Source organism: Pseudorca crassidens, chromosome 19 (assembly GCF_039906515.1).
Source record: "Pseudorca crassidens isolate mPseCra1 chromosome 19, mPseCra1.hap1, whole genome shotgun sequence".
Lineage (NCBI taxonomy): Eukaryota > Metazoa > Chordata > Mammalia > Artiodactyla > Delphinidae > Pseudorca > Pseudorca crassidens.
Window position 1 is genome coordinate 50642375 of NC_090314.1, and position 233311 is coordinate 50875685.

The 233311-nt window shown below is 40.8% G+C and overlaps 3 protein-coding genes, 2 long non-coding RNA genes and 1 other non-coding gene across 23 annotated transcripts; 2 read left to right on the forward strand and 4 right to left on the reverse strand.

Moving 5' to 3' along the window:
* Nucleotides 1–7291: 7291 nt before the first annotated feature.
* On the reverse strand, nt 7292–54101 carry LOC137212090 (uncharacterized). Its single transcript, XR_010937355.1, has 3 exons — nt 53908–54101; nt 33509–33602; nt 7292–7406 (listed from the first exon to the last, which is right to left on the reverse strand). It is a non-coding gene; the product is annotated as an uncharacterized lncRNA (long non-coding RNA).
* A 1130-nt stretch (nt 54102–55231) lies between these two features.
* KPNA2 (karyopherin subunit alpha 2) lies at nt 55232–65126 on the reverse strand. Of its 2 annotated transcripts, none has more exons than XM_067715028.1 (11): nt 64989–65126; nt 63552–63649; nt 63262–63399; nt 61350–61438; nt 60205–60473; nt 59843–59937; nt 59483–59746; nt 59058–59291; nt 58634–58816; nt 56991–57140; nt 55232–55583 (listed from the first exon to the last, which is right to left on the reverse strand). In XM_067715028.1, exons 2-11 carry the CDS (start codon nt 63624–63626, stop codon nt 55491–55493), a joined length of 1590 nt encoding a protein of 529 aa, XP_067571129.1. In that variant the 5' UTR covers nt 63627–63649; nt 64989–65126; the 3' UTR covers nt 55232–55490. The 2 variants fall into 2 exon arrangements, with proteins under 2 accessions (XP_067571129.1, XP_067571130.1); XM_067715029.1 differs by having other exon boundaries at nt 64993–65097.
* A 3837-nt stretch (nt 65127–68963) lies between these two features.
* TRNAR-CCG (transfer RNA arginine (anticodon CCG)) lies at nt 68964–69036 on the forward strand. Its single transcript has one exon. It is a non-coding gene; the product is annotated as a tRNA-Arg (tRNA).
* Nucleotides 69037–73248: 4212 nt separating this feature from the next.
* C19H17orf58 (chromosome 19 C17orf58 homolog) lies at nt 73249–88979 on the forward strand. Of its 5 annotated transcripts, XM_067715253.1 has the most exons (7): nt 73249–73411; nt 75181–75312; nt 82942–83048; nt 83748–84066; nt 86367–86903; nt 87154–87345; nt 88003–88979. In XM_067715253.1, the coding sequence occupies exons 4-7, from the start codon at nt 83991–83993 to the stop codon at nt 88191–88193; spliced, it is 996 nt and encodes a 331-aa protein (XP_067571354.1). In that variant the 5' UTR covers nt 73249–73411; nt 75181–75312; nt 82942–83048; nt 83748–83990; the 3' UTR covers nt 88194–88979. The 5 variants fall into 5 exon arrangements, with proteins under 5 accessions (XP_067571354.1, XP_067571352.1, XP_067571356.1 ...); XM_067715251.1 differs by lacking the exon at nt 75181–75312; XM_067715255.1 differs by lacking the exon at nt 75181–75312 and having other exon boundaries at nt 82945–83048.
* Nucleotides 77035–86531, reverse strand: LOC137212183 (uncharacterized). Of its 2 annotated transcripts, XR_010937388.1 has the most exons (4): nt 86327–86531; nt 81661–81863; nt 79927–80991; nt 77035–77533 (listed from the first exon to the last, which is right to left on the reverse strand). It is a non-coding gene; the product is annotated as an uncharacterized lncRNA (long non-coding RNA). The 2 variants fall into 2 exon arrangements; XR_010937387.1 differs by having other exon boundaries at nt 77035–80991.
* A 4202-nt stretch (nt 88980–93181) lies between the features above and the next one.
* Nucleotides 93182–232800, reverse strand: BPTF (bromodomain PHD finger transcription factor). 12 transcript variants are annotated; one of them, XM_067715239.1, is made up of 32 exons: nt 232170–232800; nt 198524–199346; nt 185447–185670; nt 183234–183437; nt 182490–182678; nt 172133–172318; nt 168097–168284; nt 165991–166346; nt 165364–165495; nt 152991–153120; nt 152440–152578; nt 150106–150285; nt 146710–149023; nt 142360–142484; nt 141482–141610; nt 139551–139701; nt 138618–138741; nt 133881–134127; nt 133360–133521; nt 132992–133143; nt 131990–132098; nt 127942–128159; nt 124759–124981; nt 123132–124024; nt 114312–114394; nt 113772–113997; nt 109875–110203; nt 106881–107054; nt 105930–106122; nt 104919–105003; nt 99209–99395; nt 93182–94087 (listed from the first exon to the last, which is right to left on the reverse strand). In XM_067715239.1, the coding sequence occupies exons 1-32, from the start codon at nt 232783–232785 to the stop codon at nt 94051–94053; spliced, it is 9528 nt and encodes a 3175-aa protein (XP_067571340.1). In that variant the 5' UTR covers nt 232786–232800; the 3' UTR covers nt 93182–94050. The 12 variants fall into 12 exon arrangements, with proteins under 12 accessions (XP_067571340.1, XP_067571343.1, XP_067571350.1 ...); XM_067715242.1 differs by having other exon boundaries at nt 138699–138741; nt 172133–172321; XM_067715249.1 differs by having other exon boundaries at nt 123558–124024; nt 172133–172321.
* Nucleotides 232801–233311: the final 511 nt, after the last annotated feature.

Consider the following 233311-nt stretch of genomic DNA (forward strand, 5'->3'; position numbering starts at 1 on the left):
ATGAGTGATTTTGGGAAAAGGAACTGAGCATGTATGGCCCCACCCCTGAGGGGTTGGTTCTCTCACCTTGAAAGCTAATGGTCTCCTAATGCAAAGATGGGCTCTGTCCCTCCGAGGCAAGGTCGGCAGTTCTCTCTAACGAGGGAGATCTTGCAGAGAGCATGACTGGAGAACAAGTCAACTAGCTCTTTATTTCATTGATAATAAAGCTGATATTTTGATCTCTGAAAAAAAAAAAAAAAGATCAGTCCTACTGCGGGCAGCTTCTATTTTTAAAATGGAAACGTTAGTTTTCTGTGAATGGGCAATAAATTTCACTCAAAACTCAAAAAATACAAAGGGATACACAGTGAAATCTTGTCCCAGCCCCCCGCTTAGGGACAATATTAGGGACTAGCCAATATTACAGTTTGGAAACTGATAATACATAATCTTTTTCACACCTTGTTTTCTTTAATTCTCATCCCTCTCAGTGCATAACTTGGTTATATCTTAACTTATTTAACCCATCCTTTATTAGGTTGTTTCCAATCTTTTGCTAATTAGTCAACAGTACAACAAATACCCTTATAAAGTCAAAAGGGTTCTGCACCCAAATTCCAATGTGTAGATAGGGGTTTCCCCCACACACCACCAAGCAATGTTCTGACACCAGCTGGGTATCCTACAGTTCAATTCAGTTCTGCACTATCTGATAGCGTCAGATTGCACAGGTTAAAGGCTCAGTCCTACAAGACTGCCCACATCCCCCTTCAGAGGCTGATCACAAGCCTAGGTTATTGCCTGTACTTCTGACTGACCGGCTACAGATCAGAGGTTCCAGCAACCCACTCCTTAGTTTCAATTAATTTGCTAGAGCAGCTCACAGAACTCAGAGAAACATTTTACTTACTTAGATTACCGGTTTATTACAAGAGGATTTAATTCAGGAACAGACAGATGGAAGAGATGCATGGAACAAGGTACATGGAAAGGGTAAGGAGCTTCCATGCTCTCTCCCAAAGCAGTACCCTCACCAATCTCCACATGTTCACCAACCCCGAAGCTCTCAGAACCCTCTCCTTTTTGGGTTTTTATGGAGGTTTCAGCACACAGGCATGATTGATTAAATCACTGGCCATTGGTAATTGAACTCAATCTCCAGCCCCTCCCACTCCCAGGAGGTCGGGAGGTGGGACTGAAAGTGCTAACTCTCTAATTACAGGGTTGGGTCTCCTGGCAACCAGCCCCTAACCATAGATCATATTAACATAACAAAAGACACCTTTACCACTCTCCTCACTTCGGAAATTCCAAGGGTTTTAGGAGCCCTGTGCCAGCCACACGACCAAGACCAAATGTATAAATCACAATATCACAAAAGGGCATCGTTGCTCATGATAAATCAATGAGTTAAATGGTAAACGTACCCACCTAACTCATAGATGGTGGGATGGGGATTCAAACCAAGGTTCTCTAAGCTAGGGTTTAGGATCTTAACCATGAAGCTAAACTGCATTTTTGGTCTCTCTCAATCTGAAGAAATAGTGTTACTGTCCAGGTAATTTTCCAATGAATTGCTCTTAAAGTGAACATTTTTTCATACGTTTAAGAATATTTTGTTTCCTTTTCTGTGAAATATCTCTATATAGTCTTTGACCATTTTCCACTAGGTTACTGGCTTGTTCCCTTACCAATTGTAGAAACTCTTAATATATTAGAGAAATTAGCCCTTTCTGTATTCAAAATCGAAAATGTATTTCACAGTTTGTCATTTTTCTTCTGACAGTTTGTATAGAGGTTTCTGCCATGAAGAAGTTAGATTTTATATGATCATATTTATTCATTTTTAAATTTTATGGATGCTGGACTTCGTTTCATACTTGGACAAGATTTTCATTTATGAAATAATAAAAAAATTCTCCAGTGGATTTTTCAAGTATTTTTATAGCTTCTTAGGGTTTTTTTTTTTTTTTTTGACATCTAAATATTTGGTGATCTTGAAATATGTCCTAGTTCAAGATACGGATTTGAGAGTTTTTTTCTTCCAGTTGGCTACTCAGTTGTCCCCAACACTGTTTTTTTTTTAGTTATCTATATCCCCCATTAATTTATATACCCTTATAATATATCAAATTTCACTGAAAACATTCAAGTGATACCTTCTTCTAGTTTATAAAAAAAAACGAGTATAGACACCCCTTATGAATACCAGGGACACCTTAAATATCTGATAACAGAGACCAACAATAGGATTCTGGTTAAAGTGTATTCTTGTAAATCTCCCTGATGAAATCCCTTTAAAGCGATGATTAAAAAGAGTATGTCAAAATGTAGGGGAAATGCTTCTGATACAAATGTCAAGTGAAAAAAGAAGGATATAAACTTTATGCAAACCAAGAATATGACCACATTCTGAAAACATGCATAGCAAAGAATCATATGAGCAAAACACCAGAGGATAATAGTGGTTTTGTTGGAAGGAGAGACAAGAGATTCCCCCTACCTTTTTTTCCCTGAATTTTTTGAAAGCGGTGGTATCAGTATAATTTTCAAATTTAATTTTTAATAATGGCAGACTGTCCATATGGGTTTTTCTCCTCTGTCTCGGGAGACCTCATTACAATGATAGTAAAGAAATAAAAAGATTACAAACCTATGAGGAAAGAAGAAAAACAAAGGAAGCAAAATATCTCATGGTTGAAAAATTCCAACACATTTTTGGGAGAGGGCAAGCTGGTGGAGGAGTGGTAACAGACACCACAGAGCTGTGAAGGAAGCGACAAGAAGGCGCTGGGTGGGGTAGTGATTAAAGTAAAACATGTCACTTGTGGACAGGACTCCAGACTCCCCTCCTGGGAGATGTCGCTGACTCACTGTGCGTGCCCTCCAGCCAAGACACTTAGAAGTGCTCCTGCCTCTTTTCTCCCAGCTGAACAAGGAACACTGTGTTTAAAGTCTCTAGCTTCCACTTGGGGCTGTGGGGAGGTTAATTACTGTTTGAGAAGGTATGTGAGCTGGTGGGATAAAAGACCCAACAGGCAGGAGGAGGGTTATTACCAGTCATGTAACCCTTTAAATCCCATGATCCTCTCATGCACCCAGGAGGCCAGCACTCTGGGTTTAGAGTTGGGCAGTGCAGGTGAAGCCTATTGCACGCTGTGGCCAATCACAAGCCTAGGTTATTGCCTGTACTTCTGACTGACCGGCTACAGATCACTATCAGAACAGGGCAGGGATGGCCAACTTGAAGATATGAATGGATGTGAGACTCCCAGCCAAGATACCAGCCCAGGCACATCCTTGAACTAGTGACCTGTCCTCCTTGGTCCCCTACCCAATGCCCCTGTTCCTCCCCAAATCTGGAGTCCTGTCTTTTTAAAATCTATTTTATTGAATTATAGTTGATTTACAATGCTATATTAATTTCTGCTGTATAGCAAAGTGATTCAGCTATACATATATATACATTCTTTTTCATATTCTTTTCCATTATGGTTTATCACAGAATATTGAATATAGTTCCCTGTGCTACACAGTAGGACCTTGTTGTTCATCCATTCTACATATAATAGTTTGCATCTGCTAATCCCAAACTCCCAATCCATCCCTCCCCCACTCCCCCTTCCCCTTGGCAACCACAAGTTCGTCCTCTATATCTGTGAGTCTGTTTCGTAAATAAGTTCTTTTGTGTCATATTTTATTTTATTTATTTGGTTGCACCGGGTCTGAGTTGTGGCTCACGTGCTCCTTAGTTACAGCAGGCGGGCTCCTTACTTGTGGCATGTGAACTCTTAGTTGCAGCATGCACGTGGGATCTAGTTCCCTGACCAGGGATCAAACCCGGGCCCCCTGTACTGGGAGTGCAGTGTCTTATCCACTGCGCCACCAGGGAAGTCCCTGTGTCATATTTTAGATTGCACATATAAGTGATATCATATGCTATTTGTCTTTTTCTTCCTGACTTAACTTCACTTAGTAAGATAATCTCTAGGTCCATCCATGTTGCTACAAATGGCATTATTTCATTTTTTTTAAGTTTTTTTTTAATTGAAGTATAATTGTTTTACAATGTTGTATTAGTTTCTGAAGTGAATCAGCTGTATGTATACATATATACCCTCCCTCTTGGACCTCCTTCCCACCCCCCTATTTCATTCTTTCTTATGGCTGAGTAGTGTTCCATTGTACATAAGTACCACATCTTCTTTATCCATTCATCTGTCAATGGACATTTAGGTTGTTCCCATGTCTTGGCTATTGCAAATAGTGCTGCTATGAACATAGGGGTGCCTGTGTCTTTTTGAATTAGAGTTTTTGTCCAGATATATGCCCAGGAGTGGGATTGCTGGATCATATGGCAACTCTATTTTTAGTTTTTTAAGGAACCTCCATACTGTTCTCCATAGTGGCTGCACCAGTTTACATACCCACCAACAGTGTAGGAGGGTTCCCTTTCTGGAGCCCTGTCTTAAGTTCTTACTTAGAGCTCCTTGCTGCCCTGCCTTAATCCTACTTATCAAGACAAGTCCAGTCTCCGCACGCTGGGAGCCCCGATACCCTAGAATTGCTACTCAGAATGTAGTGCTCTTGTCAAGATGTCCAAATGTGGTACAATTTGGTGATCTCCAATAAATTGATGGTGTTAGCACACCAGACACACACACACAAACTTGATTTCAAGAACTTGCCGGTGGGCTAGGATCCAGTTTCCTTTCTATGGCTTGGAAACCAGATGGGACTAAAAATATTCATGTATTTATTCAGTCAATTGTCTTCATTCTTTCTTTGAGGGAATGAATTTCTAAGCCCAGAAATGTAGCTTTGAAGACCACAATAATCATTCATTGAAAATCCGCTCTATAGGTCAGTCCCTGTCCTAGACCCTATGAAAACACAAAGAAATACAACTCCTACCTCAGAGCTAGCTAGACTATTTACACTCCTTTTAAAGATCTAAGCGTTCTTTTCTCAATGAGGGCGGGAACAATGTCTGGCTTATTTGTGCTGTATATTGCATTAATTCATCCAGTAAATATTTACTGAACACCTACCATGTGCCAGGCCCCGATTCAGGCACTGCAAATACAACAATGAATGAAAACAAAGTATCTATTCTCAATCTAGATTCTAGTAAGAGAGATAGACAATAAATTAATGAAGAAAGAAACCCATAATATGTAAAGCAGTGGTAAATGCTTAGGAAAGATTAAGAAGGGTAAGGAGACAAAAGTGGTGGAAGATGTTATTTCGCAGAGGTTTGTCAGGGGAGAGTTCTCTGATGGGGAGAAGTTCAAGCAGAGACTTGATTAGGCTAGGAAGCAGGCTGTGTAGAGATCTGGAAGTAGAGGGAGCTGGAAGTACAAAACCCTCAAGGGAGGAACAACCAACAGTGTATGTTGGAGAACAACATATTGAGTGGAGTGAGCAAAGTTTGGGTGCAGTCGGAAAAGGGGGTTGGGGAGAGGGTGTGGCATTGCCATGCAGGGCCTTTTAGATAAGGACTTTGTGTAAGCTTTGTATAGAAATATAACACAGGTAGAGAAAAGTACACAAATTGTAAACGTACAACTCAATGAATTTTCACCAACTGGACTCACCCATTTAAACCACCTTCCCAACTGAACTTCAGAACACTGCCAGCAGCCCTGAAGCCTCTCTCATGCCTCCTTTGTCATTATCACCCCAAGGATAACCACGACTTCAACTTCTATTACCGTAGATTAATTTTGCCTATTTTTGAACTACATGCAAATGGAATCATACAGTATTACCCTTTGGTGTCTGACTTTGTTCATTTAATGTTATGTTCATGAGATTTGTCCATGTTGTTATGTATAGTCATGGTTTGTTTTTTTCGTTACTGTGTGGTATTGCACTGTGTGAATAAACTACCATTTCTCTCTCTATTCTACCACTGATCAACATTTGGATTGTTTCCAGTTTGAGGACTATGTCGAATAATACTGCTATGAGCACTCATTCTCGTTTGTGTCTTTTGGAACACGTGAGTATGCATTTCAGTTGAGTAGCTATCAGGGATGGGATCTGGGGGCATGGGTTTTTCTTTGGTAGACGCTACCAAACTGTCCTCAGATTTTGCTTTTTAATCTGAGTGAAAAGGGAAATCATTTGGAGGTTCAAAGTAGAGAAATCGCATAATCTGACCTACATCTTTAAAGGATCGCTTACTAGAAGTCTTTAAAGATTATATTTTTCAAAAGTTCAGCACATGAAATAAAACCCAAGCTAGCTGGAGCCAGCACTAAAAGCATGACTCCAAAGTTATATCTCTAGCCAGGACCTCTACTCTGAACCACAGACCCATGTCTGCATAGCCTACTCGACAACTCCACGTGGATGTCTAATAGGCATCTCAAACTTTCTATGGCCAAAACCAAATTCTTGATATTCTGCCCTGGACCATCTCCTCCTACAGGGGTCCCCGTCTTAATTAATAGCAGCTCCATTCTTCAATTTACTTGAGCTAAAAACATTGGTGTTATCTTTTTCTCCTTGTATTTTTTCATACCCCGTATCCTATCAGATCCTGTGAGCTCTATTTTCAGAATATTCTGGAACCACTGGTCACCATACCCCCTGCCCTACCTCTCTAGACCATCATTATCTCTCCCCTAGACTATTGCAGTGCCCATCTAAGTGGTCTCCTAGCTCCCTGTCACTCTTCTATTAAAATTCTCCCGTGGCATCCCATATCACAGAGTGACAACCAAAGTCCATACTACTACTCACAGGTTACAGCATGGTGTGGCTCCCTTTACCTCTCTGACTTTGACTCCTGTGCCTTTCCCCTCCTCACTCCATTGTAGCCACACTGGCCTTTCCCCTGTTCACCAAACAGCCCAGGCACACTTCCACCTCAGGGCCTTTGCACGTGCTACTGCCTCTGCCTAGAATGCTCTTGCCCCCCACTGCTCACTCCCTTGCCTCCTTCCAGTCTTTACTCAAAACTTCTTCTTCCAGCAAAGACTTCTCCAGCCCCCTTGTTGAACATTTCATACTTCCCTCTGTGCTCAGCATTTCATATTTGCTTTCCCAGCTTTGTTTTCTCCACTTAGCATTTATCACTCTTACATGCCATAATTTTTATATGTTTTATCTTGTTTATCAGCTGTCCCTGCCAGTGGATCATACCTAATTGCCATGAGGACATTGATTTTTATGTTTTGTTTACCTCCGTAGCCCAGCATCTAGAATAGGCTTGGCACATAGTAGGTACTAAATAAATATTTATTGTCTGAGTGAATGAATGGATGGAAAGGATCCTTGCCCCAGATCCTTTCTTGATTACCTGTGCCTGAGAAGCTGATGACAAATCAGAGGTGGTTTCTAAGCATCTCCAGTAAGTTGGAGTTGCCTATAGAAGCATTTTCCTTCTATACTCTCCCTTCCTGGCACGCAGGGACCTGGGAAAAGCGGAGATGCTGATCAATATCTCTGACTGGGAAGGAAGATGGGATTAGGTACTAGAAATTAGAGGAAGGATGTCTCCGCCCGTCTGCTTCCAGCAACAGAGGCTGCGATCTGCCTGGCAAGTTGCCTGCTCTCAGAAACAGGATGTGTCCAGAGAGGAAGTGACTGCAGACATGGTTGGGGGAGAAATGCCCTATGCCTGAGACAGAACACTTGAGGCTAGTCATTCTGGAGCCTTCCAAGGGTCCATTCCTGGGGGATGAGTAAATTCTGCTCCATGGTCTCATGGTGACTCACTGTATCTTGGGGAATGTGCAGCCCAACCCTAAGACAGGGCGAACAGGTGTTTCCTTCTTTGAGGTTCCCAGCTTGGGTGACTGATTGCTGAAGGGGAGAGAACGCTGATTCCAAGCCCACAGCCGGCTCTGGTGGGCTGTGAGATTAACCTGCTTCTGTGCCAGCGTCTTCCTGGGGATGATATGAGTGAGGAAATGAACACTTGGCGAGGCAGCACGTCTTGGTGCCGTGTCTGCCATCTGGGGGAGGAATAACTCAGGGGCAGAGAGAGGATCGAGAGTGGCTGTGTTAAGGCTCTATAGGAAATGTCAAAGGGAGTACCTTTCTAGCAAGTCATTTTACTAATCTTGATTTGAGGTCAGAGGTTAGACGGTCTAAAAGCCCATTGCCCACGGATCTCTAGGAAACCTGCTTTCTGTGCCTTTCCCCAGAGTGGGCAAGGAAGCAAGCTTGGCCTGAACGAGCCCAGGGCCCACGCTCAGGTGCCCGAGCAGAGGAATCTCCCAGCATTGCTGAGGTGGTCTAGCCTCAAGACCATGGAGGCTGTGGCCTGAAGTCTTATTTGGCAGCCAGAAGAGAGAAAAACAGTTCCTGCAGATTCTCCACAGTAGCTCTGCCCTGGTGGGCTCAAAAATTTGGACTCTGCATTTTGGCTAAAGGGCATTAATGTCATAAAACTGTACCAGGAAACTTTTGATGAAAATTAACTTGGCTGTTTAAGAAAAGAACCACAGGGCTTCCCTGGTGGCGCAGTGGTTGAGAATCTGCCTGCCAATGCAGGGGACACAGGTTCGAGCCCTGATCTGGGAAGATCCCACATGCCGCGGAGCAACTAGGCCCGTGAGCCACAACTACTGAGCCTGTGCGTCTGAAGCCTGTGCTCCGCAACAAGAGAGGCCGTGACAGTGAGAGGCCCGCGCACCGCGATGAAGAGTGGCCCCCGCTCACCGCAACTAGAGAAAGCCCTCGTACAGAAACGAAGACCCAACACAGCCAAAAATAAATAATAAATAAATAAATTTTAAAAAAAAAAAGAAAAGAACCACAAACACAGTGCCCGGCATAGAAATGGGCAGATGCATTAATTCAAGTTCCCAGAAGAACAGAAAAAGCAAGAAAACTCTCTCAACACTTGGCGTGACCACAGCAATCTCCAGACAAGCTCTGGGCCTTGTGTTTATGATGAAATGCAGTGAGCAGCTCAAAGCTTGGAAAGTTGTTATGAACATTATGAGTATTATAAGAAAAGCTGAGTTATTTTGTCTTCTTCCTCTCTGAAAACCAAAGCAAGAATCTTTAAGCTTGTCTTTGATAAGACGTTAAAGGTAGCAGGAGGTCTCATCCTGGCAGGCTTCTTCTAATACATTTATTTACAGAAAAGAGCTCATATGGTGCAAAGCATCTGCAACCTACTTTTTTTTGCTTAAGCAATTTGTCATGAGCATCTTTTTACATCAATATGTAAAAATCTACATTCTTCTATGTGCTTCCTGTAGACTGAGAAACAAAGGGATCTTTCTTGATGGAAGACATGGAATCATCTTGGGAATGGCCTGGAGGTGGGCCCCAAAGCAGGCATCCATTCTGCTAAATTCTCTTTTAAATGCTCCCACAGGAGGAGCTCCCCACCCCAGCCCTTGGTCACGTTTAGCAGAAACTGGTCCATCTTTTTTCTGAGCCCCCTCTTCTGTGTGACAGCCACAAAGGTGGGGACACCTCTAGGCTGTCTTGAGTTCTCCTCGCCTGTAATTTCCCCTCACCTTACTCCCATCTCATTTTTTTCCTTTCTAGAAGCTGGAGATGGAAGGCTAAGCAACCGATCTTTCCGGTAGCGTGAACAACCCTTCCAGTTTGCCTGAGAATGAGGGTTTTTCCCGGGACATGGGACTTTGAGTTTTAAAACCAGGAGAGTCCCAGGAAAACCAGGAGGGTTAGTCACCCTATTCCCAGAATCATGGGGGGTGAGGGGAGACATGGTCAAGTTTGACTAAGTTGCTAGAGATCCCCTTTTCACAGTTCTACCCAGGTCAGGTTGGAAGTTTCTGAAAGGCACGCTCTCTGAGATTCGACTGGGCCTGCTTAGGTCCCATGTCCACCCTGGAAACAGTCGCCAGGACAGGGGATGGACGCTTGGGAGGCAGAGGAGAACTAGCCACCAGGAAGGGGACCCGCTGGGGACGATGACCCCTTCCACTCAGCAGAGGCTTCACCGGGCTGAAACCAGCCACAACCTCTCCCCAGACTCTCTCACTTGGCCTCACGTGAAATGGCTTAATCTCACTGAGCCTCTGTTTCCTCATCTGAAAGTGAGAAGAGGATTAGAATGCAGTAACATACGTGTGGCCCTTAGCAATATCGAGAAATCTCTAGTGACATGTGGAGGGAGCTCCAAGGTGCTGGAGTGGAGGTCAGGGGATGGTTCAGTAGAAGGTCATGCTGTCACCTCCCACTCAGCCGGGCAGTTCCCCTTGTCCTCCCAGAGCCAGCCAGCCATTCACTCATCCTCCACTAAAGGCAGCAAGGTCAAGGGCCATTCAGACCCTCTGGGTCAGTTTGGTTAGGGGGCGGTTTGCACAAAGCTTTGCTTGTTAACTTTATTGGGCCCAGAAGGCACACATTATAGAACACAATGTTCATGCCAGTGTCTCCGACCGCAAACCCCAAGAGTCCAAATGTTGAAACATTCAGGAAGTCTAAAGGGTCCTCTCGTCTTCAGAGGCCCAGCCCAGCTCACAGGAATGGCATGCATCAAAAGGCAGGAAGTCCCTACAAGTCTGTCCCATCAAGCCACCAGACACTGGTCACCTTTCTGTGTCTGTACAAGAAGTCGAGTTCTCAGGGAAGGGTGAGGTGATCTGGGACCTTCGGGGCCAGGGTGGAACCCATGTCTGAGAAACGAGGCCACCACAGGAAGCGGGCTCCCCTCTGCCGATAGAGGGACTCAGAACTGGGCCTCAGCTCCCTCATGGGATAAGTGACATTTTGGTTCCTGTTTCCTTCCCTCTCTGTTTTTCTTCTTTTTTTTTTTCCTGCATACATTCTCCAAGGAAGTATCAAACATGTACTGCAACTCCCAGGAACAAGCCCCCAGAGAAATATGGAGAAGAGTGGGTGGCCTTCCTTCAAGATCTGATGTATCAAAGGCCCGGGACAGTCCTGGCCCAACACTCTCCACTGCCAGCCATGCCTCACCACTGACTTGGTGGCCCAGGGTGCCAGCTCCCTGTCCTGGACTTCCTCAGGGTTAAGAGGGAAGGTAAAGGAAAAGAAAGGGGATGGCTTGCACCGACGGGATGGCCTGGCGGGTCACAAAGTTGGGCTTGGTCACCATGGCACCGGGGGGATTTCTCTGCAGCCCATGGTCCGGTCCCGTGAAGAGAGAAAGAAAGAGAGAGAATCTCCTAGTGAGCTGAAGCAGCATCTTTGCAGAAGAAGGGAGAATAAATAACAGGTCAGCCAGGAAGACCTCCTGGCCTCCTGAAGGCATCTAAAGGTAAAACACACCAACTGGTCATAGGAGTCCTGCTTAAGGCAGAAGCAACCCAGAAAGTGAAAGTAAAGAAAGCACAGGAGATCAAGAACAGAATGGGAGGAAAAGAGGCAGAGAGGGAGACAAATCCCTAGGGAGAGAGGGCAGTGGCGTGCAGCTCCTATTGGCTAAAGCCCTGTCTAGGCCACTGAATGCTGCTAGAAGATTTAGTTATCACAGCATCTTACACATAAGAAAACCGAGCGAATTCCCTGGCCGTCCACTGTTTAGGGCTCAGCGCTTTCACTGCCAGGACCCGGGTTCAATCCCTTGTGGGGTAACTGAGATCCCACAAGCCATGCAGCACAGCCAAAAAAAAAGAAAAAAGAAAAACAACAACAACAACTGAGACCCATGAAGTTAAATTCTTCACCCTAGGACCACAGGCAGGTATTAGCTGAATCAGAATTTGAACCCAGGGCTGTCTGACTCCAAGATGCAGGCTTTTAATACAACTTTATCAGTAATTGCCTCAGAGCTGCCTGCTTTGGGTCCACACTTGGTCCATGGCTGCTTCTCATTGCTTATAATTTTTAAAATAATCACCATGTAAAAGAAAATTTTAAATCATAAGGTTAAGTCAATATATACTGAATGGTATATTAAATAGGAAATGGATTTGGCTGCTGTGACAGAGAATCAAAATAACAGTGGTTTAAAGAAGCTAAGTTTCACTACCTAACAGCATACACAAAAATAAACTCCAAATGGCTTAAAGACTTAAATGTAAGACCAGACACTATAAAACTTTTAGAGGAAAACATAGGAAAAACCCTCTTTGACATAAACCACAGCAAGATCTTTTTTGGCCCACCTCCTAGAGTAACAGAAATAAAAACAAAAATAAACAAATGGGACTTAATTAAACTTAAAAGCTTTGGCACAGCAAAGGAAACTATAAACAAGACAAAAAGACAACCCTCAGAATGGGAGAAAATATTTGCAAATGAAACAACAGACAAAAGATTAATCTCCAAAATATACAAACAGTTCATGGAGCTCAATACGAAAAAAACAAACAATCCAGTTAAAAAATGGGTGGAAGACCTAAATAGACATTTCACCAAGGAAGGCATACAGATGGCGAAGAGGCACATGGAAAGATACTCAACATCACTAATTATTAGAGAAATGCAAATCAAAACTACAATGAGATATCACCTCATGCAGGTCAGAATGGCCATTATCATAAAAGCTAGAAACAGTAAATGCTGGAAAGGGTGTGGTGAAAAGGGAACCCTCCTACACTGTTGGTGGGAATGTAAATTGATACAACCACTATGGAAAACAATATGGAGTTTCCTCAAAAAACTAAAAACAGAACTACCATATGACCCAGCAATCCTATTACTGGGCATATACCCTGAGAAAACCATAATTCAAAAAGAGACACGTACCACAATGTTCATTACAGCACTATTTACAACAGCCAGGACATGGAACCAACCTAAATGTCCATCGACAGATGAATGGATAAAGAAGATGTGGCACATATATACAATGGAATATTACTCAGCCATAAAAAGAAACAAAACTGAGTTATTTGTAGTGAGGTGGATGGACCCAGAGTCTGTCATACAGAGTGAAGTAAGTCAGAAAGAGAAAAACAAATACCGTATGCTAATGCATATACATGGAATCTAAAAAAAAAAAAAAAAAGGTACTGATGAGCCTAGTTGCAGGGCAGGAATAAAGAGGTAGGCATAGAGAATGGACTTGATGACACGGGGTGGGAGGGCGAAGCTGGGGAGAAATGAGAGTAGCATCGACATATATACACTACCGGATGTAAAATAGTTGGCTAATGGGAAGCAGCAGCATAGCACAGGGAGATCGGCTCGGTGCTTTGCGATGACCTAGAGGGGTGGGATAGGGAGGATGTAAGGGAGGCTCAAGGGGGAGGGGATATGGGGACATGTGTATGCATATGGCTGATTCGCTTTGTTGTGCAACAGAAACTAACACGGTATTGTGAAACAGTTATACTCCAATAAACATCTATTAAAAAAAAAAAAAGAAGTTATGTTTCTCTCTCTGTTAGCTGTCCTTAGCTGTTGGGGCCAGCCTCTTTCTGTCTTGTTGCTCCTCCAACCCAAAAGCATGGTTCAGGATGGCTCAACCCATGACATTCACACTCTAGCCAGAAGAAGCGGGTGAAAGGAAGAGGAAGGTACAACTTTCCTTTAAGGGCACAGCCTGGAAGTTGAACACATTATTTCTCCTTACATTTTACAGACTAGAACATGGTCATAATAACCACATCTAGGGGCAAACGGAGTAGAGGTGAGCCTGAGAGGGTGGTCCCCTCGGCCCTTCAGGCAATTAGGGGAGGTCGGCATGGTGGGTATCTCCAGCCACAAGCAGCCTGGTGGATTACCCCAGCACCCCAGGCAAAAGTCCAACTTTCTGTGTGTATCATGATGTGCAAATGTTGGGTTCCATTGACTTGCAAGGCTATAACTAGGTGGCATAGAGATCTGGAAAAGAACAGGAAATCATTTTTTAAAAAAAAGGAATAGGAAAATATTCTCCTGGTATTGTATGGTGGGGGATGGATATTAAGGACAAGAACATTAGGACAAACCCCCTTGACTCTCACAAAAAGAAGAATCACCAGTACAAGGACATTTCCCTCAAAACTAATTGCAACTGGGGAAACGATCCTTTAGTTGGCTAGAAAATAAAAACAGAGAATTAAAAATCCCAAACAATATAATTGCCGAGTGGAGTCATTAGGGAATAGAAAGTAAATTAAAATGATCAAGTAAGATTGATCTCAGGAATTCAAGAATTGCTAAACATCAGAATTATACATATGATAATAATAACAGTCTTGCTGGACATTTTGACCCTTCAAATCCACTCTTCACCCTTCCCCATCCTGTTTTATGTCCCTGGTATCTAAGGGCCACATCAGTGGGCTTCCTCACCCTGGTTTCTGATACGCTCAGCCAATGGGGGCACCAAGAGAACACCAGAGGAAGGGACCATGGTCGGGGTGCTCATTCCTCTAGCTGCCTGTCTGAGAGCTTGCCACCGGGCTGCTACATCCCTCGGCCAAAGGTCACAGCTCCTGTCAGGCAGCCCTCTCCATCTCTGGATTTCAGTCACCACTACTGCCCTTGCCCTTTCAGGACCAGGCATGGCAAAGCATTCCACTCTTCCTTGTTTTCCTCACCTTCCTTTCATTAAGCTCTCCTCATATTACCCAATTTGAATGGGCTACCTGTTTCCTGCTACTAATTGGTACCAGGGGTGGCCCGGTACCCAGGGCAGCCCCTCAAAATAGAATCCTGTGATGGATTGCTTATATAATTGAGGAGAGCGGCAATAACCTCCTTGTAGGAGCGGTGGGCACAGATGGGTCATGTGTCATCAATGGCGTTCGGTGGCATTATCATCACTCAACTTATTGGGGGTGGCATGGGATGAAGGGCAGGTAGAGGATAAGGCACTAGGATCTGGAAGGACTTGGGCACTTTTATACTATGGCAATAATGGTCATTATAAAGATTGTGGAGTCACTTGGCTTCTAGTGACATCACCAGAGAAAATATGTGGGGAAAAGGAAAAACTGAAAGCTGTGAACGTCGAACTGAGAATCCAATGGACAGTGAGAAAGGTTTGGTGGCAGCTTTGAAGGAGCCCTCATTTCCTGTCCTTGCAGACTGTATATGGCTGAAGACTGAACCCAGGACCTCACTCTACATAAAGCAGAAATGCAGCTCCAATTAAATGTTCAGAGAAGGGCACAGTGGGGAAGTGGTGGGACCCTGAGGCTTAGAATGGGGACATCTGAGTAGCTACAGAGAAGGGTGAGAAGTCTGAACTCTCAAACCCCCTTGAACTTCCCTTTTCATCTCAGGTAACCCTTCTCCTGTCTGGGGGACCAACTCACCCCTGCCTTCAGTGACTGTGTTTAGCATGGTTGCTTCACAAAATGGATGTCCAATCTCCTCATTCCTCCAGGACCAAAAGGAGTGTTAGATTCCCAACTCAGCCCAGCTGGCCTGCCCCAGAAGGAGACGGCCTACGCACGGAAAGAGCTGCACGACGTTGCCAATTCACAGGAAGAGTCCTGGGAGCATATATGCCTGGGGATGGATTCTAAGCACAGTAACCTAAGGAGGGTAAATAAAGGTTTGATTGGGTTGAATTCACGGACGTGGATGTAGCCAGGTTCGGGCATTGGAGTTTAGCATGAATAATCTCCTACAATGGCTAACTCAGACTGAATTTAATTGTGACCTAAAGTTAATGAGGTTGAGGTGCCGAAAATTCCCTGGCATGCTGACTGTAGAAGGAGTCTGAAAACTCAAAGAAATAGGGATGTTTAAATGAGTCAATTATATGTGACCTCTCAGCCAACCATATCTCCCTTCCTCTACCTCAAGGCCTGGAGGCTACTCCCTTTACCAAGACATTTACAGAAATGTGAGGGGGCGCCAGTCTCCTTCAGGAGCTCTGTGGTGACTGTCACTGTGGACTGGAGGTGAGGTCAAGGGTGCCACAGAGGAATAGGAGTCTTTGATCTCAATGAGAATAGCCAAATGCCAGAATGGTAGAGGCCAGGTGGGTGTTTGTCAGACACCACATGGCACAATTACCACTTAATAAACAACAGAGAGGAATAGTAATCAGACTACACTGACTTGTGGGGATCTATATTGATGGCCAATTGATCACAGGGTTCCTGGGAATTAAGTAGGTGAGCGGCCTCAGAAGATGCTACTTGACACATAAGGAGGAAAAATTCCAGGTCTGGTGGGTAGAAATCTAACTCAAGTTTCCCTGATAGTTGCCGTGGCCTCCTGTGCAGTTCCCAGAGCTACCATTTTCCAGATCCAGGTCCCACTGACTGAGACAGAGGCCAAGACCTTTTGAGACAAGGTCTGTAATGCAGTCACAGGTATATACTGTGAATATTTCCCCAAACCCCCCATAGAGGGCCCCAGGGCCAGTTACCATGGTGGCTGTGCACTAGGGGAAAAGATACACTGAGACTTTCTCGGAGTTCTTAGATATTGGCTCTGAATGGATGTCTCTGGAGACCCCAAAGACCACTGCAGTCTACTAGTCAGAATAAGAATTTACGGAGACCAGATGTAAACAGAATCCTGGCCCAGGTCCAGGGCCCTGTGGTTCTTTTCCTAGTCCCTGAGTGTATACAAGGAAGACACATACTTCATGTGGTAGGCAGAATAATGGTCCTCCCCCGCAAAGATGTGTACATCCTTATCTCCAGAACCTGTGAATATGTTACTTTACAGGGCAAAGGAGAATTAAGGGAGCGGATGGAATTAAGTTCGCTAATCAGATTTCCTTGAAATAGGGAGATTATCCTGGAGAATGTGGTCCCAATGTAATCACAAGTATCCTTAAATGTGGAGGAGAGAGGCGGAAGAGTCAGTGTCAGAGTGATGCAGAAAGATTTGACCAGCCATCTCCGGCTTTAAAAATGAAGAGGCCACAAGCCAAGGAATGCACACAGCCTCCAGGAGCTAAAAAAGGCAAGAAAATGGATCCTTCCCTAGACCCTTCAGAAAGGAATGGAGCCCTGTGGACACATTGATTTGAACTCATTGAGACCCATTTCAGACTTCTGACCTCCCAAACTGTGAGATAATCACTATGCGTTGTTTAAAGCCACAAAATTTGTGGCGATCTGTTACAGTGCCATACACTCAATAAAGGGCAGAATTCCCACATTGGTGCTCTGACCTGTGCAGTGAGGATATTATGGTAGGAATGTCCAGATAGAAGCTATGGAACTTCCCTCTTACCCAATGCCCCACCAGGATGGCAAATCAAAAACAGGACCACAGGCTTCCCTGGTGGCACAGTGGTAGAGAGTCCGCCTGCCAATGCAGGGGACGTGGGTTCGTGCCCTGGTCCGGGAGGATCCCACATGCCGCGGAGCGGCTGGGCCCGTGAGCCATGGCCGCTGAGCCTGCGCGTCCGGAGCCTGTGCTCTGCAACGGGAGAGGCCACAGCAGTGAGAGGCCTGCGTACTGCAAAAAAAACACAGGACCACACCCCAATATTCACTGCAGCACTATTTACGATAGCTAAGCCATGGAAGCAACCTAAATGTCCATAGACAGATGAATGGATAACGATGTGGTGTATATATATAATGGAATATTACTCAGCCATAAAAAAGAATGAACTTATGCCATTTGAAGCAACATGGATGGACCTAGAGGTTATCATACTTAGTGAAGTAAGTCAGACAGAGAAAGACAAATATCATATGATATCACTTGTATGTGGAATCTTTAAAAAAAAATACAAATGAACTTATTTCCAAAGCGAAAGAGACTCACAGACATAGGAAACAAACTTATGGTTACTAAAGGGGAAAGGGAGGTGGGGGGAGGGCTAAATTAGGAGGTCAGGATTAACACATACATACTACTATACAGAAAAAATATAACCTACTGTATAGCACAGGGAGCTATACCTGAATACATATATGTATGTATGTATAACTGAACTGCTGTGCTATACACTTGAAAACTAACATGACATTGTAAATCAACTATACTTCAATTAAAAACAAAACAGGACTTCCCTGGTGGCACAGTGGTTAAGAATCCACCTGCCAATACAGGGGACACGGGTTCGAGCCCTGGTCTGGGAAGATCCCACATGCCACGGAGCAACTAAGCCCGTGAGCCACAACTAGTGAGCCTGCGCTCTAGAGCCAGCAAGCCACAACTACTGAGCCCACGTGCCACAACTACTGAAGTCTGCGTGCCTAGAGCCCGTGCTCCACAACAAGAGAAGCCACCGCAGTGAGAAGCCCGCACACTGCAATGAAGAGTAGCCCCCGCTCAACGCAACTAGAGAAAGCCCGCGCGCAGCAATGAAGACCCAGTGCAGTCAAAAATAAATAAATAAATAAACAGAAAAAACAAAACAGGGAGTTCCTGGCGGGCCAGTGGTTAGGACTCGGCGCTTTCACTGCCATGGGCCCAGGTTCAATCCCTGGTCAGGGAACTAAGATCCCGCAAGCTGTGTGGTACGGCCAAACAAAAAACAAACAAACAAAAAACCAAAAACCAAACCAAGGCCAAACCCCTAGGGAAACTGCAGTAATTAGTGCCTCCATCAAAGACCTGAAATATGCAAGGACAGGCCCTATAACACCCCTGTCTGAATATGTAAGTCCCAAGTGGTTATGGAGAATGTCAGGAGATTTACCCAATGTAATCAGGTGCCAGCTGTGCCAATTACAGCTACAACTCTAGGCACTTAATACATAGCTACTCACCAGAAAAACACTTTTGCCCTATGCCCAGCAGGAAAGAAAATCCCAAGGAGGTACCAATACAGATGATCTTTACTGTTTTGCCTCAGGGCTCCCTTAGCTCTCCTTTCTCCCTCATATTCTAGTCCAGAAAGCGTCGATAATCTTGCTAGCCCACAGACATCACGTTGGTTCATTACAATGATGAGCTGCAAGCAGTAATCACCTTAGATATCTTAGCAAACCAACACATTCCAGAGGGTAGAAGATAAACCGCATAGCCTTTCAAAGCCTACCATGTTGTGAAGTTTTTAGGGTCCAGCGGTCTGGGGCATGTGAGAACACCCCTTCTAAAATAAAAGATAAGTTTTTGCACTTTGCATTGTTCACCATGAGGGAAAAGGTGCAACCCTGGTAGACCTCTGAATTTCAGAGATGGCATATATCACGTTTGGACATGCCACTCTGGGTGACCTGAAGTCTGCCAGTGTTGGTGGGGCGTAGAGTGAGAAAGAGCTCTCTAGCAATCCAGGCTACAGTGCAGACTGCCCTGCCTTTGGGCCTTATGACTCAGCACACCTAATGAAACTGGAAGAGCGTCTGGCCAACAGAGATACTCTCTGGCGCACTGACAAGCCCCAACAGGAGAGGGACAGATTGGAGAAAGGTCATGTCTTCTTCTACCAGTAACTATTCTCCATTTGAAAAGCAGCTCCTGGTTTGCTTCTGGGCCCAGGTAGAGCGTCAACACCGGATCACAGGCCACCAAGTCACATGCACGGCAGCATTCCACTATAAAATGCAGTTGGTATACCTGGATCCAGGCCTGAGAGAATCCAGAAAGCACAAGTGTTCAAATGAGCGGGTGACAAGGTGTTCCCGCTGCTTTGTCATCTTTCCCTCAATCCTATACCTAGGGACTCAAGGCAGTTTCCTTATGACCAGTTAAAAGAGGAGGAAGAAGAACCAGTAGGCCTGGTTTCTGGCTGAGTTCATACTGTCCACTGGCATCAGCTGAAGTAGATGACAACTACATCCCACTCAGGCATAGCCCTGAACAACAGTGGTGAAGGAAAATCTTCCCACTGGGCAGAACTTCAGACCAAACAACTGGTTTGTCCCCTTTGTATGGAATGAAAGGTGGCCTGTGATATGGATCCACACTGACAGACTGCCAGTGGCTAATGGGTTGGCTGACTGGTCAGGGGCTTAGAAAGTACAAGACTGGAAAGTTGGTGACAAGAAGTTTCTAGAGAATAAACCCACATACCTACAGTCAATTAATCTTTGACAAAGAAGGCAAGAATATACAATGGAGAAAAGACAGTCTCTCCAGCAAGTGGTGTTGGGAAAGCTGGACAGCCACATGGAAATCAGTGAAGTTAGAATACTCCCTCACATAGGCAAAACATTCTCTGACATAAATCGTACCAATGGTTTTCTAAGTCTCCCAAGGCAATAGAAATAAAAGCAAAACTAAACAAACTGGACCTAATCAAATGTATAAGCTTTTGCACAGCAAAGGAAACCATAAACAAAATGAAAAGACAACCTATAGAATGGGAGAAAATATTTGCAAACGATGCAACTGACCAGGGTTTAATTTCTAAAATATACAAACAGCTCATACAACTCAATAACAAAACAAGAGAACTATATCCAATCTCCTGGGATAAACCATAATGGAAAAGAAAGAATGTCTCTATGTATATAACTGAGTCACTTTACTGTACAGCAGAGATTGGCACAGCATTGTAAATCAACTCTATTTCAATAAAAAAAAAGTTAAAAGACAAAAAAAAGCAAAAAAAACACCAAACAACCCAATCAAAAAAATGGGCAGAAAACCAAAATAGACATTTCTCCAAAGAAGACATACAGATGGCCAATAAGCACATGAAAAGATGCTCAACATCACTAACTATTAGAGAAATGCAAACCACAATGAGATATCACCTCACACCAGTCAGAATGGCCATCATTAAAAAAGCCTAAAAATAACAAATGCTGAAGAGGGTGTGGAGAAAGGGAACCCTCCTAGGGACTTCCCTGGTGGTCCAGTGGTTAAGAATCTGCCTTCCAATGCAGGGGATGCGGGTTCAACCCCAGGTGGGGGAACTAAGATCTCAAGTGCCGCAGTGCAACTAAGCCCATGCGCCACAACTAGAGAGAAGTCTGCGTGCCGCAATGAAGATCCCATGTGCTGCAACTAAGACCCAATGCAGACAAATAAATAATTTTTTTTAAAAAAGGGAACCCTCCTACACTGTTGGTGGAAATGTAAATTGGTGCAGCCACTATGGAAAACAGTATGGAGGTTCCTTAAAAAACCAAAAATAGGGCTTCCCTGGTGGCGCAGTGGTTGAGAGTCCACCTGCCAATGCAGGGAACGCGGGTTCGTGCCCCGGTCCAGGAAAATCCCACATGCTGCGGAGCAGCTGGGCCCGTGAGCCATGGCCGCTGAGCCTGTGCATCCGGAGCCTATGCTCCACAACGGGAGAGGCCACAACAGTGAGAGGCCCGCGTACCACAAAAAAAAAAAAAAAATAGGGACTTCCCTGGTGGTCCAGTGGTTAAAACTCTGTGCTTCCACGACAGGGGCCGTGGGTTCGATCCCCAGTTGGGGAGCTAAGATCCCACATGGCTCGAGGCCAAAAAACCAAAACATAAAACAGAATATTGTGACAAATTCAATAAAGACTTTAAAAATTGTCCACATCAAAAGAAAAAAAATTTTTTTAAGTTTCTGTGGGAGACCTATGAGGATGGACCCTTTGGAATGGGCCCAGGATGTGAAAATATTTATGCCCCACATATATGCTTAATAAGAGCCACATATATGCCCATAAATGAGGTGGATAGGAGGATCCACCCTGTGGATGTCATTTGGGCTCTTTTTCCTTTCACCCCAGTGCTTCCTCAATGCCCATGGCCAAAGTGGCCATGGCAGCCAGAATGGAATCTATGCCTGGACTCAGCAACAAAGACTTCCCCTTACCCAAGCTAATTGGACTACTGCTACTGCTAAGGGCCCTTTCTGCAAACAGAGGTCAACACTAATCTCTCAATATGGCATCCTTCCCAGGGTGGAGAGACCAGCCAGCCACCTCGTAACATGTGGACTCCTTCCATCATGGGCAGGGCTGTGTCTTATCCTCACAGGAACGGATGTATATTCCAGGTTCAGATTATCTTCCCTGCTTGCAGTGCTTCTGCCAATATCATAATCTGAGGATTTACAGAATAGCTTGTCCATCACTGTATACTCCACAAGATGTCATCTCCAAACACTTTTAATGCAAAAGAAGTACAGCAATGGGCTCACATCCACAGAATTCACTGGTCTTAACACATGTCCCACCACCCAGAAGCAGCTGGTTTGGAAAAGAGAAGAATGCACTACTGAAGCCTCAGTTACAGGATCAGCTAGGAGATGGCACCCTGTGGGGTAGGTGTGTTGGCCTACTAGGTGTGACTTTATGTTTTAAAAAGCTGCCAGTACTTGGAGTTGTCTTCTTCAAAACCAGAAAGCACAGGTCTAGGAAACAGGAGTCGCACAGGAATGGCCACTCTCACTCTTATACCTAATGATGCACTTGAAGAAGTCTTGCTTTACCTCCCTTTGGCCTTGGATTTGGGGGTTGGAAGGTTCTAGTGCCTGAGGTGGGGACTGTTTCCACTAGGTAATTGTTCCGCCACACTCATGGTTCTAAGGAATTGGAAGCTTAAACTTCTCCCTGGCCATTTGGGGATCTTCATGCTACTAAGCCAGCAGGCAGAGAAGGAGATCCCTCTACTGGGTGGGGTGATTGATTCTGGTTTCAAGGGAAATTTTGATTTCTGCTGCAAAATGGAGGAAAAGAAGGATCATGTCTGGAACCCAGGAGATTCACTGAGGTGTCCCCTAGTTCTTCCTTTCTCGGGGATACCGATCAATGAAATACTGTGGTGCCCAATAAAGACCAAACCACCAAGGTCTCATCAAGCAAAGACGCTGTCCAGTGGAGCTGGTAGAAGGTGAGGGGACAGTAGAGTTAGTGGTAGAAGCTGGTGGCTCTGGGAGCAACTTGGGCCTCATGACCTGTTACAGAGGCTGGGGCTGTCACCTCTTTTTTCTATCCTTTAGCTTATATGAAGAAAAGCTGAAGTTTCAGCTGAGAGTGGTAGTAGGGCCAAATTGACATCACTATGCAATGACATAATATTAATGAGACTCAATGGGCCCTCTTTACCAAAGACACTCATTTCTCAATGGATGAAGGAAGAGTGTCTGCTGACAGGCAAAATTGCAGACTGGGATGGTATCTTCCGTTTGCCCTCTCCTCCAGATTCACTTTCCATCCTCCTCTGTGCCCTGCTCTGTGCCATAGGAGGATGCCCTGTGTGAACTACAATGATGGGGCCCCTCACCTCTGGTAACCACTCATGTTTGACCAAAGGGAGTGCTCACAAGAGATAGGAGAGTGGGTTTAGAAGACCCATTCCCTTTTCTCCCTCCCTGAAGGGTCACTGTAGATTGGCTACATCCCTTGACCAAATGCCCTGCCAAATGAGCAGTCAAGGGGCCCAACCCACACAGCCTTCTCTACATCTATATCCCAGTAACTGCCCTTCTTCTTACCTCTCCGGGTCTAAAGGTGGTAAAGGCTGCCCAATGTTCCTAATCCTGGCGACCTCTACAACTGCCCCACACCGTAATGGTTAATTTTATGCATCAACTTGACTGGACTTAGAGATGCCCGGACAGCTGCTAAAACATTATTTCTGGGTGCACCTGTGAGGGTGTTTCTGAAAGAGGTTAGCATTTGAATCAGTAAACTGAGTAAAGAAGGTTGTCTTCACCAATGTGGATGACCACCATCCAATCCACTGAAAGCTCGAATAGAACAAAAAGGCAGAGGAAAGGCCAATTTGCTCTCTCTGTTGAGCTGGAACATCCATCTTCTCCCACCCTCAGACATTGGCATTCCTGGTTCTCAGGCCTTTGGACTTGGACTGGGACTTACACCATTGGCTCCCCTGGTTCTCAGGCTTTGGGGTCTCAACTGGAACTTATTCCACTAGCTTTTCTGGGCTTCCAGCTTGCGGATGGCAGATTGTGGAACTTCTCAGTCTCCATAATGCATGAGCCAATCCCTCATAATAAATCCCTTTCTATACATCTATATCTATGTCTGTATCTCCTATTGGTTCTGTTTCTCTGGAGAACCCTGACTGATACACACACCTATGTAAATAATCCCTTTATTAAACTCGCCTCTAATTTCGAGTGGGATCCTAACCAATATAATAGCTTATATAGCTTAAATAGCATTTTATATGCCAAGTATTGGTAATAAGATCTTTACATACATCAACTCATTTAATCCTCCCTAGAACCCCATGAAGTAGCTACTGTTGTTATCCATAATTTACAGATGGGAAACTAAAGGACAGAAAAGTGAAGTAACTTATTCAAGGTCACACAGCTACTGACCTAATGCAAGTTGGTTCCAGAATCTATGCTCGTAACAACTGCACTAATCTGTGTCCCTTAATGACCAAGCTAGCTAGTGGGGACTTGAGTGTTGATAATTATAGTGGGCATTTCTCATTCTTTTTGGCCACCCAGCATCTGAACCCTCTTCCCATGTATCTAGGGTACGAGCATATGACCAAGGCTCAGCCATTCAAACACATCCAGCCCAGAGTTGCATGGGCCATGAGTAACTCCATCTCTAGTGACACAGGATAGAGTTCTTGGCTTAACTGTGGCAGTCCTGCTGGTGGATTCACCACCATTTAGTGCTTGAGGTGTCAGCAATGTATCTAGAACTCAAAGGACTGGTCCTAAAATTCTGAGAGAGGCCACTCTCCTCCTCAAGAACTGTTTTTCAGGCTTCCCTGGTGGCGCAGTGGTTGAGAGTCGGCCTGCCGGTGCAGCGGACGCGGGCTCGTGCCCCGGTCCGGGAGGATCCCACGTGCCGCGGAGCGGCTGGGCCCGTGAGCCATGGCCGCTGAGCCTGCGCGTCCGGAGCCTGTGCTCCGCAACGGGAGAGGCCACAACAGTGAGAGGCCAGCATACCGCAAAAAAAAAAAAAAAATTGTTTTTCTGCCTAAATCAGCTAGAGTTGATTCTTGCATCCTACAACCAGGAACTCTGATTGGTGCTCTTGTTTGTTCTCTATTTCTCTATGTTTGATGTATTTCATAATAAAGAAAATGAATGTAATCTACTATATTAATAGATTAAGGAAGAAAATGATCATCTCAATAAAAGCAGAAAAAGCATTCAATAGCATTCAACATTTGTAAATAATAATAAACTCATAGGAAGCCAGACTAGCTGCCAAGTTCCTCAACCTGATGAAGTTTTCTATCAATGTGTTTAGGAAAAATAACGAAAATGCAGAAAGCCTTCTCTCTGAGACCAGAAAAAGAAAATGAAAGCCCATTGTCAGTAATTCTCTTTAACATTGTATTGGAAGGACTAGGCAATGCAACAAAGATAAGAAAAAGAAATTAAGAAGGAAGATACAAACAGCATTTATTTGCAGAAGATAATAATAACTACATAGGAAACTCCAAGAGAATCTTTGGACAAAATACTAGACTTAAAAGAGTTGGGAATGGTGTCTGGATATAATATCAGAATACAAAAACCTGACAGCGTTCTTAGACAATGGAATAATCAATTAGAAAAAAAAATCCCTTGTACAATAACAACATAAGCTCTAGGATGCTTAAGAATAAATCTATCAAAATATGTTCAAAACCTCTATGGAGAAATCACCTACCATTATTGAAGGGCATAAGAATAAGACCTATATCCACAAACAGAGAAATATAACCTGTTCACAGATGGCTCAATATTGTAAAGATGTCATTTTCCCCAAAAATTAATCTATACTTTATAATCTATAATGAAACTTCAGTAAAAATCTAAATAGTTTTTTCTTATTGAATTGATAAAAATTTTTAAAAGGCTAAGAAATAGCTGAAGAAGAACAATGTAGTGAGACTTGCCCTTCCAAATGCTGTAATAATAGTATAATAAAGACAGAGTGGTATTCATGCAGGGAAAAACAAAGAGACCAATGGAACAGAATAGAGAGCCCAGAAACTAACCTATATCATATAAAAACAATATATGGCAGAGGGGACATTACAAATCAGTGAAAATAAGATGACTATATCATTTAAAAGTGGTGCTGGAAGAATTAGTTATACGAATGGGAGAAAATAGTTAGATCCTTACTTCACAGAATACACAAAAATAAATTCTGGATGGATTGGAGACCTAAATGCTGAAGCAAAACTTTAAAACTTTCAGAAAAAAATATAGAGAATAGTCTTTATAGCATTGGGTAGAAGAAGATTTCTTAAATAAGACACAAACAGGATAAACTATAAAATTGGCAAAAATAAACACTTCTGTACCAAAAGAAAGAAAATAAGAAAGAAAGGAAAATAAAAGGCCATAATCACAGCGAAAATAAAGACACAGACTTTAGGATTCATTTTCAGAAGAAATAAAGAACTCCTATCAAAGCAAGAAGAAAATGGCAAAAAGCCAAGTGGAAAAATGGACAAAGTATTTTAAAGGAAACTCAGAAATGGTCAAGAGTGTGAGGGAAGATTTCCTAAACTCATTAACAGGAAAATGGAAATTAAAATCACCCTGAGAGACCACTTTACATCCTTCAGATTGGCAAGAATTTAAAAGACTGACAATGTCAAGCGTTAGCCAAGATGTGCACAAATAGGAACTCACATGCACAGCTGGCAGAAGTGTAAATTGGTACAACCACTTTGAATAAAATGTTGGCCACAGCTAGTGAAAATCAATGGTGAACAAATCCTTCAATCAATCAATTTTCTTCTGGGTTTACACCATAAGCAAGCTCTCACTCACTTACCCAAAGAGGGAGAAACAAGAATGTCCACTGCAACTCTGTAATAGCAAAAACACTGCAAACAACTCAAGTATCCATCAAAAAATACTGGATAAGTAAATTGCAGTAGGATTGTACATGCACAAATACCACGCAGAAGCTTAAAAAAAAACTAGAGCTACATATATCATCATGGATAAATTTCAGAAGCATAAATTTGAAAGCATGCTGAAATGGGGACTTCCCTGGTAGCGTAGTGGTTAGGAATCTGCCTGCCAATGCAGGGGACACAGGTTCGAACCCTGGTCCAGGAAGATCCCACATGCTGTGGAGCAGCTAAGCCTGTGCTTCACACCTGCTGAGCCTGCGTTCTAGAGCCCGTGAGCCACAACTACTGAGCACACATGCCACAACTACTGTGTGAAGCCCACACGCCTAAAGCCCATGCTCCACAACAAGAGAAGCCACCGCAATGAGAAGCCTGTGCACTGCAACGAAGAGTAGCCCCCGCTCATCACAACTAGAGAAAGCCTGCATGCAGCAGCGAAGACCCAATGCAGCCAAAATATAAATGAATAAATAAGTAAATTGAAACATGCAGAAGTATAATATATACATGATATAATTTAAATAGAGTTAATAAATAGCCCAAACAACAATTCTATATATTATTTGTGGTTGCTATATATGTTGTAGAATTATGAAGACATCATAGAAATTCAGGAGAGTAGTTACCTCTGGAGAAGGGAGGAAAGGAAACAAGATTGGTTAGAGTTACACTTCAGGACTAATGGTAGCAAACTCCTTTCCTTAAAAATAAAATTAAAAATTGGAAGCAAATATAGCAAAATGTTAAAAGTTACTCAAATAGATAGTAGGTGCAGAGGATACTATATTAAACTCTGAACTTTTGCTTAAAGTGTTTAACAGTTTTTTTACATGGAGCCCTTTTTTGCAGAAATTGACAAGCTGACCCTAAGATTCATATAGAAATGGAAGGGACACAGAATAACCAAAATAATCTCAAAAAAAAAAAAAAAAGAACAAAGTTGGAGGACTCACACCTTCCAATTCCAAAACTTACTACAAATCTACAGTAATCAAGGCAGTGCCCTACTGGCATAAAGATAGACATACAGATCAAAGGAACAGAATTGAGAGTCCAGAAATAAACCCTTACATTTACGGTCCATTGACTTTCAACAAGGGTCCCCAGATAATTCAGTGGGGAAAGATTAATCTTTTCTATAAATGGTGTTGGGACAACTGGATATCCACATGCAAAAGAATGAAGTTGGACCCCCTACCTCACACCACATATAAAATTTAACTCAAAATGGATCGAAGACCTAATTGTAAGAGCTAAGGCAGTAAAACTCTTAGGAGAAAACATAGCCATAAATCTTTGTGACTTTTGATAGATAATGATTTCTGAGATATGACACCAAAAGCACAGCAATAAAATTAAAAATAGATAAATGGTACTTCGTTATAATTTCAAACTTTTGTGTTTCAAAGGACACTATCAAGAAAGTGAAAAGACAACCTACAGAATGAGAGAAAATATTAGCAAATCATATATCTGATAAAGGCCTAGTGTGCAAAATATACTAAGAACCCTTACAACTCAACAATAAAATGATAAATAATCCAATTAGAAAGTGGGTGAAGGATCTGAATAGACATTTCTCCAAAGAAGATATACCAGTGGCCAATAAGCACATGAAAATACACACAACATCAATAGTCATTAGGGAAATGCAAATCAAAACCACAATGAGATACCATTTCACATCCACTAGATTGTTATAGTCAAATAGATGGATAATAAGAAGTGTTGGTGAGGATGTGGAAAAACTGGAACCCTCATACATTGCTAGTGAGAATGGAAAACCTTTGACAGTTCCTCAAAATATTAAACGTAGAGTTGCCCTATAACCCAGCAATTCCACTTCTAGCTATATACCCAAGAGAACTGAAAACATATGTCTGCATAAAAACTTGTACACAATGTTCATAGCAGCATTATTCATAATAGCCCCAAAATGGAAATAACCCAAATGTCCACCGACTGATGAATGGATAAACAAAATGTGAAAAGTCCATACAACAGGAATATTATTTGGCAATAAAAATAAATGAGGAACTTATATCTCAACAAAGCTGTTGAAAATTTTTTTAAATGTTAAAGCTCAAGAAATAAATAAATAAATGAGGAACCGATATACGCTACAACATGGATGAACCTGGAAAGCATTATGCTCAGTGAAAGAAGCCAGACATAAAAGTCCACATATTGTATGATCCCATTTGTATGAAATGTGCAGAAGAGGCAAATCCAGAGACACAGAAAGCAGATGAGTGGTTGCTTATAGCTGGGAGGAGGGGTAAACGGGGAGTGACTGCTAATAGGTACGGGGTTTCTTTGGGGAGTGAAGAAATATCCTGAAATTAGATAGTGGTGATGGTTGTATAACTCTGTGAATAGACTAAAAGTACTGAATCATACACTTCAAAAGGGTCAATTTTATGGTAAATGAATTATACTTTGATTAAAAAAAAATGCATTGCAGATCCTACATTGGAGTTTGTAAACCACTCTTTCCCTGCCCCGCTTCTCCCCCGGAGAAGGCTCAGGACAGCATACAGGTATATGACTTAGAGGTTGCTCAGAAGCCTGTCCTCCCTGGGAGACCATGAGGAAATGAAGCTGGAGCCCTGTGTCAGAAGTCCAGTCTTACAGGCTGCTCTGTGGCTTCAAGAGTGTTTGCCAATTTATCCTATAGACAAGCAAAACACACACTCGATTGCTGGAAACAAATGAGCTCTGCAGTGCATGTGATGGCTTAAAAAGTTGCTCCATATTTAAGACGGCATCATTGCCTTGAATGTACATGCGAGACTGCTCTAGTCACATCATGATAATTGGTTGTGGTCTCTCAACGCGCAATCACTTTCACTCATTTCATGAGCAGATCTGAATACAGTTGCATTTCAAATAAACTATTTGTAAATAAAAATATGCATATTTCATATGTGTGTGTATTCATTCACTTATCCATCCATCTAACAAATAGACGTACCTAACAAAGGAGCACCTATTACTTGCCAGGCACTGTTCTAGGCACTGGGGAGACGAGATGAACAGAGGAGAAAACGCTCCGACTCTAATGGAGATTACGTTCTAGCTGGGGAGACCGAAAATGAACATAGATCATATAAAGCAGGTGGTGATAAATACTATACTGTCAGCGAGAGCAGGTTGAGGGGATCAAGTATCTGGATAGCAGATAGGACGTTCATGGTTGGCTTCTCTGACAGGGTGATGCTGAGCAGAGATCTGGGTGAGAGGCAGGGGGAGCAATGACAAACTTTGCATACACCAAAAAGCACACATGTCCCGACGTGGAAGCAAGCTTGGTGAGTCTGAATCACAGAAAGGAGGCTAGAATGGCTGGAACGGAGTGAACAAGAGAGAGAGGTGGTAGAAGATGCCGCTGGGGAAGATGCTAGGTTCCACCTATGCCTAGATGTCACCATCCAGACTTGGCATAAATACAAGGTGACATGGGAGGTCCAGGGAGGGTTGCAGGCAGGGAAGCCATATGTTCTGCTTTGTATTAAGAGGCTGGCCCACTGTGACTCTGTGCAGAGGATGGAGTGTAGGGGGGCAGGAATGGAGGCAGAGAAGCACAGCTTTCCATGTACAAGCAGAGATAAAGGTCAGATGGATACATGGCCAACTCTCAGAGCAGTTAACCTCCAAGTCACATTGAACTTCCTATTCTTTGATATAGTTTGGATTTGTTATAATGGGTATGCATTAATTTGGGTGTTAGAATACAGACATTTTAAAAGGTAACCTCTCATCTGGAACCCTCGTGCATTGCTGATGGGGAAATTAAATGATGCAGCCACTGTGGAAAACAGTATGGTGGTTCTGCAAAATGTTAAGCATAGGGACTTCCCCGGAGGTCCAGTGGTCAGGACTCTGTGCTTCCAATACATGGGGCACAGGTTCGATCCCTAGTCAGGGAACTAAGACCGCACATGCCGCGTGGCCAAAAAAAAGTTAAGTATAGAATTACCGTATGATCTAGCAATTCCGTTGCTAGGTATATACCCCAGAGAACTGAAAGCAGGGACTCAGATACTTGTAAGTTAATGATCACAGCAGCATTATTCACAATAGTCCAAAAGTAGAAACAACCCAAATGTTTATCAACACATGAATGGATAAACAAAATGTGGTGTATATATGCAATCGAATATTACAACCTTAAAAAGAAATGAAGTTCTGATACATGCTGCAACATGGATGAAACTAGAAAGCATTATGCTAAGTGAAATAAGCCAGATACAAAAGGACAAATATATGATTCCACTTATATGAGGTACTAAGAATAGGCAAATTCATAGAGACAGAAAATATAACAGAGATTAATAGGGGCTAGGGGCAGGGAATGGGGAGTTCTGTTTAATAGGTACAGAGTTTCTCTTTGGGATGATAAAAAAAGTTCTGGAAATGGGTAGTGGTGATGTTTGTACAATGTTGTGAACACACTTAAAGCCAGTGAATTGCACACTTTAAAATGGTTAAGATGGTCAATTTTTTTTTTTTTTTTGCGATACGCGGGCCTCTCACTGCTGTGGCCTCTCCCGTTGCGGAGCACAGGCTCCGGACGCGCAGGCTCAGCGGCCATGGCTCACGGGCCCAGCCGCTCCGCGGCATGTGGGATCCTCCCGGACCGGGGTACGAACCCGTGTCCCCTGCATCGGCAGGCGGACTCTCAACCACTGTGCCACCAGGGAAGGCCCAAGATGGTCAATTTTATGTTATGCGTATTCTACTGCAATTTAAAAAATCTGAGCAAAAAGAAAGTCGATAACCATTCAGGAACAGTTAGGAGACAAACCCCCTTTCCCCCCATTTATCAAAGAAGGGTGACGTTTAAAGACGGTGGGGAGAAATCTGTGTAAATGCTGTGTAGCGAGCACTTGGGATGAATACGCTTCTACAAGAGATGACATCATACGTCTAAAACTCTCCTCTATTAAGAAAACATGCCTGTGATGTGGTCTACAGCAGCACTGTCCAGTAGAAATACAATGTGAGATGTGTGTAATTTTACATTTCTAGTAGTCACATTGAAAAAAAAAAACCAACTGGGAGGAGGATTTATTTTTCCAAAATACTTGTTTAACCCAGCATATACAAAATATCATCTCAGCTTTAAATAATATAAAAAATCAGTAAGGAGATATAGTACATTCATTACTTTTTTCATACTAAGTTTCTTAACCGATGTGCCGATGTGTATTTTGCTCTTGCCACCCATCTCAGTTCTAACCAGCCACATTTCAATGCTCAAGGGCCATATGTGGTCCCTGGCTTCCATACTGGGAAGCTCCAGGCTAGTTTGAGGGGCAAGATTCTGAACGAGCACTCAGTCCCCTGGCTTCCTGCTCAGCTCCACCACTAACAACCATGGGACCTATGCAAAGTGCCTTAATAGCTGAGAATCTCAGTCCTAGTCCTGAGAAATTCCTAATAAAATGGAGTTAAGAGTTCACCTGCCTAGACCATAGGGTTGTTGGAAGACTCCAGCGAGACAATATACAACTATAAAGGTTCATACAGTTGTGATGTCTGATTGAATCTATTTATCATTACCAAAATGCAATATATTAAAATTATAATCGGGACTTCCCTGGGGTTAAGAATCCACCTGCCAATGCAGGGGACATGGGTTTGATCCCTGGTCTGGGAAGATCCTAAACGCCGTGGAGCAACTAAGCCCGTGTGCCACAACTACTGAGCTCACGTGCCGCAACTACTGAGCCCGCATGCTGCAACTACTGAAGCCCAAGCACCTAGAGCCCGTGTTCCACCACAAGAGAAGCCACCGCAACGAAGAGTAGCCCCCACTCGCCGCAACTAGAGAAAGCCTGCACGCAGCAGCAAAGACCCAACGCAGCCAAGAAAAATTATAGTCTTAGATAATCATAACCATAGGCAAGATAAATACTTCTGGACAGGAATTCCCTGACAGTCTAGTGGTTAGGTCTCCATGCTTCCACTGCAGGGGCATGGGTTCGATCCCTGGTCAGGGAACTAGGATCCCGTGTGCTACGTGGCGTGGCCAACAAAAATAAAAATTAAATAAAAAAAATACTTCTGGACAAGTGAACTTGGGGGGAGGCATGCAGGGAGGGTAGAAGGAGAAGGTTATGGCAGTAAGCATCCGTAGACAACTCCAGACTAGTGTCCTCCAGGAAGAGACGTCCCAAAGCCACAGTCACTGACTTGTGAGTGTGTGGAGCCTGAGAAGCACATGGTCATAATTGCTCTGCAAGTGGATTTTCTTCCAGCCTCTAAGATGCTATTTCTCAAAGGAAGGAGCTCAGAGCTTTCTTGCTTATGAATTTATTTTTCAGGGGTGGGGTGATTTAAAGAGCCGGGGCTGTTTCCTGACAGTGTATGCTGAGCCGGCCTGGAAGCCTCAGGCCCCAGCCAGGCTGACCACGAGCCAGACCCAGAGTAAGCTTCGTCCCACACTTCCTGTCGGGTCCAGCAGCCTGAGTTTCCTGGTGACCCTTTCCTGCACCCAGCTGATTCAAAGACCTGGCAAGAACTGGTGCCAGCCAAGAAAATCTGAGGCAGCCAGGTTTGTTATTTCAAATCTCTAACCCTGCAGACCTCTGTGCTTGGCCGGTAAATAGAAAGTTAAAACAAGGATGCACGCGATAGCTGCGATTTATAATACAAGTGGGCAAAAATCCCTCCATGACCAGCCTTCATTAAATTCGGAAAGTGTCAGCCCATTTCATATTTAATGAATTTAACTAGTATAGTAAAATAATAAAAATGATGAACAGTGGGAATGTAAAGATGATACAACCATTCTAGAAAACAGTTTGTCAGTTTCTTATAAAGTTAAATATACACTTACCATAAGATGCAGCAGTGGCACTCCTGGGAATTTATCCCAGAGAAATGAAAACATGTGTTTTCCTGTGTACCAATGTTTATAGCAGCTTTGTTTGTAATAGTCCTGTATTAGTCAGGGTTCTTCAGAGAAACAGAACAAATAGGGAGAGAGTTTGAGAGAGAGAGAGATTTATCATAAAGAATTGGCTCACATGATCACAGAGGCTGACGAGTTCCAAGTTTCGCAGTTGGCGAGCTGGAAACGGAAGAGAGACAATGGTGTAGTTCCAGTCTGAGTCCAAAGGCCTGAAACCCAGAAAGAGCTGATGTTTCAGTTTGAGTCTAAAGGCAGGAAAAATCGACATCCCAGCTCAAGGCACATCAGGCAGGAGGATTCCCCCTTATTTGGAGGAAAATCAGCACATAAAATTTCATAGAATTACACACACACCCATAAAAGAATGCATGGAGTTTTTTTTTTGGTTTTTTGGGGGGGGTTTTTTGCGGTACGCGGGCCTCTCACTGTTGTGGCCTCTCCAGTTGCAGAGCACAGGCTCCAGACGTGCAGGCTCAGCGGCCATGGCTCACGGGCCCAGCCGCTCCGCAGCATGTGGGATCCTCCCGGACCGGGGCACGAACCCATGTCCCCTGCATCGGCAGGCAGACTCTCAACCACTGCGCCACCAGGGAAGCCCCATGGGTTTTTTTTTTAAAATGATGATGAGTGTCTGTAGTGAGTTCATGTTCTCGGCACTACTCTTGCAACTTTACATACATAACACAAGAAATTGAAAGTAACCATGTGAATAAACACTACTGACTCATTTTATTTTCTTTAAACTTTTTTTAAAATTTTATTTTATTTATTTATTTTTGGCTGTGTTGGGTCTTCCTTGCTGCACATGGGCTTTCTCTAGTTGCAGCAAGCAGGGGCTGCTCTTCATTATGGTGCACAGGCTTCTCATTGTGGTGTCTTGTTGCTGAGCACGGGCTCTAGGTGCGCAGGCCTCAGTAGTTGTGGCACGCAGGCTCAGTAATTGTGGCTCGTGGGCTCTAGAGTGCAGGCTCAGTAGTTGTGGCTCATGGGCTTAGTTGCTCTGCGGCATGTGGGATCTTCCCGGACCAGGGCTCGAACCCATTTCCCCTGCACTGGCAGGCAGATTCTTAACCACTGCGCAACCAGGGAACCCTATGGACCCATTTTAAAGAGGAAGAAACATGCTCAGAGAGTGCAAGTACCCACATACAATCACACAGCAGGAAAACAGCAAAACCAGGACTTAAACCGAATCTGTGTGACTCCAAGCCTTTTGCTCTTTCCCCTGCCTGCCTCAAGTAACCTCCTAATCCATAAATAAACTCCAAAGAATGGAGCCTCCATTGCTCACACAGTAGGTCATTCCAGCCCTGATGTCATCTCAAGCCACAGCTGAGCATCCTACTTGTCCTTCTCACACGCCCTGAACCCCTCACAGCTGCAGCTGGGTCTTGAGATAAATGCAGAAAATCCTACTCTAGGAAGAGGTGGTAAGAATTAGCAGAAAGTTGAGGCCACTGAAGAGTAAACTACACGACGAGTCCAGATAGGCAGATGGCTCTGCCCAGGGTCAGGGGTCCCAGAGTAAAGGGAGCAGCTTTCCTCCATAAACCTTATTTAGATGGTGACTGGCTTTTTAAGGGTGTGTGTGTCTCCTTCAGGATGTCTCCCCTGACCCCCTCCAGGCTGAGCTAGGAGCCCCCGCTTCAATGCTCTCATCAACAGGATTTATCAGGGACTTACCATATGATTCTAGAATCACTAGTGTGTATGCTGATTATCTAGGAGCCTAGCACAGAACTTGGTCTGAGTAGGGGCTCAGTGAGTGTTTGTTGAGTGAATAAATAAACTGTAAGAATCTAACACAGGGGTTGTGGACGAAAATGCCTTCAGAAGCCAGGCAGGATGGACCAAGACATCATCATACTGAGTGAAGTCAGACAGAGAAAGACAAGTATCTTATGATATCACTTATATGTGGAATCTAAAAAAATGGTACAAATGAACCTATTTACAAAACAGAAATAGAGTCACAGATGTAGAAGACAAACTTATGGCTGCAGAGGGGAAAAGTGGGGGGGGGGATAAATTGGGAGATTGGGATTGACATATACACACTACTATATATAAAATACATAACTAATAAGAACGTACTGTATAGCACAGGGAACTCTACTCAATACTCTGTAATGACCTGTATGGGAATAGAATCTAAAAAAAAGTGTATATATGTATATGTATAACTGATTCACTTTGCTGTACAGCAGAAACTAACACACCATTGTAAATCAACTATACTCCAATAAAAATCAATTTAAAAAAAGAAACCATGGGCTTTCCTGGTGGCGCAGTGGTTGAGAGTCCGCCTGCCGATGCAGGGGACACGGGTTCGTGCCCCGGTCCGGGAGGATCCCACATGCCGTGGAGCGGCTGGGCCCGTGAGCCATGGCCGCTGAGCCTGCGCGTCCGGAGCCTGTGCTCCGCAACGGGAGAGGCCACAACAGTGAGAGGCCCGCGTACCGCAAAAAAAAAAAAAAAAAAGAAGCCAGGCAGACATTCCAAGTGATTGAGACTGAGGGTGGCGAGTAGCAGGGAGTGGTGAGAACTAGAGTGAAATGGAGCACATGCACCATGGCTAAAGAGGCAGCCACTACTCAGCTCCAGCCACTTGCTGCCATGGGAGAATGTGGACCATCTATTGCCTCATTTGATTTTTCAAGAGAAGCCAAAATCCAGACTTTTATGATGAGCTCCTGACTTTTTTCATGTTGTGAGCATTTTACACTTTTTAAATTAAGTGAGGGCCAAACAAAACACATATGCTGGTTGACCACTGCCCAGAAGACATGTTTAGAACTTCTACTCTGAAACTTAGGATGTTCTGTCGTTTCTGATGCAGTGATAGTGATTTTGCTGATAACTGATAGGCAAAGAGGTCAAGAGCAGGCACAGGAAAGCCAATGTCACCATCATCCACAAGCCAATTCCATCTGGATGGCCTCCTCTGCAGGTATCCCACTGGGAGAGGTCCAAAGAGCAGGAGAAACTGAAGGCTGGGAAGGAGGGTGGGGGGAACAGCCGCCTTGTGACTGCTACCTGGTTTGGTTATAGGATTCTTATATAACTCTTGGAAAATGCATCATTTTTGAATTATCAGATTATTTTCATCCTTGCACTAGAGGCACAAAGACCAGACAATCTCATCTAATGGACAAAAGATGGGCTTGCCAGCTCTGTTTAAAGAGGAGCCCTCATTGCCTCTTGCACCAGACACGGAATTTAAGACAACACTGGACAGGGCTCTGGGGAAGAGACCATGGGTGGTGAATCACCCTGGCTGACAGAACTAATATGGATGTAACGTCTCCCCACATCCCACCCTTCACTTCAATACCAGGGACCTTTTTCATCTCCCACACTGGCCAGTTCTTCTTCTCAAACAAGGCAAGTGGCACAAAGCTCAGAAAGGCGCAGTTTCAAATCCTCCCTCCACCATTTGCTGGCTGTGAGTTTAGGCAGGTGAAACCTTTGGAATCTCAGTTTTCTCCATCTTTAAAATGTAACTAACACGTGTGATATGACACACCCCTTGATAAGCTATAATCAGAAGGGCGCTTCATCTCTTCGGTACCTGTTCCCAAAATCTACATCCCCAGTCTTACCATGAGAAAACATCTGACGAGCCCAAATTGAGGAAGGTTATACAGAATGTCTGAGTGGACTCTTTGAAAGTGTCAAGATAAAGAAAAACAAGGATCGACAGAAACCATCATAAATTGGAGGAGACTAAGAAGACAGGACAACTCAGTGCAACGTGGTACCTGGGACTGGATGCTGGGATCGGAAAAGGTCGTGAGTAGAACTGGTGAGACCTGAATAAAGTCTGTAGTTTAGTTTTTAAATCATGGGACTAGTAGCTCTTCCTTTTCAAATCCCTTTCCCCTTTCTCTTCCTTTCTCAAACAATTCAGTCCTCAAACTTAGTTGGGACAGAGCAAGGTGGGCGCCCACCGTCAAAGGAGGTGGGGAGATGTGGTGACCCAGAATGGGTGCCCACGTAGCGGGGAACCTGACATAAGGAGTCAGAGCCCGAGCAGGGTGGGAAGAGTGTCCATCCAGGAGTGGCCTGGAATGAGGGGTCAGAGGCCAACAGTGAGAGGAAAGTATGGCTGTTCAAGAAGAGAGTGACAAGTATGGAAGGGAGAAGGCTGGAACGAACCCTGTGGTGTTGGATGGGAATCGGACACAGTGTGAACTCATGGCTTGCAAGATATACAGAGAGATACATGAATCATTACAGAGATGAGTGTTTAATAGGTCAAGTTTCAGTTTTGCAAGATGTGGATGGATGGTGGTGAAGGTTATACAACAATGTGAATGTACTTAAGGCTGCTAAACTGTACACTTAAAAATGGTTAAGATGGGGGACTTCCCTGGCGGTCCAGTGGTAAAGACTCCACCTTAGAGTGCAAGGGGCTCGGGTTCAATCCCTGGTCAGGGAACTAAGATCGCACATGCCACGGGGCAACTAAGCCCGTGCACCACAACTACTGAGCTCGTGCGCCTCAATTAGAGAGCCTGCATGCCGCAAACTACAGAGCCCACATGCTCAGGAGCTCGCACGCCACGACTAGAGAGAAGCCTGCGCACCACAACGAAAGATCCCGCATGCCTCAATGAAGATCTCCTGTGCCGCAACTAAGACCTGATGCAGCCAAAAATAAATTTAAAAAAAATAAAAAGGTTAAGATGGCAAATTTTACATTATGTGTATTTTACCACAGTTTTTAAAAATGATAAATGTAGATGTAAATGACTGTGTGTATGTCATGTTGTATGTGTGTGTCATATTGTGTGTGTGTGTGTGTACACACCTACATTCCCTCCCTCTGTCCACTGAAAGGGACTGGGAGGCCTTGCCCTGGTAGCAATGAGCAGTCAGTATTCAGATCTTGACTTCGAAATATCATTTTCACTAAAACCAACCATGTTCCTTGGAGAAATGGCTGATTCCAGGGTTGAAACAGGAAAATACAAGATGAGCCTAGAACATCTAGTGCTAGAAAGCTCAAAGAATGACAGATCATGGCCAAAGGACACAGCAACTAGCTTGAGTGGGCTCCCACCAGCCACACCGGGAATAATTTAATTATCAAACTAAGTAATGAGAGTAATGGACGGTAACCCACTGAATCCACAAGCCCATGCAGACATAAATAAAGTACTTGCCCAAGATCATGAGGGGGTAAGGTGGACACTCACTTTTTCCTGTTTCATTTTTTCCTATTTAAAAAAAAAATGCTTTGAGTGGAAAGGATATGACACATAGAGCAAACTGGAGGCCCATAAAATTCCTAGAGAGACAGTCTGGGACATATAGACTTCTGAGATCTGTCCAGTGTCATTTCCTGTTGGTGGGGAGGGAAGGTGCAGGAGGTGCCAGTGAGGCATGGGTTGTGGGAGGGGAGCGGGAAAGAGGGGATGGGGCTGGGCTACCAGCTGCTGCTTCTGATGGCCCCCTGCAGTGGTCTCTGCCCTGCAGAGTGAGCTGCTCCACCTCTGGTTCACATCGAAGGGTAAAAGCAAACGGGTTTCTGAGCTGGAAGAAGCCCAGAAGACTTGGCCAAGCCTGCTGCTTAGACACGAGGGCACAGCATCACCTCTTCTGTGGGTCACCAGGCCTGGCCAGCTCCCCAGGGCCTGCAAAGGGGCCGTGGTTGGAATGAGGCCATCTGCTTAGAACCCCATTATCTGGGCCCAGTTCTGCCTAATGTACAAAACAGCATCATCATGTGTACAGAGGGGCAGGTTCTATGACTTGCTGATGACTCATTTCAGGACCAGAATGAAGCTGGATCTGTGCACACACCAAACGCAATCGCCTCCACCTACAGGGCTTGTCTGTGCCTCCTGTGGTACCTCCCTTGGCTGGGAAGGCACAACTGCTTGCTGTGGAATCTGGAGAAATTTCTTAACTTCTCTGAGCCCCAGTTTTTCCATCTGGAAAATGGGAACAAAAATTCCTTCCTCACGGGCCACAGTAAGCCTATTAGAGTCACGGGGACAAAAGGCCCATTCAAACCCAGAAAGCTCTCCGTGTCTGCCATTCCTATTGGTCATTTGGATACCAGTATTCTCTCTTCTATCGGGTAGTAAAAATCTTAGTGGGGGGAGAAAAGGACTTTTTCTTCCAGGCTTTGTACCCCAGCAATTAGTACCATCTCTGACAGTATGAGGCAGGAGACAGACAGATGATATTTCATTTTCTGGTTTTACTATTTGGTGGCTGTGTGACTCCAAAAGGAAGCTTCCTTAACCTCTCTGAGCCTCAGTTTCTTTCTCTGTAAAGGTGGAATCCTTGCCCCTGTGACCCACGTGTTTGTGAGAATTGAGAGAGGCAATGCATGTCAGGGTATATGTGCTATTTTTCTTCCCAGACTCATATTAAAGGCTCAAAGAATAGCTGTTGAGTTGAAGGAATGCACATCAGGAAAACATCTCTTAAAACCATCCAGCTTTGGCCCTTTCTCTGCCTGGCATTAGTTCTTTCCTCTTCAAAAATTGGCAGCTGCCAAAAAAGAGCTGATTCAGTCTGAGGAGAGCTCTGAGTCTCACATCCCAGCCAGTGGAGGTCTCAGCTTCCTACCTTGGTCTCGCCTGTTGCTGTCCTCAAATATATAGAAAGGACATGGCCTCTTTGCCAGATGCAACCAGCTTCTCTTCTCCGGTGCCCTCCTGGGTGTTCCCTGGGAGCCACGCGGCTTCAGTGGGACTCTCATCTGTGGCTAAGAGCCCCGGCCAGAAATCAGGTCTGCAGAGCAAAAGGGTCTGGGTTCTAGGGTACCACCTTCCTTGGTCCTTTGGAGAAGAAGGTGAAACCAGAGAGGCTGGTTACACCTTAGCAAACCATTTGGCCTCCTTGTGCCTCAGTTTTCTTATCTGTTAAAAGGGCTTATAGATACTACCCATCTTACAGAGTGCAATAAGGCTTCCTTAGAGGTTCGAGTATGTAAGGGGCATACTTAGTACAGTACCTGGCACATAATAAGTGCTCACTCAGTGATCACCATTATGAATGTTAGTTCTCATTTGGAATCTCTCCAGCCCTAAATAATTCCTCCTGAGTAGCTTAGAAGTTGCCAGGGTTCAAGCTCAACTCTGCTTTACCAGGGGAACTGCGGGAGAGTTATTCTCTCATTTGGTTTCTCTCTCTTCCTTTCACAAGTGAGGAATCCAGGGACTTCCCTGGTGGTCCAGGGGTTAGGACTCTCAGCTTCCACTGCAGGGGGCACGGGTTCGATCCCTGGCTGGGGAACTAAGATCCCACAAGCCACACCGTGCAGCCAAAAAAAAAAAAAAAAAAAGTGGATCATCTGATCACCCAGATTCTAATACACCCAATTAACCCCTCTCTTCTTCCAAAAATTATGTCAATCCCTCAAACAATCACCCACCTAACTACCAGCCACAATCTAACTACCCCCCTGAAACTCGGACACTGCTCAGGGTAATCAGCACACAAAATTGAAAGCTTCTGCTTTAAGCTCTTATTTGAAACCTTGAAACAAGAAAAAGAGCAGAAGCAGCAGCCTTCCCCATCTCTGTGAAATCCTAAATTTAAAAAACCTCAAAATAAAAAACCAAAGATAAATTTTATACATAATTTTAAAATATAACTGCATACTCTATTCCATAATATAATTATTATATATTAACAAAATAATTCTAGAATATACATCATTTCCATGTGTGTGTATACACTCAACCAAAGGCTAAGAGAAAGGCTGTCACACTCAAAAGCAAAATGGAACAAATTACACAGCCTTTGCATGACAAGAAAGAGCTAGAGGAATAACTTTGTGGAGGGCCGCCAAGTTTTCTCTGAAGCAGCTGTTGAAATTTGCTTCATGATTACAGTGGGATGTGATTGTAGGTGAGGACTGGGGACAGGTTCTTTGAGTAACTGTTTAGATCATTTTGCACAGTCTTAAATATATTGTGCTCTCAAAAAAATCTATTCACTTATCTATCTGTCTGAAATTTGTCTCCCTCCATCCTTAAACTCCTGCTTTTTTAAATTAACACTAATTAAGAGCTTACTTGTTGAGCTGTTTATCTATTCACCCTTAAAACATCCCTAGGAGTTTGATACTAGTTTCATCCGCAGTTGGCTGACTTGGAAAGTGAGGCACAGAGCAGTTAAGTAACTTTCTGGAGGTCACACAGCTATGCAGTGCCAGAGTCAGAATTCAAACTCAAATCTGTCTGATTCCAGAGCCCACACTCTTAACCACTAGGCTCTACTGCCTCCCTGTGGTGGGTTTTCCAGTCAGGAGGAAGCCACCAGCTTTCACAAATCCCTCCCTACCTGATAACACACAGAACTCAGTGCCCCCCTGTTGCTTCTCATAACAAGCCCCACACCTTGTGCTTACATTTTCAACACGCATAAAATATTAATCCACCAGGAGAAAAAAGTACATTGGTTTGAGTTTTTTTAAACCAATAACTTCCACTTTCTCTGACTCTAGGCCATCGTAAGGAAAGCATTTTTTTCTCACCCTCCTATGTGAAACCAAAAGAATTCACTCACTGTCAACTCTGGATCTGGGGTAGGTTACATCTCCGAAGTTTTAGAAACATCTTGTTCTTCACATCGGTGCTTCAGATACCTCCAGATGGCAGGAAGGCAGGTTTATTTTCTTCCTGTTAAAACTTTTTTTTTTTTTTTTTTTTTTTTTGCGGTACGCGGGCCTCTCACTGTTGTGGCCTCTCCCGTTGCGGAGCACAGGCTCCGGACGCGCAGGCTCAGCGGCCATGGCTCACGGGCCCAGCCGCTCCGCGGCATGTGGGATCTTCCCGGACCGGGGCACGAACCCGTGTGCCCCTGCCCCGGCAGGCGGACTCTCAACCACTGCGCCACCAGGGAAGACCCCTGTTAAAACTTTTGAAGTTTAAAGCAAAAGTTTTTGGCCTCGGAGGCTGGTTTCGTGCTACGGTGGGTGAGGCTTGGGGTGGCAGGGGGGGAGGGTCCTGGTGGGTGGGGCTGGTTTGATGTATCTGGTGGGATTAGGAGCAGATGTGTAGAAGATTAGAACAGAGCCGATGGGGTCTGTGGGAGATGGATTGAATTAAGGTTTGATTAGCTATTTGGTTCCTTACTATTTACCAAGTAATGTGGAAGGTGACAAAAAAGCAGCCCAAGAAAAGGGCAAAGAAGAGAGTGGGGGAGGTGATGCCACCTGGGATGTGTCATTCCCCTTCTCTGCGCCTCGGTTTACCCATTTGAGAAAGAGGAGGTGGAATTAGTCTCTTCTCTCCCTTGCGGATCTAATTCCATGACTGATATGTGCCTTCTCTTCATTTCTCCCAAATTGTTGTCCCAGTTTTCTGAATTTTCACTGGTATCATGATGAAGGCACTTTGTGCCCATCTATTGGGAAAGTAAGTGTGTGTGTGTGTGTGTGTGTGTGTGTGTGTGCATTCAGTGTGAATGCCTGTTTTATGCATATCATATGCCTGCCACTGTTCTGGGTACTGTGATGAGTGCAGCAGACAAGGTAAAACCCTGTACACACAAATATCCAAGTCCTCCTCTCCCTGGACACACCACTGAACTACACTTCCTGGCCTCCTGTGAAGTTAGGCAGAATCACGGAACAGTTCTGGCTGGTGAAATGTGGGCAGAAGTGATATATGTGATTTCCTGGCCTGGTCCCTAAGAACACAGCTGTGGTCGTCCATGCTCTGTCTTCCCTGTTTGGTTGGTCAGATACTAAACCCCTAGAAAATGACAGAGCCATTTGTGGATGGAAGAAACCTGAGTCCCTGAATGAGCATGTGGAGCAGAGCGCCCCCCCCCCCCGCCACACACACAGACACACGAACCTGCATCAGAACCTTGATGTGAGCAAGAACTAACCTCTTTGTGTTAAGCCACTGAGATTTTAGGGTTCTTGGGCCTATAAGCAATGCTTTTTCGGGAAATAAAAGCACTGCAAACAAAGTAAAGGGATAGTGATTAGGGAAAGGGGTGATGTCATGAAGGTTTTAGGAAGAGGTAACATTTGAGGCAAGACCTAAGGATGAGAAGAATGAGTCACATGGAGATGTGTGGGGAGACTACCTCAGGAAGAGGGAACAGCACAAGCAAAGGCCCTGTGGCAGCAGCAAGGTTACAGTTTGAGGAATAGAGGAAAGGCCAATGTAGCTGGAGCACAGTGAGCTTGGCAAAGTGTGAGAGATGAGGTCAGAGGGGTGGGTGCCCGATGGCAGCTAGTTCACAGAAGGCCTTGCAGGCTGCAGTGGGTTTTATTCTAAGTGTGATGTGAAGCCATTGGAAAGTATGAAATGGAGGAGTGATAGGATATGATTTGTGTTTTTAAAGACCCCTCTGTGGCTGAAGTCAGATTGGTGGTTACTTCTGGCAGCTGGGGAGTGGGGACTAGGGGTTAAGGTTATGGAGGGGAGGGTTGAGGGAAAGATTAGCAGGTGATTGACTGGAGAGGGGCCTGAAGGAACCTTCTGGGGTCCCAGAAATGTCCCATATCTTGATCCAGATGGTGGTTACCTGGGTGTGTCCATAGGTAAAAATGCATTGAGCTATACGCTTAAGATTAGAGCATTTTACACACATTACTGTGTGTATATTTACCTCAATAAAATCAAATAAGGACAAATGAAGCAACCTAATGTCCATTGACAGATGAATGGATAAAGAAGATGTGGTACAGGGACTCCCCTGGCGGTTCAGTGGTTAAGACTCTGCACTTCCACTGAAGGGGGTGAGGGTTCGATCCCTGGTTGGGGAACTAAGATCCCACAGGCTGCACAGTGCAGCCAAAAAAAAAAAAAGAAGAAGAAGATGTAGTACATATATACGATGGAATATTACTCAGCCTTAAAAAATGAAAAAATGCCATTTGCAGCAACATGGATGGACCTAGAGATTATCATACTAAGTGAAGTAAGTCAGACAGAGACAGACAAATATCATATGACATCACCTATATGTAGAATCTAAAAAAAAAAATGATACAAGTGAATTTATCTACAAAATAGAAACAGACTCACAGACTTTAAAAACAAACTTATGGTTACCAAAGGGGAAAGGTGGGGGGGGGCAGATAAATTAGAAGGTTGGGATTAACATATACACACTATTATATATAAAATAGATAGGACTTCCCTGGTGGCACAGTGGTTAAGAATCCACCTGCCGGGCTTCCCTGGTGGTGCAGTGGTTGAGAGTCTGCCTGCCAATGCAGGGGACACGGGTTCAAGCCCTGGTCTGGGAGGATCCCACATGCCGCGGAGCAACTAGGCCCGTGAGCCACAACTACTGAGCCTGCGCGTCTGGAGCCTGTGCTCCACAACAAGAGAGGCCGTGACAGTGAGAGGCCCGCGCACCGCGATGAAGAGTGGCCCCCACTTGCTACAACTAGAGAAAGCCCTCGCACAGAAACAAAGACCCAGCACAGCCAAAAGTAAATAAAATAAATAAATAAATAACAGTTTACGCTTAAAAAAAAAGAATCCACCTGCCAATGCAGGGGACACGGATTCAAGCCCTGGTCTGGGAAGATCCCACATGCCGCGGAGCAACTAAGCCCATGCACCACAACCACTGAAGCCCGCGCTCTAGAGCCTGTGCTCTGCAACAAGAGAAGCCACTGCAATGAGAAGCCCGCACACCGCAATTAAGAGTAGCCCCCGCTCACCACAACTAGAGAAAGCCCGCGCACAGCAACGAAGTCCCAACACAGCCAAAAATAAATAAATTAATTAAATTAAATAGATAACCAACAAGGACCTACTGTATAGCACAGGGAACTCTCCCCAATACTCTGTAATAACCTATATGGGAAAAGAATCTGAAAAAGAATGGATATATGTATATGTATAACTGAATCACTTTGCTGTACACCTGAAACTAACACAACATTGTAAATCAACTGTACTCCAGTATAAAATAAAAAGTAAATTTTAAAAAAGTCACGGGAATTCCCAGGTTAGTCCAGTGGTTAGGACTCTGAGCTCTCACTGCTGAGGGCCTGGGTTCGGTCCCTGCTTGGGGAATTAAGATCCCTCAAGCCGTGTGTCACAGCACCCCCCTCCCCCCCCCCACAAAAAAAAGTATATTAAAGAAAGACAAATGAAAAGGAGAAATCCAGGGGAAGATGTCGTTAAGAGTGAGCAAGTTTTACCAAAAAACAAGTCCCGGGGACTCCCTGGTGGTCCAGTGATTAGGTTGCGGGCTTTCACTGCCGAGGGCCCTGGTTTGATCCCTGGTCGGGGAACTAAGATCCCACAAGCCCGACGACTCAGCCAAAAAACAAACAGAAAACAAGTCCCTCGGGCTGCTGCATGAACCGGAGGGGTACTTGCTGTTCCAGTTTTACTCTCTGTTAGGGAGACAGGGAGAAGAAAGGGAGCATGTCCTTCTCATTGCCACCGGCTTGAGTTTTACCTTTTAAAGGCAAATTGGTTTCATGTTCTTCTTTTTCCCTGTTCTATCTCAAGAGACAGAGTCTCTGCCTCTACTGTCCACATCCTGGCCCATCTCTGCCCTCCAATGCCACATGCTGCCCTGCCTCTGTGCTGTTTCCATCCTGCAGTGCAGCATCATCCAACCGGGAGGCCATATTCAAATGTTGCCAATGGCCTCAATAATCCCTTTAATGTAATTTTTCCCCCAGTCAAGGATCCAGTCCCAGATCAGGGACTGCATTTAGTTGTTGTTATGGATTGAATAGTTTCCCCACAAAAAAAAAAAAAAAAAAAGATATGTTGAAGTTCTAACCGCCAGGACCTCAGAATGTGACTTTATTTGGAAATACAGTCTTTACAGAGGTAATCAGGTTAAACTGAGGTTATTAGAGTGAGCACTAATCCAATATGAATGGAGTTCTTTTATTTTATTCTTTTTTTTAATTTTATTTACTTTTTTTTTTTGGCCACTCTGCACAGCTTGTGGGATCCTAGTTCCCCAAGCAGGGATTGAACCCGGGCCCTTGGCAGTGAAAGCACAGAATCCTAACCACTGGACCACCAGGGAATTCCCGAACGGAGTCCTTTTAAAAAGGGAAGTTTGGACACAGAGACAGACACGCATCGAGGGACAATGACGTGAAGAAAGGCAGGGGGAAGACGCCATCCATCTACAAGTCAAGGGCAGAGGTTTGTTACAGACCCTTCCCTCACATTCCTCCGAAGGAACCAACCCTGCTGACACCTTGACCTCAGACTTGTGGCCTCTAGAACTTGAGACAATACATTTCTGTTCTTTAAGCCCCCCAGTTTGTGGTATTTTGTTACTGCAGCTCTAGGAGGCTAAGACAGTTGTCAGGTCACTTTAATAGCCCTTCTGACTCGACTGGAAAAGGAGCAGATGATCCACCATATGAGCCCCGAGGCCGTAGGCTGCCCGGCATTTGGAGCAAGTTTTCGGGCATCCACAGCACCCATCTGGTGAGATCTGACTGGACTTTCTGCCTTTAAATGTCCACCTGGGGTGTTGGGTGGGCCAGTGCCCAGGGCTGGGCCCTGGGGGAACCCAAGGGGCACCAAGACTTGGACGCTGCCCTCAGGCTGCCCATGGGCAGCAGGATGGAGGGGACACCCTTCCCCCAAGGAACAAGGTAGACACAGCTTGGTGAGGGCGGCAGGAGGAGGAGGCCAAAGGGGGCAGCAGAGAGAAGGGAGGGGCCACATGGGGATGTCCAGGGGGCTCCCTGGGGAAGGTGAAGGTTTCTCAGGTTTTCTCCATGAAGGACAGGTTTTAAGGGTTTTTTTGTTTGCTTTGGGGTTTTGGGGGTTTTTTGGCTGTGCTGTGCAGCTGATGGGATCTTAGTTCCCTGACCAGGGATCAAACCCACACCCTCGGCAGTGAAAACGCAGAGTCCTAACCACTGGACCACCAGGGAATTCCCCAGTTTTTAAGCTTGCAAAAAAGAAAGACTGAAGTAAAATTCCTGGTCTTTGTCTATTGGCTGAATTTCCCTGTGGCTGCCTCTTGCTGAAGGTGGGACAAACGGTGACAGCCTGCGGTCTCCCTGGCAGCTGGGCCTTGAGGAAGGAGAAAAGAAATAGCTGCTTGCTGAATAGGCCCTGTCAGAGAAACAGAGCAGCTCATTCACTGCAGGAAAAACAGGACCTCAAAGCTCTGGGGCCTGACCGGGAACCGTGCAAAAAGTGGTTCCTTTTCCACAAAGATCGCTCACAAGATGCACAATGCACCCGATTCCCAGGGCACCTGGTGCGGTGAGAGGTGTGTCTTCAACACCCCATGGTTTGGGAGATTGTCATCACCCGCAGGGCTGAGCCCAGGAACCCAGGGTGCTTCCAGGAGCTTAGACCTAGATCTGAATGGGCTGAAAGGTCACCAAGGTAAGATATATGGCTAAGAGGGAAGACACAAGCCAACACTGAGTCACTTTGAACCTTCAGATCCGGGTTTTTCAACCTCAGCACTATCGACATTTTAGACAAGATCTTTATTGACATTTGGACAAGATTCTTTATTGCGGGGGGTCTGTTCTGTGCATTATAGTACATTCAGCAGGATTCCTGACGTCTACCCACTCAGATGCCAGTAGCGTCCCTTTCCCCAAGATGCAACAACCCCGAATGTTTCCAGATTGTCAAACATCCCCTTGGGGGTTGCAAAATCACCTTTGATTGAGAAACACTGCTTTAGATAAAAATTCACCTTAGACTTGTTAAATTTTTTTGCAATTACCTGAAATCTACCTCAAAAGTCTAAATGACCCAATTTCAACACCAGTATTTGAACCCCACTGAATGCAACAGAAAGCAAATCAAGGAGGCAATTAATTACATACTGCCTAACTTGCTGCTTCCTTGTAGCTCCAGTTGCATTTGGCTGTTGGCTTTCCTTCCTCTCCACTGTTTGAATTGTTGCTGTGCAGAGCAAAAACAGCTTCAGCTCCACCTCAGAGCTGGCCGCATGTCAGCAACGGCTGGGAGGACTCTCATGGGGCTTTCCAAGCTTAATTAGTTCATATTTGTCAAGTTCCTTAGGAAGCTCAGGCCAGGATGCTATGGGAAGTCCAAGTTACTGGGATTCTCGCCACACTCTTTAAAAGAACATTCCCACATAAAAAGGCTGGGGTAAGCCAGAAAAGAGCTCATAGGAGCGTGTGTGTGAATAGTGAAGGCGTCCTTGGGAAGTGCATTTGAGACCATAAAGAAAGAGAGTAATACTTTCCAACTTTCTGGCCCTCCTCCTATTCTCTAGAGCAGGAAATTATTTAAAGTATTTCCTGAACAGCTGAAGTATGTTAGAAACCTGCTAGCATTCTCTACATTATCTCCAGGAAATAGACCCCGAAGAATTTCTTTGCAACAAGAAACTATTTGGGCTCTGTTGCTCATTTCCACCTGAATGGGATGGATACTCTCATTCTGGGAACTGGAGATAGCAATCTTGTTAGATCATTTTGATGTCATACTCAGTGTCCGAAAGAACATTCCCTGAAAGAGAACTCTCTTAGCGTGTGTGTGTGTGTGTGTGCGTGCGTGCGTGTGTGTGCGTGCGTGTGTGTGGAGACAGAGAGAAACTTTCTTTGCCAGGTAATTTAGCATCATCAGTAATAGCTCGCTAGTTATCTAGTTACCCCCACTTAATCTCCAGGGTGGGGTAAGAATGAGGTCAACCTCTTCTGTTTTAGGCAGAATTCTAGAATGTGCAACAAAAGGAAACTGATTAGTCCCATCCCACCTCTAGAGATTTGCTCTCTCCAAGGCTTGAGCCTATAAATCTCTCAGGGTGGGGGTCCACAGGCATCCTGCCCCCCAAGCCAAGTTTAAGCCTCCCGAGCAAATCGATGTTGGGATGTTGGTGAGGTCACGGGACGGAGAGCCATCTGGGAGCCAGCTGTGACTTTGGCTAGCAAATTCCCCCAGCCTCCTAGGAGAAGGGCAAGCATGATTACCACAGCAGAAATACCAGGGGGAAATGGCAGTCGTTACATCCAGAGCAAAGCACAAGGCCTAGAAAGAAAGCCAATTTCTGAAGAGAATGACAGATCTGATTATGCTGGTGAAGGCCAGGCAAGTTCCCTGCTTCCTTAAGAACAGTTAGGAACCACTCCCCCTGCGGCAGCCGTGCTCAGGATCCAACCCTGGGAAGTGTGTGATTTGCCTCTCGGAGACCTGGCAGCAGGATGGGGAGCCAAACAGTATTTTTGTTGCCGCCCGCCCTCTGGGGCCTCCAGGGAAGCCAAACTTGAGGCCAAAGAGAGAAATACAAACCCCTGCCATCTTCTCTTGCCGGGGACAAAGGCACCACATTCTTCGTGTGCTTCATCATGCTTTTGGAATGAATGTCCACCAAATGCCATCTTTTAGGGACAGCAGTTAAAACTCCCATTCAACCTGAGCTCTTCAGTCAAATTACAGCTAAATTCTTGGCCTGAGGTCTTAAAGGACTGCGTGAAGCGGGCTCAGATGGTGACGTTCAAGAAAATAAAGCACGCCTCAAATGTGTAGAAAATAAATTGGAAAGATCTACACCTGAAGTTTCTAATATTTTGAAGGTGGCTACACCTTTAAGAACCTAATTTTCATCAGCCTATGAGCCCCTTTCTCAGAAAAGCTCATACTCATGTATCTAACAGTAAACTTTGCATACGATTTCAGGGGTTCATGGGCCCCTTAAGGTGTATCCTGGATCTCAGGTTATTCACATTAAAAATTTCTATCTCTACAATCTACTATGTATAAAACAAATAAGCTACAAGGATATATTGTAGAGCACAGGGAATATAGCCAATATTTTATAATAACTATAAATGGAGTATAATCTATAAAAATTTTGAATCACTATTGTACAATTAGTTGTACACCTGAAACTAATATTGTAAATCAACTGTACCTCAATTTAAAAAATCCAATACTGTTCATGTGTTTAAGTAAATGCCTTGTGGTTATATTTTTTCCTTGTTTTCTTTTTTAATAAAGTTTAAAATAACTTGAAAAAAAGAATTCCTATCTATGAAAAAATATACAATCCAATGGTGGGACTTTAGGCTATTTTAATCTTTGTGGTGTTGTATTTTTTAAATTTTCCAAAATTAGCATTAGTTTTGTAACTAGGACAAGTTATTTTACAAAGTTACCAAAAAGAAAGAAAAGAAAGAAGTTTCATATTCACTAAGTTAATGTTTCCTTGGAATGACAGACATTGGCTGAAAAGATGGTCAAAAATGTAGTGGGGGGATACTCACTGGTCACCTAAAAGTTTGGTCCAAGACAAAGAGTTTGAAAAGGTCTTCTCATTTCTACGTGTTTTCCCACATTTCTCCTGTTGTCCAACAGTTTTGCTAAAAAAATCATATGTGTCTTTCGTAGCTACAATCAGAACAGCCTTCTGATCCTTAGATATCTATATTATCCAACTTTTCATTCATTTTGAATGAATTCAAAGTTTCTGATTCATCCAATCCTTTCTCAAGTTCCCTTGTTTTTGTGGCTAAGCTTCCAATATCTCTACCTGAACCTGTTTTCTAAACATCCAACCTTTTTCAGAGCAGAAAATACAGCTTTGTTTGGCTGTCTCACTGTGAAATGTTTGCTCACTTAAGGAACTTTATATCACTCTTAAGTAAAGGCCAATTTGTTGTCTATAGTGACAAGTTTCTAAGCAAGCCATTACCAAGCTGGCTTGGGTGGCTCAGATGGGGCTGTTCTCATGGCTGGTGCCCCAAATAAACTGCTCAACAGAATTCAGAGAAAGGGGAATGGGGGCGGGGCACAGGAAGAGAACTCAGAGCTCTTGCAGGGTTTAGCTGCAAAGGCCATCCCAGAAAAAGCTGGTGAGCCTTGGGCCAGTTCCAGTTTGGAAAGCTCTGGCAAGCCTGTAACAAAACTAAAGGCTGACAGAACATCCAACGTTGGGATAGACTCCTACCATTGAGTACAGAAACAAGCCATGTAAAGTCTCATGTTGATGTATATCTGTGACTGATTAAAGGGGGAAAAAAAGGGAGAGTAATAACAAACTTAGTCTAGGAGATAAAATGTGCCAAAATAGAGGCCTGTGGAAGAACTGAAGGAAAACTTTGCTGTTAAAAGGTTGGGAATAGCTGTTCTATGGCTACGATACTTAGCTAGGATATTAATACTATATAGTAATTAGTACCTGTACTACTTTAATAGCCCAAAGGTCACTCACTCACTAAAATACAGCAGAGACAGATTTTGAACTCAGGCTGATCTGGCTCCTAATTACTAGTCCATTCCATAGCACTACCTCTCCAAACTAGGACAGGGAAAGACATTTTTGATTGTGAAAAGTGTGGGGGGAATGAACAAACTGATCAGTTTAAGAGGGTTTGGTGACTACAACACCTACACAGTGTTATGAAACTGTCCCAAATATTTAGGAGGAACTGGGCATTTGTGGACACCAGAATTATGCTTTCAAACTATGCCCAAAACATGCCATTTAACATACAAGTGTTCAAAATTAAATTGCTCTTCTGCCCTCAAAAAGCCCTACTTGATAGCTTGAGTGTTTTTTATCATCTTTATTAGCTGGGGTTAGGAAAGTTGAATCAGCAACGTTACTAAAACACTTTTCACGAACACTTTCCCTTGGGGGCGGGGAGCACGGCATGATTTGGCCAGGTTTTGTTAATCACAAATTAGGTCAACAGCCCAACCTCAAAAGAAAGAACCATTAATGACATATTTCAAGGGCTTTGCAAAATCAGCCAGCTGGGTCTTGGCAAGCTTCAGCAAGGGTGGAGGGAGGGAAGGAGTGGCCAGCTACACTTTCCTTAATGGCCTTCTGAACTTGGGGTCCTGTAGCTCACAAGGTTTCCAACTGCCCATACAAACAAAACTGAAGACTTTGCTTCCACTGCTAATGGAAAGGAACCTGCCACTTTGGTGACCACAATTTTGGTTTCCATTCTTGGTTCTGAGAAGCTCAAAAAAATAAATAAATGAATAAACAAGAGCAATTTAAGAGGCCTAATGCTGAAGCAAAAATCCTATTCAACAATGAGGATTTACTGTAACAAGAAATTATCCAGAATTTCTTTTCAGTGATGCAGCCACAGAAAGGTTGAAGAGAGGGACGGAAAAAAAATCAAACATCAGTAAGAAAAGGAATGTTTATTTCCTACCTTAATTCTAAAAATAGTTAAGTTGCTTGATACGATTTAAAGCCAAGATACAATGTAGCAATTTAAAGAATCAGGGACTTCCCTGGTGGCACAGTGGTTAAGAATCCGCCTGCCAGTGAAGGACACATGGGTTCGAGCCCTGGTCTGGGAAGATCCCACATGCCGCGGAGCAACTAAGCCCGTGAGCCACAACTACTGGGCCTGCTTTCTACAGCCCGTGAGCCACAAATACTGAGCCTGCGTGCCACAATTACTGAAGCCCGCGCACCTAGAGCCCGTGCTCCACAACAAGAGAAGCCACTGCGATGAGAAGCCCGTGCACTGCAACGAAGAGTAGCCCCCGCTCGCCACAACTAAAGAAAGCCCACGCGCAGCAAAGACCCAACACAGCCAAGAAAAAAAAAAGAATCAATACTCCGGGAAATATTTAACACTGACGTTCAATCTTCTAATGATAATGTTAACTTTTTTTTTGGCTGCGTGGCATGTGGGATCTTAACTCCCCAACCAGGGATCAAACCCACAGCCCCCTGCATTGGAAGCACATAGTGTTAACCACTGGACCACCAGGGAAGTCCCAATAACGTTAACTTTTTAAAGATTTTTGCAACAAGCAAAATAAGTGTCTGCAGTTTTTACTTTTATATTTCACTAAAATTCTGTGTTACCTTCCCACCCTTACTTACAACTAATACAAAAATCAAACAGGGCTTCCCTAGTGGTGCAGTGGTTGAGAATCTGCCTGCTAATGCAGGGGACACGGGTTCGAGCCCTGGTCTGGGAAGCTCCCACATGCCGCGGAGCAACTAGGCCCATGAGCCACAACTACTGAGCCTGCGCGTCTGGAGCCTGTGCTCCGCAACAAGAGAGGCCGCGATAGTGAGAGGCCCGCGCACCGCGATAAAGAGTGGCCTCCGCTCGCCACAACTAGAGAAAGCTCTCGCACAGGAACGAAGACCCAACACAACAAAAATAAAAAAATAAAACAAAGGTCTAGTCTTAAAAAAAAATCAGTTATAGGCAAAGATCATTAAAATCTTAGACATTTAAAACTGCTAGCTTAAAAATGTAGTGCATTAATAAAAGCAATTTAGACATTTTATGAAAGAGGGAAAAATTGGTGGCTGTACAGTGTTTTATCACTTTTTAAAATCAAGCTGAATATAAAACCTCAAAAAATACCTAAGATTTTATCCAGTTAAGTTCAATAAGAACATACAAATGGCTCTCTGGATTTTAACTCCAAGGAAACTAGTATGTTAAGAATTTTATCTAAAATATGAAAATGTATTTTTAGAAATCAGCTGCCTCCCGTCCATTACTTCACTGAGTCATGCCTTTACGCTAACAAATCCAGGCCTTGTACTCTTATCAAAGTGTGTATTACACTAGTCCCTTTAAAGCCATAAAGCTCCACCTACCTTAAAGCAAAAGCCTAGGATGTCCAGGTTTACTTCCACATTTTCTCAAGTGAAAGACTTCTGGATGCAGCAACCAAGAAGGGACTTATGCTGGGGAAAGGGGAGGGAAAAAGGGGAGTGGAGCACGAGGTAGGCAGGGAAGGGAGGACAGGCTGCAGAGCCGCAGTCTGGTTACTTCTCTCCTCCTCCCCCCCCCCCCCCCGCTTTTATAAAATATTTATTTTTGGCTGCGTTGGGTCTTCATTGCTGCACGCAGGCTTTCTCTAGTTGCAGAGAGCAGGGGCTACCCTTCGTTGTGGTGCATGGGCTGCTCACTGCGGTGGCTTCTCTTGTTGCAGAGCACGGACTCTAGGCACATGGGCTTCAGTAGTTGTGGCTCGCGGGCTCTAGAACACAAGCTCAGTAGTTGTGGTGCACGGGCTTAGTTGCTCCGCGGCATGTGGGATCTTCCCCAACCAGGGATCGAAGCCATGTCCCCTGCATTGGCAGGCAGATTCTTAACCACTGTGCCACCAGGGAAGTCCCAGCTTTTATCTTCGGTGGTGGAAAAAGGCAGTGGAGGCTTTGCTCATCACTTTTCCACCAGTCAAAAAAGCAGCCAAAAATAAATTAAAAAAAAAAAAGGCAGAAACTAACAGTTGTACTTTAAAGATGCATTTTCCTGAGACTTCTTGGATACTGTAGCTAACACTCCACCCCCCAACCCCTTCCTTTTCTGCTAACAGCATAGCAACTCTTTCAAGTAGTGGCTTTCACAACCCAGGCTGCACAGATGGAGCACCTGGGGATTAAATTAAAAACTTAAGTACACTATTTCAACCCCACCCCTTACCAATTAAACTTTCCCAGTTGTTGATGCCAAGGTGCAGCCTTGAAACCACTTTCAGCCTTGAAATTTCAGAGGAATGAATTCCACTTGTAACTCCAGGAGAAATTTATGATTAAATTTAAGATTTTTATCCCATCTCCCTGGCCAGTAAGCCTTGAGAAGACATTGGCTCAGGGCTTCTGCGAAATTTTATTTGTTCTTTGGTGAAAACTTGTGAAAAAAATTTTTCTGACTGGTGTGAAATGGATGTGAAGACTGGAAGTGCCAATGGCCATTTTCACCAACCAAGAGGGGAAGCAGCCTGGAGCAAAGCCAGAATTCAGAAGTGGGCAGGAAGTTATCAATCTTGTATCCTTGATGACATAACAAACCTTACATTAAATGATGTCTGCAACCAAAACTACACCCCTGGTTAGAGTCACATCCGTTCAATTCAGCTCCCCTTCATTTGCAGCCTTTAAGAGCTCTAAATTAGAAAGTAACACATCGGCATGGTGAAGTAAAGAAAAGGGTGGAATTTAATCTTTATTTACAGGACACTGCAAGATATGAAATTCCACAAAGAAATAAGAAACCCATTGAGAGGAGAAGCTTCATACAGTATGTACAGTTTGGAACTGTTCAAGTATAGTTTCTTTGTAAAAAGTGCTACAATGACAAACCACGTGTAAAGAGTTCTTAGTAGAGAAACAGTAAGACAAACTTCTACCAAACATAGTACACAACAAACAACTTTATGCCTCAGATGTACAATCTAAAAGTTGAAGGTCCCAGCAGTGCCATCCTGAACTTGGAATGTATACCCTTCAGAGGTAGTTTCTGGCACAACATTTTGATCTTCCTCTTCCTGGAAGTATTTAAAAACAAACAATATAATCCCATAAATATGGCACATTTCTAAGAGGTAGCTGCCTAGAAGTCTATATTTACTTTTTTCTTCTTTTATCTCAATTTATTTAGGCTAAAAACAAAAACAAGTTTACACATTTCTCCCACCTCTGGCAACCACCAATCTGTTCTCCATATCTATGAGCTTGTGTGTGTGTTTTTTAACATTCCACATATAAGAGAGATCTTATGGTATTTGTCTTCCTCTGTCTGACTCATTTCACTTAGCATAATGCCTATAAGGTATTCACTCTTAAAGTCTTCATTTGTGTATTTCACCTTTAATCCTGAAACACACTTCAATATCTCAAATAGCAGAGGGAGGGATACTGAACTTGCCTGAGAGGGGAAGATTCTGAATGGGTTAAGAAATGCTACTACAACATGGATAAAACTAGAGATTATCATACTAAGTGAAATAAGTCAGAAAGACAAATACTGTATATTACTTACATGTGGAATCTAAACTACAACACAAATGAACCTATCTGTGAAACAGAATCACAGACATCAAGAACAGACTGGCGGTTGCCAAGAGGGAGGGGGATAGGGGAAGGATGGAGTGAGAGGCTGGCGTTAAATGTAAGCTATTATACATAGAATGGATAAACAAGTTCTTACTGTACAGCACAGAGAACTATAGTCAATATCCTATGATAAACCATAGTGGAAAATAATATACACAAAAAAGAATATATATGTATGTATAACTGAATCACTTTGCTGTACAGCAATAATTAACACAACATTGTAAATCAACAATACTTCAATAAAAAATTATAATACTAAAAGAAAAAAATTTTTAAAGAAAGTTTCTACAATTAACAGAAAAATAGAGATTTTTTTAACCTGTCACTTTGCAGTAGGCAAGAGCAAAACAGATTAGGCCAGAGAATGGCTGTGGGGTCGGCCTACTTCTCCAACTCCTACACAAACTTAGTCTCAAGATTCCAAGATTCATGGGACTTCCCTGGTAGCACAGTGGTTAAGACTCCGCGATCCCAGTGCAGGGGGCCCAGGTTCGATCCCTGGTCAGGGAACTGGAGCCCACAAGCATGCTGCAACTAAGACCCAGCACAACCAAATAAATAAATTAAACAACAACAACAAAAAAGATATTCTAAGATTCGTGAGGCTTTTCATTCGAAAGTAAATTGGTGACTTTTTAATATCTCAAGTTACAAAGATGGTATTATCATCAAGCCAAACATTAAAGGTGCAAATATGTATGTCATCTCCTACTTACACTAATATTTTACTGTATTTATCAGGGCTCATTAAAGAAGTATGAGGAAAAAAAAATCTTACGGGCTTAATCCTAAGTGTGTATTTTCCCAGTGCTTATTAACATTACCAGCTTACTCACCTCCACAGAGAAATACTTCTCAATCAAGCTTAATGAAGCTTTGTACACAGACTCATTTTCATGGTTTTGTAGAGCTTCAATTTTGTCCAAACCTCCACATTCTTCAATCATTATACTAAGTTTCTCAGTTTCACCTAGTTTCTCAGCAGCCTAAAAAAAAATTTCCAAGTTTAGTAGCTTCAACTTTGAATGTTCTGTTTTAATGAAGAAAACAATGTCTATGTTTGACTATCAATATGTATCAGACAGAAATAAACACAACAGTTCCTTCCATAATCCTATGAGATAAAACTATCTCCATTTTTATCTACATTTTACATTTTTTAAAAATTCAAGGGAATCAGACCTGTACTTGCTCTTAGCAACTACTTCTGTAGCCTTCAGCCACAACGATCATAGTATAGTTCTCAATCTTTTCTGTGCATCAAAATCACCTCGGCAACTTTAAAAATGACGGTATATCCAGGTTCAATTGGTCTGTGATGGGAATTGGAAATTACTAGTGTAAAAGCACCCCAGATAATCCCAAAATGTATGTAGTCAAGGAAGAGAACCATTGTCCAAGAGTAAAGAGGGCCTACGGTATGTAAAAACAAATTCCCTGGACTAGATTATTTGATGATATCAAGAACCTATTAGGTGTAAGAATGACATTGTGGCTAAATATGTTTTAAAGTTCTCAACTTTTAGAAGAAACATAAATTTTTAAAAATGAAATTACTTACTTGCTTCAAAATAAAATTTTAGGGCTTCCCTGGTGGCGCAGCGGTTAAGAATCCGCCTGCCAACGCAGGGGACACGGGTTTAAGCCCTGGTCTGGGAAGATCCCACATGCCGTGCAGCAGCTAAGCCCGTGCACAACTGCTGAGCCTACGCTCTAGAGCCCGTGAGCAACAACTACTGAGCCCACATGCCACAACTACTGAAGCCCATGTGCCTAGAGCCTGTGCCCCACAACGAGAAGCCACCGCAATGAGAAGCCCGCGCGCACCCCAACGAAGAGTAGCCCCCACTCGCCGCAACTAGAGAAAGCCCGCACGCAGCAACGAAGACCCAATGCAGCCAAAAATAAATTAATTAATTAAAAAAAATAAAATTTTAGGTAAGGTGAGTAGAAAAAGAGGCCAAATGTTGACAATTATTTATGCTAGGTGATGGATACACTAGGGATCATTATTCTAAACTCAACTTTGATATGTACAAATTTCCATAATCTGAAGTTTAAAGTTGTTGAGTAAGACCTACCTACCACCAAGCACTATGACAAGTGCCCTGTGCTAGCATGCTTGGATCAATTAGGAACGGAACCAGAAGAAAAATATAATTAACTAGGTCATTCAAATTTAATTTCACCAAAATTCAGTATGAAACTGGGGAATTAAAAACTCTTGACAAAATAAATAGGTATGAATAGTGTCCACATATGTACCTGACCTCAATTCAGGTGACATCATTCACCTGTCATCTCCTTTATCTCTCTTACAATCCGTTGTCACACCTTTTATCAAGAGTGTGGCCCCCATAAATGTCTCTCTGATTCTGTGGCCCCCTGAGTAAGCTCAGCTGCCCCCACCCCAGTCACCTTCATAGCAAACCAATTATCAAGTCCAAATTCAAACACATGCCACCTTCTTAAGACTTACCTGAAAGATATTTGAGATGGCATCCAGAATAACCAGAATAATTTTAGTGTCTTTCGCAGTTAGGAGGTTCATCAACGGTTCTATTATGCCACAATGAACAAGGTATACAATCTGCTCAACTGTTCCGCCGCTTGTGTAGTTGGTCACAGCCCATACAGCTTCCTTTTGTGTCTTAAAGTCGGCCTAATTAACATAAGGAAACAGGTTTATTTCAGAATGGTCATAAAAATAAGATTCCAAAAGTACTGTTCTAGAAAAACGGTGACTAAAACTACCAACTGGTTCTATCCAAGCTTAAGTAAAAGAAATGACTATTATTTAGCAAAAGCAGTTAAGTACAACTTTACATTAGTACATTAAGAATCTACCAAGTGCCTGTCCATAAACACTAACAATCCCTTATTAAGTCCTAAGACTTCATTACCTTAGAGAGAACGCCAACAAGGAATGGAACTAATCCATGATTTACAACTTGCTGTATCTGGTCCTGGCGGCCAGCCGTGATGTTTGACATTGTCCATGTAGCTTCCTTCTGAATATTAGTTTTGGAGTTCGTAAGCAGGCTGGGAAAGATGGCAAGTGCTCCTGCATCTATTACAACCTGAGTCTGTTCATCTGTCCCAGTGACAATATTCCCTATGGCTCTTAGCGCGGGAGTCTGAAAAGGAAAAAAATGTTGACGCTGGCGGTTATCCTTTATCTTTTCCAGCACTGCTCAAAATCTCTATACCCTAAAAGTTTTGACAAGTAAGAAGCTCATTATATGGCCTAAAATAGACAATATGTCAATATTAGTACCAATTGATTATGCTCCTTAGAGTTTATATTCTCACCTGAAAGTTAACTTACCACAATTGGCAATTCAGTAGCTCCTAAAAGCTTCACAAGTTGGGGTACAACCCCAGTTTTCACAACCATTTCAATCCGTTCATTTGGACCATCGGTAAGGTAGGAAATAGCCCAGCAGGTATCAGCTAAAACTTCTGGATCATCGTGATGCAGGAGACGAACTAAAGTAGGAAGAATTTGCTCAACAGCATCTAAGGGGGGTGCAGGATTCTTGTTGCGACAAAGATTTGAAAGTGTCCAGGTAAGATTACGTAAGTAACCACACTAGGGGAAAAGAAAAATGCAATGAAGTGCTCTGTTTTTTGAGAAGGTGGGAAAATTAGAATCAATGAATAACTTGATGTATGTTAAGTAACTTACCGCTAAAGATGACAAATCAGGAACCGCCAAAAGTGCCAACAGCGGGTCAACTGCACCATACTTGATAACCAAGTCTCGGAAAACTGAGCCATCACCTTTAAAAAAAAAAAAAAGGCAAAAGTTAACCGTAACTGCTTGTTTAGCACCATCAATTTCAGTGACTGAGTGCACCAGTGTCTTGAAGCAAAGAAAACACTCTCAGAAATTCCTTAAATTAGATGCCACTTCCACCCCTTATATGCACTGGAAGCAAGTAAGTTCAAAACCCAACACAGACGTCACTATTACTTATGACAAGGCACTTCTACTAACCTCAGTATGACTGAAGACACTCAAGTCAAAAGAATCTTAAATCCAAGTACCTGCAATGTTTCCTAGAGCCCATACAGCTTGTTCACTGATGTGAGTGTGGGGAGATGCCAACAGAGAAATGAATGCTGGGATAGCACCTCCATCTACCACAGCCTTTGTCTGTTCTGATGTCCCAGAAGCAATGTTAGTGAGGGCCCAAGCAGATTCAAACTGAATGGGACTACAATCAGTTCTGCCCAAGAAGGACACAAATTTTGGAATCAAACCAGCCCGGATTATGCTGTCTATAGGGGGCTGTTTTTCCCTGGAAAGCAGCTTCCTAAGGGTAAGCAAAAAGAGAAACAAAAATTGAAGGTGATTATCAAAACACATTCATATAAAAAAACAATTTAAAATGCAACTCAAGAGTTTAGAACTTTAAACAACCTTTTACAGTAAAGCACTAAATGCTGAGACATTCTGGAATTTAAGAGGAGCTGAGCAGACTGGCTGCATGGCGCTACCATAAGTTGCGTCGTAAACTACTTTTTTTCCAAAACTGAGATATTACCAATAATGTAGAACCTTCTCTCTGCATCTCTGCAGAAATCTACTTTAGATCTTATCACTTTTTAAAAACTTTGACAAATCTGATAGCATTGCACTCTCATTGTTAATTTGCATTTCTCTGACCACTAATGAAGCTAAACATCTTTTCCATGATCATTTGTCAACTGGATTTGCTTTTCCCCACACTGTCAAGCTACAGAAATTATTAATCCTTTCTATTATGGATATCACAAATATTTGTGTATGGTGGAAGATAAGAGTCTACATATATTTATTTCCTAAATGGATGGACCATTCTAAATAAATGGGATAGCACCTCCTTCCCATTAGCTATTAGGGATAGCTAATCCCACTTCCTGAATAATTCCTCCTTTCCCTGACAGACTTGAAATGCCACTCCGACAAAAACTTTGTAATTTTGTTAAAAAGTACACCAAAAGGTTAATAGTGATTATCACTAGAGGTAGATGGAATTTAGGCAATTACAGAAAATTTTATATCCTCCTAAGGGAAGATTCTAATGAAAATAGGTCTAGGCCTGGCTTAAACTTTACTTTACCCACACCACCTGCTCATCACTCTCCCACCAAAAAATGTAAAAAGGCTGATTTCTTAGGTTACCCATGCTATAGCAGACAAGGCTTACCTAGCAGCTTGAGTAGCTTGGAGCTGGCTTTCCAAATTGTTGCTATTTATGCCTTTGACAATGTCATCAACAGACCAATTTACAGTGCCCTACAAGAAAATGGAATTAATTTTGCAAATTATCATTTTCAAGATTAAATATAGGACTTCCCTGGTGGCGTAGCAGTTAAGAATCCACCTGCCAATGCAGGGGACACGGGTTCAAGCCCTGGTCCGGGAAGATCCCACATGCCGCAAAGCAACTAAGCCTGTGCACCACAACTACTGAGCCTGTGCTCTAGAGCCCGTGAGCCACAACTACTGAGCCTGTGTGCCACAACTACTGAAGTCCACGCGCCTAGAGCCCGTGCTCCACAACAAGAGAAGCCATTGCAGTGAAAAGTCCGAGCACCGCTAATGAAGGGTAGCCCCTGTTCACTGCAACCACAGAAAAGCCCATGTGTAGCAACGAAGACCCAACGCAGCCAAAAATAAAGTAAATAAAATAAAATAAATTTATTTAAAAAAAAGGATTAAATACAAACAATAAAATCCCAACCCTAAGTTTATAATCAGTTACTAAGAGTTTAGCCCTACATTAAAATTTGCCTGTTAATGAAATATTCATTTTTAATATGTAGAACAATTCTCAAACTTGGTGTCATGATTAAACAAAGTCTCAAGTAATGGAGTATCCCAGCATTTAGTCACTAGATAAAGTAGCTGTGAACAACTTTAAAAAAATGAATTAGAGCACTGTGAAGGTTATTCCTACCTTAGTCTAAATCACTTGTATTTAGATATGCTGGGATTTTTCATATCTAAGTTTGTTATCTATTCATTTCCATAGTAGTGTTACAAATATAAATGTATAGGTTGTGATCATAGGTTTGAGTTAACTGTAGCATTGCTTTGAGAACCAATGCTACAGTTAGCTCAAAAAGACAGTGTCCCTTTCTCCCTATAGGCTTACAACTTAACAAGGAAAATGTGACAAGCAAACAACCATATAATAAATGGCTATATGTATAACACTATATATATATATATATATATATATATATGGTGTTATATGTATATAGTGTTATACAGAATTTACTCTCCTTTTTTGGTGCAGAATGGGGTGCTACAGGAATTCTGAGAAGGGAGCATTTTTCCTGTTAGGCTAACCAAAGAGTGCTATAAGGAGAAGATGGGATTTGAGTATAAAACTCGAGAAATAGCGCATAGGTGGAATTCAATTAAAAAAAAAAACTGATAAAATACGGAGCGCTAAAGTAAAGCATAACATGAAAAAAAGTAGGAAAGTGCCCAATATCTTTGAAAGATGAAATACATAAATTTGAAAATCTAAGATGGGTCTAATTTACAAAAAACCTTCAAAAAATAAGGATTTAAAACCATAAAGTTTCTAAGATGTTTAAAGCAGAATTTTAGGAAAATTTTTAGGTAAGTAGTATGTGGCACAGAATGAAGGGAAAGATAAAATTAGGAGACTACTGAAAGTATTTCAGTACTGAGGAAAAAGACCTGAATAAAGCTGGTGACAAGTATAAAAAATAGAGAAGAAAGGAAGGAAGGAAGGGAAAGAGAAAGAGAAAGAAAGAGGTAGAAATAAGATGGTTCTGGACATGATTAACTTTCAATTAACAGTTAAATGGCCAGGTCAAGGTATGAGCTGGCAACTGAAAATGCAGGGAAACTTGAAGGGAGATCAGAGCTAAAGACAACCTTAGGATCAGCTTCAGTAGATTTCGGAGGGTGGGCAGGAAAAAGACAACCCATCAGAATTACTGCCGGGTAGCACACAAAAACAGATCTTCACATTTGATAGTTAAAACCACAAAGCTAGGAATGTTGATTTAAATTTCTAAGAAAAGCCCCATATTGATTTTTCTGGGTTTACCGTAATTCATAAGCTAAAATATCCTTACCTGGTTGTTGCGGTTTTCCTGCAGTGGAGAAGCAGCATCATCTGGAAAAGAGCTGACATTTCTCCTTTTCAGCATCTGGTCATCCTTCTTAGCTTTCCTGAGCTCCACATTAACTTCTATTCGGCGCCGCCTCATTTCCTTGAGCAAAGACAACACATTATCTCACCTATTACAATCAGTTTTTGTTGCCAAGTGAGGGCACTTTTTCAAATTCGCTCAAAATTTTGACCCCCTTTCCAAATATATTCCCGTTTAAAAAATATCATAGGAAAGCAACAGAAGGTACTCACTGTACTGTCTTTCCCCTTGTTCTTGAATCTGTTAAGGCGGGCAGCTGGTGAATTAGCATTCTCATTGGTGGACATGGTTATGAGACAAAGGGAGAAAGCTGTAAGATGAGGGAGAGAAAAAAATTTCCCTTTTATCATTTTGTTGTGCAATAAGATGAGCATTAATGGAATTATCAAACACATATTGAGTCTACATTTCTATGTGAGAGGAAGAACTTCCTTTTTCAGCACTATTAAACAGCTTTGGCCAAATGATCTTCGGCCCCTCCCCTCTGAAGGGCTGATAACTTCCTGGAGCAGTACTGTCCACCAGAAATATAATGCAGGCTGCATAAATTTAAGTTTCCTAGTAGCCACATTTTTAAAAAAGCAAAAAGGAACAAAATGAAATTAACTTCAGTAACATATTTTATTTAACCCAACATATATTTTCTCATTTCAACACGTTACATCAAAAAATTACTGAGATATTTTACATTCTTTTTTCTTCGAGATCTTGCAGGGACTTTAAGCTTACAGCATAACTCAATTCAGAGTAGCCACATGCGTTTGGGGACTACCACACCGGACAGTGTGCCTCTAAACTCTATATGGGATCTATAAATAGTTAATTGAAGACAAAGTAGGGGAAATGAGGTTACAGTTAAAATCTATGTCCTAGGGGCCATAAATTCCGATCCTCTGGAGCCTCTACTGTCTTTAAAAGGCCCAAACAGGTACATTCTCCACGTCAGAAAATTTTTTTAAAATCGGATTCATCATTACTTTGTGGAGTCTTTCATAAAATTTCCTGCCCACCCACCCTGAACACCTGCGACGCAGTTCTGCATCTTCAGCATCTCGCATACATTTTCATTTCCAGAAATTCTGAGCGAATCCACTAAATTAGGCTGATTATCAGCTGTGCTTCACTCAAACTCAGCTACTTAAGAGCATTCTCCAAGAGAGCACAAAAGTAAAAGTCTTCCTTACAAGTGGCTATCTTTAATTCCATTCTGTTCTTTTACGAAATTGTGACACAACCAAACCTGGGCCTACGTGTTAAGAGACAGAACTTGCAACTGCCACCTCCATCTCCAGTCCCTTCCCCTGCCCCACGCCCCCAGCCCCGACCCCATTTCGGGGAAGCAGCAGCGGGAACGGGCGGAGGAGGAGCCAGAGGCGCTGGGCCCCCTACCGAGGCTTTCCTCCTCGGGCCTCACTCTGATTCTCTCTCAAAGACAATCGCGGCTGTTCGGAGGGCCTCGAGACCTACAGCCAAGCATCGTGCAACGCCCGTCTCGCCAACGAACTACGCCCCCGAGGCCTCGTTAACCAGAGAGGCCAAAGCCAGGCCCGGCACCTACCCCGGGCCTCCCCTCCCGCCGCCTGCAATCCGAGCGCGGCCTTGCGGGCCAGCCGTTGCCGCTCGGGCCGGGCTGCGGCCTCAGTTCGTACCTACACAGCCGGCTCAAGCTTCCACAGGAGGCGGTGCGGGGCGCACAGGCTGCGGATCGACTGCACTCAAGACGTGCACCACGGTCAGCCAGAGGACGGTGTGGCTCGAGCAGCCGGCCGGCGCGATTTAAATTTCCCGGTGGCCCCGCATTCCGATTGGCTGGTTCGAGCTTACGCTATGCGCCCATTGGTGGATTTGAAAAACACGTTGGGGCGGGGGTCAGAGGGCCCCGAAGAAGAGAGGATAGCATCGCGAGATAAGGGAGAGGCCGGGCTATCCCAGAGCGCCTTGCAGTTCGGAGGAGAAAGACTCCAGATCCCGGCATGCAGCGCGAAGGGCCAGTTCCCAGTCAGCCATGCCTGGAGCGTTGGCTTTTAGCAGTGGGTTTATGCCTGTATGGTGGATGGTAGTTTCCCTGGATGTTTGCCTTAAACAAGTACCACAAATGATTCCCAAAATAATTCTCTTTCAAAATCTTGATATAGAAATATATTGCTATGCATTTTTCCCCTGATAGGACTCAGAAGGAACTTGGCCGGGGTTTCTGGCCATCAAGGAGGGGAGGGGTAAGGCAGATATGTGCTGCATTTTTTAGGTGGTGTTGATGTTGTTGTTTAACTTGCGTCATGCAAAAGACTGCATAGAAGGCATAAATATGGTAACAAAAGATTTATTATGCCTGTTTCTCCAGTCTTATTTTTAATAATTTCAAATACAGTAGAGCTGCAAATCTTTATCCATATTTGCCAAATGTTAACATCTGCCACATTTACTATTTCTTTCTCTATGTAAATATATATACACACGGCTTTTACATATTACTTTTTGAACCATTTGAGAGCAAGTCTGAGAAATCATGTCCCTTTACCCCTAAATATTTCGGCTTATATCTTGTAAGAATTCTATTATATAACCACACCACAATCATCAAATTCAAGACAACTGAACTTTGATGCGATTACTTATTTATAGTCTGTGTTCAAATTTTGTCAATTGTTATAGTAATGATCTATGCTATATTTTATACATTTCTGAATAAAATGTTTGTATTTTCTTGTACTTTTTAAAAAAGCATCAATGATGGTTATCAGAACCTCAGGATTATGGGCCACTTTGTTGTCTTTTTGCAACTTTTCTGTATTCTGAAAAGGGTATTTTTAAGAAAAGCTGTATTGGCTTATTTTTTACTATAGATAAATTCAAACAATTATCTTCATCCCTTCTCGCAGGCACTTTTGCCAGCCTCACTCATTGTGTAGCAGCTATGAGAGTCATAGGAGGTTGATTCTACTCCCACCTAACCAATCAGCACAATCCTATCTCCCTAAATGCAAAAATGTGGAAGGATTTCACCTCCAAACCAGTCACTACAAGGCATTCTCTTGGCTACTGTGAATGGTTCTGGGGAAGTCATGTGACCTAAATTCATCCAGTTGGGAAGCCTGTGCCTTTTGTTTAATGATTAGAGGTTGGAAAGCAGGCTCTGTTCTTCTGAACGGAGAGATGTGAGTCCTAGAAATCTGAATTAGACAGTTGTAGAGAAACCAGGATCAACAGCCTGCCTTACCTCAGAAAGCTGCTTATATGACTTTGAAATTACATCATCCAATACATTTCCTTTGTTGTTTAAGCTCGTTAAATTGGGTTTTCTTTTTTTTTTTTTAATTTATTTTTTGGCTGCGTTGGGTCTTTGTTGCTGTGCGTGGGCTTTCTCTAGTTGCGGCTAGGGGGGCTACTCTTTGTTGCGGTGCGCAGGCTTCTCTTGTTGCAGAGCACGGGCTGTAGGCGCGCGGGCTTAGTAGTTGTGGCGCACGGGCTTAGTTGTTCTGCAGCATGTGGGATCTTCCCGGAGGAGGGTTCGAACCCATGTCCCCTGCGTTGGCACGTGGATTCTTAGCGGTTGGATTCTTAACACTGCGCCACCAGGGAAGCCCCAAATTGGGTTTTCTTTTGCTTGCAAGTATTGGGTACTATGTGCCCAGAATTGTTCTAAGTGTTTTACCTTTATGAATACATTTAATCTTCACAACTCTGTGAGGTAGTATTATTATTTGTTCCATTTCACAGAAGAGTGGGTGGTTAAGTAACTTGTACAGGTTCGCACAGGAGTAAATGGCAGACAGGATTCAAACCCAGGCCATCTCATTCCAGGATCCGTGCTCTCTGACCACTATTCTGTGCTTGCACCTGAAAATAACCTGAAACAGAAGTAAAATGTCAAAAGTGAAAGTTGCCTTTGAAAGATACAACCTTGTCCTGGGAAAGCATACACCCCCAACTGTTCCTATTGTAGTTTGGATGGAGATTCAGGAGAGGGTCTGTCTGGCCTAAGCCAATCAGTACATTCCATCTGCCAGACACAGGAATTTGGTGATAAAGATGTAACACAATGCAGTAAAATATTTACTGAGACTTTTGTGAGATATCCCCTCTCTTCCAGTGGACTGCGTGCTCTGATGATGTGAGCCTGAGAGTGAAGCTGCTCCAGAGAAGCAAACCCAAGTGTGCCCAAGTCTGAATAATTATAGTTTACCTGTCAGTCATTCTTTCAAGAACTATGTTCCACTGAAAAAGCAGCCAGTTTAGCCTGCAACTCAAACACTGAACAAATGTTTTCCTCAAGAGACAACCATTGAATTCTGTGGTAAAAGTGATTTATGCATAATTCCCATTTTGTCCCACAAAATATTAAAAAGATGTGTACTCAAGGGTCGAGATTTAAATTAATAATTCTTATAGTGTCATCAAGGATGTTCTTAAGTGAAGCTGGCCCAAATTCCCTCCCCTCCCTCCACTGCACAAAGGTGAAGAATAACGATTATTGCTTAGTGTCACTGCCTTGATTCGCTGTGTCAGTTTTACCCACCATTGCTTCTGCACCATCGTTGCTATATGATTATTTATTATTCACTAATAATGTCCTAGTTTTTGTGAAAAGCATTTCCTGGATGACTCAGGATCCACAGGTAATAAAACTGACACATAACACACTGACACATAAGATTTGAAAGATGCACACCAAAATGTTAATAGTGGTTAACTCTGAATGGTAAAATTATAATCAATTTCAATTTTTGTTTGGCTTACCCCCATTTTATACAATTTTTTAAATGAACAGGTATTATGTGTCTAAGAAGAAAACGAAATCGTGTATTTTTAAAAATAACAAATGCAGCACCTTTATATGCAACAAGCATACAGATACTATGCATGGAACCAGAAAATCTCTAAATCTTTATCGAAGACCTAGCTTTAGGATAAAAACAAAACAAAATTCGTATTATTTTGTATTTAGGGACCTCGTTATATTTATTTTCCCTTCAATTCGGAGGGAAAGAAGAGATGGGGAGAAAAATGTTTGTAGGTGAGTGGGGGAGAAGGGCAGATTTGAAGAAAAGCCTGTTCACCCTGCAAACTCCCAACAGCTTCCAGCACATAATGTTATCCAATTAACGTACTTTGAATAAATGCAGGGGAAAAAAGGGAAGGAGGGAGCTGTTAGGGACGGGAAGGTTGGGGGGATGCGGTAGGACCTCACCCCAGAAGAAGGTCGCAAGAACTCTGCAAAATGCAGAGGCCCGGGACCGCCCTGGTAAATAGAATTAGAACGGGGAGAGTCCAAGCATTGGAATTTTGTTTAGAGTTCCCCCGCCCACCAAGTGCGCCTAGTATACTGCCAGGACTGAGACCCTTCCGAAAACCCAAGAGGAAACAGCTCCCCCAGAGACACCCAAAGCCGCCCGCGTGCGGGCCACGCAGTACCAGGGCAATGGGGTGGGGCAGATCCTGCGCATGCGCGCGGAGGCTCTGGCGGCGGGACGGGTCGAGGGCGCAGGAGTGCGCAGGCGCGTGCTGCAGGCACTGGGGGCGGCTCCCAAATCACACACCGCCGGAAGGGAGGCCGCAGAGCGCGAGGGCGGTGCGCGATGATGGCATTGCGTAAGGGGACGGTGTGAGAACCCGGATCCCGTGGTGACCCAGTGGCCTAATGGATAAGGCATCAGCCTCCGGAGCTGGGGATTGTGGGTTCGAGTCCCATCTGGGTCGCACGGAGATTAATTTTGATGGAGAGAAACGCCCTGATGAGCTCAAAAGTAGATTTTGAAATGTCGTAATTTCGCTTTCTCTACAGCGATCTCGAGGGCTATCCTATTTACAAATTAGGAAATGCATCTCCGAGTTCTAACAGCACTGGAATTGAGACCTTGCAAGTGAAAGCTAAAATCTGACCCAAAAGGGGAGCATTTACTCTTGCTTAGTTTATACTGATCTTTAAAAGAGAAAAGGCTTAGGAAACAGCAACTGCCAACTGGACAGATGGCATCATTTCTTTTTCTATCTTTTAAAAATGGGTTTCATCATGGGCAGCCACACATGCAAAACTTCCTCCCCATTCTTATCCCAAGGGGTGTGTGAGCAGATTCAACTGTGCTGGGTCCAAACATTTATTTCCAGTACTAAGGAGAATATATAAGCAACTGTGTTTTTATCTGTGCTAAAACATACAAATACAATAAATATAATTTATGGTTTCTGCCCCTAAAGTATAATGAACAACAAATTGTAGTTGGAACATAAGGTTTGTATGTGTGTGTGTGTGTATTTAATTTGCAAATTACTGTAATAAAAGAAATACAATCAGAGTTTAAGTTTGTCAGACTGGTTCAGTTGACTAGCTTGAAAAGTTTAAACTCTTCTTCTAAAACTTGTACAAGAGGAATATCGAGGAATAAGTCCTACTTCTGAAAAACAACTTAAATACTAAGTGCGATGTGGTATCCTGGATTTGAGTCTGAAAAAGATAAAGGACGTTAGTGGAAAAACCAGTGGAATCCGAATACATTCTGGAGTTTAGTTACCAAGAGAAGAGTATGCCAATGTTGATTTCTTAGTTGTAACAAGTGTACATGGTAATATAAGATGTTAGCATCAGGGGAAACTGAGTGAAGGGTATATGGGAGCCCTCTGTTCTATCTTTGCAACTGCCATGTAAATCTGAAATTATTCCAAAATTAAAATTTATTAGAGAAAGAACCCCTAAACAATCAATGGGGAAATTTAGCTGATACCTTTACCCCCAACCCTTCTTTTTTCTTTTTTGGCCACACCGTGCAGGATCTTAGTTCCCCAGACCACCCATCAAACCCGTGCCCCCTGCATTGGGAGCGCAGAGTCTTAACTACTGGATCGCCAGGGAAGCGCCCCCCACCTTTTTTAAGATTAGGAATGTAGGGCTGAATTTAAAAACCGGAACACATTAACAAATAAATAAGCCCAGGACATAATTTCCAGCTGCATTCTTGGTACCTCAGCGCTGACGGCCACATTAGGTCCTTGCTACAGTAGGTGCTCAAAAAATCGGAGCTGCATTGTCTCCTGCCTCCTACCTGTAGGCAGCATCTGGGGACAACGGAGAGTGACAATGTCTCTGTGGTCCAAAGGCAAGATTGCTCTCGTACACAATACTCAGCCTGAGGACTGGGCAGGACAAACTCCTCACACGTCCTCCCCTCTCTGGGCTTCTGACTGGCCTGCTCAGCCTCCAGCAAGCTCACTCTCCCACCTCATTTCTCTCCTACAGCCTCTCCTCTCAGCCCAGCTCCTTCTCTCTGGCAGATGTTTTGTGACTCATTCACCATAGTTCATTTGGCTGAAGTCAATGCCTACTGAACACCCCACATTCAAGTCATTCCATGCAAATTCCACATTTTCCTCTTCCCTCACCTCCATCATCTCCTCCGTGTTTTCCCTCTTCTGTCTCACATGAAGAGATGTCTCTCCTCCAGTCCCAGGCCAGTCCCTCCCTCTGATTTTGCTTTGAACCCCTCTCTCCTCAGGAAACTTGTCTGACACTTAGTAAACACTCAGAAGGTGGAAGCCCGTTAATTCCCCCCCTTGACTATGTCTTTCGTTTGCCTCTACTGGCTGTTTCCTTTGAGCCTCAAACATTCTACAGATTCTCCAGTCCTTAAAAGCTCACCCTTGGTCCTGGGCACCTGGCATGAGTCCTGGGCACCTCCCTCCATGCATTCAGGTTGCCTCAAGGGCGGCTCCTGAGTCCCCAGGGTCTCCTTCCCTCCACCTGCCATGTTCTCTTCATTCCTCTGTCGCCGGCCACACTCCTCCTGGAGAGGGACCTCTTAATTGGCAAATTTAAGAAATACCTTTCAGTCATTTTCTTGCTTGACTTTGACCTGAAGTTTGAAATTCATTTTATTTTTTATTTATTTATTGTTTATTTTTGGCTGCGTTGGGTCTTCGTTGCTGTGCACAGGCTTCCTCTAGTTGCGGCAAGCAGGGGCTACTCTTCATCACGGTTTGCGGTCTTCTCATTGTGGTGGCTTCTACTGTGGCAGAGCACGGGCTCTAGGCACGCGGGCTTCAGTAGTTGCGGCATGTGGGCTCAGTAGTTGTGGCTCGCAGGCTCTAGAGCACAGGCTCAGCAGTTGTGGCGCACGGGCTTAGTTGCTCCACGGCACGTGGGATCTTCCTGGATCAGGGCTTGAACCCGTGTGCCCTGCATTGGCAGGCGGCTTCTTAACCAATGCGCCACCAGGGAAGCCTCCGGCCCTTTCTTCTTGAAACACACCCTTTTCCCAGGCTTCCAGAAAAATGTGTTTTTTCTCAGTTCTCCAGTCAATTTCTCAATCTCCTTTGCTAGTTCCGTCTTGTTTCCAACAATGGAAACAAACCAGCCCAACCCAAGCAAAGCAAATGAGAATTCATTGGAAAGACATGGGGAAGGGAAGTGCTTACTAAACAGGGGGGCAAAACCGGAGGACCAGTCGTGGGAACCAGCCAGAATAAGGACACACCAATGGACCCCCAAAAGCAAGAAGCTGGAAGCACAGTGACTCTCAGAGCCAGGGACAATTGTCAGGAGGCCACCACTGCTGCCATCATTGCCCCTTGTCACGCAGCTAGACCTGCAGTAAGTGCCTCTGATAGTTTTCTTCATCCTAGGGTCACTTGCTCCAGAGTCAAGTTTCCCAGGAAAAGCTTACAATTGGCCCAACTTTCTCCCGTTGATTCATGGGGCCACAAAGGAATCACCCTCCCACCAATTCTTCCCTAAAAGGGGAAGAGGTAATTCCGTAAAAAGAAAAAGAGGCATGAATGCTAACTAGCCATGCAAAACACCGGCACCTATCCTCAGCACAAACGTTGTACATTTTATTTTGAGTATTCCATATTAATTGTTCCACCATGACCGTTGATTTTAGGTGATGTAGACTGGTTGTTTTTTTTTTCTCATTCAGCTTTGTTTTAATGAGTCTCAAAATCCTCTGACACATTTTTGGTCCAGTTGCTTCCATTAAAAAGTTCTGATTTTAAGAACTAATAACTTAAAATTGCCACAGACACAGACACACACACACACACACACACACACACACACACACACGGTCCACAAAACGTTCTCCCTTCCGTCTGAAAGTTTTACGATGCATTGTTATCATCAACCAGGCTCATACTATTAAACTTAAATGGCCCACTGAGACAGTTCTGAGACCGTTCTTCCACCACTGATTAAGACTGGGGTGGCAGGTATTGGGGATAACACTCGTTTAGCCTTCTGCACTTCTGGGCAGACCTGGTAACCTTGCCATCCTACAATGCACAGGTTAGCCCCATAACAAAGAATCATCTGGCCCCTTGTCTAGGAACTGCCTTAGAAGCTTGACAAACAGGGATGGTATGACTATATTATTGATGGACCTCATGAAAAACATTTTAGGGCCTTACTAATTGTCCCCTTTTTTATCATTTTTCCTTTGTCCCCAAGCAATCTCAGGGGCAACGTGAGGAGTGGGTCAAAGGGTACAATATTAGTATTGTATTAGTCCAATTTTTCAAAACTCATTTAAGAATGTCAGAAAGTACACCAGAATTAATATTAAAATACAAGCCAATGATATTAACATTCAGAGTGATCATACGTTTAAATTTTACCAGATTTCAGTATTAAAAACTACAGTAAAGTTGCCATTTTTCTCCACTCCTCTCGAAAAGTCCTACAAAAGCACAAGGGGAATGAGAAGCAGAACCACAAACAACACCATCAATGAAACTAGGAGATATCTGCAACTCCTCAAATAAAAGGAGAAGAAAGGGCTACCAAAAGCAGTGAGGAACCAACACGGATAGATACCAATTAGAAGAGGATGCTCATGGACGCAGATCTTAGGAAATGCCAGCAGAGGGCGCTTCTCCAAGGGGAGGGTCGCACCCTGACAGGCAAAACAATAATCCCTTGTTTGCAGTAAGACTGGGATGTGCGGACAGCGTCCCGTCCTCACAGGGACAGACACGTGTTCTGGGTATGGATTTGTCTTCTTTGCCTGCAAGGCTTCTGCTAGCACGACCATTCCTGGACTTAGACACTGCCAGAATGCGCAGGTCCAGGAACCAAGGAGAGGAGGTAGGGGTGGCTTCTCCCACTATGACCCCTAATAATTCCCTGGAAGAATCTTTTTGCTTTCCTTGACAGTGATCTGAGACTCAGTGGGTCTAGAGGTTCTAGTGCCCGGTGGAGAGATCTTTAGGCCAGGAAATACTATCATGGCCCCATTCAATTGGATCTGAGGCTGCCCCTTGGCCATCTGGGACTCCTCAGGCTGCTGAATCAATAGGCAGAGAAGGGGGGCAGTCACTGTTATGAGCTGAATGTTTATGTTACCCCCAAATCGATGGGTAGAAGCCACAGTGTTATGGTATCAGGAGGTGAGGCTTTTAGATGAGGTCAGGAGGGTGGAGCCCCAGGATGGGATTAGTGTCCTTATAAAACGAAGAAGGGTCCAGAGCCCTTTCTGTGTCTCTGTCTCTCTCTGTCTCTCTGTTGCACTCTGTCTGTCTGTCTCTCTCTTTCTGACGTGTGAGGAGACAGCAAGAAGGCAGCCATCTGGGAGCCAGGAAGAGAGCTCTCACCAGAGCCCAACCATACTGATACCCTGATCTCAGCCTTCCAGCCCCAGAACTATGAGAAATGAATGTTTGTGGTTTAAGCCATGCAGGCTGTGGCACTTTGTTATAGCAGCCCCAGGTATGACAGTCCCTGAACTAAGCCTTGGTGAACGATGTGATTACCAACGGGAAAACGGTCTGCTACTTAGTGGAGGAAAGAGGAAATGTCTGGAATCCAAGGATTCACTGGGGGGCACATCTTAGTGTGCCCTTGTCCCAAAGACCCAGTTAATGGGAGAGTACAGCAATCCAATAAAGACAGGACCACCAAGAACTCAGGTCCTACAGGAGAAAAGTTTTGAGTCTCCTTACCAGGCATAGACCCCTGCCCAGCTGAGGGTAGGAGGAACAGGGAATAAATGATGGAAGAAGGCAGTTAAGATGATCAACTTAGACCTCATGGCCATTTGCAGAGGAACCTTCTAACAGCTACATTTATGTGAATTGGATCTTTTCCCTTCTCTTTAATTTCTACCTTATATAAATAGCACTGATAGTAGCTAATAGCTTTGGAATCCATTAATTACTAGCTGTATAACCTTGGGCAAGTTACTTAACCTTTCTCTTATCCCTAAACTGGGATAATAAAAGTATAAGCTCATATGTTTATACAAAGATTTAATACTTGGAACTTGCTCAGTAGATGGCAGCTATTATTATTTTTATTAACAATAGATTTTCCTTTACATTTCATTGTAATATTAGACAAGGCAGTTCCCAAATTAAGAAGGGAGAGATTTCCCGATTTTATTATTCATTTCAGAGATGATTTATTGAACTACAATTGCATATTTATATGGAACATTCCAAAATTTGTAATTATAATTTTTAAACCCCTCAACATTAATTTATAAGATATCTTTTTACCATAGTTGACAAAATCATAGTAGGAAAAACATCCAGGAGAATGGTAGAGACCCCAAGTTCAGCATAATGATTACCTCTGGGAAGGAAAAGAAATTGGATGAGGGAGGAGTCTAAGGGGCCTTCAACTGTGTGTTAGTTATTTATTGCCACAAAACGAATTACCCCAAAATTTAGCAGCTTAAAACAATGAACATTATTACTCACACTTTCTCTGGGCCAGGAATCTGGGAGAGGTTTACCGGGTGGTTCAGGTGTCTCAGGGGGAGGTTTCAGTCAAGCTCTGCACTGGGGCTGCAGTCTTATCTGGAGGCTCAACTGGGAGAGGATCTGCCTTCAGGCTCACTTACTAGCTGTTGGTAGACCTCAGCTTCTCACTGACTGTTGGATGAAGACTTCAGTTGCTTCCTTGCTGTGGGCCTCTCACAGACTGCCTGAGTGTTCTCCCAACACGGCAGCTGGCTTCCCCCAGAGGAAACGATCTAAAAGAAAGAGGTGAGAGTTCAGTCTTTTTGTAACCTAGTCTTGGAAGTGTATATTATCACTTTTTCCATATGCTATTGGTCACTCTGATGAGTCCTGCTGCAACTACAGGGGACTTGTAGTAGGAAGGAACTACACGAGGTGTGAATACCAGGAAGTAGGGATCACCGGGGACCAGTCATCCTGGAGACTGGCTACCACTAACTATATCTGTAATATTTTAACATTAAAAAAATGAAGCAAATATGGAAAAAATTATTAAGAGTTGATAAAACTGGGAAACTGGGTCATGCTTATGCAGGTATTCATTATATTATTTTCAATAGCTTTCTCTTTTTTCTTTATTATTTTTTGGCCACCCTTTGCGGCTTGTGGGATCTTAGTTCCTCGACCAGGGGTTGAACCCGGGCCCACAGCAGTGAAAGTGCTGCGTCCTAACCACTGGACCACCAGGGAAGTCCCTCAATAGATTTCTGAATGTTATTTTCCCCTTAAAAATGCTCAGAGGAAGACAAAGCTCAATTAATGATGACAAAGATTCCCGAAGACAATTTCAAGAAACAGACATTTTCACAAAAGCATAAGAAATGGTCCTTGTGAATCAGGAAATTACAAGCAGGGAGTAGACTCAGATGAAAGAACAATAGGATGAACAACAAAAAAGAACTAACTAATAATAATTTCTTAGGATTAAATTCCTTATTGGAAGGAACCAAATGCATAGTTGATGCTACTGAAAATGAAATCAGGATGAAAAGGAAAAAGATAAATTGATAAAAATGATGAGTGAGAAGATAAAATACGTGGAAGACACAATCAAAAGATCAGTATTGGGCTTCCCTGGTGGCGCAGTGGCTGAGAGTCCGCCTGCCGATGCAGGGGACACGGGTTCGTGCCCCAGTCCGGGAGGATCCCGCATGCCGCGGAGCGGCTGGGCCCGTGAGCCATGGCCACTGGGCCTGCGCGTCCGGAGCCTGTGCTCCGCAACGGGAGAGGCCACAACAGTGAAAGGCCCGCGTTCCGCAAAAAAAAAAAAAAAAAAATCAGTATTAAGAAAGTAACAAAAGAATAGTAATATTTGTCAGATTCCCAGGATGAAATGTGGATGTATCTGAAGCAAAATGAAGTCTTATTCATTTGAAAGTGAAACATTTGAGGTGTTCCCTGTAAATGAGAAATACCTATAAAGCAAAGATGATGACTATGATTGATATTATTCAACAGTTTGTAAAGTTCTCATCAATGCAATACAAAAGTTTTATAAATATTTGAGAGGAAGAGGTAAAATATCATTATTTATAAATTATACAGTTTTCTACTGGGAAAACCCAAGGGAATCTATGGACAATATTTGAAATATTATTGTATATACACATATTGGGATATAAGCAATAAATATGGGTATACACAAATCAGTACCTATTCTACACACCTTCCAAAACCAGTTAGAAAATATAAAGGAAAAAAAGATAGGGCTTCCCTGGTGGCGCAGTGGTTGAGAGTCCACCTGCCGATGCAGGGGACATGGGTTCGTGCCCCGGCCCGGGGAAGATCCCACATGCTGCGGAGCGGCTGGGCCCGTGAGCCATGGCCGCTGAGCCTGCGCGTCCGGAGCCTGTGCTCCGCAACGGGAGAGGCCACAACAGTGAGAGGCCCGCGTACCGCAAAAAAAAAAAAAAAAAAAAAAAAGATTGATGGATTTTACTATACAAAATTTAAAATTTATATGGCCAAAAAATCACTAAAAAGCTTAATATCAAATGAAATTCTGTGAAGAAATATTTCCAATATATATAATGGACAAAGGGTGAAAATTCTGAAGCTATAAATAGCTCTTAAAATCATAAAGGAAAATCTGATCATTCATAATAAATAGACAAAGAATATGAAGAGGCTATTAACAAAAGAAATCCAAATGGCTAATAAATCTATGAAAAAATGTACAATGTCACCAGCAATCAAAGAAATGTAAATTTTTAGAAAAGAGAAATCTTAAAAAAAAAAAGAAAACAACTCTTCAGAACAGAAAGAATACCAAATAATGATGCTTTGCTATTCCAATGTGGAGAAATACTCATTATTACACACCTACACTGATTGATGGTCAGTGTAAACTGATACATATCTGGGGAACAATTCAGCAATACATAGTAAAAAGATTGAAATTTTCATATCTTTTGACTCAGCAATGTAATAGTCTAGGAATTCAGTCATTAAAAATCATCATGGAAGCCTATATTTATTGAAATGAAAAGACGTTACCATATCATCAAAAAATTTAAAACCATGTCATAAAATATGTATATACCATGTTCCCTTTTTTATATAAAGAAGTTATATAACACATTTACATGTACATATATGTATAGGAGAAAAGTCTGGAAAGTTTCTGAGCTTTATTATTTTTTTGGCCGCAACGCACTGCTTGCCGGATTTTTTTTCCCCGATCAGGGATTGAACCAGGACCTCAGTAGTGAAAGTGAGGAGTCCTAACCATTGGACTGCCACGGAATTCCCAAAAGTCTGGAAATTGATCCATCAAAATATTTATAGTAGTTTTTTTTAGACAATAGGATTATAGTTGATTTTTTTCTTTTTTCTTAACTGTAATATCTAATTATTCTGCTATGAATATGCATTACTCATATACATTTTAAAAGCTTTTATAAATGGATGGAAGACATCACAAAAAAATAACCAATAGATTCAACCATATAAACAGTAACATTTCTTTTTTTTTTAAGAACAATTTGTTCTTTTTTTAAATGTTTAAACATTTTAAAATTTATTTATGGCATGTGGGATCTTAATTCTCCGACCAGGGATTGAACCCTTGCCCTTTGCAGTGGAAGCGGGGAGCCCTAACCAGTGGACCACCAGGGAAGTCCCAACAGTAACATTTCTTATTTAAGATATCAAAAATTAATAGATCAGGGACTTCCCTGTTGGCACAGTGGTTAAAAATCCACCTGCCAATGCAGCGGACACGGGTTTGATCCCTGGTCTGGGGAGATTCCACAGGCCTCAGAGCAACTGAGCCCATGAGCCACAACTACAGAGCCTGCATGCCACAACTACTGAAGCCTGAGAGCCTAGAGCCTGTGCACTCTGCAATAAGAAGTCCGTGCACCACAAGGAAGAGTAGCCCCTGCTCGAGGCAACTAGAGAAACCCATGAGCATCAATGAAGACCCAACGCAGCCAAAAATAATTTTTTAAAAAAATTTAGTAGATCAAACTATACAACACTTAAACACCACAGAACACCTCCCCCTCTGTATTCTTTCCAGTCACTACCCATCCCCAGGATAACCATAACCTGACTTTTAACTCCATAGATTAATTTTGTCTATTTGTGAATTTATAGAAATGAAATTACATAGTATATAGTCTTTTGCGTCGGACTTCTTTTACTTGATATCATGTTTATGAGATTCATGATTACTTTGCTTTCGTAATTGTAGCTCATTTAATTTCATTGCTGTCTAGCAATGATTATGTTTCACGATTTTGTCCCCAGGAGACATCGCAATGTCTGGAGACAGTTTAGATCGTCACAACTGGAGGTGGGGGGGCGCTACCGGTATCCAGTAGATAAAGCCAGAGATATCGGTTAACAATGCATGACAAAGAATGATCTTGCCCAAAATGTCAATAGTGCCGAGATAGAGAAACCCTGCTCTAGAGTATTTCAATATGTCTCAATACGTTCATTCCTTTGTTAACGGTGACATGGAACGTTTTACAACAGCAAAAATTGAAAACAGCCTAAAATGTTCACAAATGATGGTTTGTCTAAATGAGAACATATTATGGACTTATGAGATTCCGTATCTACAAAGAGTTTGTTATAATATTTTAATTTTCATTGAATACAAAATTGTATACATGACAGGCGAAATGGGGAAGTGCCCTTGTCATGGTGTCATGTGAACAACACAGGATCCAAAATAGTGTTGGTCCTCTGATGTCATCTGTGTGAAATGGTATCTAAGAAAGAACCTGGAAGGAAAAACATGGGAACATTGCAGTGATTGTTGTTTTTTTTCTTTTCCTTTACTTAATTAATTAAGGCTGCGTTGGGTCTTGGTTGCTGCAGGAGGGCTTTCTCTAGTTGCGGTGAGCGGGGGCTACTCTTTGTTGCAGTGCACGGGCTTCTAGGCACGCGGGCTTCAGTAGTTGTGGCACGTGGGCTCAGTAGTTGAGGCCCGCGGGCTCTAGAGTGCAGGCTCAGTAGTTGTGGCGCATGGGCTTAGTTGCTCCGTGCATGTGGGATCTTCCCAGACCAGGGATCGAACCCGTGTCCCCTGCATTGGCAGGCAGATTCTTAACCACTGTGCCACCATGGAAGTGATTGATGGAGGTAGTTCTTGTGTCTACTTTATTTTTATTTTCCACATTTTTCATTACAGTAACGTAGAGTGATAGGAAAACAAAATCAAGAATTAAAAAGCAGCTACTTAGGGAATTCCCTCGAGGTCCGGTGGTTAGAACTCGGTGCTTTCACTGCCAAGGGCCTGGGTTCGACCCCTGGTCGGGGAACTAAGATCCCACAAGACGAGTGGCATGGCCAATAAATTTTAAAAGTTAAATAAATAAAATTAAAAAATAAAAAGCAGCTACTTACCATGGTCCATCTATAGGGCATCGAGGCTCTCAGCATCTTCCCCCATTGGGGCTCCTTCCCTAGTGTGCCGTCATGCTTCCCGGGCCTGGGTAGATGCACATGCTCTCTTGTACCCTGGTGCCATTGCATGTGCTGTTGTCTCAGCCTGCAATGCCTGCCCTCCTTGGTCTATCTGGTGCGTCCCAGTCATTCTTCAAACCAGAGTTTATGTGATGTCTCCTGTAGCCTTTTAATATTGCACTTAACACTATAACGGAACGTTATTCCCCACAGCAGTCTGTCAGCCACTTGAGGGGAGGATTTATGTCCCAGTATTCCAGGACCTAGCCTGGTGCCTGTAGGAGTAAACCTAGCAGCTATCTGTGAAAGCCTGAAGAATCTGGGGAGACCTCGGCCCCAATCAGGATGGTCCTGAACTCGAACTAGAACATGACCCTAATTTACCTAATGGGAACCAGAGCAACAGTATTGTACTCTTTTTGAAGAAAGATGATGACGACGGGTATTTCCAGCTTCTAAAACGCCTGGCACATGGCGTTTCTTTGTTTTTGTTTTTCCTTGGCCGTGCTGCGCAGCTTGTGGGATCTTAGTTCCCCAGCTAGGGATTGAACCTGGGCTCTGGCAGTGAAAGCACCAAGTCCTAACCACTGGACCGCCAGGGAATTCCCGGGGCACATAGTGTTTTGATACCAAGTGGTGGGCTGCAATTCAATTCTGACAGTAACCATCCAGAGTTAGCGCAGGCCTCACTAGTTAAAGGGCAGATGACCCAGAACAAGACTGCCCTCATTTCAGACAGCTGGGTATAAATCTAGGGGGTTCTCAAGATCCCTCTCAGGCTTGATAATTCTCTACAACAACTCACAAAACTCAGGAAAGTGCTCTACTTACGATCAAAGTTTTATTATAAAGGAACAAATCAGACCCAGCCAAATGAGGAGACACATGGGGCAAGATCTGGGAGGGTCCCAGATGCTTCAGGGTTTTCTCTCCATGGATCACAGTGCATCACCCTTCTAGCACATCAGTGTGGTCACTGACCAGGAAGCTCCACGGACCAGGAAGCTGTCAATGGGTTTCATTAAGCAGGCATGATGGATTAAATCATTGACCATCTGATTGAACCCAATCTCCAGCCTCTCTCCGCCCCCTGGAGGTCAGACAGGCTCAAAGTCCCAACCCTCTAATTACATGGTTGGTCTTTCTGATGACCAGCTCCCAGCCCTAAGCTATCAAGGGGCCCTCCAAGAGTCACTGCATTAGCATAAACTCAGGTGTGATCCAGGAAGCTCGTGAATCATTAAGACGCTTCCATCACTTGGGAGATTCCAAGAGTTAGAAGCTCCATGCCAGGAACCTGGCACAAATCCTTTACTATACAACACACAGTAGATGCTCAACAATTATTTGTAAAGCAGAAAGATACACTCAAAATGCCAGAAATTGGCAGGGGAGAGGAAGGCAATTAGGCTCTTAGGTTCTTCCATCTGACATGTGGAAGATAGGCATGTAAACGTGGACATATTAGGTTATGAGAAACAAATACCTTTAAACATTCCAATTGTAGGACGAATTCCCTGTGCTCTGGCTTATATTACCAAGCACTCTGATGGTAATTTGGCTTCCCAGGTGACTTGTTTTTAGAAAGAGAACGCTAGCCAGGCTGACACGAGCCTGCAGGTGTGCCTGAGTCGATTTCTTGTTGTAAATTAATAAAGTGGCATTCTGACTTACATAGTTCAGTCTCTTCGAGCTCTCTGTGCTTTCCACCATGAATATGGCTTCTGCTCCTGCAAGCCATGTGCTGCCCAAGATGCAGCCTTGGACCCTGGCAAGTTCTTCCAGGCTGGTGCCACCCTGGGAGCCTCTAGGAGCCTTCCAGTCAGCTCTCTGCCTCTACATTTCAGGGTGTGGGCTTCAGGGCATTCACAACATTCCTGCAACAGAAGAGTTTTGGGAACACCCCAAACTGGATCTGGGTGACCTGAATATTATCTCAGGCAGCTATGTCTGAGATCCGGTTGTAACTGAGAAAGCTTAAGCCTAGTTAATTTCATTCCACTTGACTTAAAGAGTATGTGAAAGAAGGGGATCTAAGGACATCTATAAATTATAAACCCCAAAGCACGAATTTCACAGTGTTTTTTGGTCTTGGCCAGAATCTGGAGATACTGACTCTGGTGTACCCAAGCCTTGCAGTGACTGAAGAGATATACTCTTTTGGAGGAAACAGAGAATTCGCTCCTCTAAAACTCAAATGAGGGAAAATTAGCCCACCTTCAACAGCAATTTGATTTAGTGCTCAACAGGCAATCTCCTGATTAATAATTAGACCTCTGAATCACCTTTGCTATATCCTATTACAAATTAATAAGTGACATTCTGGTTTATACATCTTCTTTTTATGAGTTTGGTTAACGTGAGTTGGTCCCACAAATCTAATGCATTGACAAAACTGAGTTTCAAGCTGAGGAAAGTTGAGAACCAGACTACAGACATAGTGACCCCCTCCAACATATTGTCAGCCTGTGACTAGACAGCCAACTCCTCCCTAGAACACATTTATCTCACCACATCCCTCAAACCAACACACACTGAATTCAGGAACCTGTTCTACAGTATCCCCAAGTCACGTTCTCTTTGGATACCCCCAATGGCCAGGACCTCATTGTCACAACACCTCAAAGCAGCCTGCTTTCTTGGAGATCTCAGTTGTTAGAATATTGTTTCTTAAACTGAAATTAAATCTGTCGCTTCATAACTTCTACTTACTGGTTCTTTCCCAAAATATAACAAATGTTTTTCTGTGCCTAGGCTGCCTATTCGCAGTTCCTCCAAAAGAACTTGACCATGATGGATTCCAGCCCTCTCACCACCCAGTTGTTTTCCTTCTAGCTTTCCAGTGTCTTTCTTGAAAACATGATCCCCCCCCGCCCCAAAACTGATCGGTCCACTAGCACTATTATCTTTGAGACATAAGATATTAGTGCAGCAAAAGTTTGTTCTTTCTTTTAGCAGTTGCATCTCACTGTTGGCTCATGTGCTTCAGATAAAAATGCCTTCATCTCAATGCATTTCCCCTTCCTTCTGGATTTGAAGCTGTTGAAATGAGATACATGTCGGTAAGACTGTGGGTTTACTATGGTGAGCTTACTTCCCCCTTTGGTGAATGCTGTTTCTGTTCAGTCTGAGGGACAGTGTCCTTAGCTCAGGACAAATATACAGAGACATTTCAAGAATTCAGACCTAAGTAGTGAATGAGTTTTTCTTAGAAAGAAAAAAAATCCACCTTTCTTGAGGAAATGAGCCATCATTAGAGAGCTGGGAAGGATTTTTACTTTTTTATTCTCTAGCTCCTGGTGGGTAAAAGGCACTCGCCTGGGCTTAATGAATCTAGCCAACCTGCTACCAATTTCAACTGCGGACAGGGGGAGGGAAAAGAAAAGCTATTTTACTGAGGCTTTTTTCCTTTCTGATTCTAGAATATAAATATTGTATATATAGTAAAACAGTGTAACCAGACCTAGGATGTAGTGACTTGGTTCCTCTCAGAATCCCTGAGACAATCTGGGATGAATTTTCTGTCATCTGGAATCTCCTCCTTTCCACAAGCCCAAACTGTCTTAAGCTCTAATTTGCCTATTTGTTGTTGACTTAATCTAGACAAATCTCCCTATCACTCACACTCCCCCACCCTGTCCCTCAGCCCCTCAACATCCTTCTTCTCTCCACTGGTCACCCCACCCTCTCCTCCACCCAACCCCGGCCCGCAAACCCATACGGGTTTAAAGTGTAGGTTTTGATGCTTTCATTGCCCACAGATCGCAGGACAGACGTTCCCAGGGACAACTTTGAGAGGCCACGTGCTCATCCCCCTAAGGAGGTGGGAGAAATCCCTGCAGCTCGGTTTTGTTCCAATGGTCTGTTCAGTGAGTGATTCCCGTTTCCCCAAAGGCTGCCCCTCATTAGCATGAACGGGGGTGGGGGGGTGGAGAAGGGGTGGGGGGAGAGAAAGAGCAAAAGCCCAGGCTCAGTTTTAGAGCCTGGGAACCGTGTCTACAAACATGACAGCTAGAGCTTTCTGGCTCCTCTGTTTGATCGTTGGATCATCTCCCGAAGCCCCAGTGGCGGAGAGAAAAGGTAAGATCGATGAAACGCTGAGCCCTGGGAGAGGGGCTGGGATCCGGGGGCGAGCTGGGGAGAGGGCGCGATGAAGGGCGGGACGAGAAAGGGGTCAGGGCTTGCCAGAGAGGAGATTCCAGGTCCGTGTTCCTGTTCGAAAGGAGCAAAATGTGTCCCCAAGATTGTGTGTGTCTTGGCAGCCTTTATCGGAATGAAGCCAGTTGTTCAGCTACTGAAATGATCTCGAGCGAGCCGGGCAGGCTGGAGAAACTTTGCATGTTAAGTAGTTGCTCCATCACAGAGGAGGGAAAGTGTCAAAAGGGGTCGTGGCGCGCCTTTCGGGAGCCGTGCGGGCCGGGCTCGCGGGACGCGGCGGGCGGCGGGCGCCCGGAGGAGCGCGGGGTCCGCCCAGCGCCCGGGTCCCCGTCCCGCCGGCGATCCGAGGAGCTGGGTGCGCCCCGCAGGGGCTGGGAGCGGAGGGAGCCGAAATCGTACCTTTCTCCCCTCTCCCTGCAGCCGCAACCAATGGCCTTGGGACACCTGAGTCTTTAAAACACACACACACACACACACACACACACACACACACACAATTTCATGCCTGAGATGAAAATTACTGAGGGAATGAAGAAATAAGAGGTTCTCTGCGGGGAGGTGTTTTTGTCTGGCTTTTATTTGGATGTTCTGTTTGATTCACTATCTCTGGGAAAAATAGCTTCCGCACCTTACAGGGTAATTTACTTTGGGTTATTTTTCCACATGGAAATGGAATGACTTCAGTGGCATTTAACCCAAATATCAGACAATCTTTCCCATGACAACAGATGGTGATATCAATGGGGAAGCAGTTGTGAGGTCAACAGTTGACAGTCAGGAATTGGATATCCACCAGAACTTTATTCAGCTGTGTATGGGCAACCTTGAACATAATGAGCCAGAATCAACCTCTCTGCAAAAACATGAACTATAACCAGCTATTATTGCTGGGTGAAAGCTGATTTTAAAGGAGACTGTCAATTTGGCAAGATAAATCACTTCAAATGAAGTGTTGCAAGAACTGCAAATGGGCAGACCAAGCTCTTCGATGCCAGAGAGAAATGCTGAAAACCAGCCGTTAAAATAATAGGGGAAAAAAAAAAAAAAAAAAAGATGGGCTCTTGTGCCCGTCTGGAGGGCACTGGGACCCAGGCAAACGGGGAGGTGATATTGTGTAACTGGGCATGGAAACTGGCCCAGCTTCTAAGCTTGCTGAAGTTTGCTCACCAACCTGCCTGCAGAGCTGGGGAAAATCACTAACAATTTCAAAAATTTGTTTTCATGCCATTTGCCATTTAGGAGCTTTTCCTCCACCATGGGAAGCGGTGGGGGTCGGGCAGGGTAAGCGATGCGGGTGCTTTTACACTTAACCAGGGGCCTCTGCGCCCAGCCACGCTTTAAACCTCCTTCTAAGCTGTGGTTTACTACTAAGTGGTGTCCAAGAAGCCAGATAAAAATCCACTCACAGATGCTCGACTCTGCACAGACCAAGATGACAGTGTAAACACGGATGGGAAAACCAAATAGTTCTGTTGTCAGGGGCGCTTAAACAATTAGGAGAACCTGTAATGGGAGACCTTTCCCCCTGGGGTTTGCTCTTGGTACTTTCTCAACAAACTGTACATAGCAAAAAGGCGGATGTTTACATATATATTAAAGAAAGGGCAAAAGAGTTTGTTATTTAACCAAAGTTGTCAGTTATCTTTAGTCCTAGAACAAACAGGTGGTTGTAATTTGAAAAGCTATTGATTTGCAAAGCTTCCTTAACAAAATGAAATGTTCCCATGTGGTGAGAAAAATATTCTTAGTTGCCCTCATTCTTAGAGGGCAAGACCCTCATCTCCGTCTTCTTGGGGCCTAGGAAACCTGTGCTCACCACAAGCCGGGGCGCCTTCCTCTTCCCCCTCCCGTTCTCTTTCCTTCACTTCCATGTCTGCTGCCCTCTCCACGTCGCCTCTCGCAGGTGTACGCTACGTTTACATTGTCCCCCATCTCCTCTCCCCTCCCAGAGCCATTTCTTCTTCCCCCCTGTCGGCCTCTCCTCTCCTCCACAGCCTCATCTCTACCCGCCTTCCCTCCTCTCTCAGCCTCCCCGGCCTCCCCTCCCCTCCCCGCCTCTCGGCCTCCCTCCCCTCTCTTCTCTGCCTCTCCCATTCCCCCCACCCCCGTCCCCTTCCCTCCCCTCTCAGTCTCCCCTTTCCCCACCCCTCCCTCTCCTCTCAGCCTCCCCGGCCTCTCCTACCCTGACGGCCTCCCCGGCCTCTCCTCTTCTCTCCCTACAGCCTCGCCGCCCCACAACCGGAAGCCCGACCCCGGCGGCGGCCCGAGTGCGGAGACGCCTGGGCCCCGGCCGCAGCCGGTCCCCGAGACTCCGCGGCGGCCGCGCGCAGCCGAGGCCGCTCCCCGCGCCTGGTCCGACCTGCGGCGCCGGAAGCCCCAGCCGGCCGCCGAGAACCGGGCCGGCTTCCGGGAGGCCGCGCGCGCGCCCGCCGGCCCGCCGAGCCCGCGCCTCTCGCAGGCCGAGAACCGTGCGTCGCCGCGCCGCGTGCCCGCGCTGGAGGACTCCCCGCGGCGCGCGCGCGCCCGGGCCCTGCGCCTCCCGGCCGCGCGGCCTTCCACGCGCGCCGCCGAGGCCCCCGCCGGTCCCGCCCACCCCAACCGGCCGCGCGCCGCCGCGCCGCCCCCGGGACCCGCGCCCGCGCCGCCGCCGCGGCTCAGCCCCCAGCGGAGGGAGGATGCGGAGCTCGGCGCCGAGCCCTGCGCGCGCGCCTGCAGGGCGGACTTGGACGAGCGCGAGTCCTACTGCGCCAGCGAGTTCGGTGAGCCCCGCCCGCAGCTCCTCCCGGGCCCGGGCGGCCGAGCCCAGGCCGCGGGGCGAGCCTTTCCGAGCCGAGAGCGCCGGGCTGTGCATCGGGACCCTTAAACCAAACCCTAGAGAAACCCACCCACTCGGTCCTGCAGGCCCCAGAGCCGTGTGGACTATTTCGTGATTTGTTAGAAACGCACTGGGGAGAGAAAGAGGATGTGAGTGCTATGCATTTCTCCAAACTCTTTGTTTTTTGAAAGCAGCAGTCAACGGAATCGTGCATGATGTGGACGTCCTCGGTACAGGGATCCGGCTGGTGACTCTGCTGGTGGACCGGGACGGGCTGTACAAGATGAACCGCCTGTACATCACTCCGGACGGGTTTTTCTTCCGAGTCCACATATTAGCCCTAGACTCCTCTAGTTGCAATAAGCCATGCCCAGAATTTAAACCTGGTATTAAAACTGATCTAAGTGATCATTTTATATATGTTCTTTATGTCACCATTGTAACTTTGACATGCCACAGCCCGGTCTCTATCGGTTACCCCAGTACCTTTTTTTGGGGGGGGGCTATTCTAAAATGAATAGAATTTAGAAGACAGGTATTATTTCGGCCACTCTGTGATTTAAATTCCATCAGCGCCTCCGGTTAAAGATGGGAACTGAGTGGATTGGCACAAAGCAAACACTCAATATTTGTTGACAAGTGGAGTGAATGACGAAACGCCGTTGCCAGCCAGGATGCCTAAGGGGCTTTTTAAACTGAGTTTAGAGACGTCTTTTGCTGGGCGTGTGTGTTTGGGGCGGGCGGGTAATGCCCACTCCCACGTCTTTCTAGAGATGTGCTCTGTAAAATCCTGCTGGCACTGTTGTGATTAGGACCTTTGTTTCTAGTGCTGGCTGTTTACAGGCTGAGTAATCTGATTATCTTATAAAGGTCACTAGGCTATTTCCACCTGCTGTCTGAGGTTTAAATGTCTGAGATTCAACATGTGCAGCAAGATAAGAGATTCAAGCTTAGGCATTTCTTAAAAGCCTTACATTTTCTTATTGTTACGTGGTATTTGAAAGATAACTATGAATTTATATTTTGGCTTTTTTTTTTTTCAGGCAGCAGGTATATTGTGATGGGCCACATCTACCATAAGAGAAGGCAGCTACCTACAGCTCTGCTTCAGGTTCTGAGAGGGCGCCTCCGACCAGGAGATGGACTTCTCAGGAGCAGCAGCAGCTATGTGAAAAGATTTAACCGGAAAAGGGATGGGCAAGTGCAAGGGGCAATTCACACCCAGTGCATTTGAAACATACCAGCTTGGCGTTTCTGGATCCTAAGAGACTTGGAATTCAGCAGCAAGACGGGAAAGGCCTATCATTAAGCAATCGGATTTTCCTTTAGAACAGGGCACACAGCTCCTTTAGGAACTAGTTGCAAAGTGCCAACTCTCATCTTCAAGTTGTCACTTTTTTACAACATGCTTCTTAAATGGTTATGCTTCTGAGCTCTGTGGTGAAGTTATTCAACTGGTGTGCCAGTTACTCACACAAGCTCAGATAACTGACCTGTCCAGATAACAGATCACTGCTTCATGTTGATTATTTTTAATTATTTTAATTTAAATACATTCTTCAGTAGAAATAGTTCACAAAAACATTTCCTTGATTTTAAATATACAATTTTGAATAGTTTATATCATATATCAAACCAAATTTTATACTAAAACCATCACATTTTAAATTCTGTACATAACAGTAAGTGCACTAGTTAGACGTATGAAATGTCATTTAGATCACATTTAGATCAAACACTAAAGTCAGAGCCCGAGACAAGTATTAAAGTTTTACATTTAGAGTACTGAAGGGCTTATTCAAGCAAACAAATGTTTGTTCAAACAAGTGTTCCTGATGTACCAAAATATAAGATACAGTTTATTTTCCTGCCTCCCTGCTTCTAAAATCCTATGTTTTGTGCCATACTGGCAGCTATCCCAATACCAAACATATTCTGGGTGTATCTGATGTCATTTTTCTATTAAGACCAAGTATCATGTTTGTGTTTGTAAAGCAGTAAATCTTTCTGTGAAATCAGATCTTGGATGCACCTGGTTTTTTCAGCCTCACTGAGCCCCCAAAAGGTTTGGGAAAAAGCATTTCTCAAACTTACGCCAAAAACCCTGGAACCAATATTTAATGACGGTTTGCAAGCACGTGAATTTTAAACGTTTCCCAGTTGGCTTGAAAAAGATTTAATCACGAACTGAATTTATTATTGATTTTATACCTCAGCCCACAAAGACATTAACAATTTTTTTTCAGAAGACCAAGCTGTGCTTTAATTTGAAACGCTGTGAATAGAGACACTGATAATCCATGGTTGAAGATTACTGCGCAGAACTCCACTGAAGAGACAAAAACAGTCCATTTGGTCTCAGATGAGATTCACTCTGGAGCTCAGGATGTGTCATTAGTCTGTAATGGCACAGTCTTTAAAGGCCTCACAGAAGCACTGTATACACACAGGATGTCAGGACAGCACAGAGAGACTGTAAGACGTAACAACTGATTGTGACGGGAGATACTGTTACCTTATTTGTCCCAAACAGGGGGCAAAGAGGTAAAATAAAAGTTGAGAGGTTCTGACTATGCCGTGGTAAAGCACTAACTGAGGGATTTTTTAGAGTATTTGCCAAGAATGAGTTGTGCCCAAGCTTATTAAAAATTATCTTAGAATTGCTTCTTGGGAATCCACTGCATTACTACACAAACCATTGGCAGTAGATTAGAGTATGCAGTGAATGAAGAGCTTCTGTGTTAGTTTTCTTTAGGATAAAAATTAACGAAGACAGAAGTAGCACCGGTCACAAAAACCAAAGCCGAATTTGTAAAAGTCAAATGGCTAAGTGGTGATCCTGAGTAACATGGTGGGGAAAATTACAAAACGGCCAAATAGATAAATTATTAGTTGGATGGTCAGATGTTAGAGCATAAAGAGAAGTGTTATCAATAGCTCTGGTTTAAAAGATAGAAAAAAAATCACTTTGATATAAGCCTGAAGGTTAGGGTTTGATTAGATTGCTTTGATAATACTCAGTTTCTGAGATGTTTTGGAATCACACAAAAAGTGCCAAAACTGTGATCTGTGTGATACTTGGAGGTCACACGGTTAGTATGTACACTTTGGCAAACACAAGCAGGCCAGTTTCTTAGAAACGTTGTTAAACTTCAGGCCATCATTCAAGACCAGCTTTGCAATGAAAGATGAGCGAGGCTCGGGGACTTCCCTGGCGGTCCAGTGGTTAAGACTCCGTGAACTCCCACTGGAGTGGGTTCCGGTTCAATCCCTGGTCGGGGAACTAAGATCCTGCATTCCAAGAGGCACCGCCAAAAAAAAAAAAAAAAAAAAAAAAAAGATAGTGATTGAGGCTCAAATGAGGTAGAACAGTGGTGCATATGGGGATATATGCACGGGAGGCGGTGCACAACAGACTGGGAATTCCAGGTTAGGCAAAAAAGTTTAAGGAGAATCTTCTCAATATTCAGTCAGTACCTTCGGTACAATCTTTTAATCTTATGGAAAAATTTAATTCCCAAATTCACTGTAGTTCTGAATCCTTTTCTCCTGTTGATATACTTTCCTTAGCACATGGTTTGTGTTCCAAAGACTAAAGGATCACGGGCACAATAAAATACCCTGTTGCCTTCAAGAGGAGCTCAACACATCCCTCCTTCCATCAAGCTGTTGGAACTCAAGCAGAAAAAAGTGTTTTTCTTTTGGTAGGGAAAGGTCTATAAAACATACATTTTTTTTTGTACTAGCTTTTAACTGTCTTTGAGAGGTATCACTTAGCACTGTTTATGTTTCTCTTAAAATCATTTTTAAGGTTGATCAAACACAGGTATATGCAAACACCTAAAAACTGACCCACTACCTACAAATGAGTAACTTCAATTTTGGGTACAGGACTTTATCATTTAAAAAATACAGCACTTATTTCCTTTAGTTGAATTTGGTCCAAACTAGATCAAGCAGGGTGTTATCTAGGAAATGTCTTTTTCGGTATCTTGTTCCAAGTATCCAGAAGTACTTCAGAATATTTCAGTTTATTAAAAATCCTTCCCCCAAGACATTACTTTGCTCATGAGAGATTACCATTCTCATTTTACAGACAAGAAATCTGACACTTGTGGGTAATGGCCTCAGTCGTGAGGCTAAGTGTGTAGATTTAAAAGGTCACCACACTGGCTCTTTAGTATCAGAAACACACAAAGATGCAGGGAGTTTGCCTAACAAATGAACAGAAATAGGGAAAGAACTTTTATTTGCAGATTCCAGGAAGGTAGATTACAAACAGCAGCAAATCTCAGAGTCTCTTAATAACACTCCAGGCCACTTGAAATATAAAAAGGTAATTGTTTTACTTTAGAAAATATCTCTGAAAGTTCACAATTTTTAAAAACTACTGCAGGACATTAACTGAAGTGCAAATCCTGCAGAATTTGGGTAGGAGAAAAAAGCCTTACCAATATTATGAAAATACGTTTTATGAAATGGTTTCAAGGATTGTGAACCTGGCAGATGAAATATAACAAGCATTGAAAATACTTTTAGCAAAGGAAATCTGTTGATGCAAATTAAACATATATACAAGCCCAAAGACTGTGTAGAAAAATCAGAACAGTATAACAAATGTGCATTCTACTACTTGGATTATTGAAAGCAAAATAGCTGTAATATGTATATTTTACTGAGTAGCAGAAGCTTGTCAAATACTCGTAGAAAAGCAGCTTTTGAAACTCAGTATAAGAATGCATGTTTTTCCAAAAATTACTTTTGAAACACTAAAGCTCTGTAGTTGATAAAACCATAAAATGTCTATGTATTTATATGGTGATAGAAACTGCAAAAGGCTTTATACTATTAAATACATATATGAAATTAACATATTCCTGGCCTGAGGATTCCCACAAAATTTACCTTTTTTGTACAATCTGGCAATGCCAACATCTACAGAAAATATGTTAACCAACCAACCACTGTTTCATTAGAAACCGCACCAAATCCAATGTCAAAAACATTACTTTATTTTTCTAGGATGAAATGTCCTATTACGTACAAAAAGAACTGCTGTTTAAATTTGCCACAATCTCTTAAAAACATAGCAATCTATTGCCTACAGGTAGGAAAGTTCTTGCTGCAACAAGTTTTAAATGATTAAGCCCATCTATATCTATATATATATATATGAATAAATAGTACAGAAATACTGTGACATGATGAGATGCAGAATAATTTTATAATTCATTAAAATGTAGGATTCTTGCATCAGCACAGTGCATACAATATGTAACATTTTTTAAAAGTTAAAGGACAAAATAACCTATATTTGACTACTTCCATGTTAGTATTTTAAGCAAAAACTGTTTCCATGTTTTCAATATTGAGCAATTAGTCTCTTTAGTTTGTAAGCATAAGTTTAAGTGATATTTTTATGTACAAAAAGGAATGGGCTTCATTAGATAAAATTAACCCAGAATAACTTGTACACCTGAGCCTGTAAGAAGAAAGAACTGGGAACTGTTAGCAACGTCTTTCTTTTAAGAAACTACGGTCCGGGAAAGGTTTTGCATAGCAGGGTGATATTAAACAGAAAGAAACTTTTAAAAAACAATAATGGGATAAATTCCAGAACTTGGTAGGACAAAGCTAATACGAATTAGTGCAAAATCTAGTAACATTTTTGCAAAGCTGCATAAACCAACTATGGCAGATCTCACAGAAGCTATTATTACAATGAAGAAATACAACATGTAAGATTAGAACACTGAAAGGAAAAACATGCAAAATACGCCTTCCTCTGCTGCTTCCATTTTTTTCCCCTACCGCTTACACTACTTCTTCTTATGTGGGAAAAAAACCCAAAAAAACTCAACCAACAAACAAATACAAAAAGGATGAAGTCATTTTAAAAAATGCCCTTCATAAAATACAAGCAGTGGCCTGTAACTGATAATTTGCCCGATATCATATAACGTACAGATGAAGGCGATGTGTATTTTGTCACATTACCTTTTTATTAGTCCGATCAATTGATGCAACAGGATTAGCACCCCTGAATATTTTTCTTCGATGTGATGACAGTGGGCTGGGAATTATAAAATGAAGGACCACTACTACCCTGGAGAAATCCAGGTACAATCAGATCCTTCTGCCTTTTATTTATTTACCTTGCAGCCCTCCCCTTCCCCTCAATGGCTTACAGAGAGTCATTAGCGCACATTCAAAGACACCGTCTGTGGGAGAAAAATTATCTCCATTTATTTTGTTTCATATACATCCATAATTGAATTTTAATACAAAAAGAAAAAAAATTAGAATCTGACAAATGTTTACAAACAAGATACCTTCAAATAGATTTTACTCATTTTAACCTGGTGCAGAGTAAATGACAAATTGTACTGTTATATTCAAGGCAACAGAGTCTGTAGTCCAGGACCACTAGCCCAACCTTTATGCAAGCTTAATTTTTATCTACTATGAACAATAAACTCATTGTTGATTCCCAGTTGTGTGTGTGTGTGCACATGTGTACATAGCAGCTCCTTTCATAGAAAGAAAAGACATCTAGAGGTCATCTTGTACTTTTACCTACAGGAATCATGATAAGATACAGAATGGATTACATGTAACCGGGCTGGATTTTATAAGAAAAAATAATTAGCTGACAAATGAGGGCAGCAATAAAAAAGCGTCTTTTTTGCAACAATAAATAAATACAGTTGAAAGTTTTCTGTGAGACTCTAAACCAGCTTCTTCACTGAAGAGCAGACGTGGCATTTCCATGGAGTTACACTTGACCCCATATTATCTTTTTTTCTTTCTTTCTTTCTTTTTTTTTTTTCTTCAATAAACAAAGTTTTCCCGCTTCTGCCACAATAGTAAAACCATTTGATCTTGACAAGATAATGGTGTCGTTGACTTTGCTTTTCCCTTGTCCGTTGGACAAAATTGGCCAAGAATATAATTGGACTGTTATGACCAATAAAAACGAAGTTTAGGTCACGTCTTGTCAGGATAACCCGACTAAAAACATCTGGCTCCTTAATTTAAAACAGTTCAACCAGATTCTTGCTGTGTTTTATGTTAGGTTAACACGCTGAACTTTAAGAAGCTGTAGACTGCAGTTTGTTGTTATGAGACCTACAGAATACAGAAAAAAGGGAACAATTAAGCACCCTTCATTTTTGAAAACAGTGATGCTTTATGCGGATGCCAAGGTCAGTCTGTCTGGGGAAAGCAGCCATGTTCTTTCATTCACCCTTGGCAAGCAAATATATGAGAACAAGTAAGAAATTTTTACCCTATAAAATTAAAAATTTTCATTGTACACTAAACGTGGTAATTCATTGGAAAAAGCCAATATTAAAAAAAAGAAATATAAATATATATACATATATATATATATATATCCAATACAACATTTTTAGCCAAAGGAACAAATAGAGACATTTACAGAAGCATTACCATTGTGGTAGAAGGTGTGTGTGTGTGTGTGTGTGTGTGTGTGTGTGTGTGTGTGTGTGTGTGTGTGTGTGTGTGTGTGTGTGTGTACGTACGCACGCATTTATTTACATTGAGTTGGGGAATATGAAGGAAAAAAATATTAAAAGGAGAAAAATAACAGTATTAAAATCACATTTTTCTATTAAATTTCAGAAAGTGTCCTTTCTAGTTTCACAGTTTTATTAACAACTTTTGTTAGTAAACCAAGTTCCTGTACAGTTATCAAGTATGTTCTATTGCAACAGTGAATATAAATACAGTCTTCTCGGAGTTTACAATTCTTAAATACATTGTTCAACATGGCTGCTAGAATAAATTGTTTACTACTATACAGCTTTTTTTAAACATTAAAAAATTATATTAACTCATCTGAACTCTGGGGGGCAATTTTGAATTAGGTAATCAAGTGGTACAATAAAAGAGTGACCCCAACATCCAGTTCTGATTCCAGTTAAAAATTCAGACTAAAGATATCACAATCTGTAAGAAAAGAAAGAACATGGATGATATAAATGATGAATTATAACAAAGAACAGTTATGAAAATAATGCTGGAGATCACAAATTAAAAATGGGGAAAGTACGGCAAAGGAAACCCTGGAAATCCATAAAAAATAGTATTTCAGTGACTGGCTACATATATGTTTCATTCTGCCCTAAATCTGGAAATCAACAAAAATCCCCTAATATCTCTTCACATATCATTTTATTTACATCAGCAGACTTGAGCAAACTTCTCAGTTGGCTCCCATGTTCTTTAATAAAAATTACATAAGCCAGAATATAATAAAAAGCTACATGAAACCACCAAATGGCAAGCTCTCCCGAGCGGCCCCTTCACCATGCAGACCCCGCCTCTGGGCCTCCTCTCCTTCCCCCAGTCCCTTGGTTTTGCAGCAGGCCCACCTCAGCAGCTGCCGCCACCATCCCCCTCTGCGTCCTGCCTGCAAGCCTGGCAGCAGGGTGGGATTCAAATCCCCCAGCTTCCACTTCCACCAAAGGCTAAAGCCTTTTCAGCTGAAAGAAGCAGTTCTAGAAATTTAACTGGAGTAATGACTACACGAGGCACAAAGCAGGAAGCAAAAGAGCACGGAGGGCTTGTACGAAGCTGTGGTCCTCGGTCCTATCTTCACTCACCCTGAAAACCAGGCTCTCCAGGACAAGTTACCTGGAACTTTCAGTTCTTAGGTAGGTAGATTTCTTACACTGCTATTTCTTATTTTATCAACTTTATATTGTTTAAATCCTGCTATGGCAAACGAGAACTGAGCTCGTGGAACCATTTTCCCTCCTCCCTTCTTGAGTACAAGTTCTATTTCTCCATAATTTAAAATTAAATCTTTCCATGCTTTGTCTGCAGACATTCCAAAAGTTGAAAATCAATGTACTGTTTACATGACTATGTAAATATTCTTCTCTGTAGCACCTAATCTTTTGCTAGGAGGGCATTCTTAGTAACCTATACAACTTTTTGCCTTTCATGGAGTTTCTAATTGACTTTCATTCCCCCCTTACATTCTTAAGTTATCTAATGTATGAATCAATTTTTCCCCTCCAGACGCATCCCTCTTGGGAGTGCTCCATTCTCCTGCTCCAATTTGAACTGCCTGCTGCATGGGCCTGCTGTACAAATGTCACTCTGGGTCAGAGTCGTTCTCTTTGCTTTCTTGAAATTCAAGGTCTTTTGTTTTCTTGACTTGCTTCTTTATTTTGCTAGTGCACATCTTAAAATAACTTGCTAAGAAAGTATGCAAGGAAAAGAAGCCCTTTCTGATCCTTATATGACTTGAAAATGTACTTATGCTGCCTCTACGTTTGACTGGCTAGACACAGACTTCATGTTTCCTCAAACTTTTGGATTTATTCTTCCATAATCCTCTAGCATTCCATGTTGCTACAGAAAAGTCTGATACCAGTCTAATTCCTGTTAATTTATAAGTTGTTTTATCCTCTTTACAAGCTTTCAGAAGAGCTTCTTCCATCCTTAGCCTCTCTGGAGGTTTTACAGTGATGCATATGTGCGGTGGACCTTTTCCCACTTGTCCAGACTGGCTTAGACGTTTGTTTATCCACTCCACTCCACGACCCCGGCCCCGGCCCCAGTCCATCTCCCTATCCCACAGGAACAAGAGCTCCGTGGAGAGCGGGAACTTGGTTTGATCTGCTGCTATAGTCAATTCTGACACACAGCCGGGGCTCAATAACCATTTTTTGAATGAATAGTTTTGCTTGGATTTGAAGTTGTGTGCCTCTCACTGGTTTGGAAATATTTCTTATATTAAAGTAGTCTTTTGATAATTTCCTCTCCTCTGTCTTCTCTGTTCTTTCTTTCTGGAATTTCCATGAAATGAATACTGGATACTTTATAACATTTTTTTCTTTCCTATTTTTCATCCCCTTGTCGTTTTGCTCTTTCCACTGAGAGTTCCTTGATTTTAACTTTCAATGTGTGCAATAAGTTTTAAAAAATTTCCAGTTACTCTTTTTCTCAGATTGTTCTTTATTTCTAATATCCTGTTCACTATTTTGCAGATGCAGTATCTTCTAAAATTTCTCTCAGGACATGACTTAGAGGCTTGTTTTGTTTTTTTAAAGCTCTCTCTTGTTCTCTCTGGAATCTATTTTTCGGTTACACCTTGACCTTTTTCTCCTTTACACTGCAGGCTTTCCTTACCTATCCGTCCGTCCCTGTCTGTTCCCACTTATGAAAAGTAAGTTAACAGCCTAGATGGGTGCCTGGATGGTACCCTGTGTGTGTGTGTGTGGCTTACTGACTGGCAGGCTTTGCTTTAGATCAGAGTTTTCAGTCTCAACACAACTGACATTTTGGAGTTGGATAATTCTTTGCTTTAAGGCTATCCTACGCACTGTGGGACGTTTAGCACCATCTCTGGCCTCTACTGATTAGATGCCAGTACCACTAACCACCTCCAAGTGTGACAAACAGCAATGTCTCTAGGCATCGCTAAATATCCCTTACGGGGTGGGGGTGAGTAAATTATCCTGTTGAGAGCCCCAGCGTTAGAATGAGGGAGCTGATCCTTCAGAGATCAGGGGATTTTCCTCTGGGTCCATTCTCTTCTGTCTACTCTAGTTCTCTGCAGACGGTTTATTCTCCTTCTTTGGAGAAGAACCCTGTGTTCTTCCAGTTCTTTGGGCATCCTACACAGGCTGCACACTGGGGTTAAAGGAGGGTGTGACCAGCCCAGATTTAGATCTTCAGTTAACCGCTCTCTCCTCCTACTCTCTAGAGCCTTCGATTCTATTTCAGAGTCTCCGTGTTGGAGGCTGTCTGGGGTCCTACTGGTCGGCGGGAGCCCGCGAGGAGTCATCTGGCTGCGCGTGCCCGCCTTCACCGGTCAGCCGCCTTCCATCTGCTGTCCCTCACAATCTGCTGAAATCTCATCAGCTAACTAACTTCTACCATATTCCTTTCACCACTCTGAGTTTACCCCTCTTTATTCCTTTATTATTATTTTCCTGGGGACTCTGTCATATTAAGTAAGTCCTCTTCCATTTTAAGTTTTACAGCTAACGGGTTAACAGATAGGCAACGATAAAAATGGGAAAGTTTTAGAGATTCTGTGAAGTCTCTCGGTTGGTGGTCTACACAGCCTGCCTGCCCACCGGCTTTCCTTCCCTCCTTGCCTATAGTTTTTGACTCCTTTGCTGAGAAGGTGATTGGATACTTCAGTTGTGCTTGTCCTTCACTTTTAGTTTACGCAAACTGACTCTGAAGTACAGTTCTTGATCTACCTTGTTACAGGAGAGGGAGAGAAAATACCCTGAAGATTTTCCTCCGAGAAAAACGACTAGGTAGAGCACTGATTCTTATGCTTTGGTATGCAGAGTCCCGTGGGAGTTCATTAGGTAATACAGATGCCCAGACCCCAGCCCAGCCAAGATCTACCCAATCTAACTAGGGAGGATCAAGCTTGCGGGCTGGAGGATGGGGGATGGTGAACAATGAATCTCAGGGCTACAGGGCGGTGGCAGCTCTCAAAGAAAAGGGAAACAGGCTTCCGTTGAAAGGAAGAAAGTCATGGGCTTGGGGAGGAGCAGGTGCGGAAGGTCAGAAACAGAAGGCGCGAAGGTCACAGTACCTGAATAGCATGTAAAGCTGCTCAATGTTTTTATGCTACGAGAGGTTCAAAGAAAAGGTCTGTGGACTTGGATTAAAGTTTAGTTTTGTCCACAGATAAAATCCATTAGAATAAAACAATTTATGATTTCAAAGATACAGCAAACGCAAATGAAAGAGAAAGCGCTTAAATCCCCACTTGGTGGTCTTCCCCTTACTCTACCCTACGGAACAGTCTTTTTTTTTAAACATTATTTTGTTGAATTCTACCAGTCTTTGAGCATTTCACCTACTATATGCTGTGTTGAGTATTAGTCTCATAGTTTTAAAAAACTATTTTTTTGGCTGCGCGGCTTGCGGGATCTTAGTTGCCTGACCAGGGATCGAACCGCGGCCCCCTACAGTGAAAGCGTGGAGTCCTAACCGCTGGACCGCCAGGGAAGTCCCAGAACAGTCATTTTTATACTTCTGTAAACTCAGTGAGAGCAAGAACTCTTACTACTACTATCTTTGTATGTGCCCCATGGCATTTAAGACAGCATCTTACATTCTGTAAGCATCTGATAAATGCTTTTTGAATTTTAAAAAGTGACTATAATTTTAAGCAGATCATAAACAAACCCAGCAATTTCTCGTTAGGAGCTGAATTAGTTCAGAGCGCTGAACACATCTGCTTACCTGCTGGCCTTGAATCCTTTCAATTTCTGTACAAAGAATGATTCAAGAACTTCTGCACACTGGTAAAAAGGAGAATCACTTGGATTGTAGTAACGACAATTATCAAAAATTTTGGTCATATCTGCTACAAATTCTGTCAGCTTTTCATAATATCTTCTTTGTACTCTTTCTTCCATGGTGGCGAGGTCTTAAAAACAAAATGTAAAAGATTTTCAAAGCTTTAAGGTTGTTCCAGTGTGGATACTGCCTGCAGTTCTGACAAATAAGAATACATAACATCTTGCCCAAGCAGTCCTGGAACCAGGCTGGTTTACCAGTGAAGACTACGTAGCAATTCTTGAAGAAAACAGCAGCACTTTTCCAATTTTGTTTTTGATTCGGGGTCTAAAAGATAAATCTTGGCTACCGTTAAGAAGGGTCTTTTACTTTCAATAAACTACAGAGAATAGCTCTTTATTCAACTGGTTTGAAACAAAGCAAACACTACACCAACATGAATACATACCTAAGTATAACACATTTTCACATGCAAACAATTGATTAAATACCTTACATGTACAAAGAGAAGGAGTCCAGAATTAAGAATAAAATCCCTGTGGTTTTGTGATCCTTCTATTAGACTTTAATAATATAATTTTGTTTCCTTTTAAATTTTTATTGTTACCTTTTATTGGTGACAAGTGATACTGACTTACCGATTATGTTGGTAATGATATAAAGTGTCTACTTAAAATAAACTTAAGGGAAAAATATTAGCTGATATGAATAAAAATAGCAGTATGTAATAGTAGAGGTAGTGTGCAGAATTGGAAAAAATTACTAGGGTGGTACACAGGTAACTGCTGTGGAATACTGAGCTAAATCCACCCAAAGTAACAGTGGGTCCCAGGAGACAGTTGTGCTTGAAGGAAAATTCCATATACAACATGACATAAAAACCTGGGAGAGTAAAAGGTCAGTGATCTCAAATCAATCTAGGATTCATAGATAACACAATTCCTAACTAAATCTCAATAATTATTTTAGAATTTGAGAAAATAATTTTAAAGTACATTCAAAAAATAAAAGTGTAGGAATATCTAAGAAACATTTGAAAAATAAAAGTAAAGGGAGAAAATTTAATCTATGAGACATTAAAAAAAATTACAGGGACTTCCCTGGTGGCGTAGTGGTTAAGAATCCGCCTGCCAATGCAGGGGACATGGGTTCGAGCCCTGGTCCGGGAAGATCCCACAGCCTGCGGAGCAACGAAGCCCATGTGCCACAACTACTGAGGCTGCGTGCCTAAAGCCCACAGGTCTGCAACAAGAGAAGCCACCGCAATGAGAAGCCCGCGCACCTCAATGAAGACCCAATGCAACCAAAAATAAATAAATAAAATAAATTTATATAAAAAAATTTATAAAGCTGTGATAACAAAACGTGTGGCATTGCACAACATGATACAAACATTAATGGAACTGAATTCAAAACAGGAACAGACATAACTGTATTCAGCGTAAGAATTTCACCTATGTTGAGGATGTCATTTCAAATAAGCAGAGACAGGAAGAATTCATTAATAAATTGGGTTGAGGCAACTGCCTACCTATATCTGAAGAAAAATTCTACCTCACACTATATGCCAAAGTAATCCGAGGTGAATTAAAATTTAAGGACAAAAATGAATGTAGTTAATCACTGAATTGTGCGTATAAAAGTAGTTAAAAATGGCAATTTTATGTTATACATATAATATTTTAACACACAAACACGTCTTTGATAGTTCCAGTTTACGCAGGTAGGGGAAAAACGTGTAAACAAGAACAACTGCAAAAACGTACCCAGCCTGATTAAATTCCGAACAAGACTTGGGCGCATCCATTCTGTGTAGGTCACATAAGCTGTACAGGTAGGCAGAAAGCTTAACACAGCCCGACCGAATATCACCATATTCAGACTTAAGTTCTGGGCACTTCCTGACTAACTGTAATAAAGTATGTGAGTAGTGTTTGGACATTTAATGATTTCAACTTAATTAGTATCCCTTAAAAAAAAAAAAGTACTAGGAGAACATACACGTAAGTATTTATATATCTGGGGTAGGGAAAAAGGCTAAAAATACAACTCTAAAGGTAGAATTCATAATGATTAATAGATCTGAATTAAAAAAATGTTAAAAACTATCACATGACCAAAAAATTGCCATAAAACATTAAAATATCCTTAGTTTATAAATAACCCTTAAGTAACACTGACAACAGTATGAATATATCAAGAGCAAAATGGCAAAATGCATAAATAGGGAACTCATGCAGAAGTACAAACAGTAATAAGCACATCACTAGTTACTGAAGACAGGCAAAGCCAAAGAGTCACTTCCTTTGCCCAAATTAGCAGAAATTAAAAATTAAATAACATCAGCCTATTAACAGGGGCTACCTCTAAAGGTGGATGAAAGTGGTGGTAAATTTTACATTTTACTCCCTATATCTCTGTAACATCTGCATTTATACATCAAACATATTCTTTCGAAATAAGTATTTACAAAGAAAACTTTTTCTCCTCGAAAGAATGATAATGCTCAGGGTTTTCAAGTGTGCAGAGAAAAGGGTACAGATATATGCTATCAGTGGAAACTGGTTCAATCTGCTGAAGTGCAATTTGAAAATACTTACCAAAAGCCTAAAAAGTATACACACCCTTTGGCACAGAAATTCTATTTCTAGAAATTTTTCCTAAGAAAACAAACAAGAACAGGGCAGATGCACAAGGATGTTCACAGAAGTGTCATTTATAGCAGCAAAAACTGCAGACAGCCAAAAAATCCATTATGGAGGGGTGATTAAATAAATTACCTTAACGTCATACAATTAAAAACGATGTAGGGGGGACGTCCCTGGTGGTGCAGTGGTTAAGAATCTGCCTGCCAATGCAGGGGACAGGGGTTCGAGCCCTGGTCCGGAAGACCCCACATGCCACTGAGCACCTACGCCCGTGTGCCACAACTACTGAGCCTGTGCTCTAGAGCCCATGAGCCACAACTACTGACCCCCATGCCACAACTACTGAAGCCCACGCGCCTAAAGCCCGTGCTCCGCAACGAGATGCCACCGCAATGAGAAGCCTGCACACCGCAACAAAGAGTAGCCCTGCTCACCGCAACTAGAGAAAGCCCACGCACAGCAATGAAGACCCAACGCAGCCAAAAGTAAAATAAATTTATAATCAATCAATCAATCACGTTAGTAACTTTCCAGACATTTGCTATGCATCTCTAAACACATGTACATACCCTTAGAAAACATACAACTGTTTACTGCTTAAAACCCAGGGATTGCTCTGTAACTTTCCTATTTCTTTCAACAGTATGCTTGGGAGACCTGTATTATCTGTATGTACATACCCACATAAAATGCTGTTTATCTTGGTGGTATTAAAAAAAGAAAAGAAAAAGACAGGAAAACATTCTAGCTCTTCAAGAAAAGAATTTTGGCTAAATAAGTTAAGGCATATTCAATTTACAGACTATACAAAGCCATTAATATCATGTTATTGAAGATTAATGACACAGGAAAATGATTGCCAGACACAAACATTTACTATATGATCTCAATATTTAAAAAAAAAAAAAAAAGTTTTCAATTTTTACACACACACACACACAGACACACACACACGAACACACCAAAATGTGATAGCATTCAGTGAGAAAAAGATCAAAAGTGCATTTATCTTTTCTTACTTTTTTTATTTCTTAAATTTTCTATAATCAAGTTATTTTTAGAAGCAAAAGACATCTATTTATTTAAATAAACACCCCAGGTACTTTCTCAAAGGAGATTATTCAAATCTGAAATGTGTACAATGATTAATTCCTTCTATCTTAGACATGAGGAGGATAGAGGTAACGGCTACTTAACGTATTTATGGTTTTTCTTCCCGAAGATAAGCCCTCATTTATCTCTTCTTCATGTTTCTGCATCTTTGAAGTTGCCGTCAATACAACCCCTGTCTTTTTTTTTTCTTAAAAACCTGTTTGAACTTTAATTCCTTTAATTTTTTCCTTTTATTTTTAAACTGAGGTATAATTGACATTGAACACTGTGGTACCTTTATGTATACAATGCGATGATTTTTTTTTTAAATTTATATATTTTTGGCTGTGTTGGGTCTTCGTTGTTGTGTGGGCTTTCTCTAGTTGCAGTGAGTGGGGGCTACTCTTCGTTGCGGTACACGGGCTTCTCATTGCGGTGGCTCCTCTAGTTGCGGAGCACGGGCTCTAGGCACACGGGTTTCAGTAGTTGCAGCATGCAGGCTCAATAGTTGTGGCACACGGGCTTAGTTGCTCCGCGGCATGTGGGATCTTCCCGGACCAGGGATCGAACCCATGTCCCCTGCATTGGCAGGCGGATTCTTAACCACTGCACCACCAGGGAAGTCCCAATGGGATGATTTGATGTTTGTATATATTGAGAAATGATCACCACAATACTTTTATTTAACATCCGTCACCGCATATAGTTACAAACTTTTTTTTTTTTGGTGATGAGAACTTTTAAGATCCACTCTCCTGGCAACTTTCAAATATACAATAAAACCATACCCATTTAAAAAATGCTTAGCTGGCCGTTTGGAATATTTTCATCAGCTAGAGCTAATTTTGGGGCAGTTTTGGAAGCTTTTAGCTATGTTTTAATTTCTATAACTTCTTTCGTAGATAAAGTATTTTTAATATAATCACCGGTAGCTGTTCATCTTAATACAGTAAATCCCCTACATATGAATGAGTTCCGTTCCGAGAGCACGTTCGTAAGTCTGACAAAGTTAGCCCAGGTACCCAACTAACACAATCAGCTATATAGTACTGTACTATAATAGGTTTGTAATACTTTTCAAACAAATACTACACAGAAAACATTTTTAATCTTACAGTACAGTATAGTACTGTATACTTGAAAAGTATACAGTAGTACCAGCCACATCACCGATGCTTTTACACTTGCTTCCAGACATCCTGGGCTTGAAATAAAGATACTGTACTACTGTACTCTATACAGCACTGTACAGTAAAGTACACAAAAGCACAACCACCTGTAGAGGATGCACACATGTGACAATGTACACCAGACACGTGAACTAACTTACATGACTGGACATGCGAATGCACGTTCGCATTTTCGAAAGTTCGCAACTTGAAGGTTTGTTATGTAGGGGACTTACTGTACAGTTACTTGTAGCTGTTATTTAGTACCACTTTTATTTTCTGGGCAATGAGGCTATATTCTCTTGAATTTCTACCTTTGCTCTCCTTCAGGAAAAGATGAAGAAGAGGTGACAGGAAAGAGGAGAGGCTCACAAGGACCCCAATCCATTCACTGATTTCACTCATTATACAGTAGAGAATACTCTGCTCATCCTTTGATTTAGCTACTCCTCTACTGATGGCTATTTATTTCATTTTCAGTATTTCTGCAATTATGAACACTGCTGTGATGAACAACATACCTGTGCACATGTAAATCCTAAGAGATGCAACTGCTGGGTCCAAAGGTACACACACTTGAACTTTAATACGTGCTCCCAGTTTATCCTACAAATGACCGTATACCAGTTTGGACTTTCACCAGTCTTGCTCAGCATATGTTCATGATATATCAATTTTTTGGATGATAAATGAAGTAGCTGCTGAGACTTCTGAAAAAACTCCATGTTCAACTCAAGCACTTACCCATAGGTTCCTTAATCACACCGTAATAATCTGGCGCATCATTAGGATCCACTGGTTCAAGGAAAGGCCAGGCCATCTTATGGGCCTATAATGAAAAAAAAAAAAAGGCATCATACTGTCAGGTTATTGTCAGGTGGAAATGACAATTTCACTTAAGTTTCCCATTTGAGTTCTTGCATCCATCGACCTTTAAACTGGAAGAGTCAGTTTTAAACTTGAGACATGAAATTATTTATACTTAGATGATTTTTGCTGTAGTCACAGATTATCTCAGATGAGCATGCTCTGTAATAATGGTTCTCAAAGAGAGGTCTGGAACCTCGGCCTGGAGCGGGGATGGTGGAGCACTAGCTTAGGGGTCAAGGAATCTGTACTCTGGTCCCTTCACGATGACCTGCCAACTGAGCGATGTTGGCACTGTAATCACACCAATTAAACTGGAGTGGGATGGGTTCCAAGTGTGGAATGGTTACCTCTGCAGGCTAATGATGTGGCAGAGGTGTGACGGTGATGTTAAATAACATTTAACCACATATTGAGACTATTGTTCTCGTTTCAGTTCTTTCAACGCTTCTAATTATGATTACAACAGGAGGAAGTGTCAATCTAGCACTCCTATGCCTGGAATACATCTCTAATGCTTGCTAATCTTAGAAGCCACCCCCACCTTCCTTCTTGTTTTTAATAAGGGAGGGAAGGCTTTGGCTCAGAGCCTTAGATAAGCATTTGTATCTCACTAGAATTTAATCAAATTGCTTTTCAATCAATGGTGGTAAGATAGTTTTCTTTAAAAATAAAATTTAGGTTAAAAATAATGAGTCATTTTAAACATGAGCATTAGCTAAACAACAACAGTCGGCACAGGACGGACTGAAGTCTGTGGAGCACTTCAGCTGGGAGTCACTAAATAGTCAGGTGCTCTAAGATTGTAAAGGTCAAACCCCAGGCGTGTTTCCAAGGTCACGCTGATTGATTTCATCTTTAAATGCTGCACAGAGCGTGGTTTCTCACCTGTAAAGAACGCAGCACCCTCTTCAAACCCTCATAATCTTTCTCTGTTAGCGGCGTGAGCACTGTCATGGCATCCTCTGTTGACTGGCACTGTGGACAGACATACTCGTCAATGAGTTCTGCCTCACTTTGCAAGATGCCAACGCAGCGCCCATGGTACCAATTCTGACACCGATCACAGCCAATATAAAATCTGCAAGATCCGAAATGGAAATGTGAATTCAAAACAGATGGGATCACATTACTTATAATTTACTTTAAAAAGTAATAAAACATGCATTGAATATATTCTAACCCTGGGATATAAAATAGTTTTAGTATTATAATTGTTTTAATACTTTTGAAGATTGACATTCCAATGAGTTACTTTAGTATTTCTGATGTTACGAACAAGCATTAAAGGTTTAAGAACACTGTCAAAATTGGAGAACCAATATGAAGAAAAATGTAAGACATTTAATTGACTTCAAAGCTCAAAACAAAATAAAGACAAAAATCTTTCAACTAATACCATATCAAATGGGAAGCTGATATTGGCCACCCAACTGGGAGTTCAAAATCCTAAAAGCTGTTTAACGGAGTCTCGGAGCTTGTACCCAAATTAGTGTTTTTCTAACCTGCAATAAAGCACCATTTCAAAACACTGATAAAGTCCAAACAAGTCAGGCCATTTTAATCTCATTAATTTCTATGTTACATATTGAAGAATCAAGTCTACCATTAAACCACATTTTCCCCAATGCATCTCAAACATTCACTATGAAGCAACATAAATTTTGAAGGGGAGGTAAAGAGGGAAGAAGAGAAAAAAAAATTGGAAAAGAATTTGTAATGTAAGTGTATAATATATGCAGAAAAATACCTTGCTTTTTATTTTAAAACAAATAAGTAACCAGTCAGAGCAATTTGGCTTCCTAAATTATTAAATATGATGCTCTTATCAGAACTCACTGTGACTCATCATAAGGTGTTCTGCAGATACAGTACAATTCCTCACTGTTGCCCTCTTGTGCCCGTTTACAATCATTACAGATGTACACATCCATTTTCTTAGCCTCCTTTTCTGTGATGCCAACACATTCTCCATGATACCAGTTAGTACAAAGATCACAGCCAATATAGAACCTAAAAGCATTCACAATGAAAATGACAATGTAATTGTCATTTTGAGCTGCATGGTACGTAAGTCTGTCTTCCCTGTCCTGATTCACGTTCTTACAGGATAACTTTCTGCAATGAGTCAGCTAAACATCCTGAATCCAACCATTCTAACCCTGACAAACTACAGCATCTGATGCTATATCAAGTGTGGGGACATAGAGTCGCTCACATCTATTTCAACAAATACACTGTTTAGTGAAATGTGGGTCTTTAAAAACACACTGGAATTTGAAAAAATAAACAACACACTGATGGTAATGTCTCCCTCTTAATGAATGTGTGTAAAACTGTAACAGGCACAAAAACCAAAGCCAAAGAATCAAAGACTTACATCTGTCAAACCTATGCCACAGAAGCCATTTCAAAATCAGGGCTATTTCTTAGATAGGTTTGAAAATGTATCTCACGATTTAAATTTGAAAACAAAGCAAAGCGCAAACACCAAGTAGAAGTTACACTACAAGGAACATGCAGGAGGTCAGCCAGTTGTAGAAGAAAAATGGTCAAAACATGGTATGAAGAAGAAAACTAAAAAAGGTACATGTAGTAATTCAGTTTCTACCAAGTTTTCTAAGTAAATATTGGAATTTAATCTGATTTTAACAGACTATGACATGGGCCAGTTTTTCAGTTAGTAGAATGTGTGTGACAATGTGGAGTGGCCAGTTTAATTAGCTGGTGAAGAACTACTTCAATTCAAAAACAGGGACACACGGAGTGGAGAGTGATGTAAGGATAGTTAATCTAAAACCACAAGATGGGGCTGTATGAGTGTGTAACCGTGGGTTATCAGTTAATTAATCCTCAAGTCTTTTGTAATGTAAGATCCCAAACGGTAAAGTGAAAAGCATCTCTATGACACACACACAGTGTATCAAAGTGTTGACGAATGCTCCGGAGGAACGCCTTGTCAAAGTCATGGCAAGAATAAGCGTGAATTGCAGGGAACCAGACTGGCCTTGCTGATACCATTGGTTCTACCAAGGTGTTTCTTGGCAGATTCGCCTACAGGAATCGAAATAGTCCTCAAGCTTCCACCTAACCTGCTTTTGAACGTAAAGGAATAATGGTTGTGTGGTGTATCCTATTGCCACTAACTTTTTTCTTTTGAATTATGACTCCCGCATGATTTTCACTGCCGCACGTGGAGGCCTTCAGGGCGTTTTGGTATGTTGCCTTCACCAGGTGGTGGGCTGTGTGTTCTGGAAGTGAGTTCAGGACTTGAATTTCAGGTTTTAGTCACTCTCACTAGATTCCCAAAGGAGCCTACTTTGGAACAAGAGATCACTAAATACTCCTTAAAAACCACTAACTCTTCCCAACTAGAATAGGGAATGAATGAAGCCGGTATACTGAAATGTGAATAATGAAAAACTAAAAAATATGAAATATCCCCAAAATAATGAGGCAAACTCAATAGAATGAGCATACGTACACGTGTGCTGCATTTTATGCAATTTAGGTGTTAAAAAAAGTTGTGTGTGAAATGAATTTCTATGATCTGAATATTTTAAATAGGCCAAAATGTCTTGTTATTTAAGGAAATTCCATAAGCAGATCTTTCTGTAAAGAAAGAAAATCTTTTGTAAAGAAAGTAAATTTACAAAAATTGCATTGGACTTGTACTGGACTAAGGGGAAAATCAATCAATAGGGTTCTACTTTTAATATCATGTCTAATTTCTCATAAAGTAAGACAATGAAAAGTGCAGATGCCTACACTGATCTGTGTTTGATTCAACACACAGCTAAATCTACCAACAAAAAGTTTTGATTTAGCACTTGCAAACAGACTGTAATTTAAATAGCACCACTAAAGCAGCTTCAATGTTACAGCTTAAACATCATTAAACAATTTTATTTTATAAATTGATTAGGCATCCACTTACAGTAGACATTAAGCATTCCTAATTCTAAATGATCATACTTTTTTATCACAATCAAATAAACTTTTGGGTACTGTAAAATTAACACTGTGGTTAATTTTGGCTTTAAAAACTTGGCCTGCATTTCAATGTTGAAAATGGAAGCTAAATACCTAGCTAAGTGATAATAATGATAGGAAAAAAAAAGTGTAACCATGTTTATGGATTACTGTCTCTAAAATCTTGTATATATCACCAAATACAAGTTACAACTGTCAAAAGCAGCTTCCAGCTGCCATGCTTATCAAATTTTTGAGTGTAGTACTTGAGGAATGAGTGAAAGAATCATTTTTGTATTTTTCTGACTTTTGTCCCCAATAAGAAAGTGGGAACTTTGACAAAAATAATATTAGGTTACAGTATTCTAATACAAAATCCATAGAATTACTTAAAATTACATGATAAAAATCCAAAACCACTCAAACTCAAAAGCCCCTTGGCACCATTCGTATGTAGGTCGTCTTTAGGATTGGATGTAATCGTGGGGTTGGGAAGATTCCAGAACAGATGATCTCAACTTTGGGCGGTGACAGTAATACACCTTTCTCCAGACAGCATTACTAATTGATCTGGAGTTGATCCAGAGAGAAGAGGAGACAGCAAAGGAGCAACAGAAAGCTTATCTGACAGAAAATATGATGAAGGACAAACACGAATCATGAACACGTGGAAAAAGAACCAAACTTTTATTCTAGTGTCAACGTTAAAAATATCAGCTGCAAAACCACAGATGAAATATTATTACCCTTATTTTTAACTGTTTTTATTTACATTGCTACTGATATACTCATTTTCTTCAAAACTGGAAACTGAGCTAAACTTTTAAGAAAATAAACTAGAGCTCAAAAAGATCTACTCACTTAGATTCATCGTAAGGCGTTTTACAAATACAGTAAAGCTTTGTGTCCTTCTTCGTTTCCTTTGAGGTAGTAGAGATCATTTTCTTCTTCTTCGACTTGGAGCTTGAGTCTCTTTCCTCTTCTCGCTTCCTCTTCTGGGAAGCCACAGGCAGCGTGGCCGTGGCCGTGGCCGTGGCTAGGGGGCCCGAGTGCTGTGGCGGGGGTGGAGGTGGCGGGGAAGGTGGAGGGGCTGGAGGTGCCGGTGCTGCGGCAGGGGAGGTGGCAGCGACAGCTGTGGCCTGCATCATGTCTTTTTCCTTCTTAATTTTCAGGTCCCTCTTGAGCTCTTCCTGTTGTCAATCAAAGAATATAAGACCATCAACTGACTTATGTAACGTTCTGGCCAGAGGACGTTACATCACCTCCCTTGTCTGAGTAGCTCCACAGTTCACTCTAAAGTGAGGGAGTCTTGTTAACTCCAAACAAGAGGGTTCTTACTACACCTTAAACCCAATTAAAACAACTAGAAATAGAAGATGAAGATTACACAACAACTAGAAAACTGCTAGCTCTCTTCAAAGGAGGTCTGACAGAAAGATGAGCAAGTGTGTAGAAAGAACGGCCCCTCCCGCATGCCAGGGTCCTGCCCTGGTCATTGCAGTCATCACTCAGGACATGATTTCAAGTGTCCTCGCTCGCTGGCTGCTTTCTTCTGGCAAATCTCCTCGTGTCTCCTTAGAGTGAGTCTCGACATGAACTGGACGTGATACTCCAGATGTGGCCTGACCAGCCCAGAGCAAAGTAAGACAGATGTGCCTTATTTACTGTGCTCCTGTGGCTAGAATTTAAGACTGCAAGGAGAGCTATTTTCTCAATACAAATTTTGCATAAATTAAAATATTTTTTCCCATGTGAGGTATTTTACAGACACACCTCTGCTACCTAGTGCTACAACTTATTCTGAGAAATGATGATGAAAGAACTTTTATTTCCCTTGGACTTCCCTGGTGGTGCAGTGGCTAAGAATCTGCCTGCCAATGCAGGGCACATGGGTTCGAGCCCTGACCCAGGAAGATCCCACATGCCACGGAGCAACTAAGCCCGTGCGCCACAACTACTGAGCCTGCGCTCTAGAGCCCGCGAGCCACAACTACTGAAGCCCATGTGCCTAGAGCCCGAGCTCTGCAACAAGAGAAGCCACCGCAACGAGAAGCCTGCGCACTGCAACGAAGAGTAGCCCCTGCTCGCTGCAACTAGAGAAAGCCCACGTGCAGCGACAATGACCCAACACAGCCAAAAGTAAATAATTAAAAAAAAAAAAAAAAAAAGAACTTTTATTTCCTTAGAGAAAAATCACTGTGATTGGCATTCATGAACAAGCTTGGTGTAATTAAACCAGAGCTATGACCAAGTTTTTAAACATCAAAAAAATTCTAACAAATAAACCAGAATGATCCTGGTTTAATGAACCTCTTTCCTCTATCTGGAGTCTAAATAGTCTTATAACTGAGAATATATGCTGTGTGACAATTCTACAGTCCTTCTCTATTTAAAAACAAAGTCTGAACTTTTTCCTAGGGAAGAAAGTAAATCTTGAGTTTCATATTCCTAATAGTATGATGTGTTTATAGCCTGAAGAGATGGATTTTAGGAAAATCAAGATCGTCAAGACAGTGTAGTGGGTACATACTTTGACATACCTCTTCAAGAACATTCCCATGGTAGTAAGATATAAAAAAGAGAAAACTGAAAAGACAGCCATGCTTGAATAAGATATAAATGTCTCTATGGAACGGAAACACAAAACCATGACCAGGGCTAAAACTGCAGGCCTCCTGGGCTCCAGATTCAGAACTGGGAAGTGCAGGCTCCCTGCTGGATGTTAAAGGCTGGCTGTGCTACACTAGGCTTCTGGAGGAAGGAAAGAAAAACAAAACTCCTCTCACTTTAAATTCCAAATGCAAAATCAAATGAAAAACAATAAAAACATGTAATGTAAAAAAAAAAAAGAAAAAAAAAGAAAAAACAACCAACAAAAATCAATAACCGAATCTGAATTCACTCCAAGTGAATTTTTATGTTTTATAGAACAATCTGACAAAAAACTTTATAATATGTATGAGACATTCAAAGAGTTAAATGAAGGCATAAGTTCTATTAAAAATGAGTAAGAAATATTGAAAAGACAAGTAGAGGGGGATGGAGGAGGGAGGAAAAGGTAGAAGACAACACATTTTTAGGACAGTGAAACTATTCTGTATGATACTGTAATATGATTCTGTATTCTGTTATGTAACATGATTATATGACATCACTCATTTGTCAAATGCACAGAACTATACAACACAAAGAGTGAAACTTAATGTAAACTATGGACTTTAGTTAATAATAATGTATCAATACTGGCTTATGAATTGTACAAATATGCCACCCTAATGCAAGATGTTAATTATAGGAGAAACTGGGGTTGGGGGTAGTATACAAGAACTCTCTGCTTTCTGCATAATTTTTATGTAAATTTAAAACTGCTCTTAAAAATGAAGTCTATTTTCTAAAAAGGCAAGCATAAATGATATAAGAACAGGTAGATATAAAGGACCAATCACATATGCTGAAAATAAAAAAATCTTTATAATTAAAAATAAATTTTAAAATATGCTAGTACATATACGTTTGAATGTTGTTCCTCAAACTAAATCATCTTAGCAATAAATTCTATAGTTAAAATAATGCTGAACGTTTCCTTTAAGTATAATTTTTCTTCCTCATTGGATAAGCGATACACTGTCAGAAGCAACACCACGACTGTATACTAGAATATTTGCAGTAGTTGTTAACATTTTTAAATGGCTGCATAGTATGTACAGTGCAGAAAAAGAAAAATGTTCAGTATATGTTGTCTCCAGCGTGATTCTGATTTTGTTTAAAATGTTTTTATATGTGAATACATTTATTAAAAGTAATATATGTAAGCTATATCCTAAAATTATTTTAAAATGGTCATCTTTGGAGGGGGGATGATCAAAGATTACTGAACCTTATTTTTGTTTACTTGGACAATGGTCGCGATCTCAGTATTTATCTAGCAGTGACTACCTTACTGAACTCTCTCTTAGATCTTAATAATTTTTCTTTGGGGTTTTGATATAATAATCATATATACACAATAACAAATTTTATCTCCTTTCTTTCTTTGGCTTAACCTTAGCTAGAATTTCTAGAGATGCTAAGCAATAATGTTGATTCTGGGCACTACCATCTGGTTTCTGACTTCAGTGGGAAGATGTCTAATGTCTCACAGTTATGTACAGTGTTTGTTAGTAGGATGATCAGTGTTGTCTTAACATCTCTCACCTTCTTAAAATGTACAAGGCACTTCTAGGGATGCTTTATATAGCCCATTTCTCTTTTAAAAAACTGTTTAAATATGTATGAATAGATGTCTTCTTTCAATTTTCAACAAATTCCCTAAGTAAGCAGAGGATTAGCCATGCCTGCAGATCATTTACAAGTCAAGAAAGAAATCTGGTCTTATTTAATAAGCACACTTTATTTTCTTTCAACATTATTTTGCAGTTTCTCTGTCTACCTTTCTCCAGAAACGTAGCTCCTGATAACTTTTGGCAAAGACTGCGTCGCAGACAATAAGGGCTGTTGCCAAGAGGGTCCTCAAATGTTTTAATCAAAAGACTAACCTCCCCGAGTGGCTAGTTTAGAGATTACAATATACATGTAGATACAAAAATCTCTGTCATGCTTTAAAAGACATATGTCCCACTGCTTCTCATTCTAGGGACAAAAATGTAAAATCTAGAAAACAAGCTCAAATTTTAAGCTTAATGGAAATTTCAAGGGGAAAAGAAGAATAAAATTTGATGCTAAACACTGAACACAGGAGGATAGAAAATACCTTCTTACCTGCACTTCAATTTGTAGGTCTTTGTCTAGCAGTGCTCTCTTCTTCAGTATTTCGGCTTTGAGTTGCTCTTTGTGCTTGAAGAGCAGTGCAGAGAGCTTGCTGGCATTCTGTTTGCTACGTTTCTGTTCCACGCTCTCCTCTCGCTTCCGTTTTTTTGCTGCCTGTTTTTCTTCTTTATCTATCTTATCCAAAATATACTTCATCACCTGGTTACAGACAATCATTCTAGAGAGAAATACACAATCTATGTAATACTGGGCATTTCCTTCTGAAAGACTTAAGACAAAATTTTTCTACGTCTTTACAGTTGGTACAAACTTTCTGTGACTGGAAAGCTTCAGAGCGATTGGAACCAGTTATGAGTATCTGTTAGTACTGAGTGTTCTCATTTAATAAACTTCAATCAAGGTAAAAACAATATAAACTCAGAACTCCTGTGTGTGTGTGTGTGTGTGTGTGTGTGTGTGTGTGTGTGTTAAAGAGAAGAGACTGATATACAGTGAGACCCAGTGTAATGGGTTATAAACATTTCTCCCTACCTTTGATTCTCTTCTCTTTCAGCTGGAGTCATGGTCTTTTTCTGTTTTAAATGTTCTATTACAGCATTATGCTTCATCACCACCTTCAGGACAGAACAAAATCCAAAAATGCATATTTTATAATGACTACAAGTTGGTACACAGGTAACAACAGTAGAAATCTGAGCACATGTATGTGTTTCCCAAAGAAACTAAGAATTTTATATCGTAATACAAATAAAATGAGAGCTACTGTCTGGCCCGGGTGCTTATCACATACCCGGCACTGTGCCCAGGGAAGCAGCTGACATTACCTTGTTTATTCACCGTAACGACGCTGAAAGGTAGGGAAACTTTTATAAATGAGATAGTGAGACATAACTTACTAACTTGTTTGAGATTAAAGAATTAATACAGCTCTAATTTTAACCCAGCTATCATCCTTCAATAACCATGTTTTTAACATTATGCTCTCCGTCCCAGGCATTCATTTTAAAGATCACCCCACCCCCGCCCCATTGCCACCTTGTGCAGAGATTAGGGTAAAGACAGACATTGTAATAATTCTCAGTTCATGGACCATACAGTGCTAAAAGCTGGATAATAATGCATTTTAACACATTATATATGACGTTAATTTTTTAAGAATATTACTATACATCTTCAAATTCCCTCTGCTGGGGCTTCCCTGGTGGCGCAGTGGTTGAGAGCCCGCCTGCTGATGCAGGGGACGCGGGTTTGTGCCCCGGTCCGGGAAGATCCCACATGCCGCGGAGCGGCTGGGCCCGTGAGCCATGGCCGCTGAGCCTGTGCGTCCGGAGCCTGTGCTCCGCAACGGGAGAGGCCACAACAGTGAGAGGCCCGCGTACCGCAAAAAAAAAAAAAAATCCTCTGCTGCTTAAAACACTTCTAACAGGAACACCTTGGGACTTCCGGGAAGATGGCGGAAGAGTAAGACTCGGAGATCGCCTTCCTCCCCACAGATACACCAGAAATACATCTACGCGTGGAGCGGCTCCTGCGGAGCACCTACTGAACGCTGGCAGAAGACCTCGGACCTCCCAGGGGGCAAGGAACCCCCCACGTACCTGGTTAGGGCAAAAGAAAAAAATAAACAGAGACAAAAGGATAGGGACGGGTCCTGCACCAGCGGGAGGGAGCTGTGAAGGAGGAGAGGTGTCCACACGCTGGGAGGCCCCTTCGCGGGCAGAGACTGCGGGTGGCGGAGTGGGGGAGCTTCGGAGGCGGAGACTACGGGTGGTGGAGTGGGGGAGCTTCAGCGCCGCGGAGGAGAGCACGGCAACGGGGGTGCGGGGAGCAAGGCGGAGAGATTCCAGTGCAGAGGATCGGGGCCGACCGGCACTCGCCAGCCGAGGGGCTTGTCTGCTCGCCCGATGGGGCGGGCGGGGCTGGGAGCTGAGGCTCCGGCTTCTGTCGGAGCGCCGGGAGAGGACTGGGGTTGGCGGCGTGAACACAGCCTGCGGGGCGTTGGTGCACCGCGGCTAGCCGGGAGGGAGTCCGGGGAAAGGTCTGGACCTAACGAAGAGGCAGGAGACTTTTTCTTCCCTCTTTGTTTCCTGGTGCGCGAGTAGAGGGGATTAAGAACGCTGCTTGGGAGAGCCCCGGGGACGGGCGCGGGACGGGCGCGGGACGGGCGCGGGACGGGCGCGAGCCGCGGCTGAAAGTGCGGAGCCCAGAGACGGACATGAGACGCTAAGGCCGCTGCTGCCGCCACCAGGAAGCCTGTGTGCGAACACAGGTCACTGTCCACACCCCCTTCCAGGGAGCTCCGCCACTGCCGGGGTCCCGGGATCCAGGGACAACTCCCCCAGGAGAGTGCACGGCGCGCCTCAGGCTAGCAACGACACGCCGGCCTCTGCCGCCGCGGGCCCGCCCCACACTCCGCGACCCTCCCTACCCCTGCCCTGAGTGAGCCAGAGCCTCCGAATCAGCGGCTCCTTTAACCCCGTCCTGTCTGAGCAAAGAACAGACGCCCTCCGGCAACCTACACGCACAGGCGGGGCCAAATCCCAGGAGCCCCTGGGAGCTGTGAGAACAAAGAAGAGAAAGGGAAATCTCTCCCAGCAGCCTCAGAAGCAGCAGATGAAAGCTCCACAATCAACTTGATGTACCCTGCATCTGTGGAATACCTGAATAGACAACGAATCATCCCAAATTAAGGAGCGGTGTGGATGAAAGGCTCTTGGTGCTGCAGCCAGGAGTTAGTGCTGTGCCTCTGAGGTGGGAGAGCCAACTTCAGGACACTGGTCCACAAGAGGCCTCCCAGCTGCACATAATATCAAACGGCGAAAATCTCCCAGAGATCTCCATCTCAACGCCAGCACCCAGCTTCACTCAACGACCAGCAAGCTACAGTGCTGGACATCCTATGCCAAACAACTAGCAAGACAGGAACACAACCCCACCCATTAGCAGAGAGGCTGCCCAAAATCATAATAAGTCTACAGACACCCCAAAACACACCACCAGATGTGGACCTGCCCACCAGAAAGACAAGATCCAGCCTCATCCACCAGAACACAGGCACTAGTACCCTCCACCAGGAAGCCTACACAACCCACTGAACCAACCTTAGCCACTGGGGACAGACACAAAAAACAACAGGAACTACGAACCTTCAGCCTGCAAAAAGGAGACCCCAAACACAGTAAGATAAGCAAAATGAAAAGACAGAAAAACACACAGCAGATGAAGGAGCAAGATAAAAACCCACCAGACCTAACAAATGAAGAGGAAATAGGCAGTCTACCTGAAAAAGAATTCAGAATAATGATAGTAAAGATGATCCAAAATCTTGGAAATAGAATAGACAAAATGAAAGAATTGGTTAACAAGGACCTAGAAGAACTAAAGATGAAACAAACAATGATGAACAACACAAATGAAATGAAAAATACTCTAGATGGGATCAGTAGCAGAATAACTGAGGCAGAAGAACGGATAAGTGACCTGGAAGATAAAATAGTGGAAATAACTACTGCAGAGCAGAATAAAGAAAAAAGAATGAAAAGAACTGAGGACAGTCTCAGAGACCTCTGGGACAATATTAAACGCACCAACATTCGAATTATAGGGGTTCCAGAAGAAGAAGAGAAAAAGAAAGGGACTGAGAAAATATTTGAAGAGATTATAGTTGAAAACTTCCCTAATATGGGAAAGGAAATAGTTAATCAAGTCCAGGAAGCACAGAGAGTCCCATACAGGATAAATCCAAGGAGAAATACGCCAAGACACATATTAATCAAACTGTCAAAAATTAAATACAAAGAAAACATATTAAAAGCAGCAAGGGAAAAACAACAAATAACACACAAGGGAATCCCCATAAGGTTAACAGCTGATCTTTCAGCAGAAACTCTGCAAGCCAGAAGGGAGTGGCAGGACATACTGAAAGTGTTGAAGGAGAAAAACCTGCAACCAAGATTACTCTACCCAGCAAGGATCTCATTCAGATTTGATGGAGAAATTAAAACCTTTACAGACAAGCAAAAGCTGAGAGAGTTCAGCACCACCAAACCAGCTTTACAACAACTGCTAAAGGAACTTCTCTAGGCAAGAAACACAAAAGAAGGAGAAGACCTACAATAACGAACCCAAAACAATTAAGAAAATGGGAATGGGAACACACATATCGATAATTACCTTAAATATAAATGGACTAAATGCTCCCACCAAAAGACACAGATTGACTGAATGGATACAAAAACAAGACGCATATATTTGCTGTCTACAAGAGACCCACTTCAGACCTAGAGACACATACAGACTGAAAGTAAGGGGATGGAAAAAGGTATTTCATACAAATGGAAACCAAAAGAAAGGTGGAGTAGCAATTCTCATATCAGACAAAATAGACTTTAAAACAAAGACTATTAGAAGAGACAAAGAAGGACACTACATAATGATCAAGGGATCGATCCAAGAAGAAGATATAACAATTGTAAATATTTATGCACCCAACATAGGAGCACCTCAATACATAAGGCAAATACTGACAGCCATAAAAGGGGAAATCGACAGTAACACATTCATAGTAGGGGACTTTAACACCCCACTTTCACCAATGGACAGATCATCCAAAATGAAAATAAATAAGGAAACACAAGCTTTAAATGATACATTAAACGAGATGGACTTAATTGATATTTATAGGACATTCCATCCAAAAACAACAGAATACACATTTTTCTCAAGTGCTCATGGAACATTCTACAGGATAGATCATATCTTGGGTCACAAATCAAGCCTTAGTAAATTTAAGAAAATTGAAATTGTATCAAGTATCTTTTCCGACCACAACTCTATGAGACTCGATATCAATTACAGGAAAAGATCTGTAAAAAATACAAACACATGGAGGCTAAACAATACACTACTTAATAACGAAGTGATCACTGAAGAAATCAAAGAGGAAATCAAAAAATACCTAGAAACAAATGACAATGGAGACACGACAACTCAAAATCTATGGGATGCAGCAAAAGCAGTTCTAAGAGGGAAGTTTATAGCAATACAATCCTACCTTAAGAAGCAGGAAACATCTCGAATAAACCACCTAACCTTGCACCTAAAGCAATTAGAGAAAGAAGAACAAAAAAACCCCAAAGTTAGCAGAAGGAAAGAAATCATAAAAATCAGATCAGAAATAAATGAAAAAGAAATGAAGGAAACGATAGCAAAGATCAATAAAACTAAAAGCTGGTTCTTTGAAAGGATAAACAAAATTGATAAACCATTAGCCAGACTCATCAAGAAAAAAAGGGAGAAGACTCAAATCAATAGAATTAGAAATGAAGAAGGAGAAGTAACAACTGACACTGCAGAAATACAAAAGATCATGAGAGATTACTACAAGCAGCTCTATGCCAATAAAATGGACAACCTGGAAGAAATGGACAAATTCTTAGAAAGGCACAACCTGCCAAGACTGAATCAGGAAGAAATAGAAAATATGAACAGACCAATCACAAGCACTGAAATTGAAACTGTGATTAAAAATCTTCCAACAAGCAAAAGCCCAGGACCAGATGGCTTCACAGGCGAATTCTATCAAACATTTAGAGAAGAGCTATCACCTATCCTTCTCAAACTCTTCCAACATATAGCAGAGGGAGGAACACTCCCCAACTCATTCGAGGCCACCATCACCCTGATACCAAAACCAGACAAGGATGTCACAAAGAAAGAAAACTACAGGCCAATATCACTGATGAACATAGATGCAAAAATCCTCAACAAAATACTAGCAAACAGAATCCAACAGCACATTAAAAGGATCATACACCATGATCAAGTGGGGTTTATTCCAGGAAGGCAAGGATTCTTCAATATATGCAAATCAATCAATGTGATACACCATATTAACAACTTGAAGGAGAAAAACCATATGATCATCTCAATAGATGCAGAGAAAGCTTTTGACAAAATTCAACACCCATTTATGATAAAAACCCTGCAGAAAGTAGGCATAGAGGGAACTTTCCTCAACATAATAAAGGCCATATATGACAAACCCACAGCCAACATCGCCCTCAATGGTGAAAAACTGAAAGCATTTCCACTAAGATCAGGAATAAGACAAGGTTGCCCACTCTCACCACTCTTATTCAACATAGTTTTGGAAGTTTTAGCCACAGCAATCAGAGAAGAAAAGGAAATAAAAGGAATCCAAATCAGAAAAGAAGTAAAGCTGTCACTCTTTGCAGATGACATGATACTATACATAGAGAATCCTAAAGATGCTACCAGAAAACTACTAGAGCTAATCAATGAATTTGGTAAAGTAGCAGGATACAAAATTAATGCACAGAAATCTCTGGCATTCCTATACACTAAGGATGAAAAATCTGAAAGTGAAATCAAGAAAACACTCCCATTTACCACTGCAACAAAAAGAATAAAATATCTAGGAATAAACCTACCTAAGGAGACAAAAGACCTGTATGCAGAAAATTATAAGACACTGATGAAAGAAATTAAAGATGATACAAATAGATGGAGAGATATACCATATTCTTGGATTGGAAGAATCAACATTGTGAAAATGACTCTACTACCCAAAGCAATCTACAGATTCAGTGCAATCTCTATCAAACTGCCAATGGCATTTTTCACAGAACTAGAACAAAAAATTTCACAATTTGTATGGAAACACAAAAGACCCAGAATAGCCAAAGCAATCTTGAGAACGAAAAACGGAGCTGGAGGAATCAGGCTTCCTGACTTCAGACTATACTACAAAGCTACAGTAATCAAGACAGTATGGTACTAGCACAAAAACAGAAATATAGATCAATGGAACAGGATAGAAAGCCCAGAGATAAACCAACGCACATATGGTCACCTTATCTTTGACAAAGGAGGCAGGAATGTACAGTGGAGAAAGGACAGCGTCTTCAATAAGTGGTGCTGGGAAAACTGGACAGCTGCATGTAAAAGTATGAGATTAGATCACTCCCTAACACCATACACAAAAATAAGCTTAAAATGGATTAAAGACCTAAATGTAAGGCCAGAAACTATCAAACTCTTAGAGGAAAACATAGGCAGGACGCTCTATGACATAAATCACAGCAAGGTCCTTTTTGACCCACCTCCTAGAGAAATGGAAATAAAAACAAAAGTAAACAAATGGGACCTAATGAAACTTAAAAGCTTTTGCGCAGCAAAGGAAACCATAAAGAAGACCAAAAGACAACCCTCAGAATGGGAGAAAATATTTGCAAATGAAGCAACTGACAAAGGATTAATCTCCAAAATTTATAAGCGGCTCATGCAGCTTAATAACAAAAAAACAAACAACCCAATCCAAAAATGGGCAGAAGACCTAAATAGACATTTCTCCAAAGAAGATATACAGATTGCCAACAAACACATGAAAGAATGCTCAACATCATTAATCATTAGAGAAATGCAAATCAAAACGACAATGAGATATCATCTCACACCAGTCAGAATGGGCATCATCAAAAAAATCTAGAAATAATAAATGCTGGAGAGGGTGTGGAGAAAAGGAAGCCCTCTTACACTGTTGGTGGGAATGTAAATTGATACAGCCACTGTGGAGAACAGTATGGAGGTTCCTTAAAAAACTACAAATAGAACTACCATATGACCCAGCAATCCCACTACTGGGCATATACCCTGAGAAAACCATAATTCAAAAAGAGTCATGTACCAAAATGTTCATTGCAGCTCTATTTACAATAGCCCAGAGATGGAAACAACCTAAGTGTCCATCATCGGATGAATGGATAAAGAAGATGTGGCACATATATACAATGAAATATTACTCAGCCATAAAAAGAAACGAAATTGAGCTATTTGTAATGAGGTGGATAGACCTAGAGTCTGTCATACAGACTGAAGTAAGTCAGAAAGAGAGAGACAAATACCGTATGCTAACACATATATATGGAATTTAAGAAAAAAAAATGTCATGAAAAACCTAGGGGTGAAACAGGAATAAAGACACAGACTTACTAGAGAATGGACTTGAGGCTATGGGGAGGGGGAAGGGTAAACGGTGACAAAGCGAGAGAGAGGCATGGACATATATACACTACCAAACGTAAGGTAGATAGCTAGTGGGAAGCAGCCGCATAGCACAGGGAGATCAGCTTGGTGCTTTGTGACCGCCTGGAGGGGTGGGATAGGGAGGGTGGGAGGGAGGGAGATGCAAGCGGGAAGAGATATGGGAACATATGTATATATATAACTGATTCATTTTGTTGTGAAGCTGAAACTAACATACCATTGTAAAGCAATTATACTCCAATAAAGATGTTAAAATGAGGAAAAAAAAAACACTTCTAACAACATTACAATCATCAAAGTTGCTAAGAGACTAGATCTTAATTATTCCAACCACTAAAAGGAAATGAAAATTATGTGACATGATAGGGGAGTTAATTATTGCTACAATGGCAGTCATATTACAAGATGTGAATGTATAAAATCAATAAGACATATACCTTAAATTAAATTTAAATTAAATGTTATATGTCAAATATACTTCAATAAAAAATAAAATAAAAAGTGCTTCTACATACATGACCTCATTTAATCATTACAGTAACCCTGTGTGGCTGAAAGGGAGAGAGTTTTAATGAGGATATAGCTCAGGGGAGATCAGTGGGTTTCACAGACTGTAAACGGGAGACCCAGGAACTGGGTTCTCCTGACTTGGGAACACTTGAAACCCACACAAACTCCTGACTAGTGTGGAACGCTGCACATTCTCCCGCAATGCTATAGAGGATGTCACTATACATGTGGCTTTGTTTCAAGCAGAATAATTCTAACTCATCTAAATTGCCTTACTTCACTACAAAGCTACTGCACAATGCCACTTTTTATTTATGCTATGGAGTAATACTATTTAAATCTTTTTTTTACGAAGGTGTGGCTGGAAACACAAATGAGTTTAATGTGTCTATAAAATTTGCTTAGTCTACGTGCAAACTAAGGAATGACAACTGCAAAGAAATTGCTATGATGCCTGAAGTGGCTTCCAAACTTAGTTAAACCTTCAGGTTTCATATCAATGATACTTAAACTTCCTAAGTCCACTCTTTCCAACTTAGTTCTCCCAAAATACACGTCGTTTTTCCAGTAAGCACTGACTGTTTATATCCAACAGAGTTCCAAACCATAACAGTCATTCAGTACGTTTTGGTCAATCCAGTGCTGCTTCTAACTTGAAGCATCAATGACTTTTGTGTCTTATTTAAGGAAAGCTAACACAACCAAACACTAAGTCTAATGCACAGCACAATAATTCAAGCTACTGAACATGCTGCTTTTACTTAATAACTTTACCTGTTTCTGAATGATTTCACTTTGATTAGAAGCTTGGAGGGTGTGTTCCCGCTTAATTTCTATCTGTTGCTGCTTCTTCTTTTGCTGCTGATCCCTGAGTTGCTGAACCCTTTGCAACTGCTCTTGCACACTGGCTGCCTGCACTGTAACCACATTCTGAATCTGATGAGTCTGCACAGGGCTGCTTTGCTGCATCTGAATGGGGACCTGGAGTTTGATCTGCTGGGGCACACCACCTTGCTGAGCCTGTATCTGAGCCACAACCTGTGACTGGATCTGGGAGAGAACCTGGACTTGTTGCAGCTGCGGCACAGCAAGGACTTGGGGCTGAGGCTGCCGTACTTGGAGCAGAGGACGGGATGGGGACGAAACAGTAACTTGGCTTAACGTTTGTCCTGATGAAAGAGTTTGAGTTGAAGACTGTACCTGGGGTTGTGACTGTGGCTGGCCCTGGGAAGGTGGCTGAAGAGATGTGTGTGGCTGAATTGGAATCGGCTGTGAGGCTGTAGTCTGACCCTGGGACTGCTGTCCAGGAGACACTTGGGATGGAGTTGATGGACGCATTCGAGTCTGTGGTGGACTCTGGACACGAGCAGGAGACTGTCCTTGGACATTACTCTGAGGCTGACACTGTCCTGCACCTTGGGGTTTGGAGGACTGTGCTTGGGTGGGCTGTGCTTCAGGAGGGACGTGGGAGGCAGAAGTTGCTTGGGTCTGGGCTTCAGGCTGAGCTGGGGACGGGGGTTGGGTTGGGGGCTGGGGCTGTGCGGGCTGAGCAGTCTGAGGCTGGGCTTCTGCAGGACTCATGCTCGACGGCTGAGCTGGAGGCAGGCTCTTGGCTGGCTGCACCTGTGTCAGGGGCGATAATTTACTCTGTCTTTGTTCACTTGTACCTGTGAAAAGGAAAGACCAAATATTTCTTACTCTAGAACATGAGACTGTGGTTTAAGAAGAATTTGAAGGGGATTTTCTAAAGGTGAGAATTCTGCATTTCAGTACAGTACAGAAGACTGATGCCCTAGAAATGCTCCATCTAGAAACACCTAGGTCAGGACTCTCCTAAATTGGGGAACACGGTCCCTGTTCATGGCTGCCCTCCGCACATTTTGCTAAGTCTCCAGAGGGCTGGCTTCCAAAGCAAGGCACAGTCTCTGGAAATCAGCCAGGTCTTCTGGCCCAGGCTAAGGCCAGCCCACATTCCTCTCCTATGGCGTGACGCCAGTGAGTGACGGCCGCTTGCAGCAGGAGGCTCACCAAGTGCTCTGGTCCTGAAGCTCCCAATCATAGGTTATGAGCTGGAAATACCCACCTGCCCTGAGAGCACGTCATGACTCAATCAGTTCCTACAGGCTTGGTGAGGAGTTAGGAGTGGGCACAGTCAACACGATACTTTACTATTTTGTGCCAACCCCCCGCTTTCTATAGTTTTTAACACGGGATGGTGGTGACAGGGAGGCTGTCAGAGCAAGAGATCTGGTCAAGCTCTTGTGAGGCTGACCAGTCAGCTGTGACACTCACCAGCTTGAGGCACATCCTCCCAAAGATAAAGACCGGCCCTCTGGCCCCCTCTGTCACCTAGCAACCCGTGACACTAACAAGCAGCATTTCCGACAAGCCCAGGTTCTACCTGCTGCTGTAGTGGAAACAGTGGTGGTGGTGCTGCTGGTTGCCGTGGCCGTTGTTGCCAGTGGGGTGAAGAGGAACCGCTGGACGGTACCGTTTGGCATTGCGGCTTGCATCAGCTGCTGTCCTGGACCGGGAAGTATAGTCACCCCTTGAGGTATCAACTGCAACTGTCCAGTAGTTTGGCCTTGTCCTTGAATCACTACTGTCAAACCTTGATTGCCACCCTACGGAAAAAACACACAACATGTAAACCGTGTTCAAAGGATCGATCTGCAAGTATACCATTTTTATGTTGAACAGATCCTTTAAAATAATGAACATATGTGTTTGAATGTCTATGGAATGGTACCAAGAAAAATTCAGATAAGCTAAAATAAGAATATTTATTTTAAAAGATTGATGGTGTTTAGTGGAAAAAGCATGAACTAACAATCCGAGTTCCAGTCTGAGTTCTCCAAACGGACAGCCAGGTTATCTGTCTGTAAGTAACGTCGCTGCTCTGGATCTAAATTTCCCAATCTATAAAATAAGGGTGTGAGTGAATAACTAAGGTCTGCACAAAATTCTGGTTTTAAATCATCTTATTTTATAACTTTCAAAGCATCTTTAGACATACTTTAGACATGCCTCATTTGATTCTCACAATAGACTTGTGACTTTGTGGATTAGGGAGAGAAAATATTACTACAATCTTTCTACCAATTAGGAAACTCAAGTTAGAAAGTTCAAGTCTCCTACCCAGAGTGAGACGGCAAGTTCAAGGTGACATATAATGAGAGGCCCAGGTCTCCTAGTTTCAGTTTTTTCACTATGTACCAAATGACCTATGGAGTGTGTTGGTGTGTGCCAACGTATAGAAAGCTTAGGGTTCTAGACGTGGAATGCAAACACCATGTGAGGACGGTCACTAATGTCTGAGTAATCATCCAAATGGGGACTAGGAACTAAAAACTCCATCTGCACTGCCTCTTCTGTCCAGGACTTCTTAATCCTCAACCATCAGGAACATGGTGGAGAATTAGAAAGCAAACGTAAAAACAAGCCACCCTAAGTTCCCAACAGCCAAAACTGATGCTACAAAGTTCCTACAGTGATGCTAAGCTCCATGCACTTTACTCAGGAGTCCCTTACTATAGCAGTCCCCAGCCTTTTGTGCACCAGGGACTGGTTTCGTGGAAGACAATTTTTCCACGGACGGGGTGGGTGGGTGGGTGACAGTGCAGGCGGTGACGCGCGGGACGGGGAGGGACGGGGAGTGGCAGATGAAGCTTCGCTCGCTCGCCCACCCCTCACCTCCTGCCGTGTGGCCTGGTTCCTAACAGGCCGCAAACCGGTTGAGGACCCCTGCCTTATTCACTATTGCTTTTCTAAAACATTTTTGTGCACAGTCAAAACTACATACAATACCAAGTATAGTTTAACGAATAATTATAAAGTGAACGTCTATAAAACCAGCATTCAGGTCATCACTGCCAGTATCCAAGAAGGCCCCCATGTGACCTGCTCTGGTCTTAATTCCCCTCCTTTGCCCTAGAGGTAAGCACTACTCTCACTGTTACAATAACTGCAGTTCTTCATAGTGCGAAAACTTAGGTATAGCTCCCTAAGGGCCACAGACTCACAACTTCAGGAGCACCATTCAGGAAGAATTCAAATGGTGTCCCCTCCAGGTAGGCAATGCAGCAGGCCCATAACCCTACACATGTAGCTAGTTTTGCCTGTTTCTGAATCTTATGCAAATAGATCATACTGTAATTCTGTTTGTTACTTCCTTTTTTATTTAGCTCAGCAATGTAGTTCTATGTGGCTGTTGTTTGTTCACTTCCATTGCTGGAGCAAGGCAACTTATTTATCTAATTGACTGCAGATTGACATTTGGGTTGTTCCCAGTTTTTGACTCTTATGAACAATGCTTCTGTATATATTCATGTCCATCGCCCTGGTGCTCAGACGAACAAGAACTTCTCCAGGAAACATACCTAGAAGGAGAACTACTATGACGTGGGGCATGTGTCTTCAGCTTTGCTACATAGTGTCTACAGTTTTTCAAGGTGGCTAAAGCAATTTATAATACTACCAGGTGTGTATGAGAGTTCATTCTGCTCCATGTCTTTGCTGTCTCTTGATTTTGTCTGACATTTTAGTTTATACCAATCTCTTAGATATATGGTTTTAATATGCATTTCCCTCATTACTAACAAAATTCAGCAGTTTTTTGGATTTATGGACGTTTAGATTTCCTCTTTTCTCGACAAGTTTGTTTGCTCTTTTTTTCCTACCGAACTATCTGGATATTTTCCTTCTTAATTTGTAGTAGTAATTCTTCATGTATTCTGCAGAATAGTCCTTGGCTGGTTGTAATTATACCTTCCCTCATTCTTTTCACTCTTTTATAATGTTTGATGAACTGAAGTTCTTATTTCTAAGGTTGTTGAATTTATAAATCTTTTCCTTTATGGCTAGTATTTTCTGTCTTTAAGAAAGCCTTTCCTGGGCTTCCCTGGTGGTGCAGTGGTTAAGAATCCGCCTGCCAATGCAGGGGGCATGGGTTTGAACCCTGGTCTGGGAAGATCTCACATGCCACGGAGCAACTAAGCCTGTGTGCCACAACTACTGAGCCTGTGAGCCACAACTACTGAAGCCCGCATGCCTAGAGACCATGCTCCACAACAAGAGAAGCCACCACAATGAGAAGCCCAGGCACCACAACAAAGAGTGGTCCTGCTCGCCACTAGAGAAAGCCCACGCACAGCAACGAAGACCCAACGCAGCCAAAAATAAATAAATAAATAAATTTTTTTTAAAAAAAGTATTTTTGACTCTAGGAACCAGATATTTAAAAAAGTAAGTAGGGCTTCCCTTGTGGCGCAGTGATTGAGAGTCCGCCTGCCGATGCAGGGGACACGGGTTCGTGACCCGGTCTGGGAAGATCCCACATGCCGCAGAGAGGCTGGGCCCGTGAGCCATGGCTGCTGAGCCTGCGCGTCCGGAGCCTGTGCTCCGCAATGGGAGAGGCCACAACAGTTAGAGGCCCGCGTACCGCAAAAAAAAAAAAAATAAAAAAAAAAAAAATAAAAAAGTAAGTAGATTTTTAAACGTCCAAAGATTAAGTACGTGTTTTAAAGCTTACAGCAAGAGTAAGTAAGATCACTTGTAAAGTTAAAATGCAAGTCACATTACTTACGTGGCCCTGTGTTAACTGGGTGAGTTGAGCCATGGTAAGCTTCACCTGTCCTTGCTGGGGGCGAGGGGGCTGTGAGGTTGAAGGCTGTAGACTTGCAGTGGGTGCTCCTGAAGTTAGTCCTTTCTGTGCAGGTGTTGAGGAAACTGTACTAGGGGCAGAGATCGCAGTGGAAACAGGCTGCCCTCTGATGATCTGCGTCACAACCTGTTGAGGAGTACCTATGCAAAGAGCAAAACATTAGAATGCTTCTATGCCCTAAGCAATACTCTGAGTTGAAATGTCGTTTAACGCTTCAGATGAATGTATTCTTCTCAATTTTCAAAAAGACTTACGGGATGCTGACATACTGATGCATTCAGCCATATACCCACACCCAAAGGACCCACCTGGTTGTCAGTGAGTCTGTTTCCACTCAGCTCACTAACAACCACTCTCCCATTTCTGCTCTCTGCAGTAGTCAAAAAAATAAATAAATAAATAAACTAATAATGCTCTTCCTATGAATCTAAAGCCAAAATGACAATAGGGAAGATGGAAGAGCCTATGTAAAATGTGCCATTAGGCTGCCTTTCCTTAGGAATATAAATGAAAAGATAATAATTAATTTATGTGATTTTTAAACAAAACATATAGAATCTGGAATATTCTGGGACAATTATATTTATAAATGAGTTTTTCTTACAGCTATCTGCTACTTAGTTGGGAGGAACCAAGAGGGCAAGAACCCCTGTATCCTCAATACTAGAGCAAGGTGCTCAAGTGCTTCCATAGTTACTGCTGAATAAACATCTATAGAATGAATGAAGTTTAACTGAAATGGCTCCATAGTCTTCTAAAAACTTCTGTTTCTCATTTAACCTGATGAAACTAGAAGAAAAAGCAGGTGGTAATTATTTGGCAGCTAATTTTACACTTATAAAATCTGAATTCATTATTAATTCATAAATATTATATTTCTGAAATTTTGTATTCACTTCCTGTTTTTCCTCATATGTCTACATATATATTTCTGTGTATATTTTTTAAAATGACCGGTGCTTAATATTACTGCATTATGGATAAAATTAAACCTATTTTGACATTTAGAACACTTTCCCTTTTTCTTTTTTTAAATAATACCCTGGTGAAATCCTTGCTTATAAATTTTTATGTGCTTCTAATTATTTCCTTAGAATATACTCCTCCCAAAATTACTGGATTCATAGCAGGAACACAGTATTAAATTGAATTTAGAAAGGTTATACCCATTCATACTCCCATCACCACTGGGTGCCCATTTCACTGAACCCTTTCCAACCCTATCACTAAAGTATCACATTCCAGCAATCAGAAATAGTATGATAGCGTCACAGTGTCTGCATGACTTCAGTTGGTCTGCTTTCCTTTGGTATCATGCTCCTAAATTCTGGTGGCTTGTAAATATGCCATAGAAACTGGCAGTGTAAGTTTTTCATCATTACTCTTTCTTCTAAACTTTACTTGGTTATTGTTGTCCACTTATTCTTCAAGATGAATCAAAAAACAGTGCAGTACATATAGACAAGTGCTTGAAGTTGAGAACTTCTGGACCCCAACACTCTGTCCTTGTACTGCAGTTTGAGGAACAGTTAATGAAAAGTTACTTTCGTTTATCACCTTGTATTTTCTTTTTTCTATCTTTATTGGACTATAATTGCTTTTCAATGTGTTAGTTTCTGCTGTACAACAAAGTGAATCAGCTATATGTATACATACATCCTTATATCACCTTGTATTGATACGGTGTCATCATAAACACAGATAGATAAAAGGGCTGGTATTGACTGATTATATGATGGTCATTCAGATGATCCCCAATATGTACATGTTCAATTATGTTTAGATTATCATCAAAATTCAAAAATTAAAACACTTTTTATTACAACCTGGGAGTGTTCAACTTTGGGAAAGGCTAGCGTGGTGTTAGGAATAGGGATAAGTTGACCTGCACACACTCAGACACACACTACACACATCCATCCACCCTCGACCTCTCTGACCACAACTCCTAAGACTCTTACTGTCTTCACTGGGCCCCACCAGCCTCACTGGCCACCTTGCTTTTCATACGACACACCAGACACACTCATATGTGAAGCTATATATGCACATATGCAAGTCTAAGTATATTACCATTTATCATCCATAAACTTTTCTTCTTTACATTAGTTTTATCTTTCCTTTTAGTTGGCTGCCTAACTGACAGCTGTTTTTAAACATGAATAGATACTGAATTTTACCAATTGTCTCTGTAGCATTAACTGAAATAAGGAATCATACTTTCTTCTCTGGGGTAAATTTTGCTTAGGCATTAGGATATTTCCTTTAAAAAAATACTGCTATGTTTCATATTAGAATTATGCTAAATTTGTAAAATGAATGGGAAAGAATTTATCTACCCCTTTCCCCTTATGGCCTGCAACTATTTTTTATAAGAAGGAAATTGTTTCCTAACCATTTCAAAGAATTTTATCCATAAAACCATGAGGTCTGGAATTCTTTTTTGTAGGTAACACTATGGCAACTTTCCAAATTTCTTTCCTTGATGTGAGTCATTAAGACTTGAAATTTATAAGCATAGTATATAATTATGCCTTGTTATTCAAACAGATTTAGTTCCTTCTATTTTTATTGCACTTTCTCATTCCTACTTTTTGTAAACTAGCATTTTGTTCCCCTTTCTCTAGACTTGCAAAAAGAAAATGGTTTAATATTGGCCTTTTCTGTCTTATAATCATTACTTATACTTTACTTCCTTCTTCCTATTTTCATTTAAGACTTGTTTTATATATTTTTCTAACTTCTGGTTAAGATTTAATATGGGTTTTTTTTTTTGTCTGTTTTGTTCACCAATATGTTTCAAATGCCTAGAGTAGGTGCTCAAAAATATTTGTTGAATGAATGAATTTGCCTCTCAGTTCAGCTTTGCAGCCTGGCTTAGCTGCTACTTGATAATCTGTTTGTGATGAAACATTTGATGTTTCTTTAACATAAAAGTTACTTTTGAGAACATACGTTTTTAAATTCCAAGCAAGTAAGCGTTCTTAGTATACTACCTTAATGTTAATTTCTAGCTTTACTACAAAAAATGTAGCCTATACACATTCTACTTTTCGGAATTCATCAAGGTTTTACCTGTGGCTCATTATAAGACCATTTTCATACAAATAGTTCATAAATATTTAAAACTAATGTGTATTCCTAAAGGTACAAAAGTTGATACAGTCTGTTTCTGGTCTACTATGCTTCTGTTAACCCCTCCTTGATCTCAAATAGTTTTTGCTTTATACACTTCAATGACATCTTATTTAAAGATCCAAGATTGCACCTTCACTGCAATCTATATCTTTAAGCCAAATATAAAGTGACTTTCTTTGTCCTAGTTATTGTTTCTTTAAAATACTGAATTCGACTCTGTTCAATATTAGTAGGATTATGCATGTCTTCCCTCTGCCTATCCCTTCTTTCTTTCTTTTTTTGTCCTTTATTTCATGTGTCTTTGACCATCTTTTTATGTTTTACATTCTCTGGTGATTTGCTTTTAGGAATGTTTCTCATAAATGCACAGTTCGATTTCTTTTTTCACTCAATCTTTACAGGCTTCAACTTTTAATATGGGAGCTTTAACTTATTTACATTAAAAAGGGCAGGCACTGCCTCTGTAATCTTGTTTTATGCTTTCCATTTAAATGCTTCTTAGCCATTTCCTTGATTTTATCTTTTGCCACACAGACTGTTTTCTTTGCTCATTCTCTTTACTCCAATGATCTGAATGTATCTATCTCATTTACTAGAGGTTTTAAGAACATTTTTAACAAGCATACTTGGACCTGCTTTTCTCTTATTGACAATGCCAGAAATGAAACAAAATCTTATGGGTGTATCCCATGATGAATCAGAAATTTAGTATGCTTCGAAATCTTAATTCATATTGATATTTTCCAGTATGTAGAGTGCCAAATACAGAATATTATAGATTTCCTAGACTGACTCTTTAGATGTAAAATGATAATACTGGATGGATGAATACCTGGCTGTACCATCACAGGTGTTCGAATAATTGCCTTTCCTAGTGTTGACTGTTGGAGTGGTGTTCTAATCACCGTCATACCAGGGCGGATCTGAGGCCCTGTGATTACCTACAAATAACACAAAGGACAATGAATTAAAATGTTTTTAAAAGACTAAAGCATGATGGACTTAGAACAGATATCTTTAAACATTCCATATTGATAAACATGTCTACAGAAATTACAGAAGTTCTTGGACATTACATATTAAATTATATTAAGCATCAGAATAAAGATAGAACTTTGAGGGGAAAAAAGTAATTTAAAGGAGATCACAAGAAATTCCTTGTCACTGATACCAAGAATAGCCTACAGACTAAAAGGAAGGATACAAGACCCAAGAAAGCTCTGCTCTATAACCACCACAGTTGCTCACAGGAAAATGATGAGTCCTATTTTCCCTGAGCTCCAATCCTTATCTGTAACCTGGAGAACACAGGGGCAAGATCAGAGACCAAAAGTTCTTTCCTAATTTAAAGGAGAGACTACACAGCATATTATTTTCAGTGTTAGGTTTAGAACATTCTCAAGTCTGCAAAACATTAAACTTTTTCCATAATACTAGTGCCAAGGAAATGATGTATCTAATATGTGTGCATATCAGCTGATAGACTCGTTAATGCTGTGGATTATGTTTTCACTCTACTTCTTAGCTGCATAGCACGTCGTTTTCCTGGGTGATCCAGTATTGCCCACTGTTTTCAATAAAGACATTTTCTTTGTAAAATCCTGGAAAGCAATTCTTATGATTCATAAACTATACTAATGTGCTATTAACTAAATGTTAAAAATTAACAGTTCACTTGAAATGTAAGTAACAGATTTTTTTAAAAATCAGTACTTTGTCACAGATTAAGTAAAAGGTAAAGAAAAATTAGAAGCTGGATTAATCCTGGAAGAGGCCATTCTAAAAACTTCAACCAATGTGGTTAACACCAAATAAACCTGTAAAGAACTCTTACTTGGGAAGTGCTTGTAGTTCCTCCAGAGCTTGAGGTATTGGGCCTAATCGTGACTGTTGCTGTCCTGGGCTGGAATGAAGTAAAGGTTTGCTGACTTGTACCTGTACTGGATGGAATGATACCCAGGACTTTCTGCTGTACTTGAACAACGCCTTGAAAAAAAGATGAAGAAGTAATTGATAACTGCCCCTTTCATAAAACATTAGGTATTGCTTGGTTCCTGAGGAGAAACCAGGTGTGGCGGGGGTTTATAGTGGGCTACATAAAATGTGAGATCCGAAGACTGAAATCAGTGAAAAGGAAATGAAAAATAATGGCAACAGTATGATCTGGCAAATGTGAATTAAAACTCTTCACATTTCCCTTACCTCCTTGCGTTGCTGGCACATTTACAGCGACAATCTTGCTGTTTGCAGGAAGTGGCAGTTTGGTAATTACTTTTCCTGCCATAGTGACTGGATTGCCTGTAATTTGGAACGTCTGACCTGTGCTGGCAATGGTTGTAGCAGATGTGGCAGCTGTGCTGGTGGCTAATGGGGTATAAGACATTTAATAAGCTTCAGATTTAAAATAACCAGCAACGTAGTGACTTCTAGGAAGGCACCAATGCATGAAATGTGGCTCATTTTGTATTTTTAAGAAAACATTCCTCTCCACTCAAAGTAAGTGAACCATGTAAATGCTGAAAGTGAAATAATGTAAGAGAGGAGTTTTGCTAATGTAATATTATGAATATTATCTGTAACAAACCTACTGTTACAGTTTGTTTGCTCAATCAGCTGCAGAAGAAAAATACTTTTCTAAAGAAACATTTCATTTCAGTAGGTAAAGGACTGAAATTTCTTTTTCTTGAATGAAAGCAATCTTTTATTTAATCACAGTTGTGTACCTGAATTTGACTGGCCTTGCTTAACCCAGGTAGCAAAGGTCTGATGAAAGTTCTTGTTCTGCTGGAATGTTACTGTAGCTGGAGATCCAACTTTAGTAGTTAGTACCATTTTAGTGCCAGTTGTAACTGAGCCACTTATGGGGGCCACCATAACTTTCTGTGCTGGAGAGATGGTACTAGTTGTACTGTTTGTTGGGGAAGTAGTGGAAGCTGCAATTACTGTAGGCTTCTGCTGTTCCAATCGTTTCTAGAAAAGTCAGGGAGAGAAATCATGAACCAAAATCGTTCCAAATAAAAACACCATTCTGCATGAAGTCCAGCCACATTTCCTCTCAATCTAAGAAAGTGCACCAAATTTCTAAAATATTTAACTTCTGAAAATATGCCCGTACAAATTTACACTCGAATTTAATTTCTCGAGGGAGGCAACATTTTTATGACTCTAAATCACATATACTTTATTAAAAGCAGTAAGTTTTTGGTAACATAAATTTGAAATGATCAAGTTTTTCCAGTCTGTGCAAAGGTCCAAGCTTTCAGACTGAAAGTGCAAGAGACGTGGGTGATCTTACTGGAGACAGGATACCTTGCGATTCAGCTGTGGGGTTTAGAACAGACAGACAGCAAATGATGGGACCTGTCATGTTAATTTACCCAATCATAAAGAACATGTCAATATGTAAGTATCACTATTCAAGTTGGCAAACCTGCAATCAAACAAGCTGAAAATAATAAATAATTTTACTAGATTTGTATTTTTCAGTTCAAGTATTTTTACAGAAAAATCCTTTAGACTATTTTATACAGAACGGTATAATCGGATCTTTCAGACTATAGTGTTATTAAAGACGATTTGCGTTTCTTTACCCAGAGATTGCTGCCTTTTCCTGACAGCTTATCGACATGACAGTTTAAGTTTACACATGTAAAAACTACAACTTGATCTTTTTGAATTATAGTTTCCTCAGTGTATATGCCCAGTAGTGGGATTGCTGGGTCGTATGGTAGTTCTATTTTTACTTTTTTAAGGAACCTCCATGCTGTTCTCCATAGTGACTGTACCAATTCACATTCCCACCAGCAGTGCAAGAGTGTTCCCTTTTCTCCACACCCTCTCCAGCATTTAATTGTTTCTAGATTTTTTGATGATGGCCATTCTGACTGGTGTGAAGTGATACCTCATTGTCGTTTTGGTTTGCATTTCTCTAATGATTAGTGATGTTGAGCATCCTTTCATGTGTTTGTTGGCAATCTGTATATCTTCTTTGGAGAAATGTCTATTTAGGTCTTCTGCCCATTTTTGGATTGGGTTGTTTATTTTTTTGATATTGAGCTGCATGAGCTGCTTGTATATTTTGGAGATTAATCCTTTGTCAGTTGCTTCGTTTGCAACTATTTTCTCCCATTCTGAGGGTTGTCTTTTCGCCTTGTTTATGGTTTCCTTTGCTGTGCAAAAGCTTTTAAGTTTCATTAGGTCCCATTTGTTTATTTTTGCTTTTATTTCCATTTCTCTAGGAGGTGGGTCAAAAAGGATCTTGCTGTGATTTATGTCACAGGGTGTTCTGCCTACGTTTTCCTCTAAGAGTTTTATAATGTCTGGCTTTACATTTAGGTCTTTAATCCATTTTGAGTTTATTTTTGTGTATGGTGTTATGGAGTGTTCTAATTTCCTTCTTTTACATGTAGCTGTCCAGTTTTCCTGGTTCTGAAGAACCTAGGGGAAGGACAGGAATAAAGATGCAGACATAAAGAATGGACTTGAGGACACAGGGAGGGGGAAGGGTAAGCTGGGATGAAGTGAGAGAGTGGCATGCACATATATATATATACTACCAAATGTAAAATAGACAGCTAGTGGGAAGCAGCCACACAGCACAGGGAGATCAGCTCAGTGCTTTGTGACCACCTAGAGGGGTGTGATAGGGAGGGTGGGAGGGAGATGCAAGAGGGAGGAGATATGGGATATATGTATATGTATAGCTGGTTCACTTTGTTATAAAGCAGAAACTAACACACCATTGTAAAGCAATTATACTCCAATAAAGATGTTAAAACAAACAAACAAACAAAAAAAAACCTACAGCTGGCACTGACTACAAACCTGGTGGCAAACCCTTTACCCCTTCATTATCTTATTTAATTCTTGGACCAACCCAATAAAGTTGCTGGTTCTGTGATTTAAAGATGAGGAAACTGAGACTTAGGGAGGTTGTAAAACTAGCCCAAGGTCACAGAGCTAGTAAATGCTGGAGCTGAGTCGTGTACGAAGATCAAATTCCAATGCTGAACTATTTCTTGCCATCAAACACTGCTCATCAAAGACAGCATACCTAGTCTTTTTACTGTTACTTTTGTATATGTCCTGTATGCCTTAAAATAATGTGAGGTATTTTACATAATTTCTCATTCCTCAGAAGAAAATGAGGGCTTCCCTGGTGGTGCAGTGGTTGAGAATCTGCCTGCCAATGCAGGGGACATGGGTTCGAGCCCTGGTCTGGGAAGATCCCACATGCTGCGGAGCAACTAAGCCCATGCGCCAAAACTACTGAGCCTGCACTCTAGAGCCCGCAAGCCACAACTACTGAAGCCCGTGCGCCTAGAGCATGTGCTCCGCAACAAGAGAAGCCACCGCAATGAGAAGCTCGCGCACCGCAACGAAGAGTAGCCCCCACTAGCTGCAAGTAGAGAAAACCTGCACGCAGCAACAAAGACCCAACGTAGCCAAAAATAAATAAATAAATAAATTTATATTTAAAAAAAAAAGAAGAAAAGGAGCTTAGTTTTGGATTCTTGGAAATGTCATCCAATTGGATCAGTTAAAAAATAAAGGAGGTGGGCTTCCCTGGTGGCGCAGTGGTTGAGAGTCTGCCTGCCGATGCAGGGGACATGGGTTCGTGCCCCGGTCTAGGAGGATCCCACATGCCGCGGAGCGGCTGGGCCCGTGAGCCATGGCCGCTGAGCCTGTGCATCCGGAGCCTGTGGTCCGCAACGGGAGAGGCCACAACAGTGAGAGGCCCGCGTACCACAAAAAAAAAGGAAAAAAAAAAATGAAAAAAAAAAAATAATAATAATAAAGGAGGCAAGAAAAACAAAACAACTAAACCCATAGTTATTTTCTGGGGCTATGCCTTCAAAAATTGGAAATGTTGACTATGGGAAATATAGCCAATATTTTGTAATAACTGTAAATGGAGTACAACCTTTAAAAATTGTATAAAAAATTTTTTAAAATTACAGGGGGAAAAAATCACAGGTTTGACATGTCCACAAAATCTGCTGGGTTTGTACACATGTTCAAAACAGCAAGTTTGTCATTAAACTCTAGCTGTCATTATTTCTCAATTTTTGCATGGAAAAAAAGTTTCGATCATATTCATTGCTAAATTTGGAAAACATTAAAATGAAGATTGACTTGTTTTGAGAAAGATATTTTAAATAAATTTTTTTGTTTGTTTGTTTTTTGTTTTTGTACGCAGGCCTCTCACTGTTGTGGCCTCTCCTGTTGCGGAGCACAGGCTCCGGACGTGCAGGCTCAGCGGCCATGGCTCACGCGCCCAGCCACTCCACGACATGCTGGATCTTCCCGGACCGGGGCACGAACCCGTGTCCCCTGCATCGGCAGGCGGACTCTCAACCACTGCACCACCAGGGAAGCCCCTAAATAAAAATTCTGAAGTAATATATAGATTAAGTATATACTGCTCTGTTCAATTAAGCTATATACAGGTGCATGTCCATCACCTCAGAAACTGACACACATAGGAAAAGCAAAGAATACAATGTTCTTGGGGGACTCAGAGAGGTAATACATCACCAAGTTCAGGTTCTGACTTTCAACTGCCAGAGAAAAGCTCATTATCAAATTAAAGAAATTGACCCCCTGGCCCCCCCCAAAAGTAATACCTTGGGTTACATTGTAGAGATGACAAAACACATCCATAAAATGAAAAACAAAACAACTAGCCAGTCTTTCTATGAGTGGAGAGATAGACATGACAAAATCCAGAAGTGCTGTTATCTCAAACTTTGATCTAAGTGAAGATGACCTATAGTAACCACTGTAAAATATACAAGAACTTGAAAAAATATTTTATAAAATATGAGGAAAAAGGTAAAACATGAGGAAATGAGTCTGATTTATTTATGTAATATGTAATTTTTAAGTAAGTTATGTGTAACTAAGTTAATGATACCTATTTTATCTATTTCTATTTTATCAATATCCTGAAAGTTTATATATTCAAGTTTGGCTAAAAACTTTCATAGTATCTTCTTATTAGAAGGAAGGGGTAATTATCTTTTATTTGGGTCCCTAAATAGTCAGGCACATATGATACATCACAGTATGGAAATACTAAGAGACCACAGTAGCCTGATGACCACCAATTACAACAAACTTATACTTTTAGTAGAACTCACTTTTTCATAGACTACAGAGATTTTACGGATTGGAATTTTACAGGAAAAAATTATCTTTAGAAACTACCCTTTGAATTATAAATATAATAAATAAGAGAAATTATACTTCAAACATTGTTCTTCAAATGTGTACACTTTTTGCAAAACCAAAGCTTGGTATATCCACAGAGCTATTTTCAAGTACTGAAATTAAGATATATATGAGATACACGTAAAAATAAAACCACATGAATATAAAATTACTCTGCTTTTAGTGTGCAAAAATTTGGCTAAAAATGTCAATTCGCTGCCAGGTGGGACTGGTACCAACTCCCCCACCTGCTGGGCAGCCAATCGCTGCTGTTTGAGATGAGCCTCCATTTGGGCCTTGAAGTCCTCTGCCTTCTTCTGTTCACTAACCTTAGCCTGTTGCTCAACTGCTTGTGCCTTTTCTTTCTCCACTCTGCAGGGAAAGAAAGGAGGAATTTATCAGAAACTACAGGCATACCTCATAGATATTGTGGGTTTGGTTCCAGATCACTGCAATAAAGCAAATGTCGCAATAAAGTGAGTCACATGATTTTTCTGGTTTCCCAGTGCATATAAAAGTGATGTTTACACTATACTGTAGTCTACTAAGTGTGCAATAACATCATGTCTAAAAAAAAAAGTACATACCTTAATTTAAAAAATACTTTATTGCTAAAAAATGCTAATAATCATCTGAGTTTTCAGTGAGTCGTAGTAGTAACATCAAAGATCACTGATCATAGATCATCATAACAAATATAATAATAATGAAAAGTTTTGAAATACTGTGAGAATTACCAAAATGTGACACAGAGACACAAAGTAAGCAAATGCTGTTGGGGAAATGGTGCCTACAGACTTTCTCAATGCAGAGTTGCCACAAGTCTTCAGCTTGTAAAAACCGCAGTATTTGCGAAGCGCGATAAAATGAGTATGCCTGTATCCTACTAGGCATCTGGCATCTAATATTAAGTGAAATCTGGTTAAGTTCCACATCATACAAAAAGTATAAAATTATTTCAATTTAAAAATAAAACATTTAAATTAAGGTAATTCAAAATTGACAAGCAGATAATAACTCATAAAAATTAGAAAGAGGACGTTAATAAACGATACACAGCTAGAGAATCAAAAGGTGGAGCAAAATTAGGACATATCGAATAAACTATTAAAGGGGTAATTCTTTAATTCTGAAGTGATAAAAATCTTCAGCATCTGATCACATATAAACCATTTCCTTACCTCTCAGCAAACGCCCTGATCTCCCATAATTCCAACTCTTCCTCTGCTACCCAGGTTTCAATAATAACAGGGCCAGTTTGCTTGGGCGTTTCTGGTCTCTTTGGCCGCAATGCACTCGATCGAAGGCCTTTCCTCTGAGGCGTAGGTGTTTCTTTGGAAAAGAAATCGGAGTATTTTAAGCAATATAGCTTCTAAATTATAGTACTTCTGGCATCTTCTCTTATATCATGAAAAGCAGGGATTGGCAAACATTTTCTTAAAGGGCCAGATGGTAAATACTTTAGACTATGCAGGCCAGATGGTCTCTACTACAACTCCTCAACTCTGTATCATAAAAGGAGCCAAAGACAATACATAAGTCAGAAAGTGTGGCTGTGTTCCAATCAAACTTTATTAACAAAAGCAGATGGTGGGTCAAAGCTCATGGTTTGCTGGCCCCTGATATAAAAGCCCTATTAGCCTTTCCACAGCCTGTTCCCTCTGCCTGGAACACTACTCCTAGCCTCCTTCCCCCTCATTTGACTGGTGCCTAATTCATCCTTCAGACCGCAATGTGGATACAACCTTCTTCAAGAAGCGTAGCGTGTTCCTCCCAGCTGGGCTGGGTGTCCTTGAAATGTACAACTCTGGTGATCTGTATTTCCCTATCAGGGCACCGAGAAGAGGGACTGGAGACTTACTAATGTAAAGGAGGGATCGGAAACTATTAAGAATAGATATAATCTCCAGTGATAAGATTCTAAAAATAAAAAGTAGGGACAGACAAGCATTGAACCTTCCCGTATGTTCAGGGAAGAGGGAAGCAGTAGAATCACAGGCAAGCAACAGAAGGAAACTGAAACAGCAGCAGGACCTGGATTGTATGAAGTGATACAAGAAAAGAAAAGTGATTCAAGGAGACAGCAGTGGTTTGCATCAACGGCTGTGGAGTCAAGACTGACGACTGGTCAGGAACGCCTTCTTCCATCTGTGTGTCTTTGCCTATCAACTGAGCTGTCTATTCCTGTTCCAGGACATTGTTTTAGTTATACTAATATTTCATCATCTATTAGGGCAGCTACCCCCTTATTGTTACTCTTTTCAAAAAAGCCATTCTCATTTATTCTCCAAGATGAGCTTTTGAGTTGATTCAATCAAGATTCAAAAAATTAAATTTATCCATTTGGGGACAATTAACTTCTATAAAATAGTAAGCTTCTATTTATAGACAGCATCTTCTTTTTCCACGTTTCTTCATAGTTGTTCCCCTAAGTATTTTTACTACACAGGTAAAATAAAATTATTTATTTTTGTCTAATTATATATCTTGAATCTGGACACCTTACTGGACTCTTCTTAGTGTTAATAATTTTGATTCTCAAGTATAGAATTATTATACCTTTTCTTTGCTACCTTTAGAATAGGGGCTGGATTCCATTGTTCTACGTATTTGCCACCTAAGGCCTATCATGTAGGTGTCTATAAATGTTTCCTGAGTAACTCTTTATGCCTCTTAGGTTATTTCTACCCTGACCACTGAAGTATTACACAATAGCTTGAACCCTTGAGTCAACAAATCTTCACTGACCACTTATGTGTCAGATTCTACAGCAGGTTCCAGGACTACAACCAGACAGACTCAAAGGCTTGAGTCTTGGAGCTGACGGTCTGGTGTCAACCACTGCTCCATATCTTTAATTACTGATAAAAGAGGTATTTGTACCCTTCCTCTGCCTGGTACCATGACTGTAGGCATCACTGTGTGTCTAGTGGAATTTTGCTATGTTTACTGATTAAATATCATTTTAAAAACAGAATAGTTTGTGATGAAAAAGTATTTTTTTCAAAAGTTGAATAAAGAGTTAAAGAAACAGTTATAATCAAACTTCAATTCATAAAAGATATGGCTAACAGGTAAATAATAAAAGAAAAGACTTATTTCTACTCCTTACCTTTTGGTGCTTCTGGAACTCCAATGGGGCAGATGATTTTCCTGATACAATATTCAGATCGAATGCCATAAGGACCAACATCTCGCCTCTTAATTATTTCTGTTGTTGTGATTTCAGTTTCAGATGTTTCTATGGTGATTTAATTCACATAGTATTAATAACCACCCCAAATATTCAGAGAATAAAAAGGTACAACATCTGGTACTTTAAAAAGAGACTAGGGGCTTCCCTGGTGGTGCAGTGGTTGAGAGTCCGCCTGCCGATGCAGGGGATACGGGTTCGTGCCCCGGTCCGGGAGGATCCCACGTGCCGCGGAGCGGCTGGGCCCGTGAGCCATGGCCGCTGAGCCTGTGCGTCCGGAGCCTGTGCTCCGCAACAGGAGAGGCCCGCGTACCGCAAAAAAAAAAAAAAAAGACTAAACCTTTGGAAACATTTGCTTAATGAACAGTTGCAGGACCATCACTAGATTGCAACAATACTGAGTTTCTTCGTCACTGAAAATTTCTCAACTGAGCAAAATGCTGTTTGGGCACAGCTTAGTTCCTGGTGGCAAAATTCGGTCAAAATAATAAAAACCCTAGGAGAGCAGCAGCAAGCACAGGGTTCCAGATGTCCCAATTTAAATGATTTATACTGTGCGGTAAGAAATATCTTTTAAAAATTCACACTGGTTCACACATTAGTGACTACCCTTATAATGTGAAACGCCCCTGCCCGGCCCCCAGGATTTTATAGCATGTGTTGCTAAACTTGACCAAAGCCTTGTTTTTAAAATACTAGCACTATATTTTAATAAATAACAGACATGCTTAAAATGAAGTGAACTGTCAAGAGATTTTTCTCTTTTAAACTTAAATTCGAAAATAAAAAACCGCTACCTGTCCGTGTAGTCCCTCCTCCTGGAGGAGCCTTGGCTGCCATGTCATCCCATCTCAGACTTGCCCACAGTAACCGCAACATAAGACTCACTCCAGCTAAGGACTTCACAGTCTGAAGTCTATACCTGAAAGAAAAACCCAAGAAAAACGATGTATGTATACACACACACACAAACACACACACACACACTCACACACACACTCTCTCTCTCTCTCTACTAAACTGAAGGATTGTTTTTTGTCCTCATTGTGACTTCAATATTTATCATATGGCTTTATAAGCACTTTGGTTATTATATGTTCCTTAATAAAAGAACTTTTTTGTTCCCAGGCATGACATGCATCTAACAATTCACAAAGGGGCTATAGTTACCTCAAATGCCATATAAATACGTAAAACAAAGCATATTTCATTGTAAGACTGATATGGCAACAATTTACAAAGATTTTATAAATTTAGCCTAATTCTAAAATATGTGTTAGAAAAATTATGAATGAGAGCATATATGGAGAAATAAATAATTGTGTGACAATATGATAAGTGATCTGAAGAAGAATAAAATCTTAACTGATTTTTGCTGAAACAAACTGAAAATGTTTCAATTTTCTCAAAAAGCAAAACAGAAAGACCTCACAAATCCAGTAAGACCTTTCCAGATGGACAGAAATTTTGTACTGAAATGGTGGTTCTGCAAAACACAAAGTACTGGATGATGAATGCTGCTAATACTAACGTTACTTTAACAACATTGGTGTAGTTTTAGAATCCTATGATACAATGAATAATAAAAAAGGACATTACTATGTTAGTTACTAGTCAGGAGACAAAGGAATCTTTGTGTTCAGGTTTTTTCTAAACACTGTAAACAAAGTTATTGAACATATTAGATATTCTTTTTAAAATAATATTAAAAACACATTTCAGAATGAATTTACAACTGCAATGAACATCATGTCTTAAAATGGAGTTAACCATAGAACATTATAAAGCAGCCCTAGGCTGTCAATTCTCTATTAGTGGTTTTGTATAATTAAATATTTTATTGACGTTTCCACATACTTAAATGAATATACTGATTGTACTGTAGGGAAAGCCTATGAAACGAAATAATTTCCTCCTCTAATAGAGGTATACAAGGTAAGTCTTAGACAATTTATATTTGAAAAGCAATGCTTTCTATTCTTAACGTTAAGTTAGAAAAGCAAACAACGTGAGAAAGAGAAAGCTCTAGCCAAAAAGTTGCTGCAACTTCTTAATTTCCCCTCTCCAGCTGTGACACCATTATTTTCTTTGTTGTGCTATCACCCTGTGAATCCTCTGACCTGGACAAAGGGTTCTTAAATTAGAGGGCAAATGTTAATCAGTGCAAGGATGTCCTTACAGGGGGAAAGTGTCTGTCACTTTCAGATCACACCCTAAAGAAATGCCTAGGGAACTTTGGACTCATGGGAGAAAACAAATGAATATTTATTTGGAAAGAGAGTTGTTTCTCATTCTCTCTCTTCTTCCTCCAATCACTCTCAACAAACAACAACTTGAAAGCTTCTCTATTTTACAATGGAAACAACACCAGGTGGGGAACACATCTCATGCATTAGAGCGTGTCCATTCATTTATTCATTCAAAAAATACTTGAGTTTCTTCTATGTGTTAAACTAAGTGAAAGGAGCTGGGGACACAGAAGTGAATTATAATGTCTTCCTGCATCCTCAGGAGCTGTAACAGAGGAAAGCACAAGGGAGTGGTACCTGATTGGGCCCAGGGATGGGGATGAGAGCTTTGCTGGAGCCTCAGAGGACAAGGGTGAGGGGGCGGCTGACCAAAGGCAAGGGGGCACACATGCGCTGAGGAGGAAGGTGTACAAAAGCACACACTTCTTCCTGAAAACCACATCCGGTGTACTCTGGCTGGAGGGAAGGGGTGTGAAGGTGCAGCGAGAGATGAAGCTGGCACGAGAGAAGAAGGCAGAAGCCAAAATGTGCTGCACCGAATGGAAGGATTAAAGAGTGTCAGCGGCCGTCTATACGGAGATCTCTGCAATGCAGCCAGTTCTGCATGGGTTATAAAGGGGAGTACTTCTCATAGACGTGGTGGACAGGTGACAAACGCTTTCCCCTTCCCAGCCCTGTGGTGGTTAACACATCCGCTTTAAATGCCTGCTCAGCTCAGTCAGAACATTCACAGGATAGATCTGCATTTTAGGAGGATCCTTCTGACAGCACCATGGAGAAAACTACTGGTTCAAAGTGATCATGAAACACAGAATCAGGGCCTGGGGAAAAGGGAGTAAGGGAATGGACAGTGTGGAGGGAAAAAGAGGCCCTAATGAGTCAATGAGACAAGTTTCACTTTTTCAATACTGCTCAGCCTTAATGTTAAATTTAATAAAGACCAAACATGCGCCTTTGGCATTCTTAGCACCTACTCTAAGCATCAGACATATTTTATTCAAGTGTGAGTAGAAAAATGCATTTCACATGCATGGTTTTTATAGCGATACCTTTTTTAAAAATGCATTCTAAAGTCAAGAATAATTTACATTTTTACCCATGCCTCCGTTAGATAGAAGGGATTATGTTTCTCTCAACCTCAGCAAATTAAGACGTTAGCATATATCTGAAGGCAGTATCTGTTTAAAACATACAGGAAGGTACTTCCTTCCATTAAAAAATGAGAAATTAACTAAACAGATAAAAACTGTGCCCCCAGTGCATATTAAAACATAACAATACAAGGTTTCTGAAACCCAGCCGTGCAGAAAAGGGCCCTGGGCAACACGTGAACAGAACTGGTTCAGAGAAAAGTGCTTCGCAGTCAAGCCTACCTTCCATTTACAGAATAGAAAAGAGCAGAAAGGTCGGCCTCCACAACTGCCAGGTCACTTTAATTAAAGTATTTGTACATAGTAACTTTTCCAGTGGGAAAGAAGTTACCTGCAGGACAGTCAAGGATACATTTTGGGACCGCTCTCAATGAAGAAAGCAGAAAAGTGCAGAGTAATCCTACAAATCCATGAACTGTAATGAAGAGTTCCTTGATTCCCTGCAGGATTCTGCAAATCCTTCATTGCAGGCCCTGCAGAGAAATTGTACTTTTCAGCTGTCTCTATTGAATGTGTAATGGAGTGATGATATTTTAATTCAAATCAAAAGATGAGTTATTAAAAACTTGGTCAAACCAACTATGACTGGTCATATTAATTAATTCCTTTATAGAGAGTACTCATTTACAGTCTTTTTTTTTTAATACTAGCTAATTGTAATATAAAGAAAACAAGAAAAGTATGATTTCAACTTAAAGGAACCATACTAAAGACACACAGAAATGAAGCCTAAAGTGAAAATGGAGTCTGCTCAGGAACCTGCTGACATCATGAACTTGAGGATCCTAGCGAAATCTCACTGCAAACAAGACCGTTCCTAGTTTCTGAGCATGTCCCACAGAACTCTTATGTTTTCAATGTTCATGTTCCATCCTTTTCAATTTTAAGGGTGAAAAGATAAAAAGACAAGGACATGGAAAAGCACAAAGCAAGGACAAATACGTGAAATGTGATATAGAAGATAAAGTACTGGACTGGGATTTAGGAAAACCAGGCACTATTCCTAACTCAGTCCCTCTGGGACCAGAGGCAAATTATTATGCATCTAAAAAAGATATGAATTTCTAAGATCCTTTCCCAATTTAAAACTACATGATCTTACAACTGCCAACTCTACGTACGTATAATTTATCCCCAAAGCTTAATGCCCAGAAACTTTTAAATTAAGACTATTTCTGGGTTTAAAGAAACTCCCTAAGACATCTCAGACTACCTTTTCTCACATAAATAACAGAGAACTCCAAAACAAATGCCTATCATGCAAACAAATTACATCAAGAAGATTTCCTACATTATGATGAACCTTGTGTGATTTACAGGCATGTTTCCTATGTCTTATGTTTTTATGAATTACCTAATAGAAATAAAATACAAACATTCCAGAAAGTTGGTGATTATCCAATTCTGTGATTATCTCACTCCCAAAGCAAACACATGGCAATAACTTGGGAGGTTAGACCAACAACTATGTTTGACACATTTCTTTTGTCTTGTGAAAAGTGAAGCTGAATTTCATTTTAAAGGATTCCCTTACATTTTCAGTCTTTACACATTTTTCCCTAAGTAAACTTTAGTACCCACCAGCTGGCCGAGTTAAAACCTCTCTGTATCTTATTTCCATTACTAACTTTGCCCATTAAATATATATTTCCCTGTCTTATTTGTGTTATCTCATAAATGAGATATTTTTATTAGATAATTCTTTAAAAACTTTCTCCCTCCCCCAAATGCATTTTAAAGTACATACCTCCAAGTGATACCAAAGGTTGGTCTAGGAGAAGGATATGGCCATATATCCAAGGCAGGTTTTGCATTATAATTAAAATAAGGGACTTCTCGGATTCCTCCTTTTCTGGCCAATTTTTTTAGGTCATCATTGGGCAAAACAAATATGCTCTTCTTGCTGCTCTTGGTGATGAACTTTCTGTACGATGGCAGAGCTGTACCTGAACGAGTCTTCTTGGGTCTTGAAAACTTCATGAGTTTCACTTTGTCTCTTGTGGAATATTCTTTGCTCACGGTCATAGATGTTACCAGAGTGCCTCCTGCGGTGGTCAGTGAGTCTGTCACTGTCGTGGTGACCACAGTTTTGCTCTGCTCCTTCACAGAGATTATGTCCACACTGCTGCCTGTGGAGGGCGTGGAAAGCTTTGTTACCGTTGTAGTGGTGGTTGTGACAGTGGACTTGGCACAATTTTCTGTGGAAGAGACCACAGTCTGCTTATCAACTTTTGCTACCTTAATTACGGTTTTTGATTCTGTGGCTACTGTGGACGTCATGGTGGTGACTTCTGTGATGACTGTTTTTCTTTCAGATTCTCCATTGACATTTTCATCTTTGTTGGTGGGCGGGCCATTTTCATCAATAAAATCATTACTGAAGTTAGAGTCCTCTCCAGAAGTAACAGGAGACGAAGTAACTTTCTTAACTTCGCAGGTTTCAATTTCCATGTCTTCTTCCTGATTGGCTGAACTGCTGCTTTCTGGACAAGATGGCAGAGGCGTGGTAGCTTGGGTACCCTCAGACTGTTTGGTTGATGGCAGGGTCTCTAGGCGATCTTGGTAGTTGCCTTCAGTATCCGAAGACCTCAGTAAACATGATTTTGTTTCCAAGTTGTTTTTTTCATTAAAATCTTCCATGATGACATCACCATTCATGAATGGCTTTACAGCAGATTCTTTAACAGTCAAAGACTTAATATCATTTTCAGGAATTATTTTATTTATATTATTAACCTTTGGTTCAATGTCACAACTTCCTACTTTACTCTCAGAAATGTCTTTCAAGCATTCACCTTTCAAATATACTTTAGGTTTATTATCTTTTCCATTTATTTGAAAGGTACTTGCTTTCTGTCCTTTCTTTTCAGACTCTCGGTTTTCATTATTCTTTTTGTCAGTGACACTTTTCAGATTGATTTGATCGATACATTTATTAAGTGGTCTCTCCTCTAATTTCTGATCTTGACTTGTTTTTTTACCATTTGCTTCATTTACCTTAGCCTGCAGCCTGTCGCCACAGTTTCCAGTGGTCTTATCTGAAACAAACTGATGTTTCAATGGTTCTAAGCCTTCACTACCTTGTTCTTGAGTTATTAACTGTTCAGAAATACTTTCATTGCTATTCTGAACAATCATATCTTCTTCACTGCTGTCTTGAATGGACATAGTATCAGAACTATTTTCCAAAGTGCTATTATATTCAGAATCACATCCCAATTTTCCTTCAAAGTCTATTGCTTTTGACAGAGATGGGATATCTCTATCATCAGTACTTTTAGGTACTGATGGAAGTAAAGGGCTCTGGGAAGGAGACACAATGGTGTCATTATCTTCCTGTATGAGTGGTTTTTTGTTCTTATAGATCAAAGTACCAATTTCACCTGCACTGGCTAGTTTAGCGTCATCAATGAGAAAATCACTTCCTTTTGTTTTAATCTTACTGGGCTCCTGGCCTTTACTGGCAGGGTCAGAGAGACTCTCATTTACGTCATTTCGAACAGAATTTTGTTTCTGACAGTTTGTCTCTGCGCTCTGAATGGAGGCATCATCTAGCATTTGATCTTTTGAATAAAGTTTGTTTGTTGTATGATCAGGATCACTGATTCCAAGAATTGAGGAATCATTTTGTGAACATCCCCGAATCAAGTCTTCAGATTTATCGTTACTTGCATTAGAGCTCTGTTCTTGTGTAAGCAAGTCACTTTGACACCCTTCTTTTACTTTTGTTATTACTGGTGATTCAGACAGACTTTTCGAAGAACTTGTGCAGGTCTTTCCTATACCCTTAATTCCACCCTCCAACTTCATTTTCTCGTGGCGTTGTTTTTCTTCCAGTGTAAACTGTTTAATTCTCCTTTCAAGAAGTCCATCTAGTTTGGATGATTTGATTTTCTTTTTATAACTAGTCCTTAGATGAAAACCCTCACTGACATTGACCACATCTACTTGAGAACTTTCCTGACAATTTATATGTGACTCTGTTTTCACATCATCATCTATTTCCATCGGTTCTTCCTTAAAGGATTTATCATTGTCAGAGTCTAAAACTTCTTTTACATCTGTGAAACAAAGACATTTATATAAATGTAATTTTTAGTCTGAAATGTGGAATTCATGATAATATTTTCACTTTAAAAAATACCAGTTTTTATGATTTTTACTCAAAACCTTAACTATAAATAGCTATATATTTAAAAGTTCCTGATATGATTAAAATAGGTCAATGGACAGGGCTAAACTTTATAAAAGGTTAAAAAACACATACATTCCAAATATTTAAATATTCTGATTCCTAGTATCTAAAAATGATGGAATGCCACAAGGAAAAATAACTTAGTATGTGATAGCTATTGCATATACCAGTACCTTCACATAAGATTTTGTACAGAGTATTTTATGGTTATTTTATGGTTATAAAACATATTAAGCCTCATGCATTATCTAACTTATCTAGTTTTTAAAAAAACAACTTTTCACAAAAGTCAATGTAAGTTCCTCAAAAGGCTGAACATACAGTTATCTCTTGATCCAGCAATTCCACCCCTATGTATTTACCCAAGAGAAATGAAAACATATGTCCATATAAAAACTTGTACATGAATGTTCATATTTCCATTATTCTTAATAGCCAAAGAGAAAAAACCCAAATGTCCACCATGAATGGATAAACATAACATGACGTATCCATACAGTAGAATATCATTTGTAAATAAAAAGGAATGAAGTATTGATACATGCTACAACATGGATGAAATCTGAAAACATGCTAAGTGAAAGAAGCCAGACACAAAGGACCACATACTACCTGATTCCATTTATATGGAATGTCCAAAACAGGCAAATCCATAGAGACAGAAAGTAGATTGGGATTTAGGGAGGACTGACTGCTAGTGGGTATGAGGTTTCTTTTTGGGTGATGAAAAATGTTCTAAAATTGAGTATGGTGATAGATGAACAACTCTGTGAATATAGTAAAAACTACTGAATTGTACACTGTAAGTGGGTGAGTTATATGGCATATGAATCATGTTTCAATAATGCTATTATCAAAGAGACATTGCAGTACCTTTCCTGCTGTGCGAACTAGATCCAGTGCTTTCTTATCACCCCCAGGCTGCCCTCCACACTTTTCTCTCCTTACCTTGGTCCTTCTTCTCAGTAACCTTTGAAATGTCCATTTCACTTTGGTCTGCTCCTTTTGTAGCATCTGAATCTTTTACCTCGCCTTTCTCAGAATCAGACTCTGTTTTTATTTTTTTTGGACTTCGTGGACTTTTTCTTCTATCTGATTCATCCATATTTTCATCCATATTATTTTTAGCTAAAAAAAACCCCAAGTATATAGTAATTACAAGTATGTCAAATATTAGCAATTTACTTTAATACACCTAGTTTAGTGGAAATTATCAAGTATATTCCAGCAATTTATACTTTTTTTAATTCAAAAAACCCAAAATACAAAAGTTGAAGCTATTACATTCTTTCTTATATGCTCAGCTGACCTAAACATAGAAGTAATGACTACAGTTTAGATGTACTTCAGAAGCCTTCACATATGAGACTATTTCAACCTGTTCGCTGACTTCAGAAAGTCTGCATCAGTGGTTTCTAACATACTTTGTATTACAGAACCATATTAGAATTGGATAAATGCTATGATCCCCTACCCAGAAAAAACGTACATACACAACAAGCTTTTGTAATAAATTTCAATGGCATTTGAAATTTGAATGCAGTTGAAGTTTATCTATAGATTCCAAGTTAAGAATACTTAAGTCTGTATCACAGAAAAGAGAAATAACCGAATGCAATGTGTAGCCTTGTTTGGGCCTGATTTACTACTGGTTTCTTCCCTGCTGCCAACTGGGAGGAAAAGACTCAAAAGATGCTCCAAGACCAACTTGGTACCTGCTAGATAAAGGCCCAGCATTTGGACAATAGAAAACCCCATGCTAAGGAAAGTGGACACAAAATAAATTTGCAAAAGCCTAAATATTTTGCATATTGATAATCTGGATTTTATTACATAGGTCAAACACAATTAAAGAAAAGCTCTCTATAATTCTTTCTAAGTGCTACACAGGTAACTGGAACAATGAAATAGTAATAAAAATTATAACAATCTTTTAGAATTTATTATAATGGACATTTAGCTTGAATATAATCAGATAGTGTAAATGAATACTGAATATTTCTATTTAGCAAATAGAAAGTTATTGAACATCTGCTATATGCAAGACACTCCTAGTCCCTAAAATATAAATTCCAGTGAGCTCTATAAAATACATGTTTTTTTTCTGTTAAAAGGTAATTCAGTGACAACTTTCCCACATTAACAGTTTCAAAAATCTACTGGTTCAGGTTTCATGAGAACCATTCACAAGGAAGCCAAATCAGTTAGCTAGGTGTGTACATAGCACTTATTTGGCACTACAGCATGGGCTTCACAGGAAAGACCATATCACACCATAAATTAGCAAATATGCTGCAAAGCGAACAGAACTGCTTTTGAAAATTGCTTAGATAACAAAGGAGAGACAACGTGGTAGAGTGCAAAAAGGGCAACGGAAGCGCCATCTGTGTGACCTTCAGTATGGCACTTAACACCTTCATGAAATAATTTATTTAACATGAGTTTCAAAATATTTACCTCCTAAAAGGGCAGTTCACCTCTAGAGTTCTGTGATTCTAAACACTAAAGTTGGGACTTCCCAGGTGGCGCAGTGGTTAAGAATCCGCCTGCCAATGCAGGGGACACAGGTTCGAGCCCTGGTCCGGGAAGATCCCACATGCCACGGAGCAACTACGCCCATGCACCACAACTACTGAGGTTGTGCTCTAGAGCCCACAAGCCACAACTACTGAGCCTGCGAGCCGCAACTACTGAAGCCTGCGCACCTAGAGCCCGTGCTCCACAACAAGAGAAGCCACCACAATGAGAAGCCCACGCACCGCAACAAAGAGTAGCCCCCACTCGCCACAACTAGAGAAAGCTCAGGCGCAGCAACGAAGACCAAACGCAGCCAAAAAATAAATAAATAAAGCCATTAGCCAGTAGCATAAACTGAGTTACTATCTCCTTTATGTGATAGTGTTATGGAAGCCTCTATCGCTTTCTTTCTGGTTTTGTTAAACGTTACAATGCCGAGGTCACCAGACTGTGTTTCCTCAAGAAGTCAGGCAGTACTGAATTTAAGATTTTAGAAAAACAGTTAGGTAGCTGAGGCCTTCTTTCTTTTAACAAGTTTTATTCTATCATCTTTTTAAGCTAAAATCCTAGATACCAAAATCCCATGAATAAAGGTAATTTTAAAAACTTTAGAGTTTATAATTATTAAACTACATTAGTAATTTTTCACATTCTAGTAAGAATTGCAGAAAAACACTTTCATCCAAAATATAGTCAATATACTACAAATTTTTAAGAATACAAATCAGAAACAATTATGCAGGAAAAACAGCTTAAGTTACTTACTTTCTTCTAATGACTTTCTGTAATTCACATTAGTATTGCCTGGCAATTTAGGAACAAACCTATAAACATGAGTTTTACTAATCCAGCTCCAACCACCATATCCTGTTACTCTGTATTCCTCTCCTTTTTGTTTCCAAACCTGGTGTAAGTGAAAACATGCTGATTAAACAAGGATGAGAATGTTTTATAAAGCACATGTGGTTTTACACATTTTTACTAAATAAAATCAATGGTCAGGCAAATTAATCTACCAGTCCATTTTATTTTCACTGAGAATCAAAGATTTATGAAGAAACTTAATATTCCTTTCTAATATGAAAAATATAGAACAATTTTACATTTATAACAATTTCTACAAATTGGTCTAATGACTCACCTATAGTCTACTAACAAAAACCTATGCTTATAAAATTGCCAGAAAGAATTACTTCATTCCAACTACGTTAATTGAAAGTGTGTCAAAAGTAAAAATAAATTACTAAGTATTCAAAACTGCAGAATCAAAGTCTCAGAAATGGCTAACACAATTTAAAAGATCATACCAAAATTACCTGATGTTTAACTGGAAACGTATATTTTACCCATGTAGCTTGTTGCATTGTTTCTTCCTCTTCTTGTTTTTTCTCTTTTTTTTTGACTTTCTCCTTTTCTTCTCTTTCAATTGATGTCATTCTATGTAACCTAAGAATATATGGATAGAAAGACAGAATTACACTCAACTATAAAATATAAACAAAAAAGATAAAAATATAGTACTGAAAATTAGGAAGACAAAAACAAAGAATGGTTAGCTATAATCCCACAGCCCAGAAAACCCAGACTCATAAAAATAAGTAGATGTACAATTCTCTAATAGGAAAAAAATCAAATAGTACAAAAAGGAAAAAAATAGAACATGCTATCCTTCTCATATGCCTCTCCATAAGAAATATACTCACTTATGACTTATTTATGCATACATCAACACTGTAATATAATATCCTTTTTGTGTAATTATAAATACAATTACACAGTCTTTAATCAATGAAAAACTACACTAGATCTTTCCATACCAGAAGATACATATCTTCTTTCCTTCCCCCAAAAAGACCAACAAATCCCAAAACTCTTATTTTATCAACCAATATTCCTATTTCTACTAGTACTTGGGATTTTTAAGTCTTCAGAGGGTCCACTAACATAGAACTCAGGTTTCCTACAACCAAAGAGAAAGGGACCCACAGGGCTTCTGCTTCTGGATGACAGGAAGGGTTGGGCAGGAAGGACCACATGGACTGGGCATTAATCATTAGGCCTAGGGCACAGACCACACTCTTTTTCCAGGTAAGAAAATAGATATCACTGCACCTACCAGTAAGGAGATGGGCAGGTCTGTGGTGAGGTTCTACTTTAAGGTGATCAGATTTTCATGAATGGGAATATTTCCCATAATGAAGAACATTAACCAAAATCTACAAAGAAAGGAGCTCCGGTCTCTAAGAGCCCTAGTGGCAGAAGAATTGCTTTTATCATACCCTACCCAGATGTAGCCAATTTCAAATGCACAGCTATGTGAAAAGAATAAAGAGATCTTTTGTTAACCTGGGGGAGCAGAAGAAAGATGTGAGAGGGGATTTAATTCTTTTCACCTCTGTCCCTCCACCAAAAACTTCCTATTTATCTATCTCCACTTTGAATAAAGTTTTGTGTCCTTGTGATTACAGCACCCTAGAATCTAGTGTCCCCCAGGCCAAGAGCTCATGCTTGTTAACTGCACACAACTAGTATAGCAAAGATTCATCTCTCACTACTGATGGGAGAGGAAAGGGAGTGGATTCTCACTGGGGACTAATTTAGTCTCAGATACCATAGTTTGCAACCAGGGAGTGGGCAAAACTCTGGAGGCACAACATAGTGGATGACCTGCCAGCCTCAGCTCTCCAGAGTGAAGAAGTAGTGACTGAGCTACGACCAAGGAGTATTTCTCAACAGGGTTTCTGTGGGTTCAGCTTTAAACACCTATAAAAGGCCAGGTCTGGCACAGCAACTGAGCCATCTTCGCAGATGGTGGCCAGGAATGGAGCACTGTCTGGGGAGAACACCAGTACAGTGACACTCTGGGAACGCACGGTTAAGCTGGGCACTCAGCTTGTGCTCTTGGTGTTCACATGGGGAACAGGTCCATCTTCATCATCAAAGACAGGCTTCATCTTGCTGACGCCAGGCCAGTGAGGTAGTATTGTAGCTAAACTGTGATGTCCGCTCCCCCAGAATAGATTCTACAGTTCTCACTATCTCCAACACAATCCTTATGGGAAAAGGCAGCAGGAAAGGTGAGCTCTGCAGGGGTTCAATTCCACTTAGTTGGGCAGAAATCTTGGCTACTGCTGGCAGCCTGACGCTGGTACTACGAGCCTCCAGACACCACTCTGTACTGGCGGGTGCACTGGGGGCAGGGGCTCCCTCCACACATCCTCGGTTCAGAGAGCCGGGCCAGGAGTGTGGACTGAGCCTCAACTCCGTTCCCCACCTCCACAGGGTTTTGTTGTGTTTCTCTTCCTATTACAAACAAAGCTACAGGAAACCATGTTTTACGTGTTTCTTAGCAAACTTGAGGAATATCCCTTTATGTTTCCCACTGGTAGAATGGCTGAGTCCAAAGAGTATTATATTTAAAGTGCTGACAGATGGTGCCCAATTGCTCTTCAGATTTGTACGCTCCACACTGCCATCAATTATAAAGCAACCCTGCTTTCCCGCACCTTCACTCAAGTTGGTACCAAACTTCTCAATTACTAGCCCAATTGAGAGAGAAGAAATACTATCCCACTGTTTTTATTTACATTTCTTTAATTATGAGAGAAGTAACCACTTTTTTATGTCTACTGGCCTTTTATATTTATTTTTCTGCCAAATGCCTGTTCAAATCCTGTGTCTTATCTGTAATGGGCTTTTCATTTATAAAAGGTCTTTTTCATTTATAAAAGGAAAGTTTCCATTTGTGGTGCACATATTTTTCCTCAGTGTGTCATCTGTCTTTTGGATTTGATTATAATATTTTTCCACTCAGAACTTTAAATACATATATCCACTTTTTCATCTATGGCATCTGGGTTTTATAGCTGTTTGAAAAGAAAGTACCACAACAGAAACATAAATTAATCCACGCGCTCTTAAGTTTTTTGTTATAGTTTTTAACAATATATTGGGTATTTTTCAATCCTCATTTGTCTGAATGTTTTTGCTGAGGCAGGAATCTGGGTGATATTTTCCCCAAACACGCCCTCTTCTCCTTCTCTGACAGGCAAAGCTATCACAGTGGATTCCCACATGTGTTTAGGTCTATTTCTGGATTCTCTGTTTGATTCCACTGCTCTACTTCTTCTGTAGTACAAATTATTCTGATTATCATAGCTTCAAGATACATTCTAAATATCTATTCTCTTTTTTTGAAATACCTACTTCCCTTTTCTTACACATTTTCTAGAGGAAATATCTGTATCATTTTGGTCATGCCTCCCTCTCCCTCCAGGAAGAAAACTCCTATTCACAATGCAAATGAATATTAAATTTGATAGATTAAGTCAATATAATTAATATACTGCATGGCATCTTTAGAAAAATGCAACATACATATGTAAGCATATGATGTATCTTTTCATTTACTCAAAGTATCCTTTGTATCTTTTTTTTTTTTTGGCCCCTGCACGGCAAGTGGATCCTAGTTCCTCAACCAGGGATTGAACCTGCAGTGGAAGTGCAAAGTCCTAACTACTGGACTGCCAAGGAAGTCCCAAAGTATCCTTTATATCCTTAGTAAAGTTTTAACGATTTCTTTACATGCTCCTAAATATTTATTAAATATATTCCTGGTTTGAGGTGTTTTGTCGTTGCTGGATGTTTTCTTCATTGTAATTTGTAGAAATATGTAAACTGTAACCAAGTTAAGAAACAGAACCTTATCAATAACCACTACATCCAAAACTAGTGTGTCCCACCCCCAGGCAGCCACTATCCTGACTTTTGTGTTATCATTTCCCTTGCTTTTCTTTATAGTTTTACCACCACCTATGTGTGTATCCCAAACAATATAAAGTTTGGCTTTTGAAAACTCAGCAAGAAGAAAACTAGCTGCATGAGCAAGAACAATATTGTCACTATTAAAAGAAGGTTCCCAGGAAAAAATGAATTTGTCTCCAGGTCACCTTTCACAAGTTAAGAGCCTCTTGTGGTGCAATCAGAGGGCACAGTCATAAGCAACGCCTAGAAGACAGTGCGCTCACCACACTCAGGGTACCTGGCAGGACCATGTGTAAACAGGTGCACTGCAGAGACAGAATCATGCATTGCTCTGCTCTTCCTGCTTTTGTGCCTTTTGAGGATTCTATGGCGTGACGGGTGAAAATTCTCAGTTCTCCCCCACTGACTTGGGATTTGGCTTTCCTGGGTAGGGTACCACTCATCCTCTGGCAATACTGCTTGCAGTTTTACTGGTGCTGTCTTCTCCGTTGTTCCCCTTGTCCCTTGTGGGTTTATGCTTTGAAAAAATCCCTTTGCCATAGTTTTGGTGGAGTTCAGTGGGGAGCAAAATTAGATGTGCTCATTCAATTTGTTATTTTAACTCAGAACTCCCGCTTTTCTTCATGGTTACTATCTGCATATATAAAACCGACTGTTCAGTATGGGGGTCACCTTAATTAATTTTCATATTGTTTTATAGTTTTTCAGTCAATTAAGTATATAATGAGATCAACTATATATAATTGTCCCTACATTTACCTATTTATGTTTTATTTCTCTCAGTAAATTGCATTAATACTTTAAAGAAAAGTTAAAAGATAACAGCAACAGTGGGGATCTCTGTTTTGTTCCACCTAAATGTTAATGGGAATACTTCAAGGGTTTCATCAAAAAACATGACGGTTTGGTCTGAAATACATTTTTACGAAAAAGGGGAGGGGGCATTCATCTATTTCTACTTACCCAAGTTTTTTTATAAACCAAGAATTAATAATGAACTTATATCTTCTTAATAAACAAATACCTTCTTGACATCTAATGAGAAAATCAAAGTTTTCTTTCTTTGACTTCTTAAAATAGCAAGGTATTAATAATCTCCTAAGAACAGACAAATCTTCCATACCTAGAGGAAGTCAAATTAGTCATGATTTATTATTCTTTTAATTTACTCTTGACTATATTTGCTAATGCTCTAAGATTTCTTGCATACACTTCTATTTGCTATTAATTATTAATCAATGGTAAATATTAATAAATGAGACAGGGCCATGATTTTCTATTTATCTATTTAACAAGTTTTAGAACAGTTTTGTACTAACAGAAATAATACTGAACCGGATTTCCTTCTTTTTCTATTTTATGGAACAGTTTAAACAGAATTACCCGTTTCCTAAAATCTGAAGAACTTCCTTATGAAATCATCTGGTCCTGCCCATCTCCTTACTGATAGGTGCAGTGATATCCTTCAAACTGAACCAGAAATCCTTTTCTTGCCCAAGAGTGTGGCCTCTGCCCTACTATCCAATGATTCAGATCAGTGGGACTCTTCCTCCCCAACCCTTCCCCCACCCAAAAGGAGGAGTCCAGTGGGGCACTTTCTCTATGGATGTAGGAAGCCTGAATGCTATGTTAGTGGACTCTGTGAAGGTCTGAAATCCAAAGTATCAGTGAGAGAGATTCAGAAATATTGTTTGTTACGACCCCTTTTTCATTCTTGATATTGGTTATTTGTTCTTTATCCGCCCCCCCGCCGCCCCGTTCCTGATAATCTCATCAGAGGTTTGTAAATATAATAGTATCTAAGGTACACATCTGCTTCCTATTTCATCAAATATTGACATATTTCCCATCTTTGGTTTGACTCATTGAGACGCATGCCTAGCTAGTTAATTTGCAGTTTTTCTTGTTTAGTGTAAGCATTGAAGGCTACCCATTTCCCCTAGGTACTCTTTAGCTGTTTACCACAAATTTCAGTTTATGTTGTATTCTCATGAACATTCAATTCATAATGTTTTCTAGTTTCCATTATGATTTTTTTACCATTTGTTATTTATTTAGAAGCATATTTCTTAAGTGTCAAGCATATAGGCCTTACACTTCTTTAAACTTTTACCACAAATGTCTACATCCCTAAACAATACAGCATTATATTAGCACACATTCTTTTAACCTTTACATAAATAGAATCACACTACATATATTTTCAGACGAAGAATTGTTTCACTCTGCTGTACTTTTTTTTTTTTTTTTTTTTTTTTTTTTTTTTGCCGTACACGGGCCTCTCACTGCTGTGGCCTCTCCCGTTGCAGAGCACAGGCTCTGGGCGCACAGGCTCAGTGGCCATGGCTCACAGGCCTAGCCACTCCGCGGCATGTGGGATCTTCCCAGACCGGGGCACGAACCCATGTCCCATGCATCGGCAGGCAGACTTTCAACCACTGTGCCACCAGGGAAGCCCCTATTTTTAGTTTTTTAAGGAACCTCCATACTGTTCTCCACAGTGGCTGTATCAATTTACATTCCCACCAACAGTGCAAAAGGGTTCCCTTTTCTCCACACGCTCTCCAGCATTTATTGGCTGTAGATTTTTCTTTTTACATCTTTATTGGAGTATAATTGCTTTCCAATGGTGTGTTAGTTTCTGCTTTATAACAAAGTGAATCAGTTATACATATACATATATTCCCATATCTCTTCCCTCTTGCGTCTCCCTCTCTCCCAACCTCCCTATCCCACCCCTCCAGGCGGGCACAAAAGCACTGAGCTGATCTCCTTGTGCTATGCGGCTGCTTCCCACTAGCTATCTATTTTACGTTTGGTAGTGTATATATGTCCATGCCTCTCTCTCGCTTTGTCACAGCTTACCCTTCCACCTCCCCATATCCTCAAGTCCATTCTCTAGTAGGTCTGTGTCTTTATTCCTGTCTCACCCTTAGGTTCTTCATGACATTTTTTTTTCTTAAATTCCATATATATGTGTTAGCATACGGTATTTGTCTCTCTCTTTCTGACTTACTTCACTCTGTATGACAGACTCTAGGTCTATCCACCTCATTACAAATAGCTCAATTTCGTTTCTTTTTATGGCTGAGTAATATTCCATTGTAGATATGTGCCACATCTTCTTTATCCATTCATCCGATGATGGACACTTAGGTTGTTTCCATCTCTGGGCTATTGTAAATAGAGCTGCAATGAACATTTTGGTACATGACTCTTTTTGAATTATGGTTTTCTCAGGGTATATGCCCAGTAGTGGGATTGCTGGGTCATATGGTAGTTCTATTTGTAGTTTTTTAAGGAACCTCCATACTGTTCTCCACAGTGGCTGTACCAATTCACATTCCGACCAGCAGTGCAAGAGCGTTCCCTTTTCTCCACACCCTCTCCAGCATTTAATTGTTTCTAGATTTTTTGATGATGGCCATTCTGACCGGTGTGAGGTGATACCTCATTGTAGTTTTGATTTGCATTTCTCTAATGATTAGTGATGTTGAGCATCCTTTCACGTGTTTGTTGGCCATCTGTATATCTTCTTTGGAGAAATGTCTATTTAGGTCTTCTGCCCATTTTTGTATTGGGTTGTTTAATTTTTTGATATTGAGCTGCATGAGCTGCTTGTATATTTTGGAGATTAATACTTTGTCAGTTGCTTCGTTTGCAACTATTTCTCCCATTCTGAGGGTTGTCTTTTCATCTTGTTTATGGTTTCCTTTGCTGTGCCAAAGCTTTTAAGTTTCATTAGGTCCCATTTGCTTACTTTTGTTTTTATTTCCATTTCTCTAGGAGGTGGGTCAAAAAGGATCTTGCTGTGATTTATGTCATAGAGTGTTTTGCCCATGTTTTCCTCTAAGAGTTTTACAGTGTCTGGCCTTACATTTAGGTCTTTAATCCATTTTGAGTTTATTTTTGTGTATGGTGTTCTAATTTCATTCTTTTACATGTAGCTGTCCAGCTTTCCCAGCACCACTTATTGAAGAGGTTTTCTTTTCTCCACTGTACATTCTTGTCTCCTTTAGCAAAGATAAGGTGACCATAAGTGCATGGGTTTATCTCTGGGCTTTCTATCCTGTTCCATTGATCTATATTTCTGTTTTTGTGCCAGTACCATACTGTCTTGATTACTGTAGCTTTGTAGTATAGTCTGAAGACAGGGAGCCTGACTCCTTCAGCTCCGTTTTTCTTTCTCAAGACTGCTTTGACTATTTGGGGTCTTTTGTGTTTCCATACAAATTGTGAAATTTTTTGTTCTAGTTCTGTGAAAAATGCCATTGGCAGTTTGATAGAGATTGCACTGAATCTGTAGATTGCTTTGGGTAGTATAGTCATTTTCACACTGTTGATTCTTCCAATCCAAGAACATGGTATATCTCTCCATCTGTTTGTATCATCTTTAATTTCTTTCATCAGTGTCTTATAGTTTTCTGCATACAGGTCTTTTGTCTCCTTAGGTAGGTTTATTCCTAGATGTTTTATTCTTCTTGTTGCAATGGTAAATGGGAGTGTTTCCTTAATTTCTCTTTCAGATTTTTCATCATTAGTGTATAGGAACGCAAGAGATTTCTGTGCATTAATATTGTATCCTGCTACTTTACCCAATTCATTGATTAGCTCTAGTAGTTTTCTGGTAATATCTTCAGGATTCTCTATGTATAGTATCATGTCATCTGCAAACAGTGACAGTTTTACTTCTTCTTTTCCAATTTGGATTCCTTTTAATTCTTTTTCTTCTCTGATTGCTGTGGCTAAAGCTTCCAAAACTATGTTGAGTCATAGTGGTGAGAGTGGGCAACCTTATCTTGTTCCTGAACTTAGCAGAAATGGTTTCAGTTTTTCATCATTGAAAACGATGTTGGCCCAACCCCTAGTTTTAATGTGCTTTTTCCCCAACTTACTAGGGAGGTTAAGCATCTTTTCACGTTTCTTGGCTATTTGTGTCTCCTCTTCCCTAAATTATGTTTGTACCTCTGGCCTTTTTTTCTACTAAATAGTTTGATTTTTTTTCTTACTGAACTGTAGAAGTTCTTGAATATACTGTGTATACTAATCCTTTTTTGATTATAGTATAATAAAACAATAAAAACACCTTCAACCAGTCTAGGATTCAGTCTTTTAGGATGACACATTACTATAAAACTCAAACCACAGAAAACCATTGTTTACTGCTATATACATATGTGATAAAACTACACAGTAAAAGGAAGGGTGTAACAAAACACAAATGTAAAAATGATGGTTATCTCTCAGGAAAGGCAAGGTAATATGAATGCAAAGTAAATGCAATAATAATGTTCTTATTTTTAAATTGGGTGGTGAATTCACAGGTGTTCATTTTATTATTACCCATTATAGCTTATGTATTTCACACAATCTTATGTACATATCACATAATAAATGTGAAGAAGGAAAGTCACTTTTAGTACGTGCACACACACAGGCATACACATGCATACTCATTCAAATCTGACAGACAGCACTCTTACAAATGAAATAAATAAAGCCTGCCTTAGCTATGTTAGGGGAGATACTGAATGAATCAAGAAGGAAATAAAACAATCAGAAGAGAAAAGGAAGGAAGTATGGCAGGAAGAAAAGCAGGAAGAAGGAACGAGTGAAAGCAAAGAGAGGCAAAGAAGGGAGGAAAAAGGGAAGGAAATGGAGAAGGAGAGAGGAAGCGAGGAAGAAGAGAACTTTTTTTGCTCCAGAGTCACAAAGATAATCTCTTATATTCTCTTCTTAGAGTTTTAACATCTGTTATTCTCATTTAGAATTTACTCTACCTGGAACTGACTACTGTGTATAATATAAAGAATGAAGTTCAATTTACCACTGTACAGACAACTAATTTCCTCCTCATCTTCTATTAGACAGTTCATCCTTTCCAATGCTACTTCCAACACATACTGTATTTCCATATATGGGTTGGTCTCTTTCTGGACTGTTTATTCTGTACCACTGGTCTATTTGTTTATACCACAGTATTATAGCTACCAAGTAAGTTTTGTTACATGGGAGGGCAAGTCCTTCCACCTCGTCCCTCAAATTTACCTTTTCTATTGTTGCCCCTTTCCATAAAAACTTTTTAACCATCTTGTGAAATTCTACAGAAAGCCCAACTATAATTATTAATGTGTTTGAACTTAATCTGTATATTAAGGTGAGAAAAATTGACGTTGTCAAGACACTGAGTCTTCCTATATGTGAACAGGAGATATGTTTTCATTTATTTAGGTGTTCTTTAATGTTTTTCAACCAAGACTTCATAAACTTTTTCAAAAAAGATCCTGCCTCCAAACCTTTACTATTGAATATCATAATAAACAAACATTTTATAATAAAATATTTGGTTGAATTTCTAGATACTGCCTTAGGATCAAGTCTTAGAAGTCTGTCACCTAAACATTTGTGACCATACTACTGCCAAAGTGTAAGTCCTATTATTAATTTCTAATTTTCATGAATCATGGTCTCTAATTTTTTAAAAATTCAGAGTATGCTATTTTATATCACCTCATCAAAATTAAAAAAAAAGTTCTTTCATATATATTACCAGATGTGTCATACTAATACAATTCATGATACAATTTTATAACTCTAGTTACAGGTTTAAAAGACTAGTCATGGGGCTTCCCTGGTGGCGCAGTGGTTGAGAGTCCGCCTGCCGATGCAGGGCACGCAGGTTCGTGCCCCAGTCCGGGAAGATCCCACATGCCGCGGAGCGGCTGGGCCCGTGAGCCATGGCCGCTGAGCCTGCGCGTCCGGAGCCTGTGCTCCGCAACGGGAGAGGCCACAACAGTGAGAGGCCCGCGTACCGCAAAAAAAAAAAAAAAAAAAAAAAAGACTAGTCATGGGAACTCCCTGGCTGTCCAAAGTTTAGGACTCCACGATCTCACTGCCGAGGGCCCGGGTTCAATCCCTGGTCAGGGAAAGAAGATCCCACATGCCACGCAGTGCACCAAAAAAAATTTAAAAAATAAAAAAAAACAGGATAAAAGACTAGTCATAATGACATACCAGGAGGGGAAAAAACCCTAACTAAAAAAAAAATGAATTGCATTTTCATTAGAATGTTTAATATTTAGAAACGAATTTATAAAAGCTTTGACTTAGTCTTTTTTTTTTTTTTTGGTACGCAGGCCTCTCACTGTTGTGGTCTCTCCCGTTGCGGAGCACAGGCTCCGGACGTGCAGGCTCAGCAGCCATGGCTCACGGGCCCAGCCGCTCCACGGCACGTGGGATCTTCCCGGACCGGGGCACGAACCCGTGTCCCCTGCATCGGCAGGTGGACTCTCAACAACTGAGCCACCAGGGAAGCCCTGACTTAGTCATTTTAAGTTACATTTGAGTACTGAAGTTTTCTTTAGCAACATTTAGCTTAGCTTTAGTTCTCAAAATATTGGTCTCTGCCACCAGAGACCACCAACACAAGTTTCAGGATGAGCACTGAATAGGAGACTGTTGGGACAGAAGAGTTTGGGGAAAGCCTGGAAGTAAATGCAAGAAGGAAAAACAGAAATATAGGCCTCACAATTGCCTCTGACTTTCCCCTTGCTCTCCCTGCCCTGAGAAAAGGCGGCAGTGAGAAAAATACAGGCACACCACCCATTTAGCTCTCCTCTCCTGGGCTGCACCGTTCGTAGCACCTTAACTTAACCCTGTTTTTTTTTTTTTTTTAATCCTAGGAAGAATTAAGTCCATTCCATTTGTGGAAGCTTCTACCAGTAGCAGCAATTACAATCAAAATAGGAGGGAGAGAGGAAAGAATATCCATAAGATTTATGGGGGGGAAACACTACAGAAAACTGAAAGCAACCCTTAGCAGATGAAAAATATTTAGTAGGCATATTTATTTTTCTTAAAATTTTTCATTATACGATAAAACACAGGGGGCTTCCCTGGTGGTGCAGTGGTTAAGAATCCACCTGCCAATGCAGGGGACACGGGTTTCAGTCCTGGTCCACGAAGATCCCACATGCCACAGAGCAACTAAGCCCATGTGCCACAACTACTGAGCCTGAGCTCTAGAGCCCGCGAGCCACAACTACTGAGCCCGCGTGCCACAGCTACTGGAGCCCGAACACCTAGAGCCCGGGCTCCGCAACAAGAGAAGCCACCACAATGAAAAGCCCACGCACCGCAACAAAGAGTAGCCCCCACTCGCTGCAACTAAAGAAAGCCTGCGCGCAGCAACAAAGACCCAACGCAGCCAATAAATAAATAAATAAATAAATAAATAAATTTATTTTTTTAAAAAAGATAAAACACAGGTGTAGAAAGCAACACAAAATATATTTAAATTTAAAAAAAATACAGCATTATACCTTTGGAGTGGGCCCTGTAGAGGGGCAGGGAAGGTAGAAGGAGCCTTACTTTTTACATTGAATAATAATTTACATTTTTTACCATAAACTTATATTAGGTTTATAATAAGAACTTTTTAAAAATTAAAGTTAAAAAATAAATCCATTAGGGCTAAAAAGTAGATTCAAGTCACAAAATTTATCTTTTTTGGTAACCATCTGCTAAAGTCACACAACTCTGGGTCTACTTAGGAGCTACATGATCTTTGGCCAGATACTCGACTCTAAATAAATCAAGATGTCTAGCACACTCCAGAATAAATATTCAAAAAATATAAGCATTCCTTCTATTCAATAAAAACACTTTTCACTTTAGAACATATTTTTAATTTTCATATACCTGATCTCTTCTCATCTTCATTATAATCCTATATCCTAAATAAGAACTAATGTTTATTCAGGTTTACATCTTACATGTTTTCCTCCATCTTATAGGAGGAAAATGAGGTCAAGAAGAGCTAAGTCTTTATTATGGCCTTTTCAACACATTAACTTTCATTATTAATAGACTAATATTCCAAAAGGGACACTAACACACCATTCACAAGGCTCAGAATTCACTTACCTGGTATGTCCTAAAGATTCCCGCCAGATTGGGAGCATCACAACTGGTTTAACTGCACACTCCAAAATAGCTAAAGCCAACGCAAATTCTCTGGGTTTGCTACACATCTGAACGGCCTTGATCCAATTTGCCCTAAATTTCAGAAGGGAAAAAAAAAAGGAAAAAACAAAATTTCATCTTGTTGATCTTAAATTAAAAGCACAAGAGCTGTAATTTATGAAGACTTCATCTTATAGGGCATATGCTTCTAGGCTAAGCAGGTATAAAATACACTGCTACTGGAAGTTTCTACCTCACAGAATCATAGGTTTTAAACACTGGAGGACTCTCAGAGGTCAATTCGTCCTCCAAATCTTTAAACCTTCTATGATGTTCTAGAACTCTGTCTGGACTCCATTTGGTTCCGGGAATAAAGACTCTGCTTTCCAGAAATCTTTCCAATGTTAGTGTTGGATCGGTAACTTTAGAAGTAAAGTTACTCATATTCCTAACATCCTCAGTGTTCTGCTGACTAAAATGACTTCACTCAATTCATTAATAATGACAGTTTAAAGTATGCAACTGCAATAATCATTTTGTAAATATTTACTATATTTACAGCAATAAATAAACCTTAGTTTCCTTTACCTGTGTGAAGCCCAGTTGGGATGAAGAAAGGAGGAAGGGATATTGTTTTCCAACTGGGTGATAGTCAGTCTCAGAGTAGATATGGTAAGAACTTTGGATCCATGGACAGAACCATTCCATTTGAACTCTCCAGCTGGAGTCAGACAGAATTTATGTGCAAGATGCCTTCTCTTATCATGGTCTTCTCTGTGCTGGTGCTTATTCAAAGCAAATGAATTGGTGGAGTACTGATTGTGGTAGACGCGATACTTTCCCTCCTGACCCAACTTAAAATAATTGTTGATATTTCCCTTCATGACCACTTCCTTTTTGGTGCTCAACCGTGAAATTTCTCCTTGAGAATTAACTACCAGTACCTAACCAAGAAAATAAGAAGATTCCATTATTTATGTCAAATATGTAAATTTGATCAATTGTCTTTCAATAATTTGTAATTTATCATTCAAAGTAAGTTAAGATACATCTTATGACTGAACTTTTGAAGTTTAAAGATTTTTTTGATGTGGACCATTTTTTAAAGTCTTTTATTGAATTTGTTACAATACTGCTTCTGTTTTTCTCTGCTTTGGTTTTTTGGCCGAGAGGCATGTGGGATCTTAGCTCTCCGATCAGGGATCGAACCCGCACCCCCTGCATTGGAAGGCGAAGTCTTAACCACTGAACGGCCAGGGAAGTCCCTAAACTTCTGAAGTTTAAAAGTTGAGTTAAAAGCTAAAGCTAATTGTTTATAATTAAACAACCAAGATATGCCTGCAAAAAGAAAGAAAGCTAAGCTCTATTAAAGTGCCTATCATATGTTGGACATTATTAAGTACTTTCATGTATCTCAAATATACACATGAAACTAAATGTGTGATACATAAATCATTCACCAATCATTTTCTCAAGCTTACAATATACAGGGGTTAGAGACAAAAGAGGGCATGAGGGCATTACATGTACTATTCCCGCAAACATATATTCCTAAAAATACCTTTTCTTCTGCTCCTTTTATCATTCCAGCTTTAGATAAAAGCCCATGGATACGTTAAAATAGTGTTTCAAATAGTTGATTCCAATCCTTTAGTGGACTGTGAAATCAATAGTGGGGCTTATTCAGCTTTAAAAAAAATGAAATATAATACAATAGACTAGAAAAGAAAATACCAGAATGCTTCCCACATGGTAAAATACTACTTCAGGAAACTTTTTTTTTTTTTTTTTTTTGCAGTACGCAGGCCTCTCACTGTTGTGGCCTCCCCCGTTGCAGAGCATAGGCTCTGGACGTGCAGGCTCAGCGGCCATGGCTCACGGGCCCAGCCGCTCCGCGGCATGTGGGATCTTCCCGGACCGGGGCACGAACCCGCGTCCCCTGCATCGGCAGGCAGACTCTCAACCACTGTGCCACCAGGGAAGCCCTACTTCAGGAAACTTTTGAACGTACTGGGTTGCTATGAAAAATGTCTTAGTGAGGGTCAGAGTAAAAAGAAGCCTGAAAGCCGCTGCCTTAAAGCCATTTCTTTGATGTTAAAAACACTGCATTAAAAAACAAAACAAAACAAAACACTGCATAATCTTGCATATCTACCCTGCAAATAATTCTCAAATCTGAGAGACACAGCTGTGGCCCTTATTCTATCATCATGGCTTGCTGGGAGACAGAAATACTGAGTCCTAGCTTCAATCTTTTTGTTCACAGTCAGAGTTGAGATGCTGTGCTGTTCTACACACTGTGCTCTGCTATCAAGGGGTAAGTCTTATCTTTTAGCTGCAGGTTCATCTAAAATGACTACAGCCAGAATTGAGTATTAAATCTTTAATAAAGCCCACAAACAGCCTACCTGTTCCCACATGTGAAGAAGCAGCCTCTATCTCTTTAGAATTATATACAATAAAACTAACCATACAGTAAGAAAGAATACTACCCATTTACAGCATTTCTAGGCATGGATTGAAATTTGGGTGTACAGCTATACTTATCATAATACAAACCTAACACTTTTAATCTCGTTACACTCTTGGAAGTGAGGAAAATAAAGTTCAAAAGTACCTCTACAAACTTCCTGCCCCTATTTTAAAAATTATTTTACATTCCAGAGATTTTTGTTTTAAACAGGAAAAACACACCTCTTTCCCCTCCTTAAATAATTTATTTGCTTCGTGGGCTGCGGCTGCCACCTGTTGGCTCTTCAGCTGACTCAGTTTGCTGTCTGGATTCCGTAACCTGGTGATAATCCGAGTTGAACCAGACGCTCCTCTTCCACCTCCAGGAGACTCACTTATTTCCCCATTAGACTTCTCTGATTTGAAATCACCTGTTATCAAATAAAAAGCCAAAAGTAATTGCTAACAGTAAGTAAATTACATATAGTAATAACACCTTACTTATCCAAAACTTCTATCTGGTAGACAACTAAGATCCAGAAAATAAAAAGTCCTTGAACAGCCAAAGCAAATGCATTAATTCTTAAAGTTTTACTCCAAAGAAAGTATGTCAGAACTTTACTGTGAGTCATTTATTATTTTACAGGAAATTCAAACATGCCAGGTTATCTGTTTTAAAGCAGCTACTAGAAAAGAGGAAGGGCTGCTACAGATTTAACAAACATAACTCAAAATGCACACTAATAAAACATTGCCTTATATATTCGACATGGATTTCTGTATTAAAAGTAAAGGATATAATTAATTTTAGAAAGATTTCCACTGAAGTTCTGTTTAAATACCTAATAATTTAAAGCTTATAAACATAAATGTTAAGTGAATTCTTTCCTAAAGAATCTAGACAATTATCTGTGTATGCAGATAACTGTACATGTGAAAATCGACTACATTAGCTTTTTTAGATACAATAAAGGCCTCTCACATTTTCATAATATCTTACTTTTTTAAGTGACAGATGTAACTGCCAAGGAGCAATTTCTGCTTTTCCAAAAATCTCACTTCAGCTGAAAATTTCTATACGTTCTAAAATGACTGCATCACTATCCAATTTCCACTGGCCAGACAGTTGAACAAGATCTCCTGTTTCTTTCTTAATTTAAAGCTTTTAAAAACTAAGACAGTGTGGCACTGGCGAATGAAAAACCAAGCAGAAAATATGGCACTGACTAAATCAGGATGGGGTAGGGGTACTGGGTATCTTGCCATCTCAGGCTGGAAAGCTAGTAACCTTCAATGTGTGGTAGCAAAGCAGTTGGTTAGTTAGACTATCCACAATTTTCTCTCGGCTCTCAGACCATGATTCTACCCATGCTAGAGTTCTGTGCCAACATGATGAACTATAGCAGCAACTTTTTTTTTTTTTGGCCACATCACACGGCTTGAGGGATTTTAACTTCCCAACCAGCAACTGAACCCGGGCCCTCAGCAGTGAGAGTGTGGAGTCCCAACCACTGAACTGCCGGAGAATTCCCTACAGTGGCTACTTCTTGGGACTGTCTTTGAAGTTCTACAATAAAGACTTTTTAGACATCATTTAGTCAAGGCCAGACTTCCTAAAAGCAGAAAGGGAATGGCACAGCACTTTTTAAATTAAGCGCCTCAATTTAGAGCCAACAATCCAACAGGTGAGAGTCAATCCTTTGCCACTTGCTAAGTTTAGTGCAAATAAGGGAAAGGAGGCAGAAAATTCATCCCTGGGGGTATGACTTGAAGGAGCAGAGAGAGGGAACAAGGCTAAGAGTGGAGGTCATTGTCTAGCACACCCTGCCCGAAGGCCACATTCCTGTTTAAAGGAGTGGATCACTGTGATGCAGCCTGGAGGCTGAGTACAGAGCTGCCTGGCCCTAGCCTCCCTAACTCACTGTTTAATGAGTCAAGAGGCAGGAGCCTAGACAGACTTCGCTCACCTGGGGGCTGGGGCAGACAAACTGGGCAAGTAGAGGGGGTTTACCCTCAGAGACTCTGAGCCAAGTTTCTGGGCATTAGATACTAGCTGGGTATTCAGGCAATCTATAAGGGGGTGTTACTGCCAGAAAAAACCCCAAACCTGTCACACTGGGATGTATAATTATTCAAACCTACAGCAATTTCCAGCAGGCCATCCCTGACAGAAGTCAGCTGGATCTAGCCTGTTAAAGAAGAATGGCCTCCAGAAGGGGGACCTTCCCGTATGCTTCTCACTTCTCATCCATATCCATTCTCCCAGAAAACCTCCCAGAAAAGGGCAGCCAGGTTTATCAGAGAACACCATCCACCATCAGGTTAATGAGTGTTACAGGTAGCTAAGTTCATAATTTGGCTCATGGATTGTAAGATCAAGATAAGCCACAACCACACATAATCAAAATAATACACACAATACACAGAAATCCTAGATACAGTTAAAATTACCAGATGTTCATTTTGGGAGAGAAGTTTTTGAAAAAATTTTCAGTTGTGGGTGAGATCTTTCCATTATGTTAGGCAGAGGCTTTTTTTAATTTGAATACACACGTTTGTACTGAGCTAGGGTGGAACTGTGGATATTTGCTGTTTCCTATCTTCACAGCATCTCTCCTTCTTTGGAAAACCATTCCTACCCCACTCCAATTATATACTTTTGCTGGAGCCATCAATCATAATACCTTGCCTGCCCTGGCCACAGGAGTAGGAACAATATATCCAAGATAGGCCACTCAAATTCCTTCCTCAAGGACTTTTGATTTGGAGCAGGAGTAGGGGCCTTGCCTTTGGGTCACAGACCTTGGAAAGATATGAATACAAACCGCTGATGCCATCTTCCCTGCCACTTGGGGAAAGCCTGTCTGTATTAGGAGAGAATGAGGTTAACACACAAACATATGCAGATCCAAAAGGTGAGACAGAAAGAGGAAAATGGAAAGAGATTTGATACCTGGAGGTCCAGTTATGCCTGGTGATGGCTTGGACTTCCCAATTATATGAGCTAATTAAATTCCCTTTTCGCTTAAGCTAGTTTAAGCTGGTTTGGTCACTTGCAATTGAAAAGGTTCTAATTAAGACAGATCTCCATCTCGTATCATACACAAAATTATACACCAGAAGGATTAAAAACAAAGTTATAGAAGTATTATGTGAAATTACTGTAAAATATATGTATGTTCTTGGGATAGGGATGGTCTTCCTTAGTAAGACACAAAATCCAGAGAAATCCTAAAGAAAAAGACTGATAAATTTAACTGCATAAAAAATGTAAAAATTTCTTTATAAAACAACAGAAAGGGTTAAAAACAAGCAATGACTATATAAATATATAGGTAAAATCAAAAATTAATACCCACAATACATAAAGCATTCCTAAAACTCATTTGGGAAAAATATCAAAATTCAGTAGGAACAGATCAGCAAAAAATATGAATAAGCAATTCACAGAAAGTTCAGCAAACACATGAAAAGAAAGTCAACCACATTAGTAAGCAGGGATATGCAAATTTTAAAATGAAATACTTTTCACCATTGGCAAAAATGTAACAGATAGATAATGTCAAATTCAGTGAGAATATGAAGAAATACACATACATGTAAATGATTAGTATAAATTCCTTTTAACGTACAATTAAGCAGTAGCCATCACTATTTTTTAAATGTACCTACCATATGATCCAGCAATTCCATTTACTGTATCTATACTGCCAGAAATACAAGTACACGGAGATACATGGTGAGGATGTTAAAAAGCACCACTAGTTGTAATAATGAAAAAACTGTTAGCCTAAATGTCCATTAATAGAGAAATAGTAAATGAATTATGGTTCATCTGTACTGTGGAGTACCATGCAGCAGTTAAAAAAGAATAAATTCAATTCATTACATGAAAAGAACCCCTACATGTATTACTGAGTGAAAAAAGCAAGATGCAGAACAACACATGCAGAATGATCCCGTTTATATTAAAAAAAAAAAAAAAAAACTTTTTGTAAACATACATACATTAATGTAACTGCACGGAGAAAGATATAAAATGTTACACACCAAATAATGGTGGTTACCTTTGGGGAGGGGGTGTGAAAAAGATGTATTTTTTCCCAAGTGCTTTTTTATTTTTTTAAAACAAAAACACTGAGTGCAAGTGTCACTTGTGTTTTAAAAAAAAAAAGGAAAACAAAATCCAAATCTTCCCACCCCCATCAAACTTTTATTTAAAAAAATAAAAATTAAAAAAATAAAAAAGCTCCTTTCAATGTATGAAGTGTATTCTTACCTATCTCTTCTTGAATAGAGACAGGTGTATGAGATTCTCTTTCTCCATTTTCAGGATCATCAGCTGCCTTAGCAGATTCACTCTGGGAAGAATTTAGTTCACTGCTGCTGTTACTGTTTTCCAGATTAGGCTGGGTGGAGGTAGTGGTAGCACTAGTGTTACTGCTGTCACATGTCTTGTTAGGTTCTTCTAGAAAAATAGAATATCTGATTTTTAAATTGGAAATCACATCAAAAACAACTAATTGTCAGAAAAGACATTTAATTGTTTTAGGGTTGCATTACAAAGCTAGATTTTAAAAAGCTGCTCATGTATGAATAATGCAATGTATGAAAAAAATTGCAAACAACATCCTATGAATTGTTTTTTAAGTCTCCCAGTATTAACTCAGGCTCTTATCACCTTAGTGTGTAGTACAAAGCAGACAATCTTTCAGAATAATAAAGTGATATAACAATCTCACAAAATTTATGATGTGCCAGATACTGCAGAAGTGATTTTGTGAAGAAAATCCCTCAAAATCTGAAGTTTATATTCTTACTTTTCATAAAGTATTCAAACAGTATTCGAAACAGAATTAAACAGGATTATTTATCTCTAAGGTTTTCTGCCTGAATTCTATACCCCCAAGTTTAACTAGAAGGTAATGCCTAAGTGATGGTTAATTTTAAGACCAATATAATAGTATCACTAAGAGTATAGTTCCTAAAAGTATATCAAAATGAATACTACCATAAACTGAAAGCCTAGGTCTTTCCTCGGCAGTTCAGAAATCTACAGCCTCCCTGTGCATTTCATTTTGCCACTGTTAAGATACCTTTTAAATCAATCCCCTAAATTAAAAGTCATCGACAGTATATCACAAAGGCTATCTGTAATGCATCATGAGCTCCTAAATTTTTTTTTGAGTAAAAAACCAACAACCTGATAGAAAAATGGGAAAAATATATGAACAGTGACGAAAGAAATGAAAATGGCGGGAATTCCCTGGCGGTCCAATGGTTCAGACTCCGTGCTTCCACTGCCAAGGGCCCCGGTTCAATCCCTAGTCAGCGAACTGAAATCTCACAAGCCATGCGATTCAGCCACAAAAAAGAAAAAGAAAAAGAAAAAGAAAAATGGCCTTTAAACATGGAAATATGCTCACTTAATTCAAAGTAAGAGAAATGCAAAGTAAAATCGTATAGAGAAACTACCTCTCAGCTACCAGACTGGCCAAAAATCCAAGTCTCATGATACACTCAGGTAGAGAGGTGGTGGGTTAAAGAGGTACTGCCACACATTGTAGGACTGTAAAATGGTGCAAACTGGATAAAAGGGAACTGACAATAGCTAGAAAAATTACAGATGCATTTACTCTTAACCTAGCAATCTACCCTGAAATACACTGGCAAAAATACTAAATTACTTACTGATATTTACAGAGGTATTCACCGTAGCACTATTTATAATGGCAAAAGACCAGAAAAAACAAAATGCCCATCAATACGGCACTGGCTGAATAAAAGGTGGTACATACAATAAAATATCATGCACCATAACAAGGACTGAGGAAATCATTATATCCACATATGAAATGATCTCAAGATTAAATGTAAAAAGAAAGATGCAGAACAGTACTTAGAGTATGCTAATTTCATGTAAGAAAGGGAGAGAAATGTGAATTTATGCACATATTTTGCTTTTCTATACAAAAAAAAAATAACACTAGAAGAATAACCAAAACTTAATAAAAATAGCTACCTGTAAGGGAAAGGAAGGAAATGGTTACCTAGAGAACGAAGGGATGAAAGTGGAAATTCTCTGAATAGATAACAGTTACAAAGTTTGACTTTGGAATCATGTAAATGTTTTACATTTTTTAAAAATTCAAGTTAGAAATGCAGCCCCTAAAAACTGAAAGAAAACAGCCTAATCGTGTATCAAGTTGTTGGCATAACCACACAGAGAAAAAGATTATTTCAAGTGACTTTGGAACACAGAATTTTGACTATACATTCTTACTGGAAATATGGTATAAAGATAAAGAGCTGCAAAAAAATCTTAAATGCGGTTCAGTACTCTTACTGTGAGCAATAATATTGGTATTATGAAATTACTATGCTATTTAAATCATTTCTTATTACTGTTATTAATGCACATCAGGATATTAACAATAATTATAAAAATAATCTATATTATTAATGGACATCTATAACAGGATAAAGCAAGTATATAATTAAGTTACTGTTGTTAGGAACTAAGGCATTCAGTATAAAGGAAAAGAGATACAAGTGTAAAAAAAGAAACTAAGTATGCAATCCTCAATCTGAATTTGAAATGTCAACATGAATTGGTTTTTTTCTTTTCCAAAATACCTATTTCCTAACACTACCCAATAAAAAAGCCTAGAGGCAGTGAGAGCCCAAGAGCAGTAAATATTCTTGGGCCCAGATGACAGTCTCTAAATATCATTTCCCACAAAAAGGAACCAGGGCTTCTTGCAGGAATTACTGATTCCAGGTCTGGGGTAAGAAATGTATAAGATAAGCCACATATATCTTATTCTGCCAAAAAGCAAAAAAGCAAGAGACTACTGGGGTCATACACAGCAAAAAGGACTCAAAATCCAACATAAAGGGCCTCCTGAAAATCAATATAACCAAATTAATGATAACTACAACTGACTGAAACAAACTGCATACATAAAGACCCATGAGTTCAAACAGATACTTAAAATGAGAAAATCATGCCCCTCCCCCCAAAGTTCATAACTCAAAAATCACCACTGAAGGTAAGTAGACACCAACTCCTGACTCTGAAAATCAGATTTTAAGAGAAATAATTAAGCATTTATTTCTGCTCTAATTATATTTCAAGGTATTCAAATAGACTTAGTTAATGAGGGAAAATTCTTTACAGAAGAATTCCAGTTAAAAAAATACTGAAAAAAATTATAGAATTAGAAATCATATACTATAACTTCCAAATAGACAGCTGATTTTGAACTCACTGATCAATCTTAGAATTTGTAAAGGTAAAACATACAGACATCACAATGAGCCTTTTGATGCAATATGATGTGAAATACCCAGAACACAGCTTATGAAGTATTCTTGCCAAAAGTCGTTGAAAATGAATTTAATCGAGCCTTTAGAACAAATTAAACACTAAGAAGGAAAGAAAATCCTGGATGTGGGATATTCCATAGTAGGATATACTAAGATTCTTTAAAAAGTCAGGGAAGGGGAGAATGCTCTAGATTAAGAGACTCAGTAGATATAAAACCAAATGTCATGTCACGCGGGGATCTTATTTGGAGTTATTTAAAACACAGCCAATGTTTAAAAAAATTTTTTTAAGTGAGGGAATTTAAATTGACTGGATAGTAGATGACAGTAAGGAATTGCTGTCAATTTTATTAAAATGATAATGGCACTGTAATTATACAAGAAAATGTCCATATTCTTTAGAAATGTATGTAGGACTGATATAACATGAGGTCTGGGATTTGCTTTAGAATACTGCAGTAAGGAAACAACCCAAATTCACATCATCAGGAAAGGGGATAAACTGTGGTATAGTTACACAGAGGAGTATTGTAATACAGTTAATGTGAAAGAACTCCAGCAACATAAAACATTATATTAGTAATATAAAGCGAAAAGATTAAGTTCCCCGAAGTTATACTTAACACATACACTTAATAAGACATACTTAACACAACACACTTGCTACACAGTTTAAAACAACCGAGGGCTTTCCTGGTGGCGCAGTGGTTGAGAGTCCGCCTGCCGATGCAAGGGACATGGGTTCGTGCCCTGGTCTGGAAAGATCCCACATGCCGCGGAGCAGCTGGGCCCGTGGGCCATGGCCACTGAGCCTGCGCATCGGAGCCTGTTGCTCCGCAACAGGAGAGGCCACAGCAGTGAGAGGCCCGCATACCGCAAAAATAAAATAAAATAAAATAAAGAAACAGAAATACATAGTTTTTAGCAAACCATGTAGATCAACTCAATGAAGCAACAGTTATGTGGGCTATACATCACTTTGACCTCTAGTATCAATAGTCTTAATTCTACTGGATTTCTGTTATAAAAAGGAAAGAAAATATTAGTGAACACAGGATTCAGGGTGACAATCACTTCAGGTAGGGTAGAAGGATGCAGGCGATGAGAACAGGGAGATGGCTCGATACAGGTGAGTTTCAAAGCAGGACTTAGACTTCTGTTTTGGGTGATAGGTTCCTAGGTGTTTATTTCATTAATAAAGATCATTTCAAACGTGAATGAATAAATTAAGGGGGAATATGTAATGACCAATGATGAGTGCAATTAACTGAGGATTATGATTTATCTAATAGTGTACACATGGGGTCAAAGGGGGGCGATTTTTAAAAATTTGAGTCCTCCACACTCAAAAAAGCAGTTAAAAAAAAAAGCATGAGTAAAACTAGTATGACAAAATATTGATGATTTTCTAATCTAAGTGTTAAAATATGGGGGAGGGGTCACTATACTATTCTCTTAACTTTCGTGCATGTTCATAATAAGAAAATTCTACATGAAAGACAGAAATGGCAAACTTAAAATCTGACAGCTGCAAACCAGTAATATAATCAACTAACTCATGTTGGAAAATGCATATATTTGGAAGAGAAGTCTCACATGAATAGCATCAAATTCCTCACTAATCATTCCTTTCACATCTGTAGATCTAGTTTTGAAATGTGCTGTATTCTTAATTTATAATTGTCTAAAAATCATCTTCTCGAATAATGAAACAGTATATAGACATCCCCTCATTTATGAGCTCAGAATTCAGAGTGCATTTTCTCACAGAAGTATAATAAAAAGTGATTGGGTTCTACACTAGCCCACAAAAAACTATTTCAGCATACAATACACCCCAAGTATGGTTTTAACCAAGACAATAACTCTGGGATAGGACTTAAGAGATTCCACCTAATCGTATCTTAAAATACTTCATAGAAAGTGCTCTCTGCTATTAGGAAGATGATGGTACTTCATAAAAGAATAGGCAATCAATCCCATCCCAAGGTATTTTGATCTTAAAAAAAACCATTACCCCACTGAAAGCAAACTGAATTCAGAATCTGTCCATTTAAACTTTCAAGGTGCTAACAAGCTGAGGACTATCATAACTCATAATACATAGCTTTTTTGTTGACTTGTCCCAAGTTAATTTGCCTTAAGTTTTCGTCCATTTCAGTTGAGAGGAATTGCTCTAGAACTCTTTACATCCTTACTTCATTAGGATTAAAGAAATCTCAAGCATTTGCTTTAAAACACCACAAAGAAGATATCACCTACCAATAGTCCTCACAGTTCAAATATTCTACACTAGAAGCTAAAACCAAACATATTTAAAAGAATAAGAAGGGCTTCCCTGGTGGCGCAATGGTTGGGAGTCCGCCTGCCGGTGCAGGGGACGTGGGTTCGTGCCCCGGTCCAGGAGGATCCCACGTGCCACGGAGCGGCTGGGCCCATGGGCCGTGGCTGCTGGGCCTGCGCATCTGGAGCCTGTGCTCCGCGACGGGAGGGGCCCCAGCGGTGAGAGGCCCTCATACCGCAAAAAAAAAAAAAAAAAGAATAAGAAACAAAAGAGTAATATTTAGCTGCAGAACCTCTAAAAGCCATTATCAATCAACTCAATGAGGTAAAAGTAAACGGGAAGCACATCAGTTCAGCATCAGCAGCCTCTTAACCTCCACTTAATTTCCTTACAATAAAATCCAAACCTAAAGCAAAGTACTATCTTTTAAGATGTCGTTATCCCAAAAAGTTAAGAAAAAGGTTAAATTAATATGTTCTTATAGTTCAACTTTACAGATGTTAGACTTTCAATATGTCCATGGAAACACTTTCAAAGCAATTATAAATAGTTATGGAAATAAAGCCAGTTTTATCTACTGCTGCTATTTTCTTAGTCCCAGTCATTAAATCTAGAGGCATAACTTTAATAAAACAAATGCTGTCTTCATTATATGTTTGAATACAAATTCTCATAGTACATTTGAGGTTAAGATGCTAGAAAGACACATGCCCCTGTCTCTCCTTATATACTGAAAAACTGGCAATCTGGTACAAAAGTTTCTAATCTAAAATCCAGAACGAAAGTGTAATTCTGAAATTGAGCTATTTGTTAACTACAAAGAAGTTATACTGAATAATAAACAGTACACTTGCTATAAGGGGTCGTTTTTGGCAACATAACCATTTTCATGAACTGAAGTGAAATGTCTGGAATACAGATGCAGCGGTGGAAAATCTCAGGAACAGATATTCAGAAATTAACTTGTTTTTTTTTTTTTTTTCCCCGATACGCGGGGCTCCCACTGCCGTGGCCTCTCCCGTTGCGGAGCACAGGCTCCGGACGCGCAGGTCCAGCGGCCATGGCCCACGGGCCCAGCCGCTCCGCGGCATGTGGGATCCTACTGCACCGGGGCATGAACCCGCGTCCCCTGCATCGGCAGGTGGACGCTCAACCACTGCGCCACCAGGGAAGCCCCAGAGATGAACTTTTTTAAGTGATGTCTACAAACATTTCCCAAAATATGGCCCAACTTTTCAGTTTAAACTTCAATCTCAGCCACATAAAATCTTTCTGAATCATACCCAATTTGAAATCATGAAATCTGCCCATTTTTCTTATGTTCTCACTCCTTTAGATTTTTAGACCACAGACTTATAATTTTTCTTTTGCATAATGTCGTCTATCATAAGAAAATGATAGTGCTCTCTGACAGGACTTGACAAAATACAGCTTGAAATAAATAAATATGCATATCCATATATATGTATACATATGTGTGTATATATTTCTAAGGAAATTCTAAAGTAGATGTATTTTGAAAGAGATTTTAAATTCTCGGGTTATTTTTAAGTATCTTTCCATTCCAGAAAAGATATAAAATACAAACGCTAATCAAAAGAAAGCTTCTGTAGTTTAGTAGTATTATTAAAGATAAAGGACATTTCACAAAGATATAGTTAATTCAACAATATAAAAATTATGTGCACCTACTAACACAGGCTCAAAATATATAATGCAAAAACTAAAAATATTTAAAAGATAAAAAGGCAACCCCACAGTAAATAGAAATAACTTAAAAGTATCTTGCATATGTTATAAAGCAGAAACTAACACACCATTATAAAGCAATTATACTCCAATAAAGATGTTAAAAAAAATTATCTTCCATAGAGGGGAAAAAAAATAGCAAACATATAGATTTCAACAACACAATTAAAACCCTGACCTAGTTGTTCTGTACTGCACCCCAAAACTAAAAATAGACATCCTCTTCAAGTGTATATGAGACAGTTCATCAACATTAACCAAATGCTGGACCACAAAACAAGCCTCAACAAATCTTAAAGGACATAAATCACGTACAGAATGTTCTCTGACTACAGTGTGTTAAACTAGAAATCAATAAAAAAGATAACTAGAAATCTCTAGGACTTCCCTGGTGGCACAGTGGTTAAGAATCCGCCTGCCAATGCACAGGACATGGGTTCGAGCCCTAGTCCGGGAAGATCCCACACACTGCAGAGCAACTAAGCCCATGTGCCACAACTACTGAGCCTGAGCTCTACAGCCTGAGAGTCACAACTACTGAGCAGCATGCCACAACTACTGAGGCCCACGTGCCTAGAGCCTGTGCTCCACAACAAGAGAAGCCACTGGCTGCAAGGAAGAGTAGCCCCCACTCACCACAACTAGAGAAAGCCTGTGCACAGCAATGAAGATCCAAAGCAGCCAAAAATTAATTAAAAAAAAAGAAAATCTCTAAATGTTTGAGTATTAAACAATATATTTCTAAACAAGCAATGGGTTAAAAAAAAACCACATCATAATAGAATTTAGAAAGTATTTTAAACTGAATGATAAAGACAAAATAACATATTAAAGTTTGTGAGATGCAGCTACAGCAGTACATAGAGGGAAATTTATAGCCTTGACAACAGACATAGAAAAAATAAAAAATAATCAAAGCATCCATCTTAAGAAGCTAGAAGAAAAAAATAATAAAGAGGGTATGAGATATATGTATATGTATAACTGATTCACGTTGTTATAAAGCAGAAACTAGCACACCATTGTAAAGCAATTATACTCCAATAAAGATGTTTAAAAAAAAAAGTGTATGCGAGGGACTTCTCTGGCGGTCCAGTGGTTAGGACTTTGCCTTCCAGTGCAGGGGAGGAAGGTTCAATCCCTGGGCAGGGAGCTAAGATCCCACATGCCTCACGGCCAAAAAACCAAAACATAAAACAGAAGCAATACTGTGACAAATTCAATAAAGACTTTAAAAATGGTCCACAACCAAAAAAAAAAAAAAGAGGGTATGGGAAACTTCTGGAGGTGATGGATATGTTTATGTCATAGATTGTGGTGATGGTTTCACAGGTATATATTTATCTCCAAACTCATCAAGTTGTACATATTAAATATGTACAGCTTTTTGTATATTAATTATACCTCAATAGAGTGGTTTTGAAAAAAAAAGACAGGGAAGAAAAATTCACAAAAATGAAAAAATATAAAAGGAATGAAATAAAAATAAGATAAAAACCTAGAAAAAATATAAAGAGGATAAACAAAGCCCAAAGTTATTTTTTTAAAGACTCATAAAAATTGTTAATAGTCTTATGAAATGATTAAGAGAAAACATAACCAATTTCTTGACTGAAAAAAGAGATCACTACAGATGCTATAGACATTTAAAAAATAGGATGTTATTATGTCAATAAAATCTTAAATTTAAATGAAATGGTAGATTCCTAGAAAAATAAAATTTACTAAAACTGACACAAGAAAACAACAGAAAATATGAATAGCTACTATCTACCAAAGAAATGAAATCTACAATTAATAACTTTCCCACAATGAAAACTCCAGGACCAGAAGACTGCAGCAAACATTTAAGGAATAAATAACACCAACCCACAGAAACTCTTGCAGACAAAAGGAAAAGTGGGAACTTGTACCAACTCATTTTATGAGGCCAGCATAATCTAGGCATCAAATCCTGACACAGACATTATCACAGAAAGAAAATTGCAAGTCAATATCATTCATGAAAGTTGACGCAAAAATCCTAAACAAAATATTAAAAAATGAAATGCAACAATACATAAGAGCAAGAACATATCACAACCAAGTTGTATTTATTCCAGGAATATGATGAGATTGGGTTAACATTTTTTAAAATATCAATGGAGAAACTTTTGCTTCCAGTCAGGATGGAGTAGAGGGACTGGACTTAGCCCAGCCAATGAAACATCCACACACACAAAAAAGAGACCACTTGATAGAAAATGAACAAAAGAACTGACAGGCAATTCTCAAAAGAAGTTATCCAAATGTCTAATATATATATACACACACACACACACACACACACACACACACACACACATATAGGCGCACGCACGCACACACACACACACACACGCACACACACACACGAAAGATGCTCAACATCCTTAGTCACCAGGGAACTACAAGTTCAAATCACAATAAGATATCCTTACATTCCTACCAGAATGGCTAAAATAAAGAGAGGCGGGGAAAAAAAAGGAAAGAACTACATGACATTCTTATAATACACAGAAAAACTCTTTAAGGATTTCCAATACAGTATTAACTATAATTATTGACTTTTGATAGGATTACCAGTATTTTTTTTCTTGTTTTGCTCATCTAAATTTTCTGATTTGTTTTTCAAAAATATACACACAGCTCCTATAATAAAAAAATTTTTTTTCATTTTTAAAAAAGGCAAAAGGAAAGGCATAATAACATTCTTGGTGTGATATAACTTATTTTGAATTTAATTTTAAAAAGCTTAAAATTTATTACTGGTTAATTTACATTTTCATGTCAAAATATATTGTGACAATGGTTTTCTATTGTAACATTATGGTTTGAGATGTTGTTAAAAAAAAACTTACATGACCACATGCAAACATAAAATTAATCTGTTAGTACATACAGAATTGGAATGGTCAAATCATTCAACACTGAGCCATTAGTATGTGAGTACTTAAAACCAAAATATCTGCCACTATGGTCTGGTGATAAAATATAAAAATAAGTCTATTAGACAAAAACAGCTAAATGAACTTTAAAAAGCATGAAGATTATGATGAGTTTCAAGCACTAAATGCAAGAACATCTGTCAAACTCCAAATGTTAGGTGACAACTTAGCAATCAGGGATGGCACTTATGTAAGCAAGCAGCATGAATGAACACATACTTTAAAGTTTTAGGTGACATTCAGCTTTTACTACTAAAGGGAAGGATTTCCCCCCCATTACAGAGGCATTGATACACTGCCCTCTGTACCTGGCACATCCTGGGGGAGCTCAGATGCCACCTTCTTCTCTGCCATGTTGCTGCTATCATGGGTTTCTGAGAGACACCCCACGGGACTCCTCCCTTCAGAGGGACTAGTCTCTTCTGAAGAAGCATTTGTTGTGTTGTCGCCAAGATTTGCTGACACAGAGTTACCTTTATCCCCAACTTCTGTTGGCTCTACAGTAAAATGCACAACAAAACTTTAAAGATATCCTTTAAAATTGCTTTAGGACAAATGGCCACATTCAGTCAACTACTAAAAATGAATGATCACCAAAAAACCTGGCTTCTATTCGATGGCCATTTTGAAGCAATTAGATTCTGGGATAATTTTGCAGCAGGTAATCCAAAGGGTATTTAAGAATATTTGATATATTAAGAATGTTTAAGTAGTTAACATAAAAAGGAACGTATTATATCACATACAAAAGTGTATATTCTGGTATAAAAACAGTGATTTTCACCAAAAAATCTTATAGGGAAATGGCACCTTATTAAGAAGTATAAATAGAGATATGGGTATAACATTATAGTAAATCCACCAATACATAAAACTCATTACAATGACTGTACATGTTATATATGGAGGAAGGGTATCCTAATCTCTTCAGAAATGTAAAATTAAATAGTTGTTTGCAATAAAAAAGATTCATTTTCATTTTGCAAGTAAAACTGGAGTTTTCGTAAGTAACACTGATGAAATATTTCTTTTTAACCAAATAATGTTTTTACCCTCAGATTTTCCTTGCTCAGGATCATCTGGTGTTTTGTCATCACTGTCTTTTTCAAGACTCTGGTCTTCAAACTCCTCTCTGCTTTTCTCAGCATCTTTGGAGTTATTATTCTCAGTCTCATTCTTCTCCTTTTCTATTTCTTCTGGACTTTTAACAATATCAATGTCTCCTTTTTTGGCTCTTATAGATTCCAAAATTTCTTCTATAATAAAACAAATAAAATTATGTTTCCATATATACCAAGTATAAAAGTACTACAAATGCCACTTAAGAGTTTCAATACAGGTTATTAAACATAAATTTGCTAAAAGCATTAAGAACTATGAAATAAGGATCAAGATTACCAGTAACATTTTGATGTTTAGAGAACTCAAATCGATTTGGTTATCTTCACTTCTAGAAAATACATGATAATATAGGCTCTAATTTCTTTTTAAAAAAAGAAAGAAAAATTAGTCTATCTTTTAAAATTGAGATTGATATAGATTACTGTGATATCCTCTGGCATAGGAGAAAATCTGTTAAGCTGACACAGACCCACAGTCTGGGCAGTGTGGTACAGTAACAAAAACCTAGAGACCCAGGACCTAGCACAGATCTGACCTGAATTAACTACGTGAGCCTGGGGGTAGGCTACTAAATCTTCAGGTCTCCACTGTAAAATGAGAAAACAGAGGCCCATTTGGAAACATTTCTCTCTGAAGTCCCATAACTTTCTGGAAGTCACTAAATCCCTAATGGCTCTAATTTTCTTTCAACTAGGGTGGAGTGATACTACGGCATGGGTGCAGACCACAAGTTATATCAGCATAGACTCCTGTATATTAATAATGTTCTTTGGGTTATGATCCAATACTATCATTTTTACTTTGTTGCTCAAATCGGTCCAGCTTTTGGCCATTGGGAGCTTTTCCAGGTAAGTCCTGTATCCTTTAAACACATGAGTCCTGTAACCTTTAAACACACTTCCTTCCCACCTTCCTTCCTTCTGTGCTTCCTCACTTTCCAGCACTGCAAGATGTTCCAGACTCACCTTGTATTTTCTTTGCCCCAGCCCTAGAATTCTCAAGGGGTCTTGATTCTTTTTTTAATCGGAGAATGAGATTTTATTTTATTTTTTATTTTTTTGCGGTACGCGGGCCTCTCACTGCTGTGGCTTCTCCCGCTGCGGAGCATAGGCTCTGGATGCACAGGGTCAGCGGCCATGGCTCACGGGCCCAGCTGCTCCACAGCACGTGGGATCTTCCCGGACCGGGGCACGAACCCGCGTCCCCTGCATCGGCGGGCAGACTCCCAACCACTGTGCCACCAGGGAACCCCTGGAGAATGAAATTTAGAAGTCATGATCTGGGGCTTCCCTGGTGGCGTAGTGGTTGAGAATCTGCCTGCTAATGCAGGGGACACGGGTTCGAGCCCTGGTCTGGGAGGATCCCACATGCCGCGGAGCAACTAGGCCCGTGAGCCACAACTACTGAGCCTGCGCATCTGGAGCCTGTGCTCCGCAACAAGAGAGACCGCGATAGTGAGAGGCCCACGCACCGTGACGAAGAGTGGCCCCCACGGGCTTCCCTGGTGGCGCATTGGTTGAGAGTCCGCCTGCCGGTGCAGGGGACACGGGTTCGTGCCCCGGTCTGGGAAGATCCCACATGCCGCGGACTTGGCTGGGCCCGTGGGCCATGTCCACTGAGCCTGCGCGTCCGGAGCCTATGCTCCGCAGCGGGAGAGGCCACAGCAGTGAGAGGCCCGCGTACCGCAAAAAAAAAAAAAAAAAAAAGATGTTACAATAGGAGAAGCATGCTGCAGCGTACATGAAACCCTCTGTGTTATCTTAGCAACTTTTCTGTAACTCTAAAATTATTCTAAAATTAAAAGTTTATTAGAAAAAAAGAAAGCAAAGAGTAAATTTTAAAGGAATACCATTTCTCATAATTAAAAACAGGACTCCCCAAAAGGTTTATTAATAAAATTCTTGAATTAAAGAAAGAAACAAATATAATTTGGGGAACATCAGTAATGAGCAAGGCAAGGTACAAAACACTAAAATGCACAGGATCCCCAATTTATGTTAGGATGAACAAGTTCCTCTTGAGAAAATGAAATATAGAGAATTCAAATAATCATACTTGAAAATTTTAATATATTTTCATATTTTGTAGTGATTTCATACCAGGAAATGGAACAAAAAGTAAAATAAGAAAATTTCCCTCTCACCATTAGCTGCCGCCAGAAAGGATTTATTACTGCCCCGAGCCTTATTGGTCAGGTCTTCAGTTATGTCCATGTGCCGGTGGATTTCTTCACGCATTTCTTCTAGGATTTTGCAGAGTTCTGCTTCCCAGTAATCTTTGTCTAGACAGTCAATTAATTCTGCAAGCTGGACCTTTGTGCTGTAGTACCAAATTTTCTTTTCGTTTTCATTTTCCGTGTCTTCTTCTCTGTTTAAAAAAAGCACAAAAACACTTTGATGTTAGACAAAATGGCACTTACCTGACAATTTTATCTATCCAGTGGAAGTTAAAACTCACAAAGATTGTGCACTAAAGCTCAGTATATTTGCTCATAAGGGATCCTATCAAGTCTCATTCAAACTCAAGGTACTCATTTTATTTGAACCTCTAATTATTTTGATTTCCTAGCCCATAGCAGCTTAGGATAAAATAATTTGCTTGTAGTAGTGGGAAGAGAGGAATTAGTATAGCAGCAAAGAAAGATATCTAAAAACATGACATGCAGAAACATGACCTTAAAATTCAGAGAGTGTGAGTACTTGGTGGAGGACAGTCTTGGTTACACTTCAATCAACTTTAAGATCATCACTGTAACAATGCGAGGAGCAGAATAACCAGAAATTTTTAAACTGTGTTCAGTACTTGGCAGGTACAGAGCAGGTTCACATTACAGTATAGTTTAGAAACATTTCCATCCAAATGGTGTAAATGCTCTGCTAAATTCTGGTCCCTGAAGGAGTCATCTCAATCAAGTAACAATGCCTCATCCCTCTTTCTTAACGGACAATCAAAGCTCAAACTGGAGAGAAGAAGAGCACAGCAGCTTCTTTTCCTGCTTAAATCTCTCTAAAGATGCCAGTCACTTGTAATGGAGGTGGCGACTTCAACACTAATAACTAAAAACACAAGGCAAATTAATGTCTAGGACCAGACTTCAAGAAACATATGTGACTTAGTTCTTCTCTCATTCAGAAGAATTCAGGAGTATGTGTGAGGTACCTAACAAGAAAGAGTCTAACATTCCTGTCTGCTCAAAGGCAAACTCACAAAGCTGAAAGAAGAGCACTTTAAGAAAGATATGGCTTTAAATGAGATATGTGAACGGGGACAAGACACAACTCCTCTGAGCCTCTGAGACATTTTATTCACCTCACTGGTAAAATGAGGACAACAGTACCTGTCTTGAGGGACACAGTAAGATACTATACGGTAAATAAAGGTATTATAATAAGGCATCTATCATAGTGCCTGGAAAACATCATTAGCGATCAATAAATAGAAAATATTATTGTTACTAGTAAGGTAGTAAATAAATTAAAATGTAGCAGAATTCCAGGAATGAGACATTCAATAATTCTGAACAAAGAAGGGATATATTAAATCATGGATAAATAAAAGGATATCAAAATTATCAAAAATTTTAAAGAAAAAGATTAATAAAGGGTTCCTGTTTTCCCTCTTTCAAATCAGCATCTGCTGACATATGATATTAATATATTTCTGTTAGAAGCTTTTTACAAAAATTTCTGAAAATCATTTTTTTAAGCTGCTCTAGATTTCACTTTACAGTGGGTATTTCTACTGACTTTTTATGACTGAGTGAGAACAATGGTCTACTCCAATTTAAAATGTTAAAGATGTCAGAATCCTCTAAATAAAAAGATTAATAGGGGGCTTCCCTGGTGGCGCAGTGGTTAAGAATCCGCCTGCCAATGCAGGGGACACGGGTTCGAGCCCTGGTCCGGGAAGATCCCGAATGCCGTGGAGTGGCTGAGCCCGTGTGCCACAAGTACTGAGCCTTCATTCTAGAGCCCACGAGCTACAACTACTGAGCCCACGTACCACAACTACTGAAGCCCATGCGCCTAGAGCCTGAGCTCTGCAACAAGAGAAGCCACTGCAATGAAAAGCCCGCACACCGCAACGAAGAGTAGCCTACCCTCGCCTCAACTAGAGAAAGCCCACACAGCAACAAAGACCCAATGCCGCCAAAAATAAATAATAAATAAATAAAAAGTACATAGTGAGCTTTGACGGAGCACAAGAGTTACAGGACAGCCTAATTCTTTGTTTTCTAAGATTTCAATCTTAAGGATTTTCCCTCTGTTTAATGATATCAAATTCTTTCCTTGTTTGCTTTTTTCCTCTTGATTCAGAAATATCTACAAATTTCAATGGAACGAGAAAAACATTCTACATAAAAACGTTTTTGGGGTAGAAAACAATTTATAAGCATACGACTTCTACATGAAAGTGAGATGCTGTGGGAACAAATTTAATTAAATGGACATTCTGTCCAATTTTCCAAGCAACTCACAGGCTACTAAAAGGGTCCTTATCAGTTGACTGACTTAGCCCATGCTGGCATCTGCATAATTTCCATCTTAACGGAGAACACTTAATTTTAATCTTAATTTTCATCTTAACAGAGAATTCACAACTTTATATGGTGGCAGTCTATTCTAGATTGGAACTGCTCCGTTAGAAAGTTTTCTCCTTTTAAGAGATGACACACACCTAGTGTTTCCACCAATCCATCCTGATTCTGCCTGCTAGAATTCTCTGAAATAAACCTAACGCCTCCTCCACACACAGTCCATCAACTCTTTCACAACATCTATAATTTTACCCCGTTTTTTTTCTTTTCAGGCCAAACATGCTCAAATACTTTATTCCTCATACAGCATGTTTTCCAGTCGTCACTACCCTGATATTCTTCCCCTAAATGTACAGTTTTGTCAATGTCCCTCTAAAAACAGCTCTATTGGGGGACTTCCCTGGTGGTCCAGTGGTTAAGAATCCGCCTTCCAATGCAAGGGACACGGGTTCAATCCCTGGTTGGGGAACTAAGATCCCACATGAAGCGGGGCAACTAAGCCCACACCCACAACTACTGAGCCCACATGCCGCAGCTACAGAGCCCATGCGCTCTGGAGCCAGCATGCCACAACTAGAGAGAAGCCCACAACATGCAACGAAAGATCCCACATGCCGCAACTAAGACCCGATGCAGCCAAAAATATATATTAAAAAAAAATAAAAAGTAAAAATAGCTCTATTTTTCATTCTGCTCATCAAAGATAATACTCAACAATGACCATTTATTTTCTTCTTGAAGCTACAGAAGGATAAATTCATCAAAAGCATAAAGTAGCAAAACTGAGTGAACAATAACAGCTAATGCTTTCAAAGAAGTTTTAATATTGATGTACTTGGGCACGTTTACACAGTTTATATAACCAAGATTATCTGTTCTAATTGTAAAAGTGACAACTGCTTTCCTAGATGAATATACATCAATTTGTAAGTACCTTTGTTTATGGGGTTAGAATTTGGTTTCTACAGAAGCCCTGTCTCTACAACGTTCCTTCTGCACACCCAAACTGGCCTGGCTTCCCTGAAGTCACAGGGGAGGACAGAATGGAATGAAAATATGGGCTAAAGATAAAATTAATAGCAAACTTACAGATTATATGCCTACATTTTAAAGTCTGTTTGTCTTTTACTTAGCCAAGATAAGTAAGAGGTTAATGACTAACAGTACGTTTTGAGTTTCATTTCTAAACAAACCCACAGAAACTAATAAGAGTGAGGAACGCTAGTGTGGTGGGTTGACAAAAAGGTATGTCCACCTGAAACTGCAGAATGTGACCTTACTTGGAAATATGGTCTTTGCAGATGTAATTAGCTAAGGATCTTGAGATGAAATCATTCTGGATTTAGGGTGAGCCCTAAATCAAATGACTGCTATCCTTACAAGCGGAGGAGAGGATTCAAAGAGACACGTGGAGAAGGTGATGTGAAGATGGAGGCAGAGATTCGAGTCATGTGCCTTTGCCTATGAGCCAGGAGACACCAAGGAAGGCCAGCAACCACCAGAAGCTAGGAGACAGGCATGGAACAGAGTCTCCCTGAGCCTCCAGAAAGAAACAATCCTGCTGACACTGGTTTCAAACTTCTAGCCGCCAGAATCGCGAGAGAATAAATTCCTGTTGCTTTAAACAACTTATTTTATGGTCAATTTGTTATGGCAGCCCTAGGAAACTAAAACAGATTTTGATTTCATGCTTTTTTTTTATGATTTAATTTTTTAACTTATTTTTTTGGCTGCATTGGGTCTTTGTTGCTGCGCGTGGGCTTTCTCTAGTTGCGGCAAGCGGGGGCTACTCTTCATTGTGGTGCGTGGGCTTCTCACTGCAGTGGCTTCTCTTTGTTGCGCAGCATGGGCTCTAGGCGCGCGGGCTTCAGTAGTTGTGGCTCGCGGGCTCAGTAGTTGTGGCTCGCAGGCTCTAGAGCACAGGCTCAGTAGTTGTGGCATGCAGGCTTCGTAGTTGTGGCATGCGGGCTCAGCAGTTGTGGTCCACAGGCTCTAGAGCGCGGGCTCAGTAGCTGTGGCATGCGGGCTCAGCAGTTGTGGCTCACGGGCTCTAGAGCGCAGGCTCAGTAGTTGTGGCATGCGGGCTTCAGTAATTGTGGCACGCGGGCTCAGCAGTTGTGGCTCACAGGCTCTAGAGTGTGGGCTCAGTAGCTGTGGCATGCAGGCTTTGTAGCTGTGGCACGAGGGCTCAGTAGTTGTGGCTTGCAGGCTCTAGAGCGCAGGCTCAGTAGTTGTGGCATGTGGCCTTCAGTAGTTGTGGCACGCAGGCTCAGTAGTTGTGGCTTGTGGGCTCTATAGACTGCAGGCTCAGTAGTTGTGGCACACAGGCTTAGTTGCTCCACGGCACGTGGGATCTTCCCAGACCAGGCTCGAACCCGTGTCCCCTGCATTGGCAAGCAGATTCTTAACCACTGCGCCACCAGGGAAGTCCCCTAAAACAGATTTTGATACTGGGAAAGGAAGTGCTGCTATAACAGATACTTAAAAACGTGGGAGTGGCTTAGGAACTGGAAATGGGAAAAGGCTGGAAGAATTTTGAGGCACTTGACAGAAAAGGCCTAGACTTTCTTGAAGAGACAGAGGTTAGCAGAGATTGGAATTATGCTGCCAGCAAGCCAAGGAACACTTGGGGCACTAGAAGCTGTAAAGGGCAAGAAAAGAATTCTTTCCTAGAGCCTTTGGAGGGAGTGGGCCCACTGACACCTTGATTTTTTACTTCTAGCCTCCAGAACTGTGAGAAAATTAATCTCTCACTTTGCCTTGTTACAGCAGCCACAGGAAACTAATGCGGTTCAGGAGTCAGAGATTAAAGGCAGCCCAAGGAGGTTAAAAGCACACATTCTGGAGTCACAATGCCTGGGACTGAATTCTGATTCTGCCACTTACTAGTTGTATGATACTGGATAAATTACTTAACCTCTCTCTTGCCTCAACTTCTCCCTCTGAAAAATGGGGTGACAGTACTTACATCAAAATGCTGTTGTGAGGATAAAACACATAAAGTGCTTTGAACACTGACAGCACGTGGTGGGTGCAATCTGCAGGGTTGCTATTATGTTCTTCATCTGATGAAGTATATGATATTTACCTTAAAACAAATAATTACAAGTTTAATGGGTGTTTTTAAAAAAAAGATGTGTTTCACGGTGCAAGAGGGAGAGAAATTCAGGGGAAAAAGCCCTAGGAAATGGCATAAATAGGCTGACTTGAAGGATAAGTTAGTCGAAAGGCTTTGCGGGTTTTTAGTTTGCTTTTTATTGATTTTGTTTTGGGTGGTGGGAAGCAAAAGAAATAAATACACAAAATTAGGGATCTGTGAACTTTCTGTTAAGAGCAAATGGAAGTATGTAATTGAAAGGTTTTTCAACTTGGGAGGAAAAGACCTGATCAGAATGGCTGTTTTAAAAATAATCCAGCTATGGGGATTTCCCTGGTGGTCCAGTGGCTAAGACTCCACGCTCCCAATGCAGAGGGCCCAGGCTCAATCCCTGGTCGGGGAACTAGATCCCACATGCTGCAACTAAGAGTTCGCATGCCGCATCTCAATGATCCCGTGTGCCACAACAAAGACCTGATGCAGCCAAAATAAATAAATAAATATTAAAAAAAAAAAATCATCCAGCTATGGAACAGAGAAGAGAATTGGGGAGTTACACATACACCAGTTTGGAGACTACTAAACTAGTCTAATCAAGATGATGTTGACAGTGAGAATGGAGAGAAATGGATTCAATATTTAAGAGGTAATTAAAAGATATAACAAACAACATAGGACAAAAGACTATTCCCAGGTTTCTAGCCTGAGCAGCCAGTAGGATGGTGATCCCATTTACTAAGATGGCAACACTGAATGAAGGGTAGGTAATGGGGGCAAGTGATGCATGCAGTTTTAGACATGTTGTATCTGAGGTGCCTGCTATGTGGACTTGTCCAGGAGGCTGCTGGTATGCAGAACTGGACACAGGCAGAAGGATTACAGGCGTAGGTCTGATGGCAACTGAGTCAGCAAGTAAATAGGTGGCTTATGGCTAGAACGTGGAGGTGCAAGTGGAAAGCTGTACAGGTTAAAAAGCATTAATTAGTTCATCTGGAAAATGAAAAAATGCAGAGTTTTAAAATGCTGTGTTCAAGGTAATTTTATTCAGAACAGACAGTGACAGGAAACAGTGCTAGTCTAATCTGGCAGTTCCTATTTTACTAGAAGTCCCAATTTGAGAGCAAAGGATTGATAGAATGAAAGCAATATTTAAGAAAGACTGGCCCTCTTACATAACAGATTGAAATTGATCTCTAAATTGTTTGCTCAGTAAGTATCTTGGTTCCGCAGGTAGACTATAAACTGATGTTTAAGAACTTTTCTTTTATTCCCTAACCTATTCAAATAACATATTTTTAAATGAGTATTAAACAAATAAAAGCAATAAGAGGAAAATAGTTTCTATAAACTATTGGTATCACAATTAAAGTGTTCACTGCCCCAGACTTTGTTTTAGACATAACCCCCTTGGGCAATAAGTCCACTGATTTATCATTTTAAGCTTCTGGACTTCCAGGGAAAACATATACCAGATCTCCACATAACATAAGCTGAGCAATTTACAATGGTTTCAAAACTTTCATCAGTAGTCCACATATCATCTACCACAAGGGGGCGCGTAAACGGAAATTGTTTTGATCTAAATTTTAAAATGATGTAAAATCTCACATTTACTCAAATTATTCACAAGGAACAATTATTATTAACAATGATATTTAGGGACTTTCCTGGTGGTGCTCCAAATGCAGGGGGCCTGGGTTCGATCCCAGGTCAGGGAACTAGATCCCACACACATGCTGCAACTAAGAGTTCACATACCACAAATAAGGAGCCCACGTACTGCAACTAAGGAGCTGGTGAGCCACAACTAAGACCCAGCGCAACCAAATAAATAAATAAATATTTTAAAAAATTGAAAAAATCTTTGTATCTGACTTTTTACAAAGAAAATAGTCAAAATGTCACAACACATGAAAAAAAGTATCATACTTGTTCATCTGAGATTTTCATTAAATTCTGTGTACTTTATTACACAATAAGAAAGGCAGTTTGAGAGATTATGACTAAAGCTTTTAAAGCAAATAAATGTAAGTGAATAGTTTCCCTGACAAACATGTAATTTAAAGAATTTGTTCTATTTAGAAAAGTAGATAATTTCATTTCATTGGTAATGTACCACAAATCCATGCATGGGTACCTTCTTAAGTCCTTTCACTCCTGTAATTTTAAAGCTTTGCACCTATTTAACCACATCCAAAGGGTCTTCTACTTGTCTGAGTGTTGTTTTATATACTGATATTGAATTATCAAGAAACAGGACTTTTTTGAAACATCACTTAATTTATGTCATATTTTCTAAAAATGCCTGTGTTTCAAATTTATAAGATCTCAGAAAAACCCAGTCCCAACAGAGCCAAAACCATTATACTATCTTTCTCCCCCCAGTTATGAGCATTGCTTTTAACAGCTAAAACAAGGCAAATTGCCGACTTCTCAAGATGATGGCTTGGAAACTAGACTACAGTATAAAATTAGCTATTGAAAATATTCTTGGGAGTTCCCTGGCGGTCCAGTGGTTAGTACTCCACGCTTTCACTGCCTTGGCCCGGATTCAATCCCTGGTCAGGGAACTAAGATCCTGCAAGCCGCATAGTGTGGTCAAAAAAAAGAAAAGAAGAAACAAGAAAAGAGAATATTCTTATAAATAGGTCCTGAAAAAATAACTCTAGGTCCTACTTCCTAATAGCCATAGAGTCTTGGGCAAGTCCTAGAGCAAGTTATTTAACTTCTCTGAGTTTAGTTCTTCATCTATAAAATGTACAAAAATAGTACCCACATTACTGGGTTGTTGTAAGGGTTAATGAAAAAAAGTATATACAAAATGCTTATTAGAAAACTGTAAGGCACACATTATTCTAAGTGAAAGAACTGAGATACAAAATAATATTATTATATGTTTCTTTTTATAAGAAATGTTTAGAAAAAGCAAATTTATACAAACAGCAGAGTGATTTTCTAAGACTGAGAATGGGAGTAAGATTAACTGTAAACAGATATGAGACCACTTTCAGAATGACTGAAATGTGGAGTAACCAACCACTTGGATTTGTCTCAGAAGAAAATGTTTCCTGGGATGTGGGACTTTCAGTGCTAATTTACTAAAATTATAGAATTGTATATCTACAACAATAGAATTTTATAATACATAAATTAATAAACAGCTCAGGGAATTCTCTGGTGGTCCAGGGGTTAGGACCCTGTGCTTCCACTGCAGGGGGCACAGGTTTGATCCCTGGTCGGGGAACTAAGATCCCGCAAGCAGCACAGCGCGGCCAAAAACAAAAACACAAAAAAAACCCCAACTCAATAAAGCTGTTAAAGTAAATAACAGAATAATAAAAATACTAGGTATACTTCGCAAATAGTGTCTTGATTACTGAGGTAAACATACAGGGGCTTCCCTGGTGGCGCAGTGGTTGGGAATCCACGTGCCAATGCAGGGGACACGGGCTCGAGCCCTGGCCCAGGAGGATCCCACATGCCGTGGAGCAACTGGGCCTGTGTGCCACAACTGCTGAGCCTGCGCTCTGGAGCCCACGAGCCACAGCTGCTAAGCCCACCTGCCACAGCTGCTGAGGCCCACGCGCCTAGAGCCTGTGCTCTGCAACAAGAGAAGCTACCACAGTGAGAAGCCTGCGCACCGCAACAAAGAGTAGCCCCTGCTCCTCGCAACTAGAGAAAGCCCGCGTGCAGCAACAAAGACCCAACGCGGCCAAAAATAAATAAATAAATAAATTTTATAAATAAATAAACATACAAGCATTCACAATTCATGAAGCAATGACAATTCTCATTTTATAGGTGAAAAAAATCAGGCTTAGAAGGGTTGCAGGTGCTTTAATATGACACAGAACTTGTAATTAACAAGGCCAGGAATGCAAACCAGGGCTTTTTCAGAGCTTTAATATTTAACCACTCTGTATGACAACTGTCTAGTAATAAATGGCCTGGATAAAGACAAAAAAAAAAAAGTAAACATACAAATTTAAGATATATATTGTGAAACCGTAAATGTCAAAAAGAAAGTAAAAGGTTCTTATATACTGAAATAACAAAAATTTATAAACATAATTTGATTTTTTATTGTCATTTTTGAAGGTTATAAAATTGTGTATAAAATTTTCAGAGAAAAGGAAAATTTACTATTTAGGTTATAAAAAAATAAAAATGAACTTTTCAATCCAATGATAAATTAAATCTGTTACTGTCCGTAGGGCAAGTTGACAGTTTAATAAACTCCTTGAGGATCTCTCTAGATTTACCCATTTTCCTGGCTGGGGATATACTTTTTGTTTAAAAAGAAAAAAGCTGTTGAAATTTTAACTTCCTTTTTTTCTACGTAAATATAATATGTAAAAAACAAACAAAAAAACTGTACAGCATATATTAAGTGCTGAATAAATGTTGATGTTGGCTATTGTTATTACTAACCCATCAGCAACTAGTTCCACCTATAGGTCCCTAACACCAAGGCCTACACCATTGATTATTGTGTGATAAGCCTTACATTACAGATGTCAAGGCCTACCTATATGTGGACAAAGCACCTTTGGGATGTCTGGGGCCCAAAACAGCAGCACAGGGAAGGAAGTGAGAGGCAGTGAGAATGAACATCCAAAAAGGGTGAAGAAAGGCAGGATACGGAAGGGAACAAAAGAATGGGAGAACAGGAGCACAGAATAGACTTCATTTACTTCCTGATTTGTTCACAGCAATCCTGATGACTCTGAGACCTTCCGGGAAGGCACATGAGACTGAGTGGATAGGGTCTGTAAACTGCTGCGCTGAACATCTAGAGAGCACAAGCACCAGGCTCCCTGAAAGGCAGTCTCACTGACTTTTCACATAGAATGAAAGACTGCATTAAACTTCAAACCAAAACGTGGTTCCAGTTATCTTTCCATTTGTACTGACCTCGCCAACACAAGTTTCCATGCTACATCTCCATAGCATGACATGAGAAAGGTGGCACAATAAACACCACAACCAGATATTTGGGAGATGCGGGGGCAAAAAACAAAAAAAATTATACAAAATTTTAAAATAACTGATCCAAACCAAATCATACAAAATATACTTTGTATATTTAAAACTTTTAAAACTTCATATACTGTTTCTCATATCAGTTTCTGGATTAAGGTAAAAGACTGAATCCACACATCTCAGTTTGCTCCCTCTTGAAACCCTCTTAAAACCACTAAAGAAATATTTTTAAAGATTTAAACTTACAAGATTAGAGAAAATAAGAGAGACAACAAAAAAATTTTTGGAAGCAGGAAAGCAAATGGACAAGTGATAACCGCCTTTAACCAGAGTCAAGAAAGCCCAATCCGAAACGTAAAGGGTGGAGCTGAGAACCAACAATCACCAAAATGAGGAGGGGAGTATCGACAGCAGAGAAGTGCTTGAAAGCTGTTTTAGGAGCAGATCCCAAGGCCACCTATCTATCCACTTCAAGCCACTAAAGGTTTAGTCTCTACAGGAGGTAAAAGTGAGGTTCTCTGGCCCAGGGGACACCAGGCGCAGGTGTGAACAAAGGTCCTGTACAGAAAACCAAGGTACTGAGTGGCTATGTACACGGTAAATGCGGTGTGCATAGTAAATGCAGCCCGCCTCCACCACCCAGCCAGCCAAACCCTCATGCTCCAAGCAGAACACCAGAGAAGGCCTCTCTGGGTCACCTGACCAGCTCAGAAGGAAGGACTAAAGATAGTGAGTGACATCAGGGACCACCAAGAAAAAAGATTAAGAAAATCACCCAACGATTAAGCTCAAAATTGATATGGCCTACACACTTGCTCAGAACTTCCAATCAGCTGTATAATCCCGCAGTGCTAATCAGGAGCAGAAAATTAAGGATTAATAGACATCTGAGGATGGAAGAGACAGACCAATACACACAGCAGGAAGAAGCAGCCTGGAAGAAACACAGACCATTCACTGTGGGGAAAAACACATGAAAAAACTATCAATAACATCCTCGAAAGTAAGAGAAATTATTATTTCCAGAAAACAAAAAACTAAGATTTGATTTTATTTTTTAAAAAGGAGGATGATTTTAAGAACAAAAGAGCTCTTAGAAAATAAAAATGTGATAGAATATAAAAAATAAATAGTAGGGCTTGAAGACCAAGATAAGGAAATCTAGAAAAATTGAGTAACACACGCGCACACACACACACATTCCAAAGAGAACGAAGACAAAGAGGAAAACTGGAGTGAAAAGATAAAATCAGAAGACCAAAATAGGAAGCCCAACATTCAATAAAGTAATAGTTCAAGATAAATACAACAGGCAAAAGGAGAGGAGGAAGTCCTCAAGGGAAGTTCTCAGAACTGACTCAACTGTCAGATTGCAAGTGCCCACCACACACACAATGGATGAAAACAGACCCACACAAGGCCCTATCACTCGAAAACTGCAGAAAACTCTGAAGGCAAAGAGAAGATTCTACAAGTTTCCAGGTAAGTCCAAAGTGGTTATATACAAAGAATCAATGAATGGATTCAGGTTTCTCAACAGCAACACTACAAGAAGACAACTGTACAAAATTCTGAAATTCGCTGTTTACTCTGTACCATCTTTAAAAACTAAGGGTGGACCTGGCTAAGATACTTCTCTGTACCTGGCTTGGCCTGACCATGTGCTGATGAAGTTCCTTCTCTCCTCTCTATGCCTGCTCTTTCATTTCATCTCACCACAAATTTTCTGATTTGACCTAATTCTGAGAGCTTGAAGAAGGCTTTGAAAACTTTAGAAGCTGAGGACTTCCCTGGTGGTCCAGTGGTCAAGACACCACGCTTCCACTGCAGGGTGTACAGGGTGTTCGATCCCTAGTCGGGGAACTAAGATCCCACATGTCACACAGCGCAGCCAAAAGAAAATAAATAAATGAACGAATGAATGAATGAATAAACAAAATATTTTAAAAAGAAAAGCTTTAGAAGCTGAAAATACAAAGTAACCCACTCCCTCTGACCATACTTCTACAGGATGTCCAAAACCAAGTCCACACTACAACCCTGCCAAGCACCCTCACTTCCCCAGACTTCCTCCCGCCCTTCCCACTGTCCTGCCTGGAAGAATCTTGTGAAAACCCTCAGGTTGGGTTTCTCCTGGGAGGCTGCAACCAATCATGGCAGCACTGATCTTTCCTTAGACATTTTCTTTGTTCTTGCTGCTCCATTTTATATACAAATATAGTAAAACTAAAAAGAGAAGCAAGAAAATCCTAACACCAAAGTTAGGATGCAGATTACCTCATGGTGGGCTGCAGGGAATCTAATGGGGGAAGGGCCCACAATGGCATGTGGCATCCCACCTAGTAAGTAACGTTCTGCTTTCCATCCTAGGCATTGAGTACAATGGTGTGTATTTTGCTTTTTTTCATACACCCTTCTTTCCTTACAATTTTAAAAACTGTTTTAATGTACATATTCTTTCAAGTTAGAAATTATTAAACTATACAACTCATTATTAAATCACCAAGGTTTATATCACATCAGCAGCACAGCTCTACATCAATCATGAAGGAAGTTGGCTTAATTTTAAATACATACAAAAATTTAAGACCAGATTTACTCACATTATGAGTCTTCGGTTTAAGAACCAGTATTTCCTCCGACTTCTGTCATATCCAATAGGTTCATGTCGAATATATGGTTTGTTTTTTTGGATTTCAGCAACGCAGTCAGTCACACCAGGAACCTTATGTGCTACACAGACTTCACACTGCCACTCATCCTCTGGCACCTCCTCGAGAGGCGGCTTCACACATTCCAAATGGTACACTGCTGAGCAGGTCTCACAGCAAAGCAAATCCCCGAGTTTGTGACAAACCCTACAGTGGTCATCGTACTGGATCACCCCTTCAGACATCAACTCCTCACGAGCAATGTTTGTGGTAAGAAACTGATCGACTAAGAACTGCAGAACTTTGATTTTGTTCTCTACTGGTCCATAAGGATAGTCCTCTGCTTCTTGGTAAGGAAGGACATGATGGTACTCCTTGTCACTCTCACAGTACACCCGCAGCACCTCTGGCCACGTCATGCCATCGATGAAATACAGCGTGGAATTCACGCTATCTTTCAGATCGGCAGGTCCAAAGGTAGTATTGGAGGTGTCTTCTTCACGCAAAACTGCTTTCAAAAGCACTACGTGCATCTCCGCCATAAGTGTGCACTGCTCTTGACTCACCAGAGCTGCACAAAAGTCCTCAAAGCGAAAAGGAGATAACCTTAAAACTGTACCAAAGTTCCGCAGTACCTCATAAATGGCAATAACATTCATTATATGCTCATTAGGCACCATTAAATCCTCAGAGGACTTGGGAAATTCAAGGGGTGGGATGTCTTTTTCTTCCAATATTGGAGAACGAGGCCGATGTACTCTCGGTTTTCGCCTACCTGTAAATAAAGAAATGGTATAATTACAAATCAATACATCATTTCTACAAACTAAGGTTTTTCCTATTTGGACATATACCCCCAAAAAGAGAGAAGCATACTTCTATTTTTCCAGTAACTGTCAAGTTAAAATAATACCAAGAAGCAATGATTTAGCTCTAATCTTTAAGTCTATAGAAAATCTAAATTTAAAGTGTTCCCATTATATCCCAAACTAGAAGTAAAAAAAAATTTACAATTATAATCAGTTCTCAATTACCTAGAAGGGTTAACTGGTTTACAGGTAACCATGATAAAAAATAACAGTGCATTTGTGAAAGATCTGACAAGAACATAAATGAGAAAAAGACATCTCCAAAGAAGAGAACAAGCGTAACAGATCTCACATGGTGCCAGCTGCACTAAGAAATGCCTCTCAGCAATCAGACAGGAAGTTCTCTGGTGCAGCGCACCCTTTCCTTGGCCAGTTCTTCCTGAGAGCCATGTAATGGGGAGTTCCACAGTGAAGCACAAGGTTAGGGCTGAGACAGAAAGGAAGAAGAAGTAAGGAAGAGAGAAGAGAAGCAGGGTTCCAATACTGGGAGAAAAAGGGGGAGCAGGGCTCACTTAGGAAACAGACAACAGATTATAATTTTTAGCTGTAAATTAAGCAACAGGAGGCGTGCCTGTTCGCCAATTTATGAAATGTACAGTCCAGGAATATATATGTATGTAAATGTATCAATATATAGCATTTGAGACCTTAGTTCATAACAAGCAAGCAGATCTCATTTAATCCTCTGAACAAGTCTATGAGATATTAATAAGAAACTTATGGAAAGAAACAATTTTCTCCAGAATTGCCATGCCCATGCCTGCATTATTATTATTATTACACTTTCCAATGATATTTACAGAATAGGAAATGTACTTTTAAATAGCAGACTTTTTATGAGATCAATTAACATTAAATTTATTTTTGTGCTATTGTTTTATTAACTAAGTTTTATTAACTATGGTTTTGGGTTGCTGGTCACCTCTTAACTGCCTCCTCCCTTCCCCATTGCTGTGCCCTCCTCACATCTAGTGAATTCTCATCATGTACAAACTAAAAGGGTACAGGGCACCAGGAAAAGAAAGTATGCTAAAGAATATAAAAGGTCAAGATCTTTTATTTTATACAATGCACCCCCCCATATTCATTCACTGGAAAGATTTTCCAAATAAGATTATATCCATTAGTTTCTGCAGAAAAAAGTCCAAGGGATCACTCTGGGCCAGACTTTGCTGGTGAGCCTACATCTTAAGAAAGAAACCTCCTCCATCTCAGCAAATATCCATCTACTACAAAGATGCAGTTTTCGCAGATTCAATTAAATCACAGAATCACCATGCTAGTAATAAGCATCACGATGGTAATCCAGTCCATTTCACTGTCTTCTGGAAGTTACTTGGGCCTCATTTGCAAAAGTATAAATGAGAGAAAGCAGAAAAGGATTAAAGGGAAGACTGAATCTAGAGGAATACCCTCAAATGCAGGAGAAGAAACACAAGTCACCAAATGAGACAAACCTGCTTATAGAAACAGTCCCTGTGTTCCTCTCAGCTGTTTATGCAAAATGCTGTCAAACAGAGTCCAAGTAAAGGATTACATAAGGAAAGGCTGGAAAAGTAGTTCTAGGATCAGAACGTGGATCCGTAAATGTTAGGTGTAGGCATTTTCACAGCACTTTATTCTGGCAGTAATGTAGGTTGATGGCTTTGAATGAAGTAATGAAGACTTTTTGAGCAGGGCAGGGACAAGAGAAGAATGTTCCAGAAAGACTTCTCTGGCTTCAGTGTATACAATGAATAGGACAGGGGGAACGAACCAGACACAGGGCATCTTCTGCGACTACCCAGAAGATAAAGACCTGGATTCAGAGTCTGGCTGTGGGAACGAAGAAAAAGATGAATAAAAGTGACCTTATGAAGAAAGAAACCAACTGGTGTGGAACATAACACCACCACCCTAAGATTTAACTCTGGTACCATTTCCTCCAAAAGACTATTCTAACTCCCCCAAACTCTTCTGAATTCTCGTAGCCTTCTTTGAATCATTTGTTACCCTACAATTTACCTATTCATGGTATCCATTCCACCTCCATAGCTGAACACCCACCTCTTATGCCGAAGAAAGATCTGGCACGTTTGTTTTATTGGAAGCATTAGCTAGCATCATTCCCTTTAGAGAATTACCCTTCCCCTACACCATGTGATTCTGATGGGGCCCCCAAACACAGTATTCCACCTCTTGATCACTGGCAAAGCAGGCCAGTGAGAGTCTTGCCTGGGATTTTATATTCAGATGCTGAGTGAGAAGTGCTCTGAAGCTCGTTCTTTCCATGAAGGTGGCCAGAGGCTATATGTGGCTAACCCACCTTTACCTCCCTTGTGGAAGAAGGGAATAAGGACAAGAGACAGAAGTAGAAATGGGAGATAAGGATTGATAACTCACGAGTACTGACAGAACCTGTCATTCAAATTTCCCAGTCAGGACTTCCCTGGTGGCGCAATGGTTAAGAATCCGCCTGCCAATGCAGGGGACATGGGTTCGATCCCTGGTCCAGGAAGATCCCACATGCTGCAGAGCAACTGGGCCTGTGCGCCACAACTACTGAGCCTGCACTCAAGAGCCCGCGTGCCACAACTACTGAAGCCCGCACACCTAGAGCCCAGGTTCTGCAACAAGAAAGCCACCACAGTGAGAAGCCCACGCACCACCACGAAGAGTAGCCCAAACTCGCCGCAACTAGAGAAAGCCCGTGCACAGCAATGAAGACCCAATGCAGACAATAAATAAATAAATAAATTTATTTTTAAAAAACAAATTTCCCAGTCACACAAACCAAAAACCACTCCCCTTTTGCTTAAGTGAACATGTTGGTTTTCTGTTGCTTGCAAATAAAAGAGTACTGATTAAAACAGTATCTAACACTGTATACAAGCCTTTTATAATGAGAAACTCAGTAAATTGCTATTTCAAGACTATCAGTGAGAGCAGTTAATGTTTAAAAAAAAAACTGTTGATAGTACTCTTTTGTAGTAAATTAACTTAGAGAGTAACAGTAGTCTAATTTAATTTGATATCTAATTTTTAAATATCAGCTTTCACAGATTCTGAAAGATTTTGGATAAGCATGTATTATTCTAATATTTAACAGTTCATTTAGCTTTATATTAAGCTAAAGTCTGTTAGCTTTCTAAGGTAAAAGGAAGAAAGGCAAACAAAGGTTCATAAATTCTACATTCTATCATCTAGCTGGAAACCACAAAATAGTATCTATTCAAACTACAACTACATACATAGTGAACAACGTGAGCACTTTTACAAGTTAGCATTAAATGCTGGCCAGTTCATTCTGAAGCATTATTGGGAGTTTAAATCGATTCAATTTTTTTTAATTTATTTATTTAGGCTGCGCCAGGTCTTAATTGCGGCACAGGGGATCTTTTAGTTGCAGCACGCATGCGGGAATAAGGTAAAATTCATGTGCTGAAATAAGAAATCTTTAAGATGTATAATTAAGTAGATGAAAAAGCCAGCTACAGAACAATGACTAGAATGTCATTTGAGAAACAAAATTAGAAACAAAAAAAGAAAAGAGAACAATAATAAAGTATATACATCAAAGAGGTCATATATGAATCTTTTTAAAGTAGCTGTTCCTGGAGAGGAGAAATGGAGGAAAAAAAAGAAAGACTAATTTTTTTATCCTTTTATATTCTTAAATACCACATGCATATATTTTTATTATAATATTTTAAAAGAAAAATATTGGGCAGGTATCTATACAAATATATAAAAATATTAATATGCTGCCAGTAATGGCTACTGACGGCCTTGTATGAATACAAATATAAGGTCATTTTGCCAAATTCAAAGATTTGGGTTTACAGAAGTGAGCACAGATTACAGTGTATAAAGAGAAAACTCATAAAATTAAACCACTTAAGCCCCTCAACTGTCAATCATTAGTATTAGCAAGTCAAGATATTTCAACTATTCAGGGAAATGTATTTATAATATACCATTGAGGATTACACTCATTACCATTTTCAACACTGATCTACTATCTAGCAGATAAAGTATATTAATTTTCCTGTATTAAAAAAAAAGGGATTAACGTCAACCTCACTAGCCATCAGGAAAAGGCAAATTAAAACCACAATGAGATACTGTTTCATACTCAACAATGGACAAAAATTTTAAAGTCCATCCAAACAAACTTGGGAAGAACGGAGAACAACAGAGACACCGGTATACCACACTCGGGACTGTAAGTGCCGTCACCACTTTGGAGAGCAATTCAGTAACAGTCAGGTTAAGGTTGTGCACACAACCCTGAAGGGGCAGTTTGAAAATTTTTTGCCCATGATCCAAAGTAAGAAATACATTTTACATTTAAATCTACCTACACACCTACCCCAAAACTAAAGTTCTACAAAGCACTACTCTTATACTAATATCTTCTCTTCCATCCCATTCCAATACCTTCTATTCCATTCTCTTTCTGCTTTTAAATTATGCTGGTTGCAGCCCACAGTTTGAAAAACACTTCTCAGGAATTCCCTGGCAGTCCAGTGGTTAGGACTCTGAGCTTTCACTGCCGAGGGCCCAGGTTTGATCCCCTGGTCAGGGAACTAAGATCCCACAAGCCACACCCCAACCCACCCCCCCGAAAAAAGAAAGAAAAACACTTCTCTAGAGAAACTCTCCTTATACATATGCAGAACACTGAACATTGCGTATAAAAGCAAGCGGTCAATCAAGCTGGAAACAACCAAAATATACATCAACAGGGGAACGATTAAACTGTGGAACATTCATCTGATAGAATCCTTTTTTGGGGGCCATGCTGCTTGGCTTGTGGGATCCTAGTTCCCTGACCAGGGATCAAACCCGGGCCCCCGGCAGTGAAAGCATGGAGTCCTAACCAGTGGACCACCAGGGAATTCCCCATTTGATAAAATTCCATAGAGCAGTCAAGGGCTACATATGTCGGCATGGATCAATCATAAAAACACCATGAAACAAATGAAACTGCTACCAAAAAAAATTGCTACAAAAGGATAAATAATTTGGAACCATGCGAAACAGTTTTATCTACTGCTTATGGATGAATGGATGTATATATATAATATATATATGAACTAGTAGTTAATATCAACACTAGAATGTAATCTCCTTAAGGGCAGGGAGTTTTGTCTGTGTATTTCTGCTGCTGTGAATACTTAATAAATATTTACTGAAAGAATCAGGAGTTTAGTAGGCACACAAAAAGATGCTCATCATCACTAATTATTAGAGTAATGCAAATCAAAACTACAATGAGGTACCACCTCATACTGGTCAGAATGGCCATCATTAAAAAGTCTACAAATAATAAGTGCCGGAGAGGGTGTGGAGAAAAGGGAACCCTCCCTACACTGTTGGTGAGAATGTAAATTGGTGCAGCCACTATGGAAAATAGTATGGAGGTTCCTCAAAAAACTAGAGTTACCGTATGATCCAGCAATCCTACTCCTGGGCATATACCCAGACAAAACTATAATTCAAAAAGACACATGCACCCCTATGTTCACAGCAGCACTATTTACAATAGCCAAGGCATGGAAGCAACCTAAATGTCCATCCATTGACAGGTGAATGGATAGAGAAGATGTAATACATACACACACACACACACACACACACACACACACAGGAATATTACTCAGCCATAAAAAAGAATAATGCCATTTGCAGCAACATGGATGGACCTAGAGATTATCATACTAAGTGAAGTAAATCAGAAAGAGAAAGACAGGGCTTCCCTGGTAGTGCAGTGGTTAAGAATCCGCCTGCCAATGCAGGGGACACGGGTTCGAACCCTGGTCCGGGAAGATCACACATGCCGCTGAGCAACTAAGCCCGTGCACCACAACTACTGAGCCTGCGCTCTAGAGCCCATGAGCCACAACTACTGAGCCCACGTGCCACAACTACTGAAGCTCATGCACCTAGAGGCCTTGCTCTCCAACAAGAGAAGCCCCTGCAATAAGAAGCCTGCGCACCGCAATGAAAAGTTGCCCTGTTTGCCACAACTAGAGAAAGCCCGTGCGCAGCAACGAAGACCCAACACAGCCAAAACTAAATAAATAAATAAATTTTAAGGAAAAAAAAAAAAGACAAATACCATACGATATCACTTACATGTGGAATCTAAAATATGACACAAATGAACATATCTGTGAAACAGAAACTGACTCACAGACATACAGAACAGACTTGTGGTTGCCAAGCAGGGGGTGGGGGTGGGGTGGAGGAGGGAAGGATTGGGAGTGTGGGATTAGCAGACGCAAACTATTATATATAGGATGGATAAACAACAAGGTCCTACTGCATAGCACAGGTGACTATATTCAATAGCCTATGATAAACCATAATGGAAAAGAATATGAAAAAGAATATATATATGTAAAATTGAAACACTTTGCTGAAAGAATCAGTAGTTTCAAACTCTAGCCTATGCAATTACACAAGAAAATGATGTCTTTACATTATTTGCAGATGTCAGAAATGTGTTTTCACTCCTCACTATGTAAATAAATAGAGGACTACCATGAGAAGTCCTAGAACACTGGTCTTCAAATTTTGCGCATCAGAATCACCTGGAGAGCTGATTCTAATTAAAACAGCTTCTGATTCAAAGGACTAGGAAAGAGTCTCAATTTGCATTTCTAACAATTCCCATGCGATACTAACTGCTGGTCTGAGGTCCACAGTTTGAGAACCACTGCCCTGGAACTCAAAAATGTTATCCCTCTGAGATTGTTGAGTAAAAATTAATACACATCAGATGAAATCCACTAATTCCAGTTACCTTCAAAGCTTGCTACTCAAAATGTGATTGGCATTATCTATGAGGCTTGAAATAAAGTCAGAATCTCAGGCTTACTAAATTAGGATTTGCAGTTTCTCAAAATCTTCGGGTGATTCACGTACACATTAAAGTTTGACATGCTGCCTTGAAAACTATCCATCCTAAAACCAGAAGTGCAGCAAAATCACATGGTAAACTGTTAAAAGTAGAGTATCAAAATGCAATTCAAATTTACAGAACCCCAGGTGAAGCTCAGTAATCTGTATTTTTATCTTTCTCCCCAGATAATTCTGATGTGCAGCCAAGTGTGAAAATCACAGCTTTACCGAAATTGGATATTCCCACTACCAAGCAAAAAGTGGGGCTTTTTTGGAAACTCAAACAAGAGAATCAAGAAGCTGCCTAAGAAGGTATGATTAGAATAGGACAGGTGTGAAAGGAAGCTGAAGCCTAATCAAAGACATTAATAAGCCTACAAGAAGAAAATGCTATGGATGGAAAGTGGTCTGCATGGGGGTGGGGAGCGGGTACGGGAACCAAACAGCAAGAATTTGTCAGTGAATTTCCAACACAGTCTAGGTTAAAGGAGAGAGTTTCTTTTTTTAAATTTATTTATTTTATTTTTGGCTGCGTTGGGTCTTCGTTGCTCCATGCGGGCCTTCTCTAGTTGAGGCGAGTGGGGGCTACTCTTCATTGCGGTGAGCAGGCTTCTCATTGCGGTGGCTTCTCTTGTTGTGGAGCACGGGCTCTAGGTGTGAGGGCTTCAGTAGTTGTGGCACATGGGCTCAGTAGTTGTGGCTCGAGGGCTCTAGAGTGCATGCTCAGTAGTTGTGGCGGACGGGCTTAGTTGCTCCGCGGCACATGGGGTCTTCCCAAACCAGGGCTCAAACCCATGTCCTCTGCACTGGCAGGTGGATTCTTAACCACTGTGCCACCAGGGAAGCCCAAGGGAGAGAGTTTCTTGACTAAACAAGGATTCTGGCCCATGTGACAGATTATTACCTTAATAGAAGAATATGCTACTATGTACATTATCTGAACAACCTGACAGTTGCTAAGGCAAAACTTCCCACTCCTTTTAATTCCACAATAGAATTCTACTTCATAGAGTCTATAGGGATGCTCTCTTCTCTGAGCTCTTTGGAAGAACTGGCAACAATATTCACCAAGTGTTAACTGTTGCTTGGGGTCCTTTTCTACATGCTTGGGTTTTTAAAATATGCACTGTGGGGCACCATCTGTATTTGTTAATTTCTCGCTTTTTTAATTTAAAAACTTCTCTGTACATTTTAAGCAGATATTCCCTTAATTTGCTGAAGCTGCAAGAAATCCTAGACCTTTTCCAAGGCCCTGATCAAATGTCGCCTCTTCTGTCCTCTCCTGTGCCTCCAGGCACTGTGCTTCTCTGACACTTTGTACGGCTCTCCATTATAGTGTGAGTGCATTTATATTACAGGCAATTACTCATGTGCCCCCAGCTCATTTGTTAACTCCCTGAGAGCACAGACCATGTTTTATTGTAATAACCAAAAAAAAAAACAAAAAAAAAAAGTGTGTTCATGTATGACTGATTCACTTTGTTATAAAGCAGAAACTAACACACCATTGTAAAGCAATTATACCCCAATAAAGATGTTAAAAAAAAAAAAAATAAAATAAAAAAAAAAAAAAAGTGTGTTCAACAAATGATACCCAGAAGCAAAACTAGAGGTCCAGGGGTGAGGTCATGCCAAGATTAAAATCCAGATGCCACAGTAGATTTTTCAGTTTGGTTCATACATTTTTATTGTATTAATTCTAAGAAGAATATTTATAGTGTTTTCATACTTCTAGACCCCATAACTCTCTATATAATGTGTGTTTCTATCGGAAACAATCAGATAAACCCAAACAGTGAGACATTCTAAAGACAATTGGCCTGGACAATGAAAAAATGTCACTGTCACAAAAGAACCCTTCCCTCTCCAAAAGTGACAGAAGAGCTCTAAATTAAAGGAACAAAAGAGATGTCAACTAAAAGCAATACAAGACCCTTGACTGAATCTTGGATAAAGAAACAAAACAGCAATAGAGGACAATTGGGGAAATTTGAAATGTAATGTTATATCCATGTTAAATTAAATGTCTTGAGTATGCTGAAGTATTTAGAGGTGAAGTGCTATTACGTCTACAACTTACTATTCAGTGGTTCAGCAAAAAGAAAATTTTAAAAGACTGAGCAACCAAATATGGCAAAAATGTTTATAAAAATTGGTGAATCCGGGACTTCCCTGATGGTGCAGTGGTTAAGAATCGCCTGCCAATGCAGGGTACACGGGTTCGAGCCCTGGTCCAGGAAGATCCCACATGCTGCGGAGCAACTAAGTCCATGCACCACAACTACTGAGCCTGCGCTCTACAGCCCGCGAGCCACAACTACTGAAGCCCCCGCACCTAGAGCCCGTGCTCTGCAAGAGAAGCCACCGCAATGAGAAGCCCGCACACACGAGGAAGAGTAGCCCCCACCTCGCCGCAACTAGAGAAAGCCCGCGCGCAGCAACAAAGACCAATGCAGCCATAAATAAATAAATACATAAATTTATAAACAACAAAAATCGGTGAATCCAAGAGAAGGGTATACTGGGTGTTCATTGTACTATTCTTTCAGCTTTTCTGCATATTTGAAATTACGTAAAGTAAAAGCAAAAAGTTCAGAAAATCTGTTCTAAAGCTCCTTACTTCTAATTGTTTCAATTATTTGTTTCAATTTTTTCAATATATATAGCTAACAGGACATATCATGTTACAGCCTAAATACAGAGTAAGATTAAATAAGATTATTAAATTAACTGCAAACTTGTAAACATCAACCGATACCTGGGATAGAAAGTGCTGTAACATACCACCTGTTTTACCTAGCCTCTCTTTGAAAACATCTGACATATTTGGCCACAACATCCTTCTTGAATTTCCTGTGCCACCCAGGACTCAATTTCCCTGACCAGCTGTCCCTCTGCCAAACACCTCTCTTACACGTGCAAATTCCCCAAAGTTTAGTCCTCACCAGATTCTCCTGCTTTCCCCCAGTTATCAGTGGACTCAATTACCACCCAAATATCAATGACTTCTAAATGCATTTCTCTACCCAGACCTCGCTTCAGAACTCCAGAGACATTATTTCCAACTGCCTACTAGCTATTTTCAACAGGATGTCCCAGGTACACTTCTCTTTGTAGGAAATGGAAATAAAAAGGAGTTACAAAAGTTTAATTCAAAGCAAAAATTTTTAAATCCCTAAATGGAACAAAGATTTTGTAATGATAAAGGATGCAGTCTACAATGAAGATATAACAGTTATGAACAACTTAATAAAAAGTAAATATGATTGTGCCAGTCCCCAACTTTAAGCCTTTCAGTGAGTCCCCACCATACTTGGATTAAAATCCAAACTCCTTCCTGAGACCTACAGGGCCCTCTGTGAGGTACGCCCTGGCTACTGCTCCAAACTCAGCCTCCCCCTCTCCTTTCTGCTTCAGCCACACTGGCCTCCTGGATCATGCAAAGCTCGCTGCCTCCCCACAGCTGTTCTCTCTACCTAGAATACTCTCTCCCACTCTGTCAAGTGGCCAGCTCCTCATTCATTCAGCTCTTTTCCCTCATAGTATTTTATCACACTTAAAAGCCTTACAGTTTCATTCAATTAACATATGCCTCCACTAGACTGCAACTTCCACAAAGGCCAGGACAATTTTTTTTTTTTTTTAATTTATTGGCTGCGTTGGGTCTTCGTTGCTGCGCGTGGGCTTTCTCTAGTTGCGGTGAGCGAGGGCTAACTCTTCGTTGCGGTGCACGGGCTTATCACTGTTGTGGCTTCTCTTGCTGCGGAGCACGGGCTCTAGGGGCGTAGGCTTCAGTAGCTGTGGCACGTGGGCTCAGTAGTTCTGGCTTGCGGGCTCTAGAGCTCAGGCTCAGTAGTTGTAGCGCATGGGCTTAGTTGCTCCGCAGCATATGGGATCTTCCCAGGCCAGGGCTCGAACCTGTGTCCCTTGCATTGGCAGGCAGATTCTTAACCACTGTGCCACCAGGGAAGCCCAGGACAATTTTTGTTTGGCTTCTCAGGCCTAGTACTTATTACACTTCCTGGTACATAGCAGATTCCTGAATTAGTTGCTGCATGAATTAATAAACCAAATAAATTGGCATCAAACAATATAAAGCAAAACTATAAGAAATTCAAGAAGAACTGGACAGAAACAGAATAGTAGCAGGAGACTTTAAGACACTTCTTTTTAATCTTAACAGCTCTAGTAGACTGACTAAATAGCTAACATGAACGCAGGTCACAAATTCAAATGTCCACAAAGAGGAGGTAGAAGAGTGAGTAAAGAGGACAGACAGGCAATCTACAGGGCACAACTAGAACTAACCTAATCAAGAAAAGGTGGGACCAAGCACAATAAATAAAATTGGTGATGATAAAGGGGAACTTGCCACAGGTACAGAAGCTATTAAAAGAATGCTAATAAAGTCTAAAACCTGGGTGAAATGATGACCGTCAGAGAATTACCAAACACCAAAACTAAATCAAAGAACAGAAAACAAACCAATAATTATGGGAGAAACTGAAGAAGATGTCAGCGAGCTCTTGCCCCTAAAACAGCACCCAGCCAGGATGGTTTTCAAAACATTCCAGAGGACAGAAAAAGAAGAAAAGATTTTAAAAGTCCTCTTAAAAAAACCAGGATAAAAAAAAGATAAAAAAAAAAAAAAAAAAAAAACCAGGATAACAGTGACACCAAAACCTAATAACAAAAGACATGTACCACCCTCTCCACAAAAGAAATCATGGGTCAATCATAGTTATTAAAATAAAGTTAAAAATAGCAAATAAAATCCAGAAGCATACTATGTGTAAATATCTATGAAAAATTACAGAATAATACATACCTTTTAATCTAGCAATCCCCTTTCTAAGAATTTACCATATAACATAACTCACATGTACATTCATTTTGGCACTGTTTGCAACAGTGCCAAAGCTGTATATAACCTAAATGTCCACCCAGTAAGGAACTGGCTAAAACAAAAAACTATAATATTGTACTTCCGCACAAGGGAACACTATGCAGCTCACAAGAAGAATGTGGTCCAAAGCCAAGCCAAGATGGAGTAATAAGCTCACTGGAGATAATGGCTCCACTAAACTGAAAACTCTGGACAAAATACAGAAAAAGCAACCACCAAAGGATTATGGGGGGGAGGGGGGGAAGCAAAAGCACAAGGACCAGGTAGGGGAGTCGAAACTAGAAGAGGCAACAACAAACAACAAGCAGAGGACTGTTTCCCTATTTTCTCTCCTGGAATAGAACAAGCTCACAGTGAATCTACGGCAAAAAGCATGAACAGAAAAAACTCAGAGAAGCCCTGTCTTTCAGGCAGAGGACTGAGGAAAAGGGTCCCCTGTGTGCTGAAGAGCATGAGGGAAATCCCCTGTTTTGTTGTTATTTTACTTTTTTCCCCCTCTTCCGGCCCCTGCCTCAAGGGAGGCTCCAACTACAGAATCTACAAGAAACTCACATCTTTCTAGCCAGTAGATCAAGAAAAGGGCCCCCCCCCCCCCCCCCCCGCAAGCCAGAGTACAGAAGGAATTCCAGAACATATAGCTAAAGAAAAAGCTACAAAGCAGCAAGAGAAAAAACAACATTACATATGAGAGAACAATAATTCAAATAACCGCAGAGAATGGGACATCTTTAAAGTGCTTAGAGAAATATCAACCCAGCATTCTATATCCTTCAAAAATACTCTTCCACAATTCAGGCAAAATAAAAACATTTCAGATGAAGGAAAACTAACAGAGTTTCCTAAAGCAAACCACTCACTCCTTGATCTTGGCTCTCCTGGTCAGAATTTTGTGTACTCTGTAACATCTTTGGTCATGGTAGTCCAGTTCTTCTAGTAATTTTGTTAATGTGCTGTAGACGATCGACAATTTTAGTATGTAGTGTATGTGATATTAAATTGTGAATTAGTGAGACTTAATGATGTAACAGCATATCAATATTTGAAGATACTGGTACTTGATATCCTGTCAAGGAAAATTTGCCTCCACATTTTAAGTTGGAAAGTCACTGGAATAACTGTTCAGAAAAGAATCACAACTACATGATTTTTTAGAGTTTTGGTATGTATGTTAAGAATTTGTACAAATTGAAATGTCTGTGTACTGATCCTCAAAACAGCCAATAAAATCTCAATTATGAAAGAACAACAAAAAAACAAATGGTAAAAATGGTAAAAGAAACAGAAATGATACCAGAGTGAAAACTGGACTTTCAGGAATAAAGGAAGAACAAGAAATTAAAAAAACAAACAAAAAAGGTTGTTTCAACTCTTAAGCATACGTACAGTTAAACTCTTTAAAATACGTACAGTTAAAATATATATATATATGTACAGTGGTTGAGAGCAAATATTGTAACATCATCTAGTGGAGCTTTAATGTATGTAGAGTCTGATACAGAGGGCCAACTGTACAGTGCCACTTTATACAAGGGATCTGACATCCAGAGACTTTGGTATCCACAAGGGTCCTGGGAATCAATCCCCCACAGATACAGAGGGACAACTGTAGATATATACGACACTTATAGCATTGGGGAGAGGGCTAGGATAAGGGAACCTCTATGGTTGTGACACTTTTAAATTTTACTTAAAGGGATAAAATGCTAACTTTAAGTAGATAAGTATTTTGTAATTCCTAGAGGAACCACTAAAAAAATAGCACAGACATAAACCAAAAAGCTAATAAATTAAAATAGGGCAATGTTCAACTAATCCAAAAGCAGGCAGGAAAGGGAAACAGAGGAACCAAAAAAAAAAAAGATGGGAATTTCCTGGCAGTCCAGTGGTTAGGACTCCATGCTTTACTACCAAGGGCACGGATTCAATCACTGGTCAGGGAACTGACCCTGCAAACCAAGCTGTGAGGCACGGCCAAAAAAGAAAAAAAAAAAAAATTATATTAAGTGTAAATAGCCTAAATTCACTGTCAGAAGACTGGCTTTTTAAAAAAACAAAACAAGGAACCCCTTTAAAATATATACTAGGGACTTCCATAGAGGTCCAGTGGTTAAGACTCTGCGCTCCCACCGCAGGAGGCACGGGTTCGATCCCTGGATGGGGTAAGATCCCGCATGCCATGCAGCACAGCAAAAAAAAAAAAAAAAAAAATATATATATATATATATATATATATATATGACATAGTACAAACTAAAAGGAAAAGGGTGGAAAAAGATACACCATGCTAACACTATTCAAAAAGAAAGACGCTGAACTGGTTATATTAATATCAAACAGTAGATTTTAAGCAAAGAATATTACCAGAGTAAAGAAGGTCATTTCATAATGATAAAGGGGTCAAATAATCAAAAGACCAACAACCATAAATGTTTATGAACCTAATAATAGAGCCACAAAATATATAAGGCATAAACATACAGTACTGCAAGGAGACAGAGAACAAATCTATAACAATAGTTGTAGATTTCAACACTCCTCTCTTAGTAATCAACAGAACAAGTAGATGGAAAATCCGCAAGGATATAGAAGACTTTAAGAACACTATCAACAACAGTTAATCACATTTATGGAACACTCTACCCAACAGCAGCAGACTCTTATTTCCTAGTACACATGGAATATTCACCTAAACAGACAATGCTTTGGGTCATAAAACAAATCTCAAATGACTTCATTTTTTAAACATTTTTAGTCATACCCAGTATGTTCTCTGACATATGAAGTTAAATTAGAAACCAATTTTTACGATAGTCAAGACGTGGAAGCAACCTAAGTGTCCATCAACAGAGGAATGGATAAAGAACATGTGGTATATATACACAACGGAATATTACTCAGCCATAAAACCACAATGAAACAATGCCATTTGCAGCAACATGGATGAACCTAGAGGAAATCATACTAAGTGAAGTTAAGTCAGACAGAGAAAGACAAATATTATATGATATCATTTATATGTGGAATCTAAAAAAATAGTAAAAATGAACTTATTTACAAAACAGAAACAGACTCACAGACATAGAAAACAAACTTATGGTTACCAAAGGGGAAGGGGGGACAGGGATAAATTTGGAGTATGGGATTAACAGATACACACTACCTTTACATAAAACAGATAAACAACAAAGATTTACTGTATAGCAGAGGGAACTATATTCAATATCTTATAATAAAATATAATGGAAAAGAATCGAAAAAAAGAATTAAATAAAACTGAATCACTCTGCTGTACACCTGAAACTAACACAATATTGTAAATCAATTATACTTCAATAAGAAAAAGAAAATCCAGCTTGGAAAAGGAAAACATAAAATCATCTCTATTTGCCAGGCAACATGATTACCTATGTAGAAAATCCCAAGAAATCTACAAAAAAAAAAAAAATCTATTAGACTAACAGTTGAGTTTAACAAGCTCACAAAGATCAATACACAAAAATCAATTATATTTCTATTATAACAATAAATAACTGGAAATTCAAATTTAAAAAATAAGTACTAATTGTAATAGCACCAAAAATCATCAAATACTTAGGTACAAATGTAATAATATGAAAAAGACCAGTAGGCCAAAAACAATAAAACACTGATGAAAGAGATCAAAGACTTGAATTAATGGAGAGACAAAATGTGCTCATTGATTAGACAGTTAAGAGAGTGAAACACAAGCCACAGACCAGGAGAAAATACATGCACATCACATAGGCAACAAAGCACTTAAATTCCAAACCAAAATGAAATATCCCTTTATGCTTATTAGGATAGCAAAAAACAAAACAAAACAAAAAAGTCAATGGTCAGCATAACAATTCACAGTGAAATATTAGCATCAGTCCCATTAAATTTAGAAAGTGCACTAAGATGCTCCTCATTTCAACTAGTATTTAACATTGTTTTAGAGGTGGTAGACAGTGCAATTTGAAAAGAAACAAAAAGGAGGTATAAATATAAGAAAAGCAGATGTATGTATATGCTTCATGTTTGAAGCTGATGAAATGTTATTCCTAGAAATTCCAACCCAATCAAAAAATAAGCTATTAGAAACTATTAGAAAAGAGAAGAGGTGGCTAAATACAAAATTAATTTTTAAAATCCATGAGCTCTCCACTAGAAGCTCCATGACAGCAGACATCTTCATACACAAATTACTTAACGATGCAGTAAGATTTCATGCTATAAGGGAAAAGATTCATAAAACCAATTATGCATTATCCAATTTTATAAAAAAATATGTACGTTTCTACACATGTAAGTACTCCTCATGAATATACACACAAAGCTGGTTATCAAAGGAGAGTGACCAAAATATTAATGTTATCTTCTGAGTTTTCTAAATTTTCTATATTTCTTTCCTGATAAAGAGAAAAAGCAAAAATAAAATTTGAAGTTCTTACTAGACTTTCAAAAGTGTTATTTTAGGGGCTTCCCTGGTGGCGCAGTGGTTGGGAGTCTTCCTGCCAATGCAGGGGACACGGGTTCGTGCCCCGGTCCGGGAGGATCCCACATGCCGTGGAGCGGCTGGGCCTGTGAGCCATGGCCGCTGAGCCTGCGCGACCGGAGCCTGTGCTCCGCAACTGGAGAGGCCGCAACAGTGAGAGGCCCGCGTATCGCAAAAAAAAAAAAAAAAAAAAGTGTTATTTTAAAAATTCAAAGCTTTTTTCCTAACCTAGTTATCCAAATCAGAGATTAATGAATGTCAAGACCTCAGAAAGAGGTTGGCAAACTATGGCCAGCCACAGACTGTTTTTACAAATAAAGGTTTATTCAAACACAGCCATACTCATTTGTCTACTTATTGTCTCCAGCTGCTATCATGTTACAGTGGCAGAGTTGAGTAGTTGCAGCAGAGACAGTGTGGCCCACAAAGACTAAAATATTTACTATACAGCACTTTAAGAGAAAAGTCTGCCAATCCCTTGCGCATTAGATCATCTAGTCCAATCTACACTTTACAGGTGAGTAAACTAATAAGCCCCACAGAGGAATGACGCCTCTAAGGTCAAATTCAAGCTAAGAAGCAATAAAAAAAATTCCATTCCCACTTGGCCAGAAAACTCTGAAGAGAGACATCTGCCTCCCAATTTAGGAGCTAAACCTCAGGCTTTCATATTATAAATAAGTGTATTTACCAATAAATGATGAGGAAAGGATTTTGGGCCTAGTCTATATCCAAAAATACCCGCTAAAGGTCTGAGTAAACTTCGGTAAGTTCCAGAAAAAGTCAATTTAAAAGCCACATAAACACGGATTAGGGAAGGTCTAAGAACAATAGTAATGAGAGTATAACCTGGTTCAGCCTATGAAATGTAACCCAACCACCCTACTTTTAGGAATCCACCTTATAGAAACACCAGGCTGGGTGACTAAAGATACATCTCTAGCACACTTACAACAGCACTGTCTGTAAAAGCAAAAAGGGACTAAAATTCCAATAGGGTTAGTTTTTCAAGGCAAATAAACTTTAACAGCAAATGCAGTTTTGCATTAATAAAGGGAAAAAAAGGCCACTTCACATCTTTAATTTACTTGGACCCTGTAGCATTTGAGTTTGTGTCCCCTGCCATAAACAAGCTCCCATTGTTAGGTTTCTCCTGAAATGCAGGGAGATTTTATAACTCAAGCTGTTTAGGCAATTAAGGATAATAATATATCTGGATAAAGGCAATCTTCCAAGTTTACAGAGAATCAGAAATTTGAGGCATTTCACCCAGACAATTCAAGCTAAAGAGTTCAAATATGTATCTGAAATTACAGTAAAATCACTTTTTAATTTTTTAATTATTTGCATAACATTGTGAAAGCAGATTATGGTCATAAGTTGGAGAAAAGGGTAATTTACTAAGACTGCAAAGAGTGTGTGAAATAATTTTGATGTCTACAAAAACAGGGAAAACTGCGCTGATGGGAAGGGCTAAAATTTTATTAGCTACTTTAAATGCTGGACTATTTCCTCAGACAAGTCTCAATATAGCTATGCAAGCATTAGAAGGAAAAAGGACAAGAAGAGAAATTCCACACAGATTAATATGTGCGTTTCTGAAATGCTTTTTAAGTTCCATAAATAGAATACACTATAAACAGACCTCAAAGGAGGCAATGTTAACATCCTGAAACCAAGCAGGAAGCCATAGCAGCAAAATGTAGAAATTGCACCTACTGAACACTGTCATTCAGTATGAATCACTTGGCCATGCAGTCTCCCAAGTGTGTGAATTCTAGAACACATCCATGAGTAGAGAAGAGTGTAAGCATGAGCTTTCTTAGCAAATCTTCTGAGGTTCCATAATTGCAATTTAACATTGGTTAAGTAACAAAAGAATTCCACTCAAAAAGTGATGTCTTTTCCTTGAAAACTACTGAAGTAATTAAATCATTTGTCCAGAGACTCCTGAGAAAGAGGTTTTATATCGAACTCAGACAACTGAAACAACACACCAGTATGTGACAATTCAGTTCACATACCAACTTTTACAATACAGGAATTCCCTGAGTTATCAAACTAAATTTCTCACCTAAAAGTCTCTGAATTTTAATTCTTTCCCTTTTGTCCTGCATCTACGACTTAGCTTAATTTTATCAGGACCATGGCAGATTTTCTAAAACTGAAGGTCAGCTGACTACCTCTTCCCCTACCCCAGAGAACAACAAATGATGCCATCGTCGCAAAGATGAGCCCAAGTCTCACTGCAGAAATTCAACACCATCACATCCACAAATAACGCTGGGCTGACAGGCTTAACAGAGAAGAACCACAGCCAAGTGCTGGGGCTACCCAGGCCGCGCAGGATTCAGAGCAAATAAAAGGCTAGAGGAAAAGGGATGCTAGGTAAATTCTCACAGTTTAGCAGAAGCAGACTGGCGACAGTAACACGGTCAGCCCAAGAGAACTTTCTGTGATGATATGAAGTGACCCAAATGTTCTACATCACACATGGCTACTGGGCACTGGAAATGTAGCTAGTGTCAATGAAGAACTGAAGTTTGAATTTTACTCAATTTAAATTTAAATAGCCCCACGTGGCTAGTGGCTGCCATACTGGACAGGGCAGAACTAAGGGTGAAAAGAATCTAGAGAAATTTTTTTTGACTCATACACTCAGTTCAACAATTACCTGTGCTGCCTACTGCATGCTAGAGACTGAGCGGCACGAAGGAGAGGGAGATGAATGAAGAGTCTCCCTGCCCTAAGACAGGTTCGGGTGAAGTAGACAGACAGATAATTAGAGTCCATTTCAGTACGATGTCTTAACAAATAAAGATATAATGATGAAGGGGTCAAATAATCCTTCCTAAATGTTTAGTACTTAATAACAGAGCCTCAGAATACATGAAGACTAACAGAACTCCAAAGAGAAATAGGCAAATCCATGACAATATTTGTAGACTTCAACAATTCTCTCTTGGTGATCAATAGAACAAGCAGGTAGAAAATCAGCAAGGATACAGAAGACGTTCATAATGCAACCAACCTGACCTAACTGACACTTATGGAACACTCTACCCACCCGCAGCAGAATACACCTTCTTTCCAAGTACACTTGGAACGTTCACCTAGACAGACAACATTTTGGGGCACAAAACAAACCTCTAAAAATGTTTTACAGAATTAAAGTCATACAAAGTATGCTTTCTGAACACAATGAAATTAAATTAGAAATCAGTAACAGAAAGAAAGAAACCTAGAACACCTTGAAATATTTGGAAACTAAACATATAAATGCACATGGTCCTGGGGGGTTAGGGAGAGGTAAAGGAACTTAGTCTCACCTAAGGAAAAGGGAATGGTGACCAGAGAAGACAAGCTGGAGAAGGTGATGGATGCGTGACCAGGAGTTAGTCATCACAGCAGTGAATAACTATGAGGTGTTTTTTTTTTTTAAATAAACTTATTTATTTTTGGCTGTGTTGGGTCTTCATTGCCGCACGCAGGCTTTCTCTAGTTGCGGCGAGCGGGGGCTACTCTTTGTTGCGGTGCGTGGGCTTCTCACTGCGGTGGCTTCTCTTGTTGTGGAGCAAGGGCTCTAGGCGAGCGGGCTTCAGTAGTTGTGGTGTGCGGGCTCAGTAGTTGTGGCTCCCGGGCTCTAGAGCACAGGCTCAGTAGTTGTGGCACACGGGCTTAGTTGTTCCGTGGCATGTGGGATCTTCCCAGACCAGGGATCGAACCCGTGTCCCCTGCATTGGAAGGTGGATTCTCAACCACTGCACCACCAGGGAAGTCCCACTACGAGGTTTGAGGGGAACTTTTACAAAGAATTCAGCATTACTTGACAATCAAATTCAAGGTGAAGAGAAATAAGTTGTGAATAAAGAGAGAAATAAAGGAGATTTAGAAGTCAATTCAACCTTGACCACATCCCAACTAACCAATCTATCACTAAGATGTGACATCCTAAATACTAAATTATTTTTTGAATATTTCTCTCCAAGGTACAAAATCTGTCACCTGGTCTACTTCAACAGCCTAATTCCCTTCATCAATTCTTATCCCACTCCAATTCATTATCTATTCTATAGCCAGAGGGACTTTTTTTAAAAAAACACCAACCTGATCACAGCACTGCTGGCTTTGACATCCTTCATGGTTTTCCCTCCACTCCATTGCATGTGGTGATCCTATGGCCTAGAATCCTCTTTCCCCTCCCCTCTGCCGGCTACTTCCATTTGGAGCTCACCTGTCACCTCTTCAGGGAGGCCTTTTCTGACACTCCCCGCCCCACGCCCATGAAGTCATTCTTACTTGCCCCTTTTGGAAGCACTTCTCTCACTGTTACACTGGCTACCTTCCCTGCTGTTTCAGGGCAGGGGCCATGTCTGCTTTATTCCTGGCTGCATCCCAAAGAGTGCCTGGAACATAGTAGGTTCTCAACAGGTATTTTTAAAATAAGTGAACAAATAAATGAAGCAACAGAAGATGAGGCTGGTAGAGGAAGCAAAAGCCAGGTCAGAACTATCCACCTACACTAAAGCACATAATCATTTTCCCACAGATTTTTAAGAAAGGGCATAACATGGTCAGATTTGTCTCAGAGCAGAGCAGTATGTACGTGGAAGATGGATATGAGAGATGAATGGACAAAAGGAGGCCAGGCGGGCAGGCAGGCTGTTTCCTTAAGAAGCCAAGTAAGGGATAAAGAAGGCCTGATTTAGGTAACCATTAGCATGGATGGACAAGAGAGCTGAAATATATTTAAGAGATATGTAAGATGTAAACTTCACAGGACCTGGTGACAAGCCTGCACATGGAGGGTGAGGCACAGGGAGGAGTCTGGTACTTCCTCACTTCTGACTTGGGCAATTCAGTGGGCAGTGCCATTATTCACTGAACAAGGAAATGGGAGGTTAGGAGCAGTCTCTAAAGCATGAATTCTATTTGGAACATGTTGAACTGGATGTGCCTACAGGACTTCTAAGTGGAGGGGTTCAAGAAGTATTCACTCATCCATTAGTTAAAACACAGGAAGGAAACCATGACTACAGAGATTTGGGTGTCAGAGGTCATGAAAGCATTAAATTTTATTAGTCAAAAAATGCAAATTCAAACAAGAGAAACAAGAGGGCTTTTAACCCACTGGATGCAAAGATGGTTTATAAATAAGTGGTGCTGGTGAAATGGGCACTTTCATACACTGCTGGTGGAAATATATTTATAATATTTATAATATAATGACACATATTGTATTAGTATAATATGTATATTATACATTACCTAATATATATGTTATATAATATTTATAATTATTAGTATTACATAGTAAAAGCCTTAAAAAAAACCAGGAATGTGAACCAAGATTTATCTAAAGGTTTAGTCACTACAGGTAATCACAGCAAACGTAAACAGTCGGCCCTCCATATCCACAGGTTTGGCATCCAAGGATTTCGAGGGCCAACTGTACAACACCATTTTATATAAGAGTCTCGAGCACCAGCAGATTTAGGTATCATGGGGGGGGGGGTGGTCCAGCCGCCAACTGCCTGCAGATACCAAGGAATGACTGTACAGCACAGCTTAACTACTTGGTAAAGCCTTAGGATGGGATCTTATGTAGCTATGAAAAGTTATTATACCAGCCCCCTCCTATTCCAATAAATCCTATACACCAAAGCCAGATTATTTTTCAAAAAGCTCAGCTTTTTTTTTTTTTTTTGGCGGCACCACATGACATGCGGGTCTTAGTTCCCCGACCAGGGATCGAACCCATGCCCCCTGCAGTGGAAGCGTGGAGCCCTAACCACTGGACCGGCAGGGAATTCCCAAAAAGCTCAGCTTTATCATGACATACGCCACTTTTAAAACATTCAATGACTACACACTGCCTACTAAGTTCAAATTCCTCAGACTGGCATTTATTCAAATTGGACCAAAACATAATCTCCACTTCTCTACAGTCTCGCCTCCTCCACACTCAGACATCAAGTACGCAGTCCCTGAACGTTCACCTTCCTGTCATCTGTTACCTTTCACCTCCTCCTTTCTCGTTCTGTTCAATCTCCACCTGGAGAAATCCTACCCAATCTTCAAGAAATATCTCAAATTCAACCTTGTTCTTGACACCATTTCTGATCTCCCAAATATATAGAATATGATCTCTCTCCCTAATTTGTTTTTCTTACAGCACTTACCACAGCCTGCCCTATATTATTTTATACTTATGCACTGTTTTATTATTCCCTCTTGAAAGAATAAAGACCTGAGAGTAGGGACCATTTCTTATCCATCACTGGATCTCTGTGAAGGTTTTAACACAGTACCTTGCACGCTGAATAAGTATTAGATAAGTTATTTTTTAACCGTTTTGTAAAGAAATACTTAATGAGACTTCACTTTATATATGATAAATATGTAACATGAGCTAATATCCTTTTCCTCTCAACACTTGGTAAATTGACAACAAAGAAGTACAAAAGGTAAAAACATACTAGAACAAAGAGAAAAGAACCACAATGAGGTATCACCTCACACCTGTTATTATGGCTATTATCAAAAAGACAAGAAATAACAAGTGTTGGCGAGGATGTGGAAAAAAGGAAACCCTTATGCACTGCTGGTAGGAATGTAAATTGGTGCAGCCACTATGGAAAACAGTATGAAAGTTCCTCAAAAAATGAAAAATAGAATTACCATATGATCCAGCAATTCCACTTCTGGATATATCCAAAGGAAAAGATATCACTATCTCAAAAAGACATCTAGGGGCTTCCCTGGTGGCACAGTGGTTGAGAGTCCGCCTGCCGATGCAGGGGACACGGGTTCGTGCCCCGGTCCGGGAAGATCCCACATGCCACGGAGCGGCTGGGCCCATGAGCCATGGCCGCTGAGCCTGCGTGTCCGGAGCCTGTGCTCCGCAACAGGAGAGGCCACAACAGTGAGAGGCCCGCGTACCGCAAAAAAAAATAAAGACATCTATACCCGCCATGTTCACTGAAACATTATTTACAATAACCAAGACATGAAACAACCTAAGTATCCATTGATGGATGAATGGATTAAAAAAATGTGGTGTATACACATACACACACACACACACACACACAATATACATATATGGAATATGATTCAGCCATAAAAAAGAAGAAAATCCTGCCATTTGTGACAACATGGATGGACCCTTAGGGCATTATGCTAAGTGAAATAAGTCAGACAGAAAAAGACAAATACCGTATGATCTCACTTATATATGGAACCTAAAAAACAAGCCAACAAGCAAGCTCATAGATACAGAGAACAGACTGATGGCTGCCAGAAGCAGGGGATAGGGGGTGGGCAAAATGGGTGAAGGGGGTGAAAAGCTATAAACTTCCAGTTATAATATCAATACAAATAAGTTATGGGGATGTACTGTACAACATGGTAACTATAGTTAAGAGTGCTATATTGTATATGTGAAAGTTGCTAAGAGAGCAGATCTCAAAAGTTCTCATCACAAGAAAAAGAACATGTTTTTGTAACTATGTATGTTGACAGGTGTTAACTAGACTTACTGTGGTGATCATTCGGCAATGTATATATATATCAAACCATTATGCTGTACACCTGCAACTAAGATAATGTTGTATGTCAATTACACCACACTTTAAAAAAAAAAAAAGTTGGCTCAGGGTTCGTAACAGAGAAATTCAGTGAAGTGTGCCTACTCCAAGGTGTGAGCCCTAGTCACCCTCCCTCATCTGGCTTCCCAGGATATTGGTCACGTGCCCTCGGACCCCTACTCCCAGCCCCAGGAAAAAGATTTACGAAATCTTCCCTTAAGAAACCAAATAGACTCACAGGAGAAAAAAAAAAAAAGAGTGAAAGAGAAAACAAAAATTCACAAAAACAAAAATTGATACCTGGGGTTCCACTGCCCAATTACTCTGCAGTGAAACCCACCAGCTGACAACCCATGGCCACCCACAAAGTGCTACCCAGTGCTTCACTCCTAAATATGAACAGTTGAGGATCACGAGGCACTTGAAAAAAGTCTCCAATATCAAAGAGAAAAAACTAAAACCTAAGAAAGGAATCTGAGAAAACAAAAGAAACAGAAGAAATCTTCAAAAAAAAAAAACTATAATAAATATCCTTAGAGAGATAAGTCAGGATGTTGCATCCAAGAAGAGAATGCTCTGAAAAAGGAACAGAGAAAAGAGCTTTGGGAAATTATATATCATAAATAATTATTATGTTAGCTGAACTTTCCAAATTCAATAATAAGAAAACCACCCAATTAAAAACTGGGCAAAGGGAGTTCCCTGGTGGTCCAGTGGATAACACTGCACTCCCAATGCAGGGGGCCTGGGTTCAATCCCTGGTCAGGGAACTAGATCCTGCATGCATGCTGCAACTAATTAGTCCACATGCTGCCACTAAAGATCCCGTATGCCATAAGTAAGACCCAGCACAGCCTAAATAAATAAATATTTTTTAAACGGGCAAAATATTTCAACAGACACTTCACCAATGATTTTCTTCACAGACAGCAAATAAGCACGTGAAGAGATACTCAGCATTACTAATCATTAGGGATAATTGACTGATAAAGATACAGTGATATGGGAAAACCTTGCCGTATATCAGGGAAAAACAGTTTGTTCAGTGTCATCCTAGTTATAACTTTTAAAAAATGTGTAGATAAAAGCAGGTTACAGTAAGTGGAATTATATATATATATATATATATATATATATATATACACATATACACACACACACACACACAGAAACATGTCTAGTGAGTATCTTTGGTTGGTGGGATTACAGATGATTCTCATTTTCATCTTTATATTATATGTATTTTCCCAAAGGAGTAAATCTACACTATTTTTAAATTTTTCATTGCAATTTTTAAAAACAACTTGAGAATAAATGAGATCTCAGGGGAAGGAGGGAGACAGTGAGGGGGCCAGGGGCTGGTTTGAAAACCTGGAAACCTGGTGTTTAAGGAACAGGCAGAGGAAAATGGCATGGAGGAGAGGAACTACCAAAGAGCTGAAATTATCAAGAGCACTATTTCTACTTTAACTGACCCCTGTAAATAACTAAAGTAAATGTATTATTTATTATAGTTCTAGAATAAATCAGATGTTAGGTAAACTGAATGTTTTGAATGGGTAAATTAAACATTTAGTAATTCTTTTAAAGGGGGGAAAATAAAGCTCTATTTTCAGGTATATTTTTATTTAATGTGGTCCTTAAAATATTTTTATACCTTGTGAGTCAGTTGACAGCTTTTGACAGAATAAAATACTACCTCACTACATTGTAAGGTCCCTATATCCCTACAGAGTATCCACTTTCAGTTCAGGAACAAATCCACAGACAATAATAGCTACTATTTATTGAATCTTTACTATATATATGCCAGGCACTGTTCTAGGCACTTCACATGCATTAACCCATTCAGCCCTCACAACATCCTGAATTCAGTACTATGATATCTCCATTTTACAAAGGAGGAAAGTGAGGTACAAAGAGCTGAGCAAAATGCCCATCATCACAGAGCCCAGATTCAAACCTATGAGGACTGGTTCCAGATCCTTCACTCTTTAAAACTCTGTGCTACATGCTACCTCCCTAGATCCCTGACATTCATAAAAGATTTATCTAAAATCCTGAGACTCTCACGTATCATGACAGCCTAAAATTTTGCGGTGGGCTGACATATGTGGGTGCCTCCGAAGCCTGCCAGACGCCCTCACACTGACTATGTGGGAAAACGACTCCACTTACACTGCTCCTTCTCTGACAAACCCTGGTATAAATTCTCCAAGCTGACCTAAAGCAATCCAAAAATCATAGATATTTTGGAAGATTTACAAACCAGCTCTCATTCATCCTAAGAGAACTGTTTTAAAACTACTGTAATGAACAAAATAAGTCTGGTTATAAAGATTCTACTAAAATTGTATTTGTAATAATCCAGCTATTCCACTCCTAGGATATACCCAAGAGAAATAAACACATCTTGTCCAGACAAAAACCTATACACGAAGGTTAGCAGCAGTATTATTCATAACAGCCAAAAAGTAGAAACAATTCAAATATCCATGAAGTGATGAATGGATGAGCAAAATGCGGTATATCCATATAATGGAATATTATTTAAATATAGTGCTGTTACATGCTCCAAGATCCATGAACCTTGAAAACATTATGCTAAGTGAAAGGAGCCACATATTGTATGATTCCTTTCATAAGAAAGTTCCAAAAGAGACAAATCAACAGAGAATGAAGTAATGGTTGCCAGGGGATGGAGCAGGGGAGGGAGAGAACAGGGAGTGACTGCTATGGATATGGGTTTCTTGTTGGGGTGATAAAAAACGTTCTGGAATTAGATAGGGATGATGTATTCACAACTCCGTGAATATACTAAAAACCATTGAATAATACACTTTTTTTTAAAGGGTAAATTTTATGGTACGTATACTGTATCTCAATAAAGCTGCTATTTTAAAAATGCAAAACTGTGTGTGTGTGTGTGTGTGTGTGTATAATTTAAAAAAAATTTTTTTTTTGCCACGCCAACTTGTGGGATCTTAGTTCCCCAACCAGGTATTGAATCTGGGCCCTCGTCAGTGAGAGCTCAGAGTCCTAACCCCTGGACCACCAGGGAATTCCCAATTTTTTGGTATTTTTTAAATGTAATTTTTATTAAATACTTCTCAAAAATAATTCAGTAATTTAGATGTCCAATGTTAGCTCTTACTGTTACTATTTTTAAAAATCAACCAGCAATCAAAAAATACTTGAGGAATGTAACTTAGTATCTAGAAAAATATACAGAATAATCTGATACATACCAGTATACCAAACAATTAAAACGTTATATTTAGCTATATGCATTTTAATACTATCTGCATTTTACTGTCTATCTTTTAAAGTGCATTTTGTAAGTTTTTTTTTTAAGAAATGTTCTGTCTCCTGAAGCTTATCATTTTAAAGAACTGAAAGCATGAAAAAAATTAGAATAATGAGGGTCAGTGCTAAACTAGTGCTAAATTACGAAGATGAGGCTATAACTGCTATAAGAGGCATTCAAAGAGAAGAGAGGACTTCCCTGGCGGTCCAGTGATTAAGACCCCGCGCTTCTACTACAGGGGGCGCGGGTTCGATCTCTGGTCGGGGAACTAAGATCCCACATGCCAAGCGGTGCAGCCAAAAAGAAAAAAGAGAGAGAGAGAGAGAAGAGACCAAGGTGAGCAACAGAACTCTGGGAAGACTTCTAGGAAGAGATCCCCAGAGCATGGCTACGGACCAGGGAGGGAGCAATCTAACCAATGCAAAGAGGGCATCTACTAGGATTTGCTCCTGTCTGTGTCACCCAGACTACCAGTCTGCCACCACTACCACCACCTTCTCACCCCTGGCACCCCCCCACCAAGGATCTGCAGTCACAGGGAGGACATGGGGTCTTGAAGAGGGAGGAAAGGCAGACCTAACGGAACAGACCAGAGCTCCTGGCCTTAATATCCTCATTCCTGCTGCACACCCACATTTCAATACCCAGCTCCACTTCCAAATATACACCAGAAGAGTACTGAGCCTGAGCTGTACACAGACCATCTATTATTGCATACCTCAGACACACCTCTCTAATACCCACAGGTCATGTTGTCCAACTTTTTAATAACTCTTTGGGGCCCGCATTTTCTTTCTTTTAATTCTCATGTTTAACCTCTTCAGGTACCAATACCTGAAAACAGATCTCATTAATTTCCCTTATAATCTTAAATTCCTGTACCTACTGAAAGCATTGCCACTCTTACAGAGGCATATCTGATGCATTCCTCTGTCTACACTTCTGATGCTGGAGAATTCTGAAGTACCTCCTGAATTGATCTTCCCATCCAGGGCTACAAAACCCATCCAGATCCCCACCAGTTATCTGTCCTCTTCCAATCCATCCTGCAGAACAGAAGTAATGCTAAACTTCCTGATGTCCCCCTGAAATCATATCCCGCTTGTTTCCCGATCTTCTGATTGATCCCCAATACCCACAGATGAAATAGACCGGAAATAGACAGGAGGGTGGGAGGGGAGGAGACTTCAGAAATCACCTCTTCCATTAATTCTCTCAATTTGTGGGGGAAAGAACTGGCTGCATCAGTGATTTAACAGTATCCACGATTTGATTTGGTTTTGTTTCATGCTCCCACATGGTGCTGATAGGAATACAGCAAATCCCTTGGGTGTTCCAGGAGTGAAAAATGACTGAGGATCACTGATCTACCCCAATTGTTATCCTACAAATGAGGGAGATGCTATAGCCTGGTTCTCTAAGTACTGCCCAACAATGGTGCTTTATTTTTTTATTTCCTATTCACATACTCAGGCTCTTGCTAAAGCAGGTTACTTAAGCCTGCCTGCACCTTAGAATCAGTGCCTTGCTTCATGCTGCTCCCTCCCTTCTTCTGTCCATCCTCAGTAGCCACATGTCCATCCTCACTAGCCACATGTCCATCCAGGAAGCATATACCCACACCAACTCCCCCAAATAGGGTATGATCTCGCCCTCCTTTAAATCTCCACTGCACTTCGTACCTCACTTGTAGCAATCAGGAATTCCAAGCACAATGAAAAGATACTTGGTTGACACCAGTGAGAATAAATACTGCCAGCAGGTAACAAATTCTGCTTCAGATCAATCTACAGTTCATTCATGGCACCTACGCCACCCATCTCCACTGTCATAATCCTTAGAGCACAGGTCCCCAACCTTTTTGGCACCAGGGCTTCATGGAAGACAATTTTTCCATGCACGGGGGTGGGGGGAGGGGTGATGGTTCAGGCGGTAATGTGAGCGATGGGGAGCGGCGGATGAAGCTTCACTCCTCGCGCTCACCTCCTGCTGTGCAGGCCGGTTCCTAACAGGCTGCGGACCAGTACCGGACCCCTGCCTTAGAGGACATAAATCACTAACTCTCCCAGGGCAACACCAGCGCTTTTGCTTTCTGAAGTCATCAGAAGCTCCAAATTTCAAAATACCACCTAGGGGCTTCCCTGGTGGCGCAGTGGTTGAGAGTCCGCCTGCCGATGCAGGGGACGCGGGTTCGTGCCCCGGTCTGGGAAGATCCCACGTGCCGCGGAGCGGCTGCGCCCGTGAGCCATGGCCGCTGAGCCTGCGCGTCCGGAGCCTGTGCTCCGCAACGGGAGAGGCCACACCAGTGAGAGGCCCGCGTACCGCAAAACAACAACAACAACAACAAAAATCAAAATACCACCTAGGTATTCTCAGATGTTCCACACAAGTTAAATGCAAGAACTATTCTGTTTAAAGTCTAATTTAATTTTTTTGAATTAGAAAATGCTTGATTTCAAGGTGCTGTCAGAACTTTACCAAATGCCTATTCAAAAGATTTTCTACACAATCCTTCTTAATGTACTGGCAAACTATGTCATAAAACCTACAGGCTGAAATAACTCTAAATTTTAACAATAAAAATAAAAGCCTCATTCAACCAAATGCCTTGAATTTAAGCAAAACTAGATGATTTCAATTTTGTATTAACAAATTGTTATACCTATAATAATATGTCATGTGAGTACCTTACGTACCCATTTAAAATTTCTCTCCATTAAAAGGAAAACATTTCACCTCCAGTGAATAAACATTTTTAAATATATGGTTTTAGAAAATTAAGCTAGTAACATCAACCAATGTCTTCGCATCAACAGGTATATTACCTACAAAGTACTCAACATATGAATAGATGAATGAGTAATTTCTTATACTAGGAATTGAATATTTAGTACTTAAGCCAACATTCTAGTTTACAAAGCTTAATAATCTTCTCTAAATTACCAATAAAGTATATTCCTCTCTGAGCCCTGACAATACAGCTGGATTCAAATCCACCAAACATATTTATTTATGAGCTTGGGGATATCAAACCATCTAGAACATTTTTCCTTCCAAAGCACATACATTTTTCCTTCCAAAGCACATACATTTACCTAGAAGTACAGACAATAAAACTAATGAAACAGGTGCTTAGCCTAAACAACTCACTGTCATGCATTGTTCTAGGCAAGCAGACGTATTCTAAAAGTTTAGAACGCAAAATGTATCATCTCTTCTACCATAATCTTGAGAAATAATGTTTCAAAAAGTAAAACATCTAACACGTTAACACCACATCCAATAAAGGAAGGAAAATGCCTGGCAAGCAATATGAAACAGCAGCTCAAAACACACTAACTCTGCTGCTAAAAACATTCCCTGGTCAATGTATCAAAATCTAATTAGACCAATATTTAGTTTCCCAAATCCAAAATATTTAGGAATTATGGCACCCACAGTAGAATTAGCACAACTTCATCTATTACAAGTTCTCACCTACTAACAATCATCTGTCCAACCAATCTCTGATGAGCACCGGCTGTGTGAGACACGCTGTACTAGGAAATGCAGGTGGTGTAAGATTAATATAAGCATATATAATCCATAATTTCACATAAAGATAGGACAAGCATACACAAGGTGCACTACGAATGCCATCAGAAAAAACGAAATGTCATGGAAGTACATAAAGATATAAGCATCTTTTTAAAAAAGGAAACCTAACCACAAACTGTAATTTAACTCAGCATATACACGGCTCTCAACCCTAAATATTATATTCTAGGCCTTCAAAGAGGAGTTAAAGTTAGCTGAACCACCCTGCCAAAACACCTTAGCTCTGTCTCATCTGAGAAAACTTCCTCCAATAGTGTAATTTACTCTCCACGGGTCTTTCCATTCTGGGCTCTTGGTAGAAAAGACCACATGTGATTTCTTAAAGTAAAAACTATTACTATAAAAGATGTACTAAAATTAAGTTGGCAAGAAATGAAGAATGGTGTGTAGTCCCTTCTACATACGGGACACAATCACTTGACATTTGATTCATTCCCTTCATTCTCCTGCCAGCTCTCCCCACACCCGACCCCAAAGACAGGCAGATATTCTGTCAGGCAAAAGAAATTACCTTTTTCATGTGCTGTTAGGACAATCTAAACAGGTTTACATCTGACTTAATACTCATACTCCTCCAATGAGTATTTAGGTATTTATAAAAAAACAGACACACTTAAATTTAACCACTTCTACTATCCTAGTCTCTTTTAAAAACAAGTGACACACCTTTATCACTTTGTTAAGATCCTATTCTCTCACGAACTTTACTTTTTAAATGCTCTGAAAACTGGATTCTAATTTAGTTAATCCAGATTAACAAAAATATAAAGGAAAAGTCTTGTAGGTTATCGCTATAAATTACGGTTTTTTTCACAATTTAGTAAGCCGCAAGTACGTATTTAATACAAAGCCGCCATTGTGTGTGTGTATGTGTGTGTTTTTTAAATAAACAAAACGTATCTCAGCACCAGCCTAGAGGAACTCTGAGAAAATAGGAGAGGAGTCACCATGGAGAAATTCATTACAGATCAGGGAGGACTATTATCCTCAGAAACAGAATGAAAATAAAAAGTCATTTTGCAATAAATCTCCCTATACTTCTGCTGTGTGACTTGGGAGTTGGTCCAAAAGTTCATCTTCAGCAATTGCGTCTGCATGATCAACTATACGTCTCTGCAACAGGTGACAGGAAACTGCATTTCTCAGGCAAAGGCATCAAATTAGTTAAGACGCATGTTCCTGAGGTCTCTTATTTTATTTTGCATTTTACCGAAATGATTTTGAATCAGATGAAATACTAAATTTGTTTTGGTTTCCTTTGGTTTTTCTGCTTTGCTTTTTAATCGGCCATTTACCCGCAACTGTTGCACGCGCCCATTAGCACTCAAGAATAAAAACAAACACACAGGACCAGATAAGGCTCCCCTACTAACCCAACTGATCTATTTCCTTAACACACTTTTAAAACCACACAGCTCGGGGTGTGAAGAGAAGCATGTTTTGTGTGTGTTTGCATGGCACAATCTATCTAAATCCTGAATTCCCTTTTTAGGAACAGATATAGAATAAAAATCTAAAAGAAACCACATTAGAAATGCAAAGAGGTCTGCAAAAACAAGAGGCTTCTTTCATTCCAAAAAACCAAACCAAAACAAGGGGAGAAAAATGAATGCAATGGATGTGTGTGTGCCAAACTTTCAACCCTGCCCGGTGGAGACACTGCACTGGCACAAATTTTTAAGAGGAAAAAGAGGGGGTTGGTGGGGGGAGAGGGAGAGAGAGCGCGAGTGTGTGGCCTGCGAACTGCAACAATGCAATCTCCATTTTGAACAATGCGCCTCTTTCCTCTAGTAAATCTAGTTTTTTGCCACTTGATGTGCCGTCGCATTTCCCCTCTGTCTGAGGGGGGAGGAGGGGGTGGGGGGAGACCAGAGAGGGAGTGAGCGAGGGGAGAAGGGGGAGGAGGTGGGGAAGGAGTCTGCAGCAACTGGGCTGGGTGGGTACCTGGAGTGCTGCTATAGGTGCTATGGCTCCTGAAGCTGCTTTCCGTGCAATAACTGGCGTCGTCGTCGTCGTCGTCTTCCATCTCCTCCGGATAATCGGAGTCATCGTCGTCCTCTTCCATCTCATCCTCCTCGTCGTCCTCGGAATCCTGGGTCTCCTCAGCCTCGCCGTCCTCCTCCTCCTCCTCCTCCTCGGAGACCATGTCCTCCTCCTCCTCTTCCTCCTCACTCTCGTGGTCATCGTACACCACTTTGTTGACGGCCCTCCGGGCCGGGGTGGTCCGGGCCAGGTGGCCGCCGCCGCCCCCGCCCCCCGTCCTGCCGCCCCCGCCTCCTCGCCCCCCCCGGCCCGGGGCGCTGGTGCTAGGGGGGGCCGGCGGCGGCGGCGGCTTCCTCCGGCTACTGCTGCCCCCCCTGGGCGAGCTCAGCCGCGTCTTGGGCGCCACCTCAGCCTGGGCGGCGGCCCACCTGCCCCGGCTGCTGCCGCGGTGCCGCGAGCGGAGCCCCCCGATGGGTCCGGACGTAGGCGGCGGCGGCGGCGGCGGCGGGGCCGGGGCGCAGCGCTCCGCAGCGGGAGCCGCGGGCTGCTTGGGCGGCCTGCCCCGCCGGCCCCTCATGTCGGAGCCGAGGCGGGGGGAGAAGGGAAAGCGGAGGGGGGAGGGGCGGGCGGAGGGGTGGCGGTGGGGGGCGCCGGGGCCGGGTGGGGAGGCCCGCGGGGCCGGGCGGGAGGGGCCCGGCCGGCGGAAGCGGGTGGAGGGAGAAGGCTCAATCCGAATTGCTGGGGCCCCACTCCGGATCGCCTTCAGCCGCCATCTTGTTTCTTCCCTCTCGCTCGGTGACTGGGGGAACCGACAGCGGCCGCAGGCCCGGAGCGCGGTCACGTGAGCTGCGCCGCCGACGAGCCTGGGACGGAGCGAGGCCGCACGGCGGCCGCTAGAGGGAGCGCGGCAACGCCGGGTCGGGGGCGGGGAGCCCCGGGCCCCCTCCGCTCGGCGTGGCTGGACTGCACCCGCTGGCGGCTCTGAGGAGAGGGTCGCTCCCTCGCGAAGTGCCCCGGGCCGAAGGCCTCAGGAGCCGGCTGCCGAGCCTGAACTCACAGAGCCTCCTGCCCGCATCTCCCCTTCCCCGGCTCCAAGACGAGGG

Coding starts and splice junctions, on each gene's coding strand:
- KPNA2 (XM_067715028.1), bottom strand. CDS start 63,626: ATGTCCACCAATGAGAATGCTAATTCACCAGCTGCCCGCCTTAACAGA. Junction 57,141..58,633: donor CCATCTCAAATATCTTTCAG/GTAAGTCTTAAG, acceptor ATTTTTTTTTAG/GCTGCTGAGAAACTAGGTGA. Junction 55,584..56,990: donor AGAAGTATTTCTCTGTGGAG/GTGAGTAAGCTG, acceptor AAATACTTCCAG/GAAGAGGAAGATCAAAATGT.
- C19H17orf58 (XM_067715253.1), top strand. CDS start 83,991: ATGACAGCTAGAGCTTTCTGGCTCCTCTGTTTGATCGTTGGATCATCT. Junction 84,067..86,366: donor CCCAGTGGCGGAGAGAAAAG/GTAAGATCGATG, acceptor CTCTCCCTACAG/CCTCGCCGCCCCACAACCGG. Junction 86,904..87,153: donor CTACTGCGCCAGCGAGTTCG/GTGAGCCCCGCC, acceptor TTTTGAAAGCAG/CAGTCAACGGAATCGTGCAT.
- BPTF (XM_067715238.1), bottom strand. CDS start 232,785: ATGAGGGGCCGGCGGGGCAGGCCGCCCAAGCAGCCCGCGGCTCCCGCT. Junction 183,438..185,446: donor CTTTCTGGCGGCAGCTAATG/GTGAGAGGGAAA, acceptor GTTTTATTATAG/AAGAAATTTTGGAATCTATA. Junction 138,742..139,550: donor ATCAGGGCGTTTGCTGAGAG/GTAAGGAAATGG, acceptor CTTTCCCTGCAG/AGTGGAGAAAGAAAAGGCAC.